The sequence below is a fragment of the Bos taurus genome, chromosome 23 (genome assembly GCF_002263795.3).
Source record: "Bos taurus isolate L1 Dominette 01449 registration number 42190680 breed Hereford chromosome 23, ARS-UCD2.0, whole genome shotgun sequence".
NCBI lineage: Eukaryota > Metazoa > Chordata > Mammalia > Artiodactyla > Bovidae > Bos > Bos taurus.
The window spans coordinates 47,433,256-47,721,613 of NC_037350.1; the positions used below are offsets into that span (position 1 = coordinate 47,433,256).

At 47.5% G+C, this 288,358-nt stretch overlaps 2 protein-coding genes across 5 annotated transcripts; one reads left to right on the forward strand and one right to left on the reverse strand.

Moving 5' to 3' along the window:
• Nucleotides 1-43,264: 43,264 nt before the first annotated feature.
• Nucleotides 43,265-68,982, forward strand: TXNDC5 (thioredoxin domain containing 5). 2 transcript variants are annotated; one of them, NM_001206732.1, is made up of 10 exons: nt 43,265-43,566; nt 46,701-46,850; nt 51,631-51,736; nt 58,136-58,232; nt 60,901-61,016; nt 62,531-62,617; nt 63,247-63,390; nt 65,354-65,436; nt 66,239-66,368; nt 67,426-68,982. In NM_001206732.1, exons 1-10 carry the CDS (start codon nt 43,289-43,291, stop codon nt 67,546-67,548), a joined length of 1,314 nt encoding a protein of 437 aa, NP_001193661.1. In that variant the 5' UTR covers nt 43,265-43,288; the 3' UTR covers nt 67,549-68,982. The 2 variants fall into 2 exon arrangements, with proteins under 2 accessions (NP_001193661.1, XP_059736413.1); XM_059880430.1 differs by lacking the exon at nt 43,265-43,566 and adding an exon at nt 44,499-44,696 and having other exon boundaries at nt 67,426-67,707.
• Nucleotides 68,983-69,082: 100 nt separating this feature from the next.
• Nucleotides 69,083-230,137, reverse strand: BMP6 (bone morphogenetic protein 6). Of its 3 annotated transcripts, none has more exons than XM_005223892.5 (7): nt 228,707-230,137; nt 106,161-106,353; nt 79,578-79,726; nt 78,778-78,975; nt 71,255-71,331; nt 70,376-70,486; nt 69,083-70,279 (listed from the first exon to the last, which is right to left on the reverse strand). In XM_005223892.5, exons 1-7 carry the CDS (start codon nt 229,317-229,319, stop codon nt 70,130-70,132), a joined length of 1,491 nt encoding a protein of 496 aa, XP_005223949.1. In that variant the 5' UTR covers nt 229,320-230,137; the 3' UTR covers nt 69,083-70,129. The 3 variants fall into 3 exon arrangements, with proteins under 3 accessions (XP_005223949.1, XP_002697666.2, XP_059736670.1); XM_002697620.6 differs by having other exon boundaries at nt 71,255-71,334; XM_059880687.1 differs by lacking the exons at nt 69,083-70,279; nt 70,376-70,486; nt 71,255-71,331 and adding an exon at nt 71,341-77,363.
• Between the last annotated feature and the right edge of the window lie 58,221 nt (nt 230,138-288,358).

A 288,358-nucleotide genomic window follows, 5' to 3' on the forward strand; every position in this document is an offset into this window, starting at 1 on the left:
CTTATCTTTGCTCCAGGAACCCTGTACTTGTGTGAGGATGGCCTTGGACTATTTGTTGTCCATTTATGGGAACCATCCCAGAGAGGACCTGCAGTTCCTGGAACTACACTTGTTTAATGACATTGTTTCCTTTTGCTCCTAAAGAGAATTTGAGACTGCTGTTTCAGACTTTCTAGATAAGAAATGTATGTTCTCTAGAAAGAATCAGTATAATACGATTTATAGTATTGTGAGAGCTTTCTCAACCCTTTGGTTCCTTTTTCTTGAATAGAGATTGGTGGTGGTTATTGTTCAGTTGCTAAGTCGTGTCCAATTCTTTGCATCCCCAGGGACTACAGCGTGCCAGGCTCCTCTGTCCTCTGCTATCTCCTGGAGTTGTCTCAAATTGATGTCCATTGAGTCAGTGATGCTATCTAACCCTCTCATCCTCTGCCGCCCCTTTCTCCTTTAATCTTTCCCAGCATCAGGGTCTTTCCCAGTGAGTCAGCTCTTCACATCAGATGGCCAAAATACTGGAGCTTCAGCTCAGCATCAGTCCTTCCAATGAGTAGTCAGGGTTGATTTCTTTTAGGATTGACTGGTTTGGTCTCATTGCAGTCCAAGGGACTCTCAAGAGTCTTCTCCAACACCACAGTTTGATTGTTAAATACTCATAGTAAGAGCTGTCTTCTCTGTGATCCTTAACCATGAAGGCGTCGCCCAGGTAGCCTAATGATATTCATGGCAAAAGTTAGCAATTGAGATGAATATTCAGACCGTGCCTTCTGGAATTCTCATCTGAAAGAAACCTTTGCCACACATTTCATCGGGGATACACACACAGGTTTTCTTCTTCATGTCCTGAGACAAAACTGGGCAGTCATTTGGATGGTGATCCTGGATGATGCCAGTTGTAAAGGTATTTGGACACTTCAGGGGGTTAACTGCCTTGAATTTCATCTGAATGTTTGTATTGACACACTTCTCGTTACTAAATACAAGGTGTAATATGTGTGTGCAAGTATGACCGGAGCAGCAGCAGAATGAAGAGAAACTCGAACACTGATGACTCAGGGAGGTTGTAGAGGCTGTCTTCAGAAGTTTGTCACAGAAAGGTAGGCTGTATTCAGTCCAGCTGTTTGGGTTTCATAAGTATTCTCCCTGCCTGGAATGTTAGGTGTTTATTGAGTATATTTTCATTCAAATTGTTGTTGTTCAGTCTCTCGGTCGTGTCCGACTCTTTGCGACCCCATGGACTGCAGCCCGCCAGGCTCCTCTGTCTGTGGGATTTCCCTGGCAAGAACACTGGAGCAGGTTGCCATTTCCTTCTCCAGGGGATCTTGCCGACCCAGGGGTTGAACCCGCATCTCCTGCACTGGCAGGCAGGTTCTTTACCACTGAACAACCAGGGAAGTCCCCTTTCCTTCAGATACATCAAGTCAAAAGTATTTGACTTTTTTCTCTAAGGAAATATGTAACTTAAAGACACAGTATGAAATCGGCATTTAAATTTTTTTTTTTTTCTGACCGTATCAGGAATGGGTTGATTCTTTGGAAATAGTGGAAATAGCTCACCTGAGACTTTCTTCCTTTAAAACATCCTTCCACTTTGCCTGACCTCACTTGGCTGGACGGTGTTGCTGGCAGCCTCCACCTGGCTCCCAGTGGTCCACGTGTCCATGCTGTGGACCTGTCTCCTGTGGACTCCTGAAAGCTCTGTGCAAGTCCAGAGACTGAGAAATTCCAGGTGGAAATGGGTCAGTTGCTTTCAGGTAGCAGGTGACACTCAGAATGCCTAGCGAGGAGTGTGATGAAGCTAAGTGACAAGGGCTCGTGCCCCCATGGGGTGGCTGGTGGGCGGTGGGCCGTGCAGTTCTGGGTCCTGGCTGAGGTCGATCGGGCAGGTGGAAGAGGGCCAGGCAAGGTCTTGGCGCCCTGTTCTCCCGTGGCGTCTGCTGGGCCGGGTCCAGTGGCCGTCAGCACGGTTCAGGAGCTTATGGAGAACAGACTGTGTCTGGAGTCTTAAGTCAGTTGCCGTGGCGTTTGGCTCTAGTTTGTATCACTGGAGTCATTCCTGTTCTCTTATCTTGGCTCACTCCCAGGACTGGCTTAACACAACCGTTAGGCCATTGTATAAATCCCAGTTACATTCATCGTCTTTCTAACGACCAGCTATGAATAATCAACACACTGAAACACTTAAATCCTAATGGCTGCCATATACATTTAAGGATGGATGCCATTAATGTTTTCTAGTATCAACGTGATTTCCTTGGTAATACAGCAGTTCAGTAATGTAGATCACAGTTAAATTCCAGTTTGCTCCTTGTTTTCAATTCATTGTTAACATGCTGGGTAAAGGAACGATTATGAATTTGCATTTACCATAATACCTCTTTAATAATTACTTCAAAATGTAGAATGAAATTTTTCTAAAGCAAAAATCTATCTTAGACTGGATCTGAGGGCTGCATCACTCACCCAGTCCACATTTATTTAGTTATTACAGCATACTTTGTGAAGAACAGGAGATGGAAGTGAAGTATAACAGTGCTGCTGCTTACAAAAACTTCTGGTGGAAAAACAAAAGCTACCTTACACGAAATGGTTGGAAAACAATTCAGAACTAAATTTTAGACCTCTTGGATTGTGCATGAGGCAGAGACCACGGTGGCTGACATTGTTCGTTCCACCTTCCAAGGAGCCTTGGTGGAAGAGGCAGGATGTAAAAGATGAGGGCGGCATTACTGGCCAGAAAAGAGAAGTGGGAAAAACATCGAGGAGCCTCTTTTGAACGCCAGACTCTTTTGACAGTAGCTTCATGCACGTAATGTCATTAATCCTGCCAAGTGGACATTTATATCCCTGTGTACACATGAGAGTACTGAGGATTAGAGAGATTACAAAGTTTGCTTAAGCTCGTGCAGCTAGGTTAGGGTTGCTAATAAATGGTGGTTAAGCTTATTGGCTCTGAATTCCTGGAAGTTTGGAATTTGTCTTTGTTTAGAGAGAGGAATCCCCTCTCCTCTAAACGACTGACTGTATGTAATGTCTTTGAACTTCAATTTTTTTTTTCACCTGTAAACTGGGGGAAATAATAATAGCCACCTCATAGATTTAGTGTGATGAGTAAACTAATGAGACCAAGAACTTAGCCATTTCTGACCTACGGTATCCACCATATACGTGTTTTAAAGATACATATAGAGAGAATTGGAGTGAGATTCACACATACACCTTGTCCGTCTCTAAAGCCTGTCCCTTGCAGAGGGAGCAGATGGGAAATCCAGACAGAATAAGTGCAGGCAGCATGTCTGCTGAAGAGAGGCGGAGCCCCTCCTGCCTGAGCGGGGGTCAGGCTGGTGAGGGAGGGAGAGCAACGGGGAAAGTCTGCTGGAAGCTAAGGCTGAGGGGGGTCAGCCGCCGGGCAGAGGGTGAAGGCTGGGGGCCACAGGGGCCCCAAACGCCAGGGAGCTCAAGGACGGGGAGAGTGGGCTCGGCACCGTCGAGGGACGGGGGGATCTGGCATGTGTCAGCACTGTGCACGGTTGGCAGCACGGGGGGCTCCCGGTGCCACCCTCCCCGCTGGGGGACCCTGTCCCGCTGCCAACGCCCCAGCCACGGCTGCCCCTCGAGGGACCCCTGACTTCCTTCGCCTACCTCCCTGACCTCCCTCGCCTACCAAAGCCACAGCCAACTTTAACTAGAGATGATTCTGTCTCGATTAACAGAAGTCCACAGTGTTTTATTCTACGTAAATCACAAAACTGAATGAATGAGGAAAGTGCAGTGTACCAGAGAGTGCATTAGGGTGTGATTTTGTGTCTTCAGCAGGCTTCACATGCTGTTTTACTGCCAGCCTATACTTTACAATCTGGTAAATGGACTGCACTGCTCAAAGACGACATTTCCAACGTTACATCCTTGCCCCATTTCTTACGTTTTCTCCGGGTATGTCCAGTTTGAATACAGTAATGCCCAATCTTCTTCCTTAGCAATATAGCCGAGTGGTTCCACCTTGTAGGTCTTACGATCATCTACAAAGGTTAATATCTGAAGATAGGAAGTAATCAGGCTGAGTATTTCCTGAGCAAATCCTTTGTTAATTAAACTAAGAGCTCTCATCTCGAGGCATAGCTGTTGCTAACATATTAAAGGAGCCCAAGTCCTGCAAATTATTAATAACTTGTATGTTCAGCCACTGGCTGGGATGAAGACTTGTAAGAGGTGTAATAACAGTGGTAGTAAATGTTAGGAAAGACTGTATCATAATGATTATGTGATCCCCAGAGAGGGGTGGGGTTGGGCCTGACCTCCTCCTCCTCAGCTGGGTCAACTTTGCATGCTGTATCAAATTACATTTTACAAAAAAAACCAAAAAACCTTGCTCACATATTCACGTATTTATCTATCTGAGCCTGTCCTGTGAGGTGGACAAGAAAGGTGTTAGTATTCTCATCTGATGTAAGAGCTGAGGTTTAAAGAGGCTTTAAGTAACTCAGCTGAAATTAACTAATGGCAAACCTAAGATTCAGAATCTGGAGCTTTTTCCTCTGCCTCGTTCAGCAGCACAGACCAAAAGCAAGACTTGCATGAATGTAGTAAGAGCAGGTCCCTGACAGCAGTCATTTCCAAGGGCCCGTCCATGGAAGACGATGATACATGACAGGGTTTCCTCTCTGTCATTCAGCTCTTGGGTTGATGGTGAAGTAAGATAGTGAAGGGCCCCTCAGACAGAGTTAGATGTATCCAATTTAAAGCCCTGCCTGTTACTCCCAGGCCACATCTTTCCTACTTTTTGGTGTTCAGATAGTCTTACGAAATGATGACAGAACACGGTTATTTTGTTTTGTTTGTTAGCATCCCTACTTGATATAATAGAACTTCGGCAACACTGCATTGGGCCACAGCCTTTGTTTTAGAGATTTTTTTGAGTTCAGAATTTGAGAATCAGTGCTCTAGCATGATTTCAATATTTATGTATTAAGAGTTTAGGCTCGCAGTGTTATTTAGTTTATGTTAAGCCGTTAAACCAGGCACTTGAATTTTTATACAAATTTAATTTTCTATCTCTCTTTTATTATCCTAAGTCAGTGATTCTTAGCTTTTTTGGCATAAGTCACAGATCGCTTTGAGAACCTGATGAAAACCCTGGATTCTTCTCGCACCCCCGCCTGCTGAAAGCACACACACCAACAGTTACCAGCACAGGCTGAGTAGTTCACAGACTTGGCGGTCCCAAAACCAGGACCCTCCATGCAGTGCTGCTTGGTTTGATTGTATATCCCATTCTGTTTCGTTCGTCCTGTTTGCTCTGCTCTGTTCGGTTTTAGGGCTTATGCTGTGGCATGGTTTCACAGGAGCCAGAGTAGAAGGCTCGGTGTTAAGAACTATTTTTTGTCTGAAGGTCCCTGTACTCTGTGTGCTTTTTCAGGTAGAGCTGTCACTTGGTGGAAGACTGACGGTTATTAGACTGTGTTGGCAAGGAAGTGGGAGCGGTTCATGACAGTATAAATTGATGTTATTTCTTTGGAGGGCAATCTGAAAATACCTATCAGCTTTTAAAGTGCACGTACTTGTGTTGGGTGTGAAGACATGTATACAGAGGTCTTTGTTAGAGTCTTACATGTATGAGTGAGCAACTAGAAACATAAAAACCTGTCAGTATAAACACCTGGAACTGGGTACATAAATTATCATGTCTTCACAACAGAATATAATGCAGTCGTGAAAAAGGATTGAGCAGCCTTATTGATGACCAAATGGAATGATCTCCAGAATATACTAAAATGTGAAAATGCATTTTAAAAGGAGAAAATGCACACACATGTGGGTTTGGCTGTCTCTGGAGTTTACACCAGCAGCTGGTAATGACGACTGGCTTGGAGGTGGGGGCTGGGAGACACGGGTCCTCTGGTGGCGGGGAGACGCTTACTTTTTCTGTGTGTTGTGGTACCCGAATGATTCTAACTGGGTCCTTAATAGTATTCAGTTTTTTAAAGCTAGTTTTTAAAACAGAAATTAATTTTTAAAATCAGTATAGAGTATGAGAAACAGAAATGAAAGAATATTTAGATTACATGAAATCCACCTAAATGAAAGGGATGTTGCAAAATGAACAGGCTTATTTATTTATTTTATTGATGCATAGTGGGGTTGACACGTATTAATTTCTGCTATATAGCAAAGTGATTCAGTTACGTATGTATATGTATGGAAGTTCACGCATTCTTTTCCATTATCGCTTACCGCGGGCTGTTGGGTGTCGCTCCCTGTGCTGTGCAGTAGGACCTGCTGATTGTCCGTCCTGTTCATAACACTTTTGCTCCCCCCAAAGCCCCAGTCCACCCCCTCCCCCAGCCCCCTCTCCCTTCGCGACCCCAAACCTGCCCTCTGTGCCTGTGAGTCGAACCGACTTTTCTTTTTGCCTCGTTCCCTAATGTAAGAACACGGGGAGCGGGCGTCTGATGGAGTTAAGAGCTGGTAAAGGAATAAATCAAAAGAAATAGCTTTTCACACAGTGTGTGGCCAGTCTAAGGAATTTACCGCCACAGGCCGTCCTGGAGGCAAATATTGTGGCTGGATTTCTTTTCTCCTTTTTGGAAGACTAGTCACTTCTGTGCAGTCGTAACACTTGTCGTTATGCAGGAAGAGATAAGGGTAATCAAACCTGATGGTGCAGGATGTGAGCTGGTCGCTGGGAAGGAAGGACTCTCCCCAGCCTCCCTTCGTTTTTGGCTTCTTCAGTGCCGCAGAATAACATTACACAATTGGCTGGGTTCTCTTTGAAGAATGGACAGTACTTCCTCTGAATCATTAGATATTATCCGCAGCCAAGGGAAGGATTGCAGACCTGCCAGAAGCAAAGCTCTTCACTATATATATATATTTTTTTTTTTTTTCTTGCACCCAGAGTGATGGCTCCTTCAGTTCAGAATGAGGCCTCTTGGTGGGACAGCTCTCCCGCTGCTGTACTGCTGCCGCGGTTCCCGGCAAAGAACAGGCTCGAAGGGGAAGACCAGGCTTCAGCTCCCCTCCCGTGGAGCAGGCCGGCTCCTCTAAACAACACACCCCAGATTATTGAGCGAGTGACTGAATAGATACTCAGGAAATAATTCATGCTTTTTTTTTTTTTCTTGCTCTCTCTCTCTCCCCTTCCTTCTTTGGCTCCAGCTAGTAATGAATCCCTCCACCAGGGGGTAGACAGAGGACATAAACCACTGCCGGCCAGTCTCATTAAGCCCTCGTTAGCCAATTTGACATCTTTACGGGTCTCATACATTCACACGACTCAAGAAAGACTGCACCCACGTACCTCTCTCTTATGTTTTAAGACCAAGAGTAACGTGTATCAGGTTGACTGGAATTTGAGCACGTAAACGAGGTGTAAAATAGAATATGATGTCAAGCTGCGCAAGCTGAGTTGCACCGCAACAGAGTCCACTGCAGAAGGACTCCGTTCTGTCCCTGCCGTGCGATCAGGTCAAGGGCAAACCTTTGAAGCGTCTGGTCATGTGTATAAGGTGACTCTCTTGTTAAAGGAATTTCTACCGTCTTGGAATCCAGTAGCAGGCCGGTGGGGTAATTTGTTCAATGTGCAGAATCAACGTGCTTCCTTTCTTTCTTTTGAAGGAGGGAGGGGGTGCATGCTGAGTGGCTTGGGGGACCTTGGTTCTCCGGCGAGGGGTTGAACCCAGGTCCGCTGTGGTGGAAGCTCGGCATCTTCACACTCGACCCCCAGGGGAGTCTTGCTGCCTGTTCTCAGTGCTCTGCCTTGCGGGGCCTTTGCCATCGGCCAGCAGCTGGATGGCGTCTACACAGTTAGGATCCCTGGCCCGCCTGGTGGCTGAGCACAGGGGCGTGGCATCTTGTCTGTCCTACAATCAAGATCCAAGACAGTCAGTCGTCCAGATACCCAGAGCCAGGAGAAACTCGCTTCCGTCATTATTGTTTGGCTTAATTACATGCTAGGAAGTTCCAGCTGAGCTTTTAAAATAAGATCTCTCATTATATTTAATTACGATGCCTTTTTTGCTAGCCAAGCCCACGGGCACCACGTACAGACCCCGCTTTTCCACCATTTTAGGAGACCCAGCCCGTTTCCAGCATCGTCCAGTAGAACTTTCTGCGGTGCTGGAGGTGTGTGAGCGGTCCCGTTACGGCAGCCACCAGCCGTGGGCTGGTGTGACCGAGGGTGTCTGATAGGGTCTGACTGTTGCTGACTTGTAAACATCGATGCCACCCAGCTGCAGTCCTTTACATCCCAGCCCATCATGACGTTAGTGTCCAGGCACGTACAGAAGTGATGCAGCTATTTTCTCCCTTCCTGGGCAAAGCATTGCCATGGAGATTTAAGAGCAACACTAAGAAATGGTTTTCACATTGTTTCAGGGAAAGGGGTACAGTCTTGTCACCATGCAGCGCCTGCAGCTGTGACTCAGGTGCTGTCATGGGGCCTGAGCCCCTACCTCCTACCTGAATGGCAACCTCAGTGAACAGTAGTGAGGCCTCTTTTTCTAAGTGGAAAAACCTCGAGCAAAAATCTAAAAATCTTATGTTTGCATGGCCAAGAGCAACATGGGGTACTGGGAAATTCCATCAGTAAGCCAAGCAACTTCTTGGCAGCAGGAACCCTGTCTTTTTATCTGTTTCCTTCGTTCCTAGCATAAATTTTAGTAAGTGCTTCTCCAATGAGTGGTTTAGTATGTGGACAAACGAACATGGCTTAGAAAGGACGCTGGTAACTTAACCTCCCAGGAGTCTCTCATTAAAACCCCCGTATCCCAGCAGGTATCTTTCCTAGCAGAGAAATGAAGTCACAGATACACACAATGTAAATGATCATGTTTTGGACTTAGGCAACAGCTGATACAAAAACACTGCAGACTCATCTGTGACTGATTGGAATACTGTACACAGTAAATGGTAGCCTGCATTTGAGCCTGTATAGACAATGGCACCCCACTCCAGTACTCTTGCCTGGAAAATCCCATGGACGGAGGAGCCTGTTAGGCTGCAGTCCATGGGGTCGCTAAGAGTCGGACACGACTGAGCAACTTCACTTTCACTTTTCACTTTCATGCATTGCAGAAGGAAAATGGCAGCCCACTCCAGTGTTCTTGCCCGGAGAATCCCAGGGATGGGGGAGCCTGGTGGGCTGCCGTCTATGGGGTCGCACAGAGTCAGACACGACTGAAGTGACTTAGCATTCACTGGAAAGACTGATGCCGAAGCTTCCCTATACTCTGGCCACCTGATGGGAAGAGCCGACTCACTGGAAAAGACCCTGATGCTGGGAAAGATTGAAGGTGGGAGGAGAAGGGGACGACAGAGGATGAGATGGTTGGATGGTATCACCGACTCAATGGACATGAGTTTGAACAGACTCGGGGAGATAGTGAAGGACAGGGAAGCCTGGTGTGCTGCAGTCCATGGGGTCGCAAAGAGTTGGACACGACTTAGCGACTGAGCAAGATTTATAAAATCTATGAATCCAGAAAAAAAGTGTCCACTTTCCACCAGACTTTAACTTCTCATTGAATGTATTTTGTAGGATGACCGACCCTCCTCCCTTCCTGCCGTTCCTTTTCACCTGAACCTGCTTTTAACCGAAGGATGTGACCTAGCCCAGTCCCTTCCTGCCATGACTCCTGCCCCGTTTTACCATTACTGTGATCCATTGTGAGAAATTGCTTTGAGAACTAAAGCACAGGCTGGTTCGCTTTGCAGACAGCAGCACTCGCCGTCTGCATCCTCGGTGGGCCGGGCGGCACCTGTGGCCCAGCCCGTGTGCTTTCTTCATCGTTGTCATCGCAGCAGTCCGTCAGTGTCTTCACCCGATCGACTCATGCCTGCCCTTTTTTTAAAGTCATACATAATGATTGGAATGTCCTATCTGGTCAAGTGCTCTAACCTCGTTTCCTTCCTAGTATCAGCATACTTGAAATTCTAGCTCAAACGTAGATGCTTTCAAACAGCAAGCTGGAGAGCTATGGAAGGAAGAACTCGGAGCTCTGGGAAAGTGTGATAACTGACCTAAAAGTCTGCTCGTGCCAGTAGCTGGCTGTGTGATCTTGGATGAGTTATCCTGCCTGGGGTCATTTCCTACCTCTGTAATATGGGGAGAAAGGAGTCCAGGTGCCCCAGATGGTCCCTCCACGCCCGAGAGTCTCACTGAGCAATTTGGTCACCCTCGGGTGCTATAAGGCGACACGAGACATTCCTGAGTGACTCAGGGAAGTTCCATCTCCTGTGATCCCAGGCCCACGTGATGCTGAATTGTCTGTCCTAGACCTCCACAGGGAAGGTGTTCTGGGACTGGAGCAGGTTTCGTCCTCCTGCCTGTCCTCACTGTGACCCACACCTTCAGGGCTGAGCACTCACCTTCCTTGGGCACCGCCCAGGGGGTTCCTGCTAAATCAGCAAAGCCTGTGTTTGGCCCCGCTGTGTGTGACCCGCACAGGTGGCGAGAGGTGCTGGTTCCTGCGGCCCATGACTGGACCCAGCGTCTTGCCGTGTGTGCAGGGTGCACACGACACATGCCCCGCCCCCGCCCTGTGCTTCTGCTCAGGGACAGAGCCTTGTCTGCAGCAGGTTCCTGCCAGCTTTAGGAGAAGGCTTGTGTTCTCTCTCTACAGGCACGTCCACGGCCACATTCAGGATGGTTTCCCTGATTACAGGGGGATCTGTTCTGGAGGGGCTTCCCTGGGGGCTCAGCGGTAAAGAATCTGCCTGCCAAGGCAGGAGATGCAGGACTCAGGTTCCACCCCTGGGTGGGGAAGATTCCCCTGGAGGAGGGCATGGCTATCCACTCCAGGATTCTTGCCTGGGAAATCCCATGGACAGAGGAGCTTGGCAGGCTACAGGCCATGGGGTCGCAAAGAGTCAGACACAACTGAGCCACTGAGCACACGTGGCCGCTGTTCAGAAGACAGTCAACTTCTCGACAGGCTTAGTGCTTCTGAGAACACGGGCTCTGACCAAAGGGGAGATGAAGGATGAAGATAGAGATTCGCAATGAAAGAAAACAGCACCCGCAACCCCCAAAAATACTTTCCATGCTATGTAAGTTACACACAAACATCACAGCCGATTCATACTTGATAAACGCTGAACTTCCCCTTTCTTTGATAGGAAGGCTGGGAAGTGAGATAAAGCAGGGGCGAGCCGTGGAGGACAAACGTCTTGACATCCAGTAAACCTCCACGTGTTTCTTTTTTTTTTTCTGTTTTCAAGACTGGTTGCCATTTCCTCCGTGTGTCTTGTTTATCGGTGTGTTGACTCGTCCCCACACCAGAGAGATGGGTTTGCACATCTGCCAAGCGGAGTCAGCGAGAGATAACCGCCAGCGACAACAATGGTCTTCCTCAGTCCGTCTGCCAAAAACACTTTTGGCAGAGCGGGCTGAGAATTACTTATCGTCGGTGCCTGTTCTGGAAGCCCAGCGTGGTTGTTTGCCAGACAGAGATAGCAGGCAGGATGCGACCGAGAGCCAGACGTGCTGGGGCTCCACCTGGCAGACGCCGAAGAGGAAAGAGGGATGGAGCGGCCAGTTAGCACATGGCTTCCTGGTGCCCGGTCCTCGCCGCCAACACGAGCCAGTGTTCTGAAGTCAGCCAGAAGGACAGAGTGTGATCCCGAGTCGTGTAAGAATACTTAATACTTGATGCTGCAGAGAAGAGTTTCCAGAGATGTAATTTAAAACACACACACACACACGCACACACACAAACTATTAATACAAGCAACTCATCTGAAAAAGAATCTATTTTCAGTTGCTTTGGTTAAAACATACATGATTGTGTGACAAGATGAGGGATGTTTTGCTTAATTCCCTGATCAGGGATGGAGCCCGTGTCTCCTGCAGTGGAAGCGCAGAGGCTTAACCAGTGGACTACAAGGGAAGTCCCAGGATGAGGCTGTGATTGTCTTATAAATCACCCTCTCAATGATTTCTACAGCCTGACACATCCTTCCTTCTCCAGGGGTGGCTTTGATAACCTAGAGATGCAGTTGAAGTGGCCTAGCAGGCTGGACCTGGTTGTTCTGAACTACTGGACGGGTATACAGAACTAGTAGTGACTGTTCAGCTCCCCTCACTTTGCCTTAGAATGCGGGATGGTACACATCGCTTTGCAGGCTGTTCCAGTTACCGACATCAGATGCATCAAGTGGCACCTCCCTTGCCAGTTTCTGTTGAAAATTTCCTTCTTTGTCTCATAAGACTTTTTAGACAATTAAAACAGCAATAAAGGGATGATTTTTTTTTTTTAGTGGTACAATACTAAACTGTAAATCACTAGTTAAACTACAAGTCCTGTGCAGCGTGAGTACAAATGAGCTTGATTCATTTGAAAGAGGGCAGTGGAGAGCCAGGCATCAGAGTTCTGTTTCCAAGTTACAGGGCTTGTCCTTCACAAAAGGACGCAAAGCAGATGTCAGTGCTGCGTTGTTGGAATCTTGATGCATAATTGATGTTTCCAGAGTGGTTTAAGAGTCCCACATGAAAGCTCCCTTGTGAGTGTAAGTAACTTAATCACACCGTGTGTAAATACAGTGTTCTCTTTCCCCTTACGTAACACCCACTCCCATGCTGTCAGTATTGTAAACTAATCAGCAGCATCTCCAAAAGTTGTCTTATCAGGCATCTGTTACGGGGTTGTGCTAGGTCACCTAAAAATAGCCCTCCAGATCTTCCGGCACTCCTTGTCTTCTTAATGTGTGCCTGGGTTTGTTTTTATATGTTGGTCATTTAAGTCCCCTGAAGAGGGATCTCAGAATATGAGTCTTACCCCAGTGAAAGCCATGTTTCCTGGCTCTCCTTATTCTCAGTAAGATTTTGGCAAGTGAAGATGAGGCTTAGCTAGAGATTGCTTTGGTGTGGGTAAGGACCACACATCTTGGTCGAAGCGTTTTTGTCATTAGTCTCTTGGACTGTGTAAGATTGTAATTAGCCATCTGATTTCAATAGCAGCCCCTTTCTTGCATGAGGCATTTGACTTAGTACAGATAAATCAGAAATGTCAAGGCCAGAAAGGCATAGCAGTGACTTCCTTGGGATGAGGGGATTTTAATGCACAGAGCCCTAAAAACAGAATTCTGGATTTTATGGGCCTACCTCCCTTGGGCCAGCCAAGGGAGGGCAGGTAGGAAAGGATGTAGCAATGGAGAAGCCCTCAGGGTGTCTTCCAAGTCATCTTCTCCAGGTAGAAGAGTAGGACTTTGGGGGAAGGGGGGACATGGTACCTGCCGGTTCCGTGGGACGCTGGCACCTTATCTGTGCATATGAGACGAAGCTGGTTCCTATCAGCACAGAAGGTACTAACAGGTTATTGGGGAAGAATTGTTTTCCAAAATTTAGTTAATGTGACAAATTTAAGTATTTTTTGATTGTCAGAATGCTTATAATGGAATGAGGTAGGCCCTTGTCTCAGCCACTTTACCTCTAATCTAGATGGTTTGGGGTTTTTTTATAAACAGTTATGCTTTAAGGCAGTAATATTTTAGAACAGAGAATGGATTAAGGAAAAAGGAATGACACTGAACACATCTAAGGCAAATCGTCTGAACGCTAAAGAGAAGCACAGATGATCTGAATTATTGCTATGTTAAACCATGTTTTCTCAAATCTAAGGTACACTTGTTTATTTTTTACATGTTACTTTTCTGGAATAGATAGCATCTTACACTGGATCTCTGTATTTAATGTGTCTGTGTTACCTTCCTTCCTCACCTCCACCAAAAGTCTGCTATAAACTCGTCTTAAAAATCAGTGACATTTTAGAATTAGTGGAATAAAGATGCCAAGAAGTAAGCAGAGATCAGTTTTCCCATACTTCCTCAGAGCCTGTCATTATATATGTTGAAGTGTAAAGATTACATTTTCCCTTACATGGTTGTCCTCAAAGGAGTATGAAGACAAAGGTGGCTGTCCTGCTCCGTATCTCTTAGATAAGGTGTATGCAGGATCCTCCCCCATCACGTAGTTTAGAATTTCTGTTAGTGGCTCCAGATGATGCGAGAGAAAATACAAGAGTCAGTAACGTTTCCATCTGGAGCCATGCTTCTAAAGATCACTGAACTCCTTCACAGCTGTTGTGTATTTTACTCGAGGCAACTTGCTCGGGTGTGCTCCGTCCACACGCCAAGCAGGTGTCCTGCAGTGCACCCTAGCACCAGCCGCCTGGAATGAGTGTCACAGCCCGTGGGTTAAAGGCTCAGTCTCCCCAGCCTGCCCTCTCTCCCGACACCAGACAAAGTCGCAGGTGCCCACGCTTGTGATGGACTGGGTTCCCCTAGAATAACGCACGGAACTCAGGAAAGCATCACATAGTTTTATTAGAAGGGATGCAAATGGAAGGGACGCCCAGGGCCCCGTCTAGGAGGGTCCCGGGCACGGAGCCCTGTGCCTCTCTGTGTGGAATCTGGCTGGGCCACCCTTCCCGAACATCAGTGTGTTCAGTAACCGGAAAACTCCAGGGTTTTCGAGGGGTGGGGCCTCATTAAGTAGGCACAGTTGATTAAATCATCTCCAGTCCCCCCTTTCTGGACATTATGCGTGTGTGCCCAGCTCTTTGCGACCCCAGGGACTGCACCGCCCACCAGGCTCTTCTGTCCATGGGATTTCCCAGGCGAGAATACTAGAATGGGTTGCTATTTCCTTCTCCAGGGGATCTTCCCCATCCAGGGATGGAATCCACATCTTTTGCATTGGCAGGCTGGGTTCTTTACCATGGAGCCATGGGGGTTGAGCTTGTCCCAAATTCCAAGCAGTTGGTCTTTCTGGTAATCAGCCATCCTGAAGCTCTCTAGTTGACCCAACTTGAGTCATCTCGTTAGCACAACAAAGACAGTTCAGTCAGTCTCGAAATTTCCAGGGACTGGAGACAAAGATCAGATATATATTTTCCATGGTACCCCGGGGCATAGTCCAGGTTTTGTATAAGGCTCTAGCTTGTGTCTCTAGCTCGGTTCTCTTCACTGGCTTACTCACAGCCCACTGCAGGCTCCGAGGGTTATCTCTTGCTGCCATGTGCAGCTCAACAAATCCTAAATTATGCTTAACTTCATCCCCTGAATTAGCTTGTCCTAAATCCCCATCATGGTTTATAGAAACCCCTGTCCTCCCAGGCATGGAAGCTCCAAGTTTCGGATTCAGCTCCAAGTTTCGGATTCATCTTTGACTTTCTCTGGTTATTAAGATTTTCTATAAATCTTATAAATCTTGTCTGATCCCATTGTTCAGATCACTGTACACCTTTTTTGAACTTTGGCTTCCTGGTGATAAGTGTTAAAAGATCCAGAAGCAGGACTTCCTGGTGGTCCAGGGATTAAGACTCCAGGTGCAAGAGGCCCTGGTTCGATCCCTAATGAGGGAACCAGAGCCCGTATGCCACGACAAAGACCAGGTGCAGCCAAATAAATAAATACTAAAAAAAAAAAACAAGCTCCTTAAGTGAACAAGCTGTTAGACTCCAGACCGTGTTCAACGCCACACTCTTCCTCACTTTGTCCTTCACTCCAGAGAGGAGGGATGTCCTCTCTGGTTGAGCATTTCAGGGCTGGATTACAGCTGAATCACAGATGTGACCACAGTCATCCTCAGCCCTTCTGACTCGAAGATCATCAGTCACATTCCCAGGGAACTTCCTCTGTGTGCCCTTGGCCACATGGCCCACAGGTATCTCACAGGTCAAGTTTGGGGCTTAGCCCTGGGGTCAGGCTGCGTGTCTTGGGAGTAGCAGGCAGACCTGGCAGATAGTGGGTGATTGCAGGTTGCAAGCAAACTAATCTCAGCTTCCTTTTTCTTCCCATTTCCTGGTGTTCTGTTTTATACATCCCACCATTTCCTACCCCACGTCTTCAGCGCATCCGTTCACTCGTTCGATCGGTTACCAGTCCACTTAGCCCCATCTCTCGAGCTCTTCGTCTGGACCAGGCACCGTTCTAGCATCAGGATAGAGCAGCGTCTAACAAAACACAGCCCCTGCCTCTGCGAGATCCGGGTCCAGGGTCCCAGGTGACCAGCCCGGCATTTACGAGAACCTCAGGTGCGAGGCGTGCTGTGAAAGCAGTGTTAAGATAGGCTGAGGTGGTAGACGGTGGGGGTGGGGGTGGGTGCTCGCGGGGATTCCAGGGCTACAGTGTGCGGAAGCCACGTGGGAGTTGGGTGCAGATGCACCTGATTCAGGAACACAAAGGCCCGCTGGACCTTAACTCTGACAAAGTTGGGCCACGGTGTGTTCCGCTCGAGTCGGCTCCTGGTTCCCATCAGGGAAGCTCTCTGCTCTGAGTGAGCGAGAGCTCTCTCTCCCGGAAGCTCAAGGTGACAAGGCCGGGCCTCCCGCATCCCTTCTTTGTTGGTGTCGTTCAGTCGCTAAGTCGTGACTGACTCTTGGCGGCCCCGTGGACTGTAGCCTACCAGGTTCCACTGTGCATGGGATGTCTCAGGCGAGAATACTGGAGTGGGTTGCCGTATCCTTCTCCAGGGCCTGTTCCTGACCCCAGGATTGAACCGGGGTCTCGTGCATTACAGGAGGGTTCTCTACCTCTGAGCCCCCCAGGGCCGCCCCATCACCCCCTTTCTGTCCCCAGAAGCGCTTCCAGGGGTCTCTGTTGGCTCCCTGCCCCGGGGAGGGCTCAGCCGCAAACCCACTGCTGCTGCTCCTTCAGATTCCGTGGCTCCCTGTCTCCCTGCCCCTCTCTCTCCATAAATAACCGTGCCTTCAATTTCTCTAGGGTGGTGAGTCTCTTACTTCCACAGCACACAAGGTCACAGTCAGCCTTGGGGCCCTCCCCAAGCATTCCTTGTCGGGAATCTCAGTGGGCATCGTGCTGGGGAGTCCTAGGAAGGGGCAGGCAGTGGCAGGCAGATGTGAAGACCGTGGGGGCGCGCTGCGGCCCATGGCCCTTTTCCGTAGGCAGGTAGCCCCTGGGTGACTGAATGCCTCATCATTAAGTCATGCAAGGAAAAAAGTCTCTTCTGGCCTGAAACCAGATATGGGAGCTTTCAACACCAAAGACAACTTTCTCGGAATGTTTTGTACGGAGTTCTGTTTGAAAATTCAAGTCAATATGATATCCACCGTAAAGATATACTTTTGTTGTAGTTTGAAATGTAGCTCATTTGTGATACAGGTATGTCCCTTTCCAGTGGTCTGCTCTGATTCATCAGGACAATGCATTGTTTAATCCAGATTAATGTAATAGATTATAAAATACCTTTCTGTCTACCGCTTGTGTCAAGAAGGCCTGGAAATTCATTCGGGCTCCCTGTTTTTTTGCTTCGATCCAGTCCATGCCCACACCACACTGGGCCCTCCCTCTGCATGGCCTGGTGAGAATCTCTCTTGATTTTTCCTCTGTGTTATTCTGGCCTCTGAGCAATGGAAGAGCTTCTCGTGCTTGTTCCCTGGGGATAAACCAGGGAGCATTTTCCCTTCCAGTTACTGCTGAACATTTAATGGCTATTCCCTGTGTGAATCCACAGAGAAGGAAAGTCAGCAGAGGGATTAACAGCAAACCAGAACACTAGCCTATACCTGGCTGTGCTAGGAGGGCTTCCCTGATGGCTCCGACGGTAAGGAATTCACCTGTACAGCAGGAGACACAAGTTCGATCCCTGGGTCAAGAAGATCCCCGGGAGAAGGGAATGGCAACCCACTCCAGTATTCTTGCCTGGAAAATTCCATGGACAGAGGAGCCTGGCAGGCTACAGTCCATGGGGTCTCAAAGAGTCGGATATGAGCAGAGCAGAGCTTTTTTGTAAAGACTTAATGAAATGTGGTGTTGGAGAAGACTCTTGAGAGTCCCTTGGAGTGCAGGAAGATCAAACCAATCCTAATGGAAATCAGTCCTGAATATTCATTGGAAGGACTGATGCTGATGCTGAAGCTCCAGTACTTTGGCCACCTGATGCAAAGAACTGACTCATTGGAAAAGACCCTGATGCTGGGAAAGATTGAAGGCGAGAGGAGAAGGGGATGACAGAGGATGAGATGGTTGGATGGCATCACCGACTCGATGGACATGAGTTTGAGCAAGCTGCAGGAGTTGGTGATGGACAGGGAGGCCTGGCGTGCTGCAGTCCATGGGGTCACAAAGAGTCAGACACGACTGAGTGACTGAACTGAATGAAATCTCAGGAAAACCCTGCTCACGGATGATTAAATTAAAAGTTGCCCAGGGAAAGCGTGTTCCATTCAAGGGCCTAAGTGGTAATGGTGCTCCAGGCACCAACAAACAAGCCAGCAATTCCCCCAGATCCCTCTGTCAGCAGCGCCTTAAGCCTCCAAGAGCTCGGAAGCCTCTAGGGTTCATTGGCTTCTGAAGCTGTGTCCCAGGACGGGCCAGCTCTCACTATTAGATAGCTTTGTTGAACTGAAATTCCTCTCTGCCCACTGGAAATAGCTCTGCGTCTAAGGGAGAAGGGGGGAAAGGTGTATAAAAAAGACCCAATTTTTCTTTAAAAACGCCATCCTGTCTTATCTCTGGGCTAAACACATGGACTTAAGGGAATAATTTTTACAAGATGTTTTTTCAAGTCCCCTCAGCATCTTGCTTTTCCTCCTTCTGAATTCTTTATAATTTGTCTGTATCTCTTACACTCGTTCTTTTTTTAAACTTGTTTTCTTAGCATTTTGTTTTATTATCTTGGCCTCGCTGCTCAGCCTGTGGGATCTTAGTTCCCAAACAGGGCTGGAACCCCGCGCCCCTTGCCGTGGAAGCTTGGCGTCTTAGCCACTGGACCTCCAGAGAAGGTCCCCACTGTCGTGTTCCAGCCCCTCCTTTCAATACCCTCTCCCCTCCCATTGTGAATCTTTCCCCGATAAAACATGGATGGCATCCCTCACCTCTTAAATTCAATTTCATGGCTCTACTCTATAAAAACAACCACTTTTTTCCTGAAAACACTGATGTTGTGTGTGAATGGAAATGTACATATTCTTGGTGTTATTGGTAGTTCACATATGTTTGTCTGTGTACAGCCTGGGAAAGGTGGACGAGATGGAGATCTTTGTCCAAAGGTCTTGTGACAGTAGTAATAGCTTACATATTTGTATCAAGTATTGTTTGATAACAACTACTATTCTAAAAGCTTTTCGTGGATTTTCTCATGTACTTTAACCCTCAGAAACTCACCAGGCTGGACTTGCATGGCTGTCCCGTGGGTGAGACTCTGAGCTCCCCGTGCAGGAGGCATGGATTCGACCCAGGGTCGGGGAAGTCCCCTCACGCTGCAAGGTCCGGCCAAACACACACACACCTTACCAGGTAGCAGTGAAGCCGAGGAAGACTACCTGACCCACCCGAGCGCCACAGCCAGGGCGGCAGAGGCAGAACTCAGGCCGCCTTCACAACCTCCGCGACTCCCTGCAGCCACCTCTGGGGTCTGTCAGTATCCAGCAACTACTCATAGGTTTCACCCATCAAAACCTGACCCAGCATTGCCCTTTTTTTGAGAGCTCATCTGACTAGTGACAAAATGCTTGAAGTGTATTTGGAGTCTGTACCCTGAATAAAGATCCAAGGATTTGATGATATTAGGACCTGTGCAAAACTGCTGTGTTTTCATTTAGGCATTTTGTATTTTTAACCTGTACACTTTGGTCAAAGAACCATCTTAAATTAATTTTTGTGAATCGAGAAAGGACTCGCAACCGTAGTTTACTCCACGTATCTGTGAGCCTGTTTCTTTTTTGTTATATTCACTTGGTTTTCTTCTTTAGAGTCCAGGTATAAGTGACATCGTGGAGTATTTGTCTTCGTCTGACTTACTTCACGTAGTATGATGACCTCTCGGTCTGTCCATGTTGTTGCACATGGTAAAATTTCATTCTTTTTTTATGGCTGAGTTGTATTTTCATTCTTTCTCTCCCTCTTCCGCTTGTGGACAGCAACTGTTTCTTGTCTTTCAATGAATAAATACCTCGAAGATCCTTAACAAGTATTTGCAGAATGATTGATGCAATACCGCTGACAGGCACTTCAACTGAAGGTATATATCCTAAGTGTTTTGCTGTTTAAAAATAATTAGCCTTATTAGACTTTCTCCGAGTGCCAGACTGTAGAAGCAGACTCCAGTCCTTCCTGCCCAGAGCCTGCCCTTCCTCCTCGGTGAGACGACATCCTTAGGGAGCTGCGGCCAGCGGCGGCGGGGGCGGGGCGTTAACCTGCGGGTCAGACTCCACAGCCTGCAGTGAGACACTGTGACTTCCCACTCGTGTGTTCTTGCTTCATCTCATATCTTGATTCAGGAACTTGGGGCTGTTTCTGCTTTGCTCTGACAGGTCATCTGAGGACCTGGCCACTCTGCGGTACGAGAGTACCACTCAGAGGTACCAGCTGCAGTGGACCTCTGCAGGACTGGTGCCCAGGTGCCCACGCAGGCCTGCTTCATCCCTATTGCTTGAAATGTTCTGCAGTGCCCGACCCCTGCCTCCAGGAGAGACATCGGAACCTTAGGTTTTTGTTTTGTGCAGACTCCTCTCTGCACTTTGCCCTGAGTTTTCCTTGCTCTTCCATTAGAAGGAATATTAGTTTTTTGTTTTTAGGTTTTTTTTCGGCTGCACGACATTGCTTGTGGGATCTTAGGGGACTGAACCCAGGTCACAACAGTGAAAGCACAGAGTGCCAGGGAATGTTTTTGTTCTTGCATGACTTTCTTTCTCATTCACGTGAGCAATCTGCAAAGGATTGCAATGTCACATTCTTAGAATTGCTCGAAATGTGACATCCTGAAATAGAGACTCTGATACTGAGACTAAAACCATCTTAGGGACTTGCCTGGGGATCCAGTGGCTAAGACTCCAAAGCTTCTGCAGGGGAAGCTTGTTTGAATCCTGGTCAGGGAACTAGATTCCACACGCTGCCGCTAAAGAGCCCGCATGTGGCAACAAAGATTGAAGACCCTGTGTGCCAGAACTGAGACCTGGTGCTGCCAGGTAAATAAATGATATATATATATTACATATATATTATTATATAGTATATATATATATATATATATATATTACATATATTGTATATTTATTATTTGTAATTGTAACTATTAATATATAATTGTATATATTATATAATAAATGTATTGATGTTAATATTATATTACATTTATATATTATTGTTTATATTGTATTAATATTATTATATACTAATATTATATAATTATATATTATATATGTTATATATTTGGAGAAGGCAATGGCAACCCACTCCAGTACTCTTGTCTGGCAAATCCCATGGACAGAGGAACCTGGTAGGCTGCAGTCCATGGGGTTGCTAGGAGTTGGACACGACTGAGCGACTTCACTTTCACTTTTCACTTTCATGCATTGGAGAAGGAAATGGCAACCCACTCCAGTGTTCTTGCCTGGAGAATCCCAGGGATGGGGGAGCCTGGTGGGCTGTCTCTGGGGTCACACAGAGTCGGACATGACTGAAGCGACTTAGCAGCAGCATGTTAATATATTATCATATTATATTATATATTATATTATTATATTAACTATATAATTATATATTATATATAATATAATCATTATATACATTATATATTATACAATATATCATGACTTCATACATGACTGAAGCAACTTAGCAGCAGCATGTTATATATTATTACATTATTATATTAATTATATTATATATTATATTAATTATATGAATTATATTAACTATATAATTATATATTATATATTATATAATCATTATATACAATATCATACTATATTATATATAATTATATATTATATAATAATTATAATGTATGATGTATATTATATAATTATAGTATAATAATTATATATTGTATATAATATATTTATATAATATATATTATATATAATATTATATATTATACAGTTATGTATATATAACTGTCTAGGGATTGTGCCTTTTTTCCTAGTAAAAAGGACCTATTGGTCTGAGCCTCTGCTTGGTGACAGATCTCGACCTGCTGGAACCCCAGAGCTGGTTCTTACTACTTATAATCAGTTTAAGTGGCTGCTGCCCTTTCAAGACCACCAGAACTTCTATGGGTGAACACAGCCTTCTGGGATAGAACCCACAATGTAACCTAATACTCGGGACTGAACTTCATGGAAATTGAAGTTGATTCCATTAGCAATAGATAAATCGGTCTGTTTTATTTTTCTCTAGTTTCAATAACAGTAATTTTAACATGAGTTTTACGTTTGCTTTCTAGATAAATAGTTATCTTCTGTATTTTGGAACAGTTTTTATACTATAGAATTTGTGTGTATGAATTGGATAAAATTCACCAGTAGAAACAAAGAGCCTATTAAAAGAATTCTTTGATAAGCATCTTTACTTCTTTCTTGATATTTGGTCTATTCAGAATTCCATCAATTTGGTTAACTTTTTTTTTTTTTCAGAAATGTTTTCAGTCTCAAGGAGTTTGTTGACTCTGTGAACATGCAGTTATATGGAGGCTCCTCTTAAAATTTTAGTGAATTTTATGATTGTCTTTAGAACTCAAAAAAAATCAGGGAGATGGTTTTAAGATTGTGTTAATGTTTTATTTGGCTGGGAAACTCAGAAATCTCCAAATCACAGGAAACTGAAGAATTTCAGTCTCTAAAGTGGGAAATTTTAAGATCTGAAAGGCAATTGAGCTGTAATGAGCTGGAGCAGGTAACACTGTAGAAGTTTGGGTTGTGAGTTGGGCTCTTCAGCATATGAATCTGCTCCTCACACCATCCCCTAGTTTGCGAGTATGAATCTGCTCCTCACACCGTCCCTTGGTCTGAGCTTATGAATCTGTTCTCACACCGTCCCTTGGTCTGCGCGTATGAATCTGTTGCTCACACCGTCCCCTGGTTTGCTCGTATGAATCTGTTCTCACACCGTCCCCTGGTTTGCTGCTGTGCTGTGCTGCGGCGCTTCAGTCACTTCAGGCGTGTCTGACTCTGCGACCCCACAGACTGCAACCCAGCAGGCTGCTCTGTCCATGGAATTTTCCAGGCCAGGATACTGGAATGTGTTGCCATTTCCTTCTCCAGAGGGTCTTCCCAACCCAGAGATGGAACCCGCGTCTCCTGCATTGACAGGTGGATTCTCTACCACTGAGCCACCAGGGAAGCCCTGTCCCCTAATTTACTCTGTGCTAAGTTGTTCCCGCAGAGTAACCAAACCTGATGTGTTTAATACGAGGCTTTGCAACCTTTCCCTGCCAGTTTTCCGTGTAAGAACAGTTTTTCCTCTGATGGCATTCCTTGCAGAGATGGAATCTGTGACATTATTGAGAGTCCTTTCTCAGCGTCCTCGTGGTGAGCACACTGAGGTGTGGCCTGATGACTCGTCTCGTGTAACTGACTCCACTCGCTCAAGGAACCAAGCCGTAGTCATAAATGTATGAGCTCCAGCCCAGATGTCAAAAAGTCAGCGTGTATTTAGGAAAGCAACTATGTCATTGAGTGATTAACTCCTAGGAGCAATAGCTAAACTTTTGAATCATCTGAATTTAAAGTGCCACTTTTCGTCTTTACTTCGTAGCTGGAATTATTTACTAGACACTTGGGTTTTCAGTGAGAAAATAACATGGACACCTGTCAATATCAAGAGTTTTCTTTTTATGGTCAGTCTGTAAAATTAGCCTGGGAAATGCAGCAGTTAATAATTTCCTACTTTGAGAGGAGCTTTTGAACCTTACCAGGAATTTTCCATCAGAGAAGGCAGTGGCACCCCACTCCAGTACTCTTGCCTGGAAAATCCCATGGACGGAGGAGCCTGGTGGGCTGCAGTCCATGGGGTCGCTAAGAGTCGGATACGACTGAGCGACTTCACTTTCACTTTTCACTTTCATGCATCAGAGAAGGAAATGGCAACCCACTCCAGAATTCTTGCCTGGAGAATCCCAGGGACGGGGGAGCCTTCCGGGGTGCCATCTATGGGGTCGCACAGAGTCGGACACGACTGAAGCGACTTAGCAGCAGTAGCAGTAGCAGCAGGAATTTTCCACGGGTTGATTCCTCTAGGTGTATGTTCCTGGAGACAGGGAGCAAAACTGTACAGGCGGAAGGATGCTAGGAGCCAACCAATGTGGCATAGTGACGTGACCCTGTAGGCTGGCTATAACAAAAGTTTCACTCAAGGAACTTGTGGCCCCCCAAAAATCTTTCCCAGTTGAGCAGGAAAGCAAGGGAGTTCCCTGGTAATCCAGTGGTTAGGATTCGGAGCTTTCGCTGCCACGGCCCAGCGTCAGTCCCTGGTCCAGGAACTAAGATCTTGCATGCTGCATGGGGCAGCTAAAAAAAAAAAAAGATGGGCTCTTCAGAAAAGGAATTCACTGATAAATGACTGATATGAATAGTTCCTTTTTTTTTTATGGACTCAAACAGTAAAGAATAGTTAAACAGCCCTGCACATGGGTGGGTTATCAGTACTTTGAGGTAGTCAGTCTACCCCCATGTTAATTTAGCAGGTGGGGAGCAGTGACATGTTTACTTTAGTTGGCCGTGGGTGCTGGTTGAGAGTTCTGTTTTGTTCCAAATGATATTACTCATGAGTCATTTATAATAGGCTTCCTGAGTTCATACTCTACCTACACATTTCAAAGAAGCACTTAAGTCAGTCCAGAATTATTTCTTGGGTTACAGTATTTTTAAGGCTAAAAACACTTCTTATACCATCCATGGTACATTTAGTAAAATGTCCTTTGATAAGCTTGTGGTTTAAAATATGAATGTTTTGCCTTGAGAGAGAAATAAAATAATTAATTTAATGTAATTTAAAGTAGGCTACTTTTCCATCTCCTGTTAGATTTAGCTAAGCCCCAAATAATATAACTCCATTTTAAGTCTCCATTTTAATGTTAAGTATAACATTTAAGTCTCAGTATTATATATTAGGTTATAAGATGTTGCTTTCCAAACAGGTTTTCCATTGGAAGTGTTACTGTTTCCAAGTATTCTTTACTGTGATATTTATTGCATGTTGGAATATACCTTCAATTTTATAAGAAAAGTTAACGATGATAAAGTAATTTTATCATCAGCTAGACAAAATGCTTTATCATCAAATAAAATATTTTCTTACCAACTTTCAAAAAAGAACTCTACCCAATAAATGACATATGAGTTGGCTGGTGTGAAACCTATTAAAATGTACTATAGTTTACATGATTATATGTAGTATTTAACAGTATTTTTACTGTATTCAGTAAACTTAAAATTAGTACTGCTTATAGCATGTACATATGTATGTGTGTATACACACTTCTTAAAATTGGGCACAGTATTTAAAAAAGAAAATATGATTCTTTATATTCAAAAGGAACACGTATTAATCATGTATCAAACCCTGTTACATGCCAAGTCATTAACAGTAATTTTTGTGGCTCTTGTTAGAAGTGGTAGTAACTGTGGAAAAAGTCTCCAGTGTGCCCTCTTTCATGACATTTAAGCATTCGGCTTTTCGATGGCACTTAACGGCTACTTCAGTTACTTGCGGATGCTTCCATTTTTGAAGACAAGTTTGGTAGTGGTTTTCAAGGTATATAGTGTTGAAAACAACTGCAGAACATTAAATTGTGAGTTAAGTTTCATGTGGGGCAAAATGAGGACTGCAGCCCGGGACACAGTGTTTCTGAGAAACTTCTCTGAGGAGGCAACCGGGGAAGCTAAGATATATGTAAGTGTTGCAGCAAAGGGCAAGTGGTTGGGACATCAAAAGATTCCTGTTAATCAAAGACACCAGATACGTGCAGTTAAGGAATGAAGTGCTTCTCTGTGTGTGGGAAGCTGCAGGAGTCTGGGCCCACTGAAATCAGCCCTTTGGTGTGCCCCGCAGCTCTCTGGGAGCAGTTTCCCCGTGTTCACATCCTGCGTGTCCTCAGGGCTCACCGGCTCAAGTGGGAGGGCTATAATCACCAGTGACCATGACATCCTTTGTTTACTTGATAGAGCAGGAAATATTCCATTTCTCAATAGGAATGCTTTAATATAGCTTCCCCAAATTATTAGTGGTGCCCTCATCAGTATTTTGCCTGTGTATGTGTGTTTGCCTTTCCTTAAGCTCCTTCATGAAAGTGAAAGTGTCAGTCAGTTGCTCAGTCGTGTCCGACTCTTTTTGACCCCATGGACTGCAGCCCTCCAGGCGCCTCTGTCCATGGGCTTCTCCAGGCAAGAATACTGGAGTGGGTTGCCATGCCCTCCTCCAGGGGATCATCCTGACCCAGGGATTGAACCGGGGTCTGCTGCATCACAGGCGGATTCTTTGCCGTCTGAGCCCCCAGGGAAGCCTGAGCTCTTTCTCCTCCCTTCCTCCCTCCCCCCACTGGGGTTGCTGGACTGGGAGAAATTATATGCCTTTGAATACACCCCAAGTTATTGCTAAATCCCTCTTCATGACAGTTCTTCCTTCTCTAATGGATTTCCTTTAGCTTCTCTCCTTAAAAGCTGCCCATACCAGACTTTATTAAAATCAGGACTTCCAAGAAACTTTCGGGCAGTTGAAAAAGTGCAGAACTTTAAAATGGGGACAGAGGAGACCAGCCTCCGGGAACCCGGATCTCGTCTGAGTCCACCTCTGGCTTACAGCCCTTGTGCAGGAGCTGCTCCTTGTCCCACAGACGGTCCCTGGGGTTGATAGATGGGGCGGGTGTGCCCCTGCTCCTCACTGCGAGGAAAAGAAGCAGTAACCCAGCCGCAGCTTTTCTGCTCCTCAGGCAAAAGATGCTTTTTCCTTTGAAATGGAAGAGATGCCACCTTTGTCATTAATTCACAAATCTTTCTGGAGGGCCCAGAATGGTGTTCGGCCTTGGGAAAACAGAGATACAGAAAAGACCACTTTTGACATCTCTGAGCTTCTGGTATAGGGAGAAGGGAGACAGTCAACAAATAAAACGGAGGTGAGTCGCCTCAGAGAGAGTCGTTGACAACAGAGAAGTGTCTCCCTGACTGCCAGTGGCACAGTGTGAGGGTGTTTCCAGAAGAATTCAACGCCTGGGTCTCAAGGAAGGACCTGGCTAGTCATAGGCGTTGGTCTTTTATGAACGGATGCCATCGGATACCAAATCAGTCAAACAAACCCACGTCACTCCTGACACCTCTTCGTCCCTGAGAGTTTTCTGTACTACCCTCCAGAATGTTACGCGGGAAGGTTTCTAGACGATGTCTGGGAATGTTCTTCCTTGAATGGGAAAGGCTTTCTTGATTCCTGAAGAGATGTGTTTCTGGAATGGGGAGACACAGGCTGGAAACCCTAGAAGCCAACCGTAGAAGGAGGAGGAAAGGAGAAGAATGCCGAGTGCTGCTTCTTAGAATTCAGTTTCAAGACAGAAAATACATGGGGTTATTTGCACTCTCTTTTGGGAGTCATGACACAAGTATGATCGTGGGATGATCGTATTGTGATTTTCGAGGGACAGATCACTATTGATAAATCACACACATTTGTAGGAACATGATGGTAAATTTAGAGCAAATGAAACGGCCACTTGACGAGCTGCTGGGGGATAGGATGGGACATTATCCAAATCTGGCAAAGTGCTCCCAAACTCCCAGGCTAAACCGGGACAGGAGCCAGGGGAGGGTAGGTTGGGCCCCACCAACCTGGGAGACCCGGTCTACCTTGGTTTGGGTGAACAATGTCTACCCACCAATGACCCCTGACCGTTGACAAGGTATTAAGAATAATCCCCATGACGGTGGAAACCGTTGTGTCGGCAGAAACCACACAGGCTGTTGAGATGCAGAGCGTGTGAGTGCTCATCCCGTCTCTGCCACTCGGCTGGCTACCACAGCTGGCAAAAATCTGGGTGTCCTTAACCCTGCTGTTCCTGTCTCTAACCATCAAGGTAAGGCTGGATCAGGGAGGAAGGGGGAGGTGAGGGACCTCACACGAGGACTTTGTGCAGACAAGGTGTTGCCCTGCCTGGAGCTGCATCTGTGGGGCTTCTAGAAGGGAAGTCATCTGGGAAGATTTTGCCTTAAGTCTACTGATGGAGTTTTTAACATTTTTCCAACAATAAGTATTAATAGGTTATTTATAAAATGTTAAAAACTGAAAGACTACAGAAATAGAACTGTGTCTTCTTAAAGGAATAGTTTGTCAGTTAAGGAAATTTAATGTAAAAGAAGTAACTTATTTGTTCCTCTCTTGGAGTATAGCTCCATAATCCTTCATTGTTCTGAAATCCAAAGAGCTTTCAAAACAATTTTTAGAATAAGTTTGATTAAAACCTAATTATAAGCAGCTTTCCCGGGAAATCCTAAATGTGCTAGACCAAGCCCTGAAAGTGAGTAAATGGAGATGTAGGAATTTTTCTTCCCCCAAAGCCTTGTGTCCAGGTGCCTCGTGGTTCTGGCGCTGTTTGTTCCTTCTGAACTGTACCTTTCTGATTTATTCCCACTTTGATGATTATAGCATATACAGTTCTGTCGACTACAAAAGTAGTCACAGCCTGAAAGTAGAGAGTTATTTTATTTGGTGGGAAGGTTAAGGACTCTAAGCCCAGGAGACAGCATCTCCATAGCCCTGCGAAGCGCAAGTGGGAGTCAGGTTTGCAGCAAAGAGGGAGGGCAGCCTAAACATCAAAGATTATTATTAAGTAAGGAAAACCAGGTATCCGGCTAAGGAATCTGGCGCTGTTCTCAAGCCTCAATGGCAACCCACTCCAGTGTTCTTGCCTGGAGAATCCCAGGGACGGGGGAGCCTGGTGGGCTGCCATCTATGGGGTCGCAAAGAGTCGGACACGACTAAAGCAACTTAGCAAGGAAAACCAGGTATCAGGCTAAGGAACCTGGCGCTCTTCTCAAGCTCACTGAATTCATTCCTTTTATAAGCACGCTGGCTGTCGGGCCAGATCCTGTTTCCCGAGCTGTCTGCATCCTTAATTCCTGTTCACTCAGGAGGAAGTGGCAAAGCGCTGCTGCTTACTTCCCCCGAGCTGCTCGCTCCCCTGGAGCAATCTCTGTGGGGTGTGTCTTCCTAAAAGAGTATTTTATCAGTTAAGGAAATTTAATGTAAAAGAAGTAACTTATTGTTGTTCTCTTTGGGTATAGCTCCATAATCCTTCGTTGTTCTGAAATCCAAAGAGCTTCCCAAACAATTTTTAGAATAACTTTGATTAAAACCTAATTATAAGCATCTGCTGAATAGCAGGCATTGTATTCCCTTTTGGGAGCCCTCGTCATGTTTTTGGAGGCCCGAAATCGCTGATGGCTGTGACATTTATTGCCCACCAATATGGCAGGAAATATTTCATCTCACAGTTCCCTGATATGGATACAGTAGAATTTCCAAAATCACATGTCAAGAAGTTGTGTGTCCTTTAATGGAAGAGAATTTGAACACATACACAAAAAATGTGTCCCGCATTCCGGCCAACACAGGGGAGCAGCTGCAGAGTCAGCAGGCAGGAAGCAGCCTCTTTGTGACCTTTGACAACTTGGGTCTGTACATGGCACGTAGGAACTCTGTGGTGAGAGCAGGAAAGGTAGCTTAAGGACTGACCACACAATTGCACCCGTTCGTGTTCAGACCCCAGCTTCCCAAGCCCCAGGCTGTGAAGGTGCTAATGGAAAGGGGCTCTGAAGCTCACAAAACGCCTCACAGAGGGCGCTTTGACGTGGCTCTGGGGGAAGCTAATGGCTTGTTGTCATGGTCCTGACTTCACGGTGCCCACAGGTGCCAAACGGAAAAAGAACACGGGGCAGAGAATTACTGTTGCGACAGTGTTTCCTCTCAAACCCACAGAACCTGTCAGCTCGGTTGGAGTTGTCTTCCTTTGCGCGTATGCCATCTTCTGGGCTGTCAAGCTCCTAAGATTTGTGGGTGGCGAGATGATGTCATGTGTATTCAGCAGCTTGCAGTAATTTCCCCTCCTAGCCTTGCTCAAAGGTTGAGATTATTGCAGTGAGTGGGATCTGAGCCCGCGGATGCAGACCTCACTTCTGTTTTCCATTGCGATCACAATGCTCTCCTCTTCAGCCCGATGACAATCGCGCGGTCACAGCATTACATCAGGCTATCTCTCTTGAAACGGCATCATCTCAGCGTGCAAGCACAGCTGTGAAAACAAAACAGATTTTACTGGCAGCTTGGTTAAATCCTCAAGGCACACATTAATTCATTTGCCTTTTTAAAGTCGTATCGAAAACGTAACGTGAGAGACGTGGCTGCGGCGGGTGAGTCAAGAGCAGGACTCGGGAGCACAGAACAGACCCGGGTGCTGTGGCTGGACCCAGCGGGTGGTGTTTCCATCGTGGGTCTGGTTCCTGCCTGGGAGCGAGGGTTCCTCTGTGAGTTAGGGGGAAGCGATCCTGAACAGCCCAGTAGGAACAAGTAAATAGGACGAGCGTGCAGTGGTTGGATATTGTCACCTAGCAATGCAAAAGCAAAAGCCTTCTGGTGTCGGAAATAAGCTTCGGCCGAAAAGATGTTATAGTGATGGAAGGGAGAGGATCGGAAATGGCCGAGAGTGAATTGACATGAGAAGCAAAGGAACGTTCACGTCTTTTATTCCATAAATGGCAAAAACTGTCTAACTCACCGACAATGCCTACTCCATGCTTACCAGCCAGGCTTCGCCCAGACTGTTAAAGGTCCAAACTGGTATTGCTCACTGCCTATGTTCAGTCGCTCAGTCGTGTCCGGCTCTTTGTGACCCCGTGGACTGCAGCAGACCAGGCCTCCCTGTCCATCACCATCTCCCTGAGTTTGCTCAAACTCACGTCCATTGAGTCGGTGATGCCATCCAGCCATCTCACCCTCTGTCACCCCCTTCTCCTCTTGCTCTCAATCTTTCCCAGCATCAGGGTCTTTTCCAGTGAGTCGGCTCTGCAAGTCAAGTGGCTTCATCATCAGCCCTTCCAGTGAATATTCAGGGTTGATTTCCTTTAGAATGGACTGGTTGAATCTCCTTCCTCGATGCATGACCGGGCAATAAATCGAGACAGCTGTTAAGGCAGGAAAAGCAACTTTATCTGGAAAGCCAGCAGACTGGCAGGACAGCAGACTGGTGTCCCAAAGAACCTTCTTGCCCAGGTTTGATGCTATTAATAGTTTCTTTTATAGAAGGAGTTGGGGGGGAGGACACTGTAAAGTAAAAAGGTGATAAGTTGTTGCAGTTATTTCCTGACTCTGGCCAGACTCCAGAGGGGAATGTATCAATGTCTTCCTTCCTGCAGCCACTCACAGGTGGGCCTGGTCAGACTGTTTCCTGTGAACTGAACAAAGGTATTCTAACCTAATGTTTAGGCTTGGGAGGCAGGGTTTCCGTAGATGGGCCTTTATGTATATTCTAAGTTATAGGCGACATCATTTTGGGCTTTCCAGGTGGCGGGTGCAGTGGCAAAGAACCCGCCTGCCAATGCAGGAGGCACAAGAGATGCCGGTTCGATCCCTGGGTGGGGAAGATCCCCTGGAGAAGGAAATGGCAACCCATTCCAGTGTTCTTGCCTGGAGAATTCCATGGACAGAGGAGCATGGTGGGCTGTATAGTCCCTGGGGTCGTGAAGGAGTCGCACACAATATCATTTTAGTGATTAACTTGTAGCAGAAGCAATAGAATACAAAGGTCCAAGGAAAAGGAACAGATCCAACGTGGAGTCAGATTTGTTCTTCCCTGTCGATTCTTCGTGTGAAAAGGGCCCCTACTGAGAAGTCAGGGACCCGCCCGTACAGTCACAGATGGTGTGGACTGTGAGCTGCAGGGGACTGCAGGCTGTCCCCTTTCCTGGACAGCGGGGACCGTGGCTGGACCTTCCTTAGCAACTTGGCTTGGTTTGCCTCTCACTGGTCTTGTATTTTGTTGTGTTAAAAAGCACGGAGAGGAAAATGAGAAAAGGGAGTTCACTGTGATATCAGAGAAGAGGTGCCTCCTTCCCTGAGCTGAATTCCAGGGTAGAAGGCCCCTGGGTGGCTATTCCCGGGCACAGGTCCCCCTCCAAAACAGGACTTCCTGAGGCTCAGTCTCACCCAGCGAAGGGAAGACTTGGATGGGGTTTGACTTTGCCTGGGCCTCCACAACAGAGGACCACGGATGGGGGCGCTTAAACAACAGAAGTATTTTTTCTCATAGTTCCAGAGGCTAGGAGTTCAAGGTCACGGTGCCAGCAGGGCGGGTGTCTTCTGAGGCTTGCGGACGACTTTCTTCTCCCGTGTCCTCCTGTGGTCTTTCCATCTGTGTGCGTTCTAGTCTCTTCTTCTTCTAAGGACGCCAATTATATGAGATCACGACCCACCCATATGACTTCATTTAACTTAATTACCTCTTTAAAGTTCTTATTAACTTAAATACGGTCTCATTCCAAGGTTCTGAGGGTTCAGACTATAATATATGAAGTGGGGTGGGAAGCACCCTTCATCCCCCTAGATAACAAACAGCACCTGTCTCCAGCCAGGTGAACCCTAAAAGAGTTCACCCTAAAACCCTAAAAGAGTTTTAGTGAACCCTAAAAGACCAGGCAGTCTTACTGGTCAGACTGGACGGACTGGCAGTGGTATAAGTAGGAAGGACCCCTCAAGGACCTCAGAGTCCACCCCACTTGGCCTTGACTTGAGAGCTCTGGTGTTAAGTCCTGTCACTAGGCTTTTTTTTTTTTTTTTTGCACTGGGGTGGTTTAGTTGCTCAGTCGTGTCTGACTCTTTGCGACCCCAGGGGCTGTAACCCACCAGGCTCCTCTGTCCCTGGGATTCTCTAGGCAAGAATACTGGAGTGGGTTACCATTTCCTTGTCCAGGGGATCTTCGTGACTCGGATTGAACCTGGATCTCCTGCACCGCAGGCAGATTCCTTACCAACTGAGCCACCAGGGAAGCCCTTGTAGGGTGTAGGGCATGTCTTAAAGATCCATACGGAGGTCCTTGTTACTGTGTCTATTTTGCAGACACAACACTTTGCCAGGAAGTCTTGGCAGACACAGCCCCGTAACTCAGAAATTCCATGCTCCTGCATCCCCAGGACAGATGTGAGCAGCTGCCCTGGCAACCGGAGCTGCCCGCCTGCACGTGGTGAGACCACACCCCCAGGATGCCTGGGGTGTCTTCCCTGATAGCCAAGGGAGGAGGTCGCTGCGGGCTTTGGGATTTGGCTGGAAGAATGGGAATAACACCACCGTGTTGCTGAAAAATGCAAAGGGAGTTTTAATGGAGCAGGAAAGTTATAGTTACATCACTAGGGCTTGCCCATCATGAAATGCATTCGGTTTAGTTTATATAACGTCTCAGCTGCCTGTGTGGGACTGAAGATTCTTCACGTTTAGTGAAACATGGAGCAAGAAGGCACAAGTGACTAAATGCTAGATGTTCAAGACCTAGTTTTTGGTGCTGGTCAAAGGTTCATGGTCGTCCCATTATTTGTATGCATGTAGACTGAAGACCTGATTTTGTTGCCTTAATGGAATCAGTTATTAAAATGTCTTAAACTTTAGTTTTCTTTATACACATGGATTTTTTTTTTTAAGGAAGAATTAAAAAAAAAAAGGTAATGATATATCCAGAAGATGTTAAATTTGGACTAAAATTCTTTAAAAGGAGACTTTTATTTCTATGGAGATACAATTTTACTCAATCTAAAAAGAAGTAGATGAAAATGTACTCGTGTGTATATATGTGTACATATATATATATATATATATATATTAACATTTCTCAAAGTTTTCCATAGGGTCTCTGTTTATAAACTTTAAGTTCATTGTCTTAAGTGCCAGGAATTTTGAGTCAAACAAAGGAAAGTTGGACCTGCTTATTAAATGAAATAGAAATATTGAATGAGGCATCATTCTTTGAAGTAAAGAGGAATAAAATGATGTTAATTCTTTAGACACTTGAACGTATCAGCACTGAGAAGTTCTGTCATTTTTTTCGCAGATGAGTGCTAATTCACTCTGAATTGATACATATATGTATGTGTGTGTGTGTGTGTGTGTGTGTATGTATATAGTAAGTATTATAATATTTCTAAATCAGCAACTCAACAACAACAGATGGAACCAGGCATGGTTTGAAGCACTTTGTATGTAATAACTCATCATGTTGTAATAATTTCTTACAACAAATCTATAAAGTGGGTGTTATTAGAGTCCCCATTGAACAGATGAAGAAACGTAAGCACAGAACATTTAAATTATCCAAAACCACACAGCTGGGTAAGAGCTGGAATTCAAACTTCAGCAGTCTGATGCAGAGACTGCACCATTATTAACCACTAAAATGCACTGCTGTTCATATTGTAAATGGTCTGAATATACCATATATATTTTTAACTCAGTCCTCTCTTAAGGGATATTGGGTTGTTTCCAAAGGTTTGCTATTTTAAACAATGTTGCAGTGAACCTGTGAAGTTATCTCCGAAAGATAAGGTGCTTAACCTATTGCTGGGTCAAGGGTATGCATGTGCTTATTTAAATTTAAATAACCTGTATTGTCAAATTGCAACAATCATGTCCATTAAATTTAAATTTTTTTTCAATTACAGAATTACAAAAGTGATATGAAGACATGCTTATTGCAAAAATACTCAGATGAAAGATGCACACACACACGCACACACACACAGAGCTCACTCCAGTCCTACTCCAATCCCATTCCTCTCCTGTACCCAGTGCTATCACAGTGCAGTATGTACCCTACTACAGGCAGTAAGGAAACCAGCCTTCTGGAACAGTTACACAGTATAAGAGACAAGATTGCAGAAGTAGAGGGAGCCACGAAAGCCACGCAGAGGATTTGTGATGTGGTATAAGATGACATACAGCTCGCTTACTCAGCCGTGTCCAACTCTTTGTGACCCCTGGACTGTAGCCTGCCAGGCTCCTCTGTCCATGGGATTTCCCAGGTGAGAATACTGGAGTGGGTTACCATTTCCTCCTCCAGGGGATCTTCCCGACCTAGGAATTGAACCCAGGTCTCCTGCATCTCCTGCACTGCAGGCAGATTTTTTTTTTTTTTTTTTTTAACTGCTGAGCTACCAGGGAAGCCCTGTAAGAAATATAGAGCTATTCTTTACTGGAGACTGAGCAGTGACACACTAGACCTGTTATCTCAAGATGATCTTGGTAAAAGCAGCTGCACATGGTTTGGACAAGAGTACACAGAACTCGTCCTAAGAGCCAGGAGACTAGAAAGACCACCCAGGCAGCAAGTGGTGCTGGGCTGAGCTGAACAGTGCAAGCAGAACCAGAGAAGGGAGCATACATATGACTTCCCAATAAACTAATTGCCAAGTGACCTGCTGGAACTTACTTAGCAAAGCTGTCATGAACTCATGCACTGTATGTAGACATGGCTAAGTATCACAACCGCTTCGGAGAATTGTTTGATTAATTGACCGGCTTCAGTTCAAGTACTCATTTCTTTCCTGCCTCTGCTCTCACTGTGTTCCCTGTCTCCTTCTTTGCTCCCTGCCTTGACTAAAACACAGAACTGGCTAAACCCAGCTCCTTGTCTGTTCTGCACAACAGAACGTACCTGGAGGAAGCCCAGGTGTGTCCCGTTGAATTCTGGTGGGTCCCCACAGCCACCAATCAGTCATGCCAGACCACCCTGGTCCATCACTCTCCCATGCTTTTCTGGACCTCAGACTTCCTCTTCCCTCTCCAGACTCCAGGACTGCTTTGGTCTCGGTTCATGATACTGGTTCCCATTTTAGGACAAAATGGAAGCAACCAGAAGAGGACAGCTAGACATCTGTGCTCAAAGGGCCCTGCAGCACCCCTCTCCTGGGCACTGAGGGCAGAGACCCTGACTGTGCCTCACTGGGGCCCAGTGCTTTTCCACGCTGGAGCGGGGCTGGGACGTCAGCCCTGTGCTCAGAACACAGCTGACTACAGCCATGAGACCCACTGGGTTGGGTCCACCATTCCCCTGGAGTCTGAGTTTGGAATAATGCTCTGGGATTCAGGCAGCTGTTAGGAGACGGCCTCTGAGCACCATGAGAGAGATGTGTCCACGTGCTCACAGAGAACATTGCAGACCATGGCCAAGGCCATCTGCACAGCCAGCACGGCCAAGACGAGAAAGGAGCTGCTGAGGAAGTGGCCTTCTTCCTTGTTGGGAAGACTGTGCCCCAGCCCGAGTACTGATGGGCAAGCTTTGCATCAGCCTGTTGGCCTTGCACCCAAGGAATGTGTGGAAGACGAGCTGCCATGATAGCAGCCAGCAAAGGAGGAGCTGGGAAGACGGCAGGGTGGGAAAGCGCCAAAGGCTGCAGCCGGATGTCCCCAGACATGGAGAAATAGCACGGTTCTTTCAGCTTCATCATTCAACATGGGAACTCTTCCCCCCCAACCCCCCCCCCCGACCACCAGCGTGCATCCCACATGAATTTGGAAAGATTTATCTCCCAGACAACTAAATCTCTTATGTTAGAATGTCTCTTCCTGCACCTATTAATCATTTAAGAGGAGATGGGCAGTGTTAACCAAGGAGGTTATGTGGATGGTGAGTAAATACCAACTCTCCATTAACCATTTTATGTTATTAAAAAAAACAATTTATTGTAGTTTACTGCATTTACAATGTTGTGTTACTTGCAGGTGTATAGCAAAGTGAGTCAGTTAGTGTTGCTGTTCAGTCGCTGAGTCACGTCTGACTCTGCGACCCCGTGAACTGTAGCACGCCAGGCTTCTCTGTCCATCACTGTCTGCCTGAGCTTACTCAAACTCATGTTCACTGAGTCAGTGATGCCATCCAGCCATCTCATCCTCTGTCACCCCCTTCTCTTGCCATCAATTTTGCTCAGCAACAGGGTCTTTTTCAGTGAGCTCTTCGCATCAGGTAGCCAAATAATTGGAGTTTCAGCTTCAGCATCAGTCCTTCCGATGAATATTCGGCACTGATTTCCTTTAGGATTGACTGGTTTGATCTCCTTGCTTTCCAGGGGACTCTCGAGAGTCTTTTCCGGTACCATAGTTCAAAAGCGTCAATGCTTTGGTGCTCAGCCTTCCTTATAGTCCAACTCTCCTATCCATACATGACTACTGGAAAGACCATAGCTTTGACTAGACAGACCTTTGTTGGCAAAGTGATGTCTCTGCTTTTTAAAACACTGTCTAGGTTTGACATAGCTATTCTTCCAAGGAGCAAGCATCTTTTAATTTCATGGGTGCAGTCATCGTCTGTATTGATTTTGGAGCCCAAGAAAATGAAATCTGATGCTTTTTCCACATTTTCCCCATCTATTTGCCATGAAGTGATGGGACCGGATGCCATGATCCTAGTTTTTTGAATGTTGAGTTTTAAACCAGTTATACATAGACACACATCCACTCTTTTTAAGATTATTTTCCCATATAGGTTATTACAGAGTATTGAGTAGACTTCTCTGTGCTATACAGTTGGTCCTTATTAGTTATCTAGTTTATATATAGTATGTGAATGTCAATCCTAATTTATCCTCACCCCTTACTACCTGGTAACCATAAATCTACACCTGTAACTCTTATTTCTGTTTTGTAGATGAGTTTCCATTAACCATTTTCGGGTTTTTTTTTTTTTTTTTTTTTTTTGCCTCATTCTGCAGCATGCAAAATCTTAGTTCCTCAACCAGGGATCAAACCCACGCCACCTGCATTGGGAGTGCGGTGTCTTAACCACAGGACTGCCAGCAAAGTCCCCCATTAACTATTGTAAAGCACTAAAAATAGCCCCATTTCTCTGATCATCACCAACTGGGAAATTGCTTTGGTCTTTTCTTTGGACTTGCTCTGTTGAGAGCAATCGTTCAGCTCTGCTGTCTTTTTCAGCAATCACATCTGAACCATCACAAAAGCTCCTTGAGGAAACTGGTTTCTCTTCTTCTTCAGATACACCTTCCAGAATGTTCTGACCTATAGAACAACAGGATGTCAGTGCTTTCAGTACCTGCCTAAAAGTAGCATTTGTAGCCCAATTATAACTCAGAACGCACCTGTTGAGTTCAAATGGCGGCGTTTCGGTTTCCACATTTAGAGAATGTTCTCTGCGGTCCTCTTCCCAAAGTGGCAACACACTGGGGGTTCATTTCACTCTCGGCAGGTGGGAAATAAACGCTGTAGATCCCCACCCCCCTCCACCAGCAGGGATTTCTCCCACTGGCGTTCTCCCCCCTAACCCCCGCGCAGGACAGCTTCTCCCGCACCTCCTGGCTGCAGTGGGGACCCGGGTACAGGGCTGGGAAGGAGCCACTGTAGCAGCTCTATTCATCAGTGGTGGTAACACCCCTGTGCCTGTTGTTTGTTTGGGAAGAGGCCTTGATGGTTTCTCAAGGAAGCCATCATCTGAGGGAAAACCAAATACGCTTTCGTTCATTCATTCAACAAATGTGTATTAAGTGCCTGTACCAGACGTCGTGTTCACGCCCATCAACCTACAGAGACTAGAGGGGAAAGCTGACGCTACATAAACCCACAGTCACTGTTCTGTTCGAGGGTCCAGAGAGAAAGGACAGATGTTAGGAGAGCACCATGGGGCTGGGGGCTAGCCCCTGCTGGGGGTCAGGAGAGTCTCCCTGGAGAGAATCGTGTTCACTTCATTGTTATAAATATGCAGTCTCCCCACTTTTAGACTTCGTTGAGCTGGAAGGCAGGCCGCCCAGAATTGGGAATCTAAGCAGGCCGCTCCTGGCTGCTTCCCACTGGGGCGACGTGTTCGTTCCAAGTGGGCCCTGGGAGCTGAGAGGAGGAACCTGGCAGAGCCGGCCAGGGAAGCCAAGAGCTCTGGGCCAGTGGTGACGGGGGCCATGCAGGGAAGGCAGGGCCATGACTGGCCCAGAGAAGGGGAGTGGCAGTGCAGGCACGGGGAGCAGCTTGACACCTCCCAGTATCTAGTCTTAGTGGAGCCTGGGAGAGAGACGGGGAGGACATGGGCTCTGGGTTCCAGGGAGAGAGTGGTGGGCTCACTGGAGAGAGCGTCCTTCCTGGGGCTGACAGGGAGGAGGGCCAGGGGTTCTGGCCCTGACGAGCGAGCAGGGTTTCTGGTTTGAGCCAACCACAAGGAAGGACCATTTTCCGAGGTGGAGAAACAGAAGGCCAAGCAAATTGCGGGGAATCCTGTGTGTGAGGCTGGGCTCTGCCTGCGAGACAGGCAGATGCGGAGATCAATAGGCAGTGAGCGCACGGAGAAAGGTCTCGGTTGGTTAACAGAAGGTCAGCATCATCAGCACACAGACAGTGTGTCCACTAGGGCCGTGCATGAGCTCAGAGAGAGGGCAAGAGGAGCCATTTGGAGGCCAAGAAGCTTCGATCTCAGGGCCGGGCAGAGGGCACCGAAGAGGATGTACGCGTGGGAGGCATCGCGGTGAATGACTGATCAAAACATGGCCAGTTTTGTTTGTCTCGAAGCTGCCAGGAAGCCCAGTGACATAGAGAGTGTAGTGTTCCTCCCATTTGCTGGTGTGATATCGTCGGTGACTTTGGTGTCCACTGGGTGCGGGAGCCAGAGAGGCACGAAGAATGAACGGACAGGGACTTGTGGATAGTGCTGGAAGGATTTTGCTATGAGGGAAAACTAAGGAATTGGGGTAGTAGCCGGGGGCTCCTGCGGTCAAGGGATGTTTTCTAAAGTTAGGAAATAGGAAGGTTTGTCCGTGGGTGGGAATGATCCAGCAGAGGGGAAGCGGTTGGGAATTCGTGCAGGAGAGAGAGCGGTTGCAGCAGGAGCCAGGCCGGGAGGAGGCCTGCGGTGGGGGCAGGGGCAGCCGGCTTACGGGTCTTCCTGGGCTGCTCGAACAAACTACCCCAAACCTGGTGTCATGAAAACAACACATGCTTCTCCTTTTACAGCCTGGAGGGCAGAAGTCTGGATCCGTGTCGCTGGACCAATAAAGTCAGATCGACAGTATGGCCAAAGGTCCCTCTGGAGGGGCCAGGGAACCATCTGTCTCTTGCCTTTTCCGGCTTCCAGAGCTGCTTCTAGAGCTGCTTTTTTGTTCTTTGTCGCTCCCTCCATCTTCAGAGATGGCCGGGGTGTTGAACATCTTCACATTTATCTCTGCTCTAGTCACACCATCTACCATGCCCACATTCCCCCCTGCTCCTCTCCTGTGAGGACATCTAGAGCCAACCGAGACAGTCCAGAATAACCCTCCTCCCCCCACCAAAGATCCTTAATGTATGAGAAACACTGGGCTGGAAGAAGCACAAGATGGAATCAAGATTGCCGGGAGAAATATCAATAACCTCAGATATGCAGATGACACCACCCTTATGGCAGAAAGTGAAGAGGAACTACAAAGCCTCTTGATGAAAGTGAAAGAGGAGAGTGAAAAAGTTGGCTTAAAGCTCAACGTTCAGAAAACTAAGATCATGGCATCTGGTCCCATCACGTCATGGGAAATAGATGGGGAAACAGTGGAAACAGTGTCAGACTTTATTTTTGGGGGCTCCAAAGTCACTGCAGATGGTGATTGCAGCCATGAAATTAAAAGACGCTTACTCCTTGGAAGGAAAGTTATGACCAACCTAGACAGCATATTAAAAATCAGAGACATTAGTTTGCCAACGAAGGTCCATCTAGTCAAGGCTATGGTTTTTCCAGTAGTGATATATGGATGTGAGAGTTGGACTGTGAAGAAAGCTGAGCGCCGAAGAATTGATGCTTTTGAACTGTGGTGTTGGAGAAGACCCTTGAGAGTCCCTTGGACTGCAAGGAGATCCAACCAGTCCAGTCCTGGGTGTTCATTGGAAGGACTGATGCTAAAGCTGAAACTCCAGTACTTTGGCCACCTCGTGCTAAGAGTTGACTCTTTGGAAAGGACTCTGATGCTGGGAGGGATTGGGGGCAGGAGGAGAAGGGGATGACAGAGGATGAGATGGCTGGATGGCATCACTGACTCAATGCACATAAGTTTGAGTGAACTCCGGGAGATGGTGATGGACAGGGAGGCCTGGCGTGCTGCAATTCATGGGGTTGCAAAGAGTCGGACACAACTGAGCAACTAAACTGACCTGCAAAGTCTCTTTTGTCCCATAAGGTAACCCTTAGCTGACATGGACGGGCTCTGGAGTGCTGTGGAGGACCCGCCTTGGCTTGGAGCAGGGAGACTTTCTTACTTTGTATAACTGGAGGGAAAGGGACTCGTGCGGGGCTTTGTAGATTTGGTGGCAGAAAGAAGGGAGTTTCTGCTTTTGGCTTCAACTTTCTGCAGGAAGTATTGACAGCCGAGAAGGATGGTAACTGCAGGAGGGCGGGGAGGGGAAGGGAGGGGTTGAGGTCTGGAAGCAGCGCAGAGTGGGGAACTCAACAACGTCTCAGCCTGGCCAGGCGGTAAGTATAGGATGAGAATCCACGGGATTTAACCGGGAGGTGAGGGAAACATCGTAGCCGGGCGGCTTGCGAGGAGACTGTGAGCAGAATAGGGTGTTGAGGCTTCAGGGGTGAACCCTCAGGGGTGTTGAGGAGGAGACACTGAGCCAGCAAACTTTAAGTACCGGAAGGACGGGCAGAGTGGGGTGTCCTTAATGCAGATTTTGGAGACACTGTGATGTCCAGTTATGACAAGCTCTGGGGTTTCCCTTGGGGAGGGAGTCACTGGGGGACAGAGAGACAGGTCATCAACCTGGATGCTGAAGGTGCGGGAAATGAAAACAGGGAAGACGTGGCCCGAGCCACAATCTTCAGTGAACAGGGAAGGGGGAGCTACCCGGAAGAAGACTGGTACTAGAAGTACCGGGGTGACCGGAACCGGAAGAGCAGTGGGGGCCACGCTCAGCAGCTTCCACGGAAAGGGAGCTGGTGGTTTGCTGGAGGAAGGAGAAGTGCTATGAGCGGAATCATGCAAGCAAGGAGGCCTGGGTTTTCTTCCCGACTCGGAGGTAGGTAGCCAAGGTGTGAAAGACAAGTAGCTAACACTTGAGAGGGCTCCCATGTTTCCATGTTTGCATTCAGATAAGTCAAGTAGCGAGGCTCTAAGAATGTGTGCTGATGCTTTGGTGGAAAAGTTTGGGAGGCCTGAGGTTCAAGGCACAGGGAAGTGGGAGTCCAGCAAATACGGGACTTTTGGAGAGCATCCCTGTGCTTCTAGTGGTGAGTGAGTTTCACAGGACACAGAACTTTTGGAACCAAGGGCCTCGAGCAGTGGACTGAGGACTGCGTTTTACCCTGTGGGGGGGGCTGGCGGGGGGGGGGGGGTGTTCACAGCGAACTATCATGGGCAAAGGCAGGCTTAGGGAAAGTTAACTTTCCAGCCTGATGAGTGACAGAGGCCCTTAGAAAGCCACTGCATGGTCCAGGAGTAAGGGCTGATCAAGGTACGAACACTGCGAATGGTGGAAAGAAGGGATTTGTCAAGAAATGCGGTGCGCTTTAATTACAGGAGATAAGGGAGAGGAGGGAGTGATGGGGAGAAGGCTCCCATGTTGTTGAGTGTTAACTGGTTGGTTTGGAGGGGAAATTGATGGCTTGGTATTTGGCAAACCGCGGTCTTAGGTTGAGCAGTGGCCAGAGCAGTGTTGATGACAGGTGAGTCATGGGGCGCTCCCCTTGCCGTGCCCGCAGTCACTGCCTCGGGTTCCCCAGACTGCGGACCACAGGAGGCAACCTGAGTCTCCTGATTCAGCTTCAGATCCCCAGGGCGAGGCCTAACCCTCAATTATGGCGTGCCGTCGGGTATGTGCGCAGGTGTGAATTGAGGTGCCCGATTCACACGCGTCGCACCTGGGTTCGCCTCGCAGCCCACGGGGCCAGAGCAGGCGCGTCCAGATGCACCTGGGGGCGCGGGCGCGCTGGGACGCCAGGCGGGCGCCGGTGGAGGAGGACCCTAAGGGGTTTGTGTCCGGGAAGACGCTGTAGGCAGGCTTTCCTCTCAACCCGAGGTAGGGCGGGGCAGGGCGCGCCCCCAAGCTTTCGCTTGGAAAACGGGTTTTCATCACACTCCTGGGCTCGGACCCAGAATCACAGTTGAGGTCCGAGAATTTGATTCATTCAGGTGTAAACCTCGCCCACTTCTGCTCAGTTTCGTGAATTCTGCTGACGGCAGCTCGCTCTTTCTTTCGCCTTTGTGTAGTTGAGGTGAGCCGAGGCCGACACCGCCCTCGGTGGCCTCCGGGCCTGGCCTCTCTGACCCTGTAGTCCTGGGCGCAGCCCCACGCCAGAGCGGGCCCAGCGGGGCTTGAGTGGGGGGGACCCGCGGGATTGGCCCAAGCCGTCCCTCCAGCCCTCAGGTGCGGGAGGCCCGCGTGGGAGACTGTCGGGGGCCTGGCCCACCCCTCCCCCGGGCTCCCAGCGAGGATCCCGGGGCACGCGCGGGCCCGTCTGGGCCGGGGAGGCGGGCGCGCGCCGGAGGGCGGGGGCTCGGGGCGGGGCCTCGGGGGCGGGGCGGGCGGCGCGGAGGGGACCGGCGGCCGGGGCGAGAGCGCGCCCAGCCCGCCGAGATGCCCGCGCGCGCCGGACGCCTCCTCCCGCCGCGGCCTCGGGCCCTGGCCCCGGCCATGCCGCCGCCGCTGCTGTTGCTGCTGCTGCTGCTGCTGGACGCCGGCGGCGGGCGGGGGGGCGCCCGGGCCCAGGAGCCGGGGTCGGCGGCGGCGGACGGGCCCCCCGCGGCCGGCGGTGGGGGCGGACAGGACCCGCACGCCAAGCACCTGTACACGGCCGACATGTTCGCGCACGGCATCCAGAGCGCCGCGCACTTCGTCATGTTCTTCGCGCCCTGGTAACTGGCCGCGCCGGCCGCCTGGGGCTCTGCGGGCGCTGGTCGGGCCGGGGCTGGCGCGTGGGGCGCGGGCCCGCGTCCTGGGGCGCCCGGCGAGGGGCAGGGGCACTTTCGCGCCTGGGGGCGCGGGCTGGGCGCTCGCCGCTGACGTGGCGCAGGGGCCGGGACCAAGCGAGAGGGGGCGGTCCCCGAGGGCCGAACCGGAAAAGGCCGACGCTCCGGCTCCTTCGCCCGGCCCCCCGGTCCCGGTACCGGGGGGTCGGGGCAGGGGTCATTGTCCATCGGGGCCGCTGGGAGCCCGGAACCCGTCCGCCCCCAGTTCCCCAGCCCCAAACTAATGCGCTGGTCGGAGGCAGCGGCCTGCGGCTCGGCCGGTACCCGGAGGCCACGTGCGGCCGCGCGGACACCCGGGGTCCGGCGTGTACACGTGGACTTCCTGTCCCGTGCGCTCGCTGCAGGGCGGACCCCGGCCTGGGGGTTTAATTGAAACTCAGGGACTCCCAGGCTCTGCGTTCGCGAGGTGGGAGGGGGTGGTCCGGACATTAGAGGGTTCCCACTCTTCTCCCGGGAATCGGGGTGCCTTTTGGAGGCTGGGGGCCCCTCCGCAGCTCCGGGGGCGTGGCGAGCTGTGCTCCAGGTGACAGGAGCTGTTGACCCCCGACCCAAGGCTGTGCTCGGGCGCGTGCTCCCCTCCGCTTTCTTGGGGCCTGGCCATCTGGGAAGTGTGAGGTGGGAAAAGGCACAGCGTTGGACAGACTCCCCCGCCCCCGCCGTGGTTCCAGGATGGGGGGCTTTGCTGTGAGCCTTGGTGCCGACCCCAGAGACCCTTGCCCTGCGAGTCGTCCAAGAGACTTCTGGCCCTTGACACGAGCAGAGGGACCGAGTGCCTTCTCCCAGGGCCTAGATGCCCGCTGAGGGGGGTCCTCTGTGGGCGGCGCAGCCAGTCGGTCTAGGGCCCAGACCTTTGCAGGCTTCACTGCAGAATTTGGCATTCTTGCCCAGAGCCAAGAGACTCCTTGAGATGTGGGAAAGGGATGCAAAAAGGATTAGGAAGAAGATGCCCAAGAAAAGCCGCCTGTTGAGAAAATGTGCCGGCATAAGTTGGAGGAAAACTTTCCCCCCATATTCAGGTTATTACTACATTTCAGTTCCTTTGGAGTGACATCGACACTTTCAGTCGAGCTCAGACTTGTCATTTCCTAACTGTATTTATGGGATAGCTTGTGTTTCAAGAACCAAAGGAGCTGAATTTTTAGAACCCAGTGGTATAGAAATGTAATGGTTGTGGATAGTTTCTTTGTGGAGGGTGTTCTCAGAGTAGCTGTTGCAGTTAAATACACTACTGAACTGAAGTCTGCTTCTGTGGAATAAATCTGCCCCTGGGTTGGTTTATTTATTTTTTTAAAGACACCTGACATGTAGACATCGTAGGTCCCCGCAGTGCCAATGGAGTTTTGGATTTGGAGTCTCTGTGATGCTCACCATTTAGTCCTGGCCTGAGTGAGGGAGAGGACTAGTACATTCCTGTTTCATTGTGTGCGGCTTACAGAGTTTTAGGTGGATGCTCCCAGAAAAAGTAACTTTTAAAGTTTTTGTTTGCCTTCTCGTAGTCTACTAGGAAATATTTAAACAGATGTGTGGGTTTCTGTGACAGCATTTAACAGACTTTATGAGCAAATTGGAGTATCAGCTAGTATACACTGGGCTGCCCCTGGTCTCTTTGCAATTTCAGTCTCTGAAATGTTGCGCACCCATGCAGGATTCGGGGGCAGGAGCCAATGATAGCATTGATCCTGTGTGTTTGCTCTGAACCTAGCAGAGGCAGGGCTGTCCTACTGCGGTAAATGGTGTGCCAGCGTCAGATCATAGCTTCTGTATGGCCAGTTTTCAGGTCACATTGAATCTGGTGACAACGAGGTCAAGGTTGGGGCCGCCGCCTCGAAAGGACCAGGTGGCTTTGCTCTGTTACTGACCACAAACTGCCTCAGTGCAGCTGCAGTCTCAGTTTTTGTGCTGTAGCCCCAAGGGTCCAAAACCAGAGTGCTGAGTGTGAGGCACCCATGGAACCGTCACGAGGAAGTTGCTGAGCACTTCGTACACGTCTCGGGCATCCAGTTGTAGAAAGGAAGATGCTTGTCGTCTTGGCACTTGCACCACATCTACTTAAATCTGAAGGTGGTTTCCCCTCAAAGTTATCTTCCAGAAAAGAGAGTTCATATTATATTTGAGTCTCTTATAAAGCAGGATTCTCTCCTCTGGCCTAGAAGGTGTTGCTTAGGGAAAGTTTGCTTAAAGCAAGCTCTTCTAGTGCTGCCTCTAGATGCTTCCTGGTGAGGTCATCTGTCAGAAAAGAGGCAAGGGGACTTAACACTGATTTTGTGGAGAAACTGCTTTGAGGAGGAACTTAGAAGTGCTGGGTGTTCTGACAGCACTCTAAAAAGCACTACAGCGAGGAGTTCCATGGCAGAGATCAGGAATTCACACTCACCAGGAGAAGGGGGAGCAGACCATGTGCTCTAATGCTTTGAGAGCGTTCCTGGGGTCTGAGATTCAGTTTTCAGTATCAAAAGTATGGCCCTGTGAACAGCTGACAGTTAAAGACAATGATCAGCCATATGACTCAAAAAGATTTAGCGATGGGGAAGAGACTGATGCTGTCAAGAAATGGGACAAGTAGAAGCAATCATTTTAAGTCAGCATATTATTTTAAATGATAGATGATTTTAAAATACTTATGTCATTAAATTCTTACAGTGAATATTTTAAGTGTCCATTTGAGTGTGTCACATTTAGAAGTTTTGAGTGGCCACAAGCGTGTTGTTTTTTTTTAATCTTCTCACTGGTGAGAATGCAGAACGGATTTCATTCTGAGACTGACTTATATTTGGAGAGAGTGGGTTACATGGGGGAGGAGACCTGACCCTAAAGGGACCATGGCAGCGAGAAGGGCGGAGTTGCTGCCACCGAGAAGGAGCGAGGGGGCTCTCCCGACCAGAGAGAGAAGAGAGTGGATACCGGTGTGAACAAGGGTGGGATCTGAGCGCCCCGCTAGGCTAGGAGATGGCTGGCTGAGGAGCTGGGCTGGCCCCTCCGCCCCCGCGCTGAGCACGCTTCTTACCGCCCCCTTGTTACAGGTGTGGACACTGCCAGCGGCTGCAGCCAACCTGGAACGACCTGGCAGACAAGTACAACAGCCTGGAGGACGCCAAGGTGTACGTGGCCAAGGTGGACTGCACGGCCGACTCGGAGGTGTGCTCCGCCCAGGGCGTGCGCGGGTACCCCACGTGAGTGACGGGCGCGCGCCCTGCGCCCTCCACGTCTTGGTGTTTCACCAACCGCCTCAGGCCAAACGAAGTGCAAGTTGCGTTTTTGGCAACTTTGTAGTTCTGAGAAGCGAGGCAATGCTAGCTTGGAGCCGGCAGTCCCTATTGTTAGGGAGGGTTATTTGCGCGCTGTGTGTTAGATGCTTTTTTGTACTTTGTTTGGAAAAAGGCTTCAATTAGCTGAGTTTTCCTTTTTATATAATTATGAACGTGTTTGCCAGACAAAAATGGTATTTTTCTCCATGAGGTCTTACCACATCTGATATTCCAATGAACACCGACTGTCAGGAATTTTTGTCTGAATTTTTGGTCACTCTGGTTTTTTTTTCTTTTTTGTAAGATTTGTGTGTTTTTGACTACTCTGGGTCTTTGTGGCCGTGCACAGGCTTTTCTCTAGTTGCGGCGAGCAGGGGCTACTCTCCGCTTGTGGGCCCAGGCCTCTCACTGAGGTGGCTTCTCTTTGCAGAGCACAGGCTCTCCACGTACGGGCTTCAGTGGTGCAGCTCTAGACTAGAGTCCAGGCTCAGTAGTTGTGGCACACCGGCTTACCCGCGCCAAGGCCTGTGGGATCCTCCTGGACCGGGGATCGAACTGGCGTCTTGCATTATTGCAAGGCAGAGTCTTTACCCCTAGACCATCAGGGAATCCCCGTCCCGCTGTTAATTCTTCAGTCTCTCTTCTGCAGTTATTCCCCACATGACCAGCACAAGGGCCGTTTTTGTTGGAAAGAAAGTGCAGTCATTCCAATAAGTGAGACTCTATTTCCTTGGCAGTTAAAATAGTTTTTAAGAACAGAAGTTGAAACTGGCTAATTGAACAAAAGAGGGGCTTGATGAAGCTGGCTTAGTCTGCAGGCTGTGGGAGCGCCGAGGTGCCGCTCCACGGGTCTGGAGGCCTGTTTCTCTGCGCCCCACTCAAGGTGACTCAACTTGCCAGCTCTGCATCGCTCTGTTGCCATGGTGGGCTTAGGCCCATCGCTGATTGGCCCACCTTGGATGGAGTATTCATTCCAGAAACAGACCTTGTGGCCAGAGAGGCAGGATCTTGTTGGAAGACAGACTCTGCATTCGATGTTGGGGTGAAGGTCACATCTTCAAAAAGGGGAAGATGCCATTTTCAAAAGGTTGGGGGGGAGGGGTCGGGCACTGCAGGTCCCAACGTTTGTTCAAACTGATGAATGAAGTCAATCCTGTATGAGACTGGAGCTGATCTTCAAACCCGAGGGGCCGCGTGGAAAGGGGGGTGGGGGGGGGTCCCACCCCACCCAGGCCTGCTCGTCTCAGCTCTCTGGGTGCACCATCAGTGACCCCACAGACGCTGTTCACAGATATCAAAAGATCCACGTTGGAGCAGGCATCCTGATTTGGTTTTTAGAAGATGTGATCTCTCCAAGAAACCAGACCCTGCTTTAGGGTCGTTAAAGAGAATTACCAGCTCCCACTGCATGGTTTGCAAAGGAGCCCTGTGACCATCACAACCAACACCAGATTCTTTTCACAGAATGCAGAAGGTGGGGCCGTGCTGTATAAAATGTAGGGGCCTAGGGCCTTCACACATTGACCTGTGCGGGCTTCTAGAGGCGTTTCGAGGCCTGGATCAGATGATGCTGTAAATGCTGGGCGTTGGGGGGATGGGGGGGTCAGCACATTAATGCTTGTGTCATCCCTTCCGGGCACCTTTAACGGGAGTAAAGGGTCGGAGAGGGGGGGAGCTTGGGTTCCTAGGTCCCTAGAGAAGGCTGCCTGTGCTCAGGAAGCTGTTTTGAGATCTTCCTGTTGAGCCATTAAAGCATCTTTATCATCTGGGAAAATGTTAGCAGGGGCAGAGCTGAAGGAAGTCTCCAGGGCTGCCATGCAGAGTGCCCCAAAAAGAACAGAGAGGCAAACTCTCATGGTCCCAGGGGCCAGAAGCCAGAAATCAAGGCTCTGAAAGCCCTCGGAGATCCTCCTCTGCCTCTTCCTGGCTCTGGCAATCTTTGATGTTCTTTGACTTGGAGAAGCACCACCCCAGTCCTCCTCCTCAACACAGCCTTCTCCTGTGTGCCGTCTCTCTGTCTAAATTTCCCTTTTTATACAGTCACCAGTCATATTGGCTTAGAAAGAAAGTGAAATTTGCTTAGTTGTGTTCAACTCTTGGCGACCTCATGGACTATACAGCCCATGGAATTCTCTAGGCCAGAATACTGGAGTGGGAAGCCTTTCCCTTCTCCAGGGGATCTTCCCAACCCAGGAATCAAACTCAGGTCTCCTGCATTGCAGTCAGATTCTTTATCAGCTGAGCCACAAGGGAAGCCCAGGAATACTGAGTGGGTAGCCTATCCCTTCTCCAAGGGATCTTCCTGACTCAGGAATCAAACCAGGGTCTCCTGCAATATAGGCAGATTCTTTACCAGCTGAGCCATCAGGGAAACACGGTATTGGCTTAGGGCCCACCCTACTGACCGCATTTTAACTTGATTGCTTCCATGCAAATCCTGTTTCTAATTCAGGTCACAGTCTGTGGTAGCATGGGTCAGGACTTCCGGCAGATCTGTTAGTCACCTCATAACACCATCCCATCTATGGTGGTAGGACTTCGTCTTGCTGTTTCCAGAGAGACCCGTCAGTGGGATTGTCTCCCCTGCAGTCTCCTTGAGAGAGAGACAGTTCACCAGGAAAACAGGTGCCCACGGCGGAGGTTCGGCAGCAGCAGAAAGGTTTGGGGCTGTCCTTGGCGCTTGAACCCGATGGCCTGCTCTCCACTACCGCCTGCCTCTCCATCCATGGTGAAAACGAAGTTAGATGCCCCGTCAGGGAAGCTTGTCTCTCCCCAGGGTCTGTGAATGTCTCCAGAATCTCAGACTTGTGCAGCTTAGAAAGGTTTTTAATCCAATAACAGAAGGAGATTTTTAAAAATCAGTTTCGTTTCAATCAGTGTATACCGAATGAGGAAAAATGAACAGATGAGGCTCTCCTGCTTTTAACCTTAGCAAAGAAACGAGAGGCGAGGTCAGCAATGCTTGGTTTCCTTCTAACACTCCGAGGAGCCACTTATTTCCATCCTGAAGCGCTCTGTCGGAGGGTGGCGCCTGGCCGAGAGGGAGGTGTGGAGGACGGGTCACCCCAGTCCTCAGTGGGCGCAGCGCACGTCTCCAGAGCATCTCAAGGGGGCGGGCACCGGTGGTCACAGGCGTGAGGTCAGGTTGAGTTGCTTGAAATGTTAAACTTCATGGTTTTTGTCATGGTTATAAAAGCATAAGCTGCCAGGGAAGGGGAGAGATACACTTCATTGGAGTCACATCGAGGTGTCCCCTAGCCTATCACAGAATCTGAGCTTCTGGGTGAGGTTGGTAAGCCCATTCTCACTTGAATGCCTTCTGCAGCCAATGTGTTGGTTTTCTTGTTTGGTGTGAAGCTTCATTTTAAGATCTTTGTGAGGTCAGCCATCCAAACGCACAGTTGTGATTTCTGCATATCTTAACTTCGTATATTCTGATGCTGCACGTTGGGCATCTCCAGCAAAATCCACATACACGCCAGGAAGCATTAGGGGGTGTTTAGATGGGTAGGCTTGCCCCAAAATGCTAGTCTGTGTTGCTCTGTTTTCAGTAGCCATATTTTAGTAGCCATGCTTCCCCTTCCATCCTTGACGCCTTCTATTCTGTCAATCAGAGAACTATTCCCTCCCCTCCCTGCGCCCCTTGACACCTCCTGTTATGTTCTGTCGGGAGCACGTTGTCTCGTCGCCCAGGCAGCGGCCCGGCTTTGGACCTGTTCGTCTCAGGCTCTGATGATGCCTTTTGTTGTTGTTTAGTCGCTTAGTCATGCCTTTTTGCGACCCCGTGGACCGTAGCCCACCAGGCTCCTCTGTCCACGAGATTTCCCAGGCAAGAATGCTGGAGGGGGTTGCCATTTCCTTCTCCAGGGGATCTTCCCCACCCAGGGATTGGACCTGCATCTCTTGAATTGGCACTCGATTTCTTTGCCACAGAGCCAGGTGATGTCCCCGCTCCCCTCCAAGGGCAGAACTCTTGCTCCGTCTGCAGATACCTTCAGAGGCTCGTATGTGTGGAAAATAGAAAAGAGTCCTTCTCTGGGGACAAGTGAACAGGCCGTTATCAACCAAAGTCAGGGTTGTGCTTAAAGTTGGAAACTTGAGCTCTCATTGTAGCTGGATAGTCACGCCTTGTGAAAATTGAATAGCTGACAGGAAATAGCCTGGAAATAAATTTACTGCAGAACAGTGCAGTTTCCACGACAGTTCTAGATTGTTCTTCAAAATGCAGAACATAAAAACGACTGAAGCCGGGAAAGGACAACGAATACCAGGCAGGGGAACCTGGGGAATTCTTACTCCTGAATCCTTGGATCTGTGGGGCTCAGCCTGATATGTTCACCTTGGTTTTGTTTTTCAAGAAGAACACGAGAAGCAGGGAGTAGTGGCCATTAAGACACAGGGAGTTCAGGGTATTAAGTTTTGTCATCAGCAACGCCACCAGGGCTGTGGGGCTGAGCAGCAAAGGAGAGTCACACTGGGGGTGTGGATTGAGGATTAAGTGAGGATTAAGTGAATATGCCACCTCCTCGAACATTGCTTTTCTTTTTTTTCCCAAGCGTTATCAGAGAGGGGCAGGGGTGAGCTGGCTGCAGCCCGCCAACACCCCGTTTTTATGATTGCTTCGCTAAATGAGTTTATTCTTTGCTCGGAGCAGTTTGAAGTGCTTTAAAATCTACTCCGTCTAATCCTCTGTTACTCTTTTCAGCTTGAAGTTCTTCAAGCCTGGCCAAGAAGCTGTGAAGTACCAGGGTCCCCGGGATTTCCAGGCCCTGGAAAAATGGATGCTGCAGACACTGAACGAGGAGCCCCCTGTGAGTGCACACACGGCCACCCCTCTTTCTTCCTGCATTTGCGGGGTAGTAAAGAGGCCAGATTAGCTACCATCTTAAAGCAACTTTTTAGAACTCAGTGATATCATAGGTAAAGATTCACTTTTTTGTTATTGGTGTTGCGATTTTTAAAAATTCTGATAAAATACAGTATAAAATTTACCCTCTTAACTATTTTCCAGTGTACAAGTCAGTGGTATTAAATACATTCATAATGCGGTGCAACCATCCACCCACAGAAATTTTCCATCTTCCCAAGTGGAAACCCGGGCTTCCCAGATGGCTTAGTGGTAAAGAACCCGCCTGCCAAGCAGGAGACATGGGTTTGATCCCTGGGTTGAGAAAAATCCCCTGGAGGAGGAAATGGCAACCCACTCCAGTATTCTTGCCTGGAGAATCCCATGGACAGAGGAGCCTGGTGGGCTACAGTCCCTGGGGCTGCAAAAGAGTCGGACAGGACTGAGCAAATGGACAATAAGCAGAAACCTTGTTCCTGTTAAACACTAACTCCCCAGCCCCTGGCACTCGTCACCCTATATTCTGTCTCTATGAATTTGAGTACTCTCTAAGTACCTTACTGGGAAAAGATGAAGTTTTAGAAGCTTTTTATTTGGAGATGTTCAAACACGCACAGAAGTAGGGAGAAGAGTGGTGAGTGGTGGGCAGCGCGCAGTGGAGGTGGTCCTGCGTGTCCACCTCTGGCCCCAGCAGTGCTGGCAGTTTGGTCTCCGGCCTTCCCACCCCTTGTTTGGATGCGGTCAGGGCCGTCGGTAACCATTTCAGAATGCAGCCCACAGAAGCGACTTACTCCTTTTTAACGTACCCTCCACTCCTGTCTCACGCGTCATTCAAATCACGCTAATTCCTCAGTGCCAGAGATGGACTCGCGGCCTCCCGGGGGCCAGGCCTCTGCCGGGGCGCCCAGTCCAGCTCAGCCCTCCCCACCTCCACAGCCCACTGCCTTGGGCCGTACCCCCAGTGTGACTCTCCTTTGCTGCTCAGCCCCACAGCCCTGGTGGCGTTGCTGATGACAAAACTTAATATCCTGAACTCCCTGTGTCTTAATGGCCACTACTTCCTGCTCTGAGGATGTAACTGTGGAGACTCTGATTTCTGAGGCCTGTTTTTTTTTAATTGAAGTGTAGTGACTTACAGTGTTGTGTTACTGAGATGCTTTTTAAAGACATGGTTACGTGTAGCGTTCCTGAGAAAAATCTGTAGTCCTCAGTCCCCCAGTGGACGATAGGCGTCTCCGTCTTGTCATAAATCACGATGACAGTGAGCCCTCCACGCAGTGTCCCTCCATGCACGCTGCCTTCTGGTGAGTGCTGAGGGCCCAAGCCACAGAGGCCGAGCTGGGCCTGACGGGAGCAGAGGTGGCCAGTGCGCCTGCTTCACGTTTCTGATGAGGCCTGAGTGCGTCTGAGGTCTCTGCACGTGGCTTCCGTCTCAGCACTTGACTCAGTCTGTGGTCTCGCATCAGGCGAGTGTCCCCTGGCCTGGAGCTGGTCTGGGCGGTTGCAGGGGCCTTCTGCTGTCCCCTTCCAGGGTGTCTGTGTGGTCCTTCAGCTCTCCCCTACATTCTGTATAGAGGTCAGAGCCGATCAGAAACCCAGCTACTTCCCAAGTGCTGCTTTTATCTCACATTTTAAAAAGTCTGGAGGTTTCCCTGGTGGCTCAGTGGTAAAGAACCCACCTCCCAACCTAAGAGACACAGGTTTGATCTCTGGGTCGGGAAGATCCCCTGGAGAAGGAAATGGCAACCCACCCCACCCCAGTAGTCTTGCCTGGGAAATCCCATGGACAGAGGAGCCTGGCAGGCTACAGTCCACGGGGTTGCAGAGTCGGACACGACTGAGCGCCACCACCCAGAACTGCGTGCTGAAGACCGCTGGCGTACAGTGTTGAGTAAGTGTTGACCAGAGCTGTGTCTGATTTTAGGTAACAGGGAAACCACAAACCCCTCAGAGTAAATTTGCATCTTTGTCACGACAAGAAAGCTGGACCAGCAGGTGTAACTTTCACATAGATTTAAACTTAAAGTTGTTTTTTTGTTTTTTTTTTTTTTGATTGTTTTTTTGGTGTTCCCTGGAGCGGGGAGGAAGCCAGTTTTAAAGGAGAGTTCATAGTCTCCACAAACATTTAAAGTAAGTTTTTCATCAAAAAGCCAGTCTTCTGTGATAACTGTATTCAGGAAGCCATCAGCCAGGGTCAGGATGGCAGAAAGCCGTCATCTCCCCAGCTGACATCCCTTTCGGGGTGGAGCCCAGAGCACAGGCTGGGGACGGTGTGGCCAGGCCGAGGCTCAGCGTTGCCCACCTCAGGGCCTGTCCTGGGGGCATAGCCACGTGGATCCCACCCCAGACCTCAGTCACCCGCCCCTGCCATATCTTGGCGTCTCAGAGCCGTGGGCATCTCAGGTAATTGCTGGAAATGATGATAGGGTGGCTTATTACAGAAAAATTCAAGTATTCAGACTTCATATTACAAACCAAAATTCTTCTCCATATGAATTTTGCTTTATATTTTAAGTGAAAGCTTTTTTTAAAAACTTCTATGAAAGTGTTGGTCTCTCAGTCGTGTCTAACTCGTTACAACTCCATGGACTGTAGCCCGCCCCTGTCCCTGGAATTCCCCAGGCGAGAATACTGGAGTGGGTTGCCATTTCCTCTCCGGGCGATCTTCCCGACCCAGGGTTTGAACCTGAGTCTCCTGCATTGCAGGCAGATTCTTTGCCATCTGAACCACCAGGAAACCCTTCTGTATTTATAACTAAAAATAACTTAATATATACGTTTTCCTATTTAAACAGGATAAATTTAGGGGTTTCCCTCCTATTTTTATAGTAATATATTAAAGTCAAGGAAAATCTGTCATTTCTTACCTTCTACTCCAATTTTTATATTTCCATGTTTCCTTCTGTATTTTTTCCTTAAGTAGTCATCACCACATAGACATGGTTCATTTCACTAATGATCTTTTTATATAGTTGAACATCTTTACAGTGATCATATTTTATCTTCTGGATATGCCAGAATTAACCTTTTTTCTGTCATTGGATATTTAGGTTGTTGAGATAATTTTTCTCTCATCAGAAACGCTATCTTTGTAAAGGACTTTTTTCCCTAGTTTGGAGTGACTTTTTAGAATATCCAAACATAACATTGCAAGGCAAAAAATAAAAAAGCCAGACCACTTTTAGAGCTCCTGTTGAGTAGTGCCGAGCTGCTTTCATTTTTTAAAAAGGTCTTTATTCTTGGCTGTGCTGGGTCTTCACTGCTGCGCGGGCTCTTCTCTGGTTGAGGCGCAGGAGTTCGCTCTAGTTTTGGGGCACAGGCTTCTCCCTGCGGGGCGTCTCTGGTTGCGGAGCGTGGCTCTGGAGCACACGCTCAGGAGCTGTCTCCCTGCGGGGCGTCTCTGGGAAGCAGGCTCTGGAGCACACGCTCAGGAGCTGTCTCCCTGCGGGGTGTCTCTGGTTGCGGAGCGTGGCTCTGGAGCACACGCTCAGTAGCTGTCTCCCTGCAGGGCGTCTCTGGGGAGCAGGCTCTGGAGCACACGCTCAGGAGCTGTCTCCCTGCAGGGCGTCTCTGGGGAGCGTGCCTCTGGAGCACACGCTCAGGAGCTGTCTCCCTGTGGGGCGTTTCTGGTTGCGGAGCGTGGCTCTGGAGCACATGCTCAGTAGTTGTGGCTCACGGGCTTAGTTGCTTCTGTGCATGTGGGATCTTCCCAGACCAGAGATCAAACCCGTGTTTCCTGCATTGGCAGGCGGATTCTTGACCACTGGACTTCCAGGGAAGCCCCAGGTTGCTTTCTTAAGACTCTTAAGCCCACGTTGTCCCCAGCTTGGGGACGGGACCCATTCTGTGATACACTGTGAAGTTCCTGTAACAATCATCTATCTTTACCTGCCATGGAACAAGGACCAAAGACGTGCTCCTTTGGTGCCACAAGTGGGCGTTTTACCACCGCAGGCCCTCTGAGCACACACAGCGACACCCAGCCCCCTCTTTCACTGTGTTGGACTCGCTGCCTGTGCCTTAGCCGTCTCTCTCAGACACCCTTCTCTGTGGGTCCTTAGCACTTAACACAAACGTAGTGTGGAAGTCAGGCCAGCAGCAGAAAGCTTCACGTTGCTGCTGTTCAGTCGCTCAGTTGTGTCTGATTCTTTGTGACCCAGTGAACAGCAGCACGCCAGGCTTCCCTGTCCTTCACCAGCTCCCAGAGCCTGCTCAAACTCATGTCCATTGAGTCAGTGATGCCATCCAACCATCTCATTCTCTGTTGTCCTTTTCTCCTCCTTCCTTCAATCTTTCCCAACATCAGGGTCTTTTCTAATGAGTCAGCTCTTCGCATCAGGTGGCCAAAGTATTGGAGCTTCAGCATCAGTCCTTCAAATGAATATTCAGGACTGATTTCTTTTAGCATTGACTGGTTTGATCTCCTTGCACTCCAAGGGACTCTCGAGAGTCTTCTCCAACACCACAGTTCAGAAGCATCAGTTCTTCGGTGCTCAGCCTTTTTCATGGTCCTACTCTCACATCCATACATGACTACTGGAAAAACCATAGTTTTGACTATACAGATTTTTGTCAGCAAAGTAATGTCTCTGCTTTTTAATATGCTGTCTAGGTTTGTCAAAGCTTTGCTTCCAAAGTGCAAGCGTCTTTTAATTTCCTGGCTGCAGTTGTCATTTGCAGTGATTTTGGAGCCCAAGAAAATAGTCTGTCACTGTTTCCCCATCTATTTTCTATGAAGTGATGGGACCGCATGCCATGATCTTAATTTTCTGAATGTTGAGTTTTAAGCCAGCTTTTTCAGTCTCCTCTTTCACTTTCATCAAGAAGCTCTTTAGTTCCTCTTCGCTTTCTGCCATAAGGGTGTTGTCATTTGCATATCTGAGGTTATTGATATTTCTCCTGGCAACCTTGATTTCCAGCTTGTGCTTCATCCAGCCCAGCATTTCTCCTGGTGTATTCTGCATGTGAGTTAAATAAGCAGGGTGACAATATACAGCCTTGATGTATTCCTTTCCCAATTTGGAACCAGTCCGTTGTTCCACTTCCGGTTCTAACTGTTGCTTCTTGATCTGCATACAGATTTCTCAGGAGGCGGTAAGGTGGTCTGGTATTCCTCTCTAAGAAGTTCATTGTGATCTACACAGTCAGAGGCTTTAGCATCGTCAGTGAAGCAGAAGTAGAAACTTCATGCTGCTTTACAGTTACAACCCTGCCCAGCTTTGAGCTCTCAGCATTTTGAAAGCTTCTAATGACTTGACTTGGATATTCATTTTAATAGAAATACGAACCCCTAGATAAGAACTGAATAATAGACACCCACGTGTCTGTAGGACCATAATGTCTCAGTGATCATGTCTTTACCTCTGCTTGCTTTGGCTGGAGACCACAAATGTGCTGGCCTAAAAGAAAATGAGATATCTGGAATGGTGTGGTTTGGTGGTTAGTAATTAGCTATATACTGGTGTCTGCTCAGGTACTGGAGAAGCGCCTTTTTAAAAGCCACTGCAGTGGCACCCCACTCCAGTACTCTTGCCTGGAAAATCCCATGGACAGAGAAGCCTGGTGGGCTGCAGTCCATGGGGTCGAAGAGAGTCGGTGGGGCACGACTGAGCGACTTCACTTTCCCTTTTCACTTTCATGCATTGGAGAAGGAAATGGCAACCCACTCCAGTGTTCTTGCCTGGAGAATCCCAGGGACAGAGGAGCCTAGTGGGCTGCTGTCTATGGGGTCGCACAGCATCGGACACGACTGAAGCGACTTAGCAGCAGCAGCAGCTTGTCCCTTCACCGTTTCTGTCCCTAACTCAGTCCTGTGAATTACATTCTTAAAGGTGCAGCCCACGTTTGCCCTGTGGTTTTTTTCTCTGAGGACTTTGATCCCTCCAGATTTCCCTCTTGTCACTTTTTTTCTTTTATAAGCTCTTCAGAGTTTCACCTTCCTTCCCAGATTTCCTTACTGCTGCTGTGCATAAAGGGTGGCCAGGCCGCCTGCTGTCTGCTTTGTCCCCTGTGTGCCTCGGTGCCACTCGCTGCTGTGTTCTGCCAGCCATCTCGGGTCTCCTCTCCACGAACCCAACAGGGTGCTGGTTTGGGGCGGCCCATCCTTCAGTTTGCTCTGTTGGGGTGGGTTTGAGGGCAGCAGAGGACAGGTTTGGGGGGGGCGCTGGTTGTCACCTGGTTGCCCTGGAGCATCAGTCCTACACCACTTGCCAAGGGGCCTCTTGCCCCTCGACACAGCAGCCCCTCGACACAGCAGCATCCCCCGGAGGGGGGAGTGGCAGAAGGTTCCAGGCAGAAGCCGTGATGGGCTCCATGGTGCCTCGACACACATCCGAGGTGACTCTTGTTCCGTCTCCCCCATCAGACTCCAGAGCCCGCGGTAGAGCCGCCCCGCACTCCCGAGCTCAAGCAAGGCCTGTACGAGCTCTCTGCCGGCAACTTCGAGCTGCACGTGGCGCAAGGTAGGCGGGCGGGCGTGCGTGCGTGCGTGACTAGGGGCGGGCCGCAACCCTGGGGGCGGGGCGTGCCTGGGGTCCTACCTCCCAGGTGGCCAGGGCTTCTCTCCCAGCTTGAGGGCTCGGGGCCACTGCATGGGTGGCGTTTGTCCAGGGTTTCTCTCGTGCAGCCCCGCCGACACCTGTGTCTAGCGCTCTTTCTCTTGGAGATGACACCTCTCCATCCGATGGAGAGGCCGGTTCTGGTGCCAGGCTGAAGCCTCGGGTGTGCGGAGCACACGCGTCAGGACTGGCCGCTCTCACCTAACTTGTGCACGGGCTGGACTCGCACCCCTGGATGATGTGATGTTTCTTTAGTTAGCCTTAATCACGTGCTTACTGACCTGAGGCAGAAACAAAGGTTTCTCGTAACTGTTTAAAGCAGAATTTAGTTGGGACCATTATAACACAAATCAGGATACGTGTTCTTCACCCATAAACTACTCTTTTGATACCACATCTTAGTCTCCTGGGACTTCCCTGGTGGCTCAGACGGTAAAGCGTCTGCGTACAATGCGAGAGGCCTGGGTTCAATCCCTGGGTCGGGAAGATCTCCTGGAGAAGGAAATGGCAACCCACTCCAGTATTCTTGCCAGGAAAATTCCATGGACTGAGGAGCCTGGTAGGCTACAGTCTATGGGGTCACAAAGAGTTGGACACGACGGAGCGACTTCACTTTCACTTTCACTTTCTTAGTCTCCTAAATGTCAGAGTGACCCAAGTACAGTTTCTTAATAACGTATGTAAGACCTCCCTTCACAAGCTCAGAAGCGTGGGCTCAACAGTGAAGGGCTTGAACGTGAATCCAGCCGCCAGGCTGACCTCTGCTCTCAGATGCTGCCCTGGAGAGAGATCCTCCGTGTGACTGAGGCAGGACCGTTCTGAAAAAGGGCTTAAAATTGTGTCTGGCCTTGTGGGTCCTGCCTGCTGGGAGTGAAAACCCACCCCCTCCAAGGCTGGAATCACTTGTGATGCCTGCAGCCACGTTCGATTTTTAATTAAAGGTCATTATTGGTACCGATGCTCTGGGAGTGGACCTTCAGGGTTTCTGTTCTCCGGGAGTCACTTTGAGGTGTGCTGGGACTCCCCGCAGGACGTGTTACCAAAACCACCCAAAGCCCAGCCCTACCCCCTGAGCGGGTCACCTGCCGAGGGGCCGAGTCCGCAGGTCTGCTGGGAAAGCGGTGCCCCACTCACCCTGACCCCGCTCCCCTTGAGGCGCTGGGAAGTCCTGGACCCGCTGTCTCCACCTCACAGCTCGGGGCGGTGACGGGCCTGTCTGGGGAGACATGGTTCCAGCCTTGCAGACCAGCTGCTAACATATATATATATATATATATATATATATATATATTTGTTTTTGTTTTACTTTAAAGAACTGAGGTATAGTTGATACGAAACATTGACTGTCGAAGCAAGTTCCCCCCAGGTCCCTCCGACGCCTCACTGCTGTGCTGACCAGGTGCCCCCTGGGCGTCGCCACGGGAGCCTGACTTGGAGCCTGGGTCCCCGTCAGGGCTGCTGGTTGCTTCTCTCCCTGCCTGCAGCCTGACGCCTTTCTTTGCCCTAGGCTGGTCGAGGTCGAAGAGCCGAGATAAAAGTCTTCAGTGTCTCAGTCATGATGTGGTTTACGTCCTAGTCAAGAGAGTGATACTCGAGTTTTTGGGTTTTTTTTTTTAATCTTCTATTTTATCGTGAAATAAAAGCTGGATACAGAAAGCAGTGTAGGGGCAGTGAATGGTCGTAAAGCACTCACCCTGTAGCCACTGTCCAGCTCACGTCCCCGCTCCTCTCCCACCCGCTTCCTTCTGTCCCCCGAAGAGCCCTGCCTGACCGGGCGGAAACCACCGGTTACTTTCCTCTCCGGTTCGTCACTCGAGTGTGCCCTCCGGCACAGTAGTTGAAGCTGGTCTCTCTCCTTTTTTAAATCTCTCTCTCCTAAGTCTCTTTCAGTCTCTCTGTTCCCTCAGCATCTCTTTCTCCCTTGCCTTCTGTTTGCCAAGCACACAGACCTGCACACTTCCCGCAGTGGGGACTCGTTGTATTCCCAGGGTGTGGAATACAGCCTCTCTGTCCCTGGGCTCTCACGTCTCTGTTCCATGTGAGCTGGCAGTTGGCTCTAGGGCTGTTTTCGCTCCGTGTTTGATGTTTTGAGGGGTGTGAGCATGGCTGCATGGCTGGGCAGTCTCTCTCTGATGTCAGCAGCCTCGCCCATCACTGCGCAGAATTCCGTAATTCACCAGAGATGCCAGCCAGCACCACTGCTGAAATGACAGCGTCCCTTCTTCATTTTTTTTCAGCAAGAGGTAACTGGCCCTTGTTTATCACTCTGTTATCCAGAGTGCAGTTCATCTCAGGAAAGACAGGCTGTAAAGTGCCCGCTTCTTCCCCTTTTTTGCCAGTTTTCCAAATAATGAGTTGGTTCCCTGGTGTCCTTTAAAGGTGACAAATTCCTTTCTAAGGATTGCCACGAACTCAGGGATAGAGACATATTTGATGGGGAGTCACTTCTTACCGGCTGAAGGGTTCATCCTGAGCTGAGCTGTGCAGGAAGACGGAGCTGAGATGCGCCCATTCTGTCCATGTGGGTGGCTGTGAATCACTCTGTCCCCCTCCCTGCCTTCTCCCCCCGAAGGAGACCACTTCATCAAGTTCTTCGCCCCGTGGTGTGGTCACTGCAAAGCTCTGGCTCCGACCTGGGAGCAGCTGGCTCTGGGCCTTGAACATTCCGAAACTGTCAAGATTGGCAAGGTGAGTGAGCACCCTGTTGAACTGGAAATAGACCATCTTTGGCTGGATTAATTAGCCGAGTAGCCCATTATTAATTCTGTGGGTGTAGTCGCAAACTTGATTTATTAATTCCATTTAATGTGCCACTTGATAATTCATTTCACCTTCACAGATGGCAACCTGGTTTCGAGAGTGCTGACTTTTCCACATTCTAGAGATTAAAATTAGGGCTTTGGCTCCTTGGTGGATTTTGAAGCCATGGCCTGTTAAGAGGCCTTTCTGCCAAGACCTGGGACAGAGCCGTAGAGAACATTCACTGGATGCCCTCAGAGACCAGCCACACTGGGTCTCAGCCAGGAGCTGGTTCCTAAAGGACCTCGGCTGCATGCCCACACAGGGTACAAAAGACCCACCCGAAGTGAGCCCCACTTGCTCACCCTGCTGCCTGGAATCCTTTACTACTTCACGTGGGGAAGCCAGAAGTGGTGCCTAACCACTGGGTTTTCTAGAAATATCTAGGGTAGCTTCTGGATCTTCAAGCACTTTGTAATCTCATCCGTCCCCCATCACCCACCAGACACCCCTGCCTGCATCGCTTTTTATGAAAGCCTCCTCCTCTGCTTTGCCGGGGACTGATTCGTATACAGACTCAGCGCCGTGTGTCCAGTAGTTAATAAGAGGCTCTGCCCAGCACGGGGAGATGCCAAAAGCACAAGCCTGGGGTTCAGACAGACGTGGCCAGCCACCTCAAGCACTTCTGCACCCCCGTCTCCCGCTCTGCAAAACCAGGACGAGATCTGACTGAAGTGGGTGGCAGTGAAGCGCTGAGCGCAGACCTGGGCTCGGAGCAAACGCCTCGGAAGTTAGAGTGTCATTAAAGGAATTTTTCACTGTTGCCTGTTAAAGACTTAGAGTTTTTTTTTGTTTGTTTGTTTTTCAGTTTTGTCTTTTTATTATAGTCCAAATACTCCTATTTAAAACTGATGACTTTTTTCCACTTTATCTTAAAACTCTGTAAGCTTGAACCTGAGAAGACATTTTTCCCATCCGAGTACTAACCTGGCCCTACCCTGCTTAGCTTTCGAGATCAGATGAGATAGAGCGTGTTGAGGGTGGTCTGGCTGTAGACCTGAGAAGACGTTTCTCAGCTCACCTTGTGACTGGCTGGGCGGGGGGGGGTCTCTGTCCCTAGCAGCAGGCCATCTCCTCTCCAGCTGTCAGGGTAGGGTCCCTTTTTCCACCTGTTAACCTGCTCAGGGTAAATGATCACTTCCTAAAAGCTGGTGTTTTTAAATGAGTGAAAATAAATCACATCTCTGAAGTACATCTTGTTCCCCTGCCCCCTCCACTCAGGGGCAGCTGAGCAGTTCTTGGGAAAGGTCTCTCCAGAATCTGCAGACACTGCAGAGACTCTGCCCATGGGGGACTTGAGTAGTTTTCTTTCTGAAAAAAGTGCTGAGTGTCCGACAGACAGTTGGTAGTTGGTCAGGAAGGCCCTCGGAGAAACTGACTGGGTGTGCGGTCTCTCTCTCCAGGTGGACTGCACGCAGCACTATGAACTCTGCTCAGGAAACCAGGTCCGAGGTTATCCTACGCTCCTCTGGTTCCGAGATGGCAAAAAGGTGCGTCTTCGGGTCTCCGTGTGGAGATAGGAGGTGTGTCTGTGCCCCAGCTGAGCTGTCAAGTGGGTTAACAGGGCATGGCAACCCATCCCAGTGTTCTAGCCTGGAGAATCCCCATGGACCGAGGAGCCTGGTGGGCTGCAGTCCATGCAGCCGCAAAGAGTCGGACATGACTGAGTGACTGAGCTCAGCACAGCTGCCAGCACAAGTGGTTTGGGCTCTGATTTAAAGGGACACATGTCACGGGACGAGAGGTCCTTGGTCTTCCCTGGTGAGATCTGGTAGTTGAGAGGAACCGTCAGCTGTTGACACACAGCATTGCAGGCTCAAGTTATCTTTAGAACAAGCTGGATCCACGGTCCTGTTCCACTGCTCTGGCCCTGACCTTGGAGGGAGTCAGCGTCGGCTCCATCCCTGGCCGATGGACTGCGCCCAGACCTGGTGACCCTTGGTTCCCCAGAAGAAAGGCCCTGTCAAACTCTGCTCAGAGCAGATCATTTATGCTTCGCCTTGACATTCGAGCAGCGGACGCCACTGGCCAGGACCCCCAGAGGGAGCCGCCCGAAGGCAGGGCTCCCGGGCGGGCAGGGGAGGGCCCACAGCGCTGACGTGTGCCTGTGCCCCGACAGGTGGACCAGTACAAGGGAAAGCGGGATCTGGACTCGCTGAGGGAATACGTGCAGTCGCAGCTGCAGAGCGCGGGGCCTGCCGCCCCAGAGCCCACCCAGCCCTCGGAGGCCCCGGCGCTGGCCGCCGAGCCCGCGGCCGACCAGGTGGGTGCCAACCAGGAACGGTGTGGGAACGGCCCGCACTCCACGTTTCAACACGACCTCATCACCTGCTTTTATGTGCTTATAGGGGTTTCTCTTTAAACACCTTGAAGCAGGTGTGAGACAAGGATCCTGAAAGTATGTGTCCACGTTTCTGGAGCGTTCTGCCCTTGGGTTAGTCATCGCTGCCCTTGTGTCAGCGAACAGCTGAGGGGCGAGTGGGTATTTGCTGGAGGGGCTGCGCCGGCAGGAGGGCAGGGCGAGGAGGACAAGGGCGCCGTGTGGGGTGGAGAGGAGGTGGCCACTGCGCCGAGGAAGGTCTTGTCAGCCCGCCAAGGGTCTTAGGTCTGTAGGAAGCCAGTGGCAGGCTTGGAACAGATGGGGACTTGACGAAAGCTGCCCGGCTACAGCCCGTGTGCAAGAGAAGGGAAAGGGTTGTATTGAGATGGGCGGTGTGGGCCCCCACAGCTGAGGGGAGTCCAGCTCCACCAGCGCGTTGGGGTGGTGGGGAGCTTGGCCAGGGACGCTGGGTGGGCACTGGGGTGTCCGGGGGACGGTGCACCGAGCTCAGGGTGGGAGGGGGGAAGCGGTTTTCAGGGCTGGGCGGGGGGTGTGGACGCGGCGACAGGTCAGTGTGTGCGTCTGAAGCTGCAGCCGATGTCTGTCTCCCCAGATGAGTCGGGTGCCGGGGGTGGGAACGAGACTACTCGGGGAATAGAATTGTGTTTGCTCAGCTAGGAACCGTAAGGCGTGGTGGTCAGTTTAGTTCCTAAGTGGAATCCTCGTGTTGCTGATTGAGTTCACATGGTCTGTGGAGTTCTTCCCTGGGACGGGGTGCCTTGGTCCTGGCAGGGACGCCCTCCCTGCCCCACAGTGACCCTCTAGCCTCAGTGCTCACAGGGTGGTTGTGACTGGCTGGAGCCACCACGCCCCGAGGCCAGGCATCCATGCTTGGAAAAGCCAGTGGCCACCTACCCCCTCCACCCCACGTGGGGCTGCGGTGGGCCTCCCCTGCCCACAGTGGGAACCTCGGCGCCTGGGGACTGCGTGGATGTTGGTTAAAGATTGACGTTTTGTTTTCAGAAGTAAAGAAATGATTTTGTAGTTACGGACCCCGTGTAGGGGAGCATGTTGCAGTGGTTGTAAAGGTCATCCCAGATCCAGTCTAATTATATACTGGGATGTTTTCATCAAGCCCAGACGGTTTCTATTTATACTCACCTTTTCCACCGTTAAGTGGATCTTTTGGGGAGTGTGGTCACCTCTCCGGACAGAAAGGTGGCAGGGTCCAGATGGCCTCCTGGGCACTGACACCAGGACTCGGCCCCGGACTCGCGGGGGTGGCCGTGGCACGCAGTCACGTGACACAGCGCCGTGCCCTTGCTCCCACGTGAGGATGGCACGTCCACTTTTGGAGGAGTAGATACAATTCTGTAAAGAACCATCCCGATGGAAGCGCTTAGAGCGGACTGGCTCGCTGCCCCTTTGCCCTGAATTCTCCAGATTGAACAGTTTTCACATTGACTTTGAATTTTAAGATGGAAAGCAGCCTGTTTATTTGTAAAACACATCAGTGCCTATGCTTTTCTAGGGTCCTTAGAGAAGAAAATCTCTTTACGAGTCCACAGATGAGAGCAGTAGAACCAGCGAGAACAGCAGTGTGTGTGCAGACTTCAGGGAGGCTGGCGGTTTGGACTTGGGTCAGTGTTTGGGGCTCCAGGCCCACGCGGTGCAGACCTGGGCGTGGCCCGCCCGTCCGCACGGCATCTCCTGGGCTCCGGACCGTGGGACCTGTGATTAGTTGCTGATGTTTTGTGAAAAGCGAGTCATGTGGGTATGTGTATGTAGCCTTGGAGCACACGTTGCAGCACTTTAAAGATGTCTGACGGGCATTTCCGGGATCCCGAAACTTGACCCACACGGTCGTATCTGCTGTGTTTGAGTCGTGGCTTTTCCCTCCCCTCAGGGCACCGTGTTGGCATTGACAGAGAGGAACTTCGATGACGCCATCGCAGAAGGCGTAACCTTCATCAAGTTTTATGCTCCATGGTAAGTGGCTGTTGGATCAGAAGCTGCTCTGTCGTCATGCCCTCAAGGTACACCCTGATTCCCCACTCGCGTGCCGAGCCTCGAGACTCAGTGTTGGGCACATACCACGCTCACACACAGTCGTGCTCTCGGGGAAAAGAAGGGTTACCGCTCAGCTCCTGCATTCAGGTAGGCGGAAGTTTGGAGGAGGAGGAGGTTCACGCTCAGCCTGCTTTGGAGAAAACACTGGAACAAGACTGGCCCCACGGCCAGCATCATGTTGAAGTCATGTGGGGTCTGGGTGCGCTTCCACACGGATGGCCGTTTGGGTTCAGCACCGTGAACTTCCTGATGGAGCTTTGCCAATCCGTCTCGGGATGTTAGGGGAATTGACTGGAGCTCGGGTTGCCGCTGGAGCCATGCAGCATGTCAGTCAGCTGCCCTGCCCGTCCCGTGGCCTTTGGGGACCGGAGCAGAGGTGGGGGCTGCTCCAGACCAAGGCACCGGAGGCGGCAGAACACAGTGGGTTCCGGGCTGTGCCTCGCACCTGTGACCCTGGAAGCCTGTTTCCTGTTCACCTCCTGCTCACGGTACACTTATAAACAAGGGAGCCCGCAGTTTACCGCAGAGAAGGCTTCCCAGCTCAGTATCGCTCTCAGACCGTGTTGCCTCTGTCCAGTTACCTGAACATGTGGATTCAGGGACGGGGGTGGGGAGGAGGAAGGCTGACATTTATAAACTCAGGCCCAGGAGGCCGTCTGGGCAGCGGCACATGGGTGAGCGGATCCAACGCCTCAGCGGCTCCGTCATGCTCTGTCCCCAGGTGCGGGCACTGCAAGGACCTGGCCCCGACCTGGGAGGACCTCTCCAAGAAGGAATTCCCTGGCTTGGCGGAGGTCACCATCGCCGAGGTGGACTGCACTGCTGAACGGAACCTCTGTAGCAAGTACTCGGTGGGTCCGCATGGCCGGAGCCTCCTGGGGACAGAACGGGGGTGGGGGGGTTCCCAGGGGGACTGTGATGGGGTGGCCTCATCCGAGGTCACTCACGCTGCCCTCCTCCTCTCAACAAAGTGTTCGTGTCCTTTTGAGCGTCTTGAGGTTTTTTCCTTTCTCATTTGAAAAGCAAAAAGAGCTGCTCTCCCAAAAGATAAGGCTTTTCTCTGTGAGTGCACATGATTCCGTGGTGGTGGGCGGGGAGTGAGGCTTGCCCACCTGGCGGGAGGCTGGCGGTAGCTGAGACTCAGAGCTGGAGGGCAGGACCCCACCTGCAGGACCATTCTTGTTGGCCGAACAGCTGGCGCGTCGCCTTCCTTGTAAACGCCTGAGGAGCTTGCTTTTCAGACACGAGGCGGCGCTCCACAGAGGAAGTGTTTGATCCTACACTTCCCCGCTGGGAGGGCTGCACCAGCAGCCTAGGCACGTGGCTTGGCTTCTTCATGCAGCTGTTGCCTTCTTTCCAAGCTATTAGCACCACTGAATAGCCTAGAACACTTGCAGTTTCTGTTTTTCAACTTGTATTGTTCTCTTAAAACACTTCTGAGGCCTCTGGAGTTTATCAGAAGAGATAATACCACAAACGTCATCTGCTTACTAGAAGACGGCGTGTCTGTGTTTTCAAGAGAAAAGCGGTGAGCCGTAGCGGACAGGCGTGTGTCCACGAGGTTCTCGCTTCTCCTTAGTGTGGCCTCGGAGCACCTGCATGTCACCCGGGAGCTTGTAGGAGTGCAGCCTCTCAGGCCCGCACCAGCTCCCCAGGGCTGGTGTGAAAGTCCGAGACGCACTTCAGGGTGAAGTGCCTCCTCAGTGCTGATCTTGAAAGTGTTTTGTTTGGGTTTGAAAAGTGAAATAGAGCCCTAAGGCTCTGCTTTCTGCAGCCTTGGGTAGTTTGCTGAGGGTCTGTGCGCTCTGAAAATCTAGCTGTAGACTTCCTTGGGCTCAAGGGTCTTTTCTGATTTTACTCTGTGCATGAATCAGGCTCTTTTTTAAGCTTTTCTTTTCTTTTTTTAAGGTACGAGGCTATCCCACACTGCTGCTTTTCCGTGGAGGAGAAAAGGTTGGCGAGCACAGCGGGAGCCGCGACCTGGATTCCTTGCACCGCTTCGTCCTGCGTCAGGCAAAGGACGAGCTGTGAGCCCGGCGGGGCGCCGTCCCTCGGCCGCTCCCTGCTTCCCCGCAGCGGTGACTCAGAGATCCGAATGTACTAAACTCGTGCTGTCTTCTCCGTGTGTGTTTTTAAGCCAACACACCCTACAGATTCTTAAGTTTCTCTAAGTAAATGTGTAACTCACGATCCCTTTGCAAACTAAATATTTTCGGTGGCGACCTACCATCCATTCCCCCCTTTAACTTGCTCTTGGTGAAATCGAAATGGTTTCCTTTGAGACTAAAACAGAGTCGAGGAAAACCCAACTGCCAGACTACTTTTGGCTCCCGAGTGATTCTGGTGACAGCGTCATCCAAAGCATTGTTTTCAAAGGGCCCACGAGTCCTAGCCAGGTGGCCTTGCCTTGTGGCCCTGTTGAGTTGCTTTGATCACATGACTTGTTCATACGTGGCTGGTCCATAGGTTGGAGCAGATTTCACACACAAACCCCTGATGCCTGTGGAAGAGCCACTTGTCCAGCCCCTCTGGACCTCCTGTCTCTGCGGGTGCCTCTCACGGAGGGTGGTGAGCCGCCGTGAAAGCCGTGGTACCTGACACGTGCCTGATTAAGATAGTGCCGCTGCCATGGCCTTGTGTGGGTGTTGACACTTGACCGATTGCTTATTACTGTTCAAGGAATACTTCTGTCTCTCCTGCAAGATTTCATTTGGGAATGTGAAGCCAGAGTCCCTGTGAACGTCAGGATTCGATGTCTCTCGTGGAAACTGTGGACGTGGGAAGTGCCACACAGCTCGTCGTGACCCTTCTAAGAACTCCTAGGAAGGTTGTGATTGTCTCTGCCTCCCAGGAGGGGGCAGGAGGGCTGCACGAACTCTCCCAGGTCGGGTGTCGGGGACCGGGAACACCCCGCGGCCCCGCAGCAGGTGGCGGCAGATGCCCTGTGTTCGGTCCGCCTTCAGGAGGCCGCCCATCTCCTGTGTGCAGAGGGGATTGACTCGACCTCCAGACCAAGGCAGGCAGGGTTGCAGTCGGCCATGTCCCTGGTGTCCTGATTCACGCCATCCTGGGTATAAAGCCCTTTTACCGACGCCCTTGGAAATCAGCCGCCGTAGGCCTAGGCTCCCTTAAGGTATGTAACCTGTACATCCTTCCGCATCAGTTAGCCCTCCTGATAACACCCTTCGCCCCACCGCCCTTGCTCAGGCAACATGGCTGCTTAGTGAGAAACGAGACCCCGTCCACTGTCCGCAGCAGATGAAACAGCAGGATCCTGGCCAGCCTCTGCCTTAAAGGAGATCTTTATTCATGTATGGTTCACAGATGTTCTTAAAAAAAAAACCCAACTTTCTAGAGAAGCACAATCTTCATGAGTGGCTTCGGCTTTGCATTGAGTCTTGTTTTAAAAGAAAATCAAAGTGGTACAATTTGTTTACACTATGATACTTTCTAAATAAACTTTTTAAAAAAAAGTCTGGTGTTCCCTTAAATGTTACAGCAAAACAGATATAAAATAGACAATAAATTATAGTTTCTATTTACAAAAAAGCTGTGAGTGCAGATATAGATCATAAATGTATTATTTAATCAGTTTAGTATGAATTGGTTTCCTAGTACATGATCGTGAACAAGACATCTTAAGAACATCCTCATCTTTGATCTGAGTCTAATGTTCAACAGGAGAAAACCATGATTTCGGTTCCCAACCCACACGCCTGTCCTAACCCCTTCCTCAGTCTAGATGACTTAGGAAGTCCTCAGCCCATCGCTTCTACTGGTCTAAACCCTTGGTGCAGAACGCTATCCCATCAAAGAACTGCGTTACCAACACAGGAGAAGTGGCGGTCCTAATGTAAGTGAGCTTTTCAGAGAGCCATCCCCCATGGGAAGGGGTGCAGACGAGTCGCTCGGGTAAACGATGGCTTTAAAAAGGCTTCTCTTCTGTGGAGCCTCCCCCTCAAAAAGAGGGTCACTCACTCCCTGCTTTTGGTACTAGCACAGAAAACAGCAAATGCTGGGACGAGGAGAGGGGTAAAGGATGTAGTTTAACTAAAATAAGTGTATCTTCTCTCACCAACAAAATGCCCACATGACAGCAAGACTGAGACAAAAGGCACTTACTTGCAGGCCGCCCAGCTGAGACCCACGTTCCCAGGGCAAGATCGGAACAGAGGTGTATCCGACCCTTCCGTGATCTGCAAACTCTGAGAAGCTACTGAACCCGCTGATATTTGAGCCAAAGAAGACTTTTACTTCAAGATTATTTTCCCTATTTACTCTCTAAAACCACAAGGATCTAAAGCAGTAACTGATTTTGGTGGGCTTGGGGAGGGTGCAGAGGGGAACCCCTCCAAGTTACATTTCTGCAGTCCCCAGACTTCAGACGCTCGAGTGCTGCTTCCTAGAGCCCGATGGCTACTCACAACGCTCACGGTGTGAGCAAGGGGCGGACAGGGTCCCTTCGGGTCTGCGTTGGGCGGAAAGGCCAACGCCAGCCGAAGGTGGCCTCGGGGTCTCCTCCTGTGTCCCGGGGGCCTCTGTGGGCTTAAGGCGGACGTGATCCAGGAGTCCAGGCAGTGTGTGCACAGCGTCCCCAGCCACTCACCCCGAGTCAGTGGCACCCACACGCTCGTACGACCATGTTCCGGTACTTCTTCAGGATGACATTGGAGTTGTCGTCGAAGTAGAGCACCGAGATGGCGTTCAGTTTCGTGGGCGCGCAGCACGGTTTGGGGACGTACTCGGGGTTCATGAGGTGAACCTGTTCCAGAGACGAGAGGAGGGGGCGGCATTAGGGATGGCCCCCAGTCCTGGCTGACCCCCCGCCCCCCGTGGCGTGAAGCCGGCCAGCGCTCACCAGGGTCTGCACGATGGCATGGTTGGTAGCGTTCATGTGTGCGTTGAGAGGGAACGAACATTCTCCGTCACAGTAGTTGGCAGCGTAGCCCTTGGGGGCAATGATCCAGTCCTTAATTGAACACAAAAGGAAGCGACGAGGGGTCAGCACACGGGCCCCACACCCCCTGGGTGCTGAGGAACCCCGTGAGAAGGCCTCGCTCACGTGGGGCAGCTAAGGAGACAGACACGGGGTCAAGGACGCATGAGGGGCAGAGTGAGGTGCAGACCTGCTCAGTCTGACTCTGGAGCCCTGGTTCCCACAGCTGGGCCCACCTGCCCCGGCCTGCCTGCAGGCCTGCAGGTGGTCGGCTCCAGGAACCTGGGCCAGAGGTGCCTCCTGGAGTCCAGGGTTCCCCTGTCCCCATAAGGCCACCTGCACACGGGAACCATCTCCAGTCACGTGGCGCCTAGAATTTGCCTGAGCAGCGGCTTCAGGAAGGAGGCAGCACACGGGTGCCCTTCCAGTCTGGGTGAGCTGATAACTGTCAGATCAGTTTTTCCAGCCCTTTCTCGAAACGCAGTGCACACTGTTGAAATGCCCAAAGCAACGCAGGCCCTGGGGACTGAGAGAGAACGAGGGGAGAACTCTGGGCTGGCTGCGGATCTGCAGGGACTCGGAGGCCATGCACCTGGGGGTCCCTGGAGAGGTGCAGGGGCAGGGGGCTTCAAGCACAAGTGGTCGGGCTGTCTCCCCTCCTCTCCAAGACCTAGGCAACTGAAAGGCTCCTAAGTACCTTCCCAGGAGGAACCTTCCCGACCCTGAAGTGCAAGGTCTCTGATGATGGCAGCCGCTGCCTTCAGGACGAGAGGAGGCCCTGAGACGGTCAGGAGCACTCACCTGCCACCCCAGGTCCTGGAAGCTCACGTAGAGCTCATGCTTCCGGCAGGCCGTCTTCAGCTCGCTGCTGTTGTAGTCTGCTGGGGATCAGAAGGCGCACCCATAACTCTCTCATTCCCTCCTTCACAGCCTCACCCGGACCCTTGGCCGCGGGCGAGCCCCCACTGGCCGCAGCCTGGGGCACCCAGAGCTCCGCAGGCTGCCAGCTGCTCGGGCGTCTGACACGCTGTTTCCCCTCTACCCCAGGGTCGGGCACACCGGCTCCCATCTCGACACGCCCGCACTGACCCGAGTGGACCTTTCAGCAGCAGGGGCATGTCGTGACCCCCTGTTGGACCAAGAGGCCCCAGAGCGCTAACTCAGAGGACACGATTCACGTTCAAGACAAACACACTAGCAGGTTCCGATTCTAACGGGGACCATCCTGAAGCTGCTTGGAGCCTGTGAGGATGGCTTGGGGGGTCAGGAAGGGCCTCCTGAAGGGGGCGCCCTGGAGCCAGGAGGCCAGGAGTGGGGGGACACTGCTGTCCAGTCCCTTGACCGGGTCAGTGTCCCCCAGCCCCCACTAAGCCGCCCCAGGAGAGCAGCACCCGGCACAGCAGCAGAAGCGTGCACACCTCTCTGGAGTCAGGCCCCGCTAGTCTGGTTTCTCACCCGACCCCCGCTCATCGAGGGCTGACAGAGCCGCTTCTGTGTGGCATGCCCTTGCCAAGAAACGAGGGGCCCCATCAGACGAGGCTTCTGTCCTCCAGCAGCTCGGGGAGCGGCAGGGGTGATGCGTGATGTGCCCAGCTCACTCCAGCACAAGACAGAATCTGGATGCCGTGCACGGGGCTGCTGGAGAGAAACCCCCTCGGGAGGTCAGAGAAGGCACAGTCACGAGGCAGAAGGGGAGAGAACAGTCATGGAATGAGTGTGAGGACGCGTGAAGAGTGACCCAAACTGTGGACTCTCCCGTGCGATCACTCCAGCTCCTCATGGGTCCCCAGAGAGCCCAGGATGGGGTCTGCTCCCCAGAAAGAACTCAGGCCAGCCTGACCTCTGGGGAAGGGGGATTGGAGATGGAGGCCAAGTCCTGAGACCCGCGTGATGGCTCTGGACATGGGGCTTGGGGGAGCCCGCAGGTGGGCAGGCACGTCCGCGTGTGGAGCGCGACCTGCCGGATCCCTGTGGGGGGCGGGGGGAGGCCCGTGTCCCAGGCTGCTCTTCTCAGAGGGGGAGCGAGGGGCTGTTCCTCCCCTGTGTCCCTTATAATCCAACTGGAATCCTGAGTGCAGCACCCCCCCAAGGCCCAGGAGTTGCTCCAGAGTATCATCAGACAGGGGAGGGGGCGCTGCAGGAAGCCCTGAATCCCTCCAGTAGACAGACCAGCGGGGGGCATCAGAAGCGGGCAGAGCCCCTGACCTCGTGGCACCTGTGCCCACCCCAGGCAGGGAGGTCAGGACGGAACGGGACTGGAGGACCCCTGGCTGGTGTCAGGATGCAGGCGGGGGAGTTTCTCGTCTTGCCGGCTGGAACCGAGATGACGTGGGCGAGGGCTCCCGCCGACACTCCACTCTGGCTGACCCACGGTCCCACCCCCGTTCTGGCTCTTTCTTCCCTGGGGCCAAAGGCTGGGAGATGCTCAGGAGAGCGGAGGTTGCAAAGAGATGGACACAGCTAGGCAACTAACCTTTTAAAAGGCATTGGGGATTTTGTCATTTCGACCTTAAATTCAAATTTTAGGGCCCGTAGCTTGGCTCCCAGATGTCTCGGTCAAGAGGTAGAGGCTTGTCCAGGGTTTTTTAAATGAAACCAGAACTTAATTCTCCACAGCTGTGGCGGACAAGTGTGGCATGAGTGATTGGAAAGTTGAATTGTTCCAAACTCCATATTCATAATACTTGACTCGCTTTTGCCATTAAGCCCCTTTAGGGTAAAAGTTGCCAAGGAATGAAGCTGACTAGAACTTGACCTTCTCCTCCATCCCTAGGGTTCACCCCTTATGAATGTGCTATTGGCCAGTAGGCTGAATAATCAGAGGCATAAACAGATGCTGCCAGACACTCAAATAATCCATCGAGTACTGCCATCTCCCAGGAGAGCACTGGGGGCCGGGGGCCTCTAGCTAGGGACTGGGGACAGAGGGACATGGAGCAGAGAGTCTCAGGGCTCAACCTTTAAGGGATATCTCTGTCGTCAAGATCCTTAGCTCCCTATTCTCTTATTCATCAAGACAAAGGCTGAGAAGAGATCAGAGCTCCGATTAAATGGAGCTGTGTGAGACCTTGAAATCCTGCAGCCACAAACGAGTAGGATGGGCCTTCACCGCTGCCTCTCCTGCTAACCATCTCGCCGTAAACAAAATCGAGACACTGAAAATCAAGCTGCCCTCTCCCCGCCTGCCCCTCACCTCCCCAAACACTTTATGAGATTATCGACACCAGAAATCCTGCAGCGTCATGGCACAGGTCTGGGCTTCCCCTGGCAAGCCTCGGAAGCCCTGTGGATCATGGGGTACATGGGAGCCAGAGCCGCCTCTGGGAGAAGCTGGCGGATCCGGCCGAGGTGGGACAAGAGTGGTCAGACCGGTGCAGACGGAGGTGCCGGGGGGACAGCTGCTCTTTGTCCCTGACCTTGTCATTCTAGGCTGGAAGGGAGATGAGACCAGGGAGCTGTTGCCTCTAAAAAACAAGTTTCCTCTGGGAGGACTAGCCTGAGCTCGGAGAACCTGGGCCGTGTGGACAGCATGCTCTGTGTGCCTGCTGTTCCAGTGTTTTCCTGGCCGAGCGTGGGGCCTGCAGCTGGCGTGGCCTGGGGTGGGGGAGGGGCACGACCAGCCCCCGACAGCCCCGGGTGGGGGGGCGGCAGAAGCCCTGGCTCCTCCCCTGGGCCCTGGTTTCTTAGGCGCCCTGCCTGTCTTTTCCCTCCTCTGTGTTTCTTCTCTCTCTTCCTCTTGGGGCTGGAAAGGCGGCAGGGGTGCTGCTGACCCCAGGGCTTGGGCTGGGCCGGGGCCGCCCAGACTCGGATGCCGCCGCCTCCCGGGGCTGCCCAGCCCCGCCTGGGCGTGAGGAGGGCCCTGCCCTTCTCATCTAGGCCACCCCGTGGACTGTAGTCCGCCAGGCTCCTCTGTCCATGGAATTTTCCAGGCAAGAATACTGGAATGGGTTGCCATGCCCTTCTCCAGGGAAATCTTCCTGACCCAGATATCGAACCCATGCCTCCTGCATTGGCAGGCAGGTTCTCTACTGTCTGAGCCACCAGGGTAGCTCAATACCTTTGAAGAACTATAAACAGCTACGTCACAGCCCTGACCCATGTCCATTCTACCCAAGCATCGTGTCCATAGTGGATGAGCCCACTCACCTCTGGCACATCCACCCATGGAAGCAAATAAGGAACTAGAGGGGACACCTGCCAAGAACTAAAAGGCTGAGCAAACACTGATCTGTGAGGAGAAGAGCCCCTAGTTTGTGGGCTGAAGTTCCCTGAAATCTACAGCAAAAGATGTGATAATTATAATAAAGTACCCGCATCGCTGCTTTGCAAGTGATGAGTTCTACTTACTTTTCTTAAGCTGGAAGCATACTGAATGGTCCCAACTGGAAAGTTCAAGAGGTAGAAGATATGAACTAGCAACAAGAAGGTCAGCAGTATATTTACATGTACCAGAGCCACCTCTCCTCCCAGGATCCCTAAAGATACATGTTTGGGTGGGCTGGAAAAAGACAGAAGGAGAATTTAAGAGATGCTCACAGGTAGCATCTGAATCAATGAAGAGCTCATTTTGGAGAGAGAGAGAGTCTTGGGAAGTTACTGGTTCATGACAGTCAGCAGGGCTGAGTGACGGCACCACGAACATGAAGGATGAAGGGGACCCAAAGTTAGCTAATCCGATTGGACATAATTGTTCCAAGTGGCAGAAAATGTTTTAAAACCATCTGCCAAAACATGGAGCAAGTCTCACCCGTGGTGTTGGCAGCCAGCTGCTAACATGGCAGAAAATCTCAGACTCACCAGCTGAACTGAAATCGCATTAACTACTCCTGCCCCAAAGATGTCTAGGAAAGATCTTGAAAAATGAGCTAAAACAGAATCTAGAATCGCCACACAGAACCATCCCTCAAGGCCATTTGTTCACAACTCTTGTAATGGGTCGGTCAGGTGTCAGTCCCCCTGGAGACAAAATCATGGAACCGGAGAGAAAGATACTGTGGAAGAAGCAGGTAGAATGAGACCATCTAATGAGAGTTCTGGGAACCGTGGACAGGGTGGGCACCACAGGATCAGTGGCTGAGTCACTAGAATCCCCAGTGGGCTTGCACCAAGCCCACTGGGGATTCTAGTGGTAAAACGTGTCAGAACGATGAATGATACGGTCCAGACGATACGCAAGCCCACTGGAGAAGTGCAAACCGGGGTAAGTGAAACCCATCCAGGGAGACTTGGGTCCAAACCCACTGTTCTGGTGCATGTGTTTGGAAAGTCCACTAGAAGGCCAAGGAGAGATGTGAGAGCAGATTTGGGGGAGGACGGGGAGAGGCAGACAGGCTCGCGGCCCTTCCTCGTTGAGGATTGGTCCTGCCGTCTCCAGATTTGGCAGCTCAGCTTTAAACACAGACGCATATTTCCCTGCCACGTTTCAGCTGGAGGACAGGCAGCTGGAGGACTGATGTGCTCACTCCTCTGCCCAGCAGCAGGACGGTGTCTGGTGGGCTACCCTGCTGGTCGTTTGAGTGGAGAAATGTTAATTCCCTAGGAGCACATCGTGGAAGACGGGGGCAGCAGGGGGCAACACTCTCTTCCTTCAACCTCCGGAAAGACTCACAAGGAGAAGTCCTGTCTGGACTCACACAGTCACACGCGACCACAGTGGTCTGTCTCAGCAGCATCTACAAAGTGCATAAAGACCCAGAAGCGCTTGGCCCCACAACAGCCCAGAAATAAACATGAACCGGCTGGTCTGTGCCCCTGGGCAGGAGATTGTTATCTTTCTGGAAATCCTTTCTCCAAGAGCAAGTGCCTCTGCACATCCATCCCCATTAATGGCAAGAATAAGTAAGGAGGAAAGAACCAGAGAGAGCGAGCAGGGGACTTCTTGGCGGTCCAGTGGTTAAGAACCCTCTTTGCAATGTAGGGGACGCAGGTTTGATCCCTGGATGGACAACTAAGCCCGTGAACCACAACGAAGATCCTGCATGCTGCAACTAAGACCTGACTCAGCCAAAAAATAAAGAAATATATGTTAAAAAAAAAAAAACAAACAAAAAGTAAAGCAATACTTCAGTGGGTCTAACCGGATCATTAATTGGACCATCTTGAGAGAGTCTTTGAAGATAGTGGGGGGTCGGGGGGAGGACTCTCCAGAGTAAGGGGTTTAAACCCCCTTTTGCGAGGGCAGAGGCGTTTGTTAGGAACTCTGCTTTCCTACCCCTGAAAAAGGCAGATACACTTGCCTCTTCTTACAAAGCAGTCCACCTTTAATACTCATATTTAATTCAAACTCATCAAACTGGAAACAAAATGCTGAAAGGGACTTGGAAGAGAATAATTCAGTGATGCCACGGAAACCCAAATCAGAGATGACATGTTTTCTCAATTAGAAAAGAAATTTTATGTGTGTACTGGTGGGGGGAGGGGAGGTGGAATAAATCAAGTGAAATTTTCATTTAACAAAAGCAATCAGCATCCCAGAGCTGCCTTCATGTCTGAGGTCCCAGCACCAAACTGACCGCAGCTCGTTAATGTACGGCCGCCATTGGCGGGCTGCGCCGCCATGCCCCGAGGAGAAGCCCGGGATGATTGCTGTTCCGAAGGCTTCCTCCACCGCGCACACAGGAAAGTCATCACTTCTTCTTTTTCTTTAAACCCTAGCCCTGACTGTTTCTAGCAGTAAACACAGGAACACCCATGCTGGGCGACGCTTCCAAGAAACAGCAAGAGGACAAGCAGCAAAATGTCACATCACGCTGGGTGGCGCCCCTTCTGGTTCCACATCCAAGTTACTGGGAACTGAAACGGCTGAGTCGGAATCCAGAGTGAAGACACTGCTTCCACAGGAAAACTGGGTGCTTTGGAAAGTTCCACGAACTCTTTCCAGCCGCAGATGATGACATTGTTTTAAAGCCACCTGGAAGAGTTAATGCATCTGCCTGACGTATTTTACATCCCTTCTAAGGAGCCTGACATACCTGCTAACAACTTCCTATGGCTGGAGGCACCTCATCTTTGAGCCAGAGCGATGCTCCTCATTCAATCCCAGCAAAGCCACTGAGCATCAAGTGTGCCCACCAACCGCTGGGTAAACCGAAGCCAAACTGGATCAGGTTCGTCCTGAGTCACAAAGCAGGGCTTCCCAGGGTGGCAGTGTGAAAGCACCGGTGCCGCCGATGCAGGGAACAAGAGAGATGCGGGTTCAGTCCCTGGGCCAGGGAGATTCCCCTGGCACGGCAACACACTCCCGTATTCTTGCCTGGAGAATCCCATGGACAGCGGAGCCTGGCAGGCTACAGTCCACACGGTTGGAAAGAGTCGGACATGACTTGGCACATGCACACACGCTAAGTTACAGAGCGCTGATGAGGAAAGCAAGATCTCTGACTACAAATCCCAAAGTGAACCCTCAACTTGGTGCCTGATTTCCGGGCTAGTTAAAGGGAAAGGAAGCCTGGAACCTGTAAGCACCCAGCAAGATGCACCTTGTTTTGAATTCAACACTGACCAGCTCTGTGCTGCCTATCAGCGCCTGCATGCCCTGCCTCCTGTTCTGAAGACTGGCTCTGCATGGGAGGGAGCCTGTCTGCAGGACTGCTGAACTGACACTCTGGCAGAGAGGGCTGTTTCCTCTCTCTTGCCCTTTGAACCTGCCCATTCAGGGCAGGCGGTGGGGGGTGGGGGCGGGGCTGCACCCCACCCCCTAGCTCCAGGCTCTGCTGAAGCTACTGCAGAAGAGGCGCTCTCATCCTGAAGCTGAGGTTGCCTTTCTCAGCACATGTCGAGCTAGGCTTTCTGAGACCACCACCAACAAAGGAAAAAGGAAAGGGGATTCCTACTATCTGCTGAGCCCGTGGGTCTCACCACATCTCAAGGCAGAACACCGAACTGCCCAGTTGAATGAAAACCAATGAAACCCATCAGAGAGGGGTGCCGGAACTGACTTGCCATCACTCCCAGCCGAGAGCACTGACCGACACGAGCCCGCCTTCTACAAAGGCATGAAGTCTGTCTGTCACCACTTCCCGGGCATAATGCAATTTGGAGGAAATGCAGTCATTCCCTGGATCTTTATGGGAATGAAGAAGAGCTGGGAGAAATCTGATCAGACAGAAGGATGCTTTTCTGGGACAGCAGACACTGAGGCTGTCTCAACCTGCAGACGATCTTGGGGTCACAAAGGCTCCCCTCTGACGGCCTAGGCGTCCGTCCAGATAATCCAGGGCACCTACAGCTGCACGTGGGCCTGCAGAGCTGGGCAGCGCCTGCAAGCCTCGGCAGGTCCTGTGTCCTCACAGACACCCCGGGGCCCACATGCGTCCCTGACCCACCTGAGGCGCTGGAGGCCCGCGACACGTCCTGGGCCGGGGTGGAGCGGTTCCGGGCCTGCTGCCGGCGCCGCCCGGGGGCCGACCGGGCACTGCGCACGTGGACCTCACTGGCCTTGAAGAAGGCCACCATGAAGGGCTGCTTGTCGTAGGGGCCGTCCCTGCCCACCAGGCCCGCGGCCCCAGGGCTGATGCTGAGCCCTGTAGGCAAATACGGAAGCGCACCTCTGAGATGTGGCACCGAGCCTGGTGTCCACCTGCAGGGCACGCCCGAGCCTCCCGGGTGCCCTCAGAGAGGAGGAGCCCACATGCGGGTAGACACGGGGCACCCTGAGCCCTCCCCCCTCCTCCTGCCGAGGTCCCAGGAGGCAGGGCAAGGGGTGGTGGGGCCCCCAGTTCCCCTGTTCCTGCTGCTATCTTCTGTTCACACCCATCTTCCCCATCTTACGTCTCCCACCCAGGAAGGTGACTTCATGGGCTGACTGGGTCCGGCCCGAGGGGACTAGGACCTGCCAAGCTCTGACACTGCAGGAGGGGGTGCAGGAAGGGCCCCCACAAACCTACTCAATGTCAGCACCTAGAGCTCACCCCGGCCTTCCTCTTTAACTCAGCACCCAGCTCCTACCCCTCTCTGAGGCTCCCGGACCATCTAACCGTCCCTGAGTCCTTGCCAGGAGGCCCTGGGGCAGGACTCTGCTTGTCCACCAAGGCTCCAGGAGGTCGGGAAACGGGGGGCCCGCCTGGGGACCACGGCTGCCCACACCTGCCGCCAAGGAGGCAAAGGCCCGAGTCCCTGAACTCACCATCACGCGTGACCACGCTCAGCTGCAGCCCCATGTTGTGCTGCGGAGTCAGGACCCACAGGTTGCTGGTGGCCGTGATGTCAAACTCCAGCCAGCCCGCCTCTGAGGCCCACACAGCACGCGTGCCCAGCAGAAACAGGTCCGAGTCTCTGGAAGAGAGAGGAGACAGAGGGTGAGGGCACAGGGCCCCGGCTCAGCCCGCGGTCCTGCCAGGCGTCAGAATGCAGGCAGGACGGTGGCCCCTGCCCAGCGCAATCAAGGGGAGTGCGCATGAGCTGGGGTGCCACACCGGCTTCCTCCTGACACGGGAGGGCCCTCCACGTCCGCGGGAGCCTCACAACTGCTTGTGCCAGAGGTTTTTAGATTTAAGAAAAAATAAATAAGTAAACGGGCCTGTGGTTGTTCACTTTATGGCTAATGAACTCTAAAAAGAAAATGGAGGGGTGGGGGGCCGAGAAGAAAAGGATGGAAAAAATACTAAAATCAGGATTAGTAAAGATGAGCATTTACTAAACTTTGATTTTTTTTTTTTAATGAGGGCCCAACAATCCTCACATGTTCTTAGTTCCTGTGGAAGGGGAAACCAGGGTTCACATGCTATTTCTGAGCATCAATACTTTTCTTTTAATCAACACCTTTGCACACGGCCTGCGGTTAAGAGCCGAGTCCTTGCTCGCGTGGACCGCAGAATGGAGTCGGTGTCGGCCCCACCGTGAGCCGCCTGGGCTCCTGTGAGGCAAACTCAATGAGCCCATTCCTTCCACTGGACTCCACAGGGCTGTTCTTATATTTACATACACATTTCTTGTCTTTTCTTTTTTACAGTTTCCAGCTAACAAAACCCAAGGGATCATGGACAGACAGGGTGAGGGACCCATATGCTGTGACAAGGCGGCGTGAGGGACGGTCACCTCGGGGTATCACAGGGACACCCATCTGAGTTGACGCCCCGGGGTCACGGGCAGAGAGTGGCCTGGAATCCCTGTGACAGGGAGGGAGAGGTTTCCACCCTCCCTGGGAAGACGCACACCCCCTGGTGCTGGAAACATTCTGCGTGGAGAGCTTACGGGACAGAAACATGACTAGAATTCAGTACTAAACTTAAAATGAGCATCATAATACCAACAGCATACATTTAAATCCATTACAAAGTGCCTGCATCTGCTCGGCTTGGGCCATCCTGCAAAGCAGGCAGAGGATCATTACCCCCATTTTACAGCTGAGGACACTGCGACTCAGACATGAGTTCACAGACACGTCACGGTCGAGGCCAGAAGCCAGTGGATCCCGAGATTTCCACAAGGGCCTTCCCGCCTTTTGAGATCATGATGAAAGACAACCCGCGACAAAGCAACAAAATGTATCTCTAGTCCATCCAATGGTCTGGAGGCCAGCGAAACCTCTGAGTGAAAAGTCTTAGACTTCTCAGAGGAGAAACAATTTTTCCTGTTTACCCGGCTCAGAGCTGGAAGGCAACACTATTGTCATCTTTTCTGAGCTCGGAGCAGTAGGTGTGGCTACGCAGCGTTTACTCAGCTGGTGGACAGGGTCTGCGGGGGGCACGCCCGGCCTGCCATCTATAAAGCTCCCCCCTCAACGCGTGTGTCACAGCCCCTGCTGACAAATTACCCCCGACCCCCGTCACTGAGGCGACTGTGGGCGGACAGACGGGGGTGTTCATGGAAAACAGCAAGAGGGGACACAAGTCCAGAGCTTTGAAGTGAAGATGTGAAGACATCAGTTCTGTTCTGGAAGGTAGGAAAAGACTCTCATCCAGAAATAACAGAACCAGGAACAGCAATGTGGGGACAGTCTGGTCCTGAAAGAAGCACCAGACACGTTCTTATCAGAGGAGCAGTTCTAGAATGAGGATGTGGTGGGGATGTCAGCGCCCACAGGGTGCCATGGCTGAGGGGCACTGGTCACTAGGGCGTCAATGGGGCAACTGGCTCATGTTCTTAGGACTTGTAACAAGGATGCAGAGAAATACAGCCCAAGATACGAGTGTGACATGGCTGGTAGAAAGAGCTCAGTTCAGTACAGTGGCTCAGTCGTGTCCGACTCTTTGCGACCCCATGGACTGCAGCACGCCAGGCCTCCCTGTCCATCACCAACTCCCAGAGCTTGCTCAAACTCATGTCCATTGGGTTAGTGATGCCATCCAACCATCTCATCCTCTGTCATCCCCTTCTCCTCCTGCCTTCAATCTTTCCCAACATCAGGGTCTTTTCCAATGAGTCAGTTCTTCACATCAGGTGGCCAAAGGGTTGGAGTTTCAGCTTCAGTCCTTCCAGTGAACAGTCAGGACTGATTTCCTTTAGGATGGACTGGTTGGATCTCCTTGCAGTCCCAGGGACTCTCAAGAGTCTTCTCCAACACCACAGTTCAAAAGCATCAATTCTTTGGCACTCAGCTTTCTTTATGGTCCAACTCTAACATCCATACATGACTATTGGGAAAACCATAGCTTTGACTAGATGGACCTTTGTTGGGAAAGTAATGTCTCTGCTTTTTAATAAGCTATCTAGGTTGAGCTAGAATGAGCTTTTATATTTCAAAAGTAGGGCTCAGGACAAAGGAATGGGGGAGTCTGTCAGCTGAGAAAGTGGGAGATGGGACAGAAGGCCATCATCCAAAAATGGGGCAGAGACAGCAGAGGACAGGAAGAAGAGGGGGGTGTGGTTTAAGGAGGGCAGAGGAGGCACACGAAACCATGACAGGGAAGAAATGGAGTCCACAGGTGGGTGGGGCTTGGTGGACACGGGAGCCTGTGTTGCAACCTGACGCTGCTCCAGGTCACCCAGGGGCCCCCCACGTACTCCCCCCCCAGGACCTGGCAGGGCTTCAGGGCCGCGCCTCGCTGACTGTCCAGTGAAGACAAGGCTGGTCCTCGCCGATTAGAAGACCAGGGGGTCCACACACACGTGGGCTGCAGCTGAGCTCCGGGGCTCAGGGCACGGAGGCCAAATCAAAGACAGCCACTCAAACGAGGGTGCTCAGGTCCCTGGGAGCAGGGGTGATGGAGCGCAGGGACTTAAAGTAACCGGGCTCAGGGCCTCCCCGGCGGTCCAGGGGTTAAGACTTCAGCTTCCAGTACAGGGGGTGTGGGTTCAAACGCTGGTCGGGGAGCTGGGATCCCACAGGCCTCGTGGCCAAAAAACCCAAACATAAAACCAAAACAAATTCAATAAAGACTTTACAAACTGGTCCACATAAAAAATAATAATAATAATAACTGGGCTATCGGCCTGGTGGAGCAGCAAATACCTCCCGGGCTCCCAGCACTCGGGCGCCGGCCGAGCACTCCCGCCGACCCGAAGAGGATGGGGAGGCTGGTCCCATCATGGCTCCCTTCCGGAGCTGGCGGCACGCAGCCCGCAGAGGGGGTGTGTGTGATGGCCACACGGGGTTCAGGGGGGTGACCAGAGCTTGAAGCTGGAGCCCCGGCTCTCAGCCACCACACATCCAAAAAGCGGAGTCAAGAAAAGCATAGGACAGATGACGTGTGATGTCACTTATCTGTGGAATCTTGAAAAAAAAAAAAAAAGATGATACAAATGAACTTAATTACAAAACTAGAAACAGACTCACAGAGAACGATCTTATGGTTACTGGAGGGGCAAGCAGGGGAGGGGTGCATTGGGAACTGGGGATTAACAGATACACACGACTGTACATAAAATAAACAAGGACCTACTGTACAGCATGGGGAACTATATTCACCTATCATGTAATAAATAAACTATCGTGGAAAAGAATCTGAAAAAGAATATATATATAAAAATATATGAATCACTTTGCCATACACCTGAAACTAACACAATATTATAAATCAACTCTACTTTAATACAAAGATTTTTTTCTAATGCATAGAGCAGAGGTAAGTAAACACCCAGCAAGGGCTTGGAATAAAGTCAGAGATCCAAACCCACTGCCCATCAGTGCCAGTGGAGGCTGGATACAGAAGTCAGGTTTCAGATGCTCGGGGCTGGCAGAGGAGAGCAGTCAGGGGTGACTCCGCATGTCAGGGCAGGAGGAGGAAGGTCGAGATGCCTCACACCCACGGCTGGGATGCCAGCAGCCTCCCCGGCTTCTCCCCTCTCCCCTTCCGAGCACAACGCCCTCCGTCTAGATACAGCCATCACTGACACACGTCCAGTGAGGCAGAGGGCCTTTCACAAGAATGAGCCTCTGAGGGGGGACCCCGCTGGGTCAACGCTGCTCGTGACTCAGGTGGGTAAGAGACACTATTTGTGGCAAGTCACCAAAATGGCCCTGGTCTGCCCACAGCTGTTTACCTTTCTTCAATGACACGTGACCTTCTCAGTCTACGGACTCTGTCAAAGGGTCGCCTCACACAAGACGCACCCGGTTCTGTGACGTGAGCAGCAGGGCTGCCCCTGTAAACCACTCCAGGGGCGTCGAGGCCTTCTTTATGCAAGAAGAGCATAAAGTGCAATTTTCAAACAGAATGGGAGCCAAAAATCATTTGAGAAAATGAGAGAGTAAGGCAAGGGTTTCTACTTTTTTCTTATGTGATGTATTGTACATACAGGATCACATCTAAACTTTTACCAACTAAAAAGGTAGAAAAGAAAGAGAATATTTGAAAACAGAGTACTAGAAATCAGAGTAAACTGCTACACACTGATTCAAGTAACAAGGCTGAATGGACATTACTGTATACACTATATATTACATAATAATATTGTATACATTATATATCACATATATAATAATGTTCATTCACCTGTTACTTGAATTATACACATTATGTATTGCAGGAGTTCCCTAGTATTATTATTCCCAGACAATAAAGAATCTGCCTGCAATGCAGGAGACCTGAGTTCAATCCCTGGGTCAGAAAGATGCTCTGGAGAAGGGAATGGCAACCCACTCCAGGATTCTTGCTTGAGAAATCCCATGGACAGAGGAGCCTGGTGGGCTACAGTCCATGGGGTCACAAGGAATCAGACATGACTGAGCAACTCACACTTTCTTTCATACTATGTATGCAATATATACACTACATACTGTACTAGTGAAACTCACACAGTCGTGTCCAACTCTCTGCAGTCATGTGGACTATAGCCCACCACGCTCCTCTGTCCATGGAATTCTCCAGGCAAGAATACTGGAGTGGGTTGCCATTCCCCTCTACAGGGGATCTTCCCAACCCAGGGACTGAACCAGACTCTTTACTGTCTGAGCCACCAGGGAAGCCCTCATACTATATTATATGTACTATATTGTATATATTGGGCTTCTCTGGTAGCTCAGCTGGTAAAGAATCTGCCTGCAATGCAGGAGACCCCGGTTTGATTCCTGGGTCAAGAAGATCCCCTGGAGAAGGGAATGGCAACCCACTCCAGTATTCTTAGGCTTCCCTGGTGACTCAGATGGTAAAGAATCCACGTGCAATGAGGGAGACCTGGGTTCGATCCCTGGGTTGGGAAGATTTCCCTGGAGGAAGGCATAGCAACCCACTCCAATATTCTTGTCTGGAGAATCCCCATGGACAGAGAAGCCTGGCGGGCTACAGTCCATGGGGTCGCAGAGAGTTGGACATGACCGAGCAACTGAACATAGCATATACTATGTTATATAATCAGCCAGGCTCCCACTGACTTTATGGCAGTTGAATTTACCCAGTTTTCACTTCTAGGATGAGTATGGCATAAAGAGAAGTTTCAAACATCAAAGGCACCAAAATTCGGTAAGGTATATTTCATTTTCGACAAACCAACACAAATCCCTTTGAATCCGGAGAGTAACACAGCTCTGCCCTTACACACTGTTCACCACGGGACAGCTCTTACATGTGTTAGCTCCTCACAACTGCCCAAGAGTATTCACACCATCACAGGCGAACACAGCGGGGAACGGAGGCGCACGCGGTCACGCGGCTTGCTCACAGGCACTCCGCCGGCACGAGCACAGCGGGGATGTGGACCCAGGCAACCTGGCCCTGAGCCATCACCACGGAGGTTCCCAAGGCTGGTGGGCACCAGACGCCCCTGGAGGCCGTGCTCACACACAGACTCTCAGAGTTTTGGCGGCAGGGCCTGTGAGCTTGCATCCCCATCAGATTCACAGGTGACGTTGCTGCCACTGGTCTGGGGAGCACACTCAGGGCCACTGTCATTGAGCACTCTGCCTTTCTCTAAAGTACGAGGAGAATGACCTTGGCCTGCTGTTTAGACTTCAAGTTTCAAGCTGTCAGCTCTCAAAATACCTTACCTCTCTCTCTAAAATAGTATCAAGTCATGTAGACTTCATGCGTAAATGCTTGATGGTCTTGGGGACTGGCCTTACCCTTGGGGATTTATCAAGTGAGACTAACAATCAGAGTTACGGGTGAGATTAAATCCAAAGTAGCAGGATTATCAGAAGGCTTGCTTCTGTGTGTCCAAGACAGGGAGCAGGGGAAGATGGAAGGCTACTTTGTTCAAGTTCAAGGCTACCTAACCTGTGCTTGGTGACCACATAGATGCAATAATGTTCCCATACACTGGGGTAAGAGGGCGGCAGAGGACAAGATGGTCAGATGGCATCACCAACTCAATGGACATGAACTTGAGCAAACTCTGAGAGGTAGAGGAGGACAGGGAAGCCTGGTGTGCTGCAGTCCATGGGGTCACAAAGAGTCAGACACGACTTAGCGACTGAACAATAACATCACACTGGGGTATATATCCCACCACACCCCAGTGATTGGGTACAGACTGAATGAGGTTTTGAGAGAGTCAATTCCTAGGTAGGTTGATAAGAAGTCCGGGGGTCCCCAAGAAGAGAGGGGTCTGGAATTCTCAAGGAGGAGGAAAGGACAAACGTTTTCTTTTCCTCTACATTGCTTAGTCCTAGTCACATAAAACATTTTTATCTTTAAGCCTGGAAGTGATGATTACACAACAAACAAGTCAGTTTAAACAACTAAGTTTAAACTCTGTACTAAAGATTATACAATGATGTGTCCTGCTTGAGTACAGTTTCTCCTTCTTGAAAACCTTCTGACTAATCCTGATATTTTAGAATGTATATTATGGGAGTGGGTCTGGTAGGATCTTTCTATTGTTAAATTCTAATCTTGTTATCCTAAAATGTAAATTGTTGGCATGGGAGTGGGTCTGGTAAAATTTTCACAAGCTTGAGACAGTCTTTTGATGGTCTCTGGCCCCCGATTGAATTCTTCTCTTTCGGAAGCCAAGAATCCCAGCGTCCTTTCGTGGGTCAGCAACAACCTCTCAGTTTCTGCCACCTTTTAAACATGTCACAGGCAAATTTTATGTTTTGGTTCTTATCACCCACGCCCACATCCACATCCCTGCCCAACATGGGGAACTAAGGCAATAAAAGTGCTGCTAATTGGTGATTTTAAAACAAATAGCAAAAAAAAAAAAAAAATCTTGACTATACAACCATGGCCTGCTTCCCAAAAAGCTGGACATCCTGGTGTGGAGATGCTGGCAACTAAAACACCTGGGTGTGAATAATAGAGAAGGCAGCATCATTTCCAGACACAAACCTCTTTTCTTTTCTCTGACACATTTACCAAGTGGGTAAACAATTCCCAAACAAAAGTTCTTCCTGTTCCCCACACCCTGACGTCCCCCTCTCCAAAATTTGTCCTTGTTCTTTTAATTCTTCTCTAACCTTCTCAGCTACCCTTCCAAAGAACAGAACATAGACAGGCAAGGGGAAGAAGGCTTGGTAGCTTCTTGACTCTTGTTTTCCCCTTTGACTTCATGGGGGTCTTTCTAAGTCTAAGGAAGATGCTCTTGACTAAGAAGATGAAAGTAACTGGTTACATAACTGCAGGTGTGGGTCGGGCACGTTATCCCTTTCTCAGGAGCAAAGGAACAAACACTACAAAGTTCAGTGCTCGTCTGGGGCCCAGGCTGAGTGTGCCAGAGATTACCAAGCCAGCAGGAAGATTTCAGTAGTCCCTAGGGAGGGAACCTGTGACAGCCAGATTCAGAAACAGGCGTGGCTGGGCACAGCGATAAGAAGCCTTTGATTTTCCTCTGCCCAAACAACAATCGACTTCTCCCATCCCGCCTTTCTCAAATTTGCCCTTCTCTTCATAAAAGAACAGTCCCAGATATCTCACTTTCAGGTCAGTGGAGATAAGAGTTCATGTTCCTTCATTTCGGGAGGCATCACTGAACATCCAACGGAATTCATACGGCAATCACTCTATGAGCATCAGCCTGTGAGAAATGCTTTCCTAAGAACACGAATCTCCTAGATGCTGGCCCAACGACTGGGTTCAAGTCTGGTTTCCAGAATCACACTGTTTGGTTCCAACATCAACATCTGTGGGGATTCATTATAAAGATTTCCAAATAAAAATATGACACTTCAGAGATGGATGCTTTGGGGTATGGTGCATCAAACGAGCACTCTTACTAAGAACAGCGAAAATCACAAACCTGTTTGAAGCTACCTTAGAGCCACCAAGAAAGGCAAACACTTAATGCGGCAAGAGGTCAGAGAGAAGAGAAGTGCATCAAGGCTGAGCCTGTATCCGCCACTGCTTTTTCATCTCCGGGCCTTGGTTAATTCCTGGCATACCGCAAAGATGTCAAACAGAATGGGGTAGCAGCCCAGAGCCTGGAGTGGTATCATTGGCTGGCAATGCAAACTGGAGCTTCAGGGAGTTATGACTTGGAGGGCTAAGGTCCCAGAGGACTGCACAGAAGTGAGCTCATCAATGTGATTTCATAGAAGTTAGGGGTCCCTTCCACTAGGATCTTGGCTCTTCAAGGCCTGACTGCCGTGAACTCCAGTATTTCCATTTGAGACATTTGCCAAATGTTAGGCTGTGTTTGCATGGAGGAAGAAGCTGAGAAAACAAGCAGGAAGAAACTGCTTAGAAGCTAAACAAAAGCACAGCAGAGTTTTTGGCAGTCTCTCAATGCTGGGGAGTTTAAAATTAAGAGTTCAGAGCCCACCATGGAAGAGAACTTCTGGTAAACAACCTAGACCTTCAGCCGAGACCCCTAACGAGCTAAACTGCAGGAGAAAGGGAAAACAAGAAACAGATGCCTCAACATATCCAGAAACCTGGCTTCAATTAAAACCGAACAAGCTGACCTGCCTGCCTTCCAGAAGAAAGTGAAATCCAGTCTGGAAGGAGACACCAGTATCTAGAACTGTTTTTCATAAATAAAGTCCAGAATATAATTTCAAAAAATGATTTGGCATGCTAGGAAATAAGACCAAATGAAGAAAAATCAAGGGAGCAAACAGATCATGAAAATAGACCCACAGGTGATTCAAATAATAGAATTTTCAGACATGATCTTAAAATCTAGTGTTATATTAAAAGGATAAATCCCAAGTTCAGTTTGTTTCAGGAATGTGACATTGGTTATAGACATCCCTCAGTATCCTTGGGGGACTGGTTCCAGGACCCAATTCTGGATACCAAAAAATAGCTAGACACCAAAATCCATGTATGCTCAAGTCCCTTACATAAAACCATGTAGTATATCTGCATATAACCCATGCATGTCCTCCTGTATATTTTAAATCTCTAGATTACTTATAGTACCTAATACAATGTAAGTGCCGTGTAAATAGTTGCAAGCACATAGCAATTCAAATTTTTTGGAACTTCCTGAAATCTTTAAAAAATATTTTGATGCGTAGTTGGTTGACTCCACAGATGTAGAACCCATGGATATATGAAGGACTAACTACAATCATGCCCCAAAATTCAGAAAAAAATCCACATAATTTCTAATTTTAAAAAACTCATAGCAGGAGGGGAGGAGCCAAGATGGCGGAGGAGTAGGACGGGGAGAACACTTTCTCCCCCACAAATTCATCAAAAGAGCATTTAAACGTCGAGTAAATTCCACAAAACAACTTCTGAATGCCGGCAGAGGACATCAGGCACCCAGAAAAGCAACCCAACTCTTCGAAAGGAGGTAGGAAAAAATATTAAAAACAAAAAAAACGAGACAAAAGAGGGAGGGACGGAGTTCCGTCCCGGGAAGGGAATCTTAAAAAGAGAGAAGTTTCCAAACACCAGGAAACCTTCTCACTGCCGAATCTGTGCCGAGCTTTGGAAGCACAGAGGGCAACATAACAGGGAGAAGAAATAAATAAACAATTTAAAACTCACAGATTGCGAGCCCTACAGTAACTCCCCCAGCAGAGAAGCAGCGCAGACGCCTGCATCCGCCATTAGCAAGCCGGGGCTGGGCAGGGAGGCGCGGCGTGGGCTGCATCGCTGAGAGTAAGAATCTGGCCTGAATACCCTGAGCGCTATCTGAGCGAAATAATTTGGGCTAGCAAACCAGACTGTGGGATACCTACCACGCGAAAAGCCAGCCCTAACCTAAGACCGCCAGGCCCGCGCACGGAACAAAGGACTGAACAGAGATAGCCGGCGGCAGACCTTCCCCCTCCGGTGACAGGCAGTCAGAGCCGGAAGGGGGCAATCGCAGCCCCAGAGAGACATTATCTATAAAATTGTAAGCAGGCTTCTTTGCTAACTAAAACTTCTTGGGGGTCTGGACGGTCAACATCTGCCTGAGAAGGTGCGCCGGTTTTACATCCAGATAACCGAGTGGTGGGGAGGCGATAAGTCGCAGCATTGGCGCTCGCCTGGGAAGAGCAAATTGGCGCTCGGACCTGGGAAGAGCACAAAACGCAGGCCCAACTGAGTCTGTGCCTCTGAGGACTACCCGAGTGCCTGAACCTGAGCAGCTTGGACCTGGGAGGTGCATGCAGCCCAGGGCCAGCCTCGGATTGTTCCCGGCGGAACAACCTAGAGTCCGAGCAGTGTGGACAGGGAGGCTACACGCGCCGTGAGCGGGGGCAGACCCAGGGTGGCTGAGGCACTGCGAGCCCACGCCAGTGTTATTTGTTTGCAGCATCCCTCCCTTCCTCCCCACAGCGCGACTGAACAAGTAAGCCTAAAAAAAAAAAAAAAAAAGTGTCCTCCACCGTGCCCTTTGAGTCAGGGCGGAAACCAGATACTGAAGAGACTAGCAAACAGAAGAAGATATAACAGAGGGAAACGCCTTGGAAGCTACAGGCAATAGATCAAAACCCTGTGGTTACTACGGACTACATAGGAAGGGGCCTATAGATCTTGAGAAATATAAATCTGACCAAGGAACTAGCCAAAAATGAACTGAACCCACAACACCCACAAAAAAAAAACAAAAAAGTCCTAGATATATTTTTATTATTTTTACGATCATTCTTTCTTTTTTTTTTAATTAAAAAAAAAAAATTTAAGTCCTCTATTGTTCCTTTAATTTTCACTTTTATAACCTATTACTTTGCAAAAAAAAAAAAAAAAAAGACCCTATTTTTTTCTTCTTCAGCAAACTTCATATATATATATTTTATAATTTTTTGACCTTGGTTTTTTTTTTTTTTTGGTCTTTGTTTTTTTCTTCTTTTCTTTAACATTGTATTTTTGAAATTCCAAACTCTACTCTAGATTTTTAATTTTCGCTTTTTGGTATATGTTATCAATTTTGTACCTATAGTTTTTTTTTATATAATTTCTGTGACTTTTTTTTTTTTTTCTTCTTCTCTGTTTCTTTCTCTTCTTCTTTTATATAACATTGTATATCTGAAATTCCAAACTTTACTCTAGATTTTTAATTTATGCTTTTTGGTATTTGATATCAATTTTGTACCTGTATTTTCTTTATAATTTTTGTGACATTGTTCGTATTTGTTTGTTTGTTTTCTCTCTTTATTTTTCTTCTTTTTTTTTTTTTTTTTTTAAACATTGTATTTTTGAAATTCCAAACTCTACTCTAGATTTTTAATTTTTGCTTTCTGGTATTAGTTATCAATTTTGTACCTGTACTTTCTTTATAATTTTCGCGACCTTGTTTGTTTTTGTTTGTTCGTTTTTTCTCTCTTTCTTTTCCTTCTTCTTTTCTTTAACATCGTATTTTTGAAATTCCAAACTCTACTCTAGATTTTTAATTTTCGCTTTCTGGTATTAGTTATCAATTTTGTACCTGTACTTTCTTTATAATTTTCGCGACCTTGTTTTTGTTTGTTCGTTCTTTCTCTCTTTCTTTTCCTTCTTCTTTTCTTTAACGTCGTATTTTTGAAATTCCAAACTCTACTCTAGATTTTTAATTTTTGCTTTTATGTATTTGGTACCAATTTTGTACCTTTAAGGACCCAATCTTCAGGACCCATTTTTCACTAGGGAGTGAGATTACTGGCTTGACTGCTCTCTCTCCCTTTGGACCCTCCTTTTTCTCCACCAGGTCGCCTGTGTCTCCTCCCTAACCCCTCTACTCTACCCAACTCTGTGAATTTCTGTGTGTTCCAGACGGTGGAGAACACTTAGGGAACTGATTACTGGCTGGATCTGTCTCCCTCCTTTTCATTCCCCCCTTTTATCCTTCTGGCCACCTCAGTTACCTTCCTCCTTCTCTTCTCTGTATAACCCCGTGAACATCTCTGAGTGGTCCAGTTGTGGAGTGCACATAAGGAAGTGACTACTGGCTAGCCCACTCTCTCCACTATTGATTCACCTCATCTCATTTGGGTCACCTCTAACTCCCTCCTCCCTCTTCTCTTCTCCATGTAACCCTGTGAACCTCTCTGAGTGACCCTCACTGTAGAGAAACTTATCATCTTTAATGTAGATGTTTTATCAATGGTGTTATATAGAAGGAGAAGTTTTGAAACTACTGTAAAAATAAGACCGATAATCGGAAGCAGGAGACTTAAGTCCAAACCCTGACTCCAGGGAACTCCTGACTCCAAGGAACATTCATTGACAGGAGCTCATCAAATGCCTCCATACCGACACTGAAACCAAGCACCACACAAGGGCCAATAAGTTCCAGGGCAAGACATACCAAGCAAATTCTCCAGCAACAAAGGAACACAGCCCTGAGCTTCAAGATACAGGCTGCCCAAAGTCACCCCAAAACTATAGACATCTCATAACTCATTACTGGACATTTCATTGCACTCCAGAGAGAAGAAATACAGCTCCACCCACCAGAACACCGACACAAGCTTCCCTAACCAGGAAACCTTGACAAGCCACCTGTACAAACCCACACACAGTGAGGAAAAGCCACAATAAAGAGAACTCCACAGACTGCCAGAATACAGAAAGGACACCCCAAACTCAGCAATTTAAACAAGATGAAGAGACAGAGGAATACTCAGCAGATAAAGGAACAGGATAAATGCCCACCAAACCAAACAAAAGAGGAAGAGATAGGGAATCTACCTGATAAAGAATTCCGAATAATGATAGTGAAATTGATCCAAAATCTTGAAACTAAAATGGAATCACAGATAAATAGCCTGGAGACAAGGATTGAGAAGATGCAAGAAAGGTTTAACAAGGACCTAGAAGAAATAAAAAAGAGTCAATATATAATGAATAATGCAATAAATGAAATTAAAAACACTCTGGAGGCAACAAATAGTAGAATAACAGAGGCAGAAGACAGGATTAGTGAATTAGAAGATAGAATGGTAGAAATAAATGAATCAGAGAGGATAAAAGAACAACGAATTAAAAGAAATGAGGACAATCTCAGAGACCTCCAGGACAATATTAAACGCTACAACATTCGAATCATAGGGATTCCAGAAGAAGAAGACAAAAAGAAAGACCATGAGAAAATACTTGAGGAGATAATAGTGGAAAACTTCCCTAAAATGGGGAAGGAAATAATCACCCAAGTCCAAGAAACCCAGAGAGTACCAAACAGGATAAACCCAAGGAGAAACACCCCAAGACACATATTAATCAAATTAACAAAGATCAAACACAAAGAACAAATATTAAAAGCAGCAAGGGAAAAACAACAAATAACACACAAGGGAATTCCCATAAGGATAACAGCTGATCTTTCAATAGAAACTCTTCAAGCCAGGAGGGAATGGCAAGACATACTTAAAATGATGAAAGAAAATAACCTACAGCCCAGATTATTGTACCCAGCAAGGATCTCATTCAAGTATGAAGGAGAAATCAAAAGCTTTTCAGACAAGCAAAAGCTGAGAGAATTCTGCACCACCAAACCAGCTCTCCAACAAATACTAAAGGATATTCTCTAGACAGGAAACACAAAAACGGTGTATAAACTCGAACCCAAAACAATAAAGTAAATGGCAACAGGAACATACTTATCAGTAATTACCTTAAATGTAAATGGGTTGAATGCCCCAACCAAAAGACAAAGACTGGCTGAATGGATACAAAAACAAGACCCCTACATATGTTGTCTACAAGAGACCCACCTCAAAACAGGGGACACATACAGACTGAAAGTGAAGGGCTGGAAAAAGATTTTCCATGCAAATAGGGACCAAAAGAAAGCAGGAGTAGCAATACTCATATCAGATAAAATAGACTTTAAAACAAAGGCTGTGAAAAGAGACAAAGAAGGTCACTACATAATGATCAAAGGATCAATCCAAGAAGAAGATATAACAATTATAAATATATATGCACCCAACACGGGAGCACCACAGTACGTAAGACAAATGCTAACAAGTATGAAAGGAGAAATTAACAATAACACAATAATAGTGGGAGACTTTAATACCCCACTTACACCTATGGATAGATCAACTAAACAGAAAATTAACAAGGAAACACAAACTTTAAATGATACAGTAGACCAGTTAGACCTAATTGATATCTATAGGTCATTTCATCCCAAAACAATGAATTTCACCTTTTTCTCAAGCGCACATGGAACCTTCTCCAGGATAGATCACATGCTGGGCCATAAAGCTAGCCTTGGTAAATTCAAAAAAATAGAAATCATTCCAAGCATTTTTTCTGACCACAATGCAGTAAGATTAGATCTCAATTACAGGAGAAAAACTATTAAAAATTCCAACATATGGAGGCTGAACAACACGCTGCTGAATAACCAACAAATCGCAGAAGAAATCAAAAAAGAAATCAAAATTTGCATAGAAACGAATGAAAATGAAAACACAACAACCCAAAACCTGTGGGACACGGTAAAAGCAGTCCTAAGGGGAAAGTTCATAGCAATACAGGCACACCTCAAGAAACAAGAAAAAAGTCAAATAAATAACCTAACTCTACACCTAAAGCAACTAGAAAAGGAAGAAATGAAGAACCCCAGGGTTAGTAGAAAGAAAGAAATCCTAAAAATTAGAGCAGAAATAAATGCAAAAGAAACAAAAGAGACCATAGCAAAAATCAACAAAACCAAAAGCTGGTTCTTTGAAAGGATAAATAAAATTGACAAACCATTAGCCAGACTCATCAAGAAACAAAGGGAGAAAAATCAAATCAACAAAATTAGAAACGAAAATGGAGAGATCACAACAGACAACACAGAAATACAAAGGATCATAAGAGACTACTATCAACAATTATATGCCAATAAAATGGACAACGTGGAAGAAATGGACAAATTCTTAGAAAAGTACAACTTTCCAAAACTGGACCAGGAAGAAATAGAAAATCTTAACAGACCCATCACAAGCACGGAAATTGAAACTGTAATCAAAAATCTTCCAGCAAACAAAAGCCCCGGTCCAGACGGCTTCACAGCTGAATTCTACCAAAAATTTAGAGAAGAGCTGACACCTATCCTGCTCAAACTCTTCCAGAAAATTGCAGAGGAAGGTAAACTTCCAAACTCATTCTATGAGGCCACCATCACCCTAATACCAAAACCTGACAAAGATCCCACAAAAAAAGAAAACTACAGGCCAATATCACTGATGAACATAGATGCAAAAATCCTTAACAAAATTCTAGCAATCAGAATCCAACAACACATTAAAAAGATCATACACCATGATCAAGTGGGCTTTATCCCAGGGATGCAAGGATTCTTCAATATCCGCAAATCAATCAATGTAATACACCACATTAACAAATTGAAAAATAAAAACCATATGATTATCTCAATAGATGCAGAGAAAGCCTTTGACAAAATTCAACATCCATTTATGATAAGAACTCTCCAGAAAGCAGGAATAGAAGGAACATACCTCAACATAATAAAAGCTATATATGACAAACCCACAGCAAACATTATCCTCAATGGTGAAAAATTGAAAGCATTTCCTCTAAAGTCAGGAACAAGACAAGGGTGCCCACTTTCACCATTACTATTCAACATAGTTTTGGAAGTTTTGGCCACAGCAATCAGAGCAGAAAAAGAAATAAAAGGAATCCAAATTGGAAAAGAAGAAGTAAAACTCTCACTATTTGCAGATGACATGATCCTCTACATAGAAAACCCTAAAGAATCCACCAGAAAATTACTAGAAATAATCAATGACTACAGTAAAGTTGCAGGATATAAAATCAACACACAGAAATCCCTTGCATTCCTATACACTAATAATGAGAAAACAGAGAAATTAAGGAAACAATTCCATTCACCATTGCAACGGAAAGAATAAAATACTTAGGAATATATCTACCTAGAGAAACAAAAGACCTATATATAGAAAACTATAAAACACTGGTGAAAGAAATCAAAGAGGACACTAACAGATGGAGAAATATACCATGTTCATGGATTGGAAGAATCAATATAGTGAAAATGAGTATACTACCCAAAGCAATTTATAGATTCAACGCAATCCCTATCAAGCTACCAACAGTATTCTTCACAGAGCTAGAACAAATAATTTCACAATTTGTATGGAAATACAAAAAACCTCGAATAGCCAAAGCGATCTTGAGAAAGAAGAATGGAACTGGAGGAATCAACCTACCTGACTTCAGGCTCTACTACAAAGCCACAGTTATCAAGACAGTATGGTACTGGCACAAAGACAGAAATATTGATCAATGGAATAAAATAGAAAGCCCAGAGATAAATCCACGCACATATGGACACCTTATCTTCGACAAAGGAGGCAAGAATATACAATGGATTAAAGACAATCTCTTTAACAAGTGGTGCTGGGAAATCTGGTCAACCACTTGTAAAAGAATGAAACTGGACCACTTTCTAACACCATACACAAAAATAAACTCAAAATGGATTAAAGATCTAAACGTAAGACCAGAAACTATAAAACTCCTAGAGGAGAACATAGGCAAAACACTCTCCGACATACATCACAGCAGGATCCTCTATGACCCACCTCCCAGAATATTGGAAATAAAAGCAAAAATAAACAAATGGGACCTAATTAACCTTAAAAGCTTCTGCACATCAAAGGAAACTATTAGCAAGGTGAAAAGACAGCCTTCAGAATGGGAGAAAATAATAGCAAATGAGGCAACGGACAAACAACTAATCTCAAAAATATACAAGCAACTCCTACAGCTCAACTCCAGAAAAATAAACGACCCAATCAAAAAATGGGCCAAAGAACTAAATAGACATTTCTCCAAAGAAGACATACAGATGGCTAACAAACACATGAAAAGATGCTCAACATCACTCATTATCAGAGAAATGCAAATCAAAACCACTATGAGGTACCATTTCACACCAGTCAGAATGGCTGCGATCCAAAAGTCTACAAATAATAAATGCTGGAGAGGGTGTGGAGAAAAGGGAACCCTTTTACACTGTTGGTGGGAATGCAAACTAGTACAGCCACTATGGAGAACAGTGTGGAGATTCCTTAAAAAACTGGAAATAGAACTGCCTTATGATCCAGCAACCCCACTGCTGGGCATACACACTGAGGAAACCAGAAGGGAAAGAGACACGTGTACCCCAATGTTCATCGCAGCACTGTTTATAATAGCCAAGACATGGAAGCAACCTAGATGCCCATCAGCAGATGAATGGATAAGAAAGCTGTGGTACATATACACAATGGAGTATTACTCAGCCATTAAAAAGAATACATTTGAATCAGTTCTAATTAGGTGGATGAAACTGGAGCCTATTATACAGAGTGAAGTAAGCCAGAAGGAAAAACATAAATACAGTATACTAACGCATATATATGGAATTTAGAAAGATGGTAACAATAACCCGGTGTACGAGACAGCAAAAGAGACACTGACGTATAGAACAGTCTTATGGACTCTGTGGGAGAGGGAGAGGGTGGGAAGATTTGGGAGAATGGCAATGAAACATGTAAAATATCATGTAGGAAACGAGTTGCCAGTCCAGGTTCGATGCATGATGCTGGATGCTGGGGGCTGGTGCACTGGGACGGCCCAGAGGGATGGTATGGGGAGGGAGGAGGGAGGAGGGTTCGGGATGGGGAGCACATGTATACCTGTGGCGGATTCATTTTGATATTTGGCAAAACTAATACAATTATGTAAAGTTTAAAAATAAAATAAAATTAGAGAAAAAAAAAAAAAAACCAAGTTAAAAAAAAAAAAAAACAAACCTCATAGCAATGTAAGAATAGAGGAGAATTTCCTAAGTCTATTCAGAGTATCTACAAAAACATTTATAACAAACATTGTCCTTAATGGTACAGATTAAATGCTTCCTCCCTTAGATCAGAAATCTGACAGATTTCCAATGTCAGATTAGAAACCTACCAGAAACCTGAATGGAATTCAATATTACACTGGATGTCCAGCAAGCACAATAACAGAAGCAAAAATATAAGAACTATGATGAAAAATTAAAAATATTTATAGATGACATGATTATATTCATGGAAATTCTAAAATAGTGCAGAGAAACATTATTAGACTATGTACATTTGCAAGGTTGCTGGATATAAGATCAATATCTAAAAATCAATTGTTATTTCTATGGGTACAGCAAAAAATAATCAGACACTGAAATTTTTAAAAGATAACAATACCACTCACAATAGGATGGAAACTTCAATACTTGGAATAATTCTAATAAAAACATTCAAGACCCCCACAAACTGTAAAAGGTTACTGAGAGAAGTTAAAAGCAAACCTAAATAAACATTCTTGGACTGGACCACTCACAATTAGCGAGAGTCAATTCATCCCAAATTGAGCTCTAAATCTGACAAAATTCCAAGTAGATTCAGAATTTCAGCACAGAGCTTCTTTGTGGAAACTGAAATGCTGATTTTATAGTATACATGGAACTACAAAGGACCATCAACAGCCGAGAAAAGCTTGAACAAATTTGGAGAACTTACATGCCAGATATCAAGACTTCCCTTAAAACTAAAAGACTCAAGAGCATAATATTGGTACAAGAAGAGAAAAATCAACCAACAGAGCAGAACAAAGATCTTAGACACAGACCCACACTTAAGTGGTCACATGATTTATGACAAAGATGCCACTGATGTGAATGGAAAAAGGACAGTATTTTCAATAAGCGGTCCCGGGTCAACTAGGTTTTTTTAGTCTTATATCTAAACTCTCTAATCGACGTCCATCGTTCTCAAATACCCAGAACTATAGAGTAGAGCTCATTCTGCTGGTCTAAATACTTCCATATCTCACAGGCTCTCAGCATCTAATCATGACTCAGACCTGTCCCAACCTGGACTCTTCTCCAAGACCCTCCTGACTGATTCCTCTGTTTCCGATCTCCGTGAATGGTTCAGAGAAGTGTGTCAAATTTAAAATTCTGGAAAACTGCTTTTGCCTTTCGACAGTTATTTTCTCTCCTGGGACAATTATATTCTATCTTAAAAACAGGTCAGAATTGATGAACTTAGTCACATAAACAATAATTCAGTCTGGCCTTCTTCCTGGGGACTCCACCAGCATAGCCTCTGGGCAGCCTAAGGAAATCTTTCTCGGTTTTAAAAACCAACTCCACCACAGAATTGCCCTGCTTCCTTGATTCAAAGTTGCACATCTTCCAGTGCTAAAAACGATGCTAAAATTAGGATGAAGCATATGATCCAAACTGAGAAAACTATATCTATACAAAAAAACTCCCACTTTGCCTCTGTTTGTTTGCCTCCCACTCCCTCTGTTTGCAAACAGAGGAGTAAGTTGTGCTGTTGCTTATACCAGGAGGAACTGACTTTTCGATCTGGTAATTAATTCTCCCTTAAATGTCTTACAAAAGACTGCACCATGATAAAACACAAAAAAGAAAGTTATCACACACACAGAAGACACACTATCACTGCCAAGCGACATATACATGCCCAGAGTACAGAATTTCACAGCTAGCAGAGGCACGTGGGGCCGACCCATGGACCAAACAGAACCATCTTTCAGACACTGAAAACATTTCTGTCTGGCTTCCAAGAGATGCTGTTTGACTTCCAGATGTACAAAAGTGAATTAAGAGGTAAAGTATATCTTTAACCAAATAAGAAATACAGATGAGAACGGTATTCCTAAAGGCCCCCAAATCGCACTATTAGTATAAAGGCACGCGAGTACCTATGAACTGAGCGGCATGCTTCCATCACGCTGCCACACGTGATAACAAAAGGTTGACAGTTAGTCAGAGCAGCCTTTACCCTCCAAGTATGAAGACAGCTTAGCATGGACGCGCTGCAGGAGAAAATGCAAAGTAAATGGACAAAAACACCACACCGTGACTAAGTACAACTACTTACCTGTGATTTAGTCTTTCATCGCCTCCACACCTTTCCTTTGGAAAAGCTGCTAACACATCCATGGTTGACCAATAGATCAATGAAGGTTTGCAGAGGTTTTTCCCACCAGGAGTCCTCAAGAGCCAAAGGCCTGAATTCTAACAGACACATTTTTACCCAGAGCTGTCTCCTGTGCTACCCAAACAGGAGCATCCTTGAGATGTTCTTATCCAAGCTGAGGAGTTGAAGATGCAAGACGTGCCATAAGGGGACCATTTCCCTCCTTCTGGCACTTCACCTTGGGACTGTCCCCACAGCATGGGGGTGACTTTGAGTAAGCAGAGCACACTTTAGGCCTAATCTGGACTTGACACAATGTATATACGCCACATTTCATCCTCCTATAGCGTAAAGTGCCTACCCAGCTGTCTGATGCGGTCATGGCTAAACTCTAAGGAAGGGATTTGGGAAGGTTTTTCCCAAACTCTGAGCATGATATAACTGCCAGTTTCCACCAGGGTCATCATAAACATATAACAATTCCTAACATCAGATTTTAACAGCAAACTCATCTTAAACTACCAACCCCACTCCATACTACAGAGTTAAAAATGGGGGGAAGGGAGAGTTAGGGAGTCTGGGATAGACACGTACACGCTGCTGTATTTAAAATGGGTAACTAACAAAGCAACTTCCCTGGTGGCACCGTGGATAAGAATCCACCTGCCAATTCAGGGGACACAAGTTCGATCCCTAGTCCGGGAAGATTCCAGATGCTGGAGAGCAACTAAGCCCCGGGCCATAACTACTGAGCCCGAGGGCCCTAGAGCTGGTGATCCAACAAGAACAGCCACCCCGGTGAGAAGCCCGTGCACCACAATGAAGAGTAACTCTCACCACAACTACAGAAAGCCCTCGCCTAGCAATGAAGACCCAGCACAACCAAAAATAATACATAAATTATTTTTAAAAATAAAATGGGTAAACAACAAGGACCTTACTACAGAGCACAGGGAACTCTGCTCCCTGTGATGCGGCAGCCTGGATGGGAGGGGAGTTTGGGGGAGAATGGGTACATGGATATGTATGGCTGAGTCCCTGCACTGTCCACCTGAAACTACCACAGTATTACTCAGCTATACCTCAATACAGAATAAAAAGTTAAAAATAAATAAACAGACTACAAAGAGCACATGTGTGCTTCTGGGTTGCCAACCCCTCTCCACTCCACGAGTTGCTCCAGTTCTTTTCAGGACTTAGATTTCATCTCTAGGCTTATTCTCAGGTTTTGAATAATGTATCAGTTGCTTCAACAAACACCATCTAATCATCGCTGTTTTTTAACTTACCTGGTTCAGTGATTTTTTACCAGAGGCATGAGGTTTCTGCAGAGTTCACAGCAAAAGCCTCCCTTCCAAGCATCTTTCCTGACCCTCCCTGGGTCAGACTCCCTAGCTGCCCTTTATAGCAGGAGGTCTGACACAGAACTCCTTCAGCCCCAGCTGAGGGTATGACTCAGCAATGAAAAACCTGCCTTTTTTTTTTTTCTTTTTCAAGGAGGCCAACTCTTTTGCAACACACACATGTCTTAAGCTGATCCATCAGATGCTACAAATTTCACTGAAACACAGATTAGACAGCTATGTTTCTTCATGAGCTGGGAGAGTCCTTTTTAGCCAAGACACTCCAAGATGGTACAGATGGGGAGATGGGACCTTCCCCAGAAGGGGTCCCACGGTTCAATCTGGAGGCCTCTGAAAGAAAACGAGGAGGCCACAGGCATTCTGGGCTCCAGGCCACTGATAAGAAAAGACAATCTCCTCCTGGCCAACCTGGAACTCTTCAAAAGCACGAAATTCTCCCAATTCTCCCAGGATTTCCCCTTTCCTATGCACAAAAGTTAAACATATCCATCGCCAAATACTCCCGTCCTAGAAGGCAGAGCGATTACAGCTTTGACAGGGAGTCATCAAAGGTTGGGACCATTGGGGAGTCTGTTTTCCAAGCTCACTGCTGGCCTGGAGGAAGCCTGACACCAGCATCTGAAGCTCAAGGCAGCTGTTCACTTCTGGCTGAAGCTCAATGTAAACCTCACAAATAGTCTGCTAGCGTGTACTCTCTCTCTTTGGTAAAATAATAATAATTTTGAAAAAAAATTCATAGTCACAAAAGCTCCAATCCAGTGTTTTCACCATGAAGCTTATCCTGCAGAACAGAGGAAACTATGCTTTCCAAACAGAAGTCTGAGCCAAAAAGGCACCAGCAGATTATTTCCAACACAGAAAGGCAATGAGACTGATAATTAGGCAAACTGAAAGTCAATGGCTAAATTAGTCATAAATAGATGTGAGAGTTGGACCATAAAGAAGGCTGAGCACCGAAGGACTAATGCTGTCAAACTGTGGTGTTAGAGAAGACTCTTGAGAGCCCCGTGGACAGCAAGATCAAACCAGTCAATCCTGAAGGAAATCAGTCCTGAATACTCATTAAGGGCTGATGCCGAAGCTGAAGCTCCAATACTTTGGCCACCTGATGCGAAGAGCTCACTCACTGGAAAAGACCCTGATGCTGGGAAAGACTGAGGGCAAAAGAAGGGGATGCCAGAGGATGAGACGGATGGATGGCATCACTGACTCAATGGACATGAGTTTGAGCAAACTCAGGGAGATGGTGAAGGACAGAAAAGCTTGGTGTACTGCGGTTCATGGAGTTGCAAAGAGTTGGACACAACTTAGGGACTGGACGACAAAACCAAGCTATTCCAAAGAATCACTGAATACTGAATTTCTCTGAAATACTGAAAGATGAAAAGCTAGCAATGAAGAATTTACTTCTAAACAGAGGCCCTTAACAGTTAAATTGATCGATATATTTTAATTTAGGAGTGATAATCAGACATCAGAAAACTTCCCTTCCAATCTGAACTTTTGGTCTGTAATAAAGATCCCACAGTGGCTCTATTTCACTTATTACGTATTATCATGTGGCTGAGATTCACCTACAGTGGTCAGTGTGTATGCCCACACCAGCGTGTGTCCCCAAAGCCTGGCACGTCCTTCCTTCTCCACTTTCCTCATAATGGACCTGAATATGCATCAGGGTCAAATGTCAGCAGTGCTCTCAAAACAGTTCTTGTGTGGGGCAAAGTTCACATTTGTTATTATTTTAGTGCGTGTATTGAGACAGACCCGTAAGTCCAGGAGAAACGAAACTCATTCCTTTGGACCTTCTTGGCCGAGACTTTTGGACCTTCTTGGGAAGTCAACAGACTTCCAGGACCAAAAGCAAGAATCTGGAGTTGGTTTATGAAACCCAAGCTAATAGAGTCCATAAACAAAGGGGTGGGGAGTTCCCTTCCCTTTGCATTCTCTTACTTTTATCTTCAGATTTACCATATTATTGCCAGAAAATCCTATCACGTGCCAAGTTCCCACTTGCTACCCGACGAGAACCACGGGCAGTGCTGACCTCTGCCCCAAGCTCTCCATTTGACCAAACCACTCAGCTTAGCCCTAAGGACTAAGCAAAATTTCAAGGTCATAGGCTTGTTCTCTGTCTCTGTAGGACTGAAATAAAATGCTGTACTACTTCATCCCTTAGCCCCTCCAATGCTCTAAAAAATCACCCCATGGAAGGATTCTTTTACTTGCTAGGCAGCCCCAAGAACACAGTTCTTTTGTAAAATGGTGTGGCCTCATTTCAGGAAACAAGAATAATACAAAGAGGACACTAATAGATGGAGAAATATACCATGTTCATGGATTGGAAGAATATAGTGAAAATGAGTATACTACCCAAAGCAATTTATAGATTCAATGCAATCCCTATCAAGCTACCAATGGTATTCTTCACAGAGCTAGAACAAATAATTTCACAATTTGTATGGAAATACAAAAAACCTCGAATAGCCAAAGCTATCTTGAGAAAGAAGAATGGAACTGGAGGAATCAACCTACCTGACTTCAGGCTCTATTACAAAGCCACAGTTATCAAGACAGTATGGTACTGGCACAAAGACAGAAATATTGATCAATGGAACAAAATAGAAAGCCCAGAGATAAATCCACACACCTATGGACACCTTATCTTTGACAAAGGAGGCAAGAATATACAATGGATTAAAGACAATCTCTTTAACAAGTGGTGCTGGGAAAACTGGTCAACCACTTGTAAAAGAATGAAACTAGAACACTTTCTAACACCTTACACAAAAATAAACTCAAAATGGATTAAAGATCTAAATGTAAGACCAGAAACTATAAAACTCCTAGAGGAGAACATAGGCAAAACACTCTCTGACATACATCACAGCAGGATCCTCTATGACCCACCTCCCAGAATATTGGAAATAAAAGCAAAAATAAACAAATGGGACCTAATTAAACTTAAAAGTTTCTGCACAACAAAGGAAACTATTAGCAAGGTGAAAAGGCAGCCTTCAGAATGGGAGAAAATAATAGCAAATGAAGCAACGGACAAACAACTAATCTCAAAAATATACAAGCAACTCCTACAGCTAAACTCCAGAAAAATAAATGACCCAATCAAAAAATGGGCCAAAGAACTAAATAGACATTTCTCCAAAGAAGACATACAGATGGCTAACAAACACATGAAAAGATGCTCAACATCACTCATTATCAGAGAAATGCAAATCAAAACCACAATGAGGTACCATTTCACGCCAGTCAGAATGGCTGTGATCCAAAAGTCTACAAGCAATAAATGCTGGAGAGGGTGTGGAGAAAAGGGAACCCTCTTACACTGTTGGTGGGAATGCAAACTAGTACAGCCACTATGGAGAACAGTGTGGAGATTCCTTAAAAAGCTGGAAATAGAACTGCCTTATGATCCAGCAATCCCACTGCTGGGCATACACACCGATGAAACCAGAAGGGAAAGAGACACATGTACCCCAATGTTCACCACAGCACTGTTTATAATAGCCAGGACATGGACGCAACCTAGATGTCCATCAGCAGATGAATGGATGAGAAAGCTGTGGTACATATACACAATGGAGTATTACTCAGCCATTAAAAAGAACACATTAGAATCAGTTCTAATGAGATGGATGAAACTGGAACCTATTATACAGAGTGAAGTAAGCCAGAAAGAAAAACACCAATACAGTATACTAACACATATATATGGAATTTAGAAAGATGGTAACAATAACCCTGTGTACAAGACTGCAAAAGAGACACGGATGTATAGATCAGTCTTATGGACTCTGTGGGAGAGGGAGAGGGTGGGAAGATTTGGGAGAATAGCATTGAAACATGTATAATATCATGTATGAAATGAGTCGCCAGTCCAGGTTCGATGCACGGTACTGGATGCTTGGGGCTGGTGCACTGGGACGACCCAGAGGGAGGGTAGGGGAGGGAGGAGGGTTCAGGATGGGGAACGCGGGTATACCTGTGGTGGATTCATTTCGATATTTGGCAAAACTAATACAATATTGTAAAGTTTAAAAATAAAATAAAATAAATAATTTAAAAAAAAAAGAATAATACAGACATGGAAAAAAATAAAGTCTACTGTTCTGTCGCATCTACATGATTAAAAAAATACATTTCAGACACATTAATTCATACACACACACACACTCTCTCAAAGACATTATATTGGGTTGACCAAAACGTTCATTCAGGTTTTTGACCAAAAGTTCATTCATGCAATTATCTTAATGACCTTTTTGGCCAACCAAAATATACGTATATATTGTATCACTAGCACATAGCCTTCTATTCACTTGACTCAGTAGCATTTGTAAGCATCCTCATATAATTTTCAAGTATGAACCTGTCAGCCACCCTCACCCTCCATTCAGAAGACAGCCTAAGCAATAGTGGGAACCAGTTCCTAGTCGGTTCTGTTTCTGATCACAAAGGGTGCTTAGTAATTACTATTCACTGGCTAGCTTCAGAAAAGAAAACTATTGGGAAATCTTCACCGTAAAAGCAAAAGTATCTTCTCGCCCGCTAAACTAGCACTGGGAACACATCCCTCGTCACGCCCGTGGGCTGCCCTTGAACTCCAAGCCACCTTCCCCAGACACGCTTGGGGTTACAGGGTGATGGGGTGAGAAACGGGGCCCAGCCCGACCCTTTGGGGTTCCTTGAGCCTCCATACCTGTGCTGATGCTCCTGTAAGACTTGGTATATGCTGATAAGAAAAGTTTGGTTTTTAAAACTGCCCACAACACAGTCCTTGTAGATTCGGAACTCTGCAGCCGTCACCGCCTCACCCTCAGGAATCTGGGATAGGTTGAACTTGAACTCTTTGTGGTGTCGCTGGCGAGGGGAGAACTCCTTGTCGTACTCCACTATAGGATTAAACGAGAGAGAGTGACAGCTGTTGTTACTTGGCTGAGTGCCACAGGCTCACCTCGAGCAAGTCCCCCGTTTTCATTCATAAGAGGATTACCAGTTACCCATGGCTTCTGAGAGGGGGTCGGGGGTGGTGGAAGGAACCATGGGCTAGGCGGCCAGGCTCAGACAAAAATCCTTCATTTTACTCAAGGATTAAATACAACGCTTAGATTCTATTTAAAGACTTTAAATAGCTTAATCAGGTCGCATGAAAGCAAGTTATTTAAACGCTTTGCTTAAGGGGTCGTCATCTGCACAGGTGGGAGAATGGGGGCTTCCCAGAAGTTGCAGGACTTCAGGAATCAGTGACCGGGACTTGCCTCTGCCGTCTAGCCCCCCACCCACCCCTCCCAGCCCCTCTTCTTCCAGTTGCCCTGGCCCCTCGGGTTGCTTCCTTCTCTCCCCACCAAGCAGCTGACAAGACCCAGGGCAGCCCTGAGCTGACCTTTGGTGGGGGGCCTGGTAGTCGGGGGTGCATTCCGCCTGGGTCTGAAGCTTTCAGGGTCTGCCATATTTTGCCTGGTGGCTGGTGGAAATTTTTGTTGAGGGGCTTAGTGTGAAGCTTCGTAGAAAACATTGTTCTAATTGAAGTCCACTGCTTCCTTCTCCTGGAGGAAACTGGGAGCTGAATAACTCTGCGAGGAGGGACCCTCTGAGTTTGAAGTTGCCGGGGTCTGCCTAACTTATCTATGGAACCCAAGTATGAGGACAGAAATGTGCAAACACACCACCAATGGGGTGACATGCTGTTGTCCAAGGCTTTCTTAAAAACTGGGAAAGGATCGAATCGACACGTTTTTTTCTTGCCCATATTCTGGCTATTCCACGTGTCTCGCTGGATCTCAATACCCCAACCAGGGATGGAGCTGAGCCCCTGCAGTGACAGAGCCAAATCCTAACCATGAGGTCACCAGGGAACTGCCTGAAGGCTTTTTTAAAATGAAATCTTTCCCCTGCTTTTAATAAAGCCAAACTACAGAAAACTACAAGCTACTGATTATCCTCCTTCCGGGCTGGCCTTCAGATGTCCACACAGAGTCCGAGGGAGAGAAATGCTGTCAGCCTCGTCACTGTAGGAGAGAAAAACCAACACCCCACTTCCCACCACAAAACCCAACTCTTCTCCCCCGAGCTCAGAAATGCTTCTGCCCTGCTGTTCCTGATGGTTTTTTTTTTCTTTCTTAATGGCAACCACAGTAAGATCTCATGAGCAAATTAATCCTTGTTGGCAGAGTTTCTTCAGGGCTTGTGGGTAGGAAAAAAGAAGTTCTTTGCCACCTCCAGTGGCCCACTTTCTACCACTTGTGCTGTTCTCCATAATCACCAGAAAAAAGCTTTGCAGATTTAGTGTTTTTAAAAAAAAAGAAGAAAAAGCCGCCAATAACTCTTTATATGAGCTTGAGACCTCAATGGCATTGCAGAAGCTAGGGAAAGTTAAGCTATCCATCGGTATGGGATTTTCAAGAATTTCTGAAACTGCCATGTGACTGTGCAACAAATCTTTTAGTTTCAACTTATCCCTTTGGAAGGGTAAGAGGAGAGGGAGTTGTTCAAAAAAAAGGGTAAACTTTCATTTGTGTAAAAGAGTTTGAATATAAGTATGAAAAACAAACAAAAAAAGAAGGTCCAGACGGAAAGCAAGTCACCATTTAGCCTCAACAAGAGAACAGGTTTTTAAATTAGTGGCCAAGCATGAAAAGCATCATTGTTGGGGAGTTCATCCAAGGACACCCACACCTCATGGTGGATCACTTTTCTCTAAAACTGATCTGCCTTTTTAGTTTGCTGTGTTATCATCAGTGGTTAAAAGGCGAACCGAATCTGATTTCCCAAAGAGACTTTCTAAAAAACAGTCACAGAGCTATTCTATAGGCCTTCTTGGGTGCTGAAATTTTAGTATCAAGAAATGAAAGCATATTCTTAAGATTCTTTTGAGAGAATGCCTAAGAATTCCTCAAAGAAGTCATTAATATAAACAACAGAAAAAACTATGAATGCAAACAAGGTACAAAGCAGTGACAAGGTATTTCAGTCAGGAAGAGAGAAAGGGACAGACATTTCAATACATGAGAAACGTTAGTCCTTGGAGAGGTATGCCACCCCCAGTAAACCAAACCTTCCTGCATTCACACCCCTGGGTGGTTGCTCTCCCCTGGGCTGGCTCTGTGACCTTCTCTGGACCAACAAGAGGCAGCAACAATGGTGAGGAGTGACTCCTGAGACTAACTCGTAAGTTTTGACTTTCCTTCTGATTAGGTGTCTTGGGATGCATGTCTGAGGCAAGATGGCTACCAGGTAAGAAGTCCCACTACTCTGAACCCCCTACGCTACAAGGAAGTCCAAGGTAACCATGTAGAGAGGCTGTGTGGTGTATAAGGACATGGAAGGAGAAGGGAGGAGGGAGGAGGGAGGAAAGAGTCCACTCAGTCCCCAGCCACCTCAGGGGGTCCGCCGGACGTAGTATGAAGACGCCATCTTGGATGTCCAACGCAGTGCAGACTTGGGATCACCCAACCCCTACCAGAGACCACCTGGCTGCAATTGCATGAACGCCCTCCAGGGGGAGCCACCCCATTCGTCCTCGTCTTGTCACGAGACTGTGAGAGAGGATCCCTTGTTGTTCCGAGCCACTATGTCTTGGGTGATTTGCTACAGGTAAGAGGCAAACGACACAAGAAGAGAAGGGAGAGCCGGAGAGGATGAGAGGGAGGGAGGGAAGGAGAGAGAAGGTGCGTCTGACCTTGCCAGGAAGGGGAGAAGCTGCGTGCAGTTCTTGAGAAGGGATGTCGAAATCCTGGGAGGCGATGTGTGTGACTAAGGAAGGGTCTTGGCAGCCGCTCGCAGACAGATGTGAAGAGAGAGATAAAGAGTCTAAAAAGGAGAAAATAGAAGCGTAGTTCAAAGCCCTCCATTTTATTACCGTGTGAATTAGAACTCACGGCCTTATAATGTTCATTTCCCCAGTTCTCCTCAGTGTGACCCTGAAGGACTCAACTTCCTCCTGCTGTTGTTCTTTTATCCTTGGAGGACATGCATGGTCTCCTCAGTCCCCCAGGCGTCTCTGATTGCTGCCCAGCTCGTGTTAAGCTTTCCCACCCAAACGTTTTATGCCCCTTCGGTCAATGCTATAGCATCTTCCTCAATCTTCCTATGAGACCTCAGCTACCAGTAACTGAAGTATGCTTGGAATGCCTCCTCTCTCCCCAAATCTTCTGCCCACAACTGAATTTACACAGTGCATTTGCTAATGTCTCATATAGATGCAAGAAGTAAGTACAATTAAATCACTGCCTACAAGTGTTTGAAGACTACCATAGTAAAACAGTCCAGTATTCTTGCCTGGAGAATCCCATGGACAGAGGAGGCTGGTCGGCTACCGTCCATGGAGTCACAGAGTCCGACACGACTGAAGCAGCTTAGCACACATGCAAGGGTTCCAATGAGCTTAGCCTTTCCCCCTTTAAGCTGCGTGAACTGGGCTCCTTAAACATCAGGGTGAGAGAGGGCTGAGCGGGGGATCCACTGCCTCCTACCTCTTCGGGAGCCCCTGCCTCTGGCTTCTCAAAGATGGTGCTGTGGGTGGAATCCAGTGAAGTAGTAACCAGGAGTGTGGACCACAGCGGGGAGCTCCCCAGGGGTTGTGAATTCCAGCTCCCCGTTATCTTACTCCAGTGATTCTGAGCAAGATGTTAGCCAAAGTTGCAGTTATCAGTTAAATGGGAAAAAATAACATTCCTGAAGATTGAAAGAGTCCGTACAAAACAGTCAATGGTAGAGAAGTGCTCGGTAAATGTTAATTGTAAGCTTCATCAGCTGGTGGTATTTGAGACTGTAGGTCCCCTGAGCTGGGTGTCGGTAGACCTACTCCTGAGTCTTCACACAGGGCCGATTAATGTTCCTCTAAATGAGCTTTTTAAATGGGAGAGTATAATACATTCTCTGGAAAGGAAGGTGAGTGAAATCCCAGTCTTGAATATCATCAGCCTTGGAGTTTGGCTACTGAATACAGAGCTGTGTTCTCTGAGGCAACAATTCCTAGAATTTTTCATTTCAAGGACCCCTGAAAACACTTCTTTTTTTTTTTAACAGTAATGACCTTACACAAGGGCATCTACTGTTTCTGTTTACCTTTTGTAAGGAAAATAGAGCAAATAAGACAATAAACTGCACCCTTTCGACGCTCTGATTTTATTTTTAAAGGTCCTTTTAACACCAAATTGAGTAGGAAGGACATAATTCAAGGATATACACAATCCTTGGAGTTGAATCAATTTAGCTTTATAGAACTCACTCTATTCTCTCTCCTTGCCTCAGACGAATACTAGTTGAAATTTCAGAGCAGCACCGGACCTCTGGCCAACAGATAGGGGCCACAGCAGGAAAGAATAAATGTTACTGGGTTAAGATTATAAATGTAAAAGTATAAATGTAAAATGTATAACATGCAAAAGTATGTTTATATATGTGAGTTTACAGAGGTAGTGAAGCATAATAACAAAGCACCAAGGAAACCAGCACCCAACTTAAAAACTGGAAGGAGATCAATATTTCTCTCCGAAGCCAACCCCCACCCTCCACCCAAAAGGAACCTCGGGTCATGAACAGTGTCTGGCAGTCCCTTGCCTTTTAAAAATGAACAGTTTTACCTCATATATGTGCATCAACAGATCACAGAGTAGTTAGTTTTTCTTTTGCTCCTCAAGTCCTTCCTTTCAGAGACATGATGGGAATTTTACAGATACCCAGGGAAAATCTAGGCAAGACCACAGCTAAGCATGAAAGCTATCCAGGCAGGGGTGGGGGGTTGGGGGGGGGGTGGTCTCCACTGCCCATTGGCTAGTGGTGTGCTGAGTTTCTATGGGAATGGCATTTTTCTTAAGATATGTTGGTGGGGATATGGAGAAAGTAAAACCCCTGTGCACTGCACTCCTGGTAGGAATGTAAAATGGTGCAACTGCTGTGGGAAAAAAATTATTCCTCAAAAAAAAAAAAAAAAACAGAATTATCATATGATTATCCAGGGATTCCACTTTGGGCTATGTGGGGACATCCAAAAGAATCAACAGGGAATCAACATCAGGGACTCCAACAGATGTTTGTACACCATGTTCATAGCAGCATTATTCACAACGACCAAAAAAATAGGAACGAACCAATATCCACCATGGATGAAAGGATAAACAAAATGTGGTCCATACACACAATGGAGTACTATTCAGCCATGAGAGTAGACATTCTGAAACATGCTACCATAGGGATAAACCTTGAGGACATTTTGCTAAGTGAAATAAGACAGTACAAAGGGACAAATAGGGGTCCACTTATGTGAGATGCCCAGAGTAATCACTCCTTGCCAGGTGATTCAATAGTATATAATCTGCCTGCAATGCAGGAGATGTGGGTTCCACCCCTGGGTCAGGAAGATCCCCGGAGAAGGAAATGCCAACCCGCTCCAGTCTTCTTGCCTGGAAAATCCCATGGACAGAGGAGCCTGGCAGGCTGCAGTCCACGGGACCCCAAAAGAGTTGGACATGACTTAGCAATTAAAACGAACAAAGGATCATCAAATTCTTACAGATAGAAAGAAGAATGGTGGTTTCCAGGGTCTGGGTGTGTGACAAGTGAGTGTTTAATGGGGCCCGGGTTCAGCTGGGGAAGATTTAAAGGTTCTGGGGATGATGGTGGTTGATTGCTACACAACACTGTGGATGTCCTTAAAGTCATAGAGCGTGTACAGGAAAATGGCTAAAGTGGTATAGTTTATGTTTTGTGTATATTACAATAAAGAAATTAAAAGTGAACATTTTCTTTCTTTCTTTTTTTTTGATCATGCAGCTTGCAGAATCTCAGTTCCCCAACCAGGGATTGAACTCTGCGACACAGCATTGAAGTGCCTAATCCTAACCCCTAGACTACCAGGGAACTCCCCACAAAAGTAGGCATTTTCTTACACAATCGCAATGTATGATCACAGCTGAGTTAAAATAATTCTTCACTGTCCTCCTATACCAAGTCCATCATTAATTTCCTCAAATGCCTCAAAAACTGTCTTTCTACAGTGGATTTATTGAAATTAGGAGCTAAATAAGGTCCATTCCTCACACTTGGTTAAACTGCCTCTTGAGTCTCTTCTCAACTAGCAAACCAGGAATAGAAAGAACTCCGTGAATCCGATAAGGAGTCTGTGTAAAAGCCTACACTAACAACCGTCTTCACGGTGATACACTGGAATCACTTCCTTTAAAACCAGGAAGAAGGGGAGGATGCTCATTTCGGTTTTGTGCTGGAGTCCAGCCCAGTGCTGCTGAAGCTACACAACAGGGAAGGAAGAGACATGTTACCAACTGTGGACCTTAAAAGAAAGTTCAGCAAACTGCCTCCTTGACCATCTCAGTGAGCTATAGCTGCTATAACAAAAACACAACAGATCAGGCAGCTTAAACGGCAAACATATATTTCTCATAGTTCTGGAAACTGGAGATCAGGGTACCAGCAGGGCTGGTCTTGAAGGTCCTGGCCCTTCCCAGTTATGTCCTCACATAGCCTCCCTTGGTGCAAGCAGGCAGAGGGACAGACCGTGAGCTCTCATCTCTTATAAGGACACTAATTCTGTCCTGGGGCTCCACCCTCATGACCTCACATAGACCTAATTACCATCCAAAGGCCCCACTTCCTAGTACTGTCTCACTGGGGATAAGGGTTTCTACAGTATAAATTCTGGGGACGCAAACACAGCCCATGACATTGACCTGACGGTGTCACATGGTATTCTGCTACCGTTCCAGTTTATGATTTGAAAATTTGACATTCGTGTTCCTACGTGACTCTGATGATGGTCTCATCTCATGATGTTGTTTGATTTTAAGTTATGCTTGCTCTTGGAATAAGCTGGAGAACATTCATTCTCTTTCAAGAAATGATCTCTTCCTGGAAAGTGTGGGAAGCTTATTGGTAGCATCTGATCCTGGTGTTTTCCTTTGGTGAACATTTTTAATTATTCATTTTCCTTTAAACATATCTTTCCTTTAAACAAGATATCTTTTTTCTTTCTTCAAGTCAGTGTGTATTTTCTAGAGGTTTGTCAATTTGAGTTTAATTTTTCAAATTTATTGCCAGAAAGTTTTCCAAAGTATTCTGTTATTTAATCTCTGCAGACATTAAATAATAAATATTAAATAATATTGTTTATTTGTGGATTCTGTTTTTCTTGACTCATCTTACTGAAGGTTATTTTCTTTTTCTCACTACCTGCTTAACTTGATGATAAAGATATTTTAATATAAGTATCTTCTGAATATCATCCCACAAAATCGGAATTATATTCACTAAAGTTGTCTAGAGAAAAATAAAGACACCAACTGCAAATATAAAAGAAGAAAGAGGGAGGGAAAAGATTGAAATAATCTATTTATATATTTAAGAGTATCACAAATTCATAACTCTCTCACTAACTGGACTCATTCAATGGTTAATTCATATGGCTTAGTTAACAGAATTACAACTGACCCTTGAACAACTGGGGGGTTAATCCGAGTGTGACTTGTAGCTGGTGCTCCATAGTCTCAGTTTCTCCAAATCCTCAGCTTCAGCCAGCCATGCACTGTGTAGTGTGTAATATTTGCTACTGAAAAAAATCCCCATGTAAGTGGATCCACACAGTTTAAACCCCCATTGTTCAAGGTCAATCATACGTTCATTCCACAATAAATTCTACATTTTCCAAATGCTTAATGCTTCCACTTTAGACCAAACTTGAAAAACCAAAAACCCCTTTTTTTTAAAATCACCATTCCATTGACAACAATAATCATCTTTTCATGCTCTGGCACAAGTTGATTTCATTTTAGGTGACACAAAGTTCTAGCTAGTTTTCCATGAGTTGTAACAATGGTGGCCTTCTGACATTTCTGTGATAAGCTTCCAACCTTAAGTGGTCATAGAGACACTGAGCTAAACTCTCCAACTCAATTTTTAACCACAGCCCCATGACCCTTTACCCTCCGGGATTCACCAAATATTTCTAAATATTTGTATTCATGTTCTCTGAACTGATGCTCCTATAAATAGAAATCAAGAAGAAGCTGTTTTCCTGGCTGTCATGCTCTATGTTCTAAATGACATTTTCCCCTTAAATTTCACTTAAAAAATTACAGATGGACAAGTGGTTGCAAAAATAGGGTACATTAAAAATAGGGGAGAGAGGTCCCATGTAATACCCTGTATAACTAAGAACAACAACGAAACCAGGAAACTGACACTGGCAAGTTAGTATTGGAGCAAGTCTGTTGATTTCACCAGCTTTTACATGAACTTTTAGGGGATGTATGTATGTTATGATTCTATGACCACCACCAAAATCCAGATCAAGTCACCATAAAGGACCTCCCAAGGCTGCCCTTGGATTCCAAATAAGTTTTAAAGATCAGACTCAGTACATATATTATAGAGAGCTCTAGGACCAAACTTCGTGGCTACATATCATCATTAGCCATAAGGGTTAACCAAGTCACTTTTCATTTTAAACACCTCATCTTAGAACTTCTCCCCCATTTGCCCCCTTAGACGCTCACATCACTTTAGACTGGGAAGATGTTCAGTAGTTATAACCACGCACATCTTACAGTGGAAACAAGACCCAGACCTCAGCCAACATGAGAGGGCACACTTGGGCTCCAGATAAACACAGGTCACAAGGACAGAGTTAAACTGAACAGTGGCAGCCTTATCAAGTCCTAAAGAGAGCAAAGAGCCACGTTTTTGCCTAAGAACTGCTATAAAGAAGCAATCAGACTATGTTTAGTAAACACCAGTATACATAATATGCATTTTTTTCATAGATAAATTGGAGGTCTTCAGTCAAATCAAACAGATGGGATAGCCCAAAGAGAAAAATCAACTCTGCCACACCTCTGGTTTCAATGGCACAGCAATATTAGGTGGAATGTCCTCACTGGCTGAGGAGAGAAGTGAGTCTGTATTGATCGAATCAGACTCATCCTGTCTTCCTGGACGACCTGGCGTCTCAGGTCACTTTCACGTCCTTGTTCTTGCTGTGCTACAGCTCCATGACCACACGTGAGCTGTGCTTCCTGTGATTCTGCTGGGATGACACTGGACTCCAGTTTTCTTTGAGATGACTCTTACATGGACACTGTATTAGCCCCTCTCATTCTAACTTGTGCATTTCTTTTTAAAATTTTGTTTATGTATCTAGCTATTTTCGGTGGCACTGGGCCTTGGCTGCCGCATGCGGGCTTTCTCTGGTTGCAGAGAGTGGGAGGCTGGGCTCAAGTTGCGGTGTGCGGGCTTCTCATCGTGGCGGCTTCTCATTTCAGCTCTCAGGGCCAGTAGTTGTGGCACAGAGGCTTGGCTGCTCTGCAGCATGTGGGATCTCCCCAGATCAAGGATCGAACCTGTGTCCCCTGCACTGCAAGGCAGACTCTTAACCACTGGGCCACCAAGGAAGCCCCTAATGCCTGCGCTTCTTAAAACTGCACATTTATGTCTTACCTCCTCATCTCTGGGCTGAATCATCTCTTCAGATCTATCTACAAGTTCACCAATTCTCTCGAGTATTTAATGTATAGTTTAAACCATCTATTAAGTTTGACATTTAACGATTAAAAAAAAAACTTTCCAATAGCTGTTGTCATGGTTGCTGCGTGGTCTACTTTGTCATTTTCGGTTGTCCTTTATCATTGTTATATAGTATACACGTTTCCTTTTCTGTATTTCCTATATAGCCATCTTCCCTTTTCTAATTTGGTTTTTCTTTTCTAAAATGTGGAATCCTTGGGAGGGTTGAATCCTCGTTGTCTTCCCATCCTTCCAATGACTTTCCTTTTGCTGGTTTTACCTTCTCGGGGGTTCGGAAATTTTTAGGTAATTTTTTTTTAATTGAAATTCATCCCAAATGTTTAAACTGGAGTTGCTTTTATTAAAAAAAAAAAAAAAAGTGTACATTCGCTTCTAAGAGGAACACGACCAAGCTAGAATCAGCGATCTCTTCTAGAAGCTTGGGGGGCCCTGGCTTCACTTGGGACCCTCGGGGACGACTCCCCCAGCTTGGCCTGGACCCCGAGCTGGTCTCGGGATCTGAGTGGTGCTGGTATTTGCACTCCCAGACACCCCACTTTTATGTTTGTTTGCTCACGGTGACAAGCCCGAGGGAGCCCTCCACGATGTCCCAGAGTCCCTGACATTCTTGCCGGAGACATACTTGCCTCTGTTTATCCTGGCCCTGGTCATCTGTTAGCAGGAGGGCCTTACGAATGATCTAGCTTGCAACCCTTCCAGAATCTGGAGCCTTTATCTTTAGTGTCTGAAAAATAACATTTGGGACACATTCCTCTCCATTCCGAAAGACATTATAAAACTCGCCTGATGTTTGAAGCCTCTACCAACGCTACCATACACATCATCTCATCTGCTTCTCTGGAAAGTCTCAGTGGCCGGGCAGAGCACACGTGATCACCACAGCTATCAACAGGACTCACAGGCCGTGCAGAGGCTTCCCTACACAGCTCACTTTTAGGATCTCAGCCAGGGTTTTATGCTGATGGCTCCCACCGGTCATCTCCAGTCCACCGCTCTCCCTAAGGGTCCATGTCACCATCCAACACCATCCCTCATGTACCTGAAGCCCCAACATGCACAAAAGGAAAGGCATCAATTCCCCAGTTAAGCTGCCCTGTGGCTTTACCTCTTGTCCGCCCAGCCAGACCCAACTGGCCGATCAATTACCGGCTCGTGTGGATCTCACCTTCTATGACTGCGCTGAAGCCACGTGCAGCTGATGAAATGCAAAGTGACAAAAGTGAAAAATGCAGCTCCTCAGGCCCACCGGCTGCGTTAATAGTGTCCGGCGGCCACACTCAGCTGGCGGACACTGTGTCCAAAAGCAGGTCAGGCAACACGCCATCATCACAGCTAGTTCTACGGGACAGCATGCTTTGGAGGTCTCTCTGACCACCACTGACCCACCTGCTCCTCCTCGACCACTGCCCCTTGTCCCAGTGTGGCTGCCAAGCTCCCCTGCTAGACTGTAAGCCTCTCAAAAGCAGGGTCCAGAACACATTCATCTTCATACCCCTGGAGAGCACAAGAATGTCTGTTGAATGAATGTAGGAGCAGGACTCAGGGCCGCTCCTTGCTCTCTCCTGGGCACCAGTGTCCCCAACGGGCAAAAGGAGCCAGGACAAGTGTGGCGCCAGGTTTCACACTCCAGCCCCTGGGCCATCCTCCAGAATGTGCAATGACTAAGTCGTGTCCAACTCTAACCTAGAGGACCGACGACACATCTGTCCAGGTTAATTTTTTTTGAAGCCGCAGCACGCTGGGCCCAGAACACCAATTTTCATATTGCTTTGCACTCAGTGTTCAGGACGTGAACTCCAAGCATGTTAAATTTTAAAGCGCAAAGGAAAGAAATTAATCGGCTCAAATTGCTTCAGTTACACTCAAGCCATATCACAAGGTCACCATGTGCAAGAAAGACAGAATGGATTTTTAATCCCATCCTGAATCCAGAGAAATAGACCTCTGACATTATCTTTCTCTCGCTTTCATTCTTCTTTAAACTGAAGTGAAATTTGCATAATAAGATGAACCACTTCAAGGTGAATAATTCAGTGGCATTAGTACACTCACAGTATTGTGTGATCACCATCACTACCTGGTTCCAAAACATTTTCATCATCCCAAAAAGAAAACCCACACCCCTTAAGCAGCAGCTCCCACTCCTGCCACCCCAGATCCTGGCAACCACCAATCCATGCCCCACCTCTACAGATCCACATGTTATAGATGCTGCGTAAGAATGGAGTCATACAACCCTTTGTGACTTGCTTCTTTCACTCAGCACAAGGTTTTCAAGGTTCATCGGTCATGTTAGAATGTATCAGTACTCCATTCCTTTTTGTGGCTGTATAATATCCCACTGCGAGCACATGCCACATTATGTTTATCTGTTCATCCGCTGGAGGGCAGGTGGGCTCCTTCCACCCTTTGCCTGCTGTGAATAGCACTTGTAAGAATGTGACCGCACATGGGTCTGAGTGCCTATTTTCTATCACACACCTCTTTCATTCTCTTTTGTTCTCCTTCTTCATCTCTCCTTTTCAGCCACATAATCCCCAGAGTTAATGCTGGAGAAATTAATAATTACCTATTAGAGTTTAAACACAGCCTGTCCCCAGAACTCGGGGGATTAGTCAAGGACCCTCCTCAGGACCATGCTGGGCAGGACATCTGAGCAGAGAGAGGCCGGAGAATAACTGAGTGTGGAGTGAACACATACAGCCCTGTCTGTGCTCACAGGGGGCATGGGTTCGTATGTGTGCAAAGTAGGCTCGCAATAAATGTCTGCTGACTCTGGTTATAAAGGCAGTTAAGCCAGGGGAGCTACAGGAGAGACCACAAGGAGGGAAAATAGATGTGCAGCGTCGAGAGAAGAAAGGGGCACTTCAGAGGCCAACAAAGTGGGAGGAGTGACCGGAGACTGAAAATCAAGCTCTAAGGAGAGAGGAAGCTTCTCTCCAAAGCCATCCGGGGAAAGGTGAGAAGGGAGGGACCCTCGCCAAATGGCTATCATTTCCTCGTTTCAAAGTCAGGAGCCGAGAACACAGAAGAGAGCACAGAACCAACAGGCGAGGCTGTGAGACCCAGATGCGGCTTCCTTCTGGACTGTCAGCCACTGTTTTCAATCTGCTGCATCTACAGAGTGGCCTAAACTCTGGAAACTACTACTTCTTTTTCATGTACTGGAATATCAATAACTCACTTACTAGAGGGTATTACGCCTCTGTTTACCGATGTGGTGACACCCTGCATAGATGGAGAAGTAACTTCCATCCACAGGCAGACAGAATTCAGACCTCAGGCACAAAGATACTCAGACAATGCCCATGCTGGGGGCTCAGTCATGCCGGACTCTTTGCCACTCCATGGACTACAGCCACCAGGCTTCTCTGTCCAAGGGATTCTCCTGGCAAGGATGCTAGAGCAGGTTGCCATTTCCTTCTCCTGGGGATCTTCCTGACCCAGGGATCGAACTGAAGTTTCTTGAACCTCTCACATTGACAGGCAGGTTCTTTACCACTGAGCCATCTGGAAAGCAATGCCCAACAGGGATGCAAAGCACTAGAGGATACATCTTTTTTATTAAGACCCTGCCCATCAGGGATTTTCTTCACGTACACCCTTTCATGGCATATAAATCCCACCGCCTCCATCCCCTTCTGCAGAGACAGCAAGAGCATGAACAATCCACTGAACAGAAAATCAGTCCTTAAATAACAGAGAATTGAACTACACGGGGCCAGTTTCTCTCGTTGGGTGGCAGCTTAAATAAACGCTAAATCCTGCCTTTCTCCACAGTGGACTTCTGACCGTGACAACGGAGCTATTTGGTTTTGATGAAACATTCAAGTCTTAAAAGTTAAGAGTAACTGACAGGCCAGTTTCTCGCCCCGGTTCCCAGGGTGACCAGGGTTTCAGATTCCTGGTCAGTTACACTGCATCAGATGACCTGTTATTATCCACGGCCCAGCGTCGGGCGTGCCAAGCACAGGATCGGGAGAGAACTTTCTCAGGCTCCCATCCAAGCCCCAGGTGGTCTGACTGTGGGGGGCCACTGCACTCGACCGCCCCTTCACCCCAATGACACCCAAACCCGCAGCCACAGAGGAAGAAAGCACAGGTGAGCTGGTACTGAGGGTGGAAAGCCCCTCCAGCGTGCACCCACAGGGTGGGGCATCTTGTTTTGTCACTTTCTGCATCCTGACTGCCTGACCAGCACCTGCATGGCACAGGGGGCCAGTGAACCTTCTCTGCACGAGGGAACTACCCATGTGGAGGTGATGGGCCCCCACTGCCCAGGCACCGGCGGGCCTAGCCTGGCCGCTGCAAGGCCGCAGCAGACACACGAGCCCTTTCTGGTCAACCTAAAACGTGCAATTCTAACCCTCAGATGTGATCACAGCTGCTGTCTCCTAAACAAGGGAATGGAAAACCCCCCATGGAGTTCGAGGGGGTCCCCACAGCATGGCCGAGCCCTCTGAGCACAGGACACGGAAGAGGGCGGTTCCTTTCCTCACAAAGATAAGACCTCGATGGCCACATCCTCCCCAAAACACAACAAAACATTCTCCCGGGCTGCTGTCAGACCATCTCTTTCTCTTTCTGGGGGAAGCCCTCCTGGTCTCTCCTGAGCAACTGCGATGCCGATGTGTTTAGCCTTAATTGACTCCAAGATTTTATCAGCAATGCTTCCAACATTAAAACAATAGACACACTAAGGTTAAGCATTTGACTGTATGATTTGGAAGAAAAACAAAGCAGAAAACACCTATAAGAGGTTCAAAAGAGTGGGAAACACAGGGCTTTACTTCTGGCTCTCCTCTCCCTGTTCTGGAAAAAAAAAAAAATCATGCAACTCCTGGGTTAACCAGCGAATCCTTACCTGAATGACATAACTTCTCAGGCAGTTTTACTCATAAGAGTGAAACCGACTCCAACCTACTGCAGTAGTTCCCCAGAAATGATGACGACGATGGATAATATAAAGTCAGAAATGAGATGGGAAACACTCAAGTGCGACAGATGGGCGGTATGCACTCGTTCGTGTTTTTCATTTGGTTCTGATTTCCTCATTAACAAGTGGGGCAGGGAAAACATCTCTGGATGGAACTGGAAGCTCAGGTTCTCATCACCTTTTCCTGGAGACCCCTCCCCGAAACCACCACCCTAGATGTGTTTGCCCGGCCGTAGTTTGTATGCAGCCTTGTCATTTCACCTCAGGGCTGAGTTTAGGAAAAACCATGCTGGAGGAGGAAATCCTCACCCAAGCATCAATCTGCGGGAAGGCAGGGAAAGGCAGAGGCGCAGCGCAGCGACAGCCAAAGGCTTCTCGGTAACCCTCCCTCCGTCTCCTGATTCAAAACATTATCCTTCGTGATTGGAGGACATTCTCTGCTGCGTTGATTCACTTTGCCTTCCTGAGAACACGACGCAGAGAGGCTCCCAGTGTAGAGTTACTGATCTGCCTCCAGATTAGGTCCAAGCTAAACCGCTCACTTCACATTTTGTTTTCCCTGAAGCACAGCAGGTCCACAGGGTTGGGGAGCCCATGGGGCGGGCGGTTCCCTTGGCCAAGTCACAAGATCTGGGTTCTCTCTGGATCTCAGATCACAGACCGAGGAGATGAGCTGGCCGCCTTGGGAGAAGTGGGCCCGAGCAAGAAGTGAGGAGGGCCACAGGGCTCAGGAGGAATCACCGACTGCACACGTCCCTGGAGTTCAGCTGGACGAGGGGCTGTGACTGACCTGGACCAAGTCCAGCCTCGCTTGGGCAGTGAGAGGATCCAAAGTTGTGGTTCACAGGACAAAACGAGACAGGAGAGAGGCAATGACTAGAAAGGAGGCTGCCTGGGGGTCCCCGGGGGCACCCCGCATATATCAGGAAGGATAGCGCTAACAAAGGAACCCAGCAGGCAGTCGTGGAGACTGGTTCCCATTTGACGGGCGGTTGCCCTGGACCCCCCGGTGGTCCCAGCACAGGAGGTGGGGCCCACGTGCAGTGGGTGCCACCAGATGCTTAGCCTGGCTCACCCACATCAGTTTTCCCCTTACTTTTTCTCTTCCTGCCTGATATTGGCAAAAACCAGACAAACCAAGTCCAGAGGAAAGTATGAATGAGGACGGTTCAGTCCAGTCACTCAGTCATGTCCAACTCTGCGACCCCATGAACTGCAGCACGCCAGGCCTCCCTGTCCATCACCAACTCCAAGAGCTTGCTCAAGCTCATGTCCATTGAGTCGGTGATGCCATCCAACCATCTCATCCTCTGTTGTCCCCTTCTCCTACCACCTTCAATCTTTCCCAGCATCAGGGTCTCTTCTAATGAGTCAGTTCTTCTCATCAGGTGGCCAAAGTACTGGAGTTTCAGCTTCATCATCAGTTCTTTCAATGAATATTCAGGACTGATCTCCTTTAGGATGCACTGGTTGGATCTTCTTGTAGTCCAAGGGACTCTCAAGAGTCTTCTCCAGCCCCACAGTTCAGAAGCATTGAACAGTATGAAAAGAATGAGGACAAGTCATGAGTAATTATTCAAACCACCCTAGATCATCAGGACCTTTCCCTCAAAACCTGCCACCAGAGCCTCCAGTGATCAGTGCAATTCATGGGCTGGGTTGTAACTTTTCTCTTTTTAGAGCCTTCAAATGCTCCATGGAGGCAGTGAGGAGCCTAGCACAAAATAAGCCATGAATGAAGTAACTTGCCCTCAGGTTAACCCAGGCTGACAAGGGCATTTCCACTGCCCCTCCAGGCGGTGACCAACCTGGCCCATTCTGATGATGAGAAAGGCCACTGGGAAGGTGGACACATGGAAAGGCCTTCACCACTCAGGAGGGCAAGAACAAGGGGCGGCGGTGTGACACCAGGGTGGGAAGGGTTGACCTGGCTGGAAGAGACCCGGCAAGAAAGAGAAAAGGAAGCTGTCCCTTTATACCCCTTCGAGACCAGGAAGGAAGTCCACTCAACTGGGTTTGGAAACAGAGGTGGCCAGGGGGTCCCAAGGCTCCCTGAGTGTTCTGGAAGGATCTGCAGCCTCCGTGGCATGGCCTCAGTTCACAGACACCAGAGTCCGCTCCATCTCTGAAGTTCCCTTCGTCCTGCTCCTGGCTGGACGGCCTTGGGAGCGGGACTGTGCGTGCTACTCAGTCATGTCTGACTCTCATGACCCCATGGACTATAGCCCCTCAGGATCCTCTGTCCATGGGATTCTCCAGACAAGAATACTGGCGTGGACAGCTGTCCCCTTCTCCCCTTCCTGACCCAGGGATTGAACCTGGGTCTCCTGCATTAGTGGGCAGATTTTTTTTTTTTTTTTTTTTTTTTACCACTGAGCCACTGGGGAAGCTCCATGAAAGGGACCAGGCAGGGTCAAAACGAGAAACCAGGACCAGAACTGCGGGGAGGAGGGCGACAGCAGGGTTAGGAATGACATTTCCTTCTCGTGGCCCTGCCTCAAACAAAATGCCGTGAGGGAAGGATGAAAAGGGACCTGAAAGACGAATCTATAAATAAGAGGGCCACTGACCTACCGCTTGAGTTTGCCCAAGACTGAAGGGTTTTCTAGGACACGGACCTTTGAGGGCTAAAACCAGGATCAGCCCAGGCCAACGTGGATGGCTGGTCATCATACTGCTTTGGGACATCTACTCCAGTCCACCTCAGACTCTAGAAGTTACCTGGATTAGACATCACATGTGTCTGCATGTGGCACACACATGTACTCACACACAATCACATACACACGCCTTCTGGCTGCGCCTCTGCCCATGTACTCCACACCATAGCTGGTCCCTTTCCTTCCCTCATTTTATGCTCCAGCCACTTCTCACAATTCACTTTGTCATCATGAGCACTGTTTCTTCCTCTAATGACTCATGTTCTCAGGTCTTTCCCTAGTGAAACATTGCATATCCCTCTCTGAAACTGGAAAAGAGCGTCTTGCCAATTTCATGTGTTTATATTTTTTTATAAAAGGCAACATCGGCTCATTAAAAGGACCGCTTTTCCCCGGATTGTGACAGCCTTTTCCTTTTTACGATATTATCACCATGTCTGCACATAACCTCTGACCCAGGTAGACCCTGACAGTTGCACATGACCCTGAATTTCACAAGCAGCTCCACTCCCTGTTCACTCTGAAGACAAGGGACACGGAGCCAAATTCCAGGAGCCAAAGCTCTGGGTCCAACCAGTCCATCCTAAAGGAAATCAGTCCTGAATATTCATTGGAAGGAATGATGCTGAAACTGAAACTCCAATACTTTGGCCACCTGATGTGAAGAACTGATTCACTGGAAAAGACCCTGATGCTGGGAAAGATTGAAGGCGGGAGGAGAAGGGGACAACAGAGGATGAGGTGGTTGCATGGCATCACCGACTCAATGGACATGAGTTTGAGTAAACTCCAGGAGCTGGTGATGGACAGGGAGGCCTGGCGTGCTGCAGTCCATGGGATCACAAAGAGTCGGACATGACTGAGCAACTGAACTGAACTGAAGCTCTGGGTGGCACCTCCTTGTTTGAAGAGAAGAAAGTCGGGGCTCCACGCCCACTGGGAGCACTTCCCTTTGGGGCTGGTCTATGACTGGTGTTTAATCATAGAAGTGTCCATGAGACCGGGAACCCTGAGAAGCTTCAGGTCACAGTGAAGACCAGTCATCAACAAAGCACAGCTCACATCAAGATGTCAGTGACCGCCCACAGCTGCTGGCAACTTTGGGGAGAAACTCCCCAAATCAGAATCAGAGGGGCTGATGCTGATTCACAAGTGATGGTAACAAGCTAAAGAACATGATCCTACAAGGAGTAAGAAAGAATCCAAAATCTCTTGTTTTTCCCCCAAATCCCCTTCATAAAATGTCCCCAAAGTATAAAACAAGCTTGATGCTGTCTCTCGTCTTACAAAAGCAATGTCTGGAACACTTTTTTATACTTCCACAGCAGTGAGATTAGGAAAACTGGACTAATTTGCACATATTTGCTTATTTTTGATCTTCGTGTTGCGTAAATTCTGAGAAAAATCAGCAGAACAAAATAGTCTAGGCCACGGATTTGGTCTATTTCATGCTCTTAAAAGAAAATTCAAGGAAAGAGTCCAATTACAAATGTGTTAAACAAACAACGTGTGTGCGTGGAGACGTGACCTAGCTGTGTTCATCTGTTGGGCCCGTAACGTGACCGACCGCCCATGACAGGCGGGACTGGCTGGTAAGTCACGGAGGGCACACGGCCTGACATCCCGGACTTCTGCTTCCGCACTTCTCAGCAGGATGATTCCCATAGCCCCTTCTTCCCAAGGCTGCATTGCTTTTTATTTTATTTTTAGCTGGAGGATAATGACTTTAGTGATGGTTTCTGCCCTACGTCGATGTGAAGCAGCCACAGGCACACACATGCTCCCTCCCTCTTAAACGTCCCTCCCCATCCCACCCCTCTGGGTCCCCAAAGGCTCTGGGTTCCCTGCCTCATTCAGCAACTTCCCACTGACCCTTTTACAAATGGTAATGTGTGTTTCAACATTACTCTGTCAACCAAAATGCTCCAGGTCTATCATGACAGGAGAGGGTGGGGAAGACCCAGGATTCAAGTCAGCTGAAGGTTCAGTAAAATCTTAAGAAACACTTCTAATTCAGCTTTAAAACACAAGGCAGGTTTTCTGCCTTAATAAACGTACATTGCTCCCTTATGACTGGGGCTCCTGCATAACGTCTATATTATTAGCTCCTACTGAGAAATAAGGTCAGAAGAAAATAATGCCTGGTTGAAAGAATCTCGAAGACACAGCACACACCTCTTCCCCTTCACACACACACACACAAAATACAAGAATCAAATGAGCTCATTCACACATGTAAAGAGCACTCTGCAAATTGTCAAGTTCATGGGCAAGGCGTCATTTTAAATTAGACTGAATGCTTCCTTGGCCAAGGACCTGCCTAGAAGCTCATTTCTGCAGAGTGATAATCTTGGCTTTTTCTTTTTCTTCTAGTGAAGTATAGTTGGCTTACAATCCTGTTACTACAGCAAAATGATAAATATATGTGTGCTCAGCTGGTAAAGAATTGGCCTGCAATGTGGGAGACCCAGGTTCTATCCCTGAGTTGGAAAGATTCCCTGGAGAAGGGAAAAGCTACCCACTCCAGTATTCTGGCCTGGAGAATTCCATGGACTGTATAGTCCATGGGGTCACAAAGAGTTGGACACAACTGAGCGGCTTTCACTTCAAATATATTTTATACATAGAGTCTTTTTCAGATTCTTTTCCCTCATATCAAAGGGAAAATATTGAGTATAGTTCCCTCTGCTATATAGTAGGACCTTGTTGGCTATCTGCTTTATACATAGTAGTGTAATGTTTATATTAATCCTGAGCTCCTAATTTATCCCTCCTCTTTTTCAATTTCACTTTCTTTCCTCCGTAGAGTTCAATATAATAGATAATACTGGTTAGCTGAAGGATCTGCTCTTAGTCACTGAAGTATTACCACAATAAAAGACCAATCAGCTAATAACCAGTATTAGAAATAGTAGAGGAATAAAGTTTTTGCATTCTATAGAACTTTCCTCTGATATCATAGTGAGTTTTCTTTTTTTAACCTAATATATAACTCCTCTAGGAAAACTGGACATTAGGGGCAAACAGTAAAGCCAAAACCCACCACCAACAAAACAGACTATACTCTGATGTGCTAACGCCCTTTAATAAACACAACCAGTTCTTAAGAGTTTCATAAATTGGTCTACAATAAAGGTCACCAGGCACAGAAAATATAATCTTTCCTAATTAGGCATTTTACTTTGGGCCAGAATCCAAAGTCATATACCAGTGGGAAACGCACAGGTTTCTGTAGTCAGACAGATCTGGGTTGAAATTCCAGCTCTACCACTTACCGATGTGTGACCTTGAAGAGTTATCTGACTTCTAAATTTCTTACTTCCCTTTAAAATGGGGAGGACATTTATTCTGGCGACAGTGGTGAGGACTCAGCTGAAGGACGCAGGTGTCACACAAATGTTAACACTGTCCTCTTCCTCACCTCTTCCACTTATTCTTCCCCTCTTTGTTTTTTTAAAGAAATTTATTTTTAATTGGAGGATAATTGCTTTACAGTGCTGTGTTGGTTTCTGCCATACATCAGCATGAATCAGCCTCCCTTCTAACCTCCCACCCCGCTAGGTTGTCCCAGAGCACCGGGCTGAGCTCCCCGTGTTATATAGCAACTTCCCATTAGCTGTCTATTTTACATATGGTTATTCTTCCCTTCTTTTCTCTTCCTTTCTTAAAACACCCTTCAGGAAAACATATACACAAGCCCCTCGAGCATCCTACTAACTGATGACTTTGCAACCCAGAGGGCAGGATTTCTGTAGGCCCTCACTGTGGGAGATGTCTAAGGAAAAAGCACCCTCTCTCTCTTTCCACTCCAAATGTCTCAGATTCTGACTGCAGCCACCCGGCCGACAAACACAGCTTAAGCGACATTGATGCACAAATGATTAACAAATGCCCTGCCAACCATTAGGTTTGGGGCTTTGCTGGTAGCTCAGAAGGTAAAGAATCTGCTTGCAATGTAGGAGACCCGGGTTCGATCCCTGGGTCAGGAAGATCCCCTGGAGAAGGGAATGGCAACCCACTCTGGCACCCTTGCCTGGGAAATCCCATGGACAGAGGAGCCCGGGGGGCTACAGTCCACGGGGTTGCAAAGAGCTGGACACGACTAAGAGACTAACACTTTCACAGAACTACTATTTCTACGCTACTATGTTCTATTTCCTCTTATTCTATTTTTGGATAAATGGGTTGTGTTGGGAAATTCAGCAACCAGAGAGACAAAGGAAGATGCTGATACTAAGCACGGCTTTGTTGTGAAATGCTCATCATTAATTACAATGCAAATGAATTTAGCCATTTTCCTCCATTCTTAAAGACCTCACTATAGTACTATTTTATAAAATTTAATTTACAATTCAACTATATGACCATTCTCCAATCATGTTCACCTTTGAAACGCTTCACCGCTGTTTAATTTCAAACAAGACTATGGCATTGCTATTGTCATTATTCATTCTTAGCAGCAAAAGCAATAATAGCAGCATTTTACTGAATACCTATTAGGTGTCAAGCAGGGAGGGGCATCTGCAAATATCGAATTCATTTTTTGCAACTATGAAACAGTAACAGACTTTATTTTCTTGGGCTCCAAAATCATTGCAGATGGTGACTGCAGCCATGAAATTAAAAGATGCTTGCTCCTTGGAAGAAAAACCATGACAATCTTAGACAGTGTATTAAAAAGCAGAGACATGACTTTGCCGACAAAGGTCCATATAGTCAAAGCTATGGTTTTTGTAGTAGTCATGTACAGATGTGAGAGTTAGACCATAAAGAAAGCTGAGTGCCTAAGAATTGATGCTTTTGAACTGTGGTGTTGGAGAAGACTCTTGAGAGTCCCTTGGACTGCAAGGAGATCCAATCAGTCCATCCTAAAGGAAATCAGTCCTGAATATTCATTGGAAGGACTGATGCTGAAGCTCCAATACTTTGGCCACCTGACGTGAAGAGCCAAGTCACTGGAAAAGACCCTGATGCCAAGAAGGATTGAGGGCAGAAGGAAAAGCAGGCGACAGAAGATGAAATGGGGGCATGGCATCACTGACTCCATGGACATGAGTTTGAGCAAGCTCCGGGAGATAGTGAAGGACAGGGAAGCCTGGCGTGCTGCTATTCATAGAGTCACAAAGAGTTGGATACGACTTAGCAGTGGAACAGCAACAGCAGTATCATTCTAATTTACTGATGAGAAACCTGCCCAGATTCCCAAAGCTTCTCAGCATTCTCAGCAAAAGCCAGAATTTCGGTCCACATAAATTTTTTTAATCACAGTCCATGCTTTTAGCCTCTCTGCTATTCTGCATGCACACAGGTAGTTGCCACTCATCCAACATTATCCCCACATCCATCAATTATTAGTGTTTTGGTACCACAGCTTCCAGGAAGGACTGGGAGTAAAGGCTCTGATTACTTGGCCAGAGAATCCACGGGTGATCCCTTGATTAAATCCCAGGAGTTCTTGGTCTTATCAGGAGAGAAAAGACCCAAGAAAGGAAAGAACAAATCATATTACAATAGGTAACTTAGAAGCTTGGCATCACATAATCTGAGTATCTTGAAAAATATTTAAATGAGCTCATTTTACATCCCAAACAGGTTAACCGAGATGAGACACGTTGGTTCCTGCCAGCTGAGGGCACTAGGGGATCAAGTGGCATCCATGTGTCTCCATCCAATGGCCGGAGGAAAGAGATTAATGAGACAAAGATGGAGAGAGAAGCTCCCTGTAGTTGCCGCTGAAGAATTCAGCCTGCATGTGTGCGTGCTCAATCATGTCCGACTTTGCAACTCCATGGACTAAAGTCCGTGAGGCTCCTCTGTCTGTGGGATACCAGGCAAGAATACCAGAGTGGGTTGCCATTCCCTCCTTCAGGGGACCTTCCCAACCCAGAGATCGAACCCACATCTCTTGTGTCTCCTGCATTGGCAGGTGGATTCTCTACCACTGCGCCACCCTAAGCCACAAAGAATCCAGAGATGATGACAAAAGATAAGACCAAGAGGATATGTGTGCTTTATGTGAAAGGATAAAAAAAAATCTGAAATAAAACTGAAGAACAGCAGAAGGTGGTGAAGGACAGAAAGAAATGAGGAACACAAGAAATATCTTAAGGACAAAAAAAAAAAGTTAAGCATTTTTGGCCTTTGGCAGGGGTAGGCAAATGCCTAAATCTCCTAAATCCCCAGGACTGAAAATAGGAGGAGATATCAAGCCATGATTATATTACCTATCAAAAGGATTTTGCAGAGGTAGTTAAGGCTGCCCTGGTGGATCAGTTGGTAGAGAATCCATCTGTAATGCAAGAGACTGCCTACAATGCAGGAGATGCAGTTTTGATCTGTGGGTCAGGAGGATCCTCTGGAGAAGGAAATGACAACCAGCTCCAGTATTCTTGCCTGGGAAAATCCCATGAACAGTGGAACCTGGGGAACTACAGTCCATGGGAATGCAGAGTCAGACATGACTTGACTTAACCACCACTAATCAGTTGATTTAAAGTTAATGAAGATGAAGACTATTATCCATGTGGGCTTAATCTAGGCCCAGGAGCCCTTTAAAAGCAAAGTTTTCTCCAACTGGTGGCAGAAGATGAAATCAGAGTAACTCCTGGCAGGATGTTATTATCGGCTCTAAAAATGGAGGGAAAGACAGTCTGTTGAGGCTTCTAGAATCCAGAGCAGCCCTGGTTGACAGCAAGCAAGAAAATGGGGACCTCAGTCCTACAACCACAAGGAAACGCCTTCTTCCCAAAACCTGAACAAGCTTCAAGGTAGATGCTTCTCCAAGTTTTCATAGAAGAAACCAGATTGACCAATATTTTCATTTCAGTCTAAAGAGACCCTAAACAGGTCAGCCAAGAGCCCCAAATTTATGATCTACAGAACAATGAGCTAACAAGCGGATGTTGCTTTAAGCCTCTAAATGTGTGATAATTGGTTATATGGCAGCAGAGATAGTGGGAAGACAGAGGAGCCTGGTGGGCTACTGTCCACAAGGTCCTAGAAAGTCAGACACGACTTAGCACCAACAGCAAGCAGCGGAATACTGTCTGACTTGGGTTCAGATCTTAGCTCTTGTCCTTTCTACAATTTGTAATCTTGGGCAAGTTACTCGAGCTCTTTGCTTCCCCATCTGTAAACGGAGACGATGAAGCACAGCCCAGAAAGTCGGTGGGAGGACAGGATTAGCTGCCCAGTCCCGTTCTGGGAGAAAGAATCGGAACAGCAGGATGTCCCTGAGGCTTCCCTGGTGCCTCAGAGGGTAAAGCATCTGCCTGCAACGCAGGAGACTCGGGTTTGATCCCTGGGTTGGGAAGATCCCCTGGAGAAGGAAATGGTAACCCACTCCAGTACCCTTGCCTGGAAAATCCCACGGACAGAGGAGCCTGGGGGGCTACAGCACACGGGGTGTAGCCCCCACGGGGTCGCAGAGTCGGACACGACTGTCCGACTTCACTGTCACTTTCTTTCCCCCACAATGGCCACCAGGTGGCCAAACAAGAACATGAACAGCTGGGCTTTCACTCTAAGCCCCAGCTGGATCAGGGGAGGGGAGCAGAGAGGGTGGCATGGGAGTGAAGCGTGAGGCGTGAAGGTCGCACTGGCTATACAAACTATTGACTATTCACAACTCAGATGCACAGAATCAAGGGGATCCCAAAGGTTAACTGAAGACAGATGCTTTGGATAATGATGTACTTAAAACCCATGTCATTCCCAGTGTTGCCTGGAGAATCCCAGGGACGGGGGAGCCTGGTGGGCTGCCGTCTACGGGGTGGCACAGAGTTGGATACAACTGAAGCGACGTAGCAGCAGCAGCATTCCAAATGCAGTGGAGGTAGTCTACAAAGTGAAATCATACATCAGGACAAAAATTAGTGAATAAGAAAGCTGGGGAAAGGGAAAGAAAACCAGTGATGCACAAAGTGCCTGGTACTGGGACTTCCCTGGTAGTCCAGGCGGTTAAGACTCTGCTTACAAGGCAGGGGCTGTGGGTTTGATCCCTGGTCAGTGGGCTAAGATCCCATGAGCCTCAGGGCCAAAAAACCAAAACACAAAACAGAAGCAAGATTGTAACAAATTCAACAGAGATTTTTTAAAAATCCATGTAAAAAAAATTCTTTTAAAAAAATGTGTGGTATTAAGATCTTTTAACCACATCAAGGATGGTATTTGACCTTCTCAATGATCACTGAAAATAAGGACAAGGACAGTACCGCCACTCCCAGGGAAATTTGCTGAGAAAAAAAGTGTAGACTTGGAAGAGGGTGCTCATGTGGGTGCTTACAAATGGGACACTGCATCATACTGAGAAATAATTGTTGAAAATACACCATAGACACATATTTCCTTCTCAATGTTTTTTGGGTGACTTTTGCATATTTTAAATTCAATTTTAGTATTTTTCTTCATGATTTTTATGGATTCACGATAAGAGCAGCTTTTGGTCTTATTTGTTGCTTGTATTTGCAACAAATAAACCAAAGAGATAGTATCACAAAGGTATTTGTATAATTTTAATTATATTTTGACATGTTTTAAATTTTTATGTAGTTTAACATATAGGTATATTTCCTTATGTATAAGAAATGTGTATATATAACATATCTATATAGAATACAATTTCCTATCACTTTACTTAGGATGTATTTTTCCATCAGGGATCCACTAAATAATTACCTTTATTTTCTTCCAGTTTGTAACAGCTTAATCTTTTTTAAATTCCTGTTGGCTACCACTTCAGTATTCTTGCCTTGAGAACCCCATGAACAGTGTGAAAAGGCAAAATGATAGGATACTGAAAGAGGAACTCCCCAGGTCAGTAGGTGCCCAATATGCTACTGGAGATCAGTGGAGAAATAACTCCAGAAAGAATGAAGGGATGGAACCAAAGCAAAAACAATACCCAGTTGTGGATGTGACTGGTGACAGAAGCAAGGTCCGATGCTGTAAAGAGCAATATTGCATAGGAACCTGGAATGTCGGGTCCATGAATCAAGGCAAATGGGAAGTGGTCAAACAGGAGATGGCAAGAGTGAACGTCAACATTCTAGGAATCAGCGAACTGAAATGGACTGGAATGGGTGAATTTAACTCAGATGACCATTATATCTACTACTGCAGGCAGGAATCCCTCAGAAGAAATGGAGTAGCCATCATGGTCAACAAAAGAGTCCGAAATGCAGTACTTGGATGCAATCTCAAAAACGACAGAATGATCTCTGTTCGTTTCCAAGGCAAACCATTCAGTATCACAGCAATCCAAGTCTATGCCCCAACCAGTAACACTGAAGAAGCTGAAGTTGAACGGTTCTATGAAGACCTACAAGACCTTTTAGAACTAACACCCAAAAAAGATGTCCTTTTCATTATAGGGGACTGGAATGCAAAAGTAGGAAGTCAAGAAGCACCTGGAATAACAGGCAAATTTGGCCTTGGAATACGGAATGAAGCAGGGCAAAGACTAATAGAGTTTTGCCAAGAAAATGCACTGGTCATAGCAAACACCCTCTTCCAACAACACAAGAGAAGACTCTACACATGGACATCACCAGATGGTCAACACCGAAATCAGATTGATTATACTCTTTGCAGACAAAGATGGAGAAGCTCTATACAGTCAACAAAAACAAGACCGGGAGCTGACTGTGGCTCAGATCATGAACTCCTTATTACCAAATTTAGACTTAAATTGAAGAAAGTAGGGAAAACCATTACACCATTCAGGTATGACCTAAATCAAATCCCTTATGATTATACAGTGGAAGTGAGAAATAGATTTCAGGGCCTAGATCTGATAGATAGAGTGCCTGATGAACTATGGAATGAGGTTTGTGACATCGTACAGGAGACAGGGATCAAGACCATCCCCATGGAAAAGAAATGCAAAAAAGCAAAATGGCTGTCTGGGGAGGCCTTACAAATAGCTGTGAAAAGAAGAGAAGCAAAAAGCAAAGGAGAAAAGGAAAGATATAAGCATCTGAATGCAGAGTTCCAAAGAACAGCAAGAAGAGATAAGAAAGCCTTCCTCAGTGATCAATGCAAAGAAATAGAGGAAAACAACAGAATGGGAAAGACTAGAGATCTCTTCAAGAAAATGAGAGATACCAAGGGGACATTTCATGCAAAGATGGGCTCGATAAAGGACAGAAATGGTATGGACCTAACAGAAGCAGAAGATATTAAGAAGAGGTGGCAAGAATACACAGAAGAACTGTACAAAAAAGATCTTCACGACCCAGATAATCATGATGGTGTGATCACTCCCCTAGAGCCAGACATCCTGGAATGTGAAGTCAAGTGGGCGTTACTTAGAAAGCATCACTATGAACAAAGCTAGTGGAGGTGATGGAATTCCAGTTGAGCTATTTCAAATCCTGAAAGATGATGCTGTGAAAGTGCTGCACTCAATATGCCAGCAAATTTGCAAAACTCAGCAGTGGCCACAGGACTGGAAAAGGGCAGTTTTCATTCCAATCCCAAAGAAAGGCAATGCCAAAGAATGCTCAAACTACCACACAATTGCACTCATCTCACACGCTAGTAAAGTAATGCTCAAAATTCTCCAAGCCAGGCTTCAGCAATATGTGAACCATGAACTTCCAGATGTTCAAGCAGGTTTTAGAAAAGGCAGAGGAACCAGAGACCAAATTGCCAACATCCGCTGGATCATCGAAAAAGCAAGAGAGTTCCAGAAAAACTTCTATTTCTGCTTTCTTGACTATGCCAAAGCCTTTGACTGTGTGGATCACAATAAACTGTGGACAATTCTGAAAGAGATGGGAATCCCAGACCACCTGATCCGCCTCTTGAGAAATTTGTATGCAGGTCAGGAAGCAACAGTTAGAACTGGACATGGAACAACAGACTGGTTCCAAATAGGAAAAGGAGTACGTCAAGGCTGTATATTGTCACCCTGCTTATTTAACTTCTATGCAGAGTACATCATGAGAAATGCTGGGCTGGAAGAAGCACAAGATGGAATCAAGATTGCCAGGAGAAATATCAATAACCTCAGATATGCAGATGACACCACCCTTATGGCAGAAAGTGAAGAGGAACTAAAAAGCCTCTTGATGAAGGTGAAAGAGGAGAGTGAAAAAGTTGGATTAAAACTCAACATTCAGAAAACGAAGATCATGGCATCTGGTCCCATCACTTCATGGGAAATAGATGGGGAAACAGTGTAAACAGTGTCAGACTTTACTTTTCTGGGCTCCAAAATCACTGCAGATGGTGACTGCAGCTATGAAATTAAAAGACGCTTACTCCTTGGAAGGAAAGTTATGACCAACCTAGATAGCATATTCAAAAGCAGAGACATTTCTTTGCCAACAAAGATTCATCTAGTCAAGGCTATGGTTTTTCCAGTGGTCATGTATGGATGTGAGAGTTGGACTGTGAAGAAAGCTGAGTGCCGAAGAATTGATGCTTTTGAACTGTGGTGTTGGAGAAGATTCTTGAGAGTCCCTTGGACTGCAAGGAGATACAACCAGTCCATTCTGAAGGAGATCAGCCCTGGCATTTCTTTGGAAGGAATGATGCTAAAGCTGAAACTCCAGTACTTTGGCCACCTCCTGTGAAGAGTTGACTCATTGGAAAAGACTCTGATGCTGGGAGGGATTGGGGGCAGGAGGAGAAGGGGATGACAGAGGATGAGATGGCTGGATGGCATCACCGACTCGATGGACATGAGTCTGAGTGAACTCCGGGAGTTGGTGATGGACAGGGAGGCCTGGCGTGCTGTGATTCATGTGGTCGCAAAGAGTCGGACACGACTGAACGACTGAACTGAACTGAACTATTTCCTATAGCTAAGACATGAAAACAAGCTAAATGCCCATTGACAGATGAAGGGGTAAAGATGCAGTGCACATATACAATGGAATATTACTCAACAACAAAAAGGAATGAAGTCATGCCATTTGCAGCAACATGGATGCACCTGAAGATATCACACTAAGTGAAGTCAGAAAGACAGACACTATATGATATCGCTTACATGTGGAATCTAAAGTAAAACACAGATGAACCTATCTACAGAAGCCGACTCAGGCATGGAGAACAGACTTAGGACCGCCAAGAGGGGGAGGGTGTGGGCGAGGGAAGGATTGGGAGTTTGAGATTAGCGGATGCAAACCGTTATAAATAGGATGGATAAACAGCAAGACCCTACTGTATAGCACAGAGAACTACATTCCATATCCTATGATAAACCACACCAGAAAAGAATATGAAGAAGAATGTCTGTATGTATAACGGAATCACTTTGCTGTACAGCAGAAATTAACACAAAGTATATATCAACTATGCATCAATAAAAATTTAAAAAATAAGGTAAAATCTATGAAAATGAAAAAACGTCCTGTTGTCTAAGACTGCTGAATTTCAAAATGCATCTGAGGTTCAGGCCAATGTCCATGGGAGCTGGTATGGATAGGGTTCTTTCAGCAAAGAAAAGGAACCTTTCTCCAAGATTTAAAAAGTTTAGATACTTGTTGTCTGGAGCCAATTCACTATTGGTCCTGAGAATAAGTAAACAGATTCCCCATTTCTCCTCCCTAAAGTCCTCCCATTGTCTCCATCCAGTTGTAACGCAGCTCTATCAAAGTCCATCAAGTGTACCAAGTCGTGATCTAACCCAGAACCACTAAGCCGATGCTGAGTTTGGAGTCTTGGCCCTTGGTCTGCTTCCCCGCCCTGTTCTCCTCACTTGAACACCTGCCTGTGTTTGCACAGAGCTCAGCAGAGGCACCGTCCTGTGCTCTCATAGCCATTTGGAGGGCAGCAATTTTCATACATACTTTTTCCCCCACTTAGTTAGCAATCCCAGTTGAAAAACAAACATGTAAGTATTTTCATCACTGGCGGCTTTTACAGCCCAAAGAGAAAATTAGGTGCTTCCATCATAGAAGTTATCTGTAGGAAGACTTCTCATCTCTGCAGGAGTTTACCTGGAGAAGTGTAACCAAGGGTAGAGAGAAGGCACGTGAATTTATGTTAGACACACAATGAGGAGACCTGGAATCTATTAGGTCAAATTATACCCTGTGTTACCGGTAAGTTACAGAACAGAACACTATCCTGAACATAGACCCCGTTTCAGGACGCTGAGTGCTTTATAAACAGCCTTCCAAATCATGTTGTCTCAGGTAGAGAGGAGGTCAGAAGGGGCTCTCCTGGAAACACTTCTCTTTAGGGGACACTTGCCCCATCAAGGGACCTATCCCCATGGCAACCAGTTACCAGGCCAACAGTGATGCCCACAAGTCAGACCTTCCTCCCAAACAGTCTTTTCCCATGTCCTCATCTCTGCCTGATGTCTCCCCCTCCCATCATCTCATCCCTCAAGCAAGTGTCTCCCATTCCATGACACGCCACGCACCCCAAGTCTCAGCCCCCACGAACCCCCATGTCCACCTGACTCTGGCTCCAAGACCTGGACCCTGGGGACCCCCAGTTCACACCCCCAGGAGAGCCAGGAGTGCAGGGCGTCCAGGAGGGGATGTCCAGGCACAGGAGCGGAGTGAGGGTGGTAGATGTGCAGCATCACTGCCTCAGTAACAGGGGGTCTGGGAGGGTGTGGGGGCTGGGACACAGGGCAGCTGGCGCCACCTGAAGAGGACAGCAGTCCCGCCTACCCACGACCTTTGACACCATTTAGCACGAGTTGCATCGTCGACCAAATGGGACTCTTTAGCCACAAAGCATGAGCTTAACTGAGCTGAAAGTGTACTTTTCAAGTCCTTGACATGGCACCTCCCAATCAGGGGAAAGGTTACCTCAGCTGGGGTGGGGTGAGGGGGCCCCGCTTCAGACCCAGGGTTTCAAAGCATGCCTCTGGTCAGGTTAGAACTCCAGGCCGAGTGGTTGGACTCCACATGGTTGCTACCCCCATGGAATACACCAGAAGCCCATTTCATCTCAGAAACTCCATCCCCAAGAGTCACTGCTGGCCAAGGGGTGGCCTCTCTCATACACTCTGAGATTCCCTGTCTCACAAGAAGACATATATTTTTGGAAGCAACTTAACTGTCCATAGACAGATGAATGGATACAGAAGATATAGTATGTATACACAATGAAATATCACTCGGTCATTAAAAAGAATGAAATAATGCCATCTGCAGAAACAAGGATGGACCTAGAGAGTTATCAGCCTAAGTGAAGGCAGTCAGACCGAGAAGGACAAGTGTATCACTTATATGTAGAATCTAAAACAAATACGTTAGATATTCCCTGGTGGGACAGTGGTTAGGACTCTCCTTTCACTGCCGAGGGCCCAAGTTCAATCCCTGCCCGGGGAACTAAGATCCTGCAAGCCACGGGCCATGGTCCCAAATATTCAATAATTTAAAAAAATTTTTAAATGACACAAATGAATTATATATAAAAGAGAAACAGACTCACAGACACAGAAAACAGACTATGGTTACCAAAGAGGAAAAGGTGGGGAGGGATAAATTAGGAGTTCAGGATTAACATATGTACACTCCTGTATATAAAATAGACAACCAATAAGGACCTTCTGCATAGCATAGGGAACTCTACTCAGTATTTTGTAATAACTTACAAGGAGAAAGAACCTGAAAAAGCATATATATATAAATATATATACACACATACACACACACATATATATATATGTTGGCTTAAAATTCAACATCTAAAAAACAAAGATCATGGCATCTGGTCCCATCACTTCATGGCAAATAGATGGGGAGACAGTGGAAACAGTGACAGACTATTTTCTTGGGCTCCAAAATCTCTGCAGATTTGGTGACTGCAGCCATGAAATTAAAAGACGCTTGCTTCTTGGAAGAAAAGCTATGATCAACCTAGACAGCATATTAAAAAGCAGAGACATTACTTTGCTGACGAAGGTCCATCTAGTCAAAGCTATGGTTTTTCCAGCAGTCATATATGGATGTGATTGGACCATAAAGAAAGCTGAGCTGAAGAATTGATGCTTTTGAACTGTGGTGTTGGAGAAGACTCTTGAGGGTTCCTTGGACTACAAGGAGATAAACCAGTCCATCCTAAAGGAAATCAACTCTGAATGTTCATTGGAAGGACTGATGCTGAAGCTCCAATACTTTGGCCACCTGATGCATAGAACTGACACATTAGCAAAAACCCTGATGTGGGAAAGATTGTAGGCAGGAGGAGAAGGGGATGACAGAGGATGAGATGGTTGGATGGCATCACCGACTCAATGGAAATGAGTTTGAGCAAGTTCTGGGAGTTGGTGATGGACAGGGAGGCCTGGTGTGGTGCGGTCCTTGGGGTCCCAAACAGTCTCACATGACTGAGGGACTGAAGTAATATATATGTATATGTATGTGTGTGTGTGTGTGTGTGTGTGTGTGTGTGTGTAACTGAATTACTTTGCTGTACACCTGAAACATAACATTGTAAATCAACTAAACGTCAATTAAAACAAAAATCAAACTATTTTTTAAAAAAAGATACACATATTTTAATGCTTTACACGTTTAGGAAAATACAATGAGGGACACTATTACACAGAATGAATCCTTTGGAAAATTACCTTCCTAACAGATAATTCACACTTCGCAAGTTTCCATTCTGCAGCCCTTGAGGAAGAAAGATCTAAGACAGAAAGAAACACGATGTGCTACTCCAGAGTGGTGACTTTCTAGGCATTAAAGTTCAGCACGGAGGCCAGAACCCAGTCAGTGCCTCGGACATGTTTGGGGCAGTGAAGCAGCCACCCTGTGGGGGCGACGAGGCCCCTGTGCTTGGCAACCCCCCAGCTGCCTCTAGAGCCTTGGGACGGCCGCTTGAGCTCAGCTTCTGTTCTCATCTGTACATTTAGGCTACTGAGCTGAACTTCTTGAATGCCCTTCGGAGCTTTAGGAATTCCAAGATGCTTTGAAGCTGTTTTCTGACAGGCTGGCGGTCACACAACTTGAGCAGCACCATTTTATTATTGATGGATAAGATGAGCCACTTGGCAAGAAGAAAATGTCTCATTCTTCATGAAGCCAGATAAATGTATATTTTTATTTTTCCCTATCAATTAGTTCAGTTCAGTCGCGTCCAGCTCTTTGTGACCCCACGGACTGCAGCACACCAAGCCTCCCTGTCCATCACTATGTCCCAGAATTTACTCAGACTCATGTCCATTGAGTCAGCGATGCCATCCAACCATCTCATCCTCTGTCGTCCCCTTCTCCTCCCACCTTCAATCTTTCCCAGCATCAGGGTCTTTTCCAATGAGTTAGTTCTTCGCATCGGGTGGCCAAAGTACTGGAGTTTCAGCTTCAACATCAGTCCATCCAGTGAATATTCAGGACTGATTTCCTTTAGGATGGACTGGTTGGATCTCCTTACAGTCCCAGGGACTCTCAAGAGTCTTCTCCAACACCACAATTCAAAAGCATCAATTCTTTGGGGCTCAGCTTTCTTTGTAGTCCAACTCTCACATCTATACATGACTACTGGAAAAACCATAGCCTTGACTAGATGGACCTTCATACCAGATAAATGTATATTTTTATCTATTTTTTTCCTATCAATACATACAATTAACCAAGAAAGTTAGATCTAACTTTGAGAATCTATAGAGCAGGCAGTGGAAATAGAGGTCTATATATTTTTTAAATGGCTTAAAAACTGGGCTAGCAATGCCTTAGCTTTCATAACAAGCAGCCATTAAATATTTGCTCAGTGCACAAATGCAGGAATAAGTGGCTTCACAGTATAAGAGATTCGGGAGAAGTAATACATCTTCATGATTAGATTCCATTTCCCTGCATTTTTGTTGTCTTTGATGTTTTATTCCCTAAAGACTTCTGAAGCATTCAGGCCAATTAGGCTGGTTTGTACACAGCCTTTTTCTCAAGCCCAGTGTAGTAGAAATTCAAACACAATCACACATTGTCTGCCCACTGGGCTCTAAAGCCTAAAAAAAACAACCAACAGCCTTTGCAGTAATAACCATGTCCAACTATTTCACAGTATGAAGGTTTCCGCCGAATGGCAGTGGGTGGGATGCAGTCCGTGGTCCAGAGCATCTCCTGGATTAAATGTTTTCTGGCCGTTCTCAGAGGAGAAGAGCAGTTAGTCTGCATTTAATTTTTAAACCATGCTTCATCCCCTTCCGCCTCTATACAGCCACACGCGGGGGAAAATAAATTCTTGTTGCCGCTGCTACGCATTCTTTCTCCAATTCTTCTGGGCTGTTCTTCCATTTCTGTTTAGAACAGCTAATCTCCCCCAAACCTGGGTCGAGGGCAAGAGGCACATCTCGCTCATCCCTCATCACACAAACAGAAAGAAGGCATGGACACCATTAACCCCTTGAACAACAGGCAGCCACAGACCCGAGGAAGGCCCAGGAAACGTGATATCTATTCCTCACTCATTCCAATGCATTATTACAGGTCACAAGAAAGCTACCAGAGAGTCCCATTTAAAGAAACTCAAGCTAGAAGTTTTTAAAGGATGAATGTTAACGTCTTTGCTCTTAAATCTGTATCATCATAGACATTAAAAAGAGGCATGTTTCTGTATTACACGCTCATGAGAAGCAGCAGGGCCCTTGTCAGAGCACTTTTTTTGTATTAAAAAAAGATCAGTCCTGGATTCGCCCATGATCACAAGCTCTCCAGCACCTCAAGGCACAGAAGTGCTAATGGGAAGAGGATGGTTCTGACCCCAGTAACTGGACATTTGCCTGGTTCGCTCTCTCGGGGTGAATAAATTCTGCCAAGTTTGGTGCCTCCCGGAAAGGCAGAACGGAGGGGTTTCAGAGACTAGTCGGGTCTTTCGGTTTCCTAAATTCTAAGAATAAATTCAAAAGAAACTATAAGCAAGGTGAAAAGACAGCCTTTCAGAACGGGAGAAAATAATAGCAAATGAAGCAACGGACAAAGAACTATTCTCAAAAATATACAAGCAACTCCTACAGCTCAACTCCAGAAAAATAAATGACCCAATCAAAAAATGGGCCAAAGAACTAAATAGACATTTCTCCAAAGAAGACATACAGATGGCTAACAAACACATGAAAAGATGCTCAACACCACTCATTATCAGAGAAATGCAAATCAAAACCACAATGAGGTACCATTTCACGCCAGTCAGAATGGCTGCGATCCAAAAGTCTACAAGCAATAAATGCTGGAGAGGGTGTGGAGAAAAGGGAACCCTCTTACACTGTTGGTGGGAATGCAAACTAGTACAGCCACTATGGAGAACAGTGTGGAGATTCCTTAAAAAACTGGATATAGAACTGCCATACGACCCAGAAATCCCACTTCTGGGCACACACACCGAGGAAACCAGATTTGAAAGAGACACGTGTACCCCAATGTTCATCACAGCACTGTTTATAGTAGCCAGGACATGGAAGCAACCTAGATGTCTATCAGCAGATGAATGGATAAGAAAGCTGTGGTACATATACACAATGGAGTATTACTCAGCCATTAAAAAGGATACATTTGAATCAGCTCTAATGAGGTGGATGAAACTGGAACCTATTATACAGAGTGAAGTAAGCCAGAAAGAAAAACACCAATACAGTATACTAACGCATATATATGGAATTTAGAAAGATGGTAACAACAACCCTGTATGCGAGACAGCAAAAGAGACACAGATGTATAGAACAGTTTTTTGGACTCTATGGGGGAGGGGGATGACTTGGGAGAATGGCATTAAAACATGTATAATATCATATAAGAATTGAATCGCCAGTCCAGGTTCGATGCAGGATACAGGAAGCTTGGGGCTGGTGCACTGGGATGACCCAGAGGGATGGTATGGGGAGGGAGGTGGGAGAGGGGTTCAGGATGGGGAACACGTGTACACCCGTGGTGGATGCATGTTGATGTATGGCAAAACCAATACAATATTGTAAAGTAAAAATAATAATAATGAAATTTTAAAATTCAAAGTTGCAAATGGACAATTCAGAGCTTACAGTCTTAAGAAATTCATAGCACCACAGGAACTCGAAGCAGTTGGCTTGGGCACGTTTGTAGGAGTCCCCACCTCCCCACAAAGGCACTGAACAGCTTCCCAGCAACAGAACAACACGGCTCACTGGTCTACCTGACAAATGTTTCTCCACCTGCCTATCCCTAGGTGTGCAGACTTTACTACAGAAGTTTGTCTTCTACCAACCAAAAGCACGAGCTGACTTTAAGTGCAATCCTTTACATGCGAACCTATTTTATTTGAAAACTGTTGGTCAGTAGCACAGAGAAGAACTGGTATCATTCACAGGCACAGGGTTGAGCAGGGCTGCATTTCATGCTGGAATTTTTTTTTTAATATTTATTTATTTGGCTGCAGTAGGTTTTAGTTGCAGCATGTGAGATCCTCAGTTGCAGCATGCGGGATCTAGTTCCGTGACCACAGATCAAACCCAGTCCCCTGCAGTGGGAGCATGGAGTTTCAGCCACTGGACCACCAAGAAGTCCCCACGCCTGCTTCAAGGTGCACTTGAAGCAAGAGGGAGCAACAGGGAAGTCTGCCCTTCCTGGGGTGGCCTGAGTCGTCCCCTCCCATTTGGGACTGCTGCTGCTACTGCTAAGTCGCTTCAGTCGTGTCCAACTCTGTGTGACCCCACAGACGGCAGCCCACCAGGCTCCCCTGTCCCTGGGATTCTCCAGGCACATTTGGGACCGCCTCTCCCTAATTTCCTCTAATAGCAAGGCTTCTCAGACTTAACATGTCTCTGAATTACCTGGAGAGTTAGTTAAAACACAAATTGCTGGTCCTCCCCCTCGCCCTGAGTCTCTTGTTTAGGAGGCCTGGGGGAGGGACCTAAAGTTGCAGATCTAATGATGATTCCTTAGAAGATGCTGCTGTGGCTGACTTGTGGACCACGCTTAGAGAACGGCTGCTCTGTGTGTATGGTAAGGGCAGAGATGGGACAGGACATACAAGGCTCCTGTGGGCACTATTGTCTTCTTTTCTCCCTCAATGACAGCCGTAAGGAAAGCATTACATAAGGGGAAGACCCGCGGCTTCCCACTTAGGAGAGTAAGTGAAGTGACAATCTGAAGCAAGGGATGTTGAGATCAGATGTGTACATAGTTGTTAATGTTGAAATGTAATGGCATGGAGATGATGGAATCCCTTCATCAGGAAGTTATGAAGACTAGAGGAGCTTTTGGTTTCAATATTGTGATTTAAACTGAAGATGGGACTGAGGGGGTGGTAGACCAATCCCTCCCCATCCCATGACAGGTGAAGTTTTTCCTTTCCTACCAGCCTAGCTACACCAGATTAAAGAGCCTCTGGATAAAGCATGAAACCTTAATTCTAAACTCCATTTTTGTTTTAAGAAGTAATCCAGTTATGGATAGACTAAGTGGAAAATAATTTCATTAAGATGTAAAATATTTAGAGTGGTTCAACTCCAAGAAAGAAAAAGATAATTGGGGAAAGTCCTTGGTATCCATGGATTTATTGACTCCAGGACCCACTTTGGATACCCAAATCCTCCGATGCTCAAGTCCCTTATATAAAATAGCACAGTATTTGCAAATAATTTGTGTACATCCTCCTGGATACTTAAATCATCTCTAGCTTCCCTGGTGACTCAGACAGTAAAGAATCTGCCTGTGATGTGGGAGACCCGGGTTCAATCCCTGGGTCGGGAAGATCCCCTGGAGAAGGAAATGGCAAGCCACTCCAGTATTCTTGCCCGGAGAATCCCACCGGCACAGTATGGGGGGCCACAAAGAGTTGGACATGACTGACACACTTCACTTTCCAGGGTGCTTACACCTGATACAATGTAAATGGTACGTGAAATCGCAATAGTGAAGCGAAAGTTGCTCACTCATGTCCAACTCTTTGCCACCCCATGGACTATACAGTCCATGGAATTCTCCAGGCCAGAATACTGGAGTAGGTAGCCTTTCCCTTCTCCAGGAGATCTTCCCAACCCAGCGATCAAACCCAGGTCTCCCGCACTGCAGGAGGATTCTTTACCATCTGAGTCACAAGGGAGGCCCCAAATTGTAATAAATACAACGTAAATGATATAGAAATAGTTGCTGGCATGGCAAATTCAAGTTTTGGGAATTTTCTTAGTTTTTTTCCCCCAGATATTTTGGATCTGAGCTTGGTTGATTCTATGGATTCAGAACCTGGGGACACAGAGGGCCAACTGTACTAAAAATCCTGTATAGGCCACTGTGAAATCCTCCCTTTATTAAAACCACTTTCTTTTCTACTTGTCAGGCCCAGAAGAAGTATGTATTCCTTAGAATCACAGAAAACATCCAGCCAGTAGAATCCATTTGCACAACCACAAAAGCCATACACTTACAAGTCAAAAATCTAGGGAAGAAGTTACAACCCACACCTGAGCATAGTCACTCAGGTGTGCACATTTTCAGGATAAGAATGCAAAGGATTACAAAGATGTCTGTCCACAAGGAAATCAGCTGGTTAGCAATCCTAGAAACGGAAACAAGTGGGTATAACTTGCACTGGGTTGGCCAAGAAGTTCATTCAAAACCCAAACGAGTTTCCTGGCCAATCCAATAGGTGGCCTAATCTTGCTGTAATCGGGAAGAACCTTTTGTTTTCTATTACGAGGTAATCACTAAAGGGATGTTGCCTATGAACTTAAATTTATACACAAGGACCCAACTCTGGGTCTCTGCCTCCCAGGTAATGACCCTTATGCTGAAATATCTGTTTCTGTTGGTCCTAAGTCGCTTCAGTCATGTCCGACTCTCTGCAAACCAGGCTCCTCTGCCCATGGGATTCTCCAGGCAAGAATACTGAAACGGGTCGCCATTTCCTTCACAGGGGATCTTCTCCACCCAGGGATCAAACCCTCGCCTCTTACGTTTCCTGTACTGGTGGGTGAGTAACTTTACCACTAGCCCCACCTGGGGAGCCTGTTTAGCCTACCAGGCCCGCCTGTGAATGACTGCAGGCAGAAGAAATGAACACATGCCCCTGGAGACAGACGGGAACCAGGCAATGTTTGACTTTAGTCTACAAGAAGCCTAAATTCTAACTCAGGCAAGCTGGTTCTTTGGGGCATGAGCTCACCATTGTCTTCATGGGCTGGCTTTCTGAATAAAGTCATCACTCCTTGCCCCAACAGCTCATCTCCCAATTATTGGCCTGTTGTGCAGCGAGCAGTACAAGCTGAGACTCCGCCACGTTGCTAAGAAGTGGCCACTACAAGAGACATCAGTGTCACCGAGCTGGGTGGGATAGCTATGCCTCTGTCACCATCCGGTGAAGCTCCTGCTCCCCCGATGAGAGAGGAAGTCTGCACAGGGGGGTGGGGGGAGCTCCAGGGAGCGGCACTGGCCTCCTGCCCCCGGGCCTCTGGAGCTTGGCACCAGACAGTTAACTGGACGTGTTGAGCAGGCTTTGCAGAAAATCTGTTGGATGCTAATCTCCTAAAAAGCGTCCAGCCGCATTGCTGACCCCACATCTCGGAACGCGGCAGCGCTCACATGTGGGAGCTCACATTCTTTCCAAGTGGACACTTCACACTCGAGCAGTAATGAGGCGCGATGTGGCTGGAGTCATGTGTCGTTCCAACCGGAGATAAACAGACCCAAATGTGCTGTCCACGCTGACCCCGCTCAGTGTGGGAAGCCTCGCTTGGGACATTTTTCACATCGCAAAGTATTTAAGATTTTAATGGCCCTGTGACTACTGTGCTAGAATATTTTATGATCTCTGACCCTCAAAATGCTCTTCGTGGGGTTTATTTTGCCTTACATGGTTCAACAAGAGCTCTTCTAAAACAGAAAAGCTCTTGAACCAAATATTGACCCTGTTTACACTTCCCTGGTCGTCCTGAAATACGTGCTCCTCGCTTCCGTTCACTCCTCCTCCCTGAGTCCCCCACAGAACTCGGAGGGGCTTAGATGCGCTCTCCTTCCAGACTGTCTGATGCTTCTACACAATTAAAATTCCATCCATCCTGAACCGTCACAAGAAGATAACAGGACAGACACGGTTCTTGAACCTAGCAGAGAACCACAAAGAACAGCAGCATCTCAGCGTCTCAACTTAAAAAGATACACATCACGCTACTTCTTAAGATGACGGCAACCAAACTAAAAAATAGTGCTGACTGGCTCCAGACCATCTCACATAGCTGCATGTCAGCGTGTAGCTTTGTAATCCAAAAGGTAACGTTTCTGAGCTCCACATCACACACAGCGTTGACGAAGAGCTCAGGGGCGACTCTTGCTCCACTGCCCGGATGCCAGATGAAATGACCCAAGTGGTTCTGTGCTGCAGGACGGGCTCAGGCAGCTGAAAAATGTATGCCAGGTTTGTTTGTTTTCCATGCCATCAATCGCATCTTGGATTGGATGAAATATGGTAATCCACCATGTACTACCGAATCAAGATAATTACATTTTATCCTCCTGAAATGAGGGTTCTGAGCTCAAGGACCACATGGTATCCCTTTTTGTATTCCAGGGTAAGCACACTTCCTGACATGCAAAGTTGGTAGCACCACAATGGACCTAAAATGATTAGAAAAACGTGCAGGAAACAATAAGGAGTTCACTCGAGTGAGAGCTGAGGGACCTACTCGGAACATTAGAAGAGATGGGAAGGTCCTCAGCTACCCTTCAGTCCAGTAGTCACGTACAGATGCGAGAGACGGACCATAAAGAAGGGTGAGCACTGAAGAATTGATGCTTTTGAACTGTGATGCTGGAGAAGACTCTTGAGAGTCCCTTGGACTGCAAGGAGATCCAACCAGTCCATTCTGAAGGAGATCGGTCCTGAATATTTATTGGAAGGAATGATGCTGAAGCTCCAATACTAATACTTTGGCCACCTGTTGCAAAGAGCCAATTCCCCAGAAAAGACTGAAGGCAAAAGGAGAAGAGGGTGGCAGAGGATGAGATGGTTGGATGGCGTCACCGACTCAATGGACATGAATCTGAGCAACTCTGGGAGAGACTGAAGGGCAGGGAAGCCTGGTGTGCCGCAGTCCATGGGATGGCAAAGAGTCGGACACTACTGAGCAACAACAATCCTTCATTTCTCTCCTCACATGGAGGGACCAGCCCTAGCCAACCCCATCCAGAGACTGCTCTTTTCCTATTCAGCCCTGTCTATGTTTCTTTCCTAGCATCCTGCAGAGCTTGAGTGGTTATTTACATCCAGTTGACTTCTTTCTGGGTTGTTTCCCTTTGGGAAATGAGAGGTTCGTCAGTGGAGGCACCAGGTCTCTCCTTCTCCCCGGCTGTGTCCCAGCCCCTGGCAGTGTCTAGCGTGAAGCAGGCACTCAGCACAGACCCGCTGGTGCCTAACCGGCTCCTCCCCTCCAGCACACGCGCTCTGAGCCAGGAGGCCACATGGGCCGCAGATCAACTCATCTCAGCATCTGGAAAAAGGGTGTTGGCTCAGAATGTCCCTCTGGGATGAAGAAACCATGGTGATGCTTCAAGGGCAGAAGGCCATGCAGAGAAAAAGTCTCAGTCCATTCAAGGGCACCGCCATGGCCCTCTCCTTTGAGTGACCTGCTCAGAAGATGCCCATGCCGTCAATGGCTGCACCTTCCCCAGGCTTCGCTGATGGCTTAGATGATAAAGAGTCTGCCTGCAATGCAGGAGATCCAGGTTCGATCCCTGGGTCAGGAAGATCCCCTGGAAGGAGAGGGTGGTGGTAGTGTCCTCAAATGGACTTAGACTTCTCTGGACAATTTTCTGCCCTTGAAGCATCCTGCCCTTCCCCTTCGCTCCTGCCCCCCGATGAAAAGTCTAATTCAAGCTTATCAAATAATAATGTTCTAACTCAGTCATGCTTCAAATTCAAGGTCACACTGAACTCTGTGTCCAATCCATTCATTCTGACCACTGTATGGAAAGCCCCTGACTCGTGACTATGCTAACCCCTGGAAACCAGAGTTCAAAAGAGATGAGCTCTCAGGCCATCACTGGGGGCTTCCCTGGTGACTCAGATAGTAAAGAATCTGCCTGCAATCTGGGAGACCTGGGTTCGATCCCCACTTTGGGAGGATCTCCTGGAGAAGGGAATAGCAACCCACTCCAGTGTTCTTGCCTGGAGAATCCCACGGACGGAGGAGCCTGGCGGGCTACAGTCCATGGGGTCGCAAACGAAGTCAGACATAACTCAGCGACTCACAGGACTGTCATTAGTCTCTGAATGACACTCCATTATACAAATCAACAGCCTGCAGGAGGACAGAGACACATTTGTGTAATCCGCCCCTGCAGGGCTGGTGCCAGGAACACAGAGGGACTCAGTATTCATCGACCCAGTGAAGGAAAACTTCCCATAGGACACTCCTCACTGCACTCAGTCAATCACAGTTTTCTTTGAAATCCCAAATATCTGTAACCCAGAGGGCTTCTCTCTTCCTAACTGACCATAATAAGAGATAAGCTGAATTAGGTGAATGAACTGGCTCACATAAGGTTCTCATTCAAGCCGAAGGTCTCGCAAGCTGTCCACCAAATGCCTTCTTAATGGCCTGCTGGCAAGCTCTCTGTGTCCAGGAAGCTGATCTGGAATTTGCCCTCTGGATCCCTGTCTGCTTAAGGATACCCTGTATCTACCCCCTGACAGAAAGGGCTTCCTCCAGCCCTTAGGCCAGCACACATGTCACCCTGACCCAGATCAAGCTGATCCTACCCATTGGGGTTCTACAACCATCTGCACCCCGTCATGCAAAGCTGCTGCTGCTCCTGCCGCCCCACCCCCTATGTCTCCTTCAGAGACCACTCTTAGGAGAGGCCCCCCCAGGGCCCACTCGGGCGGAGACCCTGTGGTGATCCAGAAGGTGTCTGTGCCCCTGCTATGCTCTGCAAGCCCTGAGCTCTCACCGGCCCCAGGTTGGCACACCTCTCTCCCCAGCTCAGGCGGAAAAGCCTAGAGAAGGCGCTTCCCCTGACACTGCTCTATTCTCTGGACAGGCCTCCTTTGCCCCTGAGCTACCACGTGAGTCACCTGAGATCCTCCGGGATGCCAAGCCCGTGGGCGAAGCATGACTTGGCAGCATCCATTGTCCCGGGCCTCCCATCCAACCACTGCCGATCCTGGAGCTCCACGCTGGCCAGAAGGAAATGATTTCCTGTTCACCTGGATCTGCTCTTAAGGCTGCATTCAGCCTCAGCCTGGCCGAGCCCAGCCCGAGCGTCAGAGCCCACAGGTGCCTCTCTCTCGAGTTTCGCAGTGCGTCACAGCTCCACGATGGAGACCCGGACTGAGGTCCAACGGTACCAGGCGATGCCAAGAAAACAGAGGACTGTCTCCCAGAAAACAATCAACAACACAGTCTGGGAACTCGGCAAGAAAGTTTCTGAGAGGACAGGGTTTGAGTTCATAAATGCTCTATTGAAAAAGTTAAGGCTCAGCCACCAGGATGAAGCAATCCCACTCATTCGCACAGGAGGAATCATCCATTTGGAAATGTTTTTTCCCTCATCTCTGCCTTCGTTACTGCATCCTGGAAGGGAGAAACAGTTCTACTTCCAAATTAAGTGAACAAACGAGAACAATCTCAATTCTTCAAGTCTCCCTCCGACGTGAAGCGAGCTGATGCTTTCCCCTAAAGCTGACAAAGAAAAGGTTGGGCGGGACCAGCGCAACTGACTGGCGTCCAGGTCAAAGTCCAGGATGTGTGGCCCAGCTTTGTTTTGCTTTATGGCCACAACGTGAATACCCACCCCTGACTAGTTCAGGCAAAGACTCACTAGCACTGGAACGTATGCACTGACTATAATTCTTTAATGAAGTGTTATTGGCAGTAATCCCACTCCTAGGCATATATCTGGAGAAAACTAATTCAAAAAGACTTAAGCACCAAATGTTCACAGCAGCACCGTTTACAACAGCCGGGACATGGAAGCAATGTCCTAAAGGTCCATCAACAGAGGACTGGATAAAGAAGATGTGGTACATACATACAGTGGAATACTACTCGGCCGTAAACAAAGAATGAAATCATGCCATTTGCAGCAACATGAAGGACCTAGAGATCGTCACAGTAAGTGAAGTGAAGTCAGAGAAAGAGGAACATCTGGTATCACTTATACGTGGAATCTACAGTATGATACAAGTGAACTTATTCACAAAACAAAAACAGACTCCCACACACAGTAAACAAACGGACGGTTATCAAAGGGAAGGACGTCCACGCGTGTGCTCCGTCGTGTCTGATTCTCTGTGACCACAGGGACTGCATGTACGCCCCCAGGTTGCTCTGTCCACGGGATTTCCCGGGCAAGAATCCTGGAGTGGGTTGCCATTTCCTGCTCCAGGGGATCTTCCTGACCCAGGGATCAAATCCGCATGTCTTGTATCTACTGCACTGGGAGACTTTACAACTGGTGCCACTTGGGAAACCCAAGGGGAAGCGGGGTGGGGGGTAAATTAGGAGTTGGGGGCTACGTGTACACACTACTTTATATAGAATGAACAATCCGCAGGGACCTTCTGTATAGCACGGGTAACTATACTCGGCATTTTGTGATAACCTATAAGGGAAAAGAATCTGAAAAACAGTAGTATATACTTAGGTACGTATGTATGTCCTCAATGTCTTATAATAACCTGTAGTGGAGAGGTATCTGAAAAATGTGTGTGTATGTGTGTGGCTGAAATGCTTTGCTGTTTACCTGAAATTAACACAGCCTTGTAAATCAACAATGTTTCAATACATTTTTTAAATGTGAAGTATTGTTGAATCAATTGGCTTGAAAAATAGTCATTCCAATAAATACTTCCACAATGCTCATAAACATGGAAGTAAAATGGTCAATAAAAGGAACCCCAGAATGGCTGAAAGTGAAAGTCGCTCAGTCGTGCCCGACTCTTTGTGACCCCATGGACTGTCCATGGAATTCTCCAGGCCAGAATACTGGAGTGGGTAGACTTTGCCTTCTCCAGGGGATCTCCCCCACCCAGGGATCGAACCCAGGTCTCCCACGTTGCAGGCAGATTCTTTACCAGCTGAGCCTCAAGAGAAGCCCTCAGAATCAGTAAATAAACATATAAACTCAGTCCCTAAGGGGAAACAAAATTCTTTGGGTAGTAGGAGAGCTACCACTGAAATCCTGGAGCTTCGTAAGAACAGAACCCAGAAGTGCCACCATCCAGATCTGGTTTAAGGCCCAGATTTCCAGAACTGTGGAGCGAGAGGGGAGGAACAAAGGAAGAGCAGCTTCAGGAGGTAAACGTTAGCAGATTCTGTGAGACAAAACGGCTCAAAGGCAAAAGCCAACATGTGGGCAACGTGTGCGTGCCAATATTTTATGGACATTAATGATTAACTGCAAAGTTTTCCACTGGAACTACTGGACCTCACGAGACAATTTTAAGTCTGCATGTAAGAGCTCTCTCCCTAAGAGTCCAAAGAATGTTCATATTTATCATCTCATTTGTCTCTGCTGCTTACTGTGAGGCAGGATCAGGATTGTCTCGTTTTACAGCCTTGACAGCAGATAAAGTCTAGTGCGCACGTGACGTGTGTGGAGGGGCTCACAAGAGGACAGAGCATGCCAGAGAGTAAGGAAGCTGCTTTTAGATAAAACCCATGTGCATGCGTGTGTGTGCGCGTACACACACACACACACACCCCTTCCTTTATCATGATAGCATTTGCCTCTTTGGGATAAGAGAAGACACACTGATAAAGATGATACGAACAAGACACAAACTCAAAAAGCATGGGTCCCTGAACCTCAATTCAGGACTTCATTCATTTGGCACGTTTCCTTTCTTGATGGCACCTGACCTACCGACGTCTGCATTTATCCATAAGCAATGGGTTTCCCCTAAACAAGTGGAAAAATGTTCCCTATCAAGTGAACAGGCTCAGCTGCTAGTGAAGGCGGGGATTAACATCAGAGCTTTCAAGGTTTAAAGATGCTCAGATTTTAAGCCCTGTAGACATTTCTTTTTTAAACAAACTAAAATACAGGGGGAATATAGGTTTTGGCTGGGGCTGTTGTCAACTCTGGGGGACTTCCCAGGTGGCACAGAGGTAAAGAATCTGCCTGCCAAGGCAAAAGATGCAGGTTCAATCCCTGGGTTGCAAAGATCCTCTGGAGAAGAATACTACAGTATCCTTGCCTCAGAAATCCCACGGACAGGAGAACCTGGTGGGCTGAAGTCCACGGGGTCACAAAGAGCTGGACATGACAGAGCACAGGGGAGCTGTCAACTCTAAATCAGGACTGTGTATTTACAAAGCTGAGCTGATTGACTGATATGCTTAACTAGCCCATTATCCGTTCCTCCGGATATTTCAAGTAACAGCCCTGCGCTTATCTGGTGTTGGCACTGTAAGAGACCTTTTCATTTTGGTCTCTCTTCCTTATTTATAGTGAAAATCTGAGGCCCATTGTGCAACTTGCACAATGACACTCAGTTGGCATCAAATAACCTTTCTCTGAAATAAAAATACATATATACTAATTTTTTTCTCTTCAATAACTCCAGTAGGCCTCCCCCAGGCTAACCCAATTTACTGGCAGTGTTCAGAATTCGACTTCATACACGAATATTGATTTAGCATCCAGCCCTGACCCCTGCTTTGACTGGCGGGGCTTCAGTGACCACTAAAAATCCACAATGTAAATAACCCTTGAAATGGATAATTGCAAACCGAGTGCAGTAATTTTAACAAATTAGCTTGGCACTCGGGCCCCCCAGATGAGGTTATCCTGTTGAATAAGTGGTTCTCTCCTCTCTGCCTCCTTTGGAGATGCTGCCAGATTCTACCATCTGAACCCAGGAATTCGCAGTAGCCAAAGATTTCATGCTCTGTGTTGGAAAGTTCGAGTAAGCTTGTTACTCTGAGGCTACTGACCAATTACAATCAGTCCGTGAGGTGGTGAGAGCGCATGAGTGAGGTCAAGAGGTAATAATTAAAGATGATGTAATGAGATGATCCAACCTCCCCCGGCTGCCAGAAGGCCCGGCGGTGACCACGCTCCTGCTCTTCCTGCATCACTCTGGCGTCTGGCCATGGAATCTGCGAAATAAAACCCCCTCTAATCCGAGCTGGGGTTTCTCTGGTTCCCGAGTCGAGGCTAGTCACTGTTAAGTCTGAATGTAAGAGGATTACTTTACGGGTCATCTTCCTCAGGCTACACGCAGCACAGGGATTGAGGATGATTTACAAACATTTCACATCAGCAGGTGTCTGGTTTGTCGGCCCCTGACCCCGAGTCCTGTGGGTGGAACAGGTCTGTGCACAAGTGTAGATGGGACAGCTGAGCCTCACCCTCAAGATGAACAGGCCTGATGAGATGCCGCTGTCTGGGACACAGACCTGGGAACACGTGGAACACAAGCAGCACACTAGTGCGGATGGATGCTGCGCCCAGCGGTGATCCAGCTATCTGATGAAACACCAGGAGGGAACTGGACTGGGTGGTGGCCGTCCGGCACCAGCTCTAAGAGCCTGCGTGACTGGGAACAGGCACTTGTCCTTCTATCTCAGGTCTGTGCCCGTAAGGCAAAGACGATGACCAAGATCACCTCTGCCACAGACTGAATGCTCTGTCTCCCCGCCTCCAAGTTCATACGTTGGCATTCTAACCCTGATTTGATGTGATGCTATTGGGAGTGGGGGCCTTTAGGAAGTGCTTAGGGCACAGAGGTGGAGCGCTCTTGAATAGAATCAGTGCCCTTTGGAGAGACTCCAGAGAGCGTCTGTGCTCCTTGCATCACATGTGTGTTGCGTGTGTGTGTCAGTCGTTCAGTCATATGCAACTCCTTGTGACCCCACAGACTGTAGCCTGCCAGGCTCCTCTGTCCATGGGATTCTCCAGGCAAGAACACTGGAGTGGGTTGCAATGCCCTTCTCCAGAGGATCTTCCCAACCCAGGGATCGAACGTGGGTTTCCCACATTGCAGGCAGATTCTTTACCATCTGAGCCACCACAGGACCCAGGACACAGGGCAAGCTGTGCCCATGCCTGGTGAGGAAGCAGATGCTCACAAACACCAGACCTGTCATTGCCTCGATCTGAGACTTCCCAGCCTCGAGGACTCTGGGGAACAAGTGTCTGCTGTTGACAAGCCATCCAGTCTATGATATTCCGTTCTAGCCACCCTGACAACTAAGATGGTCTCTGTGGTTCCTGCTAAGCCCAGGGTCCTCAGCTCTCTGGTCTTGCATCCAGTTTGAAACATATGACTCATGGCAAGAAGCTTATCTGGCCTACAAGTAGCCCTTGGCCCTTAGTAACTTATTGACCAGAGACATATTAACACATCTTTTGTTACCTGAACATTGTGGACTGGAAACATTTCAATATTCACTTACAAAACAGATCACCGGCCACAGGCATTTGTTTCTGCAAACCACCCCCTGGGTCAATAATGTGTTAAAATATAAGAAGGCTGATGGACTCCACAGAGATAAAGGGACTCCATCCATTTATGTCCGTATATCAAATACAGGGCGACTGTCGTATTAAATCCCAGACTTGGTCTCCTTAGTGCTTCACTCACCCGAGCAAGTCAGCTGATTAAGAAACCAAGATTACATAACGAGAGAGCTTCTAGAGGCATATTTAGCTTGAGGGAAAGGATGACAGAAGCATGAGGCTCATATCACAACTGCAGGTAGAAGTCGCCCCACCCAAGGAGAAGGACGGACTGACACGTCTGATCTCTTTAACTGCTAGTTTCCGCACTTCTCTCAAAACACCATAATGGAAGAAATTATCATAGAAAAGTTCACTTAGTAAAAAAGAAATACGCGTGAAACAAAAAAAGTCGAATGTGTAAAATCATTTCTCTTTCACCTTGGGGCCCTCAAAAGCTTGCGTCAATCCGCTGTTCTGCTGCTGTTAGTAATAAAGCTGAACTCTGAGAGATGAACCAAGTGATCTCTTGGCCCACGGAACTTACTACTCATGCAGTTTGTTCTCCAGGCAAGAGATTTACAGACCCAGCGAGAAAAATAAATCAAAGGCACGCCTGTGAATAATGTCCAACGAGAACAGTGGTGTGATGACATGTCGCCATTTGAAGTTTGATGGCTTACTGCCCCCTCTCAACACCCACTCTTGTGTCTCACCTAGAACACAATTTCACATTGGAATAATTTATAAGCATCAATTTGCCAAGGTCGATTGCTAACCTTCACTTTTCACGTGATGAATTTGTAGGTGCTTATTAGGATTAAAATACATCACCTCTCAGAATATTAGTTCTTTGGCTGTAGATGCCAAGGAAAGTTGAAGCAACTATACACTTCATTGCTTAGGGTTTGTAACAGCCCGTGTTTTGTGTGGTGGATGGAAGGGTGGGGGGGGCTGCCTTGCTAGATTTATTTTGGAGCCTGAGGACTTAGGGGCACATGAAATAGAGCACACGCTTAAAAATAAGCACCACCTGAAATTTCCAGTGTGTCATCTCCACAAAGAGTCTGATGATGTATACTTGCTGTAGTTACTGCAAAGTTTCCTACTGCTTTACCAAATTCTCATTATTGCATTTGTCAGGCTGTGATGAAACACACCACAAACACTCAGTACTTTAAGGAGACACTGAAGTCCAGACTCTTATAAGTTAAATCGAAAAATAAAAATAAATACCAACCCACAGGACCAAAAGCACAAGCCAGGGTTCTGCATGTGCACCTCAGACTGTGCGAATATCTGAGAAAGAAAACCAATTATCCAGGAAGATTCGGATAGCTATGGCTTGAGAATCAGAAGCCTTCATGAACAAAATTTAAAGGCTGGATTCAACTGTGAATCCAGCAACTTTTGTTAAAAAACAGCCTGCCATTAATTTCTTTACGGAGTAAATACTGCATGAAATAGAACTAAAATTCCACTATGTATTGAGTATACTAAAAGTAACGCAGGGGGAAAAAAAATGACATTGTTTTATAAGTATGACATTTTCTGGCAAAATAGAAACTTCTTGCTATGATTTCCAGGCCTCATAAAAGACATTTGACACATACGGATAATTTTATCTTTTTCTAAACAGATTGTCCATAATATTAATATAATGGAAAAGAACTGAGGAGAGATTAGCTAAGACATTCTGGCGTCAAGACAAAGCCCAGACAAAGCTCATATTGCTACACACGAGGAAGGGGGAGAGGTCCATTAACACGCCTTCATAAGACGTGGGGAACCAGGTGAAAGTAACGTACTGTTTTTCCACCGAGGCAGGAGGACCTCGCCTGCAACAGAAGCCAGGCCTCCCCAGCTGTGACGGCTGCGGTCTGGCTCCATCCCTCCCTCTGGTCACGGGTGAGATGCCCCTGGCAACCCCGATGGCCCTCCCTGTCTTCTTTCAAGACCTCTCTATAGGGTGTGACGTTACTGACCCCACCCGCCGCCGCCCTCCTCCCTGATGCTTTCTTATTTTTGGCTGCCCTGGGTCTCCTCTGCCACTCAGGCTTTTCTCCAGCTGCAGGGAACAGGGGCTACTCTTGAGTTGTGTTGCCTGGGCGTCTCATTGCGGGGGCTTCTCTTGCTGTGGAGTTCGGGCTCTAGGGCACGCAGGCTTCCATAGTTGTGGCTCCTGGGCTCCAGAGCACAGGCTCAACAGTTGGAGCCCAGGGCCTTAGTGGCTCCAAGGGATGTGAGATCTTCCTGGAGCAGGGATCAAACACACGTCCCCTGCATTAGCAGGCAGACTCTTATCCCCTGAATGCTTTCAGATGTCATGCGTTTCCGATTTTGTTCAGCCTCCTTCCCAGGGTTGTCCTCTCCCACTTGCATCTTCCCTGGGAACCACTTCATCTTCACCCTGGGGACTCTCCCTGGACAACTGGGTCCACCCCACAGTTAACCATAGCTCCACGCAGTAGGCTCCAGATCCTACACTTCAAGTCTTGACCTGTGTGAATTACAGATTTGATTCCAACTGCCTGCTTAACATTCCCCATGGGGACCTCCAACTCAGCGCATCTCCAAATGAACTCATCTTTTTTCCTCCCAAACCCACTTGTTTCTCCTTATGAGGGTTAATTGTATGGGCCACCTTGACCAGTCATGGAATGCCCAGATAAGACACTCCTCCTGGGTGTATCTGCTAGCATTTCTGGATAAGACAAACATTTGAATTGGTAGAATGAGCCCAGGAGATGGTCCTTCCAATGAGGATGGGCATCGTCTAATCTGCTGAGGGTCTGAGCAGAGGAGCATGTGGAGGAAGGCGGATCCTGCCCCTCTTCTCCTGTATCGTTGCTTCAGTTGAGACATCTCATCTTCTCCTGCCCTTGAATGGGATTTGTTCCACTGACTCCTGGTTCTCAGGCCTTTGGATTCAAGACTGAATCACACCTGTAGCTTCCTGGGTTTTCAGCTCGTAGACCCCAGGACTTTTCCATCTCACACACATATGAGCCTATTCCTCATAACAAATATCTCAGTCAGTTCAGTTGCTCAGTGATGTCCAACTCTTTGCAACCCCATGGACTGCAGCATGCCAGGCCTCCCTGTCCATCACCAACTCCTGGAGTTTACCCAAACTCATGTCCATTGAGTCTGTGATGCCATCCAACCATCTCATTCTCTGTCGTCCCCTTCTCCTTCTGCCTTGAATCTTTCCCAGCATCAGGGTCTTTTCCAATGAGTCAACTCTTCACATGAGGTGGCCAAGGCATTGGAGTTTCAGCTTCAGCATCAGTCCTTCCAATGAATATTCAGGATTGATTTCCTTTAGGATGGACTGGTTGGATCTCCTTTCACTCCAAGGGACTCTCAAGAGTCTTCTCCAACACCACAGTTCAAAAGCATCAATTCTTCAGCACTCAGCTTTCTTTATAGTCCAACTCTCACATCCATACATGACCACTGGAAAAACCATAGCTTTGACTAGATGGACCTTTGTTGGCAAAGTAATGTCTCTGCTTTTTATATACAAATGCATAATATATTGAAGTCTTCAGTAAAGAACCTGCCTGCCAACACAGGAGATGAAGGTTTGACCCCTGGGTCCAGAAGACTCCCTGGAGGAGGGCATGGCAACCCACTCCGGTATTCTTGCCTGGAGAATCCCATGGACAGAGAAGTCTGGCAGCCTATAGTCCATGGGGTTGCAAAGAGTTGGACACGACTAAAGTGACCTAACACACACACACATAATATACTGATGTATAATTTTAACATGTAAACATATAACATGTGAACTTATATAAATATATAGACCCAGGTTATATTCTACCAGTTCTGTTTCTCTGGAGAACGCTGACCATCACAAGCTCAGCCTCTACCTCATTTTAGAGGCATCACCTCCACCCACACACCCGAGGCAGGCGTCTGGCATCATGTCCAACACCCGCCTCCCTCCCCGCCCTTTCCCCTTTCCGATCAGTGCTCATCGCGCCAGTGTGGCTTCCCTGGTGTCCTCAGAACTCGTCTCCTGCTCTCCGCCTGCAATGTCACTACCCCTGCCCCCATCTCATCTCTGTGCTTCCCAAGGTCATCCTATGCCATGAAGCCTCTATCCCTGCCACACAGCAGTGCGCCTGGTCATGTCAGTCCTGATTAAACTCCTTCGATGGCTCATCACCGCCTCCAGGGCTGGATCAAGGCAGCTTCATGACAAACTGGCCCTCTGGGGGCAGGACCCTGCCTCCCCGTACCCCCTGGAGAGCAGGTTATCTTACACCCCGCAGTCTTACTATTCCACCCCGTCACCAGCCAGCACATCCTCCAGATGGCCTTCCCGGGCCAGCTCCTCCTTCCTTAGGACCCGACTCTGCCCTCAGGCTTATCTGATCAGTTGAAGGCCTTGAGAGCAGACACAGGTTTCCTAGGTGATAAGAAACTCTGCCTCAAGACCACCGAAGCAACTCCCACCTGAGAGTGCAACCTGTCGGCCGCTCTGCAGACTTGGAACTTTCAGCTCCCACCAGTGGGTGAGGCATCACACAGGGAAAGTCATTAACATCCGTCCGTCCATCTGTCCTCTTGGTCCTGCTTCTCTGACCGACAGAGGAGCCTAACCTGTCCTTGGGAGGTCAAGGAAGTCTGCCAGGGGACTGACTTTTAAATGAGAAGCAGGGACTTCGCTGGATGTCCAGTGGGCAGGACTCTGCTCCCAATGCAGGGGGCCCAGGCTCCATCCCTGATCAGGGAATTAGGTCCCACAAGCCGCAACTAGGAGCTTGCATGCTGCAACTAAAGGTCCCACAACTGAGACCCCGGCACAGCCAAACAAATATTTTTAAAAGAAAAATAAGTTGCCACTGAAAAAGTACACACACTTTACAAAATGGGATGGAGGGTCGGGAAGGATAAAAAGTGGGCAGACATGAAATAGACTAAGAAGGTAAAACCGATAGGACCTGGCAACTGAAATGGGCAGGAGCAGGGTGAGAGAAGGCAAAGAGTTAAGGTAATGCCCCTCTTTGCTGGTAGAGGAAGCTGAGTGTCTGGCGACGTCCTTCACTGGACAGGGAACTCAGGAGTGGCAGGCCTGGGGGACAGAATGAAGTAAGTTCCTACATGTTGACTTTGAGGGCTCTGGGACTTTGGAGGGGTGATGTTCAGGCAATCAAGAGGGTCTGGGGAGAAAGAGAGAGAGAGAATTCTGGGTCAGGAATATAGACTTGACATGGGCTCGGGACACTCAAAGCCCCAGGAGAAGGTGAGGCTGCCATGGAGAGCAAGAAGGACGTGGAGAAGGATACGGAGGGCTGAGAGCAGAGCCCAGGGAACTCAAATCACGGAAGAGGGCTGGAAAGACAACAGAGGGGACGGGGGGCCAGGAAGGCAGAGGGCAGACTGCGACTGGACATCACAGAGCCAGGGGAAGACCACGCTTGCCACGGGAGACACATCACAGCAGCGCAGGCACCATGGAGCAGGCTCACCAGGCTGGCGGGAGCCACCGAGAACACGCAGCGGTGATGGGTCTGCTGGGAATCCTTCAGAGTCCTGCAGAGCAGCTGAGGCCAGTGAAGTGAAAACTGTGGAACAAGGTGCTCATCTATTCATGCCATGCTCTGCTAAGTCACTTCAGTCGTGTCCAACTCTGTGCAACCCCATAGACGGCAGCCCACCGGGCTCCCCCGTCCCTGGGATTCTCCAGGCAAGAACACTGGAGTGGGTTGCCATTTCCTTCTCCAATGTATGAAAGTGAAAAGTGAAAGTGAAGTCGCTCAGTCGTGTCCGACTCCCAGCGACCCCATGGACTGCAGCCCACCAGGCTCCTCCGACCATGGGACTGTCCAGGCAAGAGTACTGGAGTGGGGTGCCATTGCCTTCTCCCTATTCACACTGGGAAACTAAAAATAAAAATCTGAGTAAAGAGAAAATAAAAATTTGCCACCTCACGTGCAAAGAATGCAGCCCGCATCCTTCTGGGGGAAAGACAGACAGGGCTTCCCTGGTGGCTCAGATGGTAAAGAATCCACCTGCAATGCGAGAGATCCAGGTTCGATCCCTGGGTCGGGAAGATCCCCTGGTGAAGGGAATGGCTACCCACTCTAGTATTCTTGCCTGGAGAATCCCATGGATAGAGGAACCTGTCGGGCTACACTACATGGAGTCGAAAAGAGTTAGACTAACACACAGGAGAGTCAGCAGAGGGAGGGGATGCGGTGGTGGGGGGGGTGGGGGCAGGCAGGAGGAGGTGGTGCTGGCCCCGGGGGAGGTGGGGAGGCCTTCTGGGAAGGTGGGGCCCATGAGAGCATGTTTGAAAGTTCAGGGAAGGAGCCTGCAGAAAGGGCGGATTAGAACCTGCTGAGGGGAGTGAAGACGAGTGGGTTGGAGGAGACTGAAGGGCTGGCGATGGTCAACAGAAGGCATCCGAGTTCTTCCCTATGACGGGAGGCAAAGAGGAAGAGGAGCTCCTCAGAGACGATCAGAGATGCGTCGGCAGAAAACCCGCAGAAAGAGGAGTTTGGAGAAGCAGCAGCATCTTACAGATGCTGAGAGGGGAACTGGGGGGCTTTTCTCTGTTTTGACTACAAAGGCCTGAAAGACCACGGTGAACACTGACAAACTCTGCCAACACCATCCACTTGATACTCACTACTGGAGGCTAGGAAATTTCTCCATGTATTGAGGGGGCAGGAGGGAGAAGACCACGTGACAGCCGTGCACACAAAGTCCCAAGCCAGCATTCCAGCTCGTGGGCCAGGTTCAGAAACCTGGCTGAGGGAGGCAACTGGGAAAAATACAAGCACCCTCTGGAACCCAACACATCGCCCAGTGGATGGGACAAAGCGGGTGATCCCGAGTGAAGACCTGATGGACACTGAACGCTGGCAATGCTGAGCAAGCAGGAGACACGGTCCAGCCAGCAGCCCACACCCCGGGCCAGTTGGAGGGGGTAACAGCAGCGGCCCCCACGTCCAGCAGCTACTGCACACCGGCCAGGCTCAGCACAGACCCTAAAGAACCTCCTGCATCTTGAAAAGATACGAGGGTCACTGTTTAAAAGCCAGCCAGGGAGAGTCTCAGAAGAAATGCTACAAGCTGGGAAATGATGACTGGGAAACAACTTCCTTCCAGAAGGGAAGCTGTCAAGACACTTTGGAAATGGGTGTTGAAGAGCAAGTCACTGATGCCCATGACCCTCAGAGCCTCTGTCCATCCGTCCGTCCGTCCCCCCTCTAACACCATCCCCATGTTTTCCGTTTGAGGTGCATGTGAACTGCAGTCTCCCGTGTTCCACTCACCTTCGCATTTCACTACCTACTTCTAAACTTCCATCTACTGTTCAGTTAACTGTACTTCTCAGAGTATTTTTGGAGGCCCTTCTCCTTGACCTTTCTACGTAGATGGCTGCTAAGAGTCATGGGCTCTGAATCAGTCATCTCCCAATGAGGGTCCACAAATCCCTGGGGGGCGGGGGGTGACAAAGACTTCCTGGAAGGACATGAACACAGATGGATTTTAAAAGTAATGACCTTTCCAGAATCTCAGTTGCCTTATGAATTGTTTCCTAAGCCTGATTGGACCGAGACTATAGCTGGTTCTCTTCTGCTGCCTCCACTTCCTTCTCTCCCTTCCAGAATCTTAAAGCACATTGACGGGGAAAGCATCCGGGGTGCCAAATAAAAAGAGTAATTCAAGCATGCATTCCCAAGGGAGAGCCCTGGACAGAAAAGTATAGAAAACTTCGCTTTAAAACAAACAGAGATGATATAGTAAGGGTGGAGATGTCTTATTTCCATCAGATGACAAATCCACTGCAAAGCCCTTGCCTTTCCCAGCTATATATTTTAGAGTTTAAATTCAGAAGTCAGATGGTTGTTTGGAGGTACATGTTGACATGTTTATTTACACTGAAAAAAACACAGTGACTACACTTCTGATTGGCCTGCTCTGTTCTATAATGACCGGCTTTGCCACTGTTTTTTTATATTGGTGGGCAGTTTTCAAATATGCAAGTCCAGAACTTCCACATTTTGATGAAAATACATTTAAATCATACACTGTAACAAAAGACCTTTAAAACTGTTTGTGTGAATAGGGGCTTTCATTGCTGGCTGGAAAAGGTATGAAGGGGGTTCCTGGTTTCTTTGCATAAGCACAGACAGCAGCGCTAAGCCCCTGTCCATTAGGTGCCGTATACAACCTGTATATGTACACACAATAGTAGACGCTGCGTCCCTTGAAGTCACTCTTAGTATACAGAGGGTTTGAAAGATCCCCAGTACTTTATATATTATTAATACATACAAATGACGACTCTTCTTTCTCTAGCACTTCCAAGCCTCTCTGTCCAAGAACACTTGAAGATCTAAATTCAATTGATTGAGCTCCATCAAAACGCTTCTGAGGACTCCAGCCTCCTTCATGGATGTAAGAAATTTATTTTCCAAGACACACAGATGACCAATAGGCCCATGAAAAGATGTTCATCATAGCTAATCATTCAGTTCAGTCGCTCAGTCGTGTCCAACTCTTTGCAACCCCATGGACTGCAGCACACCAGGCCTTCCTGTCCATCACCAACTCCCAGAGTTTACTCAAACTGATGTCCATTGAGTTGCTGATGCCAACTAATCATTAGAGAAATGCAAATCAAAACATTGAGGTACCACGCCAGTCAGAATGGCCATCATCAAAAAGTCTACAAACACTAAACACTGGAGAGGGTGTGAAGACAAAGGAACCTTCCGACACTATTGGCAGGAATGTAAACCGATGAGGCCACTGTGGAGAACAGTATGGAAGTTCCTCAGAAAACTAAGAGAGAGCTAGAATATGATCCAGCAATCCCACTTTAGGGCATAAGGGAAGCAAAACTATAATTTGAAAACATACATGCACACAAATGTTCGCAGCAGCACCGTTAACAACAGCCAAGACACGGAAGCAACCTGAATGTCCACTGACAGATGAATGGATAAAGATGTGGTGTGTACACACACACACACACACACACGGAATACTACTCAGCCATAAAAAGAAGGAAATAATGCCATTTGCAGCAACATAGACAGACCTAGAGATTATCATCCTAAGTGAAGTGAAGTCAGACAAAGTCAAATATATGATATCACTTATACATGGACCTAAAATATGACAAATGGACATACCTATGAAACAAAAGCAGACTCACAGACATGCAGAACAGACTTATGGTTGCCAAGGGGGAGGGTTTGGGAGGGAGGATGGAAGGATTAGGGGTTTGGGATGAGCCGATACAAACTATTATATATAAGATGGATGAACAAGATCCTACTGCATGACACAGGGAACTATGCTCAGTATCCTATGATAAACTATGGCCTAAGCAGCGCCAGTGATAAAGAACCTGCCTACCAATGCAGGAGACATAACAGACAACGGTTCGACCCCTGGGTTGGGAAAATTCCCTGGAGGCGGCCATGGCAACCCACTTCAATATTCTTACCTGGAGGATCCAAAGGACAGAGAAGCCTGATAGGTTACAGCACACAGGGTCGCAAAGGGACTCAGCATGCATGCATGCACAATAAACCATGATGGAAAAGAATATGAAAAAGAATAGACACATGTATAACTGAGTATGCTGTACAGTAGAAATTAACACAACATTGGAAATCAACCACACTTCAATAAAAAATTTTTTAATAAAGGAAACGTCCTCTAGACTTGGGCAAGGACTTCCCATAACACGAGGGACTGGCCACTCTTGTAGCTAAATATTAATCCTCGGTTTCTCTTCTTTCTAACAGGTCACATTTATCACATTTATCACATGTGGTGTGAAGGAAGCTACACTTGAAACAGGCATCCAGCTTGACATAATTTTATCAAAATGGCTTTTGATTTTAAAGAAGAATCGGCATAGTGTAGTCAGCAATCCAGAAGGTGGGCAAAACCTGCCAAATACACATGTGAGCCCACCACGCAGTAAAAAGGAAGGACTCTAGAAGGGAAATGCCAGGATCCCGTGATTTATGGGATTCCGGGTAAGCACTCTCGTTATTACCATAATGAAAGTAATAAACATTCCATAGGAGTTAAGAAATACAAATTCCAGAAAAGTTCGACCAGTGTCGAATAGTTACTAAATTGAGAGTCTTCATTCCAACCCAACACACAAATATGCCAGAGTCAAATGTGGCCTTGACCCTTTCAGACAGAGCAAAGAGTGGCCAAACAGCCCGCCACGCTGAGCTAGCAGCCCCTTGCCTTGCTAACAGGGTTTCAAAGAAACAGCTCCCCAGCTCCGAGGGAGTGAGGAGTCTAGCAGATCCCTCCTAGAGCTTTTTCGCAGCCTGCAACAATTCATCTGTCAAAAGAGCACATGAATGGGAAAAATCCACCGGCCGAGCCAAGGGCTGTGTTGCAAGTGTCTCAGATTTTTGAGAGCTGGCCAAACACGCTTTTATGGATTGTTTTCACTCTCTTGGCTTTGCAGCCCCTCATCTCAAAATCCTTGATAACTATTTTAGAGGTGAGACTCCAGTTCAGACACTGACTCAACTTGGGCTCTTTTAGAGAGATCCAGGCACATTCTTCAGCACAGATGGTGGATCTGCATATGGACTGCTGGCCAAAGTACAAGTCAACACATTTTCCTTTCCCCGAGAGATGATCCATGCTTCTCGAGCTCACTGTTCAAGGACCGAGCCTCCCAAATTCCGGACTCCCGTCTCCCTCTCCAGCTTCTTCCATGGGACATCCGCCTCTCTCCCTGTCCTTTTCAGACCATCAGTGGAAAGGGAATGAGAGGAGGTTGAACTCTAACTAGTCAACTGAGCTCCACTGGGGAACAGATCACCAAATGAGGATGTCAATGCCATCACCCAGATTCGGGGTTTATCTGTGGGTCTGAATTATTCCTGTTCTTCCTACCTTGAAAGGGTCAAGGATGATTGACAGCTGGCTGCCGGTGGAGTTCCAAGTGGGACAGCCTGTCACAGTGGCAGGCCCTCAAGGAAATCCTTCCTTTGATACCCCCTGAACTCGGTCACCCACATGGGACCCTTCTACTGATGCTCAGAGTGTGCATTATAAGCTGCAAACCTCTGCTGTTCCTTCTACTTTCTGGACTGTCTCCCAAAACACTCCAGAGGGCTTGCTTGTCCCTGGGGGCTGTCTTTTCTAGGCTGATTGAACATACAGAGGTTTGGGACACATACCCCAAAATTCTAACTCACAGAAGAACAACCTGCGAAGGTGATGGCCAGCCTATAGCAACAGGTGCCGGCCAGGGGGCATGGCGTGGTGAGGAATGCGAGGGCTTCTACTAAGGAAGCACAGCCAAGGATGTGAGCTGAAAGGTTTCCGGAGGGATTTTATTTAAAAAAAAAAAAAAAAGGAAAAACAGACTGAAGAAGGGAAAAGCAGCTGTTTGGAAATAAACTGTAAAACATCTGTAGCACACGGGCAGAATTCTCCAAGCATGAGCATACAGTTTTAAAGGGCCCTCACCTTGTAACAACAGCACTCCAACCGCAGAGCAGACACCAAGGGTGACGACCCATCCTTTGAGGAGTTCCTAGTGGGCTGGGGGGAAGGTGTGGCCAGATGTGCTCTGCCGGGGGAAAGGCCAGTTTTTCCTGGCAGGCGCCCAGCACAGCTGTCCTCTACCGTGCCAGGCCCCTAGGAAGGGAAAGTTCAAAGGAAGCTGAGTAGCCCAGCAATACCGACTTATCATGGATGGAGCTTAAAGAAGCAAATATCAGGGACCTGCTCTCCTTCTACTGGGAAGCCTGAGCTTCTGCTCTGTGCGTTTTCAGGACTCTTCGGGATCCATTTATGACCAAAGGGAAAAGAAACTTTCTGCAGTTTCTTTGGCTTCATTTGCATCACTGCAATAGAATTCAGAGATTTTTTTTTTAATCAAGGTTCAAGGGTCTAAGTAGCTCAATTTATTTTTCAGTAACTAAGTTACCAGAAACTTGTAGCGTGGCTGTATTTATTTTCTAAAGGAGGCTCCAAGTTGGCAGAGGGATTCTTGGATGGACATATTTCTTCACGTTCTCTTGATCTCAGTGTGTGGAGATTCACTTAACAGCTGTTTTATGTACAAGTGTTTTTTCAGCCACGTCCTCCCCCTCCATAAACAGATTTTTTCTTTCAGGCAAGAGAAGCCTGCAAGACACAACAAAATACGCGCCTGCTCCTCACGCCTCTGCCAGCAGCAGACAGAAGAGTTTACGAAGATCGCTGTGTGGTGCGTCCCCATTTATTCCTTTCATAGCTTGAGAGGGAACTGGAGTTGAAAGGGCAAGATGCTCCCCTCCCCGCCAACCCCCAGGCTGCTCCCCGTGGATCGCTCTCGAGAAGACAAATCATAACAAACATGCTAATTCTACTAAGTGTCTGACAATTCCGAATTTCAAACACAAAGACCCCTTTTCTCATTCATTTATCAAAAAAGCTCTCAGCGAGGACTCAGACTTGTGACACATGAAGAGAAAGAAGCCAATTAAGCATCACTCTTTAAGCTCTAGCTTTGGGTTAATTACAGCAATAATTCCTGACATTTTTTGAAACAGCATTTATTTAAGAGTGCCAAACTCAGTAAGCCTGTTACCTTCTTTCCTGCTGTGGCCCCGGAGAATAGGAGACAAACCCCGTTTTTGTAAATACAGGAAGGGGATCATCACAGCCTTCTGGTATACCACCGTGCCTCTTTTTTTTTTTTAACCTTTTCTTTTGCACTGGGGTATACTCAGGTGGTATACCCAGGCCCCATCACTTCATGGCAAATAGATGGGGAAACAATGGGAACAGTGGCTGACTTTATTTTCTTGGGCTCCAAAATCACTGCAGATGGTAACTACAGCCATGAAATTAAAAGATGCTTGCCCCTTGGAAGAAAAGCTATGACCAACTTAGGCAGCATATTAAAAAGCAAAGATGTTACTTTGCTGACAAAGGTCTGTCTAGTCAAAGCTATGGTTTTTCCAGTAGTCATGTATGGATGTGAGAGTTGGACTATAAAGAAAGCTGAGCACTAAAGGATAGATGCTTTTGAACTGTGGTGTTGGAGAAGACTCTTGAGAGTCCCTTGGACTGCAAGGAGATCCAACCAGTCCATTCTAAAGGAAATTAGTCCTGGGTGTTCATTGGAAGGACTAATGCTGAAGCTCCAATACTTTGCCACCTGATGTGAAGAACTGACTCATTAGAAAAGACCTTGATGCTGGGAAAAACTGAAGGAAGGAAGAGAAGGGGATGAGAGAAGATGAGATGGTTGGATGGCATCACCAACTCAATGGACATGAGTTTGAGCAAGCTCTGGGAGTTGGTGAAGGACAGGGAAGCCTGGCGTGCTGCAGAGAGTCAGATATGACTGAGCAACTGAACTGAACTGATACCCAGGTGGCGCTGGGTATACCCACTTCCTACCCAGTGGTAAAGAACCCACCTGCTAGTACGGGAGATATAAGTGTGGGTTTGATCCCTGGGTCAGGAAGATCCCCTAGAGGAGGCCTCAGGAACCCACTGCAGTATTCTTGCGTGGAGAATCCTCATGGACAGAGGAGCCTGGTGGGCTACAGTCCACAGGGTTGCAAAGAGTCAGACACCACTGAAACGACTTAGCACGCACACACACATAGCTGGTTAACAATGTTGTGATAATTTCAGATGAACAGTGAAGGGATTCAGCCATACATATACATGTATCCATTTTCCCCCGAACTCCCTTCCCATCCAGGCTGCCACAAAACACTGAGCAGAGTTCCCGTGCTATTCAGAAGGTCCTTGTTGGTGATCCATTTTAAATATAGCAGTGTGCACAAGTCCATCCCAAACTTCCTAACTATCCCTTCCTCCCATCATTCCTCTGGGCAACCGGAAGTTCATTCTCTAAGTGTATGAGGCCACACTCTTCAACCTCAGTGGCCCTGCTCCAGCTGCCTGGAATAGGTGTCCAGGGGGGAATCTGTTTCCTCCAGAATCCATCCAAACTTTCTTGTCTCCATGACTACCCCTCTTGGTTTGCCAGCGAAGCATTAGCAATTCCTTGCTAAGTAGGTGGCAGATGACTCCAGGGACCTCCCCTTCCTGCACTGAGAAGCCCACCTCAGACCCTAATAAACACAAACCCCTTCTCCACTCCCTCAGTGCACAATGGAGCCATGGAAGGAGGAAGTGGCCGGGTGAGCGGTGATCCGAGGCAGGAGGCGGCCAGTCTCTGTGGGGACCACCTGTCCCTCCTTCCCACTAGTGCTCCTGCAAGCTCAGCGTTAGCATCTACCGAGAAGTAAGACGGTTTCTCACACTCCCTCCAAGACCAAGCTATTACACTTTCTTCTCTTCTGTGTTTGAGCTTCTCTCATGCTTGTACAAAATACCATCATTTGAAGTTCAAAGGATTTTCTAAGAAAAAGCAAATTTTGCCAAATGTGTTAATTGGTGTGTGGGAGGGGAACTCTGGAAAAAGTTATCTGGGGTATGAATTTTTAAAAATGTATCTTGGCTCAGAAAAGCTTTGTTTTGCAATGCTACTCGTGATAACAGTCTGAACATATGACTAGCACCTGATCTAAACACACACTTAGACACACACACCCCTAGACCCATTAAGGTATACTTGAAGATGGCCAATTCACTTCAAAAGAAATGGGCACTGAAGATGACTTTCATATTTCTTTTTTTAAAAAGATTTGATTTACATAATAAGCAGGGGAGATGCAAGAAGATGAGCCACATATCTAATAATGAAATGCAAAAAAAAATGTCAACAATCACAAAAGGAAACTGCAGAGGAGGAAACCACATGAATGTTAGAAATAAAGGCATCTTAAGACATGGAGAGGGAACCATAAACAAGAGAGAAAGACAACCCACAGGATGGGAGGAAATATTCATAAATTATGCAGCCAACAGGGGATTAATCTCCAAAATTTACAAACAGCTCATGTGGCTCAGTATCAAAACCATCACCCAATCAAAAAATGGGCAGGAGACCTAAATAGAGATTTTTCCAGAGAAAACATACAGATGGCCAATGGGCACATGGGAAACATGCTCAACATAGCTCATTTTTAGAGAAGTGCAAATCAGAATACAGGGAGGTATCACTTCACACCAGTCAGAATGACCATCATCAAAAGTCTACAAACAATAAATGCTAGAGAGGGTGTGGAGAAAAGGGAGCCCTCCCGCACTGCCGGTGGGAATGGAAATTAATCGGTGCGGCCATTATGGACAACAGTATGGAGGCTCCTTAAGAAATTAAAAATGATCTACTGTGAAAGTGCAAGTGTCAGTCACTCAGTCATGTCCAACTCTTTGCAACCCTATGGACTACAGCCTGCCAGGCTCCTCTGTCCATGGGATTCTCTAAGCAAGAATACTATCCATTCCCTTCACCAGGGGCTCTTTCTGACCTCGGGATTGAACCTGGGTCTCCTGCACTGCAGGCAGATTCTTTACCATCTGAGCCACCAGGGAAGCCCTAGAACAATGACATGATCCAGCAATTCTACTTCTGGGCATATATCCAGAGAAAAGCCTTGTTCAAAAGGATACATGCACCCCTGTATGGCATCACTGTTTACAACAGCCAAGAACATGAAAGCAACCTACGTGTCCACTGACAGGTAAGTGGATTAAGAACATGCGGTACAGACACACACAGTGGACTATGACTCTGTCATTAGAGAGGATGGAATGTCATCTGCAGCAACACGGATGGGCTTGGAGACCATCATACTAAGTGAAGTCAGAGAAAGACAGGTACCACATGACAAGATTTATATGGAGACCATCATACTAAGTGAAGCCAGAGAAAGACAGGTATCACATGATATGATTTATATGCAGAATCCAAAAATGGAACAAATGAGCTTAATCATAAAACAGAAACAGGCTCACAGACTTAGAGAGGAACTTACGGTCACCAGCAGGGAAGGGTCAGCGGGGGAATAGATTGGGAGTTTGGGGTTGACGTGTACACACTGCTGTATTTAAAATAAATAAAGGACCTATCCTGTATAGCACAGGGAACTCTACTTAATTGTCTGTAATAACCTAAATGGGGAAAGAATTTGAAAAACAATAGATACATGTATATATAAAACGGAATCACCTTGCTGTACACCTGAAACGAACACAACATTGTTAATCCACTGTACTTCAATATAAAATAAACATTAAAATATAAAACACAAAAAATAACATTAAACTTATGAATTATTTCTGGAATTTTCCATGTACTGTTTTCCAATGGCAGCTGACCTGGGTAACCCCACAAAGTAAACTCACAGATAAGGAGGCGGGGGCGAGGACTACTATATACTGTTTGGATTAGAAAGTTGCAAAGGGTACAGGATAAAAATACAACTGCTCACTGACATTTAAGAAACACTTATTGCCTGCTTGCTAGGTAGAAGCTATATGGGATATAAAAGAAGGACTTAGATTAATTCAAGGATTAAGGAAAACTAAGAGTGTGCAGGGTTTTCCTTGGGTTTTAAAAAGAAAAAAAGAACCAAAAATGCTCCCGGGGTGGGCGGTCGGTCTGGTACCAGTGGTGACACCCAGAGACACAGAATTAAACTGGTCACAGATGACACGGGCGGGAGCTTCTCGGCTGCCCAGAATAAGTCGTGACGAATGAGCGCCACAGCTAAGCAGAAACAGCACCGAAATAAACGGCCGGGTGTGTGCGCTATCTAGAGTCGCCTTAAGTCAAACACACGCCACCACACACGGCCCAAGAAGCGAGAGGTAGGATGAGGTGAACCAGGGCTGCAAACTGGTTTCCCAGAGGCAGCCTGTGGTCTCAGGGAGGAAAGTGCGCACGGAGCCAAGCGCTCCCTCCCCCACCCCAGACACCACAAAAAGACACAGTGGGCACCACGGAGGCCCCTCCCTGACCTCAGGTGACATCGCCCTGCTCCGTGAGCGTCCTCCCGGCTTTGGTGTCCCTGTCTCTAACACGGGGCTCCTGGCCTCGTGGGAGCACCTTGCAGAGGCAGTGGATGAGCCCACCTGAGAACACTCTGGAAAGCAAACCGCTCTCTGCACGAGTCATAGCATTTCACGGTTGTTAAGTACGCTACGCGCAAATTAAAAGCTCCTTCCAGATGAAATCCACCCAGGTGGTGATGAGTGGAGGTAGTAACTTGAGCACCCCCCAGAGGGCACCGTGGCAACCGGGCACCACGGCCAGCACACTCGAAGGCAGTGTGCACACCTGAATGCGGTGTGCTCGCTCAGATGCACTGCGCACACTTGACCATAGTGTCTGGCTGGCTGGGCGCCTGCCACACACACCTGGAGGGCTGTGACCTGCTGATCGGCCAGCGCTCGGGTCCTCTTGGTGGACTCCTTCGCGAGACCCACAGGGGTCCAGTAATTGCCAAGATCGTCTGTCCACCAGCAGCAGAGTCAGGAACTACTACCCCTCCTCCCCAGCTTGCATGGTGTGCCTGATGTTATGCCAACATCACAAATATCTGAACACCTATACATCTGAGGCCTGGGCTAGGAACTTGAGGGAAAACAAAGAAGGTGGACAGCACCTACCCTCAAAATGTTTATCATCTTATTGGAGAAATAAGACACAAGGAAATCAATCCTGAATATTCACTGGAAAGATTGATGCTGAAGCTCCAATATTTTGACCACTTGATGCAGAGAGTCGACTCCTTAGAAAAGACCCTGATGGTGGGAAAGATTGAGGGCAGGCAGAAAAGGGGGCGACAGAGGATGAGATGGTTAGATAGCCTCACCAACTCAATGGACATGAATTTGAGCAAACTTTGGGAGACAGTGAAGGGCAGAGCAGCCTGGAGTGCTGCAGTCCATGGCATGGCAAAGAGTTAGACATGACTGAGTGACTGAACAAGAGAAGATAACCAGCAAGGCAAGAAGATGACTAAGCATCAAAAGAACGAGAGAGATAAGAGAAACACCAGATGAGGGAAGAGCCTGGTGTCCTGGACTTAAGAAAAGCTCTGCTTTGACTCATTCAGAGGAAGAATCTGGGAACTCACTTCATAGAACCAAACTCCAGAGAAATGGAGCGGGGTTAAAGCAAGACCATCTTGGTAATTCCCAGGTGGTCCGGTGGCTAAGACTCTGTGCTGCCAGTGCAGGGGGCCTGGGTTTGATCCCTGGTCAGGGAACTAGATCCCACATGTCCCAATTAAGATCCTGGCACAGTCAAATTGTGTGTGTGTGTGTGTGTGTATACACACACACGACTCTTCTCAAGGCATGAGATCCCAAGACTATGACAGCAGTTTCAATTTCTCTACTTCTCTCAAGCTTTCCCTGTCCTTCACTTAAAGAAACGTACAAACACTGCCACCACAGAAGCAATGCCTGGGAAACAGCTCCACACCGGCTCACTCACACAGAGGCAGAAAGCTCCAGCAGTCGGGGGTGGGATTCGGACTCAAGACACACCTGGTCTGTGCTGCCACCGACTCTGAGGCCTGGACAAGGCACTGCGCTGCTTCAGAGCATCAGTCTGCTTACCTCTAAAACGGGGTCAACACCAACACCTCCAGGGCTGTCGTGGAAATAGCACCAGACGGCACACTCAAAGAATGGAGCGCAATGTTAACCGCATCGTGCTCAGTACAGGTTAGCTGTTGACAACGTCTGGGCTTTAATGTCACACGGCACACACACATCTATTTCCCTACAAGGTGCGTTTACCCTCGGTGTACTCCCGCTGCTTTGAGACGAGGGCGCCTGAAAGGTCACCTCCTCGTCACGTCTGGTCCAACCCGCCTCTCGCCACAGTCTCCAACTGTGCTCTGAAGGTCAGCCGACAGTCAGTAAACAGTTATTTAAAGTAATTTCCAAACGGCACAGTTGCCCACTCCGAGGAGATGCGCCTCTGAAAGCGGGCAGGTAACCAGCCTCCTGACCCAACAGGTAATGTTCCTTATACAGAAGTTATTAGCACTCATTTTGGGAAAGGAGGGAAAACAGAAGGGCCGTGCCATCGTTATTTGACCTTCTGGAAGCCAAAGGAAACACCGACATATACGGGCGCGGCCCCAGGCGGGGCGGGAGCCACGGGGCCCGAAGTCTGGGCCGCCCAGGCCAGAGGCCTCCGAGGAGGGTCACTGAGCCACCCCAGCTTTAAATAGAGAGGCGTGTTTACACAGGGAACTAATTCGGTAGTTCTGATGTGTTTGCTCGGGTTTGACGCCTTACTTTCAGCTTTTCCCCCTCTCCTGTTTATTAAAATAATGATGATGCCAGAGAGATACAGGTCTTCATTAGGCTGATGTGTTGGTTTTGCTTTATTTTAACACTGGCCCCAGCTCCTCCAGCTCTTCCCCGCTTCTCTCCCCCACCTCCCTCCCCAAGCCTGCAAGTGCCAGATGTCTCCTAAGAAACAAGGCCCTCCCTATGTCTGCAGCTGGCCTGCGGGAGCCCCGTGTACCCTCCATCTCCCCATCCGGTACCGGCACCTGAGGGAAGGGCTTGCTGCAGCTGACCAGGGTCCCCGGAGGGAGGCGAGCCACTGAGGGCTCTAAAGAGCGTGCCCCAATAAAGCAAGTATTCATGGATGACTTTGTATAACTTTTTAAAACCACAGTGCATAAAAAACGTGTCCACTCTCCCCTAACCTGATGTGTGCCTGTGTGTACGCACCTGTGAGTGTGTGGAGTGCACACACTGGACGAGTGTTAACAGCCTGACGGCTGAGGTGCCCTCGGGGGCCACCTGCCGGCCCCCAGGGTTGATCCGGCCAACCCAGCCTCTGTCCTTCAGCTGACCATGCACCCTGATCGAGAAGACGCCTCCCAGGTCAAGGGCGAGCTTCTCAGCTGGAAGATATCCTTCCTTGATGGGGCACAGGAGACGCCCCACTTCCTGAGGGACCCCCGAAGGTGAGGCTGGCATCCAGAAAGCTATGGGACTATCTCGAGCTCTACAGCATCAACCGTTTCTGGTTATGACTTCTTTGTGCAGGGCTAATGAGGGTGCTTGACCTTCTAAGAAGAGGTCTGGGACTATTTAAATATCTATTCAGGCTGTGACTATATCATACCCCTAACTGGTCCGCAGGATTCTCACCCTGCTGTATGCCTTTTCTGTGTATGTACATCCTCTCCCCTTCTTTTCACTCCTACTGTCACGGGGAGCTCAGGCCATGGCCTGTCTTCCCAAATCAACAGGAATGTCAACGTAAGATACATTATCTAAACACGTGTTATCGTTACTACTCTCAATTTGACCCCATGGACTGTAGCCCACAGGCTCCTCTGTCCATGGAGTTCTCCAGGCAAAAATACTGGAGTGGATAGCTATTCCCTTCCTCTAGGGGATCTTCCCGACCCAGGGATGGAACCTGGCTCTGCCACGTTGCAGGCAGATTCTTTACCATCTGAGCCACCAAAGAAGCCCCTAATTTGACAACCACCAACAGTAAAGTAGGGAAGTGAGGCGTAAGAACGAACTGCGGGAGCGGAGCACTGCGGAAACAGCCCTGGTGACCCAGTGGATGCTATGAGGTTCTTCCTCCAGAAACACTGGAAACGGGCAGGGAGCTTGATGACAGAATAAAGAGGAGGAATTCCCTGGGCCCCACCCTTACTCCTGGAGACCCAAGAAAACAAACCATGAATCTAGAAAGCAGAGAACCTAGGGTCATGTTACCTCCTCTGCTAAATTTATCTTTTGTAACATCAAAGTCTCTATGAAAGTCTCTTCTCGATGTGCTAATTCAAGTTCCTGGCCAAAGTGGAAAACTGAAAGGGGCCGCGTGAGAAGTCCTCTCAAAGTCTTCATGTATACCTTGGGCGACTATCTCAACATTGGACTCCTGGGCTTCCCTGGTGGTCCAGTGGCGAAGAATCTGCCTGCCAGTGCAGGAGACGTGGGTTCCATCCCTGGGTCGGGAAGATCCCACATGCCGCAGAGCAACTTAGTCCAGGAGCCACAACTCCTGAGCCTGTGCGCTAGAGCCCAGGAACCACAACCAATGCGCCCATGTGCCATTAACTTCCGAAGTCCACACACTCTGGAGCCCGTGCTCCACAAGGAGAGAAGACATAGCAATGAGAAGCCTAAGCACCACAGCTAGAGGACAGCCTCCCATCACAACTAGACAAAAGCCTGAGCAGCAGCAAAGACCCAGCACAGCCAAAATGAAATATTAATACAATTATATAAAAAAGTACCGGATTCTTATTTCAGCTCTGAATTTGGCTTCATCAGTAGTCGAGCATTATTTCCAAGCACTGTAATATTTGCCTTTGATTCTTCCCTTGGCTACATAACCAACTAAAGACGCTGTCTAATGGTTTAATTAATATTTTTCAAGAAAAACATAGAAAGTCTTATATTTGACATGCTATTTCATCTTAATGTGAGCGGAATGAATAGAAAGTTACTAAAAATGAGTGTCATTTCTTCTCAAGCGATGACAGATAAAGATGCCTTCTTTGCCGCCCCGAATGTTTACCTTAGTTTTAGAATCACAGAGGAGAGATTATAAACACTGAACTAAGTCACTGGAATTGATGAAGAACCTTAGCAATTTCCTCCCCAGCAATCAAGAAGCGCTCATGTGACCTGGACCGCCAAGCAAAGAAGGTCAGCTTTGGAATGCAAATAGTGGGAGACAGACAGAGCTGACCTTCTGCATTCCTGCAGCTGGGAACGTGAGCCTAGGTCCCTGGACTCTGCCAGTGAGAGGCCAGCTTCATAGGCCGAGGATGCATCATCCTCGTGGGGACTTCACTTTGATGATAACACAGTACATTAACAATGGGCTTCCCTGTGGCTCAGCGGGTAAGGAATCCGCCTGCAATGCAGGAGACCTGGGTTCAATCCCTGGAAAGGCTACCCACTCCAGTATTCCGGCCTGGAGAATTCCATGGACTGTGTAGTCCATGGGGTCACAGAGAGTCAGACATGACCGAGTGACTTTCACACTTTTACATTAAAAATAATCAAGGCGTATTATGAACAGAAAACAAAATCTGCATGATTTTTTGACAGAATGCAAGAAATTTGAAAAAAAAAAAAAAAAAGTATCTTAGGCCCTCAGTGGTGGCTGTGGGTGCTCCAGGCATTTCCAGAGCACAAGCGGGGTCTCCACAGCCTGCAGACACCAGGTAACTGACTCATCCAGGTGGCCACACAGAGGGATGCCAGTGGCTCAACTCTTACTGAGAAAAGTGTTGTGAATTCCTCATCTCATATTTCTCCCTGGCATCTACCGAGGGGTGGAAACACCTCCTCTTCACCTGAATTCCCTCCAGCCACCCTTGGCTTCCAGGTGAATCTTAACTCACCTGTAGGATCCAGGACAGTTTCTCCCTGACCCACATCCCCATCTGCGGGTACCTGCTGGTTGGGGCTGCTATTAATATCTAACCCCTGGCCCAGAATCCACAAGTTCTGTCCATCCTGTATCCCATGGTATAATGTGTAGCACATAAAAAGCACGCGATAAATATCTGTGTAATATGTGAATGAATGAATAAATTTACAAAGCAGGGCGTGAAACACTGCAACATTCCACAGAAAGCCGACGGCTTTCTGGCGATGTTGGTGAGAACCCACCACAGGGTACTTCTCGCCAAGGTCTCACACTCTTGGTTCACAACAACAACAAGGAGTAAACAGCCTCCGAGGATCTGGAGAATGAAGGACATTCCACACCATGTACAATGAGGACGGCATGAGAGGCTAAACACCTGTCAGCTACAGCTTGAACTCGGACTCAGTGAGGACTCATCACAATGAGTGCATGAGCATCAGGACCACCTGAACTGTGCGGGCAAAGGGGACATGCCACTGATTGTGAGCCATGGATCCACCCCTCAGCCCCCCAGGAGTAAATCAGACAACCGGATAGCAATCACGGGGCCAATAATAACTTAGAGGTTTAGACCTTTAAAGCCAGAGGGGATGCCATAATGATCTTTTCAACCCCTATCTTTCCACAAATGAGATGACCAAGACCAGTCATTGCTAAATAACTCAGCTCAGTTTAAGACTGCGGAGCAAGGCCTGACACCCAATTCTCCTGGTTCCAAGTTCAGTATGTCTCTTACAACATCACTCTGCTTGGGCCTTACATCTGCTGCTGAAGCTTTTAACACAAGTGTTTTGAAATTGCTTTCAGAGATTCTTAGAAGCATCTGCTGATGTTCTTTCAGGCTGTCTGAGTCTCCAGAATCCATGTGCAGTCCACCGACCACAGCAAACGAGGCTATTGACGGTTCCCATTCTGCTGGAATTAAAAGATGCTTGCTGCTTGGAAGAAAAGCTATGACATACCTAGACACCATATTAAAAAGCAGACATGTCACTTTGCCTACAAAGCTCTGTATAGTCAGAGCCATGGTTTTTCCAATAGTCATGTATGGATGTGAGAGTTGGACCATAAAGAAGGCTGAGCACCAAAGAATTGATGCATTCCAACTGTGGTGTTGGAGAAGACTCTTTAGAGTCCCTTGGACAGCAAGGAGATCAAACCAGTCAATCCTTAAGGAAATCAGTCCTGAATATTCATTGGAAGGACTGATGCTGAAGCTGCAACACTCTGGCCACCTGATGTGAAGAGCCAACTCATTGGAAAAAACCCTGATGCTGGGAAAGACTGAAGACAGGAGAAGAAGGGGACAACAGAGGATAAGATGGTTGGATGGCATCACTGATTCAACAGACATGAGTTTGAACAAACTCCGGGTGATAGGGAAGGACAGAGGAGCTAGACCTGCTGCAGTCTCTGGGGTCACAAAGAGTCAGATACGATTGAGTGACTGAACAACAACAATAATCAGACCTCAGACCTGCCAGTCTGAGTGACAACATCAACTCTTGCATATAGAATCGCTACAAAAATGCTGTTCCAAGAATGGCTTAAAAAAAAAAAAAAAGAATGGCTTTACTAATGCGGTGTAGGGGAGGCCAGGGAGCAGGAACACAATCCCAGGAGCTCGTCTTTGCTGCCTGTGCTACGGGCTTGTCATCCAGTGTGCACATGGCCTGAGCAAGAGGCTGACCCAGTGTTCCTTGGATGGATTTCCTCTCTTTTCCCAGTACTTTGGAAATGCATTTCTTCTGGCGGGAGCAATGCAAAGGAAAATATAGGTTTTAGGTCTTGCTCTTGCAAAACATGGACACAGTTATAATTCTTACCATCTGATTCAGTTAAACCATTTAACAGATATGACATCACACCCTTCCTAACCTTTAACTTATTTCAAAGTAAAAAGTTTAAAAAAAAATAATAAACGGGGGATTTTCCTGATGGCCCAGGGGTTAGGAATCCGCCTGCCAATGCAGGGGACATGGGTTCGATCCCTGGTCTGGGAAGATCCCACGTGCCACGGAGCAACTTAGCCTGGGTACCACAACCACGGAGCCCTCGCACTTCGGAGCTCATGTGCCACAACTAGCGAGTCCGTGGGCCGCACCAAAGAGCCGTGTGCTGCAAACAAGACCCGCCTCAAAGAAACCAATGAATATTAAAAACAAAACAAAACACCTGGAAGAAAGGGTGGAGGTGGAAACTGCAAAGCACACGGAGCCCACCTGCTCTGCCATCCCGGCACGGAGGCTGCCTGGGCACCACCGCTCGGTGACTCCCCCGTATAGCCAGGGTAAAGTGCAGATCACAGAGCCAGCTGAGCAACATGAGGCAGGAAGGATCTTAATTCAGGTGAAGATGTGCTTATAAAATTGGTGGAAGGGCAGGAGGTGCAGGCTCTGGAGTGAGCACACTTCCAGAACAGCCTACCCGAGGGGCAGCCAGTGGGCGATCAGGAAGCCACTGGCCCACAGAGGCCCTAGGACCACAACAATCTCAGCCGGCCCCGGGGAAGCAGCTGGCCCCAAAACACACACCGACTCTCGATCAGGCGCCTCCCGACTCCTCACGTGGGCCAGTACTTCAGTTCCTCCACCATGCATGGACGGGGGAATGGATGTCACTTCTAGAAAGGGACTCTAGGAGGAGGATGGAGCGGATGCTGACCAAGCTGACATTCCGTACATCCTGCGTCCACCAGCCAGAGGAAGCCCTCCTTCCGAGAGCAAGCACCTTGAGGCTAACCCTCACGCTGAAGCCTCCCCTTTCTAGAAGCTTCCAGCTCGAGTCCAAGCCCTCGTCCCAGTTAGCCAAAGCTCCAAAGAAAACAGGCTCCAAAGAACAGGTTTCAAAAAAGACATCCAGATGGCCAACAGGTACGTTAATCTTCAGGAAATGCAGATCAAAACCATGAGATCCAGTGATAAGATAAACAGGCACCAGAGATGTACTATAGGCCATGATGAAAACAGAACTAATACGGCTGTACGTTACATGAGAGTTGTTAGGAGTCAATCCTAAGAATTCTCATCACAATGGAAACTTTTTTTTTTTCTATTTCTTTAATTTTGTATCAATTTGAAAAGATGGAGGCTCACTCAACTGTGATAATCATTTCATGATGTAAGTTAAATCATTACGTTATACACCTTGAACTTCCACAGTGCTGTACGTCAATTATATCTCAATCAAACCAGGAGGAAAAAGCTACAGTGCAATTATCACCTGACCCGTGTCAGGACGGCTATCATCAAAAAGACACGCAATAAGCCTAGACGAGGATGTGGGGGAAAGGGAACTCGTACACTGTTGGGGGGGAAATAAATTGGCACAGCCCCTATGGAAAACAACAGTTCTCAAAAGCTTAAAAACAGAACTATAATACGGCCCAGAAATTCCACTTCTGGGAATATAAGAAGTGGAAAGGAGAACACTAACTCCAAAAGATATCTGCACGCCCATGTTCATGCAGCATTGTTAACAACAGTCAAGACACAGACACAACCTGTGTTCACCGATGGATGAACGGGAAAAGAAAATGTGGTGTATATAAGTAATACGTGCATGCTCGGTCACTCAGCTGTAACTGACTCTGCGACCCCATGGGCTGTAGTCCGCAAGGCTCCTCTGTCCATGGGATTCTCCAGGCAAGGATACTGGAGTGGGTCGCCATGCCCTCCTCCAGGGATCCTCCTGACCCAGCGATTGAAGCCGCATCTCTTATGTCTCCTGCACTGGCAGGTGGGTTCTTTACCACTAGTGCCGCCCAGGAAGCCCGTATATACGTACGATGGAATATTTTTCAGCCATAAGAATAAGGAAAGCCTGCCATTTGTGATAACACAGACAGACCGTAAGAGCGTTATGCTAAGTGAAGCAAGTCAAACAGAAAGACAGATACTGCACAGTCTCACTTATGCGTAGAGTCGAAACAAACTCACAGACACGGAGAATGACTGGCAGTTGTCAGAGGGGTGCAAAGTGTGTGCAGGCTGGGGGAGAGAGCTGAAGGAGATCAAAATGTACAAACGTAAACGAATTTTTAAAAAACCAGCAGGCACACAGCAGTCCCAGTGGAGTTGGCTGGGGACCAGACCCCGGGTTTCCCATCCACCCCAGTCACCTAAGTCACGAAGCCATCAGGAGACACCTGACCGACCACTGCCAGCGACGGCCCTCAGTCAGGCCCCCATCTGTGCCCAGTTGGATGCCGAGACCACCCCGGTCCCACTTTTGATGCTGGGACCCTGCTCTCCTCCCCTTGCAGAATTGCTGGGAACTACTGCTCTTCCCTGACCCGTTTCCTTGAGCAGGAGTCTGCCACCTGCCACCAGGTGAGCCGGCAGCTGTGATGTGCAAGAAAGAGCAGGCGAAACAGGTCTACAGCCTGGCACTGCCGCTAACGGCTGAGTGAGCTAAGTCAGGGACTGCCACACGCCGAGCTCTGGTTTTCTAGTATGTAAAACTGCGGGCCTGATCCACCCAGGACGTCATAAGATGTTGAGACAAGATATACTACTGCCAGATGCGCCAGGTCCACGGTGAGCATGCAACGCGTCCTCCGTTCTTTGATTGGGCTCTGCCCACTCCCTCGGTCTTCTTCGCCACTTTTTTTGTCCCCTGGTGCTCGGGGATGAGCAGGGCACACCTGCCATCAACTGCTTACCTCTCGGGACCTCCCCTGCCCGCCTGCCGCCAGCACCGTGCTGGCCAAGCAAGCCTCTTTTGAGCCTGGTGGTTTTTCAACCACAGTGACTCATAACCAGATGTAATAAAATACTAGAGTCTGAAAAAGAGTCACATTTTTTATAAGTTAGATGAATCGGGGCTATCCCCAGTCTCCCTCGTCTCCCGGCCCTTTCCTGGGTGGAAAGGAAGCAGTCAGGACAGGAGCTGGTGAGTTGAGGGTTCTCTCTGCCACAGACCCAATGGAGTCCCCCAGACCCTGGAGATGACCAGGCACCACGTGGATATCTGCATGCAGAAGCTGATTTGGGGGGGAACCTTACTCTAACCCGCAGGCCCCATTTGGCAAAATCCAAGTCCCATCACTAACTGCCGTCCACTCACCAGCTTGGCTCAGGACTAGCCAAGCCTGGGCCAGTGAGGCTGGAAAGACATGGACCCCTCTGAAGATAACAAGGGGTGACAGTCAAAGACACGCTGGGCTCTTGGTCCTTTCATACCGTCCTGAGAAATCACTACAAATGGGGTAACAGCCATTACCTCCAAATTCCATATAGCCTCGAGAAAAGGGTCTCTCCCAGAAGAAAGAGCAAGGGAGGGAAGGAACCTGTTCCTTTAACTCTGCCCAGATATGAAGACCAAAGGCAGGACAGACATGTGGAAACCCCATACAATCCATTCAGCTGCATTCGGATTAATGACACTAGAAGGTTCACCGTTGAATTAGCTACTGTTGACATTTTTAAGTCCAGTGCCTCAGTTTAGCCACTGTTCACATTTCTCTTTATTCCTACACCTTTAAAATAGCCTTTCCTTAAGGATGCTCTTCTGAAAGTCTGCAAATGTGCACACTACTAATGCAAACAGAACTGCAGCACACACTGCAGAGTCATCTGAATAATCTGCAGGTTCTCTATTAGTCTGTGTTTATACCCGGTCCAGGCCTGGGCCAAGTTTGGCTCGCTTGTCCATCCTTTCCCTGCCACTGACCCCGTCTGCAGGGGGCACTCCACCAGTATCTCTGCTGTGCCCTTCCTCCCCAGGACCCCACCCCAACCACATTCACTAGAAAAACACATCGTGATGAATGAACAGGACTCAAAGCAGGTGTTCTCAGCCCTTCCTTCCAAAGGGAAACAGGATGTACCTGGCTTTGCCCCAAATGCCACCATCTACAAGAAAACTGGGTCTACTGGGCTGTGTACATGTGTGGACACAGAGGTGGGGCCAATAGAGGGTTACACTGGGGTTTTATATGCATCACGTAAGAGCATGTACAAGTGGGAACTACAGAAACAGCATCTGTTAGACAAAATTCTGTGCAAACCGAGAATCTAGTTTCTTCTGAGTATCTTTAAGTCATCTTCCTGACTATGAACAGCGTACAGGGGCTAAAGTGAGAAATCCCCTCTGAGAATCTGAAAGAAGAGAAAACTGCCTTTGGAAAATGAAATTTTAAAGCAACTCATAATGAATCCCACTCAACCATCATAAAGAGAAAGATTGGTTCCTAGGCCTGCAAGGTATGAGAGTAGTCAGATCAAATGTTCCATAAAATATCTAAAGGAAGAAGGTAGGAATGTGCTAATGGACAGTGAGCTAATGGACAGTCACCAGAGCTTAGGAAGGAAGGGGCCAGAGTTGCAGGCAGACAGGTTCTACCCACCCACGTCCAGACTGGCCCCGGAGATCCCCGTCTTAGAAGCTCCTGAGGTCTAGTCCCGGTTCTGCCTCATCACCTATTTATAGCGTGATTCCCGAAGTAGAAGACCCCCAGGAGACACATCCTGCGGGAGGACACAAGTACTTGATCGTGTTGGCAGTGATCAACCTCACTGCACATCAATAAACTGGCCTCCACTTTTGAGACTTGGCTGGCCATTCCCAGGGGGAGAACGTCCCACCATCTGCTTGCATTTGTCTGGTCCCCTCAAGAGTCATGATCACATCGTATTATAAATCAATACATTCGATACTAACCAAATGGGCTGTGGGCCTTTACAGCTACGGGACAGGCTCAAGATTCAGCCAGAAAAAGACTCCCCTACAGGTGTGATTCTGCGCAGGCAACAGTGAGAAGGATGACTTAGGAACATCCCCCTGCAATGAATGAGGACAATGAAATGGAGAGGTGTCCCCATTCCCTTGGAACCCTCGCGTGGCTTAGGACCTGGATGAGTGTGGCAATGCTGGGGGAGGGCAGAAGTGCTCCAGGAAACAGAGGAAGACGACCGTGGCGTTCCCAGGGGTACCCCTGAGAGGGGAGGATGGGCAACGCCGGGGCACACCGAGCGACAAGCCCCTTCTAGCGACAACCAAAAGGACGTCTAAAAGCAATGACTGGCCGAGGTATCTGGTTTTGCACTACACAGTCTGCTGTCTCTTCACCTCCTGGGAGCCCCCCCTTTGCAGCCTCCCCCATTCAAAGTCTTCAGTCAAATCTATCAGCAAGGCAACATCGAGTGACTATAAAAAGCATCGGAACACAGACTTGGGACTGGGCTGCGAGAGCCCAGGATCTGGCTCCATCGCTCACTCTGCGACCTTGGAGAAAGTTATGTAACCTCTCCACCTCAGCTGCCTCATCTGAGCAATGGGACTAAGATCAGTAACGACCTCACATAAAGCTCTGTGCACGACATTATGACGAGGGAGGGGAGATGTCTCAGCCAGGTCCACTCAGGGCTGACCCTCCAGGCACAGAAACAGACACCCAGGGCCGCGGCCAACAGAGCTACACAGACACCACCACAACAGCTTGAGGAGAAGAAGTCTAGGGCTTAAGGATCTAGATGAGCCCTGCTGATCCCTGCGTTAGACCAACAGTTCCCAGGAGGCGCGAGTGGTAAAGAGTCTGCCTGCCAACGCAAGAGACGCTGGTTTGATCCCTGGGTTGGGAAAATCCTCTGGAGGAGGAAATGGCAACCCACTCCAGTATTCTCTCCATGGACAGAGGAGCCTGGTGGGCTACAGTCCATGGGGTGGCAAAGAGTTGGAGCAAGTAAGAAGCACTCAGCTAGCAATTCATGTAAAAGGAGGTTCAACTGCTTAAAAACAGGATCTGGCTCATTTTTTTAAGTGTTTTATACTGGGTATGTAAACTGTTCCATGTACTCAAAAATAGGAAGACAGCTTCTGCAATCATTTTTTAAGTTCATACTATAAGTAGCTATATAATGCATATCAAAACTGAATAAGGATAGAAAATGGAAATGTACAGCAGTCTCATTTGACTATATCCAAAGATACTAAATATAGGCGTCTATTAAAATATTTCTACACGAGAAGGGTTTATTCCAGGATGCAAGAATGACTCAACATTAGAAAATGTGTTTACACAAGTCACTACTTTGAAGGTTGCCCACTGTTGTGATTATATATTTTATAATAAAAATATATAGTATCCAGGGCTTCTCAGAGGTCCTAAATGATGAAAGACAAGGAAAAGATAGTTAAGAATCTTGGAAAGAAAATTTCTAATTTATCTTTATTTGAAGATGGATACAGTGGTCTACTTAAAAAATCCCAGGAAAAAAAATCAACCTCTCTGCATCATTTTTTTTCTGTTTATTTAAAATAACTGCAATTATAAATTACAATTTGCAAATTATAGTACTATTCCAAAATATTTTCCCTGACATTCCAAAACTCTATCTCAAGTATTTTCCCCACGCTTGATTTCTCTGTGAATTAACCAGATAAATCTTTCAGACTTTCAATTCTGAGGCTCAAAATTGCAGAAAAACAAACCTGGCGGAGGTCATGTTAATAGAGAGGTGATGACCACAAACATTTGTGCTGAACTTGACCCCCAACTTCACATATTCCGAGGCATAAGCCCCTGGCTTGCCAATTGTGCTGCAGCCCGGAATCTGCTGGGGTGTCTTTAAGAGTGAGATGCTCAGCGCCCACCCCAGACACTGCAATAGATTTAGGGTGGGCTGCAACCTGGACATCAGGATTTTAAAAGCACTTCAGGTGATTCTCAAACCTAACAAACCAAACCGCTGATTAGGCAGTTCCCAGGCTCCTTGTCCTTTTGGCAAGTCTGGGTTACGAAGAGCTGAGAGCGCAGCTCAGTCTCATTCTTTCCAACATCCAGCTTGGCTCCTCTCACCTGCAATCCATCTCTGTTCTAATTCAGGAACCACTGGGACATCGAGTACCGTGTTTGCCTTTGTTCATCCTACCTGCGCTGCGATACTAACACATCATGTATGTACTGAGTACGCTGGGCTTGGGGGAATCTATGATCTCTTTAAATGGTTTAATCTAGTTCGTGGAGTAAAGCTCCTATTAGATTTCCTCGCCGCCGACCTTGCAGGTGCTGAGCGGTGACAGTGATTAAGACCTGATCCTGAGACCCCTGGTGTCTGCAGTTTACAGTGTGGCAGAAAAGAACACAAAATAACAAGAACAAAAAGCCTGACCGGGCATAATGGAGTGTGATGAGTACAACAAGAAAGGCGCAAGTCAAGCGTCACGGCCAAGTGTCTCAAGGAAGAGAGAAACTCTCCTTCACCTTGCAGAATAATGAGACAGGAAGCAGCAGCCAGTCCTCAAGAGTATCTGAAACAAGGAGGAGGAGACCCTTAGGCCCCTGGCAGGGTGGGCAGGTGTGCCTGGGGTGGCCACTTTCCAGGGGAGCCGCAAGAATCAGCCAGAACAGGAGAAAAGCTGGGAATGATGAGCACATGCGGTGAGGAAGTCGAGGTGAGGCCACCACAGGGCCAGAGACGGAGGTTCAGAAACAGGTAAATGACACCGGAAGACAGGAGGCCTGGAGAAGCGGAGGCAACGCGGGCAGAGCCCTTGGGAGAGTCTGAGAAGCCCAGGGGATCCAGCACAGACACAGGCAGGGCGCCCAGTGCCAGTGAAAACTAGTCCCTTTCCCTCCTGGCTTGGCATGCAAGGATCTTGGAAGTCACCAGTCCACTCTAAGAACAAATAGCAAAGCAAAACAAACCAAAAACCAGCAACTCTTCTTGGACCCATCAGAGAAGTGAGGTCATGGGCAAGACACTGCCCCTTAACTTTGGAGAGATGGACAAAGACAGGATTGCAATTGACAGGAGCAGAGACTCATGAGCAGAAGTCGCTGTGGGAACCAGCCCTGGGGTAGGAAATCCTGAACTTGAATAGACAGAATTGCAGGTGGGGGGTAGTGGGGGTTGCTGCAGACAATTCTGAAATTAAAACTCCAGGGGAACCCCAGGCTTTCACACATTTCACCTTCTTCAGGAACTCAACCAGGTTCTCACAGTGAAGAACAGAGAAAAATCCCCTCAGGATTCCAACAGGAAGAGGGGGAAAGTGGTCATTTTGAAACCCACCTGGCCCCTCTGCTCCTAACGAGCCGTAAGATCGCAGGAAATTATTTCACTAGAGCCCAACCAGCCTGGGAGCAAGAAAATTCCTGACTCCCACTCCCTCAAGCCACCCTGTCCCTCCACAGGGGGAAAATCAAGGCGCCCTGAAGTCCATGGCCAGGAGCACAGGTTCACTCGAAGACTGAGCTATAACCCCAGGACTGGAGAACACATTCCGCCGCCTCCTCTCCACCTCACCACCACATTCCTCAGGGCTTATTAATTCCTGCAGTTTCTTTGACCTAATGCATCAGGTCTGTCAACAAAAAATTACAAGGCATACTAAAAGGCAAGAAACAAAACATTTTGAGGAGAGAGAGCAAGCCTCAGAATCAGATTCCAGTAGGACAGGGATGTTAGAATTAGGAGGTCAAGAGATTAAAATAACGGTAACTGTCAGGTATAAAAGATTTACCAGCTGGTACCCGAGTAAAATTGTCCCTGGCTTGAAGACACTAACAGTACCACATTTTCACCTAAGACAGCAAAACATGAAAAATTGCGGCTTTGTATCTGGGAGGAAAACAGCTGAGAACTTGAAACACCACCTGCACCCAACCTATTAAGTCCGACTCTCCGGGTGAGACTCAGATTAGACAGGGATGCAATCTATCTTCATCCATGTCACCCAGCAAAGGCTCCCACACAAAGGACATGCCTTCAAATGTACCTATTGATTTTATTTAATTGTGTACATTATTAAAAAGAGCAAGCCTACATGTAAGCACAATAGTATGCCATTATATACTATCCAATTATTTCTAAAAATCCATTTTAGCAAACTCTTCATCGGAAATAGACTACAAAACCCCACAGAACATCTGCAGGTAAGATACTATGCTCCAAACCAGGGCTCTGTGACAAGCTAGAGGGGTGGGATGGGGTGGGAGGGAGGTTCAGGAGGGAGGGGACATATGTATGCCTGTGGCTGATTCATGGTGATATATGGCAGAAACCATCTCGGTATTGTAAAGCAATTCTCCAATTAAAAATAAAAATTTTCAAGATACAATCCTCAAAACTCTACAAAATCTCAAAGACCACCTGGGAGCATATAGTAAATGCAGAAATAAACTCCCACTTACACACGGTCAGCCGTCACCAGGCATCAAACCTACCATAGCAAACAGGGTGGTGACCTCCACAGAAGGCCACGTTCTAACCCCTAGAACCAGGGAAGATGTTACCTTATATTGCCAAAGGGATTTTGCAGATGCAATTAAGTCACAGATTTTGAGACGTGGAGATAATCACAGGTTATCAGCTGGGCCCAACGTAACCAGGTCGGGTTGCACCGTGGGAGGCAGGAGAAGTGATGAAGACGGTGAGAGAGACTCAAGGATGGAGGAAGAGCCACAGGCCAAGGAAGGCAGGGGCCTCTATCAATTGGAAGAGGCGAGGCAATGGTTCCCCTAGAGCCTCCTTCAGAAATGCAGCCTGGTTAACACCTGGAGTTAACCCAGTGAGGCCCACATCAGACCTCTGGTCTACACAAATGTAGGAGCAGCGCTCAAGTTGCTTGAAGTCACTAATGGCAGAAAGAGAAGGGGAATTAGAGAGCCTCTTAATGAGGGTGAAAAGGAGAGTGAAAAAGCTGGAAACATTCAAAAAAAAACTAAGGTCATGGTATCCAGTCCCGTCACTTCATGGCAAATAGAAATGGAAAAAGTGGAAACAGTGGCAGATTTTATTTTCCTGGACTCCAAAATCACTGTGGATGGTGACTGCAGCCATGAAATTAAAAAACACTTGCTCCTTGGGGAAAAAAAAGCTATGGCACACCTAGGCAGCGTATTAAAAATCAGAGACATCCCTCTGCTGACACAGACGGGTGTGAGAGTTGGACCATAAAGAAGGTTGAGCACCAAAGCATTGATGCTTTCGAACTGTGGTATTGGAGAAGGCTCTTGAGAGTCCCTTAGGCAGCAAGGAGATGAGACCAGTCAATCCTAAATGAAATCAACCTGGAATATCCATTGGAAGGACTGATGTTGAAGCTGAAGCTGCAATACTCTGGCCACCTGATGCAAAAAGCTGTTTCATTGGAAAAGACCCTGATGCTGGGAAAGATTGAAGGCAGGAGAAGAAGGGGGTGACAGAGGATAAGATGGTTGGATGGCATCACTGATTCAATAAACATGGGTTTGAGGAATCTCTGGGAGACAGTGAAGGACCAGGAAGCCTGGTGTGCTGCAGTCCGTGGGGTCACAAAGAGTCAGACACAACTTAGCGACTGAACAACAACAGGGGTTCAACAATAACAACTTGGGGTAACTTGCTGTGGCCGCGACAGGAAGCACCTGCCCTCCACCAGCATCTGAAGTGGGCCAGGGCGGCAAGTTCACGCGAGAACACTCACCGGGTCTCTCTCCCTGGATGGTGCTGATGCTGACAAGGCGAGGACTGAGCTTTGGTTGCTGTGTGCTTCCGATGCACTCACCTGTTCTTGCTAACGTTAGGCGGGACACGGAACAGAGCTAACCCACCTGAATCAAGCAAGGACTGACCCTCTCAGCAGTCTGCTTCTTGGGAGGCGGGGAAGAGGGATTCTTCTCCTAACCTATAACAGTGACAGTGGATGTAACTGCCCTCATCCTTCTTAAAATTCTGAGAAGCAGGTAAAATAAAATGTTGAAAAGAACTGGGGCTTCGCTCTCTCTGGGAAAGTAGCCTAGCCTCTCTGAGAAATAAACCTACAACCTTGGGCATCCTTGGGCCAACCAACTTAACCAATCAGGAGAGGGATTCCGAAAACCAATTCTCCAGAAACTCGAGGCTTTAAACTCTCAAGACAGGTCCATTTCTGGAACATTTTAAGTCACCACTAGTTAGAACACAGTTTTATAATGAAAGGGAATGCAGTACGTTCCAGTGAGAGTGAAACAGGACAGCGTGTGTGTCTGACCAAACCTTCATCGAGCAGATGGAGCCCCAGGGGACAGAGTCACCCCCCAACCCTTGGAAGAGGCAGCATGTCCCTTTGGAGTGTCCAGCTGGCCACTGCAGGGTGTGCCCCATGTCAGTCTCTGCAAAACCATCCACGAAGCACCAGGTGACCGGCTGTAACTACAGCTAAGGAGTAAGACTGGATTTGCACTCTGGAGGGAACATGAGTTATTCAAGTTTTAACACTTGAATTTTAAAAGTTCAATCTATGATCCTTCTTTAAAGGGACCAAGGGCCAAGGAGACAGTGACATACTGAGAATGATATGAGAGAGAGGAGGAGGAGGAGAAAAAATTCAAATGTGTGGCAAGTCTCTCAACATAGAGAGAGGACCTAAAGTCAGACGAATTCCTGGCAAACAGTAAGTGTTTAATAAAAGTCTGTCCAGTGAAGGCAGGTATAGATCCTCAAGCCGTTAACAGCCAAGGTGACAAGGTGTCCGGGCACAAAATAAACCCCTTCCTGGCTTCTCTCTCCTGGTCTCCCTCGGGCCTCCTTACTGCCGGGGACCCTGCAGGTCCAGCAACAAGTGTGGTGGGAACCGGACACAGAAACCAGACCCCACGGAACGTCACAGCGGGCATCTGCACACGTGCGCTGTGAGCACTCCAGGCAGCAAGCCCACGTCCGTGCGGTCAAGGAGGAAAAGGCAGGAGTGTGGTCTGAGACTTCACCTGAGTGTGTGTGTATTCGTAGCTCAGTCATGTCCTACTCTTTGCAACCCCAAGGACTGTAGCTTGCCAGGCTCCTTTGCCCATGGGGATTCTCCAGGCAAGAACACTGGAGTGGGTTGCCATTTCCTTCTCGAGGGGATCTTCCCAACCCAGGGGTCAAACCCAGGTCTCCTGCATTGCAGGCAGATTCTTTACCTTTTAACCTACCCAAGAAGCCCCTCATTTTAGTGGGAATAGCTATAAATACAGGCTGCTGGGCCCATGAATTCCTAATATCTTTTTCTCAAAGCTGCAGATAATTTTAAAATAAGCAGGGGAAGATAAATGTCCCCTCCCATCCCCTCCAGAGAAGGACAGTTCCCTGCTTGTATGGCTTTCCAGGTGGTTCAGACAGTAAAGCGACTGACACTTAGCTTTTATATTCAGAGGATTCATCTGAGGAAAGCAGATGAAATTTCAGACTCCTTTCCCCCCAAGGCCTTCCCACACTCATCACTGTAAACACTTTTCAGCCTGAACTGAAAACCCAGGCTTGCCTCTCCATCCACCCTGCTTCTCCCAGAGTGCGCGGCAGACACCCGGGCACGTACCCCCTTTCCGGCTGCTGAGGTCCCCTGGCAGGGCACTGCTGGTTTTATACCGCTTCTGAGAACTGATCTTTCAACAGCTGTGTTTGTTTACGGGACAAGAAAGGAACACAGAACACGCACACTGGGTCCTGCGGAGTTTGCCTTTTGGCGTCTCCCTCTGCAGACAACACAATATATCAGACCTTGTCACCCAGTTAGAATCTGCTATCGAAGGAAGCCAAGAGGGTGGGCAGAGAGGATGTCGCCGTGGAGGGGAACCTTGAGTTGTTTGCTGTATAGTCAGACATCGATCTCCCCTTTAAGTGGAGCCAACAGGCCACAGCTGGGCGTCCATCTGAACTTGCCATTTCCTAACAGCGGAGGGATGGTCCTCACTTCTCGGCCACAAGGGAGGGACGGTTCTGTGAGCCCCTTGGGGTCCTACTCAGGCATGATGGAGCCAAGGCCACAACCCACACTCCACATCTGGCCAGCTGTCTCCCACAGCAAGGAGATCTTTGCATGAAACTCACCAGCCTCCTTTCTAAGCAGTTTTAAAAAGATGTGAATAAAAGTCTCTGACATAAAAGCAAAGGCAGATGCTTTCTTCAAACTTTTTCCGTTCAGAAAAAGACTTTGCTTCTGGTGTTTTGTTTTTTTAATTCCCCTAAGAGTGTCCCTCCCAACTTTAAAATAAAATCAGCTGTAAGAGGATCATTATTCTCCATAAAAATACCAAACTTTATCATTCCTTTTTTTTTTTATGAATCCTTCTGATCCTCTTATTTCAAAGTAAAGGGGTGTCTTGTATTTTCATTTCTCCGCAATGTCTTTTGAATGATTCCTCCCACAGGGTTAGCTGAAGAGAATGGAGACTGAACACATCAGGGAGCTGTTTCTAAATTCTAAATTTGCTCCTGGGGTGTATGCTCTGTTCTTTGAAACAGGCATCTCTAAAGGCTCACCTATTACCCAAGAATTACGGAATCCACAGGAGTATCTGCAAAGCTGAGTGCAGGGGCTGCAGACACACAAGGAGTCCAGAGGGCAGGTGGGAAGTGGGGACACCTACACAGTCGTGTTTTGGGGGCTGGGTCCCAAGTGTTTAAAGACCACCCCGCTCCACTGCTCCCGGGCTCCCAGGACACTGCGAAGGCAAAGCAGACGTCAGCTGGCTGCACTCTGGTGTCACCTTGCAGCTTCAACATCGAGCTAAGCATGGAGGTTTCCTCTGTCATCTTGCTCCTGCTCGCCTCAGGGGACAATGTGAATATTCATGCACAAGCAGTGCTCTGATAGGATGCTGCAGTCACCGGAAGAACACTTAACGTGTGGACAGACACACACACACGCACACTGAGTTGTGTCTTTATCACAGAACAGAATATAAATAGAGTTATGTTGCTATAAACACTATAACCTGTAGAGCCAGAAAGACTATCTTGTATGACACGGATTAAATCGCCATATCTCATAGAATGCATTGACCATTTCACTCAGCCAGCTCTTAAAATACGTCATGAAAGTGAAAGTGTGAGTCACTCAGTCGTGTCCGACTCTTTGCGACCCCAAGGACTGTAGCCCACCAGGCTCTTCTGCCCATGGGATTCTCCAGGCAAGAACACTGGAATGGGTTGACATTCCTTTCTCCAGGCAGTCTTCCCAATCCAGGGATCGAACACAGGTCTCTTGCATTACAGGAAGATTCTTTACTGTCTGAGCCACCAGGGAAGCCCATTTATGGCATATCTCTTCATTTTATATTTGTCTTCTCTCCCCTGATAAGCTGTCAACTCCAGGAAATCAAGGACTACTGCCCAAGGGTTTGAATCCAGGTCCAAATCAGATGGCAACCCTGGGGGTCACTGGCATGGCCTGGACAAGTTCTTTGAAAAGTAACACACAAGACTTACCTGGTGGTCCAGGGATGAAGGATCCACCTGCCAATACAGGGGACAAGGGTTCAATCCCTGCTCTGGGAAGATCCCACATGCCTTGGATTAGCTAAGCCCACTCACCTAGAGCCTATGCTCTGCAACGAGAGAAGCTCCCTCACCACAACTGGGGATCCAGTACAGCCAAAACTAAATTAAAAAGTGTTAACTTCTCAAGAATACACAGAAGAACTGTACAAAAAATGAGCTTCACGACCCAGATAATCAACATGGTGTGATCATTGACCTAGAGCCAGACATCCTGGAATGTGAAATCAAGTGGGCCTTATAAAGCATCACTATGAACAAAGCTAGTAGAGGTGATGGAGAAGGCAATGGCACCCCACTCCAGTACTCTTGCCTGGAAAATCCCATGGACAGAGGAGCCTGGTAGGCTGCAGACCATGGGGTCACGAAGAGTCGGACATGACTGAGCGACTTCACTTTCACTTTTCCCTTTCATGCATTGGAGAAGGAAATGGCAACCCACTCCAGTGTTCTTGCCTGGAGAATCCCAGGAACGGGGGAGCCTGGTGGGCCGCCGTCTATGGGGTCGCACAGAGTCGGACACGACTGAAGTGACTTAGCAGTAGCAGTGGAGGTGATAGAATTCGAGTTGAGCTATTTCAAATCCTGAAAAATGATGCTGTGAAAGTGCTGCTCTCAATATGCCAGCAAATTTGGAAAACTCAGCAGTGGCCACAGGACTGGAAAAGGGCAGTTTTCATTCCAATCCCAAAGAAAGGCAATGCCAAAGAATGCTCAAACTACCGCACAATTGCACTCATCTAACATGCTAGTAAAGTAATGCTCAAAATTCTCCAAGCCAGGCTTCAGTAATATGTGAACCGTGAACTTCCAGATGTTCAAGCTCCTGAAAGAGATGGGAATACCAGACCACCTGACCTGCCTCTTGAGAAATCTGTATGCAGGTCAGGAAGCAACAGTTAGAACTGGACATGGAACAACAGACTGGTTCCAAATAGGAAAAGGAGTACGTCAAGGCTGTATATTGTCACCCTGCTTATTTAACTTATATGCAGAGTACATCATGAGAAATGCTGGGCTGGAGGAAGCACAAGATGGAATCAAGATTGCGGAGAAATCTCAATAACCTCAGATATGCAGATAACACCACCCTTATGGCAGAAAGTGAAGAGGAACTAAAAAGCCTCTTGATGAAAGTGAAAGAGGAGAATGAAAAATTTGGCTTAAAGCTCAACATTCAGAAAACGAAGATCATGGCATCTGGTCCCATCACTTCATGGGAAATAGATGGGGAAACAGTGGAAACAGTGTCAGACTTTATTTTGGGGTGCTCCAAAATCACTGCAGATGGTGATTGCAGCCATGTAATTAAAAGACGCTTACTCTTCGGAAGGAAAGTTATGACCAATCTAGACAGCATATTAAAAAGCAGAGACATTACTTTGCCAACAAAGGTCCATCCAGTCAAGGCTATGGTTTTTCCTGTGGTCATGTATGGATGCGAGAGTTGGACTGTGAAGAAAGCTGAGCGCAGAAGAATTGATGCTTTTGAACTGTGGTGTTGGAGAAGACTCTTGAGAGTCCCTTGGACTGCAAGGAGATCCAACCAGTCCATCCTAAAGGAGATGAGTCCTGGGTGTTCTTTGGAAGGAATGATGCTAAAGCTGAAACTCCAATACTTTGGCCACCTCCCGCGAAGAGTTGACTCATTGGAAAAGACCCTGATGCTGGGAGGGACTGGGGGCAGGAGAAGAAGGGGACGACAGAGGCTGAGACAGCTGGATGGCATCACTGACTTGATGGACATGAGTTTGAGTGAACTTCAGGAGTTGGTGATGGACAGGGAGGCCTGCCATGCTGTGATTTATGGGGTTGCAAAGAGTCGGGCACTACTGAGCAACTGAACTGAACTGAACACAGGTTCCCTCGAACAGGTGGCTCCCTCCATCTTAATGAAGACACCACCTTTTCCTGACACCAAATGCAAGGTAAGACTCTGCCCATATCCTCAAGGAGGTGATGGACAGACCAGAAGGGGCAGGAAAAAGTGAATAAATGACAATCCAGCCATCAGAAAGTGCCAACCAAATGCTATGAAGACTTCAAGGAAAGGAAGCTGGCATCTTCCCCCAAAGAAGCCAGTCAAGGCTTAGGGAAGGAGCTACAGTTTGAGATGCACCTAGAAGGTTGGCTAAGAGCATGTAAAGCAGAGCAAAGTGGTCAGGGTTGAGAGACAAAGCCCGCTTCAGCAGCTGCGTCTAGGTCTTGGGCGCCATCCCAATCCATCCACTCCTGTCGCTTCCACTAAACACAGACCGTGGCTGTGGGGCTTGGTTATGCCTTGGCAGGACTGGGATTTTCTGTGCTCTTACCTGATCACACTGAGTCCATTCCAAAACATCCTATGTCCTCCTCCATCTCCCCAAAAGAGAAATGCACTTGGAAGCCTATGTTAAAATAATACACCGTGCTCCTTCTGTCTCCCGCCCAATTATATGATGTTGGAACGCTCTGCTGGAAAACTCGCAATAATGACCAGCCAAGTGCTGAAGGGCATAATGTTTGGACTGTCAAACAGGTTGCTCGTGATGCAAATCTATGACTTCAGAAGTGATTTCACAAACATTTTGGGAACAGCGATCTGACTCATAAGCTCCAACGTAGTCTCATCGAACAGCTGTGCGTGTAAGTCGTCCAAAGATGGTCCTGGAGAAGTGTTACCGAGAAAAGCAGAAAACAAGAGGAGAAAGTCTGCACCTTGAGGAGGATATCATTTCACAGTGAAACTTTGCCACTCAACACGAGGAGGGCAGGCCAAGCCGACCACACCAAGGGTACCAAGACCATGCATCGTTGATCGGGGGGGAAACACATGTATGGGCTTACATTATTTTACAAGATTAGCTGGAGACTTTCCACCCCGATTACAGCACTAGGCAAAGAAAACACACTTGGGAGGTCTCATAACACAACATTCATTTCGTACAGAACGTTTTGATCCATTGAGGACTTTCATTTTGACTTTTATGTTTTGTTCCCCAGGCCTCTGTTGTTCGCATGTTAAAATGCTACAGTCCAAGAGAGTTACAAGCCTTGCCCAGGGTCGCCCAACAGTTAAGCCAGGTGGGAGGCTGGCGTCCCTTCTTCCACTGATCTCTTCCCTTTCATCCACACACAGACTCAAGAAAACGGTCAAAGAGATTATAATTCAGCATTTTTCTGTTTCAACTTTACTGCTATTCATCACACCAGTGCAAAAAAAAAAAAAAAGAAATGTGAAAGTCTGGTTTCTTAAAAATAAGAATGGAATCAGCAGGTGTTGAAATTTTACTTCTTTGTTCTTTCACTTCATGTGAGCTTTTAAAATCTGAGGTCCTTCAGTTAGGGAATTGGGGACGGACATGTACACACTGCTATATTTAAAGTGGGGAACAAACAAGGACCCGCTGTACAGCACAGGGAACTCTGCTCAGTGTTAGGGGGCAGCCTGGACGGGAAGGGGGTGTGGGGGAGAACAGACACATGTATGTGTATGGCTGGGTCCCTTCACTGTCCACCCGAAACCATCACAACATTGCTAATCGGCTATACCCCAATACAAAACTAAAAGTTCAAGAAAAAAGTCTGAGATACCTAATTCCATAAAATGTGTCCCTTAGTTAAAATTCAAACCAAGTTGGAGCCAAGAGCCTTAAAAGAGCCTGGGTTCTACCGAGGCGGCAACCGGGATCTAGAAAGGTTAAGCGGCTGCAAGGTTACCGGCTAGTTAGTGGCAAGCCAAGAAAGAAACACAGTGTTCTGGACCTCAGCATGCAGAGTATGATGGAGGACCTTGGAAAACCTGAATGCCAACCGCCTACAGGACACAACTTGAGTTTTTTTCCACCCGTGCTCTGACAGGTCACCTTGAGCTGCCCAAAGAACCATCTGGCAAAATTCACGTCTGATGGAATTGTTCAGGAAAGCTGAATGATCTTCCTAGGAGCACAGGTTTCTGGTAAGATGGAAGATATTACTAGTGTTGATATTTACATGGTCGGGAAGGACTTAACATCTGACAGCATCTCCTGAATCACTGAATGAATGATCCCCAGATTGGCAGTGAGAACGACACTGTGAAAAAGGAGAGCCATCCTTGTACCAAGCTACCGTTTAGAAGGTAATTCCATAGCTAATGTGCCAGACTCTGTGCTCAAAGACACACAAGAATAAGACAAGCCCTGCTCTCAGGAGCTCTCGGTCTGGCCGGAAACACGGATGCATCAACAGACCACTCGCACGGGTCTGACATGAGACACTTCTGCTGCACCACTGCCCGAGGCCTCTCCTCAAACCAGACACGCACCTGTGGACAAGCTGAGCCAGCAGAGAAGGGACCACACGCTCCACCCCCACCCCATGGTACATGCCAGCCCGTGGGGGGCGGGTGGAGAGGGTGAGGGGGCTTGCAGTTGGGTCGACAAAGACTGGACGCCAAAACTGCTAAGCACAGCCTGACCTGAAGACGCCCCTCTCCTCGTGCATCAGGCTTGGCAATAGGTCTCCCATGACCAGTCCACCTAAGGCTTCCCAAGCCTCCCCTTCCAGCCACTATCACCACAGCTATTCAAAAGAAGTCAGAATTAACGTGCAAAGACCACAGAGCACTGTAAGGAAGAGAGGGGGGTTGTTGGTCCTGTTGTAAACAGGCTTGGTGGCAAACCAGAGCTGTTGGCATGGCCATTTTCCCAAACACAAACCTGGTGAAGTCCTGCAAGGACCTGATAGAGGCCTAGATGAATTTCTTGGTCCTTCAAAAATGCCCAGGGGTGAGTGTTCAGCTAGAATTCTCTACAGCGATTCCTGATTCTGCCAATCATTCCTAGCCTTGAGTGAGCATCTTTGTCCCTTTACTCAGCTTCCTGCCTGGCAGAGGAAGGCCATCACTTACCTAAGGGAATGGGCTACTCATCTGGCACTCACATCCTCAACATGAACTCAGAGATGCTGGAATCTGCAGGGATCACCATCTTTCCAGAAAGAAGCTATTGCTCTGACAGGCAGTGTGTGGAACACTTGTGAAAAACGTTATACATCCCCATGCACGTGGGGTTTCCCACACGGTGCTAGTGATAAAGAATCCACCTACCAACACAGAAGACGTAAGAGACCGGGGTTCAACCCCTAGGTCAGGAAGATCCCCTGGAGGAGGAAATGGCAACCCACTCCAGTATTCTTGACTGGAAAATTCCATGGACAGAGGAGCCCTGTGGGCTACAGTCCCTGGGGTTGCAAAGAGTCAGATACAACTCAGTGCACATACACACCCCCATGTGTGAGCATTCTTCTCTAACCAAAAAGACTAGTTTGCCATGATTATTCTGTTACTCCTCTGCAGAGCTTTGATCTACAGAAGCCTCTTCTAGAGAAATGGTGAAGATAATTTGAGGCAGGATTCTCAAACATGTGAACATCCAGAGAGTGGCCATTTTCTCAGGCTAGGGAGTGGTGATCAACAGTCACGACTGAGGGCTGTTGAAAAATGAAGACCACGGGATGGGATTTCCTGCAGAGCAGTGAGCCTTCAAAGGAAGAGTGCAGGAATACCTTTGAAGATGAAGCTCTGGATGTAACCATAAAGGAACTCCGACAGACCGAGTAGGATGGGGTCTGAAAATGGAGCAAGCAGCATCTCTGAAACGAGTCTTGTTTCAGCAGAAAGAATGTCCTTGTCAAGAGTCACAGTTGAGGTGAGTTCCTTTGTCTCTGAGGGAGAATGAGCAACCTAGAGAAAAATCATAGCTTCAAGGGATCAAAAGAACTTTGGGGACCTGTATGTACCGGGTTGAACAGTATCCCCTGCAAAACTCACATCCCTCCCAGAAGCTCAGAATGTGACCTTATTTGGAAGTAGGGTCCTTGCAGATAAAATTAAGATGAGGTCATAACTGGAGTAGGGTGGGCCCTTAATCCAATGTGACTAACATCCTTATAAGAAGAGGTGAAGAGACATAAAAGCAGCAGAGAGAGAAAGGATGCCACATGAAGACAGAGGCAGAGATTGGAGTGATGCTTCTACGAGTCAAGGAATAACAAGGAGAGCCAGTAACACCAGGAGCGAAGAGCAAGGCATAGACCAGACTGCCTCAGTGGCTTCAGAGAGCACAGCTCTCCCAATACCTTGACTTCAGGCTTTCAGCCTCCAGAACTGTGAGAGAATTAACTTCTGCTAAAACCCACCCAATTTATGGTACTTTGTCATGGAATCCCCAGGAAGTTAATACACCATATTATGAATTTTGCAAATGAAATAATATAACTAGCACAATCTTCTACTTTATTCCATGCAATGGAAATTTCCCTTCTGCCCATGAAGACTAAACACTATGGAATTGCCCTCGCAGCATAAAACAATTAGAAACCTAAGGAATAAAAGTTATGATACAAATAATGTGAGCCTGATGATTGCCCTAGATCACTGCCTAGAGAGCATTTCAGTTCTGGGGGCTGTATAGAGCCTGATAATATTACTGAGTTCAGGAGACTTAGACTGGAGTCTGGGGAGACCAACATAGCTAAACTGCAGGGGTGGATACCAGAAGAGAGGGAGCTACACAGAGAGAGCAAGCTCCAAAGACATGCAAAGGCGTCTTCTCTAGCCTGTAGCTGAATTCTGAACTTTTCATGAATCAGTAAAACCTCCAAGACACGGAAAGAGCTATAACCATAAAAAAAAAAAAAAAAAAAAAACCAACCCAGAGGTCATGCAAGGCTGGAAAGAGTTTGTGTCCCCAAGAACCAGAGTGCAGAAACATCATAATATGTTGAGCCTCAGGTACAATCTTCAAAAAGAATGTGCTTTATTAGGGAGATAAATTATTCCTAAATAAAGGCTGATCTGTGTCCACTCTAACAAAAAGCAAACTTCAAATAGATCCTCAAATAGATCCGCAAGTTACTTAACTGCACACCAAATAAAATTTAACTTTCCTTAAAGGAATATAATGAAATCCAGCAGCACACAACACCAACGCCAAAATGAATGGGCGAAGAAACAGGAAACTATATCGTATCAGATCAGATCAGATCAGTCGCTCAGTTGTGTCCGACTCTCCGAGACCCCATGAATCGCAGCACACCAGGCCTCCCTGTCCATCACCAACTCCCAAGGTTCACCCAGACTCATGTCCATCGAGTCAGTGATGCCATCCAGCCATCTCATCCTCTGTCGTCCCCTTCTCCTCCTGCCCCCAGGCCCTCCCAGCATCAGAGTCTTTTTCAATGAGTCAACTCTTCGCATGAGGTGGCCAAAGTACTGGAGTTTCAGCTTCAGCATCATTCCTTCCAAAGAAATCCCAGGGCTGATCTCCTTCAGAATGGACTGGTTGGCTCTCCTTGCAGTCCAAGGGACTCTCAAGAGTCTTCTCCAACACCACAGTTCAAAAGCATCAATTCTTCGGCACTCAGCCTTCTTCACAGTCCAACTCTCACATCCATACATGACCACAGGAAAAACTGTAGCTTTGACTAGACGAACATTTGTTTGGCAAAGTAATGTCTCTGCTTTTGAATATCGTATGACCAAAAGTAAAAGTCAAAGCAAACAGACTCAAATAAGAGATAAGAGCAGACAAGGACCTTGACTAGTGATTATAAATCTTAAAAATATGCTCAAGAATGTAAAGGAAAACAGTATACAGAGCAAAAAAATGAAGCTACAAAATACATGCATGAAACTTCCAGAGTAAAAAAAAAATTCACTGGAGGAGACTCAGCATTTCAGATAACGAAGAAGAAAATATTAGTGAGGCTGAGGCACAACAATAGAAACTACACCAAATGAGACAGCAAAGAGACCAAAAAAAAGACTGAAAATAAACACACAGAATTTGGTGAACTGTGGGGTAATATAAAGCTGTCTAGTATTTTGGGAATTTTAGTCCCAGAAGGAGGGGAAGTCCCAGAAGGAAAAAAAGGGGAAGACTGAAAAGTGACTTAAAGAAGTAATGGCCAAGTTTGAAGACAAACACTACCAAGTCACAGATCCGAGAAACTCAAGAAACTCCAACCAGAAGAACCATAAAGTAAGACCAAGGCACATGATAAAACAAAGCTGGTGAAAAACAGTGACACAGTTAAAAATCTTAGAAAGCAGCCATATAAAAGAAGACACATTACATATAGATACATGAAAAGCAAAAGGTTGGAGACACCCTGCAGACACTAACCAAAGAAAGCTGGGGTGGCCATAATAATTTCAGATGTAAGGTGACTTCAAAACAAGGAATATTACCAGGGATAAAAAAGGTACATTGCATAATGCTACAGATAAGATGCTAGTCACTCGGTCGTGTCTGACTCTTTTCGACCCCGTGGACTGTAGCCCACCAGGCTCCTCTGTCCATAGGATTCTCCAGGAAAGAATACTGGAGTGGGTTGCCATTTCCTTCTTCAGGGGATCTTCCCAGCCCAGGGATTGAATCCAGATCTCCCGCATCGCAGGCAGATTCTTTACCATCTGAGCCACCAGGGAAGCCCTAACGTTATAGAGTCCAGTTCATTTAAGACACATAGCAATCCTAAATGTGCATTCCCCTAAAATCAAAGCTTCAAAACCCTGAAAGAAGAACGAGAGGACTGAAGGAGAAATGGGTGACTGCTTAATGATGGTTGGAGAATTCAACATTCAGTCATCGATGGAAGTAGATGGAAAGGCAGTAAGGAGATAGACGACTCGGACTTCCCTGGTGGCTCGGTGGTAAAGAATGCACTTGCCAATGCAGGAGACATGGATTCCACCGTGGTCCGGAAAGATCTACGTGCTGCAGAGCAACTAAGCCAATGTGCCACAGCTGCTGAGCCCAAGCACCCTGAAGGCTGCGCTCCATCACAAGGGGAGCATCACAAGGAGACTGTGCGGCGCAACGTGAGAAAAGCCTGCACAGCAGCAAACCCAGAATGGCCCAAATAAATAACATTATTCTTAAAAAAGATGCAGAAGATTTGAACAACACTATCGACCAACTTATCCTAACTGCTATTTACTGAACACTCCACTGAAAATCAGAACATACGTTTTTTTATTTGCACAAGAAACATTCAAGATATGGCTCCAAAGTGAAAATCGCTCAGTTGTGTCTGACTGCTTGTGACCCCATGGACTATACAGTCCATGGAATTCTCTAGGCCAGAATACTGGAGTGGGTAGCCTATCCCTTCTCCAGTGGATCTTCCTGACCCAGGAATGGAACCAGGTCTCCTGCATTGCATGCGGATTCTTTACCAACTGAGCTATGGGGCTGATAGTGCGGGGCTCCAAAACAAGACCAAAATTCAAAAGGACTGCAATCATCCTGTGCTCAGAGTGCAGTGGAATTAAACTAGAATCGGTAAATCCTCACACATTTCAAAATTAAAGAACATACTTCTAAATAATCAACAGATGACAGAAGAAATCACAAGGGAAATTTTTAAAATATTTTGAACTGAATGCAAATGAAAACACAAGAGGAAAAGCTGGTGATAAGAGGGAAATCTACACCATTTAACAGTTATTTTAAAAAAGGAGAAAGGTGCATACAGCAGAGTGATGAGACTTATCATTTGGGGACTCAGAATGATTTGACTTTGAGTCTCAACGCCATTGGACATCTGACTTCTCTCCCCCGCTTATCTCCCAAGACATAACTCAAGCTCGTCTTACATATGGGCATTTCTGGAACAAAGACAGCCCTGCCTGTTAGCTCTGTGAAGAAGGCTGTGAATTAGTCCAGGGCCTCTCAAACTTTACTTTGCCGATGAACCACCTGGGTGTCTTTTAAAAATGAGATTCTGAATCAGAAGACATGGGATTAGGCCTAAAATGATGCAGTTCTTTTTTATATAATTTTACTTATTTTTTGGCTGAGCCGGGTGTCTTCATTGCTGTGCGGGCTCTTCTCCAGTTGTGGTGAGTGCGGGCTACTTCCGAATTGCAGCTCCTGGGCCCTAGAGTACAGGCTCAGTCATTGTGGTAGGTGGCTGAGTCGCTCCACGGCACGCGGGATCTTCCCAGACCAGGGATCGAACCTGTGTCTCCTGCACTGGCAGGCGGATTCTTCACCACTGAGCCAGCAGCGAAGCCCCGAGATGATGCATTTCTAACATGCTCCCTAGCAGAGGCAGACCATGCTTTCAGTGACAGGGAGCAAGAGCCCTCTCCTCCAGATTCATTTTAACCAGGAACAATTCCTCCCTCTGAATCTGTTTTTCATGTCCTCTGTCCTCTCCCCTCTCTGGATAAAAAGTCAAGAAAAGGTCAGCGTGTGATGGAGACAGAGTGACTTCATAGAGAAGAGACAGAGCTGGCCAGTGACCATTTGATCAATTAAGTAGCAGGTGCTTGATTGAGATCAGACTGGCTTTAATAACCATTAAAGTGCTGAAGCCTTTCTGAATGCCTAAAATGACTTTGGACTCAGACCAGTATTTTTTTTTAACAGCAGTGTTATTACCATATATAATGAGAAATCTTAAAAATAAGGCTGGTTCTGTGTTTAATATTACCTGCTTTGGCAGCATGACTGAGCCTGACTCCTAGCTGACCTTGTTCACTGATCCCCTGAACAAGGAGTAGGTGTTTATGGTGCTCAGCAGACGATACTCGGGCACGCTGTGGTCCTACACAAGAGGCTCTTCAGGAAAGAGAAAGGGGAGGCCACGTGAACCAGGCTTCTCGGAATTCTTCTGCCTACCCATCCACAGGATAGGGCTTCCTTGGTGGCGCTAGTGGTGAAGATCTGTCAATGCAGGAGACGCAGGTTCGATCCCCAGGTTGGGAAGATCCCCTGCAGGAGGAAATGTCAACCCACTCCAGTATCCTTGCCTGGAAAATCCCAGAGACAGGGGAGCCTGCTGGGCTATAGTCCATGAGGTTGAAAAAGAGTCGGACACAACTTAGCGGCTAAAACAACATCTACAGGCTAGTCCTCGGTGCTGAAACGATAGTTGTATGCAGGGCCATATAAATATTCTGCACTTCAGGAGCAAAGGTTTCTGTTCACCTGCATCTTCCTTATCTGCAAATTGCCAATCCCAGAAAGCTCAAGGATGGAACAGCAAAAGCTCTTTTTTGAATGTATTTGCTTCCTGGCATGAAAAATTACATAGAATTAAAATTACGCCCTTTTTTAAAAAAAAAGAAAATTTTAATTCCAGTTATAAATTCATTTCTATTAGGACTCAAAGACTTTTGTAAGATTGACTCAATGACTGTAGATAAGACTTTTTAAAGCAAATTACTGTTTTAACAGTTCTATTTATTTGGCGCTCCACGCAGGATCTTAATTCCCAGACTAGGGATTGAACCCACGCTCCCTGCTTTGGAGGCGGAGTCTTTTATCTATTGGATGACTGGAGAAGTCCCTAGACTTTAATTCATCCCGCAGAACCAGTGGAGGGTAAGTGCCCCTATATATGTCACGAAACTAGCCTGGAATTAAAAGTTTGAGCAATTTATCTTCAGGACCTGGATTATGTAGTTTAAGAATAGAAGCCAGCAAAGTATAGCTCATGAGCTAGCTACCGAGTTTTATAAATAAAATTTAATTGGAATATACTCTAATGAGACTCCCATTTTTTTTAAGTACTGCTTCTGCACTACTGCAGAGTTGAGTAGTTAGGGCAAAGACTCTCCCTTGCAAAGCCCAAATATTTACCCTCTGGCCCTTTAAGAAAAAGTTCCCAACCTCTGTTCTAGAAGAATGAGCAAGGACCAAGACGGTTCATGGAAGTGGAAAATTATTATACTGAGCGTGACCCAGGTGGCGCTAGTGGTAAAAACAAAAACAAAAACAAAAACAAAACCTGCTGGCCAGTGCAGAAGACATGAGAGACTCGAGTTCAATCCCTGGGTTGGGAAGATCCCCTGGAGGAGGGCATGGCAACCCACTCCAGTATTCTTGCCTGGAGAATCCCACAGACAGAGCCTGGCGGGCTGCAGTCCATGGGGTGGCAAAGAGCCGGACACAACTGAAGTGACTTAGAACACACAGATGCCAGGACACAAAACTATCAACTCTCACAATACAAAACCGTAAATGAAGCAACTCCATGAAGTCGTGAATTTCCTGGGACAAGAAGGATTCAAGCAGCTCTTAGGTGACCATCATCCTAGAACAGTGGTGAAGGGGATGAGGCGCCATTCAAAGGGTTCCTTAAAGCCCATCTCTGACGCTGCATCATTCTGTGTTATCAGCAACACAGAGGTCCACACGAGACTCCTTGAAATACAGTCTCACTTGACTCACGAAGAAAAACATCTTACATTATAGCTAAGAGAATCTAAAGAAAACACGCATCTTGAAAAAGAGAGCCCTGGGTATCTTTTGGTGGCCGGTTTGCCTGTAATCTGCCCACAGGAGTGACTCTGCTGGACAGAAGCCACGTCTAATTCTGTGGCCATTACAGCGCTTAACATGCCATGATTGCTCCACAGAGATCTGTAAATGTAATTTAATGATGTCTCTGTATAATCCACACTGCCAAATCTTTCTGCAGTCTTACTCTTGGGCAGAGAATGTATGTGTCGACCCAATTACAGACTCTGAAGTATCTGCAGTACCCCTGGATCTTTTCAAACAAGTCAGTAGTGTGTTCTACAAATCCAGGTGGGTGGGCTCATGGACAAGGCAAGCCTAAAAAGCCCAAGATTCATCCTTACTTTTCATTTCTTTACCACATTGCTTTTATAATATAGCAAATTAAGAGGGTGTGTGTGTGTGTGTGTGTGTGTGTGTGTGTTGGTTTCCAATTAAAGTATTTGACCTGTCTAGTGCATTTTAGTAGATGGAGCTAGGTTTCACTCCTCTGCCAAACACACTTTGCAACTCCCAAGCCAATTCTTTCTCTGACCAATTTGGCAACGTGGTTGGCTAGGCCTGCAGGTAGTAGTGAGAGCAGAGAGCTCCCAGGGAAACATTCATTTTTATGGTGTTGGCTTTCACCTAGGTACCAGCGGGAGGCAACAGCACTTGGTCAAGTCCGCCTTCAAGCGACATCAAAGGCGCTGAGCATGACGCGGCTGAGCACAGACTAAGCCAACAGCGTACGAAGCTCTGGGCTGCAGCCAAGAGCAAGGAGGTTGAGAATTTCCGTTCTGGCTCCCGATGAAGAGTAGCTTAGGCCGCATCCTTAAGTGGACCCCTCCCCCATCTCAGCTAAGACAGCCCAAGACAAGACACAAGGTGGATCGAATCAGAGCTCTGACGTCACACAACGGGCAGACATGCAGGTGAGGAGGTTACCTGATGTTTAACCTCAGAGTGTTTGATGCCCATGGAAACCAGACATAAAAAGAAAGAGCAGCCAAGTTATTAAAAATCATACCCTTTATTAAGTCTCTCTTTCAAATAAAGAATGTTCACTTTGTGCTTTTTTTTTTTTTTTAAAGAATAGAGAATTAAAAAAATCAAAGAGACTTTGATTTTTTTTTAACTTCAAATTCCAGAACCAGCTGGAAAGATCTCAAGATATACCTAGTGGAGGTCCCTCTATTTATGGAGTTCATTTAATTAAGTAGCAGAAGGACAGGTAAAACACAAGCAAACCAGCCAATGACAATAAAAGTTATTGTAAAAGTCACTCCGGGGCATCTCAGGCTAAGTCATGGCCATTGTGCCTGCTCAGAAACGGAAAAGGAGAAAAAGATCGGCTCAACGTCCAGCTTCAGAAACTTCTGCTTCCACGTGTTGCTCTCATCACTCCCTGATAAGCGGCAAACAGATTTCCAGGGCTTCCCAGGTGGCTCAGATGGTTAGGAATTCGCCTGCAGTGCAGGAGACCAGGTTCGATCCCTGGGTCGGGAAGATACCCTGTAGAAGGGCATGGCAACCCACTCCAGTATGCTTGCCTGGGAAATCCTATGGACAGAGGAGCCTGGCAGGCTGTAAGTCTATGGGCTTGCAAAGAGTCACTGAGCGACTAACACTTTCAGTTTCAAACAGATTTCCATCACAGAAGCTGCTACACTCCCGAAGTCCTGTGTGTGGAAACATCAACCTCTTCCTTCTGGACAAGCTGCTACAGGAGGACGTGACTGTAAGATCTTAGCCTCCTTGGATGAATCTACAAATGGCAAGGACGGTAGGATCCCCTTAACACACCGAGGTCCCCCTTTAGCCTCCCAGTCACCCGTTTCTATGCATTAGCACGATTTATGCCTTTGCTGCTGTGAGTGCTCTTATTTTAGGAACACCAGCCCTTTAAATCCCACCCACCCTTCCCGGCACAGTGCTTCTCAAGAGTCTGGTCCCATGAACCACTTGACTAAGAACCGTTTAGAATGTCGTCTTTTTTTTTTTAAGTAGAATTTTACTTTTATCCTCATTCAGCTTCACATACTATCATCCATCGCACTAATTATTTTTCAGTAGCTTCAACTTTTCCATCTCATGGTCTTTGGATTAAACCTGCCTGGCAAAATCTCAACCTGGGAAGGATTCAATGCGGTGTTTATAGCCAGGTTGATGAGCACTTCTGGGGGGAAAGATTGCACCCTGCAGATTAGTGATGTGTTAGCGATGTCACTGAATGTTCTCTCATCTGAGTCCACACGCACACCCCATCACTCCGCCCCAATCTCTCACACACTGTCACCTCACCCTCACACATTTAACGAGCAATCCTCAATACCTCACTTCAACTCTCTCAACTTCTTACCACCAGATCTGCTAACCAGCCTGTATCTAACACCTAGAATGCTTCTTAAAATGCAGATTCCTTGATTCCACAGCAGACACACTGATTCAAAACCCCTGGGAGGAAAGTCCAGGATGGCACATTCTAAACAATCTCTTGAAATCATTCTGAAGCCCGTGATCCAGAGACAAAGCATGTTTAATGTCAAGTTCAACCTGCCTTCAGAGATCATCCAAGTGATGTCACATTATCCCCTCTGCACTGCGGACCGTGTACGACGCCTAACCATTTGGCAAAAGACTCCAGTCCATACACGTGGTGACATAACAGGGTATACAGGCTGTTTCTTTAGAGAAGTGCCCCACAGGCCTGGTCACAGAAGTATGTGTGGGGATAGTGGACCCCAAGACTGTGACAGGTCTCTGCTATACCTACTGTGGTGCTCAGGGAACTCTGCTTAATGCTCCATGGAACCCAGATGAGAGGGGGGTTTGAGGCTGAATGGATACGTGTATAATGTGAGTCTCTTCCTAAAATAGAGAGTAAAAGGTGAGTCTCTTTACTGTCCACCTGCTGATGCTTTGACAACTTACTATAGATCTTGCACAGTAATTTATTTCTCCCCCACATCATATTGAAAGCACATCTGAGAAAATTTACAGAAATACAATTTTATAAAACAAACATGAAAGAGATGCAGAAATAGGAACAAAAAGAAAAACAGGGCAAGAAAATAATAGAGAAACATAAATGCTGTATAATAAATAGAAGTAGTTCAGAGTTTCCTAGTGACCAAGAAAAATGGAAATATGACTATTCATAAAATTCAACATTCACAAGATAAAAACTTGTCCCTCCCCCCCCAAAAAAAATCCTGAATTTCCCTAATGCTGGCAACTTGAGCTAAGTAGAACCTCATATTCCGAAAAGCAAATCAATTACATAGAACGCCAATCCCTTGCCCTTCAGGTGGAGGCACAAAGGTTCATCAGTGGTGCCTTTGGTAGATGAAACACAACCTTGGCAACAAGTGTCTACAGAAAAGTTCCAAACACGTCTACTGAAGGACAGAAAACCTGTGGCATTAATGCAGGGGCTCACGAGGGCAGAACTAGAGACGTTTCCTGTTTCACTAGGTTAACTGATTGGCTAAATGATGTAGGGATTTCCAATTTTTTCCCCTGGAAAAAAGCTTTTCCACTGTTTTTTTTTCACAGATTCATCCTCTATTGATCTCAGGAACAGGGCATCTTGATAACACAGCAGCAGTCTTACAGTCCCAGAGCCTAGCACCGTGCTGGGATGCAATAAATTACAGACTCCGGAATTCCAAAATTACAGGCCTATGGAATTAGAGTGTGTCTCAGCACATGACAACCATTGAGACATCGACAGTGAGTCTTGGATCATTCGGCTCGGGTAGGCTTAGCAACAGCCAACGTCTCCACCCAGTCAGAAGCAGGCCAGAGGCACTGCTTATTCACGGGGTATTTATGGGCCCTACAACTGGTGTGCTGCTGCTGCTGCTAAGTTGCTTCAGTCGTGTCCAACTCTGTGCGACCCCATAGACGGCAGCCCACTAGGCTCCTCTGTCCCTGGGATTCTCCAGGCAAGAACACTGGAGTGGGTTGCCATTTCCTTCTCCAATGCATGAAAGTGAAAAGTGAAAGTGAAGTCACTCAGTCATCTGGTGTGGCCCCCCCCCCAACACCTTCCTTTATTTTACCTTAGGTTGGCAGTCTTTCAGCTTTATAAATTTCTCTCAAAAACATTATCCCCTCACGTTCCAGAGAGCACAATAATGCCTAGGTACTTTCCAGAAGAGCTTACGAACCTGTATGTACACACGGCTACATTTAAAATGGATGACCAGCAAGGACCTGCTGCTGCACAGGGAGCTCTGCTCAAGGCTGGGTGGCAGCCTGGGTGGGCGGGGGTTTGGGGGAGAATGGGTGCACGTAGATGCGTGGCTGGGTCTCTTTACCGTCCACCCGAAACTATCACAGCATTGGCAACTGGCAATGCGCCAACACAAAGTAAGAAGTTAAAACAAACCAATATTTCCAGTTTTCTCTTCTGATGGTTTCCTACTCTGAGCGCCAGAAGATAACGTGTTAAAGAGTAGCATGTACTGCCCAATATTTCCAGTTTTCTCTTCTGATGGTTTCCTACTCTGAGCGTCAGAAGATAATGTGTTAAAGAGTAGGACAAAGAACACGAAGATATTTTTCTGTGGCTTCTAATTGCCAGCACATACAATAGCAGTGTCTAACTATAAGCACTTAGGATACACCCAGGGGAGGACCCTGGTGGTCCCGGGGCTAAGACTCTGTCCTCCCAATGCAGGGAGCCTGGGTGCAATCTCTGGTTGGGGAACTGGATCTCATATGTTGCATCTAAGAGTTTGCATGCCTTGACGAAGACCTGGTGCAAGCAAACAAATAGATAATTTAAAAAGAGAGAGAGAGATACACTCAGGACAGTGCTAAGCCCGCTACAGAGAGTATCTCGATGCACCCTCACAAGCACACCAAGGACTAAATGTAATTGCCACTTCCGGTTTCTCCAGGTGATAAACCGGAAACAGACTCCTAGTGGGGTGAGGCTCATATCCAAACACAGGCAGCATCTCGCCGCCATTCGCACATTCCAATTCAAGGACCCCCAAGGGACAAAGATGAGCACCAAGGCCCTGTGTACACACCACTGGTTTTGTTTTGTTGCTTATTGCTGCTGTAACACATCCCCACAAACTCAGCAACTTAAAATAAGGCACGGCTATTCACTCACGGCTCTGTAGGTCATGTCCTCCCGTGAATTAATCCTTATCTGCCCAGAAGGGCACTCTCCACCACTGTGTCTCCCAAGATCTGAAATGATTCAACAGCAGAACCAACATCCTTTGGCCTTTGCGTGTTACCCGTAACCCTTTTACGTCTGGGTCCTTTTCTTGCATTCCGTGGAGGGTATATAGATAGTCACTGCAAAATCTTTCCATTTTTTAATACATTTGAAAATGTTCACAATAAAACGCTAGCCAAAATTAAGAGTTGAACCACAACTTGGAATCGGCTTCCTCAAAAAGGTGTGGAAGTCAATCACAATATTTGCAGGCATCAACAGGGAGGAAGCCAAGAGCTCCTTGTGGAATTATAAACGAAAAGCGCTTAGGTAAGAGTTTGGTAAAATGTTTGCTGCCCAGTAGGAAAAACCATGTACTGTAGCTGACCTTAGAATCATGGAAATAAAGGCCTCATTCCAGCGAAACGCTCCGGTGACATATTTTATTTTCGCAGAGTGGAACGGGGCTACCCCGGGGTTGTCCCTGTGGTTTTTAGTGATGCAAAGTGGCGCTCCGGGAGGAGTTTCGGTCCTGAGTTCAGCTTCCCGTGAGCCAGGCCCCAGAGGAGCAACAGAAACAGAATGCCTGCTGAGGGAGACAGAGAGACATCGGGTGCGAGGGGAGGAGTGAGCAATCCCACCGTCCACGAACAAGGGCCTCGAGGAAGAGAGAAGCCAAAGGGCTGAGCCACCCGCTCCAGAAAAGCCTGTCTTGTGTCATCCCACCCTGAGAGGAGAGTGGGAGTGTCACTGTTAGAGGAGGCCCCACCGATACAAGATGAACCGTGCTCCTTACAGGAGCCAAAGGGGAAGAAAGGAGAGGTAGGTCATTACAACCACCCAGACACCTTAACCTTGCACGTGCTAGGGGATGCGACACTATATGCCGTTGCTTGATCCTAACGGTGGCCGAAGGCAAATAGCAAAACAGTAAACTAGCCAGGATGTGGAAAACAACCCAAGTGTCTGTTGATAAATGGAAAAGAAAATGTGGGATACACCGAAACAACAGAACAGGATTCAGCCTTAAGGAAGGAAATACCCGCTGTTCTCAACCATGTGGATGAACCTGGAGGACCGGATCCTAAGTGAAATAAGCCAGACAGAGAAGGATGAATACTGTGTGATCTCACTCACACACAGACTCGAAAACAGCCCAACTTGTAGTAGCAGAGAGTGGAAGAGTGGTTGCAAGAGGCTGGGGCAGAGGGAGGAACAGGAAACCGTGGGCCCAAGGGTACAAAGTTCCAGTTACGCCAAATGAATGGGTCCCAGAGGTCTCAGCAGAGCGATGCGGACACAACTAATACTGCAGTATCTACTTGAAATCTGCTAAAAGCGGAGATCTTAAGTGTTCTCACCACAAAAAAGGGAAAAAAATGGTAGTTACGTGAGGTGACGGACATGTTCATTGATTTTAATGGTATTTCACAATATAGCAAATCATTACAATGGATGCCTTAAGTACATACAGTTTCTATTTGTTAATTATGCTATAACCAAACTGGAAAATTATTATATCTATAAACTACTTATTCGGGGTTGGTGGGCTATAAAGGGAATCTAGTCAAGGCTATGGTTTTTCCAGTAGTCAGGTATGGATGTGAGAGTTGGACTGTGAAGAAAGCTGAGCGCCGAAGAATTGATGCTTTTGAACTGTGGTGTTGGAGAAGACTCTTGAGAGTCCCTTGGACTGCAAGGAGATCCAACCAGTCCATCCTAAAGGAGATCAGTCCTGGGCGTTCATTGGAAGGACTGATGCTGAAGCTGAAACTCCTAGAAACTCCAAACTCCAACGTTGGCCACCTCACGCGAAGAGCTGACTCACTGGAAAAGGCCCTGATGCTGGGAGGGATTGGGGGCAGGAGGAGAAGGGGACGACAGAGGATGAGATGGCTGGATGGCATCACTGACTCGATGGACGTGAGTCTGAGTGAACTCCGGGAGTTGGTGATGGACAGGGAGGCCTGGTGTGCTGTGATTCATGGGGTCGCAGAGAGTCGGACACGACTGAGTGATTTAACTGATACTGTACCTTCCTCTGCAACTACTTTATTCACTCAGCGCTTTGTTTTCTCTGATTTAAAATATTTTCATCCCACTTGATTTTTTGTCTGCAGCCAAACTAGAAATTTAGTTTTTCTCCTAAAAAATGCAAAGTACAGCTACATATATTTAAAAGGTGTAAAACACACCAGATCATCACTTGATGAGACGGACGCATCTCATTCTCATAGTTCCCGTGGCAACATCCTACAGCTCCGCAAGTCAACTGTGAAAGAACTACATTTGCTGCTTCCCTTCCCTCCACACTAGGGCTAATACATATCCTGGAAATGAGAATGCTTACGTCTGGCATACTCCGGTAAGGAGGGCAAAATGAAAGTGGGTCAGGAAGGGAAACAAGTTTCTCTGTCCCAAGACCTACCTGTCTCACGATACATAATTTAAGGACTAAAGAGCTGTTTAAACAACTTCTCTAACAGCCAATAAAAAGAGAAACATCCCATTTCGCATGCTCTTACTCTCATTTGACGTTTTTTTCCAACCCATTTGGACCCACTTGCTCCCACTTAAGCCTTCTCTCCGACTGACTGCTCAGAGGTTCATTCTGCCTGATTCATTTCCCCAATCGTCTGGAAAGAAGACAGGTGGGGGTGATAACTCCTGTCTGCTCCGGGCACCCACTCAAGAGACCACCCTCGACCTGGCCAGCCCTCACTGCTCCTGGTAGGGGAATCTCAACCCTGCCCTGAGTTTTGATCCAGTTTGGGTTTTTAAACACTCTCTGTTGCTTAGTGGGGAGCTGAGTGACTTCGCTTCAATAGACATGATGTCACCCCCTCAGCCCTTATGCAAACAGTGTCTAACACCTTCACGATGGCAGCCGAGCCAGCTGACTCCAGGAGAAGCTGACAAGATAAGTATTTTGCGTCGGCACCTGCAGGCGGAGTCAGGGCACAAGCTGGAAACTTAAATTTAGACCCGGCAGCACTTCTGACTCCATGAACACTTCTTAAAGTCATAATGACTGACATCAGAGAGAGGAAAAATAACATTTCTCCTTTCCAAGGCCTTTTTTTCCCTTCCCTCCACCATCCAGAAAGTCACAGAATGTAAACCCAGCAAGAAGGCAGTGTCTTGTTTTATCACCACCGTTGCCCATGGAAGTTCAGAAGCGTGCCTCTGACCTGCAGGGATTCACCACCCTGAGGCTTCTCTCCAACAGCCGGGGTTATTGCAAGGAGAGAGAGAGAGAGACCACCACACGCAGTCATTACATATAGAGAAACTGACCCCCACCCACCCCACGAGCATCTATTGAGTACGTGTAAAGTAAGGCACGGTGCCAGGTACTGGGGAGAGAAGAGGCGTCCAGGTGAACAAAGCATCACACGATGAACAATCAGGGACGTGGGTGTGGAAGGTGATTTGCCCAAATCCCCCAGCAAGCAGGTGGCAGAGCCCTCACGGGAACACAAGGCTCCCAGCTCCTGCCTCTAAACCACACAAAACTCATCCACAACACAGCTGACCATCAAACGTGCCGTGCTGCTCCGGGGAGGGTCACTAGACCCCAGCGTTCTTTCCAAGAGGCGTGGCGCATGGTGGGCAAATGTCCAGAAGGCTTCCTCAAGAACACAGCCTGGGAGCTGGGCTGTAGAGAACAGGTCCCACGGAGAATGTGGAAATGGGCAGAGATACAACGAAAATGAGAGGAATCGGGAGAAAAAGCCAGAGGAAGGGAATCATGGAGCAGACGTGGCTGGCTGAATGGCAGTGGAGACGAGGAGGGAAGGGATGAAGTGGAAACAGGGTGGAGTCAGATGGCATCCTGGCCTCCTCAGGAGAGGAGGAGCCAAGGAAGGTGACGGAGGGGGAAACAGGTCACATCTGTGCTACAGATACACCAAGCTGGCGCTGGTGCAAGGGCGGCCGGCACAGCACCCCAGGCCAAGGTCAGAAAGACCTCATCTGGGGAACAAGGGAAGAGAACGCAGGAGGAAGATGGGAGTGAGAGATTTCAGACGTAGGAACGGCAAGTCCGGCAACCGCTTGGATGTGGGCATGAGGCTAGACCAAGGGCGCCCTTGAGCAGTCAGCACCCACCATCCACGCAGGCTTCTTCACGTGCAGATTTCCACAGCAAGCCCCTGCATCCCGGCTGGCTCCAGGAAGGCTTTCACCGCGTCAACAAGAGATCTGTGCTGACTCTGAACTGAATGACTGTCCTGCCGTGAGACGGGTACAGACACAGAAACTGCCCAGTTTGGTAACCACTTGACCAGTCATTTTATACCAGTGGGATCTGACAAACTGAGGTTTGATTTTTTTATGTATTTTGTTTTCCATTTCCCTTCTCTAATCATTCATTTTTAATGAATTTGACACAAGTAGGGGTCCACAGAAATTTGGACATTTTGAAAAACCCAACTGGGGCTTGCGCAAAAACAGTTTAAGAAGCAAACTTTGACCACACTTTGAATGGACAGGCGAGTAAGACGGGCTCACGTGATCAGGAGCTCCCACTGGAGACCTCCCTGGGGCTGACATCTGGCCACCAGAATCCCCCAGTTCCCAGACCCCATCACCGCAGCCCACTCAGCCTACACGCACACCACCCGAAAGGCACCACCCAGCCAAGTTACCTCCTCATTCCTGCATCCGAGTGGGCTCCCCCACCCCAAACCCACGGTGATCCCAGCCCCGTGTGCAGGTCGAGTATTACATGCCAACCCTCTGAATCTTTTTTTTATTCAGGAAATGTTCTCAAACAGCTATATAGAAAAAGAACCAGGAAAGAGCAAGCAGAGTCACAGAAGCTAAGCAGAGGATTTCTCAGGACTGTGCAGCAGGTGGTAAGGTGTGTCAGAAGGTTAAAGGCTTTAAGAGAGGAGGGTGAAGACTCGGGGAAGGGTGCTTAGTCGCCTTTGATAGAAGAATGTCCCCAGAGTGATGGGGACAGAAGTCAAACCGTAAGAGGACAGTAGAAAGTGGGCGAGCTTCGCTGAGTGGTGGGGGAGGCGAGGAGAGAGCTCAGCAGCTTCACCAGACTGTTCTATGGTGTAACTGGATGCTATTTTGAACATTAACACGACTCTCGATAACAATTCTCTACCTCCGTTCTCCAAATTCTCCCCTATCTCCTAATGGTTAGGGCTTCCCTGGTGGCTCTGTGGTAAAATATTCATGTGCCAGTGCTGGAGATGAGGGTTTGATCCCTGGATCGGGAAGATCCCCTGGAGAAGGAAATGGCAACCCACTCCAGTGTTCTTGCTGGGAGACTCCCGGGCTGGCTACAGTCCACGAGATTCCAAAAGGGACACAGTTTAGAGACTAAAGCACCTACTACAGAGCTGCTTAACCCCCACCTACTAATGGTTAGTGTAAATCTACAGCTGTAAAGTCCTTTTCCTTCCTTGCTGAGATAATAGGGTGAGTGACATCTGTCACTCTTCAAAGCAAAAGGCCATAAAGAAATACAATACTTACATGTTCTTACACCCCCCTCACCCAGACGACACAAAAAAAGGATGCAGTTCTATTTAAGCTTCCAGGATCCTTGGAGAAGGGTGAGCCTAGCAGGGGAAAGTCAGGAGTAAACTGGAGTCTGCTTTCTTAAATGTCTTGGACTTGTGCCCTACCTCAACTGCCAGAATTTAAGAGAGACACAAGCAAGAATCTTGGTGATGTTTGCCCGAGGCATCAAACCCTTTCAGCTTGAGTATCAAGGAGATGCCAACAGTGTCTCTAACCATCCCCAAAGGGCCCCAGATGCTTGATCTTGAAATCAGAAGAAATCTCATTTTTTATTATGAGCTCCTATAAAAAAAAAAAAAATACGGGAGGTGAGATACAGGATGGAGGCCGGTCAACACTGCAAAGAGCGGGCTTGATCCTGAAGAGTTCTCTGACCCAAAATCATCATTCACAAGCCATCTTCAGCAAATTCCATTCTTAAGGATGTTCCAAGCATATACAATGAAGCATGAACTGAAATGGCATCAATGAAAGATGGGATTTTCACTACACTTCCTCTATATTAGGATATTATTCTATTTCCTAGCATAGGCAACCGTTCAAAAAGAATAGCCCTGGATACACTATCTTGATTGTGGTGATGGTTTCAGAGGCACTCATATAAGTCAAAGTTTATCGTATCATATACTTTAAATAAGCAGCCTACTGTATGTCAATGATACCGTAAGAAAGCCGTTGGAAAAAATTAATAAAAGATATACATATGGAACACTCCTAGAACCTCTGAGCATTATAAAGTCTGGGGTTTCTCTGCTACATTCTAGAGAATGAAAAGGCTGTAGTGATCAGGGTCCAGCCAGGGAAAGAGAAACCCTAGCAAGTGTTTACAACAGAAAGAATTGAATGCAGGGGACTGCTGGCATCACAGTGGGAGAGGCCAGCAAGTCATGGTGAGACAACCCACAGACAAGCAACAGCCCGAAGCCACGGCTGCCTTCAGGAGAAGAAAGAGGGCCTGGGGCCACCCGTGGAAGTCGGCACCAGGCGGCCCTTCCAGAGAGGGCCGAAGCCGCTGGAAAGGAAGCTGCCTGCGGTCCCGCCGCTGCTCTACAGGGAGACCCGGGAAGGGTCAAGAGAGGCTATTAGGGCAGAGAAATGGCACAAGGATGTTTCATGGGGGAAAGGGGTTACAGAGCAAAAGTCAGCTCAAAAAACTCTAGAAAGCATGTTAGCAGACTTCCCTACTGCTGGGCTTGTCAAAGCTTTAGCATGCTCCCAGACACGGGATCTCCAAGAGAAAAATGTAACGCTAAGTGCTTCCACGCTCTTCCTCTGCAGAGCATTTGGGAGACGTGTCCCACGAAATGCTATTAGGAAAACGCTGATCCAGCCCAATATTCACATTTACAGACAAAGAAAGACGTTGAGATTTGGCTAAGTGGCTTGAACAGGCTAAAAAGGGATAACACAAAGACAGGAGGCTTAAGCTTCTGGAATCTTAATCAAGAGCTCTTTCTTCAACTCTGCACTGAAGAGGCCTTAAAGCACTTTCTATCACCCTCAAGAAAACCAGCTGCTTAGCCACTCTGGTGAGCGAGGTGTCATTTTGGTGGTAGAAGCTATGAGGCTCCATGAAGAGGTGTATACAGCGTGCTGTTCATGACAACCAAAGGCATCAGCACCACAGAAAAAGAAAAAGGTGTAAAAGAGGAAGTAAAGGCAGTGGGGTGGCCAGATTTATTAATGGGAGGAAGAGGAGAGAGAAACAAGAGGAGAGAGGGGGAACCAAGCTCCACAGGGTACCACTCGCATGCTTGAGCCATCCGGGCTTCCGCCTCTAACAGTGACGACACGTAGGTGCGTGTACGACAAACAGCCTTAAGCCAGCAGATACACAAGCAAGGTGCAAGATTGGTGAGAGCGGTTCCCAAAGCTGGTATGAGGGCATTCTGCCCTAGAGACCCCAGCAAAATGCAGAGGCCTGTTCCACAGCCCTTAGGAGAAATGCAACTCTCCCAATAGCTTCAGCTGAAGACACTTGAGTCCTCCTCACCTTACCCTCCATAAGCCTTTTGGCTCAGACTTCTGTCCCGGATGATGCTGGTGGCACAGTGCATGAGAATCCACCTGCCAATGCAGAGGGCATGGGTTTAATCTCTGGTCCGGGAAAATGCCACGTGCCAAGGAGCAACCAAGCCCGTGTGCCCAACTACTGAAGCCTGCACACTCTAGAACCCACATGCCATGGCTACTGAAGCCCCTGGGCCTAAAGCCATGCTCCACAGTGAGAGAAGCCACCCCGTGAGGAGCCCGGGCACCACAATGAACAGTGCCTGCTCCCCGCAACCAGAGAAAGCCACGTGCAACAGCAAAGACCCAGCACAGCCAACAGAAATTAAAGTTTAACAGAGGAAAAGATTTCTCTCCCACCAGAGAGTGTGAAACCACCATGAACACTAAGCCAGGTGATACGGAAGCAAGCTGAAGTCCTCAAATGTACTGACACAGCCCTGGTGCCAAGCTCCTCTTTTTGAGGTTTCATCTCCACAGGGATGTGTCAGGCGATAAAGGGAGTTGTGTAGCTAGAATTAAGAAAATACCCCAATCACACAGATAGCTGACTCAAGGAGAACTGGGGGGAATTCGTGAAGGGTATCACCTTACGATATTTACAGAGATGCTCACAGATCCCCAACCTACCTCAGACGAATCGCCAGCTATTTGTTCAACAGCACTCTTGAGGGTTACCATGCTACTTGACTACTGCCTTTTCTCATTATTTACCATTAATCGGTATAGCCTTTTCTCACGGAAAACAGTTCAAAGCAAATGAGCCTAATCTACTAAGACCACCAGTTTATGGAGTCTCTGTTAATTTAATTTTAATCTGATCTAAACAGTCTCTCCTGAGGAAACCTTTTCAAGTTCCCGGATCCTGCCACTAAGGGAGTAAAAGGTATTTTTGTTGAGTTTCTCCATCCAAAACTCACACGAAGTTTTAACAATATTTTTTTCTTCCTTTCTGAAAACTTGAACCCCTCTCCCCAGTAACATCCCCCACCCCCCAAATTTTAATAATTTACAAGCACAGAATTCCTGATTCTTATCCATTCCTCAGGCTGCTTTCTTTTACTCCCCCAGTCCCGCCGAGCACGGATCAAACAGGGCACAAGCCAGGGAGAAATTTAATCGCTCGTATCTCTGCCTGAGGGATTGTCTAGGTACTATGGTGACAGACACCTCACTGAAAGCATGTGGAGGAAAAAAGACTTTAAACTCCTAGACTTATATAAAAAAAAAAGAGAGAGAGAGAGGTTTCTAATGGAATTGCTGTCAACGCACAGAAACACAAAATAAGGCCGGCAAAGTCAATCAAAACTACTCATATACTGATGGGGTAAAGTTCCAAACAATATTGTTCGAAGGTATTTTGTTTCTCTTCCCCCAAACTCTGCCTAAGTTGAATTTTTGGGTTTTTATTGATTTGCTTTTCCAGCTAAATGTACAGTTTCTCCACAGATTTTTAGGTGGAACTACTCCATATGATACCATAACCATGGACACATGTCATTAAACATTCATCCAAACCCAGAGAATGCAGAAGACCAATGGTGAGCAATAATGCAAACTATGGACCCTGCGTGATACTGTGTCCACGCAGGGTCATTGACTGGAAGCTGTGTACCAGTCTGGTGGGGAATGGTGGTCCTGGGAGGGGGTGTACGCATGAGGAGGTATGGGCATATGTAGGAAATCCGAGCTTTTCTCTCAGTTTTACTATAGACAGACTGTTCTAGAAAGTATTTTTACTGTGCAGGTTCTCTGCTACTTTGTTCTGATAGAGGTGTGTTCAATAACATCTGGGGGGAAGTGAGACTTTTAGTCCTTCATTGCGTAGTTTTCAAAGCTCTGTCTTTAGGGTATGTCAATTCGTAGATTGAAAGGGGACGTGGGGAGAAAGTAAGTGGTCTCAGAGATCAAGGTTGATTATAAAAGTCTCCCAGCCACATCACCATAGAAAATAACCCAGACGAGGCAGTGGTTAGTTCCTGCTCTCCCGATACGCGAGTCAGAATTTTCTGCCAGCCCGTGTTCGTGAACAGGAAGCCAACAAGACTGTAAACACAGGAACCCCCACCAACAGACACAGATGTGGAGGGCTGGAAGTTCCACCCTGGACAAGGTAAAAAGGCTAAGGGGCAGGGGAGTCGTAATAAAGCTGTCGGCTGGTTTCAAAGTTCGGCGGAGAGAGGGCTCCTGGGCTGTGCCGCCTGCCTGCTGAGAAGTCAGCCCGCTCCTCCCCCCTCGGACCGCTCAGATGATGAGAAAACAATCTGAACATAAAGTCAGCACGACGGAGCAAGGACGTCTGAAGCGTGGGACAATCCCCGACCTATCTGGCAGGATCAGAAACCAAGGGCGTGTGCCCATGAACCCAAGGGCCAGGAAGGCTCTCCCACTCGGAACTAGAACCTCATTCTGCAAAAATGCTTGCAGGGGAGTCTTCGGCCCAGTCATCTGGGACTGGGTTGGAGATAACTGGACCGTGGGGACCCATCCAGGAATTACCTGATGCAATTTAGATAGCATCTCTATTATGGACCTAGTCTGCTTAATAATGGACATGGGCAGGGCAGGAAGAGAATCAGAGCCTGTGAACATCAGTAGAACAATGCTGCTCAGGGCAACGTGGTTTTCAGCTCATTTTTGGAGAAGAAAACAATTCTTTAAGGTCAACGGTCCTTCGGCATACCAAAGAAGAGGATATTTATAGAGATGCTTAGTTTTTGTTTTTCTTTTCTAAAAGCAGAGTTCTAGGAGAGAATGCTATCCACTAAAAGAAAATCCACAAAATTCCAGATCTGGGCTCCCCACCTTTTGCCCTGGGCTGCAGTCTTGCATGCTTTTAATTTCTCCTGAATTATCCACTCACGTCTGACCAACAACTCTATGGCCCTATTTCTCAGATGCTTTAGGCTCTCAGTGGTTCTGTTGGTCGTTCCTCAGCTTGAGACGCACCAGCAGTGAGGAGGAAGTGGGCCCAAGTACCTCTCACAAGTGTAACTACAAACAGAAGAGATGACATGAAACTTTCACGCTGTAAATTCTAGGACCTATGGATGACACAAATGGATCATCCCTAGCTGCCAATGGATAAAGGAAACCCAGCTTAAAAAAACACGTTGTCCACTGCTGGGCATGTTCCTCCAGAAAAGCAATGTCATGGAAGATAGCTCCATGTCTCCAGCCAGCTCCAGGGTCTAGCTTCATAAGGAGGCTGAAATTCTACTTATTGACAGTGGGAAAAAATAATTGCAGAGCACAACATTTTCAAAACACTAGTAAGTGGAGCCAAAAAGTCCAATCAACTTCAGCAGACTACAATGTCTTATTTCTAAAGCTTGGAGGGGGTACTAAATTAGGAGTTTGGGATTAACATATATATGCTGCTGCTGCTAAGTCGCTTCAGTCGTATCCGACTCTGTGCAACCCCAGAGACAGCGGCCCACCAGGCTCCCCCGTCCCTGGGATTCTCCAGGCAAGAACACTAGAGTGGGTTGCCATTTCCTTCTCCAACGCATGAAAGTGAAAAGTGAAAGTGAAGTCACTCAGTCGTGTCCGACTCTTCGCGACCCCATGGACTGCAGCCAACCAGGCTCCTCCGTCCATGGGATTGTCCAGGCAAGAGTACTAGAGTGGGGTGCCACTGCCTTCTCTGATACATATGCTACTATATATGAAATGGATAACCAATAAGGACCTACTGTATAGCACAGGAACATACTCGATATCTGGTAATAGCATGTTAGGGAAAAGAATCCAAAAAAGATACATGATACATATATATATGGATAACGGAATCATTTTGCTCTACAACTGAAACTAACACATCTCTGTAAATCAACTATAATGAAAAAATTTTAAATAAATAACACAAAAATTAAAACTAAAAACCATTAAAAAACAGATATTACTGCAGTTTCAAGAATTTCTGGCATGCACTAAGACTGTAGAGGTTGATATATCCCCGGTTCTTTAACTAGCTTTCATGAAAACAAGACTGGCTTTCCTTCGCCTTAACACAAGTGTCACCACTATCCTAAATAGCTGGTAGGACTAGGGGCATTTTCTGGTCCCAAGTTTCCAGAGGACAAAAGGTGGAAGAGAGGGGAGCCAGAAGGTAAGAATATTATGAGAAAATGTGCTTACATAAAAGCAACTCGGCTGTCACGACAAAAACAGAAATGAAGACAGCAGTACACACCAGCTCTTTGTGGGGAAAACAGAGGGGAGGAGAAGATGCCAGCCGCCCCCCACACCAGCCCCTGGGTGACACCACGCGGCCAGGACAGCTATGTCATCTGCCTGGGACAGGCTGGGTAGAGTGATGGTCAGCATGGGGGGGGAGGGGGAGGAAGGTTAATGTGTAACAGCTGTGTATACGCATGGGCCTCTCAAGGGCTCAGATCGTAGCAAGTGTCTACACTGGTTTCTACTCCTTTTACTCATACTTACGGAAGCTTGGACTACTCTGGAACACGATGATCTGATTAAAATATCGCCCACTTGTCTTCCCACTGCTGGAGGCATCAAAGGCGATGTCACAAATTTAGACAAGAGGAAAGACTGAAAAACTAGAATAAGGCTCAAATGGAAAAATTAAAAGTGCAATGTCTTCATATTAAGAAAAACAGAGCCTCCCATGGAATAATCCATTGTTAAACACAGGATGGTAAACAGGAGAGGGAAAAGTACCCAAAGCTGACTGGACCCAAGAAATGGTACTCGCCTCACTTTCCTAACTCAGCTTCATAAACAGACGGGAGAGAGGCAAAGACCAGAGCGACTGGTCATCTGAGACTCTCTGATATCCAGTATTCACCCTCTCACTCCCATATCTAAGCAAACGTGTGAAACTCAACATTCAAAGTAGCCAAACTCTGAAGGTACGGGGCTGAAGCAATTACACGCTGAAGAAAGTGCTGAACTGTGGGGATTTTTTCACTGACACAGATGTTTATATCACTAGGGATCCTTCCTCTATGCGAATCAAAGTTAAGTTCTCAACAGAGGAACTAAGAATGACTCAACACATCTAAAAAGGATTTATACCCATTCTTAGAAGGACATTCAGAGGAAGCACCATCTGAGAGCTAAACAATGGTATCTGCTTGCCCTTTGATCCAAGTTTAAGAACATTTTGTACAACTTGGTTGAAATACCACTGAATTTCACATTTAGTATTTGAAATCTCTTTAGGGGACCATCCACTGCTTTTCTGAGCCACACTCCTGCAATCAAGTTCTTCAAACTATTTTTGCTGTGAATAGCTTGCAGGCATGGATTTATTTTCTCCTAACAAAAATCTTCCTAAACACAGGCAGCTTAAATGAAAAATAGGCCCACTGATCATATAAGAAAAAGACACTACAGTGTATCTGGTTACAAATCCAAGGAAAGAGTACTCCATTTTTCTTCTAATTTATGTTTCCCAAGAGTAATTTTGTTCAGAAGATTGCCAGTATTTTTAGTACAATAAGTTTCTTGTTACTGGTAGGAACACATGCTGATTCCTTTTTCTGACCATAATTTGAGTGGGTTTTTTTTTTTTTTTTTTTTTCATTTTATCCTAGCATCTGCGGGCTTCCCTGGTGGCTCAACTGGTCAAGAATCTGCCTTCTATTCGGGAGACCTGGGTTCAATCCCTGGGTTGGAAGATCCCCTACAGAAGGGAAAGGCTACCCACTCCAGTATTCTGGCCTGGAGAACTCCATGGACTGTATGGTCCATGGGGTCGCAAAAAGTTGGACACCACTGAGTGACTTTCACTAGCATCTGTAGATCAATACCTCATTAATTTAAAATAAAGTCTGACATGCAGAGATTTAACTAAAACTTTGCACTACTCTCAAACGTAATGCCTATTATGAATTAATATACACACAGGTAACTAATAGAAAGGTGTTTAATAAAGCCTGAAAATATGCATCAGATATCATGAATCTCAGACGCTGAGATTACCTGTCTTCACTTACCTCAAATGTTTTACTTAATAAAAATCATGTAGGTTCTTGTTGTTCACCTGAAACCATCACAACATTGTTAATCAGCTATACCCCAATACAAAAAGTTTAAAAAAAAATCAAGTAGGGATTTTCCTGCTGGTCCAGTGGTTAAGAATCCACCTGTCAACGCAGGGAACACGGGTTCGATCCCTCATCTGCGAGGATCCCGCATGCCTCAGGGCCACTAAGCCCGCCCGCCTGTGCTCTGCAACAAGCAACAGCGACCACTGCAATCAGAGGCCCCTGCACCAAAGAGACGCCCCCACTCACCGCAACTAGGCAAAGCCCATGTGAGGCAATGAAGACCCAGCTCAGGCCAGATAAATACGTTAAAGTTCATAAAAATCAGTATGCCACTTGTAAATGAGCTAAATAAAATCAGATATCCCCTAAGCAGATTCGTGAAATACGAATTTTACATGAATATGCCTACTTTCACTCCCTCTTGATTAAGCACCTTCAGTATGCTCAGCATTGTGTTAGGAACTTCGGTTACAACAGTGGATAAGCCTGGCTGCTTTCTGAGGCTGACATCCTAGAGTGGTGACAAACAAAATGAGTAAGCAAATTTTAAAAGAAAAAAAAACAGCACTCCCTGTGATAAGTGAAACCAAGGAAATCAACAGGGTACGGTGACCGTAAACAAGTGAGGGAAGGTGGGGGCCGCAGCAGTTCCTACCAAGTGGTTAGAGGAGGTTTCTTCTCAAAGGTGAGCTTTAAGCTAAGACCCGAGACAGTTCAGGATACTTCTCCAAGGTCACATTGGCAGGCTTGCTTCTCAGGCTGCCAAGACATTTTCAGCGCTAGGAAACAAGCAGGAAAAGGCACCCATGGCCGGGATTGAATGCAGGTTAACGAGCACTCAGCTTGCCTGGCGGGCACTCTGCACACCAGCCGGTTAGAACGAAAGAAGTTATACATCAACAGACTGCTCACCCAGAGAGTGTAAAGCCATCAACACAGACAGCAGCCAGATGACCAGCCTTGGGGACACGCAAAAGAAATGTATCCTGTTGATTCATGCTTCCTGATGATGCGTCTCTGACTGACAAGGCTCCAGGCCTTTTCAATGTATTTCATGAGTAAGTTACTCCTCTGTCCCAAGAGGATGTTCACAACGATGTAACACATTCCCTTAGACCTACAGTTTTTAATTTGTAACTTTCAGTTTGTAACTTACCTAACTCAGTAGGTATATAAGAACACTTTAAAATCCATCCTGCCACCTTCTGTAGGGTTCTTTTAGTCATGTAATACAGTAACTTAACACGCCGTTGACAGGGAGGAAGAAATCTGTGGATTGTCTCAACACCCTTAGAGAATCCACATTGCGAAACAATTACTGAGCTTCCCAGGTGGCGCTAGTGGTAAAGAACCCACCTGCCAACTCAGGAATCATAAGAGCCACAGGTTCCATCCCTGGGTCAGGAAGATCCCCTGAAGGAGGGCACGGCAACCCACTCCAATATTCTTGCCTGGAGAATCCCCATGGACAGAGGAACCCAGTGGGCTACAGCCCATAGGGTCGCAAAGAGTTGGACACAACTGAAGCGACTTAGCACAGCACAAGCAATTACTTCTTTCAAATGTACTGTCCTAATGGTCAAAGCTATGATAATCAGATTTCATCACATTTTTAGCCTCTCATAATAAAATCCTCCTTTCCTACTGCTAAATGGATTAATATTAAATAGCATTGCTTGAGTGGCAGGTGGCATGGCTTCTGACTTGGATTCAACTTACCTGGAAAGGTTTTCTCCTCTACCCATGTGGAGTCCAGAACCGGATCTACAGATAGCTATAACTTGCAATCACAAAGTCTAAGAAGGGCTTGGGGCAGAATTCCCTACCTAGGAGTCTCTTTTGTTTTGTAACAGCTGGTCCCTGGCCTGAAATGACACTATTATTGAGTTCTTTTAGGATTTTTCAGTGCTATTTTTTGAATCTTTAAAAATCTTTCTGAAAAATCCCTAGGGAGATACTATGTTAAACGGTTGCTTTCGCAGGATTAGAGTTGACAAACAGCTTCAAGCTTCAGAAGCCACGTGTACCTGTAGACCTGGAAAGCTCAGAAAAGCAAGGAGAGAGAACTTGGAGGTCACTAAACAGTGAATGTCAAACTTTACAAACTTGCCTCAGGCCAACGTACAATTTCAAATACCAGTGGTTCTCAGACATTGGAATCACCCGAGGATCTTTAAAAAACGCTGATATCCAGCTTTCAGCCACACATTGATTTAACTGATGGGGGTACCACCTGGACATCTAGGCCTAAAAGCCCTCCAGGTGACTCATGCACAGCAATGTTTGGGAGCCACTGACATAAAGAAGCATTGCTGTTAACTGCTTTCTGGAGTGATCTGATTGCCTTCAGATACCAGGTGGTATCTCCCATGCCAGGGCTTCTGGACCGTGGCCACTAAGATTCTGACTTAACTGCTCTGGGGAGCAGTCCAGCATCACGTGTGCCAGATGGAGAACCACGACCTTAAGCCTAAGAACTGTTTTCTGGAAAGTGTGATACAACTGTCTCTGAAGAAGTCACAAGTGCTATTCTTCCCACTTTGTTCAAGTCGGGGATTACCCCCAAAAGGCAATGAAACATTTCTCCAAGGGAAGAAATTTAGGGGATTAGAGGGGGGGTAATGAGGACGAGGGCAGGGGATGGAATTTACTAAGACAGAAGCAGCAGGGATGTTAGAATAAGGAACAGCACTGGTGCCTCCCCGGTGCCCCAGCTTGACTGACTGGCTTGAGAATTTCCTTAGAATACTTCTTGGAGGTGGCTCCACCTTGGCTTTGATCCCAATAAATTGTGAAAACTCCTGTCCAATCAGAACCCGTGGCGCTGCAAGGAGCCAGACAGGCAGGCCTGGAGCCTCCAGTCCCTGTGAGATTCTGCGTCAGGAGTTTCCCAGGAAGATGCCTGCACCCCTCGGACGTCTGCGGTCTTGCTCCATACCCTCGGAACCCCGCCCCTCCGCCCCAGTCCTTTCTTCCCCCAAAGCTCAGCGGAGTTGATTCTCTCCTTGACAGACTTATAAAGGACTCGCTTAAGGGTTTTGACATGGGGATTGTCCTTAAAAGACGGACGTCTCCGACGTGGCTTGGAGACGCGGGTGCTGCTCTGGCAATGCCTGCAAACCCACTTCGGGGCCTGGGCAGAGCCGCGCGTCTCGCCCCGGAAGGGAAGTCCGCGGAGACCCACCCCACCGCGCGGCTGCGCCCGCTCCGGTCGTGGCTCCTGCGCCCCACTTCTCCCTGGCTAGAGCGCGGCCCCTACATCGCTGCGTCTACGCTGAGTCAGTTTATGAATGAAGAGGAGCACAGATCGGAGGCACAGATTCTGGGAAAAGTCCTCCTCACGCCGTTCTCATTTACAGATGCGAAGACGCGAGGGGGAAAAGCTCTGACTCGGTCCGGGTTTGCCACAGAACATTTGCGGCTGAGCCCGATTTAGCCGCCCTTGAATTTCCATTCTGTTGCCTGGCAACCGGTTCAGACCAGCTCCCGGCCCAACCCCAGCCCCCAACCCGCACCCTTTCTCTGCCCGTGCAGCTTGGGCCGAGCTGATCAGGAGTTCAGCCTTTGGGGGCTCGGGCCAAAGACATGTGAGCCGAGGGTACTAGGGGAGCGACCCCAAGCCCGCGCGAGCCCAGCCTGGCCGGGGCTGGCGAGCCTCCCGCGGTCCTTTCGGGACTTCCTTGTGCATCCCTCTCCCCCCAGATCGGTGGACACTACTTAACCACAGTCGTCAACTTTCCTTAAGTTCTCAGCTGCTCCGGGATTCTCTGAGATCCCGATGGGAGAACAGGCACTCTCAGAGTTGAGGACGCCGAACAAAACAGGAGGGGGAAAGTGTTGAAGCGCCATCTCCGTCCCAGCTGGCCCCACTCGGGCCGGACTTTTTTGTCACAGTCGAGTTAACGGGGCCCGAGCCGGGCACCAATTGGGAAAAGCGCGGACTGTGCTCGGGCGGCTCGCGGAGACGCGCCAGCCAGCGCCGCATTCGCGGCCCAGTGCCCCAGCCGCCCCTGCGCCGCGGCGAGCAGCCCGGGGCTGGGAACTCACGTGCCGTCCCCTCTCCCGCCCCCGGGCCGCGCAGGTGGTGCGAGGGCAGCTGGCGGGTCCGCGCTTCCCCGCCTGGGCCCCAGCGCCAGGGGCTCCTCCACCCTCTCACGCCCCGCGCCCAGGAGACTGGAAAGGGGAGGATGTTCTGGTCTTTACGCTACCCACCCACTCACCCCGCCCCCGATACTTACCCAGGTTCACAAAGCTCATGACCATATCGGCGTCGTTGAGAAAGGCGCTGTCCTGCGCGCTCGTCAGTGGGGACGCGCCGCCGCCAGGCCCGGTGGCCAGGAGGCTCCCGCTGCCGAGGGGGTGCGCGGCGCCCGACGATGGGGACCGGGGCTGGGACGCGTCGGCCCCTCCGCGCTGCCCGGGCTGCCGCCTCTCCTCGTCCGAAGCCCCGTCCTCCTCGTCGTCGGCGGACAGGGCGTTGTACAGGTCCAGCATGAAGAGGGGCGCAGACTTCAGCCGTCCGGGCGGGGGCTCCCCGCGAGCTGGCTGCTGCTGCTGCGGGAATACCGGGGGCTGCGGGAGGCCGTGCAGGGGCCGCGGCCGGTGCGGGAGCCCCAGCACCGACAGGATCTCTTTCTGCATCTCCCGCTTCTCGTGCGTCTTGAGCCGCCGGTACAGGAAGCCCGAGGAGGAGGTCTGCGGCGGGGGTGGCCGCTCCGCGTGGCCCGGGCTCCCGCCGTCCCCCAGCAACGCCCCCCCGGCTGCGGCGGCGGCGGGCAGGGGCGGGGGCCCGCAGAAGCTGCACAACAGCCCCCACCACCAGCACAGCCACTGCGCCGTCCGCCCCAGCATCCCCGCCGGGCCGGGCGGGCCCCGCGGGCCCCGCGAGGCGTGGAGCGGCGGAGCGAGGCCGGAGCGCGGCCGCGGTGGCCCTTGGCGTGAACAGCTCCCCCCGCCACCTCTCGGCGGGCTCGCTTCCCCTTCCCGGCCTCAGTCCTTATCTCTCATGGTTTTCTGGGGCGCCCCCAGTTGCCCGGACTGGAAGGGAGGCGGAGGGGGCGCGATCCCCTCCGCAGAACCACTGGAGGGGCAAGGGGAAACCCCGCACTCCCGCGGAGGTCTCCGGAGGCGCAAGGTCCAGGCCAGGTGCGTCCGAGTCCGGGCCGCGCTGCGGCGGGCGTCCTCGCCCCTGGGCGAGTCAGGGGGCAGTTACTTTAGGGTTCAGCTGCCGGCGCACAGCCCTCCCGGGGCGGCTCACCAGCGTCGGGGGATGCCCGGCATCGCCCCCGCGCACGCCTGCGCCTTGCTCGCGCGGCCGCCGTGAAGTGCCCCCGCCGGAGGGCCCCGGCCGTGGCGACAAGGCGTCCCAAGGTGCCAACCCTCTCGGCAAGGCTTGAACTTCCTTCTCTCTCACAAACTCCGCGCCCCTCGGTCTCCGGATCGCTCTCGAGATCTTGGCGCGCTGCTCCCCTGCCCGAGCGCAGGCGGTGAGGATCCTGCTCTCCGTTCCGTGCTGACTCGGCTGCCCCCACCCCGGCCTAACCCCGGTTCGCAGAAGGGATGGGAGGGACGCGGGCCGGGGCGCGGAGCGGCGGCGGCGGTGGCGCCGGAGTTCGCAGGCTACCGCCTCTCGGAGCCGCGCTGCCCGCAGCGGCCAACGTGGGCTTTCTGGTGCGCCTCTCGCCCAGGTACCGCACTCCAGCCCCCGGGACGCCCCGCCCCCCTGGAGATGGACAGGCCGGCTGCCAATGGGGAGGCGCGCCTCGTCGGTATTTAAATGGACCCGCCCCTTCTTGCACCCTCCCTCTCCCGGGAGGCGGCGCCTCCGCCGAGCGTAGGTTTCAAGTATAGAGAATTCTCGCAGGCGTCCCAGGAGCAGCGACTCAGAAAGGCAACCAGATCATCGGTAGGGAGAACGATCTGATCAGAGCCCAGTGGAAACCTTGCTCTTTTACGATTCCATAAAAGGCCTAAACTGATGTTTTTAACTAAATAAAAGTAAAGTCAGCTGTTAAATCAGTGTCACCTGACTCAGCTGAGGAAGAATAGAAAAATGATGCTTTTCCCATTCCTTCCTTATTTTCTCTAATTGATGTAACAGTCACGTGGCTTCTCCAAGACAGCTGCTGGAACTTGGGGCACAGCTGCGGAGAAGCTGCTCCCAAAAGCCACAAAGAGGGTCACGTATAAGCCAAACCCTTCGTCCAGAGGGCTTGGGCCGAAGTATTTTTATTTATTTCTTTATTTGGGCTTCGGCTTTGCTTCTTAGGGGCTTCCCTAGTGGCTCGGTGAGGAATCTGCCTGCAGTGCCGGAGACCCAGGTTGGACCCCTGGGTTGAGAAGATCCCCTGGAGCAGGGGATGGCAACCCACTCCAGTACTCTTGCTTGGAGAATCCCATGAACCGAGGAGCCTAGCAGGCCACAGTCCATGGGACCAAAAGACTAGGAAACAAATTAGCGACTTAGTACTGGCACTTCACTTCTTAAGCTAGCCCCCAAAAGAAAGCCGGTGTATTCAGATCCTATAATAGAAAAACGCACCCCCACCGCCATCTTCTTGGAAAGGTTTCAGGGCTTCTCCAGTTTGTCTGTTAAGGTTGCACCTTAATGTACTGAAATGCACTCTAGTTCACATGAAGCAAGATCAGTAAAACTTGAGGTAGTACAGGTAATTTCAATAACTGTAGGGGCTTGGCATGTTCCCATTATAGACAGGGCCCTGAAACTCTGGTTGCTGGGAACATTAGACAAGATCAAGCACATAAAACACGTTATAATTTTATGGCAGGCTCACTTCTCAGTTAAAGACACTGCCCCTCCATCCAAACACCACCCCCACCATCTGCCATGCAGGAAGCAAATTCATTTGCTCTTCCCATCCAAAAATGCCAGTTATTGCTGCATCTTAGAAGGAAGTTCTTGTAAAACATTTTAATCTTTTATCTACCTGGTTGAAAACATGTGCCTTAGAAATCAATACTGACCTGGCTGCCTTGGTTCACAGAGTCCAAGGCATTTGGGAGCCAGACCAACCAAATACATAGAGCCTTATAGGATCTGTGATCTTAAGGGACCATGAGGTTTCTGCTGATTCAAGCCTTATAAGCATTTTTACTTTGTTTCATAGAATCTGTTTTGAATGGGTAAATGTTTTTACCTCCCATCACCCCACCACTCACTGGATTGCTCTTATCTGTTGTCCTGTTTCAGCCCAGACACACTAGTCTTTAGGACAGACTTTGGTTTTACAAATGTCCTATAGCCATTGCTCTCAGACAAGACAACATCAGCCACACTGACAGCCAATCTCTAACCATCTGCAGGTGTTGTTTTCACCTGAAAAGAGGAACACATCACTCCCTTGGTCTGGGATTCCAGGCCCCTTAGAATTCAAGAGCCTCCATCTCCCTCTTTCTTCTGCTGGGACCTGTCAGCAGCGTGAAGTCATTGCAGTGCAAAATATTGCAGCCCCCAAGAGCTCTGATCAGAAGATCCGAAGTCTAAGCAAGTATATGTGGGCTTCCTCCTTTCTCGAACCCAGTCACGCCTTCTTAAGACTTCTAGTGAGACACGAGAAGAGTGAAGCAGCTCCAGCCTGTCAGGGCAGTGGGGAAAGCCCTGGAAAACCAAAGAACCCTGAGCATAGGGCACTTTGGGAGGCCTGTGCCCTTCAACACACAAAAGCAGACCATGACCCGTCTATTGTACACGCACCTTTTACATGAGCCAGAGGAGAACTCACTCAAGCTCACCACTGTCTCCTTTTCTCAGATACTTGGTAAGAGATAGGTGGATCTGTGTGACCTGGGTCTAAAACAGCCCTTAGTGATTTGTAATCAACATCTGTGCAGCAACCCTGACTCAGCTCTGCCATGGGCTCCACCAAGAAGTACTCTCAGGTCCTGTTGTGAGATGCTAGAAAAAAGGGGGTGCCTCCCAATGACAAACACAAGAGCACACGACTCTCTTAAGAGCCAGAGGGGAAACATATGACGTGAGATATGACAATGGTCATAAAGACGGTGACATTTGACCAAGGACCACAGGAGAGGATGCGCTCTCCTCACATCTCCACCGCCCCCTACACGTGCATATGTGTGTCAGAAAACACTCAAACATGGCCTTGGATCCGTTAGGGGAAAGAGGTATGAAGAGATATGATTCTGAAATTTTCATACAGTCAAAATTGGGACCACTGCTTCTTCAAGCCAATCTCAACTCCAGGTGGATAAGGGACGCCAAACCACCACCTCACTCCCTCCCTGCTAATCTGACCCCTGTCCATCACCCACTCCAACCCTCCTCCAGAAGTCCCAGGACTAGCGGCTGGGCAAAGTCCTGATGTGATTCAGGAGGGATGGAGGAAGGGCCAGGAACGGGTCTGCCTCTCAGGGTCGGCTGGGCTGTGTGATGGAGGGAAATCAGAGGGAGCTTCGCCCCCTGCAGGACACCAGAGTATCACCACCCCTCTGCTCTGTGGGCCTGGCCCGGCTTCATCAAGTTCTCTGCAATTCTCCAGAACATCTGGGTGGAAAGACAAGGAATTCGGTCAAGAAGCCGGATGTGGAAGCCAATCCATATCAAACATCTGGCGGCTTGGCTGACATTTCATGCAGATGGACTTCCGTTTTCTGGAGGAGGTTGCCGGTCCCAGCCCTGCCCACAAAATAGGGAACTGAGGAACCCCTGCCGAAAAGCGAAGGATTGCCCTGTGCCTTTGGTGACACGGGGGTAGGATGGGAATCCTGTACCCAGGGGTCTGTCAGGGCACAGGGTAGGTCACAGGACAGAGTGTTTATGAGACCAGTTACCCATGTTCCTTTCATGTTATGAGGATTTCCAGTTTACATTTATGACACACGGGACCAAATAATTTCTATTTTAAAAAGATGCTGCTATTAATTTGGTACATCAAATATTCTATACTCTATGCTTTCCTTTGAATTATATTATTAGCAATAAACTGCAGTTGCAGTCTTTGATTTGTGTACTAAATCATACTGGGCCCCTCTCAACTGACTTTCTTTTGCAAGATGTAAGTAGCTGCTTTTAGAATTAATCTAACATAGAAGCATTGTAAGCTACGCTGCTCTTGTGTTTAAAAGCCTGAGGTCTGGTCGCCTGGAATCCTTGGGCAGCTCCACTTAAAATACTACATTTTTATCTTCTACCTCCCTGTAAGGATTTGAGTATTTCTTAACTTGAATTTCTCAATATAATAATTTGCTCAGACTTTCAAAATGTCAATTTGGAGTTGCGTGAAAAGGAAATATGGTAAGTAAATGTTTGCAGAGTATGAGAAATGAGAATTTGAGAGTTAAATAAACATTGCTTCTGAAAGCTACACCTGTAAGGCAGCCTTCAAAATACAGGTCTCATCCAGAGGTCTGTGGCAACACTCGCATTCACTCACACTTTCCTTTTACTGTCAACTATTCAAAAATGCTGGGCATTCACACTTCAAAATATCATGCGAGCCATCATATTTTCCTACTCATGAAGGACATCTGGTGGCAAAGTGAAAAACTAATACATAAATCTGTTTCCAGAGAAATTTTCCACACTGTAACCCAAGCAGCAAACCTGTTACTTGTGTGTGTGTGCCTCAGACTTTTCTCACCAGCTCACATCTTTATCATCCAAGGATTTAGACGGGTTATGTTATATCAAGCCACAGAATCTTTAGAAACATCCATAAGATTCATTTTTGAAATGTTCATTGGTTAACTGACATGGGCAGACTAAACTTTAATTATTTTTATTTTAACTGAGTTAAACAATGCTTAACACAGTCCCATGACTAGCTCTACTATCCCTGGAGTCTGGTTCCAAGAAATCACCGAACATTAAGTCCCACTGGGCGGTGCCTGAGGTCTCTGAGCTCCACCCGTCTGTGGTTCCCTCTGGATGTGTCCCTTGGGTGTCAACCAGGAGGTCCCGTGAAAATATGACATGATTTTACTCCCAATCCTTTTCACTGGTAGAGCTGTAAGCAGTGGTGTGGGGGCGGGGGGCAGGGAAAACCACACTGTACTGGGTAAAATCAGGTTAAAATGAAAACCAAGGCCATCTTTGAAAGAGGACGAGGAAGTCTGAGATGTGTACCAATGGGAAAGCACATGTTGACACTAACTGGGACTGTTGTTTAGTTGCTCCGTTGTGATCGACTGTTTGCAACCCCATGGACCGTAGCCCACCAGGCCCTTCTGTCCATGGGATTTCCCAGGCAAGAATACTGGAGTGGGTTGCCGTTTCCTTCTCCAGAGGATCTTCCCATCCCAGGGATCAAACCCACATCTCCTGCATTGGCAGGCAGATTCTTTACCACTGAGCCACACAGGAAACTTGATACTAATTACCCAGCCTGTATTCATTCATTCATTCATCTGACAAATATTTGAATGACATATATTGAACAGCCACATGTGCCAGGCTCTGTTCAAGGTTTGGGGACACCAAAGAGTCAGATTTTAGAAGGAGAAGATTGACAATAAACAGAATAACTAAGAAAATATATTCAGGTAGGCAGGCTATTGTCTCTGTGATTTCTTTTTTTCGCTCTCAGTATTCCACCTGTGAGTATGTTTCTGTACACTGCAGAGGGGACTTTGCAGACAGAATTAAGTTTGCTAAGCAGAAAGTAGGAAGAGTATCCTGTAGTAACCAGGTGAACCCAATGTAATCACAGGGGTCCTAAAAAGCAGAAGAGAGGGCTTCTTCCCTGGTGGTCCAGTGGTTAAGAATCCACCTTGCAATGCAGGGGACACCAGTTTGATCCCTGGTCCAGGAAGATTCCACAGAGCAACGAAGCCTGTGCGCCCCAGTGACTGAAACCCGCACACTGCAGCTACTGAAGCCCAAGCACCTAGAACCCATGCTCCATACAAGAGGAGCCACTGCAATGAGGAGCCCGCACGACGCAGGGAAGAGCAGACCCCTCTTGCCACAACTAGAGACAGGCCTGAGTGCAGCAATGGAGGCCCAGCGCAGACTAAATAAATACTAAAATAGATACATAAATCTTTATTTATACAAAGAGCAGAAGAGGGAGGAAGATGAAATAGAGCAGCCTGCAAGGGACTGGCACCGCCTTGCTGGCTTCGAAGGTGAAAGAGCCAAGACCCATGGGCGCAGGCGCCTCTAGAAACGAGGGCAGGTCTCAGGCGACAGCAAGAACAAGAATCTAATTCTGGTTTCTGTCAGCAACCTGAACGATCCTGGGCGCGGTTCTCACCCAGAGACTCCAGGAGGGAGCCCTGGGTAGCTGGGTCCTTGATGTCAGCCTTGGGGTTGGGCGGGGGGGTACCCCAGAGCAGAGGAACCAGGCCCACCAACGGCCCACCTACACAACTGTGAAGGTAATAAGTTTGTGCGGCTTTAAGCCACTGATGCTGTGGAATTTTCTCTCACGACAACAGGAAACTAGAAAGTATGTAGTACAGTGACAAGGGCTGTGGGAAAAAACCAGACAAGGGAGAGGGGGTGGGGAGCGGGGACAGCGAGGAAAGGCTTCATCGAGAAGGGAACCCTTGAGTCTGGACCCAGCAGAGGAAAAGAGAATCAGCCTTGAGGCTATCTGGGTGAAGAGATTTCGGGGCAGTGGGGAAACGGGACGTGCAAAGGCCCTGAGGCAGGGGCATGCCTGTTGTGTCTGAGCAAGAACAAGGAGGCCAACAAGGCCAGCCCAGAGGAGAGAGGGGATGACAGTGTAAAACTGCGTCAGGTCCTCAGGGCTCAGTGGAGGCGCAGACATAGGGAACAGACTTACGGACACAGTGGGGGAAGGACAGGGTGGGACGAACGGAGAGGGTAGCGTTGACGCCTGTACATTACCAGGTATAAAAGAGACCGCCAGTGGGAATTTGCTGTACGATGCAGTGTGCTCATGCCCAGTGCTCTGTGGCAATCTGGGTGGGGGGATGGGGCAGGGGGTGGGAGGAAAGTTCAGGAGGGAGGGGACACATTTACTCCTGTGGCTGATTCATATGGACAGATGGCAGAGACCAACACAACCAGGTAAAGCGATTATCTTCCAATTAAAAATACATACAATTTCGTAAAACTCCAAAAACAAATGCATCAGAACCCCAAGGAGGTACTATTTATAATGGCAATGGGCCTGATCACTTTCATCCATCTCTTTTCTCTCTTTTTCAGATGGGGTGAACTCTGCTGTATGTCCTGCAGCTCAAAGACTCTATCATCTCCACTCTACCAGAGCCCATCTGGTAAGTTTTTTTATTTCAGTAATTGTATTCTTTCCATTTGGTTCTTTTTTTTTTTTTTATAACGTCTGTTTCTTTGCTGAGATTTTCTGCTTTTTCATTTATTTCCAGGGAATTTGTAATTGACTGTGGAAGCATTTTTCAGGACAGCTGCTTTTACAGCCTTGATGATTTGGGTGAGATGAGGTCATCTGACATCTGAGTGATCCTTGAGGTGGTGCTGGTCGGTAAGTTGGGGCTTTCTTGATTCTTGGCCTGGCAGGTGGTTTGGGGGATTTTGAACAGGTTTTCTGTGGGGCTTTGTTTGTTTTGGTGTATTTTTGTTTTGCATCCTGGGCACTCTATTCTGTCTTCAGTCTCTGTGCGTGCGCACTAAGTCACTTCAGTCATTCCCTGGACTGTGGCCTACGGACTGTAGTTCACCAGGCTCCTCTGTCCATGGGATTCTCCAATCAAGACTACTGGAGTGGGTAGTCTTGCCCTGCCCTCCTCCAGGAGATCTTTTCAATCTAGGGATCAAACCGGCATCTCTTATGTCTCCTGCATGGGCAGGTGGGTTCTTTACCACTAGCGCCACCTGGGAAGCCCACGAGGCTCTGGGTCCTATTTACGTCTTTTATCAGGCAGTTGCCCTGCCTAGGTCTAGCGGGCAGGCGCTGGCCTCCTTTTGTAGGCATGGCTGGTTCCAATGGCAACTTAGTTTTCAGAGGCTTTGTGCTATCATCATCATCTGCATGGTTTCTCCAGTGCTGTGGAGTGCCCTCATCCGTGTTAGCGCTGCCTGAAGGGCCAGTCTTCCCCATACAGACCCCTGGTGTCTCTCTGCGGGGCGAGAGTCCTTTGGAGACAAGGAATCTCTCTTAGAGTCAACTTTTAGATACCCATATACTAATGATCCGGAGAAGGCAATGGCAACCCACTCCAGTACTCTTGCCTGGAAAATCCCATGGATGGAGGAGCCTAGTGGGCTGCAGTCCATGGGGGCGCTAAGAGTCGGACACGACTGAGCGACTTCACTTTCACTTTTCACTTTCCTGCATTGGAGAAGGAAATGGCAACCCACTCCAGTATTCTTGCCTGGAGAATCCCAGGGACGGGGGAGCCTGGTGGGCTGCTGTCTATGGGGGCTCACAGAGTCAGACACAACTTAAGCGACTTAGCAGCAGCAGCAGCATACTAGTGATCTGCAGTCAAATGTTGGTTCCAGGACGGTTCCCACCAACGATCGCATGAGTCATTTTTATTGTTGTCATTGTGATATGGAGTCGGTGATTTAATTGATTTTAACAAATTCCATATAGTCACAAACACAAATAAAGGTAGCTTAATTAAAACACAGTTAAGGACAAAATAGGAAGGACTTCCCTGGTGGTCCAGCGGTTAAGAATCTACCTGCCAATACACGGGACACAGGTTGGATCCCTGATCCCAGAAGATTCCGCATGCCATGGGGCAACTAAGCCTGTGATCCACACCTACTGGGCCTGTGCATCTAGAGCCTGTGTTCCTCAACAAGAGAGGCCACTGCAATGAGAAACCCAAGCGCCATAACCAGAGAGTAGCCCCCACTCGCCACAACTAGAGAAAGCCCACGTGCAGCAACAAAGACCCAGTCCAGTTCAGTTCAGTTGCTCAGTCGTGTCCGAATCTTTGCGACCCCATGGACTGCAGCACACCAGGCCTCCATGTCCATCACCAACTCCTGGAGCAGCCAACAAATAAAGAAAGAAATATTTTCTTTAAAAAAAAAGGAAAATCAAAAATTACTAGATTGGAACCAAGTCATCAGGCAGGTATCTAAAATCATAACAGAAATTAAGCACTGTATTTAGCTCAGAGATGCCTCGGGGGCAAGACAAAAATGGAAATGGTGGGTTATATTGTTCTCAGAGTCGAGTAGAAAAATGCAATGGTATCTGGAGAAAATTTTCTTGCACTGAATCCTCGGAGGGCTTTTTAATGTAGTTCCTTCTAGAAATCACTCCTCTGCCTGTTGATGACTGTATGCTCATTTCTCCTTTGACGGAATAAGCCAAATCTGCTCCAGTAAGATTTGTACTTTATATTCCAAAAGCAAGCAGGCACTGCTGTTTGGGATTCCGTGTGGGGTTTTGTATGGCGTCTGAAATGCACCAGGGAGTTACTGCTGCTGCTGCTGCTGCTGCTGCTCAGTCGCTTCAGTCGTGTCCGACTCTGTGCGACCCCATAGACGGCCTCCCACCAGGCTCCCCCGTCCCTGGGATTCTCCAGGCAAGAACACTGGAGTGGGTTGCCATTTCCTTCTCCGATGCATGAAACTGAGAAGTGCAAGTGAAGTCACCCAGTCGAGCCCGACTCTTGGCGCCCCCATGGACTGCAGCCGACCAGGCTCCTCCGTCCATGGGATTTTCCAGGCAAGAGTGCTGGAGTGGGGTACCATTGCCTTCTCCGCTAGCAGTGTGCAAAGAAATCGTGTCTACGTTTGAGTACAATTTCTACACGTATTTTTCCACGACAAGAATGCAGGAAAGGGCAGAAATTTCAAACACACCTGAAGTACTTTTACCCAGTATGTTTCTTGTTAAAGAATCACTGAAGTGCATGATTTCTATACACCCTGACCGCTCTGTGTTTACAAAGCCAACAGCCCACGCAGGCCCCTGGCTACCTATGCTCACGTGACGAGATTGGGGAACAAGAGGTCGATGAAAGATCTTGCTGAACAAAAAATTTTTACCAAATCTCATGCAGAGGCTAGTGAATTTACCCTTTAAGCAACTGAACTAGGGTGGTAGAAAGAGCAACTCACAAATCAATGAATTTTCAGTCGCCCTCCAGATACGCAGCCTGGTTAGTGCGGGCAACAATCACCACATCTCACTGTTACCTGGTCTGAAATCAAGACTGTAAGCTTTTTTTTATCCCAGCCCTTAGCACAGTGCCAGGCACATAGTAAGGTGCTAAGTCAACATTTATTCAGTGATAGAATTTTATTGGTTAACAGCTTGGGTGGGAAAAGAGAATGCCTGAGACATTCTCCCATCACACACTTTCTCTACCATGAGAAGATCTCAAAACATAAGAAATTATGTGCATTCATAATAGTTAAACTAAACTGTAGCCAACGATAATAAATATTACACTATTCACTAAATATAAGCAAAATGTCAGAGCTTTAAGACAACATGATTCTCTTCCCACACAGACATTAGCATGGGATCACCAAAGCTAATTTTAGCAATCACCTCTACTCCTTAAATGTGTATAAATCACACTCATAAAAATGAGACTTTCATACAGAAATAAAACTAAAATTTGCCAATACACCTCAGAGTAAAAATGTTATTTAAGGATTAGTAAAACATTTATTTTCCTAGCATGTGAATAGGACACTTGTTCTCCTAATTTTCCTTCACGTCCCTCACCAGAACTGAAGCTTCTGACATCTGGAACAGATTCTTTCAGATGCACACATACACCTGTTTCAAATTCAGACGCCCCAGAATCAATGCAAAAAGAGACCTTCCAGACAACACCAGTGGGTCAGGCCTCCTGTCAACCATGCACTTGGCTAAGGAAAGAAAGCCGTCTCTCCCCGCCATGAGACGGGAGCGGAAGGGGAGATTTTGTAAATGCTGCTGTACTCTGCTTGATCCCTCAGTTGTGTCTGACTTTTTGCAACTCCATGGACTATAGCTCGCCAGGCCCCTCTGTCCATGGAATTCTCCAGCAAGAATACTGGAGTGGGTTGCCAGGTCCTCCTCCAGGGGATCTTCCCAACCCAGGGATCGAACCCAGGTCTCCCGCATTGCAGGCGGATTCTTTACCTTCTGAGCCACCAGGGAAGCCCATTCAATTAATGAAATGACCGCATTATCACTTACAGGCTCATGGAAGCATGTGGTTCACAGTAAGCCTTTTACTGTAATTACCTTAGTTCTAGGTCCTTTTCTCTTTTTATCAGAGAAACTCAAGACACATTCTTTTCAAGACTGCTGTGTTCTAGTTATGCAAGAATCAGTGCTAGAGGGCACTTTCCTGGTGGTCCAGTGGTTAAGACTTTGAGCTCCCAATACAGGGGGCCAGGGTTCAATCCCTGGTCAGGGAACTAAGATCCCATATATTGCAGCAAAGCATGCATGCTGCAACAAAGACCAAGAGCAGCCAAAATAATTAAATAAAATTATATACATATATATAAATATATAAAAATCAGTGCTAGAAACCCACTGTACAACCTAATGCCTCTGGTTAACCATACCCTCTGTGTGTTTGTATGTGTGTGTGTGTGTGTGTGTGTGTGTGTGTTGTGCTTAGTCGTGTCTGACTCTGCAACACTATAAACTGTCACCTTCCAGGCCCCTCTGTCCATGGGGATTACCCAGACAAGAATACTGGAGTGGGTTAGCATTGCCTACTCCAGGGAATCTTCCCGACCCAGGGATCAAACCCAGGTGCCCCAGGTCTCCTGCACTGGCAGGCAGATTCTTTGCCTCTGAGCCATCCGGGATTTCCTTAACCATACCCTCAGTTCAGTTCGGTCGCTCATTCGTGTCCGACTCCTTGCAACCCCATGAATCGCAGCACACCAGGCCTCCCTGTCCATCACTAACTCCCAGAGTTCACTCAGACTCATGTCCATTGAGTCAGTGATGCCATCCAGCCATCTCATCCTCTGTCATCCCCTTCTCCTCCTGCCCCCAATCCCTCCCAGCATCAGAGTCTTTTCCAATGAGTCAATTCTTCGCATGAGGTGGCCAAAGTACTGGAGTTTCAGCTTCAGCATCATTCCTTCCAAAGAAATCCCAGGGCTGATCTCCTTCAGAATGGACTGGTTGGATCTCCTTGCAGTCCAAGGAACTCTCAAGAGTCTTCTCCAACACCACAGTTCAAAAGCATCAATTCTTCAGTGCTCAGCCTTCTTCACAGTCCAACTCTCACATCCATACATGACCACAGGAAAAACCATAGCCTTGACTAGACGGACCTTTGTTGACAATGTAATGTCTCTGCTTTTGAATATGCTATCTAGGTTGGTCATAACTTTCCTTCCAAGGAGTAAGCGTCTTTTAATTTCATGGCTGCAGTCACCATCTGCAGTGATTTTGGAGCCCCCCAAAATAAAGTCTGACACTTTCCCCATCTATTTCCCATGAAGTGATGGGACCGGATGCCATGATCTTAGTTTTCTGAATGTTGAGCTTTAAGCCCACTTTTTCACTCTCCTCTTTCACTTTCCTCAAGAGGCTTTTTAGTTCCTCTTCACTTTCTGCCATAAGGGTGGTGTCATCTGCATATCTGAGGTTATTGAGATTTCTCCCGGCAATCTTGATTCCAGCTTGTGTTTCTTCCAGTCCAGCGTTTCTCATGATGTACTCTGCATAGAAGTTAAATAAGCAGGGTGACAATATACAGCCTTGACGTACTCCTTTTCCTATTTGGAACCAGTCTGGTGTTCCATGTCCAGTTCCAACTGTTGCTTCCTGACCTGCATACAGATTTCTCAAGAGGCAGGTCAGGTGGTCTGGTATTCCCATCTCTTGAAGAACTTTCCACAGTTTATTGTGATCCACACAGTCAAAGGCTTTGGCATAGTCAATAAAGCAGAAATAGATGTTTTTCTGGAACTTTCTTGCTTTTTCCATGATCCAGCAGATGTTGGCAATTTGATCTCTGGTTCCTCTGCCTTTTCTAAAACCAGCTTGAACATCAGGAAGTTCACAGTTCATGTATTGCTGAAGCCTGGCTTGGAGAATTTTGAGCATTACTTTACTAGCATGTGAGATGAGTACAATTGTGCGATAGTTTGAGCATTCTTTGGCATTGCCTTTCTTTGGGATCGGAATGAAAACTGACCTTTTCCAATCCTGTGGCCACTGCTGAGTTTTCCAAATTTGCTGCAAATTTGGAAATCCCCATGGACAGAGGGGCCTGGAAGGTGACAGTTTATAGTGTTACAGAGTCAGACACGACTAAGCACAACACACACACACATACAAACACACAGAGGGTATGGTTAACCAGAGGCATTAGGTTGTACAGTGGGTTTCTCGCACTGATTTTTATATATTTATTTATATATATATATATATATATATATATAATTTTACTTTTATTTAATTACTTTGGCTGCTCTCGGTCTTTGTTGCAGCAAACCATACCCTATCGTGCACTTAAAGTTTTACTGAGGATAGATCTCATGGTCTGTGTTCTTACCCAGAAAAGGAAAGGAAGAATGTATGGAAACTTTTGGAGGTGGTGGAAACGTCTTTGACCTTGACTGTGGTGAAGTTTCCATTGGTGTCTGCACGTGTCCAAACTCATCGAACTGCTTATACTGAATAGGTGCAGCTCTGTGTAGGCCAGCTATACTTCAAAAAAGCTGGTTTTTTCCAAAGTGATCTGAATGATATGCTGAGACATATCAGACAGGATCGTGAGGAATTCAGACCATCAAAGGATAAAGGATAAACCACCCCAAAGGGTTTGAACCAAGGAAAACTGACTCTGATACTGTATTTTAAGCTATTTAATAGGCTGCTTTGCAGAGCATAAAAATAGGAAGGCCCAGAGGGGAATGTTGAGGTAAGCCAGGTAAGCTGCACCCAAATTTGTGACCTATGGAAACTGTGAGATAATAAATGTTTGTTGTTTTCAGCTGCTAAATGTTGAGGCGATCTGTAGCAACAGAAAACTAAAATGGAGAAGAATGTGAGGAACAGAAATCTTGATCAAAAGAAAGCTAGAGAACTATGGTTAGGATTGACAGTGTTAAGTAACCAACTTCCTGAGACACCTCAACTCAATGGGGTCAAAATGTAAACCATCTTACATTTGTCCAGCCTTATGCCTTCCACTGTTCTCTGTCCAGTCCCCATTGGCCCTTCCTTAACACAGCTGCGCAGATTTCGTCACTTGCCACTCACTTTCAGTTGAGAAGCTCACACAGTTTAGCACTTCAGCGTCTTTACTAAAAAATGTCAAGCTAAGATTTTGAAGGAGCATCCCACACCCATTATTGGATCCACAGTCTGCATAACCAGTGGTCAAAACCTTACAATAATGTTTCACCAATCTTATGGTTACCGAAAGGGGAAGAAGGGAGGGATAAATATTAGGAGGCTGGAATTAACATATACACGCTACTGTGCATAAAAATGGGCTTCCCCATTGGCTCAGCGGTAAAGACTGTTTGCAGTGCAGGAGACGTGGGTTCAATCCCTGGAACGAAGATCCCCTGGAGGAGGACATGGATACCCACTCCAGTATTCTTGCCTGAAAAATTCCATGGTCAGAGGAGCCTGGCAAGCTACAGTCCATGGGGTCAGAAGAGAGTCTGGCACAACTTAGGAACTAAACAACAATTTATAAAATAGATAACCAACAAAGATCTATAGCAAAGGGAATCAGTTAGATATACATCTGTAACGAATGAAGTGAACTGAAGTGAAAGTTGCTCAGTCGTGTCTGACTCTTGGTGACCCCGTGGACTATACAGTCCATGGAATTCTCCAGGCCATAATACTGGAGTCGGTAGCCTTTCCCTTCTCCAGGGGATCTTCCCAACCCAGGGATCAAACCCAGGTCTCCCACATTACAGGCGGATTCTTTACCATCTGAGCCACCAGGGAAGCCCAAGAATACTGAGGTGGGTAGCATATCCCTTCTCCAGTGGATCTTCCCGATCCAGGAATGGAACCGGGATCTCCTGCATTGCAGGCAGATTCTTTACCAACTGAGCTATGAAATACAACATTGTAAATCAACTATATTTCTTTATAAAATTTAAAACTTTTTAAAGTTATAGCAAAAAAATGTGTTTTATAAAGGGTATCTCACAGAACATTATAACTAACTGCTCAGCATATTCTTCAGAATTCTGCCGAAACAAAACCCAAAATCTACTGTTTTTATTTTCCCTAGAATCCATTTTAAGTATAACTAAGAACAATGCTCAACCGTATAATAAAGTTGTGTGTTTCCTCATTCTTGATCATCTGCCTTTTAAAACGTTCCCAATCAGAAAACAGGCAGATGTTGAGCATGATTGCCTCACTGCAGGAATGAACAGCTCGGTCTCCTCACTGATGGAAATGCACATGCCAATTTACTATTGCTTTGATGCACATCTTGACTTGATGAGCATTGATTTCTATTCAGTATCTTGTTTAAAATGCCAGCTTCTTTGATATCTTGCTCCTCTTCCTTTAATATCCCTAATGTTTAAATGGATGTTCATAGGTTTGAAATGATTTCTTAGAGGAGTTAATTCATCCATAAGACAATGAATATTCCATGACTTGAGCCCAAGTTTGCAAAATATCTTGTGTGCCCCTCCTGGTGCTGTATCAATTTTATAATTTAGACGTGTTCAGAAAACCAGGGAGAGGCTGACCTACAGAGATTCTCAAGCACTGTAATTACTGTTTTTATTTCCAAAAATATTTTATTGGCTTCTAAAACTCGTGTGTGTGTGTGTGTGTGTGTGTGATTTTCAAGCTATTTATCTTCCTCAACACTCTCCCTTATCAGCACCTCAAAGGATGTGGTCTGGTTCTCTGCCGTCCTGTCTATCCTGGGCCTCCCTCTTCCACGGATAAGGATGTGAAGAAACAAACGAGAAAGCAAAGGTGATCCTAAGCAGCTCACGTCCTGCTGGTGGCGGTGATGGGGAGCATCTTTGAGCCACCTGATGCTGCTGCCCTCTGGCAATATCGAAGCTTCTATATACCCAGGACATGTGTTTGGGTATATGTGGGCATATTTATATGGTGGAGGTGGCGTTCAGATCTGCCCCTGCCTTCGCCATCACTGAGAACCCCTTCAGAAAGGGGTACCATGTGTCTCTCTGGCCCTCAGTCATCTCACCACATTGGGCATCGCTTTGCTGGCCCAGGTACCTCCTGGAGGGCCTTCCTTCCTGCCCTTCATCTGACTTCAGTGCTCCTTGTTATTTATCCATGGAAGCCACTGAAGGTCTTTTCCATACCCTCTGAAGGCCAAAGAGAACTACAGTGAGGCCCCCAACAGCCATCTTCTTTATCCAAACTATGTTAAATCACGGTTCTTACTCACCCTACTGGGCTTCCCCTGTGGCTCAGCAGGAAAGAATCTGCCTGCAGTGCGGGAGCCACAGGAGATGCAGGTTTGATCCCTGGGTCGGGAAGATCCCCTGGAGAAGGGCGTGGCAACCCACTCCAGTATTCTTGCCTGGGAAATCCCATGGACAGAGAAGCCTGGCGGGCTACAGTCCATGGAGTCTCAAAGAGTCAGACACAACTGAAGCCACTTAGCATGCATACACTCACCCTTCTGGCAAAAGTTAGAAAGGTCTCTGGACTTCCCTGTTGTTACAGTGAATCAGAATCCACCTGGCACTGCAGAGGACACCGGTTCAACCCCTGGTCCTGGAATATCCCACCTGCCAGAGAGCAACTATACCCGTGCGCCACATCTACGGAAGCCCTCACGCCCTGGAGTTTGTGCTCCGTGACAAGAGAAGCCACCGCAGTGAGAAGCCCGCGCGCCACCGTGAAGAGCAAACCCTGCCTTCCACAACTAGAGAAAGCCTGCGTGCAACAGTTGAAGACCCAGAGCGACCAAAAATTTAAAAATAAATGAATAAATTTTTGTTCAAGTTAGAAAGCATCTCACTTTAGAAATGTCAGGCAGAGGCTCTGCTTCTATGGATACACGTGCTCCTAACCCTGGGGGATACCCAGCAAGCTCCCCCACAAATCCCTTCACCACGCTCCCCTCTGCTCCCAGGGAGACCCCAGAGGAAAATACAAGGTTTCCAGCTTCACAAGCATGAAGCAAAGGAGTGAGACTCCAGCCTTCCCTCCTGCGAGTCATTCATCTCTGCGAGTGACTCTCTGGATGCTCCCCGCGTGGGAAAGAGCCCTGCCTCCCTGGTGAGGAAGGGAAAAGCCTCCCCCCACCTAGGGGTCCCCTCTCTGCACTCCTGGGGGGTATGGGGGGAAGACAGGAGTCATGGCTGAGGCTGGTAAGGAGCTGTCTGCTGCCTCCTGAATAATCCTCGAAGGAGCGAATGCCTCTAAATTGCAGGCAGTCGTTGGAAAGGATTGCGTCTCTGTTCTCTGTTTTGGACACATGGTGACTGAGCGAGGAAGACAGTAGAAGTCTCACTTTGTGTGATGGAACCCTCAGAGGCTGTCCCAGGAAAGCGGACAGCATATCCAAAGGCCAAGAAGAGGAAGACCACGACTCCTGATGAGGAAGGACAGCCGTATGTTTGATTTGCAAGGGCTCTAAGATCTGAGTCAAAAGCAGAGGTTAAGGGCACAAAAAGAGACCTAATTGTCTAGAGACCTGCAATGCCTTGTTGTGCTGTGCTGGGCTCAGTCACTCAGTCATGTCCAGCTCTTTGCAACCACATGCCCGCCAGGCTCCCCTGTCCATGGGATTCTCCAGGCAAGAATACTGGAGTGGGTTGCCATGCCCTCCTCTAGGGGATCTTCCAGACCCAGGAATCAAACCTGTGGCTCCTGCATCTTCTACATTGTAGGCAGATTCTTTGCTACTGAGCCACCAGGGAAGCCCCAAGTATGCCCTACTGAGGAGTAACAATTATATACCATTGGTGGAGCAGAGTTGTGGAAGAGTTTTTTGCAAAGGAGTGACAAGATTCTGTTTGCAGGTTAGAAGGGTGGCTCTGCGGGCACTGTGGTGGGTAGATCATCTTGATGTGTCCGGAATTAAGAGGAAAGGAAAGTCGGGTGTCCTCATGTCTCATGCTTGAACTGGAGGAATGGCAGGTGTGATGGAGGTGAATAGAGTGAGGAAGACGCCAGCTTTGACCCATTGGTTTCTGACTTGAGGAATGTGGTGGAGAGCACAGGTATTTCCGGAGGTGGGATTCAGCAGCAGATGAGCTCTGCTCAGGACGTGTTGCGTTGGAGGCTCTCATAGGGTGTCCACATGGAGCTGCCTCGTTGTAAAACCATTTCGGTGTCATTTCAGGGGCTCTGAGGAGCTCCAGTACCACAGTTCTTTATGTCTCAGCTCAGGAAAGGATTCAGCAAGAGGCTAAGTGATAGATAAGAAGTGATTTACCAGAATGGGACGCTCATGAGGTTTACAAGCAGCCAGGTGAGAAATATCATGCCCCTAGAACTTACTGGGCTACTGTTTTACAATCAAAGGAAAAGTGGGGAGGGAGAAGACTTTCTTTGTCTTTCTTGAGTGGACCTCATGCTTCCATCATCCACTCCACAGGATGAGCAGGGGAGTTTTCTTGTCCCCACATGGTCAAGCTAGGTCCACAGATTGTTTTTCTCTGTGGGCAGAGAGCATGTCCTAGGGGTCCCTGACTTACTGAGCTCCTTGGGCAGCATGTGGAGCTCCTGCCACCATTATTGCACTGTTTGGGGGCACGTCTCGGGCTTCTGCGGCCTGGTTTTGTGGCTAAGCAAGCCCGCTTGGCTCTGTGATTAAGCAAACCTGCTCTCTTGAGTGATCGTTAACTTCCAGGGGTTGCCCATATTTCTCCCACTTACACTCCCCTGGTGTAATCACCTCCTTTATCCCTGTACTCTGTCCCTGTCATTCCCCCTCCAGGTGGTCACTGGTTTTGCTCACAAGGGGGTGAGGGGTGACTTGAGCGACCATCAGCTGTCTCCTGCTGGGATGGGCAGAGGCCTGCTGGGGAGGAGTAAGCACCGGGCTGACCGTCCCTCCTCTGCTGGGAGAACTGCAAGTCGGTATCCCTCTGGGGAGCATCACCCTCTTAGCCCTCTTAGTTGATACATATTAGAGGACGAGTCTACAGAAAGATTGGAGAAGGCAATGGCACCCCACTCCAGTACTCTTGCCTGGAGAATCCCATGGACGGAGGAGCCTGGTAGGCTGCAGTCCATGGGGTCACTGAGGGTCAGTCATGACTGAGCGACTTCACTCTCACTTTTCACTTTCATGCATTGGAGAAGGAAATGGCAACCCACTCCAGTGTTCTTGCCTGGAGAATCCCAGGGACGGGGGAGCCTGGTGGGCTGCCGTCTATGGGGTCACACAGAGTTGGACACGACTGAAGTGACTTAGCAGCAGCAGCTACAGAAAGATAGAGATGAAAAGAAATCCCTCAACGAGCATTAGGAAAGTCATTAAAAGAGATTATAACCATGATTTTGAAGATCCAAACCACATTTCCCCCAGACAGATTTTAAGTCTGCAGGAGGGTCGTTTAAGGCTTCAATCTGTTTCTTTTTGCTTAGGCTCAGAATCTCAGTGTTTTATGTTTGAGGGTCTGTGGAGTCTTATCTCACTCATAGATTTAATCTGCTCTTTTTTCCTTTTCTGTTAATATCCTTTGGTGGTATGGGCGGCTTCCTTGTCCCTTGAGACACCAAGTGGCCCCTGATTTAGCCAATAAGTCCCTTCCATTAAAGAAACAGGACAACCAGGCACAAGCAGAAGGGAATATAGGAACAACTAGCCATGGAGGTTGCAGAAAAGGGGTCCCAGGATAAAAGGGGGGGGTCCCGGGATACAAGGGGGGTCCCAGGGAGGTGTGCCTGGTGTCTGGGGCTTTCCCTCTGCCAACCCCCCGGATGCTTGCAAAGGGCACACGGGTCACAGTCTTTCCCGCAGTGTCCTCTGTCCACACAGGGCACACTAACTTGTCCGGGTACCCGTGGGCCGCGCGGTCCACCATGGCCAGCCAGACTGGCCCAGGAAGCCTGGGCTCCCCTGTGGCGGGCTCTGAGAGGATGAAGCCATCTTCACCTCGTGGGCCTTTTGCTTGTCTCTCTGGGTGTGTTCACCCTCTTTGGCCATATCCCTATTAATCTTGGGGCTTCCCTGGTGGCTCAGATGGTAAAGAATCTGCCTGCAATGCAGGAGACCTGGGTTCGATCCCTGGGTGGGGAAGATCCCCTGGAGAAGGGAATGGCAACCCACTGCTATATTCTTGCCTGGAGAATCCCATGGACAGGGGAGCCTGGCGGGCCACAGTCCATGGGTCACAGGCACAACTGAGTGACTGACACTGACTTTCTTTCTATACTGAAAACTGAAGACGCCAATTGGAGTAAATCGCTCATGGGGTTCTGAGGACTGGCAGTGCTTTTTGAATCCTTTTTTCATCTGATGTCTGGAGCAGACTGGGCTATGAAATGCGTAGCCCAAAGGGATTTTGGCACTGGAAGGAAACTTTTGGATAGCTTTTTACTGCTCCGGTGAAAGCTGCTGCTGCTGCTGCTAAGTCGCTTCAGTCGTGTCGAACTCTGTGTGACCCCATAGACGGCAGCCCACCAGGCTCCCCCATCCCTGGGATTCTCCAGGCAAGAACACTGGAGTGGGTTGCCATTTCCTTCTCCAATGCATGAAACTGAAAAGTGAAAGTGAAGTTTCTCAGTCGTATCTGACTCTTAGCGACCCCATGGACTACAGCCGACCAGGCTCCTCCATCCATGGGATTTTCCAGGCAAGAGTACTGGAGTGGGGTGCCACTGCCTTCTCCGGGTGAAAGCTGCTAAATTCATGAAAACGGTTGCTCCAGCAAGGGCTGTCTCAGAGGTAGGAGCCAAGACCTCAGTCACTGCTGTTACAGGAAAAGCCCACGTTGACAGAACCCTCACTGACCAGGGGGTCGCCCAGCCCCAGCAGGTCACACAGCACACTGGGTGGGGAAGAACGCTGTCCCGGAGGCAGACTCACAATGGAATCACCAGATAAGTTTTATTGATAGAGATAGATGGGACCATATGATTGATAGTTTAGTAGATGGCATGAAAAAGCTCACAATAAAACCCATTAATTATGAAAAAGTGAAAGAAGTCCAATAGGGACCAGATGAAAATCCTTCAGTTTTTTAAGGGAGATTAGTGGAGGCTTTAAAAAAGTTCACAAATGTGGATCCTTCCTCCCCTGAGGGACAGGCCCTTTCTGTTACCCATTTCACAGTCCAGTCTGCCCCAGCTATCAGGGGGAAAAAAGATATCCAAAAGACGATTGCCGGTCCTTAGACCCCCATGAGCGATTTACTCCAATTGGCTTATTCTGTTTTCAATAATAGAGATATGGCCAAAGAGGGTGAACACGCCCAGAGAGACAAACAAAAGGCCCAAATGGTGGCAATGGCTTTGTCCACTTAGAAACCAACACAGGGGAGGCCAGGCTCTCTGGGCCGATTTGGCCAAGCTAAACCACATGGCCCGTGGGTACCCAGACAAAATCACTGCACCCCGTGTGACAGAAGGGACACAGGAGGAAAGACTGGGATCGGTGTGCCCTTTCCAAACAGCCAGGGCACTGGCAGAGGGCTTGTTCCAGATGCCAGTGAGTGATGGGGAACCTTGACCTTTGACGGCTTCACAATCAAAAGACTGACCGGGCCCAAGGTGAGAAGAGGCTCTACCTAGAGGTGCCATCTGCCAACTAATGCCTAAGTGGTCACTGAAGTGATGGGCCACCGAATAAAATTTCTAACAGACGCTGGTGCAGCCTTCTTGGTCTTAACCCTGAGGATTACAAATCTTAACGACTGGGAGTGTCAAGGAAAAGACAGGGGCACACCTCCCTGGGGCCCTCCTTTTATCCTGGAACCCCTTTTCTGCAACCTCCATGGCTAGTTGTTCCTATACTCCCTTCTGCTTGTGCCTGGTTGTCCTGTTTCTTTAATGGAAGGGACTTATTGGCTAAATCAGGGGCCACTCGGTGTCTCAAGGGACAAGGAAGCTGCCCATACCACCAAAGGATATTAACAGAAAAGGAAAAAAGAGCAGATTAAATCTATGAGTGAGATAAAAGACTTCACAGACCCTCAAACATAAAACACTGAGATTCTGAGCCTAAGCAAAAAGAAACAGATTGAAGCCTTAAATGACCCTCCTGCAGACTTAAAATCTGTCTGGGGGAAATGCGGTTTGGATCTTCAAAATTATGGTTATAATCTCTTTTAATGACTTTCCTAATGCTCGTTGAGGGATTTCTTTTCATTTCTATCTTTCTGTAGACTCATCCTCTAATGCGTATCAACTAAGAGACTAAGAGGGTGATGCTCCCCAGAGGGACACCGACTTGCAGTTCTCCCAGCAGAGAAGGGACGGTCAGCCCGGTGTTTACTCCTCCCCAGCAGGCCTCTGCCCATCCCAGCAGGAGACATCCCAGGTCGCTCAAGTCACCCCTCACCCCCTTGTGAGCAAAAAGAGTGACCACCTGGAGGGGGAATGACAGGGACAGAGTACAGGGATAAAGGAGGTGATTACACCAGGGGAGTATAAGTGGGAGAAATATGGGCAACCTCTGGAAGTTAACGATCACTCAAGAGAGCAGGTTTGCTTAACCACAGAGCCAAGCAGGCTTGCTTAGCCACAAAACCAGGCCGCAGAAGCCCGAGACGTGCCCCCAAACAGTGCAATAATGGTGGCAGGAGCTCCACATGCTGCCCAAGGAGCTCAGTAAGTCAGGGACCCCTAGGACATGCTCTCTGCCCACAGAGAAAAACAGTAATTTGTGGACCGAGTGTGACCACGTGGGGACAAGAAAACTCCCCTGCTCAACCTGGAGGCGGAGCGGATGACGGAAGCATGAGGTCCACTCAAGAAAGACAAAGAAAGTCTTCTCCCTCCCCACTTTTCCTTTATTATAAAACAGTAGCCCAGTAAGTTCTAGGGGCATGATATTTCTCACCTGGCAGCTTGTAAACCTCATGAGCGTCCCATTCTGGTAAATCACTTCTTATCTATCACTTTGCCTCTTGCTGAAGAGCTGAGACGTAAAGAACTGTCTTACTGGAGCTCTTTGGAGCCCCCCAGACGACACCCAAACAGTTTCAGTTGGATGTACAGGAGTATGCCCTAGTAACACCCGACTAGAGACACTGACTTGGAAGCTGGAGTCATAAGTGTGAGTGCATTAAGTGTAGAGTGCCTACACTCAGGATGGAGTTCTAGAGGCCACTGACATTCTAGGAGTAGGATGGGGAAGAGGGAACCAGAAAACACACTGGGAATTATCACTGAGGTGCGTGGGGAGCCAGGAGAATGGTGCCATCTTATTCGATATGGAGGAGACTCCATGGTGAAAACGCTATCGAAGGTTTCATAAGGTGGCGTTTGAAGTGCTTCCCCGGGACGTAACCATCAGAACATCCTTTGAGATCCTAGGGAGGAAATTGCAGAGGGATGGGAACTGGTGTATAAGGTAAGTCCAAGGAAAGTGAAGAAGTAGAGAAGACAGAAGAAGGAGAATGTCTCCTGGGAAGGAAAAATGATTTAATAAAGCTGGAGGTGACTACAGGATCAAGGAAGGATGTGTATGCGGCCAAGAGGGTGTGCTGGTGGGTCTAGTTCAATTCAGAGAAGGGAGAGGAGAGTGTCCTTGAGGCTTAACTGCAGTTCTTCCTGCTGAGATGACCGTGAATTCTAGAGAAGAATACTGCTACTGCTAAGTCATTCAGTCATGTTCAACTCTGTGTGACCCCATAGACGTCAGCCCACCAGGCTCTCCTGCCCCTGGGATTCTCCAGGCAAGAACACTGGAGTGGGTTGCCATTTCCTTCTCCAATGCATGAAAGTGAAAAAGTGAAAGTGAAGTCGCTCAGTTGGGTCCGACTCTTCGAGACCCCATGGACTACAGCCCACCAGGCTCCTCCATCCATGGGATTTTCCAGGCAAGAGCATTGGAGTGGGGTGCCACTGCCTTCTCCACTAGAGAAGAATACTTCTAAGCTATTCATGGGGCTTGTGCATGCGTGCCAAGTCACTTCAGCCATGTCGGACTCTGTGCAACCCCACGGACTATAGCCCACCAGGCTCCTCTGTCCATGGGATTCTCCAGGCAAGAATACTGGAGTCGGTTGCCATGCACTTCTCTAGGGGATCTCCCAGACCCAGGGATCAAACCCACGTCTCTTAGGTCTCCTGCTTTGGCAGGCAGGTTCTTTACCACTAGCGCCACCTGGGAAGCACAATCATGGGCTTACTAAAGCTTCATTTACCAGCCTCGCGGGGATGTAAGACTCCAGTAGAATTTTAGTAACCAGAAATTTAATTTCCAACATCTAATTCTTTGCCTAAGTCTCTGTTTTCATCCCAAGAAAATAAATACAGAAGCCAGAAATACCATGTCAGCACGCTGTGAATTCCGTCCATTTCTCCGGCAGCATCACATTCACATCTGGCATTTTGATAAAAACAAGATGCGTCTTTGAAAGCACACCTAACTGTAAAATATTGATCATCTTAATCAACCAGTAACTCTTCCAATATTCTCCCAAACCTCAGTGAGCCCCAGACACTGCTGGGGGAACATAGCCAGTATGGAGATTAGCCACAAGGTCATACTCATCAGTTTCCCAAGGGCACTGCCGATGGAGTGTCTCTCATCTCCACACAATGCCGAGTTTCAGTTCAGTTCAGTCGCTCAGTCGTGTCCGACCATTTAAGACCCCATGGACTGCAGCAAGCCAGGCCTCCCTGTCCATCACCAACTTCCAGAGTTTACTCAAACTCACGTCCATTGAGTTGGTGATGCCATCCAACCATCTCATCCTGTCATCCCCTTCTCCTCCCGCCTTCAATCTTTCCCAGCATCAGGATCTTTTCAAATGAGTCAGTTCTTGACATCAGGTGGCCAAAGTAAATGTTGAGTTTATACCTCCTCAATCTCCAGCTTCCTGCCTCATAAAGGATAGCGGGTGGGAAACGTTTTGCAGAGAAAAGTCTTCATTTTCCTACCAAATCTACAACCTTATCTTCTTCTACTTTTGTCACAATAAAGGAGGTGTCTCTCCTACCCCTGAATCGGGGCAAAATGCCCCGTGTGCACACTGGTCCCGCCTCCTTGTGGTCTCCAGGGGCTTGGCTCTCGATTCATCAGCAGCATGTGTCTGCCTCACACCCACAGCATCATCACCACGATCTCCCTATCAGTGACGGGTAACTTTCCCTTTGCCCAAGTGCTTCCGTGTGTTCCACTTCCAAGAGCTTTCCTTCAGTCCCTCCCCAGCACACATCCCCTCCAGCCTCCTCCCCATTTTCCTCTTTCCCCGGATGGCTATGAATTGTGGTCTTCATCTGCTACATTTCAACACATCCCAGTCGGCTTCCACCCCCACCGTGCACGGTCTTAATGACTACCATCCGCAACATCTACTAATGGTTAGTGTACATTTGCAGCTATAAAAATCCATAATACATCCTCAGTCACTAAGTCATGCACCACCTTTGGGACCTCATGGGCTATAGCCCAGCCGGCTCCTCTGTCCATGGGATTCTCCATACAAGAATACTAGAGTAGGTTACCATTTCCTCTTCTGGGGGTCTTCTGACCCATGGATCAAACCTACATCTCCTGCATTGGCAGATGGTTTCTTTACCACTGGGCCACCTGAGAAGCCCTAATACTAACATATTCTTCCTAAAATGAGTATTTACTTAGATCTGACTTCTCAAAACAAAAACTAATTTACTAATTTAGAAACAGTATTCTTCACCACTATATATGTAGTCAGTTATGTTGAAAGTGCTTTCATAAAGCTGACAAAGCATCACAGTCTATTTTTGTGAATTCATTTTTCAATCTTACAAGACTGTGTAGATACACAAGCCCTACTGACATCTGCTTGTATCATCCAGAGGTCTGGAACATGATTTGCAACTGTCAACTACATGATAAAGCTGTCCAAAATCCATGGAGGCAGCTGCATACATTTTGAAACCAGAGCCAAAGTTCTATTTATTCTTCGACAGTGTAAGTGGTGCACATTTTACAGGATTATGGAAGGTAAACCCTCACCCCACCTTCTGTCGTCGTTGTTTTGAACTTACCCTACAGAAATTTCTTTCATGGGCTAAGCATTTCCTAAGTTGCTCTGTTCCTAAGATGAAATGTTACATATATTTCTTTATTTTTTATTGAAGTAGAATATACATTCAGGCTTCCCTGGGGCTCAGTGGTAAAGAATCTGTCTGCCAATACAGGAGACGTGTGTTCGATCCCTGGGTCAGGAAGATCCCCTGGAGGAGGAAATGGAAACCCACTCTAGTATTCTTGCCTGGGAAATCCCATGGACAGAGGAGCCTGGCAGGCTACAGTCCATGGGATTGCAAAAGAGTTGGACACAACTCAGTGACTGAACAATAGCAACAATATACATTCAGAACATGCGTATGTCTTAATGTGCTATTGGTGAGTTTTCACATGCTCAGCCCACATGTATAACCAGCACCCAGCTCGAAACAACACGATCAGCCTTTAAACCCCACTTCTAGCAGCTGCTCCTCCCAAAGATAACCACAGTCCTGACTTCCAACAGACTTAGTAGCTTTGCCCGGTTTTGGACTTCATAGAAATGGAATCAGGCAAGACGCTGATTTGTGTCTGGCTTGTTTTGCTCAACACTGAGGTTTAAACACCTTATTAATGGGTCTATAATCGTAGGCTAACCTCCACAGCACTGCAGTTCTCATTCAACCATTCAGTAAATATTTGTTGAGCTCCTCATGTGTGCCAGGAACAAATGAATCTTCGTTTCTATAGATAACATTTCAGTGCTCATTTGTTGATAGAAAGTCAGTAGAGAAAATTTTAGTTTCCTAACATGTCTTTCACAGTGAATTGCTTTGCCAAACTGAATTTCAGCAACCTCCAAAATAACCTCAACATCAAGATACACATAAGGATACAGGAAATACTTTTTCTTTCAATAGGAACAATGTCTATTTGTACGAATATTCTCAATGTTTACTCAATATTCTCAGTGTTTTCTCTTACAACATTTTGTGACTGAAATAATCTTTTTTTCAGATTTGTGAATCTAAATTCTTGGGAACACTCAGTTCTCTGGACCAATTTGTTCTGAAGCAGGTGAAGATTCAAGGACACACTGAACTTACCTGTGAAGCCCAATTTTACCACCACTTAGCTGTGCAACTTTAAACAAGCTCCATAATCTCTCTGTGCTGCTTTCTGCATCTATAAAAAATAGTAAACCTACATGATTTCTGGAGACTCTCCTAGTGTGAAAATCCTATTAATCTTTGTTAAAAATAAGAACTAATTTCCACAATGGAATATTACTCATCCATGAAAAAGAAGGAAGCCTTCCATTTGTGACAACATGAATGGATCTTGAAAGCATTATGCTAAGTGAAGGAAATCAAAGACAAATATTATATGATATCACTTACGTATAGAATCTAAAAAAACAAGACAGAATCAAAACTGAGCTCATACAAATGGAATACAGGGAAGAGACTGGTGGTTGCCAGACAAGGGTGGCGGGGAGTCGAGGTGGGGGAAATTGGATGGAGGGGTGCAAAAGGGACAAGCTTCCAGTTATCAGACAAATCAATCCTGGGACGTGACGCACAGCATGGTGACTGCATATAACGATACTGCATCATGTGTCTGCAAGTTGTTGAGAGAGTAGGTCTTAAAAATTCTCATCACAAGAAAAAAGCTTTGTAACTCTGTATTATGATGGATGTTAACTCATCTTATGGTCATCATTTTACAGTATTTACATATGCTGACTTACTATGTTGTATTACCTAAAACAGTGTGCTGTGCTCAGTCGCTACAGGCACGCCCAACTCTTTTGCGACCCTGTGGACTGTAGCCCGCCAGGCTCCTCTGTCCATGGGATTCTCCAGGTAAGAATACTGGAGTGGGCTGCCATGCCCTCCTCCAGGGGATCTTCCCCACCCAGGGATGGAAGCTGCATCTCCTGCATCGGTAGGCAGATTCTTTACCACTGAGCCACCTGGGAAGCCCATTACCTAAAACTAATGAACGTCATGTTAATTATATCTCAACTTTAAAAGACCAATCTCAGATGAGAGGCTTACGAAGTAGTGCCCACTTTCTGTAGATGCCTGAAGACAGTACATAAAGAGGATTTGTACACTTGCCTTAGAGAGGTACCTCCCACCAACATCCAAGGAATATCATAGAAATACAGTTTCTTTGGGGCTAACACTCTTGCTATTCAAAGAAGAGCTCCAAAATTATTTTTCCACCTTTCACACTGAGGTGGAAAAATGCAGAGCTCAGTCTGATCGCAGTGACAGTGTGCATAAGGCAGCATAGTTTTTGCTCTGGAGCATTTTGTAAGTGGCAGGCCTGAGCAATGACAACAATACCACAAAAAAGCTGGGGTCTATTTCCCAAAGAGAAAATAGATCGAAGGTACTGCCTGTTTCCTTGGTTCTGTAAAATATTTGATTAATGATCTTTCTCACAAATGACAACAAAAAATAGCACATTAACATGTTAGTCCTTAGAATTCTCAAGCCTACATTCTTTAAGCTACCACAAAGCTTAAAAATGCAGTAACTAGGGCTTCCCTGGTGGTCTAGCGGTTAAGAATCTGCCTTGCAAAGAAGGGAGACCAGTTCAGTCCCTGGTCCAGGAAGATCCCACTTGCCACAGAGCATCTAAGCCCGAGTGCCACAACTGCTGAGCCTTGTGGTCTAGAGACCCCAAGCTGCAACCACGGAGCCTGCTTACTGCCAATACTGACCCACGCGCCGAGGGCCTGGGCTCCAAAACCAGAGAAGCCTCTGCGAGGAGAAGCCCAGGGCTGCAACGAAGAGTAGCGCCCCATCCCCCGCTCGCTGCACCTAGAGAAAGCCTGTGTGCACCCACAAAGACCCACCCCAGTCAAAAATTAAGTTAATAATTTTACAAAACTCTTTAAAAATGCAGTAACTTAGTAGATGAGTAACTCCGTCATTTCTTCTGCATCCCCTTTCCTATGCATCCTCAAAGAGGAAAACTGGATTGTTCTTCAAGTTTAAGTGGTGATCAATAAAATGAAGCCAAGGGACTTCTCTGGCAGTCCAGTGGCTAAAATTCCACACTCCCAATGCAAGGGGCCCAAGTTCAATCCCTGGTCAGGGAACTAGATCCCACATGTGGTAATTTAAGATCCCAAGATATGGCACAGCCAAATACATAAATAAAAGTATTTTAAAAATAAAAAAAAATTAAATGAAGCCAAACGTCTGAAGGATGTTGACAAATAGACTCATATCTGGTCTACTGGAGTTCATGTCTGTTTCTGTCTGAGTTCATGGCCTCATGTGTCTAACACAGATGGGGAGAGAGCAAGACCCAGCACAGAAGCAATCGATACGGGCTCTCTGTCACCTCTGAATGGGAAATTACCAAGGTTTACATCAAACCCCAACTCTATTTTGGGTTTATTTGAGGGAGAAATATATCAACAAGGATTTTTTTTTAACCTCTGCAAAGTAAGTCATTACTTACGTAAAACAAACACCCCAGAAAGGAAAGCTCCACCATCCGTCGCCTGCAGTGGGATTTGAGGAAGCGTGCTGACGCAGCTCAGGCCTCGGGATGCCAAACAACAGCTGAGCTCATCTGTATGCAGTTGGTAAATTTGTAAAAGGTAAACTACAAGAAATGTGGCATAATGACACCATAAGGGGGAAAAAAAAGTCGTTTGTGAGTCCGCTGTTCTTTAAACTCTTTGAATTCTTGCTTCAGCGGCTCTGTTGAGTCACAGCTGTGATCCGTGTTGGCATGAACCAAAAATAACACCGCGAGCTGCAAAGGTTACAGGGTTCGGGCCAGCTTTTTACGGCCACACAGCAGTACCTTTCTGTTGAGTGGAAATGTAACATTTAGCTTGTAAGGGAAATCTTTCTCAAGCAGGTTCTTATTCAGAGTTCTCTCGGGTCTGCCCAGGGTGCTGTTTCTGCTCTGCTGAAAGCAGACAGCCAAGGTACAAAACACAGGAATTGGATGGACACTCTCGTCTTCAAGGGACTTCCACTGAACCTCCAATGCTGGACAAGACCACTGATGGAGAAAATGAAGCGTGTTCCTTAGGCGACACAAAATCAGCTCTACATCTGACTTTGATTAGAAAACATAAACCCTTTTCAGAATCTTTCCCCTTTCTTCCCCTCCTCCCCCCAAAATGGCACTGCTTCAGTTTTTCCAATCATACAGTGATATTTGGAAAGTTCCATGCACTTCCATTAAGAAAAATACAGAGAAGGAAAAAATACATAATGGCCATCTATCATTTTGTATGTGGGACTCAGTTATGGGATTCTCAAAAAAAAAAAAAAAAGAGAGAGAGGGAGAAAATCAACTGTGTGTTACATAAGTAATTTAAGTCTGTGAGAACGATAACTCTATTTTGCTCTAAGAAATGACTTTTATATTCAAGGGCTGATTTTATTTGTAATTTCCCCACTAGGGTTTATTTTCCTCTGACCTTCCTTTCACTCACTTCATCATTAATTTAACACACAGCAATGCAGGAGACGCAGGTTCGATCCCTGATTCAGGAAGATCCCCTGGAGAAGGAAATGGCAACCCACTCCAGTGTTCTTTCCTGGGAAATGTCACGGACAGAGGAGCCTGGCAGGCTACAGTTCTTGGGGTTGCAAAAAAAAGTCAATCATGAGCGACTAAAGAACAACAACAAATTATTAAACACCTATTATGCTCTAGGTGTCTAGATATAGAGGTGAGTGATGTCAGCCCTTGTGAGGGGGAATCGAGTTGGGACGTGAGTCAAAGAATCACAGAATAAGTTTGACAAAACGGTTATGGCCAGGACTCTTCAGGAGAGCCTTGCACTTTAGTGCTTAATGTCCAGAGACTTGAACCTAATCAGGGCAGTCAAGAAAGACACCCATCGTGGGACTTCCCTGGTGGTCCAGTGGTTAAGAATCCACTTTCCAATGCAGGTGATGCAGGTTCGATTCCTGGTCGGGGAACTTAGATCCCACCTGCTGTGGAGCAACCAAGACCATGTAACAGAGCTAGAGACACCTGCAAGCAAGAGCCCACATGCCACCACAAAGCCCAAGGCAGCCAAAAAAGAAAAGGAAGAAAGAAAAAGAAAGATATCAGCCAGGGAGCAAAGAGCAGTCCGGGTGGTGGACCACTGTTCCTTGGAGCATCTGAAGAACTAGAAACAGGGCTGGTGGAGGCCCAGAGGGAACAGGGGTTGGAGCAGGGGGCTGGAGAGCTGGGTAGGACTCAAAGTCACCGATAAGCACTCTAATCCTTCTCCCAAGACCAGCAGGAAGCCACTGAGGTTGAGCACTGAGTAAGTAGCGGGTGACCTAAGCACATTTCAGTTTTGTGTTTGTCGTATAAACTCACGGTTGAGTCAAAAAACAAAACTCCAGGAGAAACAGAGATGAATCATTGTCGTAATTATTAATTATTGCTAGCAATATCCCTAGCAACACACGTTTAAGAATAAACTTGGCACAGGCCAATTGCCTAGCGGCGACAGACGACCATTCTTCTCTTCACGGTCATAGAAAGTTGACCCAAACCCTGGTAACCTTCACCGTGAGTCATGTCAGTTTTGGCCCATCTCAACTCACCTGTTTCCAAAACACTGGGGAGGTGCTCTGGCAAGACAGGTCCAAGGCCCTCCATAGGCCAGTCACGCAAGCAGCCTCAGGCCATGAGCATCTGCAGACGGAGCGTCTGGCGGAAGACGCCAAGGCAAGGGGCAAACCCCAGGAGCCCCGAGTGGTGCCTGCTTCTCAGAGTGGCAGAGCCATAACTGGAGTAGCCCTCCTTCCAGAAAGCATTTTTCATGTTAGGGCTTCTTATGTGCGAAAGGGCCTTCAGACTTCCTGAAACGAGTGAGCAGTCCTGCTGTGGTGACCCTCCACCTTCTACCTTCCCGAGTGTGAATGCACAGAAACCTGCGTGATCACACCGCTGCAGGAAAGGACTTCCCGGGGGTCCAGTGGTTAAGAATCTGCTTGCAATGCCGAGGATGCGGCTTCATCACCTGGTCGGGGAACTAGGATCCTGCATGCCTCGGGGCAACTAGACCTAGGAGCCCCGACTTCTGAGCCTGCTCGCTCTAGAGCCTTTGCACGGCAACTAGAGAAAGCCCGTGTGCCACAAAGACCCAGTACAGCCAAAAAAAAAACAAGACAAAACAGCCCACTGCAGGTCCCATCCAGAGAAACCCACACCTTAGGATCAGCTTCCTATGCTTTCATCCTCTTCCTTGCCTACCTGCTTCTGTCTAAATCTGCCCAGATGCACATACCCAAGAAAAAAAAAAATTAGCAAAATTCTTACCAAAAAAAAAAATGTGCTTTTTAAGATTTGTCAAAATATTTTGAGACTTAGGTGGGGGAGAATGAGGAGAGGAAGATGTAGGTAAGTCCCTCCTCTCTCTCTCAAGTCCCCTTGCAGAGTCAGTTCGGGCAGAACAGTTCAAGGCAACTATAACAGTAAGGAGAACACAGGAGGTTGAGCAGACCCACAATAGACAATGAACAGAAGAAGAATAAGCACAGAGTAGGCTTCCCAGGTGGCTCAGAAGGTAAAGGATCTGCCTGCAGTGCAAGAGACCAAGGTTCAGTCCCTGGGGCGGGAAGATCCCCTGGAGGAGGAAATGGCAACCCACTCCAGTATTCTTGCCTGGAGAACTCCACAGACTGAGGAGCCTGGTGGGCTCCTTGGGGTCACAAAGAGTCCAACATGACTGGGTGAGTAACACTTTCAGAATCTTCACCCTGTTGTCTCTAGGACTTAGCCCAGCAGATTCCTTGGTCTGTGGAATTCTCCAGGCAAGAATACTGGAGTGGATTCCCATTTACTCCTCCAGGGGATTTTCCCGATCCAGGGATCGAAGCCACATCTCCAACGCCCCCGGCATTGGCAGTTGGGTTCTTTACCACTAGCGCCACCCGGGAATCCCTTGGGGATAAAATGATACCACAAATGTGGGGGAAAAAAAAAGAAAGAGAGCTTTGTCAAGTTTACATGTTATATACGTAGTCACAGCCCAGCTCTCCTGATTGGTAACCAGTATCCAAACCAATAAATTCACAGTTCAGGCTTAACAATGGCCATCAGTGATCTCAGCCCCTTTCCTCCGAATTCTTTCCGGTGTCCACCTCCCCACTACCCGCGCCCGCCCCCCAACTCTACTCTCAGATTCCTTAGGTTTTAGTGTTGCTTCCTTAAGGAGATCTGCCTTGAGGTTTATTCATGTCCTTAACCCCTTAAACTTCTTCAGCTAAAACCCATTGCCACCCTAAAGGTCCCGCCACTGATCTCGCTGCTGTGGAAAGTTTGAAATCACTCGGCATAAAACCCATTTGAAATGGAACAACCGCAGTCTATTTTAAATGAGATAAGGCAGGCACCAAGTCTTCTATTCACTTCTCTTTCCCTACAATAGAGGCAGAGGGATTTCCTGCCCGTTTATAAGGCTATTGTTTTAGGTTTAGGAGGAAGTTGTAAAACAATAAAACAGAGGGGGGGAAAGCTGTCTGATAGGTTTATCCTCAAAGGTAAGGTCTAAACGACCCCTCACTGCAATGGATAGTTTTAAGCCCCCAAAAGTGTCACGTCTGACTTTGCGGTCAGACCTCAGACTTCACCACCAAGCCGCTGACTCACCCTCCCAAAGGAAAGGGTGGGGCTGGCAAATGTAAACAGAGAGCAGGACACCTAAGACTGAAGACTTGGGATCCGAACACCCGGGAGGAAGCGGCCCCACCCCAGGAGGGACCATCGGGATGCAGCTCTGGGCTTGACGGAAAGCACTGAGAACCAGCTTGCGTTAAGGTTGCCAGTTTTTAGCTTCAAACACTAGAAACGCTTGCCTGTGAGTCAGCAAACATCTCCTTTTGGTTTCGAGGCTGAAAAGTAGAATTGTCTCAAATTTCTGAAGTTGTTTAGGAGAAAGGATTCTCCTTTCTTACCGGTACCATCAGCCCCTTCACCTCCGGACATCCCTCTCTCCACACTCCAGACCTGCCCATCCTGGGGGCCTGGAAGCAGGTTAACTGGCAGAAGATGCATGGGCATTTCCACAGGCACCCGAGGGGACAAAGACCATGCAGTGTGTACCACCCTCTCCAGGGGGATCTTCGGGGGGCCTCTTAGCCTGGCCTCTCTAAGGACCATCAGCCTGCCAGGGGCCCCATCACACCTCACCCCACAAAGAGGGGTCCAGGGGTCTTATTCAGACTGGCACACCCTGCATACCTCAGAGCACGTGCCTGAACCGAACTTGCCATGTAGAATCTCCCAGGAATGAGGAACTGGAAATCAGAGGCTGCATGTCAGTTTCTGCTTAGGTGGCAAGTTGGAGGGATATGAACGTACATGAGTTGAGAGCCATCTTCTGCCATCTGCGCTGATGCATAGGACCTGACAGTCTATAAACAATAAAGTCCTGTGAAGAGATGAGCCAGAGAGAGAAAGAGAGAGGAAGAGAGAGAGAGCAGGAGGGAAGGACAGAGAGAGAGGAAGGGCCCGTCTTGGGGTCTGATGACTCTGGTCCTGACTCTCTCCCCCGCCCCTACACCCTTTGGCTTCCTTGTCCCCGGGTTCCGTGAGATAGCCCCACATTCCTGGAATTAACCCTCCCCTTTTATTCCAGCTAAGTCAGGTTGATGTCCGATGTCTGCAGCTACAGTGGACCCCAGAGCTGCCTCCGTACACGCGCTTTCCTTTTCTTGGCAACTGTCTCCATTTGCTTTCAACACTCACTTCGCCTCAGTGCCACATACACGCTTTAAGGGGATGTGATTTCAAAACAATACATATGACTCAAGTTTAAGTTAACCAACAGCTACAGGTTTAGACAGGTCTGTATAGTCCTATAAGAAAAGCTATGACAAGCTTTTGAAAGAAAAGCTGCGACCAACCTAGACAGCATATTAAAAAGCAGAGGTATTACTTGCTGACAACCGTCTGTCTAGTCAAGGCTCTGGTTTTTCCAGTGGTCATGTGTGGATATGAGAGTTGGACTATAAAGAAAGCTGAGCACCAAAGAATTGATGCTTTTGAACTACGGTGTTGAAGAAGACTCTTAAGAGTCCCTTGGACAGCAAGGAAATCAAACCAGTCAATCCTAACAGAAATCAGTCCTGAATGTTCATTGGAAGGACTGACGCTAAAGCTGAAGCTCCAATACTTTGGCCACCTGATGCAAAGAGCTGACTCGTTGGAAAAGACCCTGATGCTGGGAAAGATTGAAGGCAGGAGGAGAAGGGGACGACAGAGGATGAGATGGTTGGATGGCATCACCAACTTGATGGACATGAGTTTCAGCAAGCTCTGGGAGTTGGTGATGGACATAGAAGCCTGGTGTGCTGCAGTCCATAGGGTCACAAAGAGTTGGACACAACTGAGCGACTGAACTGAGTGACTAATAATCAAAACTATGGTTTTCCAGTGGTCATGTACAGATGTGAGAGCTGGACAGTAAAGAAGGCTGACTGCTGAAGAATTGATGTTTTCAAATTGTGGTGCTGGAGAAGACTCTTGGACTCCAAGGAGATTAAGCCAGTCAATCCTAAAGGAAACCAACCCTGAATATTCATTGGAAAGACTGATGCTGAAGCTGCCACCTAATGCAAAGAGCTGATTCATTGGAAAAGACCTTGATGCTGGGAAAGACTGAAAGCAAAAGAAGAAGAGGGTGGCAGAGGATGCGATGTTTGGATGGCATCACTGACTCGATGGACACAAGTTTGAGCAAAGTCCAGGAGACAGTGAAGGAGAGGGGAGCCTGACGTGCTGCCTTCTATGGGGTTCCAAAGAGAAGACCAGACAACAACAACAGGTTTAGGAGTGAACTCAACAGCTGCTGCGGCCAAGGAGAGGTGGTGGTGGTTTAGTCGCTCAGTCATGTCCGACTCTTGCAACCCCATAAACTGTAGCCCACCAGGCTTGTCTGTCCATGGGATTCTCCAGGCAAGAATACTGGAGTGGTTTGCCGTTTCCTTCTCCAGGGGATCTTCCTGACCCAGGAATTGAACCCAGGTCTCCTGCATGGCAGGCAGATTCTTTACCATCTGAGCCACCAGGGAAGTACCCAAGGAGAGGTGAGGGTCAATATTCTGACAGCTTCCAGGATGACCCCCTCACTCATTTCTGTGGTCCTGATGGAGAAGCAGGCCAACCAGGGAGTTGTTGACAGCCTGGTTATGACCACACAGAGGACGCCCCCGATGGCTAAATAGAAAGATGGAAAAGAAGCCTTGTTTCAGAAGACACCACAGAGCTGCCAAGTCAAACCATTCCCAAAGTCCACCCTCCCTCAGACTATCCATTGACATGGCCCCATAAATCCCTTTAACTAAACATCTCAACTAGAATTCCTGAGACACAGATCTGCAGACTTCCATGGCAATAGTCCCAAACTACTTCAGTATATTCTGGGAGAATAAGGAAAACAGGAAAAGAGGGCTTGCCTGGAAAACCAGAGTCTTCCAAGATACCAGCTGTCCTTGCCACCGATTACCAATGGAATCTTGGGCAAGTGTGTCTCTTCTTTGAGCCCAGCTGCTCATTTGCCAGGTGAAAAGGACTAATACTCTTTGATTTTAATTGTTGACCCTGAGTGCCAACATTTGTTGAATCCTCTGGGAGTGATTTATGATTACATATGTGAATTGTCCCATACTCTCAAGACTCAGAAATCAGCAACAACAAAACATTTTATTTGCATTAAAACTTTCATGGATCCTGGAGAAGGAATGGCAACCCACCCCCATATTCTTGCCTTGGAAATCCCATGGACAGAGGAGACTGGCAGGCTACAGTCCATGGGGTCACAAAGAGTTGGACATGACTGAGCAACTTTCATCAACATCGTGGAGAGAGGAAATGAGGGGATACAGCTGAAGAGTCTTCTGACTGAGTCCTGTTCACAAAGGCCAACCCTTGGAGTATTGGGGAGTTATCAAAACCAAGGAATCCAGGGGTTTGGGCCCCTGCTGGTCACACCCAGCTGGGGGACACCCTTCCCTTGAGCTGTGTGGTTATGGGTGACCTCTAACAGTGGAAACAGCAACTGGTCCATCAGGCTTTGTGAGAAGGATATAAGAGTGTGCTATTTAATGCAGGCTTTGAGTTGGTTGGCGAACGCATTGAACTCTTCAAAGTTAGTATTTGTTGCTGATATTATTTTTCAAGACTTCTTTTTGTCAGCGACTGCTTTGTTTCTCCCTTTCGTGATGTGGTTACTGCTAAGAAAATAAAACCTGCCCCAACCCAGAAACTCAGAAGTGATACTCCAGGTTCTCTCACTGGAAAGAAAAACAAAAACAAAACCAGTATAATTGACTTCCACCACAAAGGGCACATGCAAGATTGTGCGTGCACTCATTAAATTCATAAAGGATATTGGATCCAATCGCGCAAGAATCAAGCTGGGAGCAGACCTGCCATATGGATTTACTTTTACTGGAGGTTTCCAAATATTCAATTTTAGAACAGACTTTGGTGCCGTCTTTTTCAAGAAATCTCTTCTCCCCACAACTTTAAATAGAGCTGAGCTAAAGCCAAGCATGATCGCAAAAGAACAAAGCAAGAGCGGTTCACAGATCATCCTTTGGTAAACTTCCAAGGAGCTATCACATGACAGCATCTGTATATCAGGCCAATTTTAGGACTGATGTCTGTCCATGCTTGGGAAAATAATACTGGAGAAAAATATAATTCTAGAGACCATAAGGAATAGTACCATGTACATTTCCCGCTTTAAAAAGAAGATGGTCACTTTGGTTGGCCAAAAATGTATTTCAAACAAAAAATATTCCTCTATCTTCTCAATTCACAGCCTCAAATTGGAGAACTATAAGAAATCATAGTAATTATTACCCACTCCAGTCTTGTTGTTAATTGGCCTATCTTCCCTGGTGGCTCAGATGGTAAAGAATCTGCCTGTAATGCAAGAGACGTGGGTTCGATCCCTGGGTGGGGAAGACCTCCTGAAGAAGGGAATGTCTACCCTCTCCAGTACTCTTGCCTGGAGAATGCCATGGACAGAGGAGCCTGGTAGGCTACAGTCCATGGGGTCACACAGAGTTGGACAGGACTGAAGCGACTATCACTTTCATTTCACCCGTAATTAGGTAGAAAACTAGTCCGAAATATGACTAAGCCTATTAAGAGTGCAATACTCAGTACGGTATGATTTTGTTTACATGAAGTTCAAAAGCAAGCGAGGCTAATCTACGGTGTTAGAAGTCAGAATATTGGTTCCTTCTGGAAAAGAGGAAGCGGGTAGAGGAGGGGCCTCTGGTAACGCTCTTTCTCTTGATCTGGGTGGTGGTTAAATGCATGAGAGTTCTGACATGCATAATCAAGCTGTGTGTTTACAACTTGTGCATTTTTATACGTATGTTACACACCAACCTAGAAGACGTTTATTTCACCCTCAAAAAAGAGTCTGGGTAATTACATCTAAGTCAAAAAGTGAACAAAGAGATGTCATTTTATTTTAGATCCAGCATTTACTTTAGAAACACATTAGCTTTTTACTCACCTTTTTAATATGTGGAGATTGACTATTTGGGGTGCACACTGTTACGAGTGTAACAAATGCATGAAGTCAGGCGCTCCCCTTTACCAAGATGCAGAGCAGTTCTCACCTCCCCCAAAGAACTCCTCAAACTGCTCCTTCAACTCCCAGCTGGGGACCCCATCCCGCCCATTCAACTCCCAGCAACCACTGATCTGTTCCTGTAATTTTTGCATTTTCCAAGCATGTCGTATAATTAGAACCACATAAAATGTAGTCTTTTGACTCTGGCTGCTTTCACTTAGCAAGAGGCATTTGACATTCATCCACGTTGTTACATGAACCAGTAATTTTCTCCCTATTATTCCATTCTGAGTAGTATTCCAGTATTTGGATGTACCACGGTTGTTTTATCCATTCACCAAAGGACATTTGGGTTGTTCCCAGTTGGGAGCATTCACGGACAAGTTTTTATGTGAACAAATGTTTCCAGTTCTCTTGGGTCAATACCTTGGAGTGGGATTACTGGATTGCCAGGAGAAATATCAACAACCTCAGATATGGAGATGATACCACTCAAATGGCAGAAAGTAAAGAGGAACTAAAGAGCCTCTTGATGAGAGTGAAGGAGGAGAGTGAAAAAGCTGGCTTAAAATTCAACATTCAAAAAACTAAGATCACGGCATCCAGTCCCATCACTTCATGGCAAATAGATGGGGGAAAAAATGAAAGCAGTGACATATTTTATTTTCTTGGGCTCCAAAATCACTGCGGACATTGACTGCAGCCATGAAATTAAAAGACACTTGCTCCTTGAAAGAAAAGCTATTAACAAACCTAGATAGTGTATTAAGGGCTTCCCTGGTGGCTCAGAGGTTAAAGCGTCTGCCTGGAATGTGGGAGACCCGGGTTCGATCCCTGGATCGGGAAGATCCCCTGGAGAAGGCAATGGCACCCCACTCCAGTACTCTTGCCTGGACAATCCCATGGAGGGAGAAGCCTGGTAGACTACAGTTCATGGGGTCGCAAAGAGTCGGACACAACTGAGTGACTTCACTTTCATTTTCACTTTCAGACAGTGTATTAAAAAGCAAAGACATTACTTTGCCAACAAAGCTCTGTATAGTCAAAGCTATGGTTTTTCTAGTAGCACATACAAATGTGAGAGATGGACCAGAAGAAGAAGGCTGAGCACCAAAGAACTGATGGTTTCAAACTACAGTGCTGGAGAAGACTCTTGAGAGTCCCTTGGACTGCAAGGAGATCCAACCAGTCCATCCTAAATAAAATCAACCCTGAATATTCATTGGAAGGACTGATGCTGAAACTGAAGCTCCAATATTTGGCCACTTGTCGCAAAGAGCCGACTCTTTGGAAAAGACCCCAATGCTGGGCAAGATGGAAGACAAAAGGAGAAGGGGGCAGCAGAGGATGAGATGAATACAAAGCATCACTGATTCAACGGGCACGAATGTGAGGGAACTCCAGGAGACAGTGCACAGGGAAGCCTGGCGTGCTGCCGTCTGTGGGGTCGCAAAGAGTTGGACATGCCTGAACAACTGAACAACAGCAACACGTAAGTATACGCTTACTTTCTAAAACACTCAAATTTTTTTCAGAGTGCCTGTACCATTAGCGCTGCCACTCCCAATGAATGAAAATTCCATTGTTCTGCATTCTTTAAAGCACTTCTTATTGTCTTTTTTTAAAATGCCATTCTAATTGGTAAAAAGCTCATGTTTACAGAAAATATTTGCCCAAGATTCTACTAGTAGTACACAGAGTAAGTTTAAAATGTAGAAAGAAACAGTATACATGAATATAATTCTGCAGGCCAATTGAAAGTATTCTACTTCCTTAAAAATAAAGAACTATCTTTCATAATGAATTCCTTTAATACTTGATAAATATTCATTGGCTTATATCTATTGGCCATTTGTATTTCTTTCATGAGAATGGCCTGTTTAGCCAATTTGCTCATAATTGTATTAATATTTTTTTTTAACATTTATTTATTTGCACTCGGTCTCATGTATGACATGCGAACTCCTAGTTGCAGCCTGGGGGATCTAGTCTCGGGACCAGGGATTGAACCCAGCCCCCTGCATTGGAAGCCCGGAGTCTTAGCCACTGGACCACCTGGGAAGTTCCCTCATTCTGATATTAATATTTTAAAAGCTCATCTGAAAGAGCCCTTTGTGTTTTATGGAAATCAGACTGTCAATTATCACTAGGCTGTAGATAAGTCTGTGCTTTTACTTTGTTTACAAAGTTTGCAGCTACAAAGAGATTCTCTTAAGCTTAGAGTCAAATTTATAGCAAGCTCTTTTCCACTCAAAGATTATTTTTTAATCTTGACCGGTGTTTTCTATTTTTTTTACATCGTTTTCCCCTGGGCAAAATTCACCTAGAATTAATTTGGATGTGACAAGGGAAGGATCTCAAAGACTAAGATTTAAATGAAGTAAAAGAAATTAAAATCTGCAGGTCAAAGGTGGAAAAAAATTTCCTAAGATTAATAAGCTTCTTATTAAAGTGTGTTTTTTAATGATTTTGTTTTTATTTATTTTCAGCTGTGCTGGCTCTTCATTGCCACCCGGGCATTTTCTAATTGCAGAGAGTGGGGACTCCTCATTGCAGGGGCTTCTCTGGGTGCCGAGCTCGGGCCCTAGATCACAGGCTCAGGGGCTGTGGCCCGTGGACTTGGCTGCTCACAGCATGAGGGATCTTCCTGGACCAGGGATCGGACCCGTGTGCACTCTTCACCACTGAGCTACCAGTGAAGCCCCAGAAGCGAGTTTTTAAATTTAGGTTTCTCTAGTCACTTTTTGAGCAAGCTCTGGGAGATGGTGAAGGACAGGGAAGCCTGGCACGCTGCAGTCCGTGGGGTCGCAAAGAGTCGGACACAACTGAGCGACTGAACGACAGCAAAGTCACTTTCACTTGATGTCCCTCCCACTCCAGCTTTACAACGTTTTGAGAGTTTTACTTTTTTCAACTTTCATGCAACATAAAATGATGGAGACTTCTTGGGGAAATGTGACAGCAAAGTCTGCTCTTAACTATTTCTAATGTAAATGACATAACTTGATCTTGAATAGCTAAACCGGACGCCCAACACATTTATTTTAAAAACTCCATTGGAAAAAATGTAAATTCAAATGGCACTATTTGATTCCAGTAAATGTGAATTCAAATGCATCGTGTTATATACCTGGGGCCAAACTGTCGCCCAAAGCACAGGACACCCCGGGCTCCCAGCTGCCATTGGAGGGATGGGGCTGGTCTTATGTCAGCTTCCTGGTGGCTCAGTGGTAAAGAATCTGTCTCCCAAGCAGGAGACCTGGGTTCGATCCCTGGGTCGGGAAGAGCCCCCGGAGAAAGAAATGGCAACCCTCTCCACTATTCTTGCTTGGGAAACCTCATGGACAGAAGAGCCTGGCAAACTACAGTCCATGGGGTCACAAAGAGTTGTGACTCAGCAACCAAACAACAACAACCTCTTATGCAATGCATGTTTCCCCTCACTGACTTGAGATGTCACTTTTATTATATAATAAATCCCCATTTGTTCTTGGGTTTATTTCTAGATTCCCCATGGCTTTTTCTTAATCCGTCTACAAAATGGACTCTTGTACAGCTTCATCATGTGATGACTTTTGACATGAAAAAAAATAACCTTCAATTTTTTTTTTTTGTATTTTACTATGAAAATTAACAGATACAGGAAAGTACATAAAGTATGTAAAAACTTTTAAACAAATAGTTATAAAGAGAACACTTGTATAAACACAACCCAGGTCAAGAAATAGAAGCAAAATTTATTTTTTTAAGTTGTCTCCCACAAACTACCTATTTAAAATATGAATTATCAGCTAGCTCTGATGGTTAGACAAGCATATTTTCAGTCATTTAGTAAAAGTTTAGATGTAATTGATAGTGGAACTAATAACGCTCCGGTAAAAAAAAAAGTACTAGTTAATTTTGTTATTTTTTAAGTAAATGGGGTTTAAACCTTATAATTCCACATTGCATAAGCGCAACACAACAATTTTCCCTTATTACACAAAAAGATTTTTCTAAGTATATCAGTCTTATTTTAAAAAAGAACATTTAAACTTAAGAAGGACCCCTTTTCAGATGTTCAGAAACATTTGTTAATTTATAAACAGATCTGCACTGTGCAAGAGGGCGGCTACCAGCCAGGTAGCTAATTAAACTTAAGGTAATTAAATAAAATGTAAAATTCGGTTTTTCAGTCACACTAGCCACATTTCAAATGTTCAAAAGCCACATGTAGCTAGTGGGTACCCAAAGCATCCAACACAGAGGGAGAACGTTTTCATCATCGCAGGAGGTTCTAGTGGGTGGCTGTGGGCTAGACCCTTCTTGGCTTCCACCAATGATCTGAGGGGTCGAAAACACTAATCTGAGTTGTCTTTAAAACATTCAAGATAAACAGTGAAAATAAACATAGGAAACAGAGGTCAGAAATTAAAGAGAGAGAGAGAGGAATGTACCAGGAATGAGTGATATTACACAATTGAGCACTAAATTTTGTTTTAACCTTGTTTAGCCAAAGCTGAACAAATAAACAAAACATTCAATGGGTCATATAGTTCTCATTCCACAGCAGGAAGCATACACTTTTATTTGGCAAGAAGTACTGTTTCCTGATGATAATATTTGGTGAGAAAATATTATGGGGAACCTTCTATCAGTGTAACCCATGGGTGGCTGAACTGGTCAGGTGACCTCCGCTCACCCCACACAGCTTGAAATTTATGCCTCACATCAAAAAAGTAGCAAAAATCAGAGACTTCCCTGGTGGTCCAGTGGTTAAGACTCTGCACTCCCAATGCAAGGGGGCCTGGGTTTGATCCCTGGTCAGGGAAGTAGATCCCTACATGTTGCAACTAAGATCTGATGTGGCCAAATTAAAAAAAAAAAGTAGCAAAAAAACATCATTAGCAAGTAATGTTGATTTTCCTGAAGGTTTTTCAAGGAGATGAAGGGAGGGATTACATTACCGAGCACAGGGCAATGTCTCATCCAACTGTGGGCTAGCTCTCACTGTCCTCATCCGACCTGTGGACTCTTCTCCAGTGCCCCTTCAGCTCACTTTTCCTCTCCTCCCATTCCCTCCAATGCCCACCTCCTCACCCACAGCCTCTAAACATCCTCTCTATTGGTCATAACAGTTCAGCTCTTGACTTTGCACGCACACCTTGTCCAGCAAAGCCAAAGTTCAGTGAGGACCCCAAGGGTGACCCACAGTGAGCCCTCCAACCCACTTCACAGGGGCTCCCCCTGAGCCACCATCTGAACAGTCATTTTGAAGGGGAGGGGAAAAAAAAACAGAGCTGAGGCTGGGGCGTTCAATCACAACTTAGTCAAAGCAATTCTTATGAGAATTAAATGAATTTGGTCCAGATACTTTGGTTTCTGCTAAACTCTGTAGCCCTCCAGGCAAAATAGAAAAACAAATAGACATGGGTACAAGAATTAAGATGCTTTCCTGGGGCAGAGGGAAGACTACAAGCTCTTACTGGAGGGACACTGTCTTTTCCAGCTCGACAGCTGGTGACATCAGGTCCTCTGGGGAAATGACTTTCCCAATCACAGCCATCATTTAGAAACAGATCTGAGGGACCTCCCTGGCGGTCCAGTGGCTAACACTCCCAATGCAGAGGGCCCTGGTTCGATCCCTGGTCGGGGACCTAGATCTCACATGAGCGACTAAGTGAATAAGGGTTCACGTGCCTCAACTAAAGATCCTGCATGCCACAACTAAAGAGCCCCCATGCCTGATGAAGACTGAAGATCCCCCTGCCACAGCTAAGACCCAGTGCAGCCAAATAAATCAATAAATGAACATTGCTGGTTTTGGTGTTTTTTTTTTTTAAAGAAACAGATCTGAGTTTCCAGCATACATCTGTCTAAACAATCCCATGACACCACCCTGCCTCCCTTATTGATCACAGCATGGGAGAGGGTAAGGGAAACAAAAGGTCATCATGGTAGCCCCCAAACCTGAGCCTGTCTTAGGGCCCAGTTAGCCAACACTGGTCGCCATAATGAACTCCCCCAGAGCTGGCATCCCTCTGTTGACACCACACACTTCAGAAGGAGGAGCATGAGAGATATGGTCTCTGTGCTTCCTCCCCTTTTTTGCAGGTGGAAATTGGTTAGAAGTCCATTTAGACACAGGAAGAATGATTCTTCCCTGGTGGCTCAGACGGTAAAGAGTCTGCCTGCAATCCTGGAGACCTGGGTTTGACCCCTGGGTCCAGAAGATCCCCTGGAAAAGGAAATGGCAACCCACTCAAGTATTCTTGCCTGGAAAATCCCATGGACAGAGGAGCCAGGTGGGCTACAGTCCATGAGGTCGCAAAGAGTCGGACATGACTGAGCGACTTCACTTTCACTTGAGACATGGAAATCATAGAATTGTAGAACTGGGAAAGACTCTCGAGTCCTTCCTGTACAACTTACTGCTCTTATAGACGAGGTCAGTGGAGTCCAGAGAAGTGGGGTGTGTTGTTTAAGATCACTAGCCCGTCAGGGGCAGAACCAGAAGAACCCAACGTACCTGTAGCTCCAATTGTTTAAATCAGAGGCCACAAATCATTGGCCCACAGGGTATTTTTAATTTTTAATTGTTTGCTATAATTTTAAAGTTGGGGGGAAAAAATCAGAAGTGCTAACACAGAGTTACGGCTGGCTCCTTTAGGTGAGCTGTGAGACTCTCCATTCACAAGTGGAACATGCCCCTCCTCCAAGCAGGCAGTAAGCACACCACGCTCCAGATCCATGTCTGATATATTTTTGTAACTGGGGTCTAGCCTATGATTGTACTTAAGGCAGATGAACTCTTGAATGAGTGTTGCATGATGTCGGGTCGACATTTCGGCATAGAGAGTCGTGAGAAGCGACAGTCTTCTGGTTCACGGTTCTGCTCTCCATCCTGAGCTGCTAGCTTGCTGGGTGAGGTTAACATCCATGGAGATCACCTGGAAGCCTCCCCACCTCATGGGCCCCCCGCCCACTCCCCCTCTCCTTCCCACATCCCCCACAGTCACATGCAAAGTCCTGGAATTCCCCTGAAGCATGCAATGATCTCCATCTCCTTTCTCTGGCATAAGCTCCATCCCATTCACTCTGGCACCCCTGCCCCCCACCACACCCATAGACACAGCCTCAGCTCAGTCACTCCCGTGTCACCCCGCCTATCATCAACGCCCCCAGCCGTTCTCCTTTCTCAGCAAGCCCAGCCTCCGCGCTCCGTGTCACAGGATCTCAAAATGTTTTTCAGACTTGAAAGGAATATTGTGGTCTAATAATTTCAGAGCACTTTTCACAAACATTTTTGGGGCCCCAAATATGTAATTTAGCAACTTTGCACAAATGCCCGGCTTTGAAGAGGCTTTTGGTCTGCCTTTTATCTTTGCTTGGGTTTTTCCCCTTTGGTGCATCAGAATTTTTTCTCTGTTGAGCGTGAGGTTCACGCTGTGGTGTGTGTGAGTGTTTGAGTTATCTACCAGATAGAGCAATATGTTAACTGTACTGAAACTTTGGGTTTATCATTTCTAGGGCAACTGTTTAGAAGACTAACTACCAAAAACTAAGCTTTCCCACCCACTGTAGAAACGTCACATTCAAACATACTGAGAACTTAGAAAGTCAGCTTTAGAAGCAAAGATACCAACCACAGGGGGATAACCTATAATTCTGCCAGAGAGTGAATATTATATTTCCAAATGAGTAAAAGGCCGCAAGTGGGAAAGAGAGCTGAAAAAAAATCCAAACTTCATTAAAATAAGGGTTGCCAACAAAGCTGAATTACCTTTGACAGTCACACTTGCATGAAAACATCTGTTCTGACATGTGTATCAAGAGATCCAAACATCTAAAACTGGAGAATGAATAAGCCATTGTTTAGTCTGTAAAGGGCAAGACTGTATAAATGAAGATAAAAGTGGCAGAAAAAAAAGGTACAGAAAAGAAAGATTCCTATAGAAACCGTCCACCAAAACACAAATGCAGGAGAGGGTGAGACAAATGGAGAGAGTGGTGCTGACATATACACACGACCATGTGTAAGGCAGTGGGAAGCTGCGGGGAGAGGAAGCTAGGTGGATAGCTGGATGGATAGACAGACAGACAGTGGGAAGCATGGAGCTTCCCAGGTGGCCCGGTAAAGAACCTGCCTGCTAGCACAGGAGACTCAGGAGACATGGGTTCAATCCCTGAGTCGGGAAGATCCCCTGGAGAAGGAAATGACAACTCAAATCCCAGGTCAAATGAGCCTGGTAGCCTATAGTCCATGGGATTTCAAAGCGTTGGACGCAACTGAGAACACTCCTGTAGCACAGGGAGCTCAGCTCGGTGCTCTGTGATGACCCAGAGGGTGCGGTCAGGTAAGGGGTGGGAGGCCCCAGAGGGAGGGGATGTATGTGCAGGTAGAGCTGATTCACGTGGTCGTATTCACATGTTAGTTAGAAACTAACACAGCACTGCCGGAGAAGGCAATGGCACCCCACTCCAGTACTCCTGCCTGGAAAATCCCATGGACCGAGGAGCCTGGTGGGCTGAAGTCCATGAGGTCGCGAAGAGTCGGACACGACTGAGCGACTTCACTTTCACTTTTCACTTTCACGCATTGGAGAAGGCAATGGCAACCCACTCCAGTGTTCTTGCCTGGAGAATCCCAGGGACGGGGGAGCCTGGTGGGCAGCCGTCTATGGGGTCGCACAGAGTCGGACACGACTGAAGCGAAATAGCAGCAGCAGCAGTAGCAGCAACACAGCACTGTAAAGCAATTACATTCCAATTTTTTTTTTAATGACAATGGGATACACCAAAGCTCCATAGAAATGGATTATGTCCACTAAGACAACAGCAACACACACACACACACAAATGAACGCACAGAAACTTTCCCACAGATGAGAGAGCAAAACCCTGAGGAAGAAAGCAGCAAGATGAGAAAAGGCCTGTTAGTGACTCAATGGCCTGAAATAAGATTAGATGGAGGAGGGGTCAGTTATGCAGATGCAGTCAGAAGGGAGGGGAGTTCGGGGAGTGACGGGAGGGTGCTCAGGGAGCAAGGGGAGGACAGCAGAGCCCAAACCCAGAGAAGCATCCCAGAGACAAGATCCAAGTCTTCAGCCCCTTTATCAAGGGTTGTTACCCTCCACCCTTATTGGATGAAACTTCCCGGGCTGCCCCTTCAAGCAAGCACACCAAATACTAGGAGTTGCTTAAACCAACAATCCAAAGAGATGAGCAGGCAGGTTAAAAAGAAGTAAAGAAAACAAGAATTGGAACGCCTTAGAGGATCGTCTTCCTAATAGAATAACCTGGGTCTCCCACATTACTGGCAGATTCTTTACCATCTGAGCCACCAGGGAGGCCCAGGAGAATAACAATGATCGCACAATTAGTATGATTAGGACGAATAGCTAAAAATATAGATTTCAACCTCATCTGTTTTGCCAGCTAGGCTAGCCAAAAATTAAAAAAAACAATTAAGTCAGGGGCTTCCCTGGTGGCTCAGTGGTAAAGAATCCACCTGCCGCTGCAGGAGACCTGGGTTTGATCCCCATGCCATGGAGCAGCCAGGCCCATGCACTGCAACCCCTGAACCTGTGCTCTCGAACCCAGGAGCTGTACTGAGCCTGCGTGCCTAGAGCCCGCGCTCCGCAGTGAGAGACACCACTGCACGGAGAAGCCTGCACCCCGCAACTAGGGAGTAGGCTCTGCTCGCTGCAACTAGAGAAAGCCGCACAGCAACGAAGACCCAGCACAGACAAAACATAAATTATAAAGGGATAAGTGTTAGTCTCTCAGTCGTGTCTGACTCCTTGCGGCCCCATGGACTGTAGCCCGGCAGGTTCCTCTGTCCATGGGATTCTCCAGACAAGAATACTGGAGTGGGTGCAGCCATCCCCTTCTCCAGGAAATCTTCCCAACCCAGGGATCAAACTCCGGTCTCCTGCATTGCAGGTGGATTCTTTACCATCTGAACCACCAAGGAAGCCCTAATATATAAAAAAACAACATTTTAAAAAAGAAAAAAAAGGCAACCAAGTCAATAATCAAAGCCAGAGGGACCTCTGGTTCTCCTGTTTCTAATGTTGCCTTATGATGTAATGCATCCTCATGGGAGAAAAACGGATCACCTACAGTCACTCCCTTGAGAGCTATTTCATCGAGATATGAACCAAACTACTGTGAAACAGCCCAAAAATACAGCAATGGGGGGTCAGCCAGGGGGAAGCTGAGTTCCCCAACTGTGGGCTGCTGTGTCCAATGCAGGCTTGGAAAGCTGCTTTCAGGGGGGGCCCTGGCGGAACCCTGGCAGGCAGCCTCAGAAGCCCTGAGTCTGGGTACCAAAGACTATTCGCATCCACGCTGGTTCTTCATCTGTCATGCCCACGCATGCCCTAATGGCTGCGGGCAAAAAGAAGGAAGCTCTGCTGCCAGTAGCCTCCCCACTTTCTCCCCTCCTGAGCTCCTGCTCCTCCATCTCTCATTTTGTTTTCTGATTTCTCTGTCACAAAGCATCCTCCAGCATGGGAGGCCTTTCAGTGCAGTCTCTGTGCTCTGCATTCAATGCCATCTGCAAATGGCCCACACTCACCATTTCCACCTGATCGTCCCTGTTTCTCTATACATACCTTGCAATCCTGCTCAAGACATGCTAGAAGCAACTGTAGTCCAATAAAAATTAATAATAATCTTAAAAATACATGCTCTATCTTTTCCAAAAACTCTCTGAGCCTCCCTGCTCAGGGAACATCTCCTCCATCTCTGGGGTGTGTGAATTTCCTACCCTTACAGCCTCCACCCTACTTTCCTTTCAACACACCACTGCTTCCCCAGTTCCAAGAACCCCTCACCATTACAGAAGAAGGATATAAGGCTTCCCTCAAGAGTTCTGGAAATGATACAAATGAACTTACTTACAAAACAGAAAGAAATTCACAGGCTTAGAGATCAAACTTAGGTTGCCGAGGGGAGGAATAGTTTGGGAGTTTGGAATGGTCATGTACACACTGCTATATTTAAAATGGATAACCCACAAGGACCTACTGCGTAGCACATGGAACTCTGCTTGGTGTTATGTGCTGCCCTGGATGGAAGTGGGGTTTTGGGGGAGAGTGGAGACATGCATATGTGTGGTTAAGTCCCTTCGCTGTTCAGCTGAAACTACAAGTCTGTTAATCTGCTATGGTGCTCAGTCGCTCAGTCGAGTCCAACTCTTTGTGACCCCATGGACTGTAGTCCACCAGGCTTCTCTGTCCGTGGAATTCTCCAGGCCAGAACACTGGAGTGGGTAGCCGTTGTCTTCTCCAGGGGATCTTCCCAACCCAGGGATTGAACCCAGATCTCCCACATTGCAGGCAGATTCTTTACCACCTGAGCCACAAGTGAAGTCCTGTAATCAGCTATAACCCAATATAAAATAAAAGGTTTAAAGTTTGAAAGACAAATTAATCTGATGCCTCTGGTATGTTATAGATAGGCCTGCAAATAAATAAATTTAAACTATTAAAAAGAGTTCTGGAAGGTTCTGGTATTTACTTCCACCCTTCCTGCAGGTCTGCTCATGAAGCGAAAGCAGGCCTCCATACTCCCAGACTCATACCTCCAGCAGCTCATGTGGTGCCTTGCACATACCGAGTACTTAATAAATATTTATTTGAATCTTCAGGGTTGAATTTGATTGAATTGTAAAATAAGGTTTATGTAGTTCAAGTTTTGGGTACCTAGAAATCAGTTTCACAGAATCACAGAATTTTTAATGCCAGAAAGAATGGCAAGACCATCTAGTCAACCCTATGGAGGAGGAAACAGGGACCTGGGAAGGTTTTTAATTTGCGCAGGGACACACAGTCAAAAAGAAACACCCGCATCTGAGAACAAGATGCCCAGAACACAATTCTGACAATCTAGTGGGATCCTAAGGCACAATATTCATGTTAATTTCAGAACATGTCTTGAGGAAATCGTTTGATGTCTTAGCTGCATGTGGAGAGCCTGCAGCAACCCAGCCAGTGTGCTAAATATTCAGGGAGGGAACACCGCCTTGCTGCTGTCCGCAGTCGTGGCTAACTCTGCGACCCCTCGGACTGCAGCAGGCCAGGCTTCCCTGTCCTTCACCATCTCCCAGACCTTGCTCAAACTCGTGTCCACTGAGTCGGTGATGCCATCCAACCATCTCATCTTCTGTTGCCCTCAATCTTTCCCAGCATCAGGGTCTTTTTCACAAGTTGGCTCTTCCCATCAGGTGGCCCAAGTATTGGAGTTCAGCTTCAGCATCAGTCCTTCCAATGAATATTCAGGGTTGATTTCCTTTAGGATTGCCTTATAAGTGTGTAAATGAAAATACTTATCATTGTCTTTAGAAAGGCAGAGAGCAGACTGTCATTCAGCCGAGATCCCACACCTCGAGCTCACACACCGGGAGACCTGACTCCCCCTGTTTTTAACTCACCATAGTTCCTCTGTATGTGCAAATTCCCTTTCTGTTTCCCCCTCTGCTCTCAACTCTGCCTTCCCAAAGAAAAGTCTGGTTTTGAATCCTCGCTGATGCTGCTGTCTGCGTTCACATTTACTCCTCTGCTGTCACTCCTGGTGCAGCTGCATTCTCTGTCGCTTGTGTCTTTAACGCGGATAATGTATGACTCAAATTTCTGGCATGAAGAGGTTTCTGACAGGTCATTTTAACCTGGGAGATGCACACCACTTTCCCAGCTTCCAAAAGAAGGAAAGAAAAAGAGGGTCGTAGAATGATCTGAACGATGTTAACTCCTAACTTGGACCTTCTTCACCACCCCTCCGCCACCTTTTTAATCGCCCTTTTCTTTTTTACTCTTTTCCAACTCACTGCCTTCTAACATAATACAGAAAAGAATGAGATGCTTCTTAGGATGTATCTTAGATAGGACATCTGGAAATTAGCCTCTGTTTCATGTATTTCTTCACGGCTTCTCACTTCTGTTTCATGTTAATTCCTTTGACAGAGGTGAATGCTTTGAGACTTGTCACCAGCTCCGCTCCCTAAACAGCCTGAGTTCTTTGACAGGATCTCTTTCCTTCTGCCACATTACTTAGGAACTAGTATCTCATGCAGGAAATGGCAAGCCACTCCAGTGTTCTTGCCTGGAGGATCCCAGGGACAGGGGAGCCTGGTGGGCTGCCGCCTATGGGGTCACACAGAGTCGGACACGACTGAAGCACTTAGCAGCAGCAGCAGCAGCAGTATCTTATGCAATACAAATCACCTTCCTAAAGCTGACATTTTGTTCTCTGCATGAGCCTTCTTCTTCAAGTACCCAGCCGTTTTCCATCCATGGGACATCACACAGAGTGTCAGAACGCCAGCCAAGCCTGGACTGAGAAGGGTAGGTCAGAGGCAGTCTCCATCATATTTTAAATATTCACTGGTGCACTGGGACGACCCAGAGGGATGGTATGGGGAGGGAGGAGGGAGGAGGGTTCAGGAGGGGGAACACATATATACCTGTGGTGGATTCATTTTGATATTTGGCAAAACCAATACAATTATGTAAAGTTTAAAAATTAAAAAAAAATTAAAAAAAAATAAATATTCATTTCTTCTATTGACTTGTGTGCCAAATGCTATTTAACAGTAGTCAGTGGTAATTTCTGGAGAAGGTGATGGCACTCCACTCCAGTACTCTTGCCTAGAAAATCCCATGGATGGAGAAACCTGGTAGGCTGCAGTCCATGGGGTCACGAAGAGTCAGACACGACTGAGCGACTTCACTTTCCCTTTTCACTTTCATGCATTGGAGAAGGAAATGGCAACCCACTCCAGTGTTCTTGCCTGGAGAATCCCAGGGACAGGGGAGCCTGGTGAGCTGCCGTCTATGGGGTCGCACAGAGTCGGACACGACTGAAGCAACTTAGCAGCAGCAGCAGTAGTAATTTCCTTTGTTTCTGAGGATAGATCTCATGTGTACCTAACCTGAGTGTAATCCCTTATTAGACTTGAAAAAAGAGTTTGCACAAAGTGTAAACAATCCTCCTCATAGATTTAAGACTGAATGGTCTCGGCTTTACCATTGGATTATCAGTTCTCCTGCCTGAGAGCGTTTGGCCAGGAGAGAATGCGGAAGTGGGGCACCCTGTAAGGGACTTACAGAAATTAGAAGTCTGAAGATGACCACAGATATCAACAAGAAGCATCAGGTTCCTTCATCAACTGGGTCGGTATCTCTCAGAGAACATTCTGTGGATGTGTAATCCCAAATATTTTAGATGCAAATTAGTAAATACTATTTGTTTTCCTTTGCTTGGAAAATATCTCTCTATTAGTCAGTGTTCTGCAGAGAAACAGAACCCATAGGGTATACACACATAGAGATTTATTTTAAAGAATTGGCTCATACAACTATGTGGGCTGCTAAGTCTGATACTGGCAGGGCAGGGCAGCAGGCTGGAGAGCCACAGGAGAGCTGATGTGGCAGCTTGAGTCTAAAGGCTTCTAGAGGCAGAGTTCCTTCTTTCTCAGGGATTAGTCCCTTTCTCCTAAGGCCTTCGACTGTTTGGACAAGGCCCACCCACATGGCGGAGAGATATCCACTTTATTCAGAGTTTACTGGTTTAAATGGTGAACTCACCTGAAAAACACCTTCACAGCAACATCTAAGCCTGGTGCTGACCTAATATCTGGGTACCATGGCCCAATCAAGTTGATACATAAAATTAGCCATCAGACTGAGCATGTGACAGGAAACTTTAATTCTCTACAGGAAAATTAGAACATTATGGTATTTTGTGCGGTATCTTCTAGCTTTCCCAGTGCTTAATCATTCTGGCCTTAAAGACAGCATGCCATGACAATCTGTCAGTTGGGACCACTTGAGTATCAGAAAGAATAGGACCTTTTTCAACAGCGTAAGTCCTGTGTCTGAAAGTTGTCATACAACAATCAGTGTTATAAATGGTTTGATTCCACTTACTTTATCCATCACATGCCTGAAAAGTGTAAGACTGGTGGTTCTTCTTGGGGGTACACCTCACCACCATTTGTAACACTGTGTCTACAGGGAAACACATTCAAACGTGTAAATCCAAACACCAGTGATACCCTGCCTGTGCTTGTGAGCAGAAGGGATGACGATGTTCTTGGATCCTGGTAGCTTATTTTCTCCTTATTTCCCTAATCATCAAAATCATTCACGACACGCTTTTGTTAGCTGATATTCTCTAACTCCGACAATCCCCAGGACCCAGGTGTTCATTCCAGAGGACAAAGGAAGCATGTCCTAGAGAGCAATCCTTCCATACGAGTTCCCATAAAAAGGCTGTTTATGAAGAGAGGGTCAGCTCAGGATCTCCATGGTGGTCCAGTGGTTAAGAATCTGTCAGCTAATGCAGGATAAGCTAAGCTAAGTCGCTTCAGTCGTGTCCGACTCTGTGCAACCCCATAGACGGCAGCCCACCAGGCTCCGCCGTCCCTGGGATTCTCCAGGCAAGAAAACTGGAGTGGGTTGCCATTTCCTTCTCCAATGCATAAAAGAGAAAAGTGAAAGTGAAGTCGCTCAATCGTGTCCGACTCTTAGCGACCCCATGGACTGCAGCCCACCAGGCTCCTCCATCCATGGATTTTCCAGGCAAGAGTACTGGAGTGGGGTGCCATTGCTATGCAGGGTACACAGGTTCAATCCCTGGTCTGGGAGGATCTGAGTCCGTATATCGAAACTACAGAAGCCTGTGCGCCCTGGAGTCTGTGCACCACAATGAAAAGTAGGCTCTGATTGCTGCAACCAGAGAAAATCCATGCAGCAACGAAGACCCAGCACAGCCTAAAATAATAAATAATTTAAAAAAAAAAAAAGAGAGGGCTAGGCCATCTACATAAAAGGAGTCTAAAGGCTCAAATAATAGCATTCAGTTGTGATGTGAACACTGGAGTTAATTTATTTTTTTCTATGAATATACAGAGGCAAGGAAATAAGAATAGAAAATCTAAACTGGGTAATGGAAAAAAAGCTCACAAGTCCCAACTATGCGCTAACATAGTTACTCTGTTACTGGGATGGAGCCGTAAATAAAATCTCCCGGCTGATAAGGACAGCAGATACAATGCTACTCGTTGACCAGGTCGCATCTTATTTCCTCCCCCGGCCCACGTTTCGGAAGCTCACGCCCGGCCAGTGACCCACTGCCCCACCCCCATCCCCAGCAAGGCTGTCCACAATCTTGTCCTCTCTTTTGGCCATCTCGCAGACCACACATTGAAGATTGCAGTGTCACGAGATCAAAGGGTTCTGGAATCCTGAGATACTGTGTGATAAGGAGCCACCAAGGAAAGCCATCTGACCAGCGTGATGTGAACAAGAAGACTCCTTTGTGCTGTAAAGCCCCTGAAATCCTCGGTTTATCTGTTAGACATCGTGACCTTCCCTAGCCCCACAGAATACGTGTTCCCTAAGTCTTGTGATCTGACAGTAAATAACAGCATTCCTTAAAGCGAGTAGCATATGCTAAAGTAGACGTGCCACAAGGAACATTATTCAGAGACCAACACAAAGCGTGGATTACAGAAACTGACCAAAACCTGTTTATCGCTGGAGGAGAAGCCTCCCTCCTTGTTTCTTGTATCAGCCAAATTTCCTGCGTGGCATTGGAGTCCCTCCCATGGCCTGGCCAATTCCTCCTTTTCTAGTCTTGTCTTCTCCTGGCCTCTCATCTTATTTCCGGAGACACCAAGCCACCCGTGTTCCTCGCATAGACTCTGCCATCTCACGACTCTGCTCTTTCTTTTCCTCCTGCCTAGACCATTTTCCTGGCCTTCTTTGACTAGTCACCTGTCGATTTTCAAGAAGAGGTGGAGAACCATGGGAGTGACACAGAACAAGGGGTCCGTTCCACAAGCAGCCAGCAGGAGCTGGACGCACAGTGTACTCGCGGCCGAAGTCCCGAGGGCGGGCATGTGGCAAAGAAAGGTGGGCGTGGAGTGGGGTCTGCTGGGAGCGCAGAAGGCTGAGCAGAGCCCAGGCTGGCCTCTCACAGCCCTGCCTCTGGGGATGCCTCCAGGAGGCTGGCCTTCTTCATCAGAGAGATGCCCACTCCCCTGGTCCGGGAGCCAGAGACGCTGAAGGAGGGAGGCCAATGGGGACAAAGTCCTCCTCCCCGCAAGGTGGGGCCATGTGGGCCCCCGCTGGCCCTGTACAGATGGACATCTGGACACAAACACAGTTGCAGCTCCTCTCCCACCTTTCTGACCCCACATAAGTGTCTCCTGGGGTCTGTCCTAGCCCAGGACCCTGCAGGAAAGGGGTTCCTAAGGAATGTCATTCCACCTTAGCCAAGCAGACCAGTACGAGCTCACCACACGGGCTATCATCTATTCATTTTTTAAAAATTGAAGTACACTTGACTTCCCTGGCGGCTCAGATGTTAAAGAATGTTCCTGCAATGCAGGAGACGTGGGTTCGATACCTGGCTTGGGAAGATTCCCTAGAAAAGGAAATGGCAACCCACTCCAGTATTCTCGCCTGGAGAATCCCACGGACAGAGGAGCCTGGCAGGCTACAGTTCATGGGGTCGCAAAGAGTTAGACACAACTGAGCGACTCAGCATGCCTGCCCTCAAACAAAGATCCTCATTAAAAGCACAGGCAGAGAAGGACAGGAAATGTTTCCGCCTCCCCTCTAGCTCTCCAGTCCGAAGGCAGGTGTCCCCGGCCTCCCAAACAGGTCGCACACGGAGCAGTCCCCTAACTAGGGGGCGGAGAGCGTGTGAGTTTCAAAGAGGAGCTAACATTGAGCGAACGTTTCTTCGGTGACAGGTGTAGCTCTCAACACCTCCGCTCCTTGGACCCCTCTGGCTAGAGTTCTGGCAGGTGGGCAGGATTTACCCCCCAGGAGGACCAGGGCTGTTAGGTAATCTGCCCACAGCTGGTGCAGCCCACAGCTGGATTCCTCTGACTCCAGTTGCAGGCTCATTCTGCTGGCCCCTGCGTCCCCTCCCCACCGCAGCCTGGGGACTGCAGGTGGCTGGACTGGCCCAGTGACTCAGAGGGGCCTCAAACTAGGGGAGAAAGAAGAACGCCATCATCTGGAGCTCTTTAAAGGCCCGGGGTGCATGTAAACAGTACTCTATGGCTGACCCCACCCTCCTCCCACCGAGGCCCAAGGGTGGGGCCAGGGCTGGAGTCCAGCACCTCCTCCCTTCTCCCCACCCCGTCCTCCCCACCCTGGGGCGGCTCTGGGCGCAGCAGCCGCCCCCGCTCCTTCCGCATCTACCTCCGGCCCACATCTCCTAATGCCCCGGCGGGTTTGGGTGGTTCTGCTGCTGGGGGCTGCCCTGGATGCCCTTGTTTGAAACAGAGCCCTCCAAAGAAGTGAGGAGTGGGTCACAGGCTGAGATTCACCCCACATCCCCATGGCCCCTGCGCTGGCTTGACTTCATTCCCAGGGTCTCCAGCTGTGACCACCTGATGTCTCAGACCTCTTGGCTTTAGGATCAGAGGTCCATCCCTTTGGGAGGATCTCGGAGGGTGGCTCGGTGAGGTGGCCTTTGGACGCAGACCAGCCCAAGTGTGCATTCTCCCGGTCACGGCTCCTGCTCTGCCATCTCAGGCCAGCTGCCTCGCTTGTCTGGGCCCTTCCTTCCTCGTCTCCAAGATGAACGCCGTGCCCATGCTTGGGTGGTTGGTAGGGTGGGTGGGAAGGAGGCCTGGGAAGCCTTAGTGCAGAGCCGGGCACACAGCAGGCATGGTGGTGGGGATGCTGGGACAGTTCCTATGCCATCCCACTGGGAGATGTGGAAGGGAGTGGCTGGACTTAGAGCAAGCTCGTGGTTCTTATTTTTTTTTTAATTGAAGTATAATTGATGTAGGGGCTTCCCCCAGTGGTTCAGCCGGTAAAGAATCCGCCTGCAATGCAGGAGACACAGGAAACGCGGGTTTGATCCTTGGGTCAGGAAGATCCCCTGGAGAAGGAAATGGCAACCCACTCCAGTATTCTTGCCTGGAAAACTCCACGGACAGCCTGGTGGGCTACGGTCCAAAGTGTCACAAAGAGTCAGACACGACTGAGAGACTAGGCACACACACACAGTTGATTCACAACGCTCTACTCATTTCTGCTGTACAACAAAATGGCTCAGTTATACATATATATATATAACTTATACGTTTTAAAAATATTTATAAAAATATTATTATTATTTTTTAGTTTTGGGTTAGTAAATGTAAACTATCACATCTAGAATGGATAAACACACCACGGGGGGAGAAGGAGGGTGGGATGAGTTGGGAGACTGAGGTTGACATATATACACTGCTGTATATAAAATACAGCATAAAATATCGTATAAAATAGATAACTGAGACCATAGTGCATCGCTCAGGGAGCTCTACTCAGTGCTCTGTCCTGACCCAAATGGGAAGGACATCCAAAAAAGAGGGGATATGTGTACATGTGAGGCTGATCCACTTTGCTGCCCAGTAGAAACTAACACAACGTTGCCAAGCGACTATAATCAATTTTAAAAGTCTGATGGACAGACAGCAACGTCCTGATGGACAGACAGCAACGTCCCGTTGTATCGCGCAGGAAACTATAACCAACTTCCCGGGCTAGATCGTAATGGAAAACTTCTTCTGCGTGGCAGGCGGCTTCTTTACCAACTGAGCTATCGGGGAAGCCCGCTATCTATGCTTACACATGCATGTGTGTTTCCCAGGTGGCACCAGTGGTAAAGAACCTGCCTGCCGTGCAGGAGGCGTAAGAGACGTGAGTTCCATCCCTGAGTCGGGAAGATCCCCTCGAGGAAGAAATAGCAACCCACTCCAGTATTCTTGCCTGGAGAATCCCCATGGATAGAGGAGCCTGGTGGGCTACAGTCCAGAGGGTTGCAAAGAGTCAGACATGACTGAAGTGACTTAGCACACACACGTGCGCACACACATATATGAGTCCATGATTCTTATGGCCCTCAATCGCTCAGCCTGCAGGGGCCTCAGAACATTGTAGCTCTAGTAAAACCACTCCTGTTTCTCCAAAAGCAAACACAACTTCTCTCCTTGATCAAATGGGAGTCACTCATTCCTGTGTCCCGTGCTGGATGTGAGGAGGGGTCATTCAAAGACATTGAAGACATGTTTCCTGGCTTCAAGGAGCTTTCCATCTGTGTCCCGTAAAAGAAAGATATTTGGATCGTGTGCAGAAGGGGTTAACAGCAGCTCTGCCCGCCTTTTATGCTGTTGCTACTTCGAAGCAGTAAATTCTCGTCTGAACTGCACTTGACCCTGTGCACACAATCATGTTATTCATATTCTTATAAACAGAGGGTACAGTATGTATAATTTCCTAGATTTCTGGGAGGAGATGTATCATAACTAAACAGCTTTTCCTTCGGAGAACCCGTCCCATTTGTTTCTGGT

Coding starts and splice junctions, on each gene's coding strand:
- TXNDC5 (NM_001206732.1), top strand. CDS start 43,289: ATGCCCGCGCGCGCCGGACGCCTCCTCCCGCCGCGGCCTCGGGCCCTG. Junction 62,618..63,246: donor GGTTCCGAGATGGCAAAAAG/GTGCGTCTTCGG, acceptor GTGCCCCGACAG/GTGGACCAGTACAAGGGAAA. Junction 63,391..65,353: donor CCGAGCCCGCGGCCGACCAG/GTGGGTGCCAAC, acceptor CCCTCCCCTCAG/GGCACCGTGTTGGCATTGAC.
- BMP6 (XM_002697620.6), bottom strand. CDS start 229,319: ATGCTGGGGCGGACGGCGCAGTGGCTGTGCTGGTGGTGGGGGCTGTTG. Junction 106,354..228,706: donor CATGAGCTTTGTGAACCTGG/GTAAGTATCGGG, acceptor TTAATCCTATAG/TGGAGTACGACAAGGAGTTC. Junction 79,727..106,160: donor TTACAGGAGCATCAGCACAG/GTATGGAGGCTC, acceptor TCTCTCTTCCAG/AGACTCGGACCTGTTTCTGC.